Source organism: Stegodyphus dumicola, chromosome X1 (genome assembly GCF_044657685.1).
Source record: "Stegodyphus dumicola isolate Sdum_Otavi_A_Nest chromosome X1, ASM4465768v1".
Classification (NCBI taxonomy): domain Eukaryota; kingdom Metazoa; phylum Arthropoda; class Arachnida; order Araneae; family Eresidae; genus Stegodyphus; species Stegodyphus dumicola.
The window spans coordinates 98,322,215-98,574,314 of record NC_140780.1 but is presented as its reverse complement, the minus strand read 5'-3'; the positions used below and the strand labels follow the sequence as shown (position 1 = coordinate 98,574,314).

The window sequence follows — 252,100 nt, the reverse complement described above, 5'->3', positions numbered from 1 at the left end:
TTACAAGAGTATAATCTGGTAATCAAGCACACCCCCGGAAAGGAAAATATCGTAGCAGATGCCCTATCCAGAATAAAAATAGATGAAGAAGGTAATACTGTAAAGGTGGCAATGCTCACAGCATGTACAATAAATTCCCGAGAAACTGTAATAACCAAACTGGGTAAGGATCCTGAATTTATAAACATTTATTAGTATTTAAAGGATCCTGAAAATTTTAGCCACCAAGATATTGCGGCGATAAGAAATAGGGCGGCCCCTTACGAACTAATAGATGGTCTATTATTTTATACAAAAACTACAAATTCCAACAACGAATTTCGACCTGTTATCCCAGCTAGACTTAGATTAAATATCCTGCAGGAGTTACACAACTGCCCTTTAGCTTCTCATGCTGGTATTCGAAAAACTATCCAACGCGTACGCGAAGCAGTCTATTTTCCTGAACTGCAAAAGTTAACAAGGGCGTATGTCCAGTCCTGCCCAACATGTCAAGCAGTTAATTATATTAATTTCCGCTCGGCCGGGTTTCTAAATAGCATTAAATCCGAATTTCCAAATGAAATAATTGGCATCGATTTATTAAGCCCTTTTCCAAAAAGTCAGTTAAATAAAAGTCGGTATCTCCTTGTTATGGTTGATCATTTTAGTAAGTGGACCGAAATTGTTTCCTTAAAACGAGCCTCCGCGAAATTAGTTACTGATTCTATTTTAAATAAATATATTTTAAAATACGGGGCGCCCCTAAAAGTTATATCGGATAATGGTCCTCAATTTGTAAGTAATATATTTGAAGACATGTGCCAAAAACTGGGCATACGACATTTAAAAATGGTCCCGTATCGGCCGCAATCAAATATAGCGGAACGGGTCAATAGAAATATAGTGAAAATTATCCGCAGTTATGTTAACAACTTTCATAAAAGCTGGGATAACTATGTCAATGAATTAGCTTTCGCCCTTAGGACCGCAAAACATGAGACGACGGGCAAAACTCCTGCTGAGTTATTTTTAGGCAGAAAGATTATAACGCCGGTAGATAATTATTTTATGTTCAACAAAGAGCCCCAGAATTTAAAATGGGCGATATAGAAAAGTTAATTAAAGAAGCAAAAAAGAACTCTGAAGTAGCACAAAGAAAACAGAAGCTCTATTACGATATGAAACGACGGGGAGTAACTTATAAAGTAGGAGATGAAGTATTAAAATTAAGCATTCACTTTCTTCAGCACCAGAAGATAAAACTGCCAAATTTTTTCCACGATTTGAAGGACCATATGTCATAGAAAAAATAACTCACGCTGTAGTAGTGTTAAAAGATAGAAATGGTGAAACCTGCTCCGCAAACATTGATCAAATCAAACCCTAATATGATCGTAATAAAATGCAAATATTTTCAGATCTTTCGCAGGATCCGGCACGGCAGACACCGCAGGCACAAGCTCCAGAGGTGGAACAACAACAAGTACAAGGATAAGCCATTAGGAGGCAGGAGCAATTGAAAAGAAAGTTTCCCCGTTGGAAAATTGAAGGTAACAAGAAAAAGAAGCCGTTCCACCGACCAGAAAAGAGAGCGCACGACCACCCCCAGAATGAAGAAGGGAGAAGTACGACGAATGCAAAGAGAGCCAGGAGAAATAAAGGCAACTATAACGCGGCTCCCAAACGGAAGATCTACCCATGGGACAGGAGTCTACGCAGCAAATGTCGACGAATTGCGGAAGGAACACCAGCTTCGGAGGCAAAGAAACAAGGAAAATTTGAACGGCCAGCAACGAGATCCAAGCAGGAACGAGAGAGAAGTGTCCCGGTTCCACCAAGACCAGCTGCCATCAAACGGCCAAGACCACAGGCAGAGGCTAAAAAGAAGGTCTTCAAGGGTGACCGAACTGGAAGAAAAAAGAAAGCTCATAGAGGAAGGAACTGAAGGGCGAACCCGCACAAGAAGGAAGATAAACCAAACGCTAGTCTTTGCTACCTTCCAGGACTGGGCAGAAAAAAGAATGTCCGAATATCACAAAGATAAGTAAAACTTTATGTTACTTTGCAACCTTAAGTTAATCTTTCATTCTTACTGTAAGTGGCAGAATTCAAGACGTTTTACCTCATGTGAGGTCTACCTTTATCGCCAAAAAGGCGAGAAATGAGTTGTTACCTATTTTGGTATTATGTTTTTCAATTACTCGTGAGTAAAACTAAAAATTAATGTATAATAGGAATGTGTAAATACTTGAATATTGTAAAAGTTATTTTATAAAATTTTATTTAAAAGATTCTGGCAAGAAAGAAGTTTTAGTCTGAAAGACTTTTTAAATGTAGTATTTCAATGTAGAAGAATTGGCACTTGCTTGGAAAAGAATAGAAGTTAACAATGTACTACTAATGTATGTTTTAAAATGCGTAAAATTAACGGCATGTTAATATGTTCTTATATACAATGTGAACTGTTATTCTAAGCGTTAAGAAATACTGTGATATGTTAAAATTGAAAGTAATGCCAAAAATGTTTAACTTATTCGTGTGACTGTAAAAAGAGAAAATTATTGTGAATATGTGTTAAAGCCTGAATGAATGTAGTTAGGCTCTCTGACGCTACACTTCAGAGTTAGCCACTTTCAGAATAGTACCTCAGGGCTTAGAGATGAATATAAGGTGTGTTATGAGGTCTTGTTATGTTGAATTTTAACACGTTAGTGTTTTGATTGCAGGCGGTAGTGTTGAACACTTGTACATAAACACATTCGTGTTTGGGGTTTTCTTTTACAACACATGTCAGAGAGCACGGGGAGAGAATTAAATAACGTCATGAATGAAATAAGAATGTTAAGAGTGTAGCGTTGCGCGCCTCCAACTTGCACGCAACCAAGAGGTGACTGTGAAAACTGGATAAAAGACAGAGTCTTGTTAAGGGTTTAAGTCCCTTTTTATTCAACGTAATAAATTACAAATGCGTGCTCTTGACGCTCACAAACTGCGCCAACTCGGCGGTCAAATAAAAATAATAACCTGAAAAGAAACTAAAGACAAGACTCTAACTACGAGGCTCTCTAAAAGTAACTAACACACCGCGTTTTACAATACCGCTGCTAATTCAGCAAACTTGAAGATCACGTGAACGATTAACACTACTTCCAGGCAAGCACACAGGCCGAAACGCGGCGTTCTTCAATTTCTGGCCAACTACCTCCGCGCTCGTGAAGTAAGAATATCACACCTCGAACTCGTTTCCTTTCTATTTAAATCAGAATACTTCCGCTGATAATTTGAATCCTTGCGCGTTCTACTAAAATTTACATACTCTGTCATTGGCAGTTCCAGGGGAAAGTAAGGCTTGACAGGAAAGATAGTTTAAACTTAAAATAAATGTTAGTTAAAATAAATATAAACCCTACAAGAGAAATATAAATATTCATGTTACTTGCCATTTAATTGTGTAACATTTCATTAAACTAGTTTTCCTTCCAGATCTCTGGAAGGAACCAGATTTCAACTAAAAGCTCCTGTTTAGATGCAGTACAGATGAAAAGTAATTGTCCATGGAGTTGATAATGTAAAAAAAACGATTTTTTTTTTTAAATTTCTAGTTTCTAGTGAGAAATGTTTGTAAAAGATTGGCCTCGCGTTAGATTCTAGAGCTAAAAGTTTTCAACAAGGTCGTTTTAGACCTCAGTTTCAAACTAATTAACTCTGGCGGGAAATATGTAAGGATCTTAAGTTTTACTAACGTTTATTTTATTTTAAATCTTTACTATCACTTCTTATTTTCTACTTCCGGCCAGAATTAAAAGCTTTAACTTATTTATGCAAATTTGTCTTGCGAACGCCAAGTACTTAAATTGTGGCTTTTTGCCAAGCAAGAGAGAGGAAGGAGTGATTAGGAGCAGTCCGCTTGCTATTGCAGTTTTACTCGGTTGCTGGTTGCCTTCAAGGCCAGAGGTTTAATCCTCTTGATAATTTTAAACGTATCGTAATGTTAACAGTTCTCTGTACTACATACGGCCTTTCTGTTAATATACTGCCAATCTTCCAGTAGACACTTGTTTATTAATCCAAAGTTAGTTTAGTTAGAATTTAGTTAATATTTTTATATTCTTACGTTCAGACCACAAGTGGTTGGTCTCTGTATTCCGAAGTCCGGAAATCATTGCAAAGAGAGAAAAATAAAGGGTTTCGTATACCCTTCCTGTGTATCTTGTCCACTTCCCACATTTATTGAACATAGCTTTAGTAAGCTCCCTGTTCCGAGTCAGGTCATTTAATGTTCCCAAAGCAAGTAAGGAGGAAAACTGAACCTGATAATGCGTTCTGTACCTTTTCCGCCAATGAGTACTCTTAATGTGAAAATATTTTGCTTAATGGTTAATCCAGCTCTGATGCCACCAAAAATTGCGGCTTTCTGAACGAGATACATCTGTACCTTTTCCAACAATGGGTAGTTTTATTGTCAAAAAGGAAGCGATACAAAGAGAAATGGTTTGGTGCTTAAGGAATCAACAATATTAATTCAGAAGACAAACAACAAAAATCAGCGCTATATTTATTCGGCGTGTTATTGTGTCTTAATCAACAATATATTAAAATGCAATCTACTGGATCTTTAGGATGGACCTGAGAACAACATCCTACCTCTTCTGCCATTATAACGAAAATGAAGGGCTGTCGGTTGTAATTTCAACAACCGTATTTTCAATAAACCAGAATCTCGACAGACGAAATCCAGAAAAGCCAAAATCCCGACTGTCCAAACACCTGAAGTGGCTGAGACCCCGATAAATCAATATCTAAATCCAAAAGCTCAATATGTTTTAGTCAAATACTATTTTAACTAATAATGTAATATTTTTCTGAAACAAAAATAAAAATCCTACCCACTTAATTTTTTACGATATCACATGCAATTAGTTAGTAGTTTAATCATTAAATCATAAAAATTATTGAAGTTAATTTTGACAGATTGAAATGATGGTCAGAGACTGAAATGAAGATTTAGGAAACCATTTTATCAAAAAAAAAAAAAAAAAGAGAAAAAAAAACAGTTACATAATCTGCATACATTCAAACGACATATTTACAATGACACTTTGAGAATGATACAACAAAGACATTAAGTTACAGGTCGATTATCCCCATCTTTCATAACATTCGTAATTCGCTTCTCTTTCTCATGATCAACATTCCCGCCTTTTGGTTGTTGTTCTCCGGGAAGAATGCATTCAGCTTTGCAATCCACCTGCTCCTTTTACTTTTTTAATTCTTCTGTGGTATTATAAACACCAACATGGCTCGTCAAACTAAGATCTTCCATCTTCTGTGCCAAGTTTCGACAACATTTTGAATGCGGGAAACTTCCAATTGTATGGAATCAAACGCACACCAGAATACTGGTGAGAATAACGTCAGTTACCTTAAGCAAACGAAGCCTTATTCTTCCATAAACACAAATGTATTCAAACCACTGAACGACTTCTTGAGCATCGGGTGGCAAATGATAAATTGTCAAGCTCTGCTGGAATTTTTTTTAACTAGGACAAAGGCTAACGCAAACAAATGACGAAGTGTTAAAATGAGTGTTCCATGCCTTAGCGAGAATCCAATCCAGTTAATTTTTCTCCATCTACATTGAAAGAGATGATAAAAACAAACTCACCTTTTAAATGGGGAGAATGTAAGGCGTTCTCTCACTCCTTACTGCCTGTGTTCTTGATGGAACTGAAAGCATATCCGACTGGCAATCAACAGTTCGATCTAGCTATGACAAGCCTAAGGACTCCACAAGACGCTGAGCTTCGTCTGTAAATTGGTGAAATCTTTTTGTCATGTTAACCATTCAAAAATATCGTTATTACTCGACCTATTTACGTTTCGGATTTTCTTTTTTCATGCCGCCAGTAATACAAATAATAGCGATTCTTATCCATTCCTATTAAATAATCACGTGCATTAATTTTATTGCACCTTTACTGCAATGGAATAATTTCACAGATGTCATCAACTTTGGGAAGTGAGTCAAAACAAAAGTCCAGTTATCAGGACTTGTGTTCCTCTTTACTTGCTTTGGAAACATGAACTGTCCTGACTCGGAACAGGGAGCTTACTCAAGCTATGTTCAATAAATTGTGAAATAGACAATACACACAGGAAGGGCATAACAAACCCTTTATTTTTCTATCTTTACAGAGATTTCCGAACTTCGGAATACAGAGACCAACCACTTGTGGTCTGAACGTAAGAATATAAAAATATTAACTAAAACTCTAAATAAACTAACTTTGGATTAATATACAAGTGCCTACTTTAAGATTAGCCGTTATTTAACAAAAAATCCGTATGTAGTACAGAGAGCTGCTAAAACTACGATACGTTTAAAATTATCAAGAGGATTAAACCTCTGGCCTTGAAGGCAACCAGCAACCGAGTAAAACTACTATGGCAAGCGGCCTGCTTCTAATAACTCTTGTTTGGCAAAAAGCTACAACTTAATTACTTGGCGTTAGCAAGACAAATTTGCATAAATAATTAAAAGTTTTTAATTCTGGCCGGAAGTAGAAAATAAGAAGTGATAGTAAAGATTTAAAATAAAATAAACGTTAGTAAAACTTAGGATCCTTACATACTTCCCGCCAGAGTTAATTAGTTTGAAACTGAGGTCTAAAACGACCTTGTTGAAAACTTTTAGCTCTAGAATCTAACGCGAGGCCAATCTTTTACAAACATTTCTCACTAGAAACTAGAAATTAAAAAAAGTCGTTTTTACATTATCAACTCCATGGACAAGAGTTTTCATCTGTACTGCATCTATAAACAGGAGTTTCTTAGTTGAAAACTGGTTCCTTCCAGAGATCTGGAAGGAAAACTAGTTTAATGAAATGTTACACAATCAAATGGCAAGTAACATGAATATTTATATTTCTCTTTTAAAATTCTTATTTCATTCATGACGTTATTTAATTATCTCCCCGTGCTCTCTGACATGTGTTGTAAAGAAAAACACCAAACACGAGCGTGTCTATGTACAAGTGTTCAACACTACCGCCTGCAATCAAAACACTAACGTGTTAAAATTCAACATAACAAGACCTCAGAACACACCTTATATTCATCTCTAAACCCTGAGGTACTATTCTGAAAAGTGGCTAACTCTGAAGTGTAGCGTCAGAAAGCCTAACTACATTCATTCAACTATCAGGTTCAATGTTTCTTCTAACCTTCTTCGGAAACATACAATGACCTGACTAGAACAGAGAGCTTACTAATGCTATGTTCACTAATTGTAGTAAGTAGACAGGATACAGACGAAGGGTATACAAAACCCTTTATTTTTTTCTTTATATACAATGACTTCCGTACTTCGGAATACAATGACCCTCCACTCGGGGTCTAACTTAAAAGATATCAAAATAAAACTAAACTCTAATTTAACTTTAGAATAAGATTGGCCTTATAATAACAGAAAGCGTATGTAGCACAGAGACTGTGAACACTACAATACGTTTAATTTATCAAGAGGATTAAAACCTCTGGCCTGGAAGGCAAAGTAGCAACTGCGTAACTTCTAAGGTAAGCGGCCTGCTTCGAACTCACGGCTTCCTCTCCTCTGCTTGGCAAAAAGGCCACACTTAAATACTTGGCGTTCGCCAGACAACTTTGCATAAAACTCCTTCACGCTTATAATTCTGGCCGGAAGTAGAAAATAAGAAGTGATAGTAAAGATTTAAAATAAAATAAACGTTAGTAAAACTTAAGATCCTTACATACTTCCCGCCAGAGTTAATTAGTTTGAAACTGAGGTCTAAAACGACCTTGTGTAAAACTTTTAGCTCTAGAAACTAACGCGAGGCCAAACTTTTACAAACATAACTTAGCTAGAAACTAGAAAATTTTAAAAGAAAGAAATTTGTTACAATAGCAGCTCCCGGAATATACAACAATCTTTTTTCTTTTTCATCTGTACTGCATCAAAACAGGAGCTTTATTCAATTCTGGTTCCTTCCAGAGATCTGGAAGGAAAACTAGTTTAATGAAATGTTACAGAATGACATTGCAAATAACATATAGAATATACTTTTCTTAACATTCTTATTTCATTCATGACTATTTTAATTATCTCTCCCCGTGCTCTCTGACATGTGTTGTAAAAACACCAAACACGAATGTGTTTCTGTCTATGTGTTCAACACTTCCTCCTATAATCAAAACACTAACGTGTTAAAATTCAACATACGAGACCTCTTAACACACCCTAATTTCAACTCTAGACCCTGAGGTACTATTCTGAAAGTGGCTAACTCTAAAGTGTAGCGTCAGAGAGCCTAACTACATCATTCAACCTTTAACACATATTCACCATGATTTAATCTTTACAGTCACACGAATAACAAATTTTTTAACATTACTTTCACTTTTACCATATCACGGTATTTCTAAACATTCAAAATAACAGTTCACATGTATACAAGAACATATCAAGATGCCGTTAATTTTACACATTTGAAAACATACATTAGTAGTACATTGTTAACTTCTATTCTTTTCAAAGCAAGTGCCAATTCTTTCTACATTGAAATAATACTACATTTCAAAAAGTCTTTCAAACTAAAACTTCTTTCTTGTTAGAATGTTTTAAATAAAATTTATACAATAACTTTTTACAATATTTAAGTCTTTATACAACGCTATTATACATCAACTTTAGTTTTACGCGCGAGTAATTGAAAAACATAATAAGAAAATCGGTCACAACTCATTTCTCGCCCTTTTGGCGATAAAGGTAGACCTCGCATGAGGTAAAACTTCTTGATATCTGCCACTTGCAGTAAGAATGAAAGATTAACTTAAGTTTGTAAAGTAACATAAAATTTTACTTATCTTTGTAGTATTCAGACATCCTTTTCTGGGCCCAGTCTTTAAAGGTGCTGCAGACCGTAGCTTGGTTGATCCTCCTTCTTGTACGGGCTCGCCCTTCAGTGCTTTCCTCTGGAAGCTTCCGTTTTTCACCACTACGGCCACCCTTGAACATCTTCCTTCTGTCCTCTGCTTGTGGTCTTGGCCGTTTGAAGGCAGCTGGTCTTGGTGGAACCGGGAAACTTCTGTCGTGATCCTGCTTGGACCTCGTTGTTGGCCGTTCAAATTTTTCTTGTACTTTTTCCTCCGCCGCTGATGGCCCTTCCGCAGTTCGGCGACTTTTGCTGCGGAGAGTTCTGTCGGATGAGTCAATCTTCCGTTTCACAGCCGGGTTATAGTTGCCGTCCTTTCTCCCGGTCTTTTCCACATACGTCGTCCTTCTCCCTTCTTCATTCTGGGGGTGTTCGTGAACTCTGTTTTTTGGACGGTGGAACGGCTTCTTTTTCTTTGTACCTTCAATTTTTCCGCGGGGCAATTTTCTTTTCACTTGCTTCTGTCTCTCATTGGCTTGCCCTTGTACTTGTCGTTTTCCCACCTCTGGAACTTGTACCTGCGGTGTCTGCCGTACCGGATCCTGCAAAAGATCTGAAAAGATTTGCATTTTATTACGGTCATAGAATGGTTTTATCTGGTCAATGTTTGCGGAACAGGTTTCACCATTTCTTGCCTTTAATACTACAACAGCGTGAGTTATTTTTTCTATAACATATGGTCCTTCAAAGCGTGGGAAAAATTTGGCAGTTTTATCTTCTGGTGCTGAAGAAAGTGAATGCTTAATTTTTAGTACTTCATCCCCTACTTTATAAGTTACTCCCCGTCGTTTCAAGTCATAATACAATTTTTGTTTTCTTTGTGCTACTTCTGTATTCTTTTTTGCTTCTTTTATTAGTTTTTCTATATCACCCATTTTAAATTCTGGGGCTCTTTGTTGCACATAAAATAGTTTATCTAACGGTGTTATAATCTTTCTGCCTAGAAATAACTCAGCAGGAGTTTTTCCCGTTGTATCATGTTTTGCGGTCCTAAGGGCGAAAGCAAATTCATTGACATAGTTATCCCAGCTTTTATGAAAATTTTTAACATAACTACGGATAATTTTCACTATATTTCTGTTGACCCGTTCCGCTATATTTGATTGCGGCCGATACGGGACCATTTTTAAATGACGTATGCCCAGTTTTTGGCACATGTCTTCAAATATATTACTTACAAATTGAGGACCATTATCCGATATAACTTTTAGGGGCGCCCCGTATTTTAAAATATATTTATTTAAAATAGAATCGGTAACTAATTTCGCGGAGGCTCGTTTTAAGGGAACAATTTCGGTCCATTTACTAAAATGATCAACTATAACAAGGAGATAGCGACTTTTGTTTAACTGACTTTTTGGGAAAGGGCCCAATAAATCGATGCCGATTATTTCATTTGGAAATTCGGATTTAATACTATTTAGAAACCCGGCCGGGCGGAAATTAATATAATTAACGGCTTGACATGTTGGGCAGGACTGGACATACGCCCTTGTTAACTTTTGCAGTTCAGGAAAGTAGACTGCCTCGCGTACGCGTTGAGTAGTTTTTCGAATACCAGCATGAGAAGCTAAAGGGCTGTCATGGAGCTCTTGCAGGATATTTAATCTAAGACTAGCTGGGATAACAGGTCGAAATTCGTTGTTGGAATTCGTAGTTTTTGTATAAAATAATAGACCATCTATTAGTTCGTAATGGGCCGCCCTATTTCTTATCGCCACAATATCTTGGTGGCTAAAATTTTCAGGATCCTTCAAATACTCATAAATACTTCCAAACTCAGGATCCTTACCCAGTTCGGTTATTACAGTTTCTCGGGAATTTATTGTACACGCTGTCAGCATTGCGACTTTTACGGTATTACCCTGTTCGTCTAATTTAATTCGTGACAGGGCATCTGCTACGATATTTTCCTTTCCGGGGGTATGCTTGATTACCAGATTATATTCTTGCAGCTTGAGTGCCCATCTTATTAACCTTGGGGATAAATTTTTTCCAGAGTACAATCTAGTTACCGCCGCATGATCAGAATATACTGTTATCGGCGCCTTTCCAAAATAGACTCGGAACTTTTGCACTGCTAACAGAACTGCAAGTGCCTCTCTCTCGGTCGCGGAATAGTTTCTTTGTGTTTGATTTAAAGTTCGGCTAAAAAATGCTACTGGCTGCTGATTTTGCGAAAGTACCGCTCCTACCGCATAATCCGAAGCATCCGCTGAAATTTCTAAATTTTCATCCTTTTCAGGAAATTTCAACACAGGGGCTTGCGTTAATGCTTGTTTTAATTTTTCGAAAGCACTATTGGCTTCGGCCGTCCACGAGAATCTTGCCTTTTTCCTTTTTAATTTTAACAATGGCTCAGCGATAGCCGCAAAATCTTTTATAAAGGACCTATAATATGAACAAAGTCCTAGAAAAGAAGAGAGCTTCTTTGCCGTGTTTGGAGTCGGATACTTTTGTACAGCGATTATTTTTGATTCATCTGTCTCGATCCCTTTTTGCGATATTTTGTAACCTAAATATTTTAATTCAGGGGCTGCAAATTTGCATTTTTCGACATTAACTTTTAGACCGGCCTCATTTAATAAAGAAAACACCTGTCTTAAATCCTGTACATGTTGGTCTAGATTATCACTAGTAATAATGATATCGTCTAAATAGATAAATGTGGACTTTCCGAGAACAGGTCTTAACACAATGTCCATGCATCGCTGAAATGTTGCTGGGGCGCCTGAAAGGCCAAACGGCATTCGCAAAAATGCATAAGTGCCAGACTTGGTTATAAAAGCAGTCTTAGGCACGTCCTCAGGCCTGATCCCTATTTGAAAATAACCATTCGTTAAATCTAAAATTGTCATAAATTTGGTTGATTTTATGTTCCTTAAAATTTCTTCTATAATCGGTAACGGATATACCGGATATTTCGTTATGGAATTTAATTTACGGTAATCAATAGCGAATCTCCACCTTTTTGGATGCTCCAAAGGATAATCATTATTTTTCTTACATAAAACCACCGGACTAGCATAACTACTTGAGATAGGCGTTACGATCTTTTTACGTAGCATATCGGTAATATGCCATTCTATAATTTTTTCCTTATTCTTATCATACCGGTATGGTTTTTGACGAACCGGCAATGCATCTCCGGTGTCAATACTATGGTTAGTAACCTGGGTAAATCCTGGAATATCACTAAATAAGGAAGCAAATTCACTTACCACTTGTCGGATTCTATCTTGCTCGTCATTAGGCAGGTGGTCGAGATTTACCCTTGGCGGTTCAACCTTTTCTACACGCACTGGTTTCATCGTCAACTTAAGAGACGCTTCATTAAAATCCAGTGTAGCTTGTGCGTCTGAAAGAAAGTCTATTCCTAGTATTAAGTGTGCTTGCAAATTCTTTACTATAAAAAACATCACCTTTACTTGTTCGTCCTTGATACGGATGTACAAAGGTACTTTACCTACGCAGTTACATTGTTCTCCTTGCGCCGCTAATACTGTTGTATTATCCGCATTATATATGCGGTATTTGCGAAAATACTTTCTAAAAAAGACTTCTGCCACACAGGAACACTGCGCGCCGGTATCCAGGAGTGCGGTGGCCGGGATATTATTTACCAAGACTTCAATCTTCGGAAGAGTTAAATTTTTCACCATTACTGTATTTAACTTGTAGGAAGAGGGGTTTTCGTGGCCTTCGGATTTCCGCACCCTCTCGTCAGCAGAAATCCGTTTTAGTTTAAATTATTTTTTCTTTCGGTGCTTTCCTTCTTTCTCCACTGGCCTTGAGACTTTTTTCCTGGGTTGCTATTGAACTGTCGACGTTCGCCGGCTGTTTTTGAATGCTCGGGTTTCCTTGCCCACTGATTCGCTTTTTCTCCGTAGCCATGTGCTTGAGTTTGCTGTAGTCTTGGCGTACCAAATTGGTTTCGCTGTTGATATTGGCGTCTTCTTTCGACGTCCGCCGTTCTTCTACTTTCAAACTGGATTGCTAGCTCAAATAATTTTTCTAGTGTAGTCGGATTTCTCAATTCAATAAAGTCTTGCACTTGGGGTAGTAACCTCGGCAAAATCACTTGAATTATTTCAGGATCCGGACGGTTTCCATACAAGAGCTTGAAAACGTGAATTTTTCTTAAAATAAACCTGGAGAGGTTTTCCATTCTTTGTTGATATATACTGAAAAGTTCTGTTTCTAATTTCGCACGATCCCTTACAACAGGGAAGGCTTTTAGTAGGGCAGTCTTGAAATTTTCGTAGGTATAGGTGGGACTTCCTGCTTGACCCAAGAGACTTCTGCCGATACATTTGAACCAGTTAAGCGCTTGGCCCCTCAAAGCGCTGGTAGCTAAGGTAACTTTTTGAAACTCGTGCACGGGGTAGAGCATGAAGTGGTCATCCAATTTTTCCAAAAAACTGGTTACCTGTGAGTTTCCATTAAACGTTGCTTCTGGTTTCATCGAAGCGCGCATGGTCTGGACAATATACCCAAATCCTTCCAGGGCGGCAGCTGGCATTTCTGGATTCTGAGCTGTTTCTGCAGGCAGCACAGGTTCTTCTTGAAACTCGGCCATGGTTATTCTTCGTCGGGCGCCACTATCAGGTTCAATGTTTCTTCTAACCTTCTTCGGAAACATACAATGACCTGACTAGAACAGAGAGCTTACTAAAGCTATGTTCACTAATTGTAGTAAGTAGACAGGATACAGACGAAGGGTATACAAAACCCTTTATTTTTTTCTTTATATACAATGACTTCCGTACTTCGGAATACAATGACCCTCCACTCGGGGTCTAACTTAAAAGATATCAAAATAAAACTAAACTCTAATTTAACTTTAGAATAAGATTGGCCTTATAATAACAGAAAGCGTATGTAGCACAGAGACTGTGAACACTACAATACGTTTAATTTATCAAGAGGATTAAAACCTCTGGCCTGGAAGGCAAAGTAGCAACTGCGTAACTTCTAAGGTAAGCGGCCTGCTTCGAACTCACGGCTTCCTCTCCTCTGCTTGGCAAAAAGGCCACACTTAAATACTTGGCGTTCGCCAGACAACTTTGCATAAAACTCCTTCACGCTTATAATTCTGGCCGGAAGTAGAAAATAAGAAGTGATAGTAAAGATTTAAAATAAAATAAACGTTAGTAAAACTTAAGATCCTTACACAACCTTTAACACATATTTACAATAATTTGCTCTTTTTACAGTCACACGAATAAGTTAAAATTTTTGGCATTACTTTCACTTTTAACATATCACAGTATTTCTTACATTTAAGATAACAGTTCACATTGTATATAAGGACATATTAACATTCCGTTAATTTTACGCATTTTAAAACATACATTAGTAGTACATTGTTAACTTCTATTCTTTTCCAAGCAAGTGCTAATTCTTCTACATTGAAATACTACATTTCGAAAGTCTTTCAGACTAAAACTTCTTTCTTGCCAGAATATTTTCAATAAAATTTTATACAATAATTTTTATAATTTTCTTAAGGTACCTTTCTCAAATATTATCAATGCTTTTACAATATTCAAGTATTTACACATTTCTATTATACATTAATTTTAGTTTTACTCGCGAGTAATTGAAAAACAATATCAAAATAGGTAACAACTCATTTCTCGCCTTTTTGGCGATAAAGGTAGGCCTCACATGAGGTAAAACTTCTTGAATTCTGCCACTTGCCGTAAGAATGAAAAATTAACTTAAGGTTTCAAAATAACATAAAGTTTTACTTATCTTTGTGATATTCAGACATCCTTTTTTCTGCCCAGGCTTGGAAAGTGGCGAAGACTACAGTCTGGTTGATCTTCCATCTTGTACGGGTTCGTCCTTCGGTTCCTTCCTCCATGAGCTTTCTTTTCCTTCCAGTTCGATCACCCTTGAAGACCTTCTTTTTAGCCTCTGCCTGTGGTCTTGGCCGTTTCATGGCAGCTGATCTTGGCGGAACCGGGACAACTCTCTCTCGTTCCTGCTTGGATCTCGTTGCTGGCTGTTCAAATTTTTCTTGCTTCTTTGCATCTGCAGCTGGTCTTCCTTCATCAATTCGTCGACATTTGCTGCGTAGACTCCTATCCGATGGGTAGATCTTCCGTTTTGGAGCCGGGTTATAGTTGCTGTCATTTCTCCTGGCTCTCTTTACATTAGTCGTACTTCTCCCTTCTTCATTCTGGGGGTGGTCGTGCCCTCTCTTTTATGGTCGGTGGAACGGCTTCTTTTTCTTGTTACCTTCAGGTTTAAAACGGGGGAAGTTTCTTTTCAATTGCTCCTGCCTCCTAATGTCTTGCCCTTGTGATTGTCGTTGTTCCACCTCTGGAGCTTGTGCCTGCCGTGCCGGATCCTGCAAAAGATCTCGATATATTGGCATTTTATTACGAATATAAAATGGTTTTATCTGGTCAATGTTTTCGGTGCAGGTATCACCATTCCTGGCTTTTAACACCACTACAGCCTGAGTTATTTTTTCTATGACATATGGTCCTTCAAATCGTGGATAAAATTTGGCAGTTTTATCTTCTGGTGCTGAAGAAAGTGAATGCTTAATTTTTAACACTTCCTCCCCTAATTTATAAGTTACTCCCCGTCGTTTCATATCGTAATAGAGCTTCTGTTTTCTTTGTGCTACTTCAGTGTTCTTTTTTGCTTCTTTAATTAACTTTTCTATATCGCCCATTTTAAATTCTGGGGCTCTTTGTTGAACATAAAATAATTATCTACCGGCGTTATAATCTTTCTGCCTAAAAATAACTCAGCAGGAGTTTTGCCCGTCGTCTCATGTTTTGCGGTCCTAAGGGCGAAAGCTAATTCATTGACATAGTTATCCCAGCTTTTATGAAAGTTGTTAACATAACTGCGGATAATTTTCACTATATTTCTATTGACCCGTTCCGCTATATTTGATTGCGGCCGATACGGGACCATTTTTAAATGTCGTATGCCCAGTTTTTGGCACATGTCTTCAAATATATTACTTACAAATTAAGGACCATTATCCGATATAACTTTTAGGGGCGCCCCATATTTTAAAATATATTTATTTAAAATAGAATCAGTAACTAATTTCTCGGAGGCTCGTTTTAAGGGAACAATTTCGGCCCACTTACTAAAATGATCAACCATAACAAGGAGATACCGACTTTTATTTAACTGACTTTTTGGGAAAGGGCTCAATAAATCGATGCCAATTATTTCATTTGGAAATTCGGATTTAATGCTGTTTAGAAACCCGGCCGGGCGGAAATTAATATAATTAACTGCTTGACATGTTGGGCAGGACTGGACATACGCCCTTGTTAACTTTTCCAGCTCAGTAAAATAAACTGCTTCGCGTACGCGTTGGATGGTTTTTCGAATGCCAGCATGAGAAGCTAAAGGGGAGTCGTGTAACTCCTGCAGTATATTTAATCCAAGACTAGTTGGGATAACAGGTCGAAATTCCTTGTTGGAATTTGTAGTTTTTGTATAAAAGAATAGACCATCTATTAGTTCGTAATGGGCCACCCTATTTCTTATCGCTACAATATCTTGGTGCCTAAAATTTTCAAGATCCTTTAAATAATCATAAATATTTTTAAATTCAGGATCCTTACCCAGTTCGGTTATTATAGTTTCTCGGGAATGTATCGTACATGCTGTGAGCATTGCCACCTTTACAGTATTACCTTCTTCATCTATTTTTATTCTGGGTAGGGCATCTGCTACGATATTTTCCTTTCCGGGGATGTGCTTAATTACCAGATTATACTCTTGTAACTTGAGTGCCCATCTTATTAACCTTGGGGATAAGTTCTCCCCTGAGTACCATCTAGTTACCGCCGCATGATCAGAATACACTGTTATTGGCGCCCTTCCAAAATAGACTGGGAACATTTGCACTGCTAACAGAACTGCAAGTGCCTCTCAGTCGCGGAATAATTTCTTTGTGTTTGATTTACAGTTCTACTAAGCGAAAGTACCGCTCCTACCGCATAATCCGAAGCATCCGCTGAAATTTCTAAATTCTCATCTTTTTCAGGAAATTTCAAAACAGGGGCTTGCGTTAATGCTTGCTTTAATTTTTCGAAAGCACTATTGGCTTCGGCCGTCCACTAGAATCTTGCCTTTTTCCTTTTTAATTTTAACAATGGTTCAGCAATAGCTGCAAAATCTTTTATAAAGGACCTATAATATGAACAAAGTCCTAGAAAAGAAGAGAGCTTCTTTGCCGTGTTTGGAGTCGGATACTTTTGTACAGCGATTATTTTTGATTCGTCTGTCTCTATTCCTTTCTGAGATATCTTGTAACCTAAGTATTTTAATTCAGGGGCTGCAAATTTGCACTTTTCAACATTAACTTTTAGACCGGCCTCATTTAATAATGAAAACACCTGTCTTAAATCCTGTACATGTTGGTCCAGATTATCACTAGTAATAATGATATCGTCTAAATAGATAAATGTGGTTTTTCCTAGAACAGGCCTTAGCACAATGTCCATACATCGCTGAAATGTTGCCGGTGCTCCTGAAAGGCCAAACGGCATACGCAAGAATGCATAAGTGCCAGACTTGGTTATAAAAGCAGTCTTAGGCACATCTTCCGGTTTAACCCCTATTTGAAAATAACCAGTCGTTAAGTCTAACGTAGTCATATATTTGGTAGAAGTTATGTTCCTTAGAATTTCTTCAATAATAGGTAACGGATATACCGGATATTTAGTCATGGAGTTTTATTTACGATAGTCAATTGCAAAACGCCACCTTTTCGGATGTGTTGCCGGATAGTCATTATTTTTCTTACATAACACAACCGGGCTAGCATAACTACTTGAGATGGCGTTATGATCTTTTTACGTAACATATCTCAAATGTGCCTCTATAATTTTTTCTTTATTCTTATCATACCGATATGGTTTGTGGCGAACTGGCAGTGAATCTCCGGTGTCGATACTATGGTTAGCAACTTGAGTAAATACTGGAATATCACTAAATAACGAAGCAAATTCACTTACCACTTGTCGAATTTTTTGTTGCTCTTCCTTAGGCAGGTGGTCGAGGTGTAACGTCGGTGGTTCTCTTTTTTCTTCTCTAACTGGTTTCATCGTCAGCTTAAGGGACGCTTCGTTAAAATCCAGTTTTGCTTCTGCCTCTGGAAGAAAATCTATCCCTAAAATGACATGTGCTTGTAAATTTTTTACCATAAAAACATGATCTTTACTTGCTCGTCCTTCATACGAATATATAATGGTATTTTACTTATGCATTTGCATCTTTCTCCCTGCGCAGCTAATACTGTCGTATTATCCTAATTATATATGCGGTATCTACGGAAATACTTCCTAAAAAAATCTTCTGCCGCACAGGAAAACTGCGAGCCTGTATCCAGGAGTGCGGTGGCTGGGATGTTGTTCACCACAACTTCAATCTTTGGAAGAGTCAAATTTTTTCACAATAACTGTATTTAACTTGAAGGAAGTAGGGTTTTCTTGGCCTTCGGATTTCAGCACCCTCCCGTCAGCAGAAATCCGTTTTAGTTTAAAATTTCTGTCTTCCTTTCCATGCCTTCCTTCTTTTTTCGCTTCTTTCGCTTCTTTTCAGACTTTTTTTTCTGGCTTACTATTGAACTGTCGACTTTCGCCGGTTGTTTTTGGATACTCGGGTTTCCTTGCCCACTGATTCGATTTGCTTCCGTAGCCGTGTTCTTGCCTTTGCTGTGGTCTTGGCGCACCGAATTGGCTTCGTTGCTCATACTGGCATCTTCTTTCAATGTCCGCCGTTCTTCTACTTTCAAACTGGATTGCTAGCTCAAATAACTTTTCCAGTGTAGTCGGATTCCTTAATTCAATAAATTCTTGTACTTGGGGAAGTAACTTCGGCAAAATCACTTGGATTATCTCAGGATCCGAACGGCTTCCGTACAAGAGTTTAAAGATTTTAATTTTTCTTAAAATAAAGCTTGAGAGATTTTCAATTCGTTTCTGGTATATGCTGAAGAGTTCCGCTTCTAATTTTGCACGATTTCGTACGACAAGGAAGGCTTTTACTAAGGCAGTGTTGAAATTTTCGTAAGTATAGGTGGGACTTCCCGCTTGACCCAAGAGGCTTCTGCCTATACATTTGAACCAATTAAGCGCTTGGTCCCTCAAAGCGCTGGTAGCTAAGGTGACTTTCTGGAACTCATGGACTGGATACAGCATGAAGTGGTCATCCAATTTTTCCAAAAAACTGGTTACCGGTGAGTTTCCATTAAATGTTGCTTCTGATTTCATCGATGCGCGCATGGTCTGTACGATGTACCCAAATCCTTCCAGGGCGCCAGCTGGCATTTCTGGATTCTGAGCCGCTTCTGCAGGCAGCACAGGTTCTTCTTGAAACTCGGCCATGGTTATTCTTCTTCGTCGGGCGCCACTATCAGGTTCAGTTTTCCTCCTTACTTGCTTTGGGATCATTAAATGACCTGACTCGGAACAGGGAGCTTACTAAAGCTATGTTCAATTAATGTGGGAAGTAGACAAGATACACAGGAAGGGTATACGAAACCCTTTATTTTGCTATCTTTACAGAGATTTCCGGACTTCGGAATACAGAGACCAACCACTTGTAGTCTGAACGTAAGAATATAAAAATATTAACTAAAACTCTAACTAAACTAACTTTGGATTAATATACAAGTGCCTACTTTAAGATTGGCCGTTATTTAACAAAAAATCCGTATGTAATACAGAGAGCTGCTAAAACTACCATACGTTTAAAATTATCAAGAGGATTAAACCTCTGGCCTTGAAGGCAACCAGCAACCGAGTAAAACTACTATGGCAAGCGGCCTGCTTCTAATAACTCTTGCTTGGCAAAAAGCCACAACTTATGTACTTGGCGTTAGCAAGACAAATTTGCATAAATAAGTAAAAGCTTTTAATTCTGGCCGGAAGTAGAAAATAAGAAGTGATAGTAAAGATTTAAAATAAAATAAACGTTAGTAAAACTTAGGATCCTTACACAGTGAGCACTAGCTAGTGAGTTAACTCGCTAATCATACTTTAGAAATGATCCTGTGAATTATGATCTTAGCACTTGCTAGTGCTTGCGTCACGGAATCTGTAAATTCATTATCTCTGCCGAATAAAAACACTTAGCTGCTACTTTACTGGTCACTGGGGGGGGGGAAGGCGAAGATTGAGAAGAGGTCATCCAAATGAAGGAGAAGGGAGATCAACCACATGTAAGACGTTACTGCCTGGGCTCACATAAAGAAGGATCGCAAAAGAAATGATAGTTTCAGGAATACTGATTCTGTTGAAAGACTGGGACAAAGCTGGAATTCCTAGGCCATGTCGATATTCTGGATAGTCGGAATTTCGACCCTGTCCGGATGTTAATTTATGGTTTGTAGATATTTCGGCTATCGAGTTTATGCTCGAATATCAAACTGAAGAATTTAATTACCCAACCAAGCCCATCAAAGAAAAAGAGAATAGCAAATCGTGTTAAACTATCAAAAGTAGCAGATTGCCAATTACAATTTCAGTATGAAAGTGAGTTTCACAACTAAGCATGTCGGTTTTCGGAAGGGCATGTTACTGAGCGAAAGATGAATTAAACACTTCTACGAAAACCAACTCGTAAACAAAGTACGCTGACACTCAGGGCCTGGATCTAGCTATATTTCAAAGGGCCACAGAGGGAGAAATAAGAGGATGTATGGAAAGCAAGAGTTTTCCACTTGGATTCATGGCGCCGCTTTCATACATCATAATGGGAAGATTTTCCGTTACTGTATAACAAGTAATGATAAAATAAAAGTAGCTGTCAATAACATTTTAAAACTTTTATGAAGGATTGGCGGTGAAATCGTCAATAGGATAGTTATTCAATTCAGTCAAGACAAAGCTGCGGGTCATACCGCCAGCTTTATTATCCCCTACACGGAGCATATGACCTGTGAGACCGGTATTCGGTTGTAGAGACATTAGGTATTGTTTGGAAGCAGGCAAGATGAAAAATGAGCAATTGCATTCGCCGGGAATCGAACCACGGACCTCTGGAATACCGGTCCAGCGTGAAGAACCACTACACTACGAAGGCACGCTAGGAAGGCGGGAGAAATACCTTATATGCTCCCCTTTTTAAAGAGCGACTGGGGTTTTTAGGGAACTCAGTCGCCAAATCCTGGGTGAGGAGAATCATCATCCAACACCCTCTTAGTTCGGGCGCCACTGTAGAGACATTAGGTAATTTTTGGAAGCAGACAAGATGAAAAATCAGCAACGCCTTCGCCGAGAATCGAACCACGGACCTCTGAAATACCGGCTCAGTGTGCTGACCACTAGATCACAAAGGCACGCTAGGAAGGCGGAAGAAATACCTTATATATTCCTCCTTTTAAAGGGCAACTGGGGTTTTTAGGGGACCAAATCATCAAATCCTGGGTGAGGAGAATCATCATCCAACACACTTTTCAGTTCGGGCGCCACAGTAGAGCCATTAGGTCTTTTTTGGAAGCAAGAAACATAAAAAATGAGCAATCGCCTTCGCCGGGAATCGAACCACGCACCTCTGGAATACCGGCCCAACTTGCAGAGCCACTACACCACGAAGGCCCACTAGGAAGGCGAGAGAAATACCTTATAGTGTTTATTTCATTTTTGCGATATACCAGTGAAATCACACCATACATCGCCGATGGATTTCTAGACTAGTTCAACGGCTTGCTCAAACGGACTCATGGAAGTCGACGACCGGAATCTGTTAACGGGGTATGGAAAATCGGTGATAATTAATGAGAAAAAAATTGATCTTGCAGTTTTCCAGTAGATTTTTTAGTAATGGAAACTGCAATGAAGAGCCATACCTCACAGAGGAGATTGCAAATAGATTGAGATTGCATTCGGTGGCAGCACAATGGCTTCTGTTTAAGATATTGGTTTGTTTATATTTGCTATTTTAACTATAAACTTACTTTCTAGGCTCGAATGGGTTTTCTCTGAGTTAATCCGATTATTTTGTATACAGTACACTGAAATCCATTATGACATTCTGCAATGTACAACTAATTAATAGTCTGAGTTTCTTAAATTTTTTGCACTCTCACGCCTTGTACAGTACACTAGTATGCGAAATTAAGGAAAAAGTTTAAACATTAACATAACAGGGGAAAGAACACGCAGAACTTACCGAAAGACCAGTCACGAGATCGCTTATGGTCCAGTTCGGTAGGGCATGTGTATGTACGCAGTATAACGTGACGCGAACTTATGAGAAGGCTAAAATGTACGAAGGCATTATAAGTAATGAATGGTCCCATCCTTCAAGTCATATCAGTTTTGAGCAATGTCGAGCTGCTGACGCAATGTAAATTGACTAACAGACTGTAAACAACATTTAGACGGTTTTATAGAGTAATTAGGTTTATTTCGGAGGAGAAAACAAGATATATTAACTATGTCATCCCTGGGATTCGAACTCCAGACTTTCCACTTGTAAGCTTCCAATTACACCACGAAAGCACATAGTAATGTTATGTATTAATCGTAGGATTTGTTATGTATTAATCGTTTTTATTTTCAAGCTTAAGTTGTTTTGCTTATTATTTCAGTTTTGATCTGTAATTGAAGTTTTTAATTTCCTTTTTTGTGTTTCGTTGTTTAAAGTTGCTTTGTAAGTTTAAATTGTAACTTTTGTAAACTTTAAACTTAGGTTAGGTGCTTTAATAGTTTTCCTGAGTTGAAGTTGTTTAATTTTAATTTGAGTTTAGGGACCTAGGATTTTTGGTTTTTGTATCTTGTTGTTTTGAACCTTAAGGTTGTTAACTTCTAACTTTAATTATTTTAAAGCCTTGTTGCTGAACTTTTGGTGTGCTAATTTTTTTTTCTTAACCTAAGGTAACTTAATTTTTTTTATCCCTCTTTCTTTTAAAGTTAAACGAATACATATTTTCTGACTGGCGGTAGGAAAAATTGATTGTAATTGTAATTCAATTTGGTTAATATGTGTGTATACTTTAATTGCTGCTGAAGAAACAATTTTTATAGTGCTGACATTTTTATTTTGAATTATAATGTTGCATAATTAGTAGTTGCATTTTTTTTTAATTTCCCAAAGTCATTTTTGTATTAACTTGGTTCAGAAAATTTTCACCCCTTGACCTCGGCTTGGAATTCATTCTCGGAAACTCTTATCAGAGGTTTTACTGCACCTCAAAATTCCTTTCTCCTAAACGAAAAATCATATGTGGGGGGGGAAGTGCTGGATGGATACACCATATGGTGTTTCTCGAAAAGAGGACCCTGTTTTGCTGGACAGGCGGGCATGGTGAGGTTCTACAGCATATTTTATGGGGGGGGGATATTCGTTGAGTTAGAAGCTTTGCTTTGTCGACTGGGACCTCGAGCGAGGCTAGTTTCTTCCCCCCTTGTTTTCGTCTGCAGATCTGATGACACATCGGTGTGGCCTTGGAAGCTGAATGGAGGAATAGAGATAAATGGCTCTTCTGGTAGTCGGGAAACCCCTTCCCGTGAAGATTTCTCGGTTCAGGTTGCTGGTTTTGGCTTCCTGCTGATCAACATCTACGCCAAATTTTCAAAAAAACCGCGCCAGCTATTAAACTGGCTGCGCAGTGTTTTCGAAGCCAGGGAGACGAGGAAACCATTTTGAATAACACGTTAGTTTTTTAAAGTAGGGACCAAGGAGATATTTTTATTGTTTTCGATGACTTCCAAGATGCAGAGAGGGGACCAGCCGACGACGTTCCTGAGTAGACTAAGAAATTAAACAACTTACACCGAAGGACAGAGTGGTAGCACCTGACTTGCAGAATGGCCAGCGTTTTGGTGATGACCGGAGTCCTGCCGGTTGGAAGCGGCTGTGGGGCGGAGAGCCTGGCCTCCGAAAGTGTTACACATTATTAATACTGCTTTGTTTTCCTTTTACAGAAACCTCTACCGACGAAATTGTTATTTTCAACTCTGAAACCTATACAAGAACCCGAAAAATGTTTGATGCCTTCGAAAGTTGAAATTGTTAAATTTGTAAGCAGGTATGTTAAATTTGTTTCTTCAGAGTAAAGGCAGACCTGCCGCCCCCGTGTTAAAAATGTAAATTTTTCATACAAATTTGCTCATTAATAAACGTTAGATTGATTTTACCTATTTAGCCTTGTAATTATTGTATTTAATTCCTTACACTGGACCTTAGACATAGAATGGGTTTAGCTTTCCACAACGCAATATTTTGAAATTTAGAATTGTTTGCATATTTTGTTTTTATGTTACACTATGATAACTACTCATATACTAGGGTATGAGATTGATACAATATCAGTTGAAATGTTGTGTTATTTTACCCATATACATACAGTTACCTACCTCATAATCTAGTATGAACATTCATAATAGTTATTACACAGTAATGATCTTCAGTAGTAAATATTACGTATGAATTTCTATTATGCTATAATGATATAACAGTAAGGATGCAGAAAGTACCTTACATTCTCCCCCACACTTACAGGGTGGTTGACTCTTTCCGCAGATCCATGTGGTGACGAGTTATCGTCCACCTCATTTTAGTTCGCACGCCACTTGTAGAGTATGCTAGTTATTCGAAGCAAGAAGCATGAAAAAACAGCAATGCCCTGGCCGGAATTCAAACTCCGCACCTCCCATTGCTATTCAGATCTGCTTTCAGCTACACTAATATGGCTCGGAGTAAGATGGTAGAAAATACCTTACATTCTCCCCCACTTGAGGCCTGCTGGGAAGGATGGGACGAAATCGCCACATTCTGGTAGTGACGGATTATCACCCGCCACATTTTAATTCAGGCACAAATTGTAGAGCGATTTAACATTTATTCCTGTCGGAAAACATGATCAATCAGTGATGCTTTGGCCGGGATTAGACCTCCTGACCTTTCGATGCTATCCGGTCATGCTTCCATTTACACCACGAAGACACGCGAGAAAGAGGGATAAAATACCTTACAACTTTATTCCAGGTTAAGGTTGAAGTCCGGGATTTGCAGTTGCATCAGGAAGTGAAAAGTGTCAGGCATTTTTAAGCCAGTGTGGTCGTTAGTTAACTTAACTCTGTTGTCGCTAAATGTCATTAGTTAACACAGTTATTCCTAAAGAACGATTCAGAGTTTTGTATTACATAACGCATGCTTCTTGAGATGACTATATTCTTACATGCTCTTAGGGCAATTTTTTTTTTCAGACAAATGAAAGAGAAAGTGGAATAGGACTTTATTACTATGAGTACCCAGTGGAAACTGTCTACACTGATTTTAAAATTTGCCATCCATTCGGACGGTTACTTTGTGGCATTATGTTTCAGTTTTAATGAGAAATTTTACTGCGTTAACATCTTACCTATTGCCTCATTTCCCCATGAGGTTTGCTCATATAGGGTGACCATACGTCCCCATTCCCGGAACAGTCCAAAATTTTCAATTAAGTTAAGAGACGCGCGCCATACCGTCACCACCGGAAAAACAAGGCCTCGACACTGCGATCGTGACGTCACTAGTAGCGGGTAAAGGAACAAATGGGCTAGCAACTTCTAGGCAGCGCGAATTTTCTTTAAAAATTAGAAGTTCCATTGTTTATTCCCCAAAATAAAAAATAATGTAAGTAAATAAAATACGTAAAAAATTAAATTTAGGTGAATTTTCGCTTTATGCATGAACATTTCAAGGGCATTTAAAGGACTGGCACATTATGGTTTCCATACATTTTTCGCCATGTCAGCCAATAAATTCCTTTTGGTTTTACTGTAAGAACGGCAATATGTATATTATTTTCCCCTTGAATGCTAAGAACATCCACTTTCAAATTTGTATTAGCGCCGTAACGAAGTTCGTTTGCTGTATGTTTAAAATATGTGGTTATATCTAAATCTAAACATGCATATCCTTCGACATAATCATGACAAGAAAAAACTGCAAGCAACAGATCATCTAAAGGAAGTGTTACATTATGGTGGTGATGACATGGAAAGCTCAGATATTTAATCGGATATATTTTGACTGACTAAAATTTACCCATTTTTCTTATATGAAACATTATACAGAATAACAAAAATATATTTTATTGATTTAATTATAAAATTTTTCTTAAATATTAAAACATATCCAAAATGATGCCATAATCAAAATTAGAAGCTGTATAAAATTTAATAAATATAAGTTTTGATATATATTTACACTTACTTAATATTTTATTGACATTGCTATATAGAATAAATAAAGCAACAAGTTTTTAAGCAGTAACATGTGAAATTTAAGTAAAAATAGGTTAGCAATATAATAGAAAGTGATGTATTGTGAATAATGTATTTCATACTTTTGAAAGCAATTAAACAAACACTGATTTTAGCAAAAGTAGTGGTATATTATAATTCATGAGGATATCCTAAATTATTTTCTAGCATATAAGTGTAAATTACATTGAGATTAACAATATTTGAAATATGATAGGAGGTGGTATATCTTTTGTTATGTTTATTTACATAGCATGCCATATAAAATTAATTATATTGAATTCAGAAAGAACTTATAAATAGAATAATAATGTGAAAGAATTTATAAGTTATTGTCTAACATATGAAATGTAAGTAAAGTTACGTTAGCAGTATATGAAATGTAATGGTAAGTGACATTCATGCACTACATTTGTCTACAAAATGTGACACAACATATAAAATTAATTCTGTTGAAACCAATTGTGCAAAAACAAGAGAACCTAGGAAAAGCCAGTGAATATGTAATGATATATTGCAATATAAAAGCATTTATAAGTCAGTTTTCAAGTTATGCAACTAGGAGAAATTCTTTATATTCAGTTTCCATGCATTTATGATCTTCGAAAATTTTGGGTACTTAAAATGATCCTTGCATTTTAATTTTTATCAAATTGTTTCCACATTAAATTTATAAGATTCTAGTACTGTTCATAAGAGATTTGTCAATGTATTTTATCACTGATAAACATTTACAGGAATTATTAGGCTTTTCATAAAATAATTTAAAATTGTGAGGAACATTTTCTGCATTGTTCATGTGTACAGAACATAACATATAAACTGATTTTACTGAAAGCAGTAAAATTGATTGTTTTGAAACCAGCTGAACAGAAATTGAGCTGAGAAAAAGCTAATAAATGTATTAATTACATATTTCAATGTAAAAGTATTTTAAGCTATTTTTTATGCATTTAAGGTTTTTGAAAGTTATAGGTATTTAAAATGTCTTTGCATTTTAATTTTTATCAGATTGTTTTCACACTAAATTTATATGATTCTGATACTATTTAAGAAGTTTTTTCTGATGAATTACTATCAATTTACCTTTAAATTTTAAGCTGCTTTTGAATTATTCACAGTATTTGTTGGAATACATGGCCTTGATAAGCAAATTAATAGCATAGAAAATATTCTATGTTTCATAAAAAAAAAAAAAAAAAAAAAAAAAAAAAAAAAAAAAACCCTTTTTTACATAGCTTAATCTTTAAATATCTGTTTCCATTCAAGCATTATTTATTCAAAACATTGCAGGTTTTTCAGCATAATAATTAATAACTAGACATAAGTATAATATAAATAAGGCAGTTTTGAACTTTGAATATTAGACTCAAGATCAGTTCATAAGTAAGTCAAGCAAAAAATTACAAAATTACTTTCAAAATTATTGTTTCAGAATCATATAAAATACTTTTAATTTATAATCTGCATAGCTTGATATTAAAAAAAATACACTAAATTTTCTTTAAAAATATTTTATTTATTGCAATTAAGCTTTTTAGAGCAATGAATAATAATTACACTTTATATATATGAAATACAGTTTCCCACAATCATTATTCCTCATACTTTATATGCAAAAAATAATGGCATAAAAGTCTTTCATTTATAAAATGTATAATCTGCATAGCTTGACACTTGAATATTTTAAAAGCAATGCATACAATTTCCTTTAATCATTAATGATACAAAATTATATAAATTTTCAGCAAATTGAACAGGAATTTTCTTATGGGATGAAATTTGGGGATTCAGTAATAATAACACTCCTCTTTCTCGCCAAACAATAATCATATCATACCTTAGAATGTTTAGATGGGATGAAATTCTGCCGGTATATAGTATGTAACCATTTTCTGCACAACAAATCCGATTTGGGGTGAAAAAAACTGGATTTTTTCAGTATTTGGATAATATCCTCTGCAGTTAGGAACACAACGAGTATAAACCATTCTTAACAGTTTATTAGCAAATGAAATATTAAAAAATCTTTTATGCAATATACAAATCTCCCGCTAAAACTACAAGCATGCTTGCACGTTACCACCGAAACAAGCCGTGACGGTTTGTCAAGGCTCGTTTCCACTACTGCGTACAAACGCGTTGCGTCAATTGAAGACACACCTACGGCATCCGTACAAGCGTTTCCACTGCTGCGTATCCGTAAAATATTTTCATTTTCCGCCGTTAGGTGCCACTGTAATATTTTGGCGCCAAACAAGCAGTTCGCGAGTTACGACGCTGAACATCTGAATTTTCCCCGCTTAAGCGAGTATTGTTTGTTTTAGATTTGATATGGATCCTGACATAAAACGCAGAAAAGTTTTGTTTACTAAATTCCATGTTATTGGAAATTTTTATTTCTGCTTATGAACTGCAAAAGTAAAGTACGCTAGCAATTTTTAGATAAGTAAGGTTATAATGCATATTATGAACATCACTAATTCCATAGAAGCTGAAGAAAATTTTTTAAAAAAAAATTGTGTTTCTAGAAGCCTTAAATATTATGAAATAATATAGATATTATTAAAACTAAAATGTACTGTTAGTGAAAAAGTAAACAAATAAATAAATAAGATAAAAAAGTTAAAGGGATTAAAAAATAGTTGGTACTTTAAAAGTACAGAGCAACTGTAAAGAAAGGTTCACAATACTTACGCAAAATTTGCTATGCTTGTATACCGTTGACTTCAGTTTCATAGCTGGATAATTAATTAGAAATCTCGTTTGTTTTAAAATGCACTATGGGCATAATCCATAAAATATTTTATGCATAATCCATAAAATATTATTTTTAATTTAAACATTTTTAATTCATATCTCTTTTTATAAAAGAAGTTATAAAAATAAGATTTTTCTCTTTATATATACACACATTAGGTAAGGAAAATGGAAATATTTAATTAATTAATTCCTGCGCTTCTGCTGGAGAGGACTGAATTTAAAATTTAAATGAAAGAAACATAAACAAAATTCGGATGCATGAAACGAACGCGAACAAGTTTCCTATAAATCCTACCTGAAGGCATTTTATCTTTCAGGTTGAGAGGCTTTGTATGCTTTACCTTTATTCATTGAAATCAAACAACAGTAAACAACGTCCCCTAATAACGACAAAAGCCTAACATCGGGAAAGGAAAGAGGTGATAAACAGTTCTTAAGCGAAAGGCTCTTTGTAAGTATAGAAGTCCTATCTGTGGCAGCCGAATACTGGTAGTTCAACCGGTATTCGATCCCAGGCGAAAATGTTGAGCGCATGATTTGTTTTCGTAGTTTTCCACCTGTGGAATGAGAATACAAGTCAGCTTTCCTACGAAAATCCTTCACGAAAGCATTCCTCACCTTATGCAAATAGCCCACATCTACTCTGTCATATTCTAATAGCATAACCTTTTCTACTAGACAGAAGAATCTCTTTTTTTAATGTATGACTCCTAATGGTGTCAAAAACTGCAGTTTTCTTTTTTTCCCCCTCTTCAATGCAAAAGATACACATCGATCAATCGATGTTACTTTACAAAAAATCTACATGAATTTGTATTTTTTTACACTATTTATTTACGAGAGCTATGGGCCTTCGTGGAGCCCTTTTAGTGGGAAACTAGGTTACACATGTAGAAAACCACGAAAAACGAACATGCAGGAATCCCGTCTCTGAGAAACAGAAGTGATTATTTTCCTTTAATCTGAAATCTAAAACAAATAAGATAGAAAACAGAGCTTTTCGGGGGAGCTGTATTCAGTATAAGAAATTTATTTAAAATAAGCTGTAAGCTTTAAGTACAGTTTTTGTACAAGCAAATATTAGTTTGCCTATGCTAACTGCCCCAGTGGATTGGCTGCCTCACTGTCGGTGGGAAAAAAGAAAGTAGTTTAGCTTTCGTATGTAACGAACATACTGACCAGCAGCTCACCCTGTATCATTCTCTATTAATTCATTAAATGAAGACTGGATCATCAGATAAATTTTGCTTCTTCCAGTGCCAGTTACAAATCGTACAGCTGTTCAATAACATTTGAACTATATCATTAACGTTGCATATTACTAAAATGTACTTGTTTTTTAAAGTCCTTAATCTATTCTAAAAATAGTACCGCAGAAGTTTCAGAAATGAAGTACAATTTAAAGCTACTTAAACATTTCTCTGCATATAAAAAAGTAAAACTGTTTAAAATGCATATCGTTTAACGCTTCCTGTTTTATTTGGAATAATATTTCAAAAATAAAACTCGTGTTGGTTACGACCCAAGCAGCACTTAACGGCATAAAGAGCCGTAGTTTGATAATGCTAGGATCATGCATTCAGTTTTCGTCGTTTTAATAAAATCCATTATGATACTTATGCTGGTAATTATAAACTGCATTTACGTATACAGAAGTATGATTAATACACTAATATCACAGACGCTTTTTATATTCTGACAAGTTTTGTCAAGATACCAATTTTTAGTTCATATATAAGTCGTAAATTCCCTAGCCAGATTCCATTTTTATATAAATAGATGCATAAAGGACAAAATGGAACAATTAATTACATTTTTTATTCTTTTACAAAATTTAATTCTTTTAGATATAATTTTTAACGGTAAACGATATTCTGCTAAGTTATAATATAAAAATTATTACTAATAATAATTTATATCCTAATTTAATATTTATATCCTAATTTATATCACTCAAAATAGAATTGGAAAACTCATTCAAATCATATTTAATCAAAACTTTTTACGCAGTTTTGAGAAAAAGGAATTTTGGGGTTTGTTTGATTTTTAACGGTGAATTCAATCATTAAAACATTTTTACCATGTTTCCTCATTCATATAAAATTAGCAAAATAATTTACTAAATAATTCTTAGATGTAATAGTATTCTTGTTTATCTTTTGTTATATGACTAAAAATAAATAAAAATGCGGCTCGTATTCAATATTTATTTTTATTTAATTATTTAATTACAAATACTTGGCTATTGGTACTTAAGACACAGTCTTTCCATATTATCACTTTTCTATTAGGCCTTGAAATTATGCTAAGGACCTAATAGAATTCGGAAAATCTTATGATTGCATAAAACTGCGGGAGATGCTAATAATAACAAATTTTAAATAAAAATAGAAATTTATTTAAATAGACTACAATAGAATAGAAATTCATTTAAATTGACTATAATTATTCTTATATTCTATGTCATTTCAGTACTATAATTTCAGTTATTAGCTTAAATACTGCAATTTAGTCATATAATTTGTAAGTGGAAGTCCCACGATTTTAAATGTATGCACATATGAGCAAATACATTTTGAAAGTTAATATATATATATGAAATGTAATTTCTCATACATTATTTGTTTTGTGCAGCCAGGGCAACAAGAATGAGACAAATTTTGGAATATATAGTGGTAGGTTTATTTTAGCATCCACCTCACAAGCGTTGTTTTTGTACCTTGAGCAGAAGCCCTATTTATACATATGTGTGCGTCACGAGGCTCATCCAAACAGCGATATTAATTGAAATCACGAGGTGACGCTATCTTCTCATCAGGAGTGTTCTTAAGAACTTTATGTAATATAACAGATTTATGAATTTGGCGGGCGCCAACAGGTTAATATATTTTATACTAAAGAAAGGATTTCGCCAAAATTTAGGAACAAGGATGCAATTTAGGTAGAGAATCGCCAACACATTATTAAGCAATATTATTTTAATTTAATTTAATCAATTGATTTAAAAATATCATTGCAGATTATCCCCCTCCCCATCTGAAAAGGCTTGCAGTCGCGGCCGTCGACCCAAGACAGTCCAGATAGTGAGAGCAGAAAATTTAGTTATTAGGAAATTAAGTGAGTAGGAAAACTGGTTGGATTTACCTCAAGGCACACAAAATGTTTACATAAAATATGACATAAAATATTTGAATATAATTAATACAGTATATAAAATATAATAAATGATTAATGAAATTATAATATAGTAACTAAGTGCAGAACAAATAAAGCACTAATAACATATTGCTGGTTAGCTACGCGGCAATAGGAAATAGTAATATAACTGAATTTGTAAGTTTATATCTTAGGGCATGCCATTCACAGTTTGTGTATGAGTCCGTACAATCATTAGTGTTGTCATTCAGGCTCATCTTCAGTCTTTTACTGGTCTTTGGAGATCTCCGGATCATTTAATTAGCGCTAGAATTATGGATTAGCATTGGCACTGAAAACATTTGAGTTTTTATATCACGATACTAGAGCTCTTATACTCTTGTTGAAAATACACATTTTACTAGGTTTTTAACAAATTTTGTCACTCTATTTTTCTCTTATTAATGATAACAAAAAAAATTTAACTTCCAACATCCATACCAGTTTTTTGTACACGATGCTGCAGAAACATAAAATGAAATTCAGAAGTTTCAACAACTGAAATTTAACTTTTTCAACTGTTGCTACAATTTATAACTCAAACATAGGAAAACATGAACTCAAGGAAATGTGAGGGTATAGTACTCTACTTGTAGTATAGCCTCAATTGAGTGTTTCCCACACGGAAAGTGCATTGAACCTGAAACTCAAGTTTGAAGGAGCCCAGTAAAAGAAAAGGGCAGACAAACTTTTCAGATACTGAGAGATAAATCAACTATTAAGGGGGACAACAGGATGAAAACTAAAAGAAGGGTTATGGATAGTTTATTGATTTATAAATTTTGATTTATTCATAATGTAATTTAAAGTTCTCGGGTGGATAATAGAACCTTAATTTTGACGCATGTACAATCTCAGTTGGTTTCTTCGTGTGAAAATTTTCCCTGTCGATTTCATAATTAACTTCAGATAATTTATTCATAATCTGATAAGGGCCTGAATAGGGTGAAGTCAATTTTCTAGTATTTGGGTATTCGAATTCCTCGTAAAGGACAAAATCTCCAGGTTGAAATTTAAATTCTACAAATCTGATGTCATATCTAGTTTTATTCTTTCGGTGGTATTCGATAGTTCTTTTCTTTGCTAAAGCCCTTGCTTCATTTAAGGAAGGGTATCTATTTTGATCAATTGGAGATTCAAAAGGGAGGTTACCAAATAGTAAGTATGCTGGGGTGAACTTAGTTACCGTGTGAGGGGAGTTGTTATATTCGATAACAACTTGCTCTAACACTTTAGTCCATGGTACTTTTTTAGAAGAAGAATTTACTTTACATTTTAGTCGACTTACTATTGATTGATTTACTCTTTCTACTTTACCATTTGTCTGGGGATTGTGAGATGAAGTTAAAAGTTGTTTAACATTATGCTTTTTAAGAAATTTTTTGAATCTAGAGGAAGTGAAGGCTGCATTCCTGTCACTCAGAATTTTTTCGGAGACTTGTATTTGAAATATTTGTTTTAGACAATTGGCATAGGTTTCTGAAGTTACACTTTTAGAGGGAAAAGCCCAGACATATCTTGTTGCATGGTCAATAACTATATGTAAATATTTTTTTGTAGAATTATAATAATTAAATCCTCCCACAGTGTCAATAGAGAGACATTCGAAAGGTTTGTCGGTTGGGGGTACGTCTTGCATAAGACCAAATTTTTTCTGTTTTTTCTTTTTATTAAGTTGACAAGTATAACAATGTTTAACAAAATTTCCGATATCTTCGCTAATATGAGGCCAATAATATTGAGGGGTGATTAAGTTAAGCATAATTTGAACTCCCGGGTGACCAAAATTTTCATGCGTTTTATTCAACAATTTTAATCTTAAAGATTTAGGTACTACAATTTTATAAAAATTCTTTTTCTTAATTACCATCATATCATTTATCTCTTGGTAATTTTTTCCGCAGACATTATCAGTTTTTGTTGTTGGATTATTTCATTTCTATTAAGTAAATGTACATAATGTTGGAGGTGCTGTGAAACAGGATGTCTAGAAAGCATGTCAGCTTCAATATTGGTAGAGCCCTTTTGATACTTTACTTCATAATTGAACATACTTAGTTTGAGTGACCAACGGAAGAGTCTACCTTTTAAATTTTTAACATTTTTGAGCCAAACGAGGGCCGCATGGTCCGTATGTATAACAAATTTTTGCCCATGCAGATAGTAATAGAATTTGTCTAGGGCATCTACTATGGCCAAACATTCTAACTCAGTAATCGTATAATTTTTCTCATAATTTCTTAAAGTTCGGGAATATGATACAGGGTGAAGGACATCATTTTCATCTGGTTGTTTCAAAACAGCTCCAACAGCAGTTTGAGAAGCGTCAACAAAAATATGACATGGCCTACTGGAATCATACAATTGTAAAACAGGTTTGGAAATCAGTATTCTTTTCATTTCGTCGAAAGCTTTTTGACATTGGTCATCCCATTCCCACTTGACATCTTTTTTCAAGAGTCTGTTTAATGGAGCTCTAATAGTTGCATAATTCGGAATGAATCTATGATACACATTCACACTTCCCAAAACTCTTTGTAACTCTTTGGTGTTACTGGGGTTTTTAAGTTTTTTAATAACTTCTATATTATGGTTATCGGGAATTATTCTACCATTTTTTATTTCATAGCCAAGAAATGTGATCTGATCTCTGGCGAACACACATTTGTTTCGATTCAATTTAATATGCTCCTCTTTAAACACCTCAAGAAAAATTTTTAAATGTTCGAAATGTTCCTTCTCAGAGGAAGAGTAAACGATTATATCATCAAGGTAACTGCAAGCGAAATTAATTTTATTTTTTGTTAATATTCGTCTAATTGTTCTGTTAAAAATTGCAGGAGCATTTTTGAAACCAAAAGGGAGTCTTAACCATTCGAATAATCCAAAATTCGTGCAAAAAGCTAATTTCTCAGTATCTGCAGGATGAATCGGGATATGCCAGAAACCAGATCTCAAATCAATTGTAGAAAATACTTTTGCTTTACTTAATTTGTCTAACAAAGTGTCAATGCGAGGAAGAGGGTTTGCATCTGTTTTAGCCAGGGAATTCAATTTTCGATAATCTGTACACAATCTAGTTTTCTTACCTTCCTCACGTTTAAGTACTAAAGTCACGGGGGACGAATATGGGCTACAACTTTCTTTAATTATACCTGCTTGTAATAATTGATCAATTTGGGTCTTAATTTCCTCTTCTTCCATAGGGGATGTTCTATAAGGTCTTAATGATACAGGCAAATCAGAATTTAAATTAATTCGTTGAGGTTCAATATTAATTTTTCCTACATCATACTTATTTTTAGAAAACACAGATGAATAATCATTTAACAGTTTTTCCAAGTTATACTCTTTGTTATCGACAGCATTAGAAACAGCACTTTTCACATAAATGTTAGACTGAGAAACTAATTCCTTTGGATTTGTAGTCCGAGATTTACAGGTTGGAAAATTTCTTACATCATCATCATCATTATTAACACATGGATAAACATTTGTTGTACCACCTTGAAGTTGGAGGGGTAGAGATATGGGTCGGCTGTCAAAATGGCAGTCATCATTAAGTACAATAGCTCTCTGTTTAATTTTTAAATTAGTACAATCAATACTCAACTCAAATAATTTGCATTAATAAAGTCCTAAAATTACATAATTCAAATTATTATCAAGAACAAACAAGGTAATTTGGTTACTAATCCATCCAATTTTCATTTGTATACAACATATTTTGTTGAAGATTATTTTTCCTTTAGTTTGGGTTACTGAAAATGATCTAATTCTTTGTACTTTTAAACGTAATTGTCTAGCTGTTTTGGAAGAAATTATTGATATGGTGGCACCACTGTCTACAACACACTCTAGACGTTTCTGATTGGACAAATATCCCGACACCTTTAATAATCAAATACTGTGAGGGGTTTCTGGGGTTGGTTCTATTGCAAGGGGCGTAACATTAGGTGTATCAGATCTCTCGCCTCTGAAAGGACAAACCTGAAACCAGTGAAAAGCATTTGGGATTCCGTTCCGGGTGCAAAGTCTACAGGGACTGGGTGGCAATGGCAATCTATTTTGAGAATTATAATTATGATGGCTTGTAAATCTTGGACCACTGAACCGATTATAAAAATTACTTGGTCTTTGAAAACGTTGGAAATTGTTGGGTCTAGGAGGATCTTGTCTAACAGTAGTTTCATAGCTTGAAGCTGAAATTCTACTTCTTTAAATCGATTGTAATCTTGGGGACTGTTCCCAATCGGAGTAACAAATCTGGGAGGTGCACTTTTGATTTGTTGATTTTCGCTAATCTTAATAAGCTTATGGACATGAGTAAGCCAAGAGATGGGGTCAGAGAGTGCGTTGATCGTCATTAAGGATTTTAATTCTATAGGAAGGCCATCCGTCAGACCCTCTAAGATCATTTCATGAGTTAGATTTAATTTTTTACCAATATCTAATTTTTTGCAAAAATATTGCGTTATGTCCTCTTTATGATTGTACTTGTAATTGGCAAAATCACCAAACGTAGTTAAAGTGGGGTCGAAAAAATTTTCCTTTAAAATTTGGACTAATTCCACATATTTAGTAATTTTATGGCAGTTTTTGACATATACGCTAAGTGCATTACCTTTTAGATATCGAGCTACATTATTAAGCTTCCACGTTTCATCTTCATCTAAATGAGTTTTGTTAAAGTACTCAAGCCATGAATTTATATCCATATCATTCTGCGCGTCAAAGGGAATTATACTTGTTTCAGGTTCAGCGCTAGCTGCCCTTAATGAATCACCAGGATCAGAGATGTTTTCATTAGCCATTATTTTCTTAATAATACTTTCATAAATAAAACTAACTCAAAAATAATACTCTTTAAATTTTCCCAAAGCAATATTAAAACCAAAATACATCCTTTAAATACAAAATTTAAAATAGTACATTTATACCAAAATAATACTTTTTAAAATTTTCAAAATAAAAGCACTATTATTAAATCAGTAATTATAATTCAATAGTAATAATATCATTTGCATCGCCAATCTTTTTACTAATTGCTTCTGTTTGACTTATTGTGACGAGAATACGAGTGATGAAATCGACACGAAAATACACATTTTTGTGCACTCTTGATTAGATTTTCGCAAAACACGATCAATCACCACACAAGCACAAAGCTCTTGAGAGCAACACAGAACGGCGTAGACGTAGGGAAAGATTTCCATCCTCAAAAGTAGGTCAACGGTAAGAGCACATTTGATGAACGACGAAATTTCGATGGAAACACAGATCACGCATCACAGGGGGCAGAAGGAGGCTTCTCTGGACGTAAAATAATCTACAGAATACCAGAATACAGGTAACAGAAGGATGATTCTCTTGAAGCAAGAACGCCTAGAGAAAAATGTAGAAACATAGAAGTAGCACAGCTGCAAATTCATCTAAAGTGCGTAACATTTTATCCGTAGAATCCTTGGGGTATCTTCTTTTTTAGATAATCCCTTTGAAGGGCGCATCCTGTCGGCTTTCTGAAATGTAATTTCTCATACATTATTTGTTTTGTGCAGCCGGGGCAACAAGAATGAGACAAATTTTGGAATATAAAGTGGTAGGTTTATTTTAGCATCAATTTCACAAGCGTTGTTTTTGTACCTTGAGCAGAAGCCCTATTTATACATATGTGTGCGTCACGAGGCTTATCCAATCGGCGATATTAATTGAAATCACGAGGTGACGCTATCTTCTCATCAGGAGTGTTCTTAAGGACTTTATGTAATATGACAGATTTATGAGTTTGGCGATTTGGCGGGCGCCAACAGGTTAATATATTTTATACTAAAGAAACTATTTCGCCAAAATTTAGGAACAGGGATGCAATTTAGGTAGAGAATCGCCAAAACATTATTAAGCAATATTATTAGAATTTAATTTAATTAATTGATTTAAAAATATCATTACATATATATATTTTACAATTCATTTAACTGAAACCGTAAGAATCAAAAGGGATTTTTGTGCGTGTCTGCTTTATGCATTTAATGTATAAAATACTGAAAAGGGAGAAAATCCATCCAACACAGAGAAATAATTCTTTCTAGTCTGTGGTAATATTGTATCAAATTCATTTAAACTTCCGTTTAAATTCGAAATGCGATCTCTCCAATCAACGAAGGAATACATTTTTGGTTTTAAATTCCACATTAGTAACAACTGTACAATAGCTAAACAAAATATTTGTAGAAAACCGCCAAAATTCTAGAAATTGCTATAAAATCCCGAAAAACATTAGGAAGATTATTGCTTGCCAATTCCATGCTGAAAAAATCAAGCGTTTACGAAGATGAGCTCGACTGGTAACGAACAACTTGTGGAAAAAAATTCAACCCTAAAATATAAATACGTATGCCAAATTTTCCAAAAATTCCTGATAAATATTGTACTGTCATCGTAAATATATATGGACTTATAATGTGATGAAACCCGAGTCGGTAAAAGAATGGATTAAAATTTAATTTCCCAAAATAAATTGGCCTATTAAAACTAAATAAAATACATAAGTAAATAGTAAAAAAATTGTGTAACAAAATAAATAATGATCTTTCTTAAAATACTGCCCAATAAAACATGTCGAATAATTGAAAATTTAGAAGCTTGAAAGCTAAAATCCTAAAAAGATTTCGGAAAATTCGGACGTCACATATTAATCGCGGCATATACAGAGGAAGTTGGAGTTGTCGGAGGATATTTTTCTCTATTTTCAAGGAAATTTTTAGCACCGACGCTTTTGAGAATGCCAAATAATTCTAGTTTTCACAATTGTATCTCACTGTGTATGATATTTATTATAGAATTTTAATATAATTTTCGATTTCGTATATTTGAGTATTTTGGTGTACCTTCCTGTACTTGATATCTTTTGCTCTTCGACGGTGTTTTTTAATGTAGATTATTAATGCGCCTTTGAAGTCTCATGCTAACCTTTTGCCAATTAAATTTCCTGTACTTTTTTTTTTTTTTTTTTTTATGTCTGTTACAACAGCTATACAGCCGACCTGATTATGTTGCTGAGGGTTTGAAATACGTGTGACTATAACCTTTTCATAAATTTATGCATCTTTAAGTATTTTTAGCATCATTTATTGCTGATACCGTTTTATATAGGTTGTGTTTCTCCAAGTGCTTTGGTGATCCGCTACTATTATCCTAGCTCGATGTTTATTTTACGTCTAGAAAATAAGCAGTTTATAACTTGGAATGGCAACAAGCATTGAGCTGTATTTAGAAGAGCGAGAAAATAATTTCTTTCTCAAAATTCAGTGTCTTCATAACAATATGAGTGGTTCAGTACCGCGATTGTTTTCTTAAAATTATCTTGCTGTTAATGTTGTGTTTTTGGCTGAGAATTTCGCATGAAAAGTTTAGTTAGTGCATTTTTCTAACATACATAAAATTAACACTTTTTTATAAGGTATTCATAGTGGCAGTGCGCTGCACCGGAATGCTATCTTATGTCAAATGTACGTAATATTTCGAGTTTTTACAAAGAAACGGACGAAAACTCCTTTTATAGGAGAAGGCAGTATTCAGATAATAGTTACATTTCTGACAACCCCGCAAAGAGGATAAAGGGTGATTTCGAAATAGCTATGTCGGACTCAGAAAATCAGAAGAAATGTGAAATGTCAACAACAATTGCTACTAGCACCAATGGAGTCAGCGTGAATACTTCTTTAATAACGCAGAAACCCGGGTCTGCAAAAAAATTAATAATTAAGAACTTTGGTAAGGATTTTATATTTTATAGAAGTGTGACTGGAACTGTGTGTATTGATAATATTGTAAACTAATATTAATTCCAAAAGAATGCATTAATTGTACTATGTTAACTATAATTTCAAAATTCGAGACATCAGCTCAAAATTTAATGTATTTTCTAAAACAGTGTTTAATTCAATATGTTTTCATACGTTTCGTAAATAATCTGATAAGATGATCCGCTCAGTAAGCGTATAGCACATGCTATTTTTCAGTCGTTCGTTTATTTTTTAAGATTTCTGTAGTGAGTATTCTAAGTGCTTTCTTAGCATTTAAAATGTATAGTTTATGTTACCGATTGTTTCCATTATGAAATCTGAAAATAAAATCTTAAAGTTGAACGGTTGTTTTAATATTACAGTTACCGTAAATTTCATATGCAGTAAATTGTGATTGTTAATCTGTTTTTTAAAGTAAAAAGTGGGGAGCCATCTTGAAGATGTTGCCAAATAAAAATAAATATGAATATATTTAACTTTGCAATTACAAGTAATGAAATATTTCATTTCTTGTACAGTACTGAAAGCAGATTTTATTTTTTTTAATAATGTTAATAGTACTTTTCCTTTAAATATTATTTATCTAGCCTACACTAATTAGAATCTTCTTGATGCAGGTTGCATTTTCTCTTTAAACTTTTTCTTTGAAATTGATGTACAGTTTATTTCCAGCATTGCATTACAAGTAGTTTTTTTGTAAATTAAAACCTGAAATTTTTTTTTCACGTGTTGCAGCAGGAAATAATTACCCACTAACAGAGTATGAGTAAAATTTTAATTAAAGGACTCCCATCTTTTTTTATCTATTATTTTGAATGTAGAGTGCTTGTAAGTTCATTACATACCTAAATGTAATGTATGGATTTCAGTCATATTATAGCAAGATGTTGACATTAGTAGCACAGTTTAATCACATACTTTTGCCTCCTGTCATAAACAAGACTCATATTATCATGGCATTCATTGACTTATTCTACAGTAAAAAAAAAATTATAAAGCAAATATGAAATCTACTTGGAATTATTTTTATATAATTTACAGTATATTGGTATTTAAATAACTTTCAGTGGTTAGAATTAATGTATTCAGTATTTTTGTTTTCTATACATGACCACCAAAATGCAGAATTCAATAATTAAATACCAATTTATCAAATATGTTTTCATACTTGCCAACCAAAGACACTCATAAATCAAGAGAATTTTCTCAATGACAAAAAGACTTTTTAAATGATAGAAATATATAAAAAGGAAAAATATTTTTTAATAATGAAATAACTTTAAATAGTAAATAATATCTGAAAGAGTTAGAGTAGACTTTAAGGTACCCCTTGTATTATGATGAAGTTGGGTTGATCTTTACAATATGGTAACTGGTAGTTTGGCGACATTTTGGAGGCGATAAAGGTTACTACCTGGGACTTTGGTAATAATGTGAGCAGTACTCAGTTCCGATTACGCATTATTTTGCGTGAGGGAAATGAGAGATCATGGGATATGTCATGTGATATTAATGGACAAATTACGGTTCTTTAATCGGAAAAGGGGGGAAATCGGGGGAAAAAATGTGGAAATTTTGTATTTAGCTTTATTCTGTGTTGTGTGAATCAGTGTTGTTTAATTTTTGGATTCCATGGCCCTAACTAAAGTGAATTCGAAATGGGTATTTAGGCATTGTGATAAAGAGAAGTTTGCTTTTCATTTAGCGGAGGAAGTATGGAGGAAAAATTCGCAGAAAAAATCTTTCAATAATTTTATTGAATGAATTAGAAAAGTGTATCTGCCACGTAATCAAGATTCTGAAGAAGATTAGGTAAGTTAGTATTTTTAATTATTTGAGGATATTATTTTTATGCATTGTTCTAAATGTGAGGTGGAAAGGAATTTGGTATTATTGGGAAAATTGTTATTAGCAATGATTTAGTTTAAAGTAATTAGGATTGTAAGGTAATTTTTATTAATTTAATGTATGTGCTCATTTATATTTTAAGTAGTGTTTTTGAATTTAATTATATTTTAATGAAATGATAGTTATTTTGTGAATTTTATATTTGTAGGAATTTGGTATACGTTTTAGTTGAAGTAAATGTGCATGGAAATAATTTAAATATTTGATACTAAGTATTTGTAATGCTTGTGGTATGAATTCGTTGGTGACGTGTATAATGTAATAGATGATTTAGAGGTAAAAGTTTTTGGATATTTTATTTATTTTATATGTGGAAATGTTCATATTTGTAAAGGGTAAATACTTTTTCGCGATCAGGTAATTTCATATATGTTCTTTTTACCGGGTTTAAAGATTGAGAAAATTGTCATGTATTTTCGTGAAATTTTTCTAATTTATGAGAAAAAAGCAGTGTACATGGATATAGTGAAGAGTGTGCGCAATGCCATTTTTGTGCAATTCTGGGATGTTTTTTTAAGTAAAAATAAGTCGACGTGTACGTGGTTTAGTGATATTTTAATTAAATGATAGTTATTTTGTGAATTTTATGTTTGTAGGAATTTGGTATATGTTTAAGTTGAAATAAACGTGCATGGAAATAATTTAAATATTTGATACTAAGTATTTGTAATGCTTGCGGTATGAATTCGTTGGTGACGTGTATAATGTAATAGATGATTTAGAGGTAAAAGTTTTTGGATATTTTATTTATTTTATATGTGGAAATGTTAATATTTGTAAAGGGTAAATACTTTTTCGAGATCAGGTAATTTCATATATGTTCTTTTTACCGGGTTTAAAGATTGAGAAAATTGTCATGTATTTTCGTGAAATTTTTCTAATTTATGAGAAAAAAGCAGTGTACATGGATATAGTGAAGAGTGTGTGCAATGCCATTTTTGTGCAATTCTGGGATGTTTTTTTTAAGTAAAAATAAGTCGGCGTGTACATGGTTTATGTGTATGTGTTATTTTGAAAAATGCGTAAGGAGTATGGTATTGTGCACTTTTTCCCAATTTTGCAGTGAATATTTGTCATGATTAAGCAGTTTTGTTTGATAAAATTTCTAGCATAAGTGTAATTCGGCTAGTAGATTGTTGGAAGAAGTGTTCAGTAGATAAAAAGAAAAGAAACATGTCTTTACTTCGTGAAGACAAAATGGCGGCGGGAAAAAAAAATAGAGGGTTGCTGTAGGAGAGTTGGTTGCCAAAAAATCGCCAAGTTACCATAATGTAAAGATCAACTTGTTGTTTCATTTATGGTAGCCTGAGTAGTTGAATGTTATGGAAACCCTAATGTGATGTAATTGGGTGCATGATTCTGGAAAATTTTGAATCGTGCGATGTTTTGAGAGCGCTTTTATGGTGTGTGTGTGTTGGTTTTATTGTTTAGACCAGAGATGGGCAAACGTTTTCTGTCTTGGGGCCAAAAATCGAAAGAGAAAAGTTTGGCGGGCCAAGATAAGTTTTTCTAAAATTTTAAAAACAATATACAAGTATTACAAGTTAAATATGTTAATGAGATGAATGAAATTGCGATTTCATTTTTAAAAGTTCCTTATATTGAGGTTCGAAGTGAGATGTACTGATTCTAAGGAACGTGGCTAAATGGTCATTTGTCAGTCTACTTCTGAAATAATTCTTTTTAAGTTTTATGGTTGAAAACACTTGTTTACATATATAAGATAAAGCAAACATAGCACTGATTTCCTGGGCGTGAGATATAAATTTGGGAAACTTACTTTCGATAATGATTTGTAAAACTCAAACTTTGGCATATTTAGAAACAACTGCTTGAGATGATTGTTAGATTGCAAATAAATTAAGTCAAGCAGCAAATATGATCTCACTGCTTCACAATTTTTGTCGAAAGCCATGGTAAAAATATCTAGTTCTGTTTGATTGGCACTGAAATCTGCGTTCAAACTCAAAATGCAGTTTTTTCAAGCCATCTTCATAATTCCTAAGCTTCTATTAATTTACTGGGGGTATTGAATTAAACCTCGGAAAATGAGACAAGTCGTTCTAGATGCCCAGCAAACATATTAAGTTTTTTTAAGTTAAGATAATTAAGATTAAGGTTTTTCTAACAGGTCTAATTGACCTGTTTTGGATTCCCATATTGAAAGCTGTCTGTCTTTGCAATTTTCGTCGATTTATGTTTTGTTGAAAAAAAACAGAGAAAGTAAAAATATGATCAGTCCTTTGAAAAAAAGGGAAGGAAAATAAAAGTATTTAAACAAAGTGGAAAAGGAGATGGATATATAATATATAAACTTCTTTTAATTTGCCTCAGGCTGGCAAATTAAAATTCTATCCGCGGGCCGGATAAAAGCTTCCGGCGGGCCGGAGTTGGCCCATCCCTGGTTTAGACGGTAAAGTGGCTGAATGTAGTACGATTTGTAACAAAAGGAGAAAAGAGCGTTAATTGACTGGTGTGTAAATAAAGGTTTACTTAGTAGCCATTATAAGTGTCCTGAATGTAGGAAGGATATGCGTCAGGTCGAACGTAAAAACCATTTAGATGAATTTGAAGGAGTTTGTAGGAAGAAAGGTTCAGATGTGGCGACACCGATGTACGGATTCGAGTTCAGATAATTTTAGGAAGTTTTTAGATGCTGTTAAGGAATTTTGTGTGCCACAGACTAAAGACAAAAGAACTTCTAAATAGGGTAAGTGGATATTTGCTTTTTGTAGTGCTTAAATGTATAACATGTTTTTCCTTTTTTATGTTATTTTATTGTTTGGTTTAAAATGTAGTTTATTGAGATTATATATTTTTTTGTTTGCCTGTCTTGTAGAATTGGGTGCTCCTTTGACGTTTTAAGTGAAAATATATTGATGTGTACTTGGACAAAGTGAAGGGAGTGCGCAATGCAAGTTTGTGCAATTCTTGGATTTTTTTAAAGTGAAAATAGGTCAGTGTGTATGCACATGGATACCGAGTTTGTGCAATTCTTTCACTTGTTAACTTTGCTTTGTGTAGCGGAGATTTTTGGGGCAAAAATCACTGTTATGCAAGCCAAAATAATAAGAATTGCACAAACTCGGTATCCATGTACCGCCAAAAATAGCTAAGTTTAGGGGTACCCTGAAATATATTTTTACCTCTGAAAGTTCAGTTTCTAATTTTAAATGCAAATACAGTCAAAAGTCGTTAATCCGGACTCGTCGGGACTTCGGCGATTCCGAATTATCGATTTTTCCGGATTATAGATCATCAGTTTAAATCGCGTAGGATGGCATGCAGAAATTCTAAAATTAAAAATATGAAACCGTAATTTATGAAATAAGGAACAATTATGATCTAAAGGGTATCAAAATTTACAAAAAAAAGCTTAATATTTATTTGTTTACTTTATTAAACATTTCTTTCAATGTAAGTTGTTTCGTTTTATGTAATAATACTTTCTCTTTAATTCTATAAACAGACATAATTTTTTGTTCACTTACAAAGTTGCGCTGTTCAAGTCCCGTTAATTGCTGTGCCGAGAATACCGACTAACTTGTCAATCAAAATTTTTTCGTTTTCACTAACCTCTCTGTCACATTCTTCATGTCTTTATCCATCTTTTGCAGCAATTCCACTTTTTGTTTGATGGACATCGAAACATACTTTCGTTTTGTATGATCCTTTGGGAGCTCCAGAATCAAAAATTCTATTTCACATAATCGAAAGTTCAAGTTTACTTTTTTAGTATTGCTCTTACAGTCTGCAAAAAATAATAAGCCGGATCCGATTCGAAAATTAAGGAACAACGCAATCATCAACATTAACTGAAATAGATAATTATATAATTTTAGCTTACACCGTCCGTTATACATAAAACGCGCACGTGAAAACGTATTCTGTGCTTGCGCACACGTAAGAGGTCTTACGCGCACGCATAAACGCCTATGCGCATGTGTCAACGCGGAGCATGCGCAAAAAGTTTTCAGCTTTGAGGTCCAGATTATAGATCATTCCGAATTATGGGTGTCCGAATTAACGACTTTTGACTGTAGTACAAAATTACTTACATTTAAAAAAAATCATTTTTATTATTTGTATTTATTATTTGTACATTTTAATAGAAAAATGATACTTAAATAGGGATAATCTTTGGAATATGGTAACAGGTAGTTTGGCAACATTTTGGTAAGGCGATGAAGGTTACTAGCTAGGACTTTAGCAGTGTACATGGATAAAGTCAAGAGTGTACGCAATGCCATTTTTGTGCAATTCTGTGATGTTTTTTTAAGTGAAAATAGGTCGACATGTACATGGATACCGTGTATGTGCAATTCTTAAAAACACGGCAAGCAGTGGCCAATTCTGCACTGTCTCCCAAATTCGCACCTAATCTTCATCATGATTAAGCACTTTAGTTCCATGAAAGTTCTAGCATAAGCGTAATTCGGCTAGCAGATTGTTGGAAAAAAATTTTGAGTAAAAAAAAAAAAAAAAAAAAAAAAAAAGCCTTTACTTCGTGAAAAAAAAAAATGGCTTCCAAAACAAAACTAGCAGGTTGGTCGCCAAATTACCATAATCCAAAGTTTAACCTTAAATAGTTGTCGTAGAAATGCTAAGAACAGTTTCAGATTTTGCTTTCATTATGAAAGAAGCTTCACAATTTTATTCATAGCAACTGCCACATAGGCCTACTTTTGCTACTGAAAGTTTTCCTAATGTGTAATTATGGTAAAATTATATTTCAGGCTGCCCCTTGGCGAATGGCTAGCAAGGCACAATTTCAAGATGGCTGCTACACAAAACTAAAATAAAAAGTCAAAGAATTGCACAAACTTGGTGTCCATGTATGCATCGATCTATTTTCGCTTGAAAAATATCGGAGAATTGCACAAACTCAGCATTGCTCACTCCCTTGACTTTGTCCATGTACACATTGATCTATTTTCACTTTAAAAAATATCAGGAGAATGATGACGTCGTGTAATGTTAAAACAAAGTTACTCATTACCAAAATTGAATAAAATTTATAGCCAATCGAAACTCAGTATATTGCATTTTAAATCGAACAATGAAATAATATAAAAAAGGAAATGCATGTTATCACGTATACGCACTACGAAAAGGAAATATCGACTTGCCATATTTAGAAATTTCTGTGTCTTCAGTCACACGAAATTACTTAACAGCATCCCTAAATTTTCTAAAATTGTCTCAACTGGAATATGCATACTGCCGTCACCACGTAAATTCACAAAAAATATCCTCCATAGTTCCAGACTGTCGATGTCGTTTCTTGCATTAACTTTTCTTGTGACAAACCCATTCAAAGCCATCTGAACGATCTTTATGTTCATCCATACGCATTTCCTTCATACTGGGACACTTATAATAACTACTAAATAAACCTTCATTTAAACACCAGTCAATTAATGCTTTTTTTCCCCCTTTCATTCCAAATCGTACAGAAACTTCAAATTAATCTCATTGCATACAACCATTTTATGGTGTACGGCACAAATAAGCAACGTACTTCCCAACCGACATCCAACGTAGAAATAAACCCGTACAAATATTTTTTTTCTTCAGTCAAATTCACTGCAGTCACTCAATCAATCGCGTCATAATAGGGTTTCCATGACATTCAACTACTCAGGTTACCGTAAATGAAACAACAGCTTGGGGATAATCCAAGGGGCACTCTAAAATATAGTTAACTGTAATTACTAATGTTGGATTTGAATTCAGTCCTTGTTTTGGTAACAACACTGAAAATAATCTCTCAATCTTCGATAGAGAATTGTCAGGATGGCCTGTATTAATTCTGGGCAATAAAACTGTATCAGCACCTTTCAGTTTTCCAGTTAACCTCTATTGGGTGTCAATCCATGCTGGTTTTATAACTTTGTCCAAGTTTTTTAATTGTAAACTATAAAATTGCAACTGCAATTTGTCAGGTGTAACATCTGTATCGTCTTTGAAACTAAATGAAGTAAAACTGGAAATCTGTTCAAAAAAAATTTTATATCAGGAAAGGATGCATAGGGTAGAGCAGAAACATCTGCAATTTTGCATGTAAAATCATTTCATCGTTAATTAGAAATCTACGTTGTATGTAATCACATACTCAGTATAATAAATAATTTTAGATTTTTTTTCATACCTCTTTCTTTAATAATTGCAGTCATTTTTTTCCTTGCTCTTAAATATTTTTTAACAATTTTGCTACTAGGAAACATTTTTCTAAATAAAGCTGGGACAAAAATGCAATGTATTCAGTGGCAGGTTTTGCTCCAGTAAAAAGGCAGAAAACAGGCATTCTGCATTAATAACTTTTTGGTACTTTGTTTTCACAGAAAAACTGAATCCCCCCCCCCCCATTACAGCTCATGTTGTCCTTGTGTTTCTGTGTAAGTTCATGTTTAAAAACATTGACCTTTCCACTATACAAAATTGAAAAATTTCAATGGCAAATGGTATACGTTGCAAATGTACTACAATTCCTTGATGAAATAATAGAAGAAAAAGTAATCTCTATATGATTTTTTTAAATGTACATGAGTATTTTATATATCACTGGCTAATGTATATCTTTCCCTCTCACTGGCTAATATATACCGCATGACCCACTGGGGCATTTGATGCTCATTGGAGAATTATAACTTTTTTTAATAAGTTGTCTCTTTTTGGCTTTGGACACTCCTAAGGCCAGAAGCCAGAAATTCTGGTCATTTTATTATGGAGGTACCTAATAGGTGGCCACTGTTGTTATCTCCTATGAGGGGACAGACAATTTACATCCATGCTTTCTTCAGAGTTCAAACCCAGGCCCTTTAGTATCACAGTAGGCTTCCCTAACCATTGTACCATCTAGGCAGCAAGAACTAGAAGTTTACAGATACATGTGCTCTCTTACACAATGCAGAATCGCAACATAATATCTCACTGGCAAAATGACTTTAGTTCTCTTTTTCATGTAGTGTAGAGAAAAACTAAATACCTTTAGATGGCAAAAATCACCTTTTTTGGGTGCAAACAATGAAATATAAAGCAATGCTACATAAAAGTAGTCAGAAATTTAGTTGGTTTATTTAATTACGACAAAGCCTCGAGGGCTATTTACCTAGGGGGAGGAATGCCTTCGTGAAGTACTTTCCAAGGAAAATTGGCTCATATGCATGTTATACATGCGGAAAACCATGAAAACACTTGTGCAGCCAGCCCATTCACAGGATTCGAACCTCGGACTGAAGTACCAGTGTTCATTGATTTTACCACTCGCCTTCTGGTGGGCCTAGAAATTTAAGAGAAAGTAAGAAGAAATATAAGTAAAAGTATATTTTAGGGTACCCCTTTGCGATATTTGGCGATACATGGATACCGAGTTTGTGCAATTCTTTGACTTGTTATTTTTGCTTGCATAGCGGCAATTTTTGCATATACACATCGACCTATTTTCACTTTAAAAATAATCCATGAATTGCACAAAAACGGCATTGTGCACTCCGTTGACTTTATCCATGTACACATCAACCCATTTTGACTTAAAAAACATCAGAGAAATGCACAAACTAGGTTAAATTGGCGCTACACAAAGAAAAAATAACAAGACAAAGAATTGCACAAACTCGGTATCCATGTACACATCGATCTATTTTCACTTGAAAAAAATCCCAGAATTGCACAAAAATGGCATTGCACACTCCCTGGACTTTATCTATGTACACATCGACCTATTTTCACTTTAAAAAAATCAGAGAATTGCACAAACTATGCTTTACTCATTCCCTTGAGTTTGTCCATTCTACAGTAGAGGCAAACAAAAAATACATAATCTCAATAAACTGCATTTTAAACCAAACAATAAAATAACACAAAAAAGGAAAAACCTGTTATGTATTTTAGCACTATACAAAGCAAATATCCACTTACCTTATTTAGAAATTGATTCGTCTTCAGTCTGTAATACACAAAATTCCTTAACAGCATCCAAAAACTTCCTAAAATTATCTGAACTACAGTCCATATATTGGCGTTGCCACATAAATTCATAAAAATAAGGGTAAAAAATATACTACAGTCAAAAGTCTTTAATCCGGACTCGTCGGGACTTGGGCGATTCCGGATTATAGATCATCAGTTTAAATCTGGTAAGATGGCATGCAGAAATTATACGGTTAAGAACATGAAACTGTAATTTATGAAATAAAGAGGAATTATGTTCTAAAGGGTATCAAAATTTACAAAAAGAAAAAGCTTAATATTTATTTGTTTACTTTATTAAACATTTCTTTCAATGTAAGTCATTTAAGTTGCTTCGTTTCATGTGATAATACTTTCTCTTTAATTCTATTAAATAGACATAATTTCTTGTTTAGTTACAAAGTTCCACTGTTCAAGTCCTATAATTGATGTGTCGAGAATACCGACTAATTTGTCAATTGAAATTTTTTCATTTTCAATAACCTCTGTGTCACTTTCTTCACTATCGGAAGCGAATTATAATGACGAGGAACTTGATTTAAATCATATCAAAGACGGAGTACATCGAGATGAAATACTACATTTAGTGAGGAATTATAAGCCAAATAAAATAAAAACATCTGCCCTGAAGATAAGGATAGTTCTGACAGATCAACTTCCAATTCATTGCGTGCCGTGTCGTTTCCCTCCCCCCGCAGAGCAGCGTGAAATTGATAAACATATTTCGGAATGATTAGATAATCAAAGGATATGCCTTTATCCATTTTTTGCAGCAATTCCACTTTCTGTTTAATGGACTTCGAAACATACTTTCGCTTTGTAGATCCTTTACATATTAGTAAATATATATTGGAAATTCTATTTGACATAATCGAAAGTTCAAGCTTACTTTTATAAAATTGCTCTAGCAGTCTGCAAAAAATAATCAGCCGGATCCAATTCGAAGATTAAGGAACAATGCAATTTGCAACATTAACTGAATTAGATAATTTTAGCTTAGCTTATACCGTCCATTATACATTAAACGCTCATGTGTAAATGTCTTATGCGCATGCGCACAAGCATATTCGCAGCTGTAAAGGTCTGACGCGCACGCGTAAACGCCTATGCGCATGCGTCAAAGCGACGCATGCACAGAAAGTTTGTAGCTTTGAGGTCCGAATTAACGACTTTTGACTGTATAGTCATAAAAAAGTTATAAAATATTCTTTCTTATCCCATGTTATGAAATCAACTACTACACTTATTCTTCAGTATGAATTATTTTGTGAAGGTCTCTTACTTGTCATTCTTTCAAAAATTAAATGGCAGTCTCATTGTGTATCTTACAAATATATTTCACAAACAGAATCATTTTTCAGAGGATCATCAGAAATCTCATGCCATAACATAATAAAACAATATTATCACTAAAATGTCTTAGTCTCCTATGCTGTAATATAGCTTCAGATGCCTTCCTTTCTTCTAAATCACTTGCATTTTTAAGTTTTGTGTCAACAGTTCTGTTAGGAAAACCATTTTCAGTTATATATTACAAAGTCCGTAATCCGGACTTGTCGGGACTTCGCCAATTCCAGATTAGGGGTTTTTCTGGATTATAGATAATCAATTTAAATCTGGAAAGATGGCATGCATAAATTATACAATTAAAAATATGAAACCGTAATTTATGAAATAAAGAGCAATTATGATCTAAAGGGTATTAAAATTTACAAAAAAAAAGAAAAAGCTTAATATTTGTTTTTTTTACTGTATGAAACATTTCTTTCAACGTAAGTTGTTTAAGTTGCTTCGTTTTTTGTGCTAATACTTTCTCTTTAATATATATAAAAATAAAAACACAATGAATAAATTTAATCAATATCAGAAACTTAAAGAGTATAACATAATCATTATAAAAAATTACACTTAGTTGATCATTCATTAACCCCAAGGGTTTTTCCTTTAAAGAATATTACACTACTAATGATGCAGTAAATATTTTACCTGGTCTTTAAATACTGGTATTCAATTTGCAAAAAACGTATCACATAACAGAAACTACACAGATATTATGAAATTCACTTCACTATCAATAGGTCCATGCTTTTTGGCCAAGAAGGCACCTGAAAAATTAAACTAAATCCTTGAGTGCACTTAAACTGGCAAAAGCCGTTTACTGTAGTTACACATGAGAGATCACAACTTGGAAAAACATCGCCGCTAGTCCTGGAAAAACACTTGTGTTAAAGATGCCGCCTTCATGAAAAACAGGATACTGCCCATGGCAGTTGCTCACCGGAAATCACAGTTTGGAATCTATAGCTGCCGAACCGTAGAAACAGGATGCCGCCCACGGCAGTCACTCACATCGTAGCCGCTTTTCAGAATCCAGGAAAAGTCATCTTTGGACCGGAACCACGGCACTTATCGCAATATCGTCTTCCAATTGGGGCTGGAAACGGCACACCAAGAAGCAGTGCAACTGGAACCAGAAGGAATAAGCCAGAGCAATGCGAGATACTTATACCTGAAGTAGACATGACGTCATCTCAGGGCAACCAATCAGCTATCGGCACGACTCGGCTTTCCTGATGACGTAACATCAAGTTTTGTTTTTGCATCTTAATTAGGTTGGAACAGTCCGTTCTTAATACACACAGTGGCAGAGAAAAAACGAAGTAGAAGTAATTGCTATATCCTTCTAAAATAAGAACTATACATTATGTAAAAGTTAGAATTATTTCAAGGTGGAGAGATGATGCAGAAAGAGGGTTACAATAGGTCATATTTTCCAACATCTATAAACAGACATAATTTCTTGTTCAGTTACAAAGTTCCACTATTCAAGTCTTGTAATTGCTGTGTCGAGAATACCGACTAACTTGTCAATTGAAATTTTTTCGTTTTCAATAACCTCTGTCACTTTCTTCACTATCGGATACGTGCATGTGTAAATGCGTGCGGGCATGCATAAACGCATTACGAGCATGCCTGAAGCATACAAAAACAATGTTTGTGGCTTTGAGGTCAGGATTATAGATCATTCCGGATAATGGACGTCCGGATTACGAACTTTGTATATTCTTTTAGTATTCCTTTCCTTTTTTTTAAAATTCTACTTTATTATTAAAAGAAACTTCATCATTATTAGTTACAGCATATATTGATAAGCTCTTACTTAGTTCTGCACATATAAGACATAATTTAAAACACATTTAATGTTTTCTACTATACCTATTTTCTTATTTAGCATAGATGGAGCCTTTTTAAGCTTAAGAAATTTTTTATCTAAAATTTTTAGAATTTGTTAACGCTTATTTGTCATGAACCTTGTGCGATGAGAAACCTGAATCACTTTATCAGGGTCAATGTTCCTTCTTACCTTCTTCAGGAACATACAAGGACCTGACTCGGAACAGAGAGCTTACTAAAGCTATGTTCACTAATTGTGGTAAGTAGACAGGATACACATGAAGGGTATACAAAACCCTTTATTTTTCTCTATATATAATAACTTCCGTACTTCGGAATACACTGACCCGCTACTTGGGGTCTAACGTAAAAGTATAAAAAATAAAACTCTAATTTAACTTTAGAATAATAAACGTGGAAGATTGGCCTTATATTAACAGGAAGGCGTATGTAGTACAGATAACTGAGAACACTACAATACGTTTAAAAGTTATCAAGAGGATTAAAACCTCTGGCCGGGAAGGCAACAAGCAACTGCGTAACTTCTAAGGTAAGCGGCCTGCTTCGAACTCACTGCTTCCTCTCTCTCGCTTGGCAAAAAGCCACAACTTAAATACTTGGCGTTCGCCAGACAACTTTGCATAAAAACCTTAACGCTTATAATTCTGGCCGGAACTAGAAAATAAGAAGTGATAGTAAAGATTCAAAATAAAAATAAACGTTAGTAAAACTTAAGATCCTCACAACTTATGTTTATATTTTTATTATTCATATTATTAATACCTAGAAATTACATTTGTCTAATTTGATTTTTATATTTGGAGGGAAAAAACAAGCTTTATTATTATTTTTCTTTTACAAAAGTGTTTCTTTTGAGAAATTTATTTTCTATAAGAATTAGCTTAATGTCCAGTTCTATTACATTTGAAACACTACTTCTAGGTTGATTTTTTTTTCTTTTTTCATTATTATAAAAACAGTGTGGCCAACATTTTTATGATTAAAACATCCCCCCCCCCCCGTAGCTCTTAAATCCAATGGAATTTGTTTAAATACCATGTGCTTCCATTTTAGCTTCTGCTATCAGTCTAGTTGTATTTTGTTACTAGTTGGCATTGATTCCCAAGATATAATAAAATACTGTATCTACTTGTGTATTCCTACCCTCTTCTCCTACTAGTTTTACTATTTAAATCCTGGAAAGTGGAAAACACATGATAATACTATTTCTAAAAATTCAGCTTGCATAATAAATACAACACATTAAAAAGCACACATAATGACAAACTATTATTATTAGATTATCTAGTTTCAAAGGATTTATCAATTTCAATAGTAATCTTTTTACTTACACAAAATAGTTTCCTATTTGTGCATACATGCATTGTTACCACAAATCAGAAGTTCCTAAATCGTTTGCTGAAAAAACTATGGAGAAAATACACAAGTGGGAGAAATATATGGGTAAATAGAATATTTAACAATAATGTTTCCGGAATTGTAGAAATTATCATCTTCTTATCAGTTTATTCTTTCAAAGAATTTAACCTATGTGCCAGGTTCTATTTTACTAAAATGGAAAGTTACATCATTCATTCTTATTTTTAGTATTAAAAAAATCGTCTAACAAGGTATACTTTTGTTGATCAGAATCTCTTCCATATATAGAACATATTCAAGCCTGTCTTGAATTATTGTAATTTTATATATGCATCATTGAAACTTTTTCTGTAAAAGAAATTGTATAATTTTTAGCGCTGCTATTTTTCTTGATCCATTCTAATTGAAGTTTATCCTTCATATCACTTAAAATTTCATATCCTGTTATAATGTTATGCAAATGATGTGACATGAATATTATTATTTGAAATTTTTGTACCTGGAATGAAGTAACACTTTTTAATTCAATATAACTAACTTTATTTTCATTTGCAGCCTTTACTTTTTTCACTCGATTTAGAACAATTCTGCCCATTTTAATTCTTTACAAATAACCATTTTTCATTTGTTTCAAACTTGCTTTCATTTAAATTAGATCAATATTTGCTTTGCTTTCATGTTGAGAATTTGTCTCTGTCTAGAAAAGCGTATTTTTATTTTATGTATTTTATTTTACATAAATTACATTACAGAACGCAAAAACCAAAATATTTTTTTCATAGCAGAGAAAGAACTTTTACTTTAATAGGGACTTCAAGACCTTCCCTTCGCATTTGCAGTCATATCATATATCATCCTCACCACACAGCATTGATTGTCTCCACCCTATTTGAAACTGTAATTAAAGTCTGCATTTATTTTTGCACGTTTTACAATGCAAAGCACACCAAAAAGACATGAAGTGGAAGAAAAACAATTTTTTATCTACAAACATTTTCCTTGAAAAATATTCAAAAGCTCACCACCAGGAAAGAAATGGCACTGTATGCAATATTGTTAAATCAAATAAGGCGTGAAGACATTCTTTTAAAATGTGTTACAAAGCATGTTCACTGTGGCATCCACCATTTTCCGAAAGCAAGTTAAGTCATATTACTGCATTCTGAACAGCAGTTCCTACCATATCAGGAAGCATGTTATGGACATGTTGGGGTGTATCATATCTTTCAGCTATGCCAAATTGTTTAGATTATTTTCATAAATCATTTGCTTCTTCCTCCCTTAAGCCACTACAGTTTTGCTCACCCCACAAACAGCTTCATTTTAGAAATGATTAAAAATGTCTTAAACTGAATCTCCATGTCTTAGGGCCGAATTCAGGCTTAAGAAATCACAAATTGGAAATCTGTAAGAAAACGATTTCCAGAATGCGCACACTTTTGCGAATGATTTGCGATCTCACATTTTCTAATCACTGATTTGTGATTTACGCGGACGAAGTTCTCTGTTACACAGATGGTGCTCTTGACTTTTATCATCTTGTTTAGGTCAGTGTTTCTTAAGGTTATACAACATGTTAAACCCATGTAACAAAAAGCTAAATTAGATTGGGACCCTTATTTCGTTTAACAATATTGTATACAGCGCCATTTCCACCTGCTGGTGAGTTTTTAACTTTTTTTTTTCCCAGTGATCTCCTATGATGAAATAAATTCCTATGACCTCCTTCACACAATTACCAAGTTTAACATTTGGTCCAGTAGTTTTCCTTTTATGACCATTTTGAAAGTGGAACTTTAATTATAACCACCCTGTATTTTGGATGCAGTTATTTTTAAGATCCTATGTGCAGTGTTTACATTTGCCACTCTGGCACTACTGCCCTGGCCCAAAATTATATTGGTTGTCCTTTTCAGAACCCATTTACATCTTGGACAGTTATCATAATTTAATACTTCATCATAATGGTATAATGCTTTTTTTTATACCTGCCATTTCTAATGTTGTTAAAGGTGATTTAAGTAATCCAGACTCCATCAATTCTCCTTTTAGTAGGTTTCCTTCTAGAGAGACGTTAATGAGTATTTGGATAATCTCTGGTTCAGCTACTGTATTTATAAACTGGCCAGTTTAGAAGTGTCCAGGCATTATAGCCTCAGGATCATAAAAAAATTGGTGTTAAGGGTCTGGAATTTAAAATTCTTTCAATCTCGGTAATTATAGTGATAAAATCTTCATAACTAAAATTTAGATTTCCACCGGCCCTCTTAAAGTAGTGCACCCCAGCATCTGAGTCCACCAAAATTTGGAACTCTGGATGGAATGTGTTTCCAGTTGATTCCATCTGAAGCCAAAAATTTTCCTAATACATCGCCAGGATATGTAATTATTTTACAAAGTTTTAATCTCTGTTAAATTTAATCTCTGTTTAATCTCTGATGGTGCTACAAATCTTCCACAAAATTTGTAGCACCATCAGAAAATAAGATGATACCGTATCACATAAATTGGCAAAGTTTTTGTTCCCTTAATTTTAAATCCAAAATGGCTGCAATTTTCCATTTTCTGCAAAGTAATCAGTTCATATTGCATCAAAAAACAAATTTAGCTGTGCATAAATAAATAAACTGGTTGAAGATTAATAAAATATTTATATCTGTTATATGTTTGCAAGTAAAAAATAATCCTAAGTTATATTGTTTTTATTTTAGGCAGTTTGAGCAACACATATTTAGATGCCATTCTGTAATAATTTAATGATACATTGTAAAGATGTGAAGTTCCAATATATAGTCTTAAGTAATTCTAATTGAATTTCCTTTCCTATTTTCTGTACTACACTGATGGAAAGAAAAGAAGAAAAAAAAAAAAAACTCAACACCAAGAAAAATTATTATAGAATAATGAAATTTTGGCAACATGTTTGTCTAGGTAACATACTTAATTAATTAATTAAATTTTCAAGATCACAAGTTAATGCAAGTGTGAGAAAGCCATTTCAGTCGGGAAATGCTGGTACATTAATAACCAGTTTAACTGCCAGAATTTTGAAAGCATGTAAACTTGCATGCATTGTGTCGTACAGGTGCCAGATGTCAGTTTGTGAGATGGAGTTCCATGCCTGTTGCATTTTGTCAGTCAATACAGGAATCTTTAATGCTGGAATTGTCATCCAATGATGTCTCATACGTGCTCAATTGGAGAAATATCTGGTGATCTAGCAGGCCTAGGTAACTTGTTGACACTCTGTAAAGCATGTTGGATTCCAACAGCTGTATGAGGGCGAGCGTTATCCTATTGGAAGACTCTCCCTTGAATGCTGTTCATGAATGACCACAGAACAGGTTGAATTACTAGACTGACGTACAAAAATTTGCAGTCAAGGTGTGTGGGATAAATGTAAGAGTGCTCCTACTATCATACAAAATTGCTTCCCAGACCATAATTCCAGGTGTAAGTCCAGTGTGTCTTAGGCTGCGGACTGATTGGTTGCAGGCTCTCACTTGGCCTCCTTCTAACCGACACCACTGATGTCTCAAACAGCAATGTTTTGGAGTTAGTGGGGTCACACTACAGGGTGTCTGACGCGGAGCTCCATTTTATAACAGTTTTTTGTGTCACTGTGGCGTTAACTACAGCTCGAATTTCTGCTGCAGATGCAGTGCAATGCACCTCAGCCGTACAACGAATGTGGTGGTCTTCCCTCTCAATCAATCGCGTCATAATAGGGTTTCCATGACATTCAACTACTCAGGTTACCGTAAATGAAACAACAGCTTGGGGATAATCCAAGGGGCACTCTAAAATATAGTTAACTGTAATTACTAATGTTGGATTTGAATTCAGTCCTTGTTTTGGTAACAACACTGAAAATAATCTCTCAATCTTCGATAGAGAATTGTCAGGATGGCCTGTATTAATTCTGGGCAATAAAACTGTATCAGCACCTTTCAGTTTTCCAGTTAACCTCTATTGGGTGTCAATCCATGCTGGTTTTATAACTTTGTCCAAGTTTTTTAATTGTAAACTATAAAATTGCAACTGCAATTTGTCAGGTGTAACATCTGTATCGTCTTTGAAACTAAATGAAGTAAAACTGGAAATCTGTTCAAAAAAAATTTTATATCAGGAAAGGATGCATAGGGTAGAGCAGAAACATCTGCAATTTTGCATGTAAAATCACTTCATCATTAATTAGAAATCTACGTTGTATGTAATCACATACTCAGTATAATAAATAATTTTAGATTTTTTTTCATACCTCTTTCTTTAATAATTGCAGTCATTTTTTTCCTTGCTCTTAAATATTTTTTAACAATTTTGCTACTAGGAAACATTTTTCTAAATAAAGCTGGGACAAAAATGCAATGTATTCAGTGGCAGGTTTTGCTCCAGTAAAAAGGCAGAAAACAGGCATTCTGCATTAATAACTTTTTGGTACTTTGTTTTCACAGAAAAACTGAATCCCCCCCCCCATTACAGCTCATGTTGTCCTTGTGTTTCTGTGTAAGTTCATGTTTAAAAACATTGACCTTTCCACTATACAAAATTGAAAAATTTCAATGGCAAATGGTATACGTTGCAAATGTACTACAATTCCTTGATGAAATAATAGAAGAAAAAGTAATCTCTATATGATTTTTTTAAATGTACATGAGTATTTTATATATCACTGGCTAATGTATATCTTTCCCTCTCACTGGCTAATATATACCGCATGACCCACTGGGGCATTTGATGCTCATTGGAGAATTATAACTTTTTTTAATAAGTTGTCTCTTTTTGGCTTTGGACACTCCTAAGGCCAGAAGCCAGAAATTCTGGTCATTTTATTATGGAGGTACCTAATAGGTGGCCACTGTTGTTATCTCCTATGAGGGGACAGACAATTTACATCCATGCTTTCTTCAGAGTTCAAACCCAGGCCCTTTAGTATCACAGTAGGCTTCCCTAACCATTGTACCATCTAGGCAGCAAGAACTAGAAGTTTACAGATACATGTGCTCTCTTACACAATGCAGAATCGCAACATAATATCTCACTGGCAAAATGACTTTAGTTCTCTTTTTCATGTAGTGTAGAGAAAAACTAAATACCTTTAGATGGCAAAAATCACCTTTTTTGGGTGCAAACAATGAAATATAAAGCAATGCTACATAAAAGTAGTCAGAAATTTAGTTGGTTTATTTAATTACGACAAAGCCTCGAGGGCTATTTACCTAGGGGGAGGAATGCCTTCGTGAAGTACTTTCCAAGGAAAATTGGCTCATATGCATGTTATACATGCGGAAAACCATGAAAACACTTGTGCAGCCAGCCCATTCACAGGATTCGAACCTCGGACTGAAGTACCAGTGTTCATTGATTTTACCACTCGCCTTCTGGTGGGCCTAGAAATTTAAGAGAAAGTAAGAAGAAATATAAGTAAAAGTATATTTTAGGGTACCCCTTGGCGATACATGGATACCGAGTTTGTGCAATTCTTTGACTTGTTATTTTTGCTTGCATAGCGGCAATTTTTGCATATACACATCGACCTATTTTCACTTTAAAAATAATCCATGAATTGCACAAAAACGGCATTGTGCACTCCGTTGACTTTATCCATGTACACATCAACCCATTTTGACTTAAAAAACATCAGAGAAATGCACAAACTAGGTTAAATTGGCGCTACACAAAGAAAAAATAACAAGACAAAGAATTGCACAAACTCGGTATCCATGTACACATCGATCTATTTTCACTTGAAAAAAATCCCAGAATTGCACAAAAATGGCATTGCACACTCCCTGGACTTTATCTATGTACACATCGACCTATTTTCACTTTAAAAAAATCAGAGAATTGCACAAACTATGCTTTACTCATTCCCTTGAGTTTGTCCATTCTACAGTAGAGGCAAACAAAAAATACATAATCTCAATAAACTGCATTTTAAACCAAACAATAAAATAACACAAAAAAGGAAAAACCTGTTATGTATTTTAGCACTATACAAAGCAAATATCCACTTACCTTATTTAGAAATTGATTCGTCTTCAGTCTGTAATACACAAAATTCCTTAACAGCATCCAAAAACTTCCTAAAATTATCTGAACTACAGTCCATATATTGGCGTTGCCACATAAATTCATAAAAATAAGGGTAAAAAATATACTACAGTCAAAAGTCTTTAATCCGGACTCGTCGGGACTTGGGCGATTCCGGATTATAGATCATCAGTTTAAATCTGGTAAGATGGCATGCAGAAATTATACGGTTAAGAACATGAAACTGTAATTTATGAAATAAAGAGGAATTATGTTCTAAAGGGTATCAAAATTTACAAAAAGAAAAAGCTTAATATTTATTTGTTTACTTTATTAAACATTTCTTTCAATGTAAGTCATTTAAGTTGCTTCGTTTCATGTGATAATACTTTCTCTTTAATTCTATTAAATAGACATAATTTCTTGTTTAGTTACAAAGTTCCACTGTTCAAGTCCTATAATTGATGTGTCGAGAATACCGACTAATTTGTCAATTGAAATTTTTTCATTTTCAATAACCTCTGTGTCACTTTCTTCACTATCGGAAGCGAATTATAATGACGAGGAACTTGATTTAAATCATATCAAAGACGGAGTACATCGAGATGAAATACTACATTTAGTGAGGAATTATAAGCCAAATAAAATAAAAACATCTGCCCTGAAGATAAGGATAGTTCTGACAGATCAACTTCCAATTCATTGCGTGCCGTGTCGTTTCCCTCCCCCCGCAGAGCAGCGTGAAATTGATAAACATATTTCGGAATGATTAGATAATCAAAGGATATGCCTTTATCCATTTTTTGCAGCAATTCCACTTTCTGTTTAATGGACTTCGAAACATACTTTCGCTTTGTAGATCCTTTACATATTAGTAAATATATATTGGAAATTCTATTTGACATAATCGAAAGTTCAAGCTTACTTTTATAAAATTGCTCTAGCAGTCTGCAAAAAATAATCAGCCGGATCCAATTCGAAGATTAAGGAACAATGCAATTTGCAACATTAACTGAATTAGATAATTTTAGCTTAGCTTATACCGTCCATTATACATTAAACGCTCATGTGTAAATGTCTTATGCGCATGCGCACAAGCATATTCGCAGCTGTAAAGGTCTGACGCGCACGCGTAAACGCCTATGCGCATGCGTCAAAGCGACGCATGCACAGAAAGTTTGTAGCTTTGAGGTCCGAATTAACGACTTTTGACTGTATAGTCATAAAAAAGTTATAAAATATTCTTTCTTATCCCATGTTATGAAATCAACTACTACACTTATTCTTCAGTATGAATTATTTTGTGAAGGTCTCTTACTTGTCATTCTTTCAAAAATTAAATGGCAGTCTCATTGTGTATCTTACAAATATATTTCACAAACAGAATCATTTTTCAGAGGATCATCAGAAATCTCATGCCATAACATAATAAAACAATATTATCACTAAAATGTCTTAGTCTCCTATGCTGTAATATAGCTTCAGATGCCTTCCTTTCTTCTAAATCACTTGCATTTTTAAGTTTTGTGTCAACAGTTCTGTTAGGAAAACCATTTTCAGTTATATATTACAAAGTCCGTAATCCGGACTTGTCGGGACTTCGCCAATTCCAGATTAGGGGTTTTTCTGGATTATAGATAATCAATTTAAATCTGGAAAGATGGCATGCATAAATTATACAATTAAAAATATGAAACCGTAATTTATGAAATAAAGAGCAATTATGATCTAAAGGGTATTAAAATTTACAAAAAAAAAGAAAAAGCTTAATATTTGTTTTTTTTACTGTATGAAACATTTCTTTCAACGTAAGTTGTTTAAGTTGCTTCGTTTTTTGTGCTAATACTTTCTCTTTAATATATATAAAAATAAAAACACAATGAATAAATTTAATCAATATCAGAAACTTAAAGAGTATAACATAATCATTATAAAAAATTACACTTAGTTGATCATTCATTAACCCCAAGGGTTTTTCCTTTAAAGAATATTACACTACTAATGATGCAGTAAATATTTTACCTGGTCTTTAAATACTGGTATTCAATTTGCAAAAAACGTATCACATAACAGAAACTACACAGATATTATGAAATTCACTTCACTATCAATAGGTCCATGCTTTTTGGCCAAGAAGGCACCTGAAAAATTAAACTAAATCCTTGAGTGCACTTAAACTGGCAAAAGCCGTTTACTGTAGTTACACATGAGAGATCACAACTTGGAAAAACATCGCCGCTAGTCCTGGAAAAACACTTGTGTTAAAGATGCCGCCTTCATGAAAAACAGGATACTGCCCATGGCAGTTGCTCACCGGAAATCACAGTTTGGAATCTATAGCTGCCGAACCGTAGAAACAGGATGCCGCCCACGGCAGTCACTCACATCGTAGCCGCTTTTCAGAATCCAGGAAAAGTCATCTTTGGACCGGAACCACGGCACTTATCGCAATATCGTCTTCCAATTGGGGCTGGAAACGGCACACCAAGAAGCAGTGCAACTGGAACCAGAAGGAATAAGCCAGAGCAATGCGAGATACTTATACCTGAAGTAGACATGACGTCATCTCAGGGCAACCAATCAGCTATCGGCACGACTCGGCTTTCCTGATGACGTAACATCAAGTTTTGTTTTTGCATCTTAATTAGGTTGGAACAGTCCGTTCTTAATACACACAGTGGCAGAGAAAAAACGAAGTAGAAGTAATTGCTATATCCTTCTAAAATAAGAACTATACATTATGTAAAAGTTAGAATTATTTCAAGGTGGAGAGATGATGCAGAAAGAGGGTTACAATAGGTCATATTTTCCAACATCTATAAACAGACATAATTTCTTGTTCAGTTACAAAGTTCCACTATTCAAGTCTTGTAATTGCTGTGTCGAGAATACCGACTAACTTGTCAATTGAAATTTTTTCGTTTTCAATAACCTCTGTCACTTTCTTCACTATCGGATACGTGCATGTGTAAATGCGTGCGGGCATGCATAAACGCATTACGAGCATGCCTGAAGCATACAAAAACAATGTTTGTGGCTTTGAGGTCAGGATTATAGATCATTCCGGATAATGGACGTCCGGATTACGAACTTTGTATATTCTTTTAGTATTCCTTTCCTTTTTTTTAAAATTCTACTTTATTATTAAAAGAAACTTCATCATTATTAGTTACAGCATATATTGATAAGCTCTTACTTAGTTCTGCACATATAAGACATAATTTAAAACACATTTAATGTTTTCTACTATACCTATTTTCTTATTTAGCATAGATGGAGCCTTTTTAAGCTTAAGAAATTTTTTATCTAAAATTTTTAGAATTTGTTAACGCTTATTTGTCATGAACCTTGTGCGATGAGAAACCTGAATCACTTTATCAGGGTCAATGTTCCTTCTTACCTTCTTCAGGAACATACAAGGACCTGACTCGGAACAGAGAGCTTACTAAAGCTATGTTCACTAATTGTGGTAAGTAGACAGGATACACATGAAGGGTATACAAAACCCTTTATTTTTCTCTATATATAATAACTTCCGTACTTCGGAATACACTGACCCGCTACTTGGGGTCTAACGTAAAAGTATAAAAAATAAAACTCTAATTTAACTTTAGAATAATAAACGTGGAAGATTGGCCTTATATTAACAGGAAGGCGTATGTAGTACAGATAACTGAGAACACTACAATACGTTTAAAAGTTATCAAGAGGATTAAAACCTCTGGCCGGGAAGGCAACAAGCAACTGCGTAACTTCTAAGGTAAGCGGCCTGCTTCGAACTCACTGCTTCCTCTCTCTCGCTTGGCAAAAAGCCACAACTTAAATACTTGGCGTTCGCCAGACAACTTTGCATAAAAACCTTAACGCTTATAATTCTGGCCGGAACTAGAAAATAAGAAGTGATAGTAAAGATTCAAAATAAAAATAAACGTTAGTAAAACTTAAGATCCTCACAACTTATGTTTATATTTTTATTATTCATATTATTAATACCTAGAAATTACATTTGTCTAATTTGATTTTTATATTTGGAGGGAAAAAACAAGCTTTATTATTATTTTTCTTTTACAAAAGTGTTTCTTTTGAGAAATTTATTTTCTATAAGAATTAGCTTAATGTCCAGTTCTATTACATTTGAAACACTACTTCTAGGTTGATTTTTTTTTCTTTTTTCATTATTATAAAAACAGTGTGGCCAACATTTTTATGATTAAAACATCCCCCCCCCCCCGTAGCTCTTAAATCCAATGGAATTTGTTTAAATACCATGTGCTTCCATTTTAGCTTCTGCTATCAGTCTAGTTGTATTTTGTTACTAGTTGGCATTGATTCCCAAGATATAATAAAATACTGTATCTACTTGTGTATTCCTACCCTCTTCTCCTACTAGTTTTACTATTTAAATCCTGGAAAGTGGAAAACACATGATAATACTATTTCTAAAAATTCAGCTTGCATAATAAATACAACACATTAAAAAGCACACATAATGACAAACTATTATTATTAGATTATCTAGTTTCAAAGGATTTATCAATTTCAATAGTAATCTTTTTACTTACACAAAATAGTTTCCTATTTGTGCATACATGCATTGTTACCACAAATCAGAAGTTCCTAAATCGTTTGCTGAAAAAACTATGGAGAAAATACACAAGTGGGAGAAATATATGGGTAAATAGAATATTTAACAATAATGTTTCCGGAATTGTAGAAATTATCATCTTCTTATCAGTTTATTCTTTCAAAGAATTTAACCTATGTGCCAGGTTCTATTTTACTAAAATGGAAAGTTACATCATTCATTCTTATTTTTAGTATTAAAAAAATCGTCTAACAAGGTATACTTTTGTTGATCAGAATCTCTTCCATATATAGAACATATTCAAGCCTGTCTTGAATTATTGTAATTTTATATATGCATCATTGAAACTTTTTCTGTAAAAGAAATTGTATAATTTTTAGCGCTGCTATTTTTCTTGATCCATTCTAATTGAAGTTTATCCTTCATATCACTTAAAATTTCATATCCTGTTATAATGTTATGCAAATGATGTGACATGAATATTATTATTTGAAATTTTTGTACCTGGAATGAAGTAACACTTTTTAATTCAATATAACTAACTTTATTTTCATTTGCAGCCTTTACTTTTTTCACTCGATTTAGAACAATTCTGCCCATTTTAATTCTTTACAAATAACCATTTTTCATTTGTTTCAAACTTGCTTTCATTTAAATTAGATCAATATTTGCTTTGCTTTCATGTTGAGAATTTGTCTCTGTCTAGAAAAGCGTATTTTTATTTTATGTATTTTATTTTACATAAATTACATTACAGAACGCAAAAACCAAAATATTTTTTTCATAGCAGAGAAAGAACTTTTACTTTAATAGGGACTTCAAGACCTTCCCTTCGCATTTGCAGTCATATCATATATCATCCTCACCACACAGCATTGATTGTCTCCACCCTATTTGAAACTGTAATTAAAGTCTGCATTTATTTTTGCACGTTTTACAATGCAAAGCACACCAAAAAGACATGAAGTGGAAGAAAAACAATTTTTTATCTACAAACATTTTCCTTGAAAAATATTCAAAAGCTCACCACCAGGAAAGAAATGGCACTGTATGCAATATTGTTAAATCAAATAAGGCGTGAAGACATTCTTTTAAAATGTGTTACAAAGCATGTTCACTGTGGCATCCACCATTTTCCGAAAGCAAGTTAAGTCATATTACTGCATTCTGAACAGCAGTTCCTACCATATCAGGAAGCATGTTATGGACATGTTGGGGTGTATCATATCTTTCAGCTATGCCAAATTGTTTAGATTATTTTCATAAATCATTTGCTTCTTCCTCCCTTAAGCCACTACAGTTTTGCTCACCCCACAAACAGCTTCATTTTAGAAATGATTAAAAATGTCTTAAACTGAATCTCCATGTCTTAGGGCCGAATTCAGGCTTAAGAAATCACAAATTGGAAATCTGTAAGAAAACGATTTCCAGAATGCGCACACTTTTGCGAATGATTTGCGATCTCACATTTTCTAATCACTGATTTGTGATTTACGCGGACGAAGTTCTCTGTTACACAGATGGTGCTCTTGACTTTTATCATCTTGTTTAGGTCAGTGTTTCTTAAGGTTATACAACATGTTAAACCCATGTAACAAAAAGCTAAATTAGATTGGGACCCTTATTTCGTTTAACAATATTGTATACAGCGCCATTTCCACCTGCTGGTGAGTTTTTAACTTTTTTTTTTCCCAGTGATCTCCTATGATGAAATAAATTCCTATGACCTCCTTCACACAATTACCAAGTTTAACATTTGGTCCAGTAGTTTTCCTTTTATGACCATTTTGAAAGTGGAACTTTAATTATAACCACCCTGTATTTTGGATGCAGTTATTTTTAAGATCCTATGTGCAGTGTTTACATTTGCCACTCTGGCACTACTGCCCTGGCCCAAAATTATATTGGTTGTCCTTTTCAGAACCCATTTACATCTTGGACAGTTATCATAATTTAATACTTCATCATAATGGTATAATGCTTTTTTTTATACCTGCCATTTCTAATGTTGTTAAAGGTGATTTAAGTAATCCAGACTCCATCAATTCTCCTTTTAGTAGGTTTCCTTCTAGAGAGACGTTAATGAGTATTTGGATAATCTCTGGTTCAGCTACTGTATTTATAAACTGGCCAGTTTAGAAGTGTCCAGGCATTATAGCCTCAGGATCATAAAAAAATTGGTGTTAAGGGTCTGGAATTTAAAATTCTTTCAATCTCGGTAATTATAGTGATAAAATCTTCATAACTAAAATTTAGATTTCCACCGGCCCTCTTAAAGTAGTGCACCCCAGCATCTGAGTCCACCAAAATTTGGAACTCTGGATGGAATGTGTTTCCAGTTGATTCCATCTGAAGCCAAAAATTTTCCTAATACATCGCCAGGATATGTAATTATTTTACAAAGTTTTAATCTCTGTTAAATTTAATCTCTGTTTAATCTCTGATGGTGCTACAAATCTTCCACAAAATTTGTAGCACCATCAGAAAATAAGATGATACCGTATCACATAAATTGGCAAAGTTTTTGTTCCCTTAATTTTAAATCCAAAATGGCTGCAATTTTCCATTTTCTGCAAAGTAATCAGTTCATATTGCATCAAAAAACAAATTTAGCTGTGCATAAATAAATAAACTGGTTGAAGATTAATAAAATATTTATATCTGTTATATGTTTGCAAGTAAAAAATAATCCTAAGTTATATTGTTTTTATTTTAGGCAGTTTGAGCAACACATATTTAGATGCCATTCTGTAATAATTTAATGATACATTGTAAAGATGTGAAGTTCCAATATATAGTCTTAAGTAATTCTAATTGAATTTCCTTTCCTATTTTCTGTACTACACTGATGGAAAGAAAAGAAGAAAAAAAAAAAAAACTCAACACCAAGAAAAATTATTATAGAATAATGAAATTTTGGCAACATGTTTGTCTAGGTAACATACTTAATTAATTAATTAAATTTTCAAGATCACAAGTTAATGCAAGTGTGAGAAAGCCATTTCAGTCGGGAAATGCTGGTACATTAATAACCAGTTTAACTGCCAGAATTTTGAAAGCATGTAAACTTGCATGCATTGTGTCGTACAGGTGCCAGATGTCAGTTTGTGAGATGGAGTTCCATGCCTGTTGCATTTTGTCAGTCAATACAGGAATCTTTAATGCTGGAATTGTCATCCAATGATGTCTCATACGTGCTCAATTGGAGAAATATCTGGTGATCTAGCAGGCCTAGGTAACTTGTTGACACTCTGTAAAGCATGTTGGATTCCAACAGCTGTATGAGGGCGAGCGTTATCCTATTGGAAGACTCTCCCTTGAATGCTGTTCATGAATGACCACAGAACAGGTTGAATTACTAGACTGACGTACAAAAATTTGCAGTCAAGGTGTGTGGGATAAATGCAAGAGTGCTCCTACTATCATACAAAATTGCTTCCCAGACCATAATTCCAGGTGTAAGTCCAGTGTGTCTTAGGCTGCGGACTGATTGGTTGCAGGCTCTCACTTGGCCTCCTTCTAACCGACACCACTGATGTCTCAAACAGCAATGTTTTGGAGTTAGTGGGGTCACACTACAGGGTGTCTGACGCGGAGCTCCATTTTATAACAGTTTTTTGTGTCACTGTGGCGTCAACTACAGCTCGAATTTCTGCTGCAGATGCAGTGCAATGCACCTCAGCCGTACAACGAATGTGGTGGTCTTCCCTCTCAGTCGTACCACATAGGTGCCTGGAACCTGGTCTTCTAGAACCAGTACCTTCCCTTGACCATTGCTGCCAACAGTCATGCACAGTGCATTCCTGCCAAGTCTTTCTCCATTATCGTGGAAAGATATATGATCTTCTCATATCCCTATTACATGAGCTCGTTCAAACTCACTGAGTTATCAATAATGACTTCTTCGTCTTAAAGGCATTCTTGACTAACATGAACTTACTTAGTCAACTCTCAATGGTAAATAATGCTCATGAACTCTACAACACATATTAAAAGCAAACGAAATTTGCATGTTTTTGGTGGCTCTACTAGCGCTGTGTTTAAGCATCTAGCGTGAAATTTGAATAGACGTCATCTTTCAAATGTATAAACACGCCTACCAAATTTTGTTTATCTTACACAACTCCTTCTGAGTGTTGAAATTTTTTTTTTCTGTCAGTATATTTTTCTTATGCATTTAAAATACTTTTAAAGAGTTATGATAAATATTTTGAAAACTTACAGCCCAAAGATACTTCCATACAATGTCAAGTGGCTTGACTTTATCTCTTTAAGAGTAGAAATAGAAGGAAACTTGTTAAGCCTAATTTTATGTGTTTTTTTGTTTTTAAACATTCTGACTAAAGTAGTAATATTAGTATGTCTTTATGTGTTCTTTTAATATGTTATGTTTATCATTTAAGTTGTCTTTTCAAAAATAATATGCGCTGCATATTTTCTCCTTCCTGGTTTTCGAGTTATAACATTAGTAGGAAAAGGGGATGAGATAGGGAGATAAATATCACAGTCAGTGAATTTTATATAAACAACGACGGTACATTACATAAGCAAAGATTTTAGTTCTAATACAACCACCTTGGCAGAATTTAGTAATATTTTGTGGATAAAAAGGTAAAAAATTTATATCAGGTGCAAGTTGGTGGTTTTTGTGACTTTTTAAAAAATATTCCCAAACTTTCAATATTTATTAACAAACATTATCAACATATGAAAAATCAGCTTACTTTAGCAATTTAAAATATAAATTTTAACTGTTAAATAAATTGTTAAATAAGGAATATGTGATGCATTTGAAAAAATTGTTCATCTCCAAATCTTCCTGTATTTAAAAAATTTATTTATTTATTATTTTGCGTTATTCTTTTCATCGAGTACATAGCAGTCTGTTTTTGCTTAAAAAAAGGTTAGAGAATTGCAGGTATTTTGCATCACATGTTATCTACTAAATGCATCTCCTCGTTGTTTTCTTTAGAATTTTTAAAGAAAAATTTTGTCGTCCTGCAGTAATTTTTCCATTGCTGGTATATATGCCTGTGGAGATCCACAGGCATATATTTTAAAATTAAATTTAAAGCAAAAATTATCACCGCTTATCTCTGAAAACCATTGGAACTTGGAATACGACAAAAAGAGTGCATATAAAAATGGCAACTTTGCTTGGCTGAAGAATTGTTATGAGCATGGGGTACATGAAGAATGGTTGTCTAAGTTTGGCACATTCAGAAATTTGGCAGCTTCTACTAAAGTGGTTGCAATAACACATAAGTACTATAAATTTCATTGTGTAGTGAGAAAGTATTAAAATTTAATACAAACATAAATTTCTACAATCACTGACAATGAAATGATGCGGTTAGTGTGAAGAGTTCAAGCTGTTAAGGATGTAGAATAATTATTTTTCATGCTAACACATGCACATGTCAGGCATATTTCCAAATGCACTTTTTATATGTGTTTTTTATGCATAAAAACTGGGAAGTGTGGAAAGCAGTTATCATGGTGTAAATGAATAAATTCATAAAAAAAAATTCACTTAAAATGATTGAATGAAATATTCTGAGCATGTTAAAAATTTGAAGAATGTTACTGAGAAAAATATATTACTGTTGAAAATGTAATTCATTGCATCATTGAAAATTTGGTGATGAGGATATTGACAATGAAATTGGTGAAAGTAGAGAAATTTACAGTGATTAGTGAACTTGGTAATGATTGCTTGTGATCTGGAAATTGTTGTTTAATTATGCCACATGCAATTTTTAAATCATCTTTCACATTACAGCAGTGCATTTATTGTCAAAGTGACACATAAAAACAGTATTGGTTTCTTAATAATATTTGTAACATGTTTATTAACGGTTATACCATTAGTATAGTTAATTAATGATGCTGTGGAAGGGATCCTGTATGCATTTGCTACAAATTTCTGTTCTGAATGTGTGCTATCACTTGCATCAAAAATAAAACCTTATGATTAGCTATAAAATTTTATAATAACTGCCCTTTGTCTAAATCAATGATTTCCAATTAACCCCTTAATCTACAATGAAGGGCATAGCCCGTGTACAATGGTCAGGCCAAACCTAACTTTCACGGGCATAGCCCGCGTACGATGGTCGGGCCAAACCTAACTTTCACGGGCATAGCCTGCGTACGGTGATCGGGCCAAAAGTGAATATTGTGGAATATTTGATATGCAATTACAGTCTGATGCAATAATTATTGTAGATGCAAGTATTACAAAATGTTTATTTATACAGAACTCCAAAATACAAAATTATTAATCTGTAAGGGTATGATATATTTCAAAGAATTCTGGTACATTTAACGAAACTTTACACTTTTTACACTCGTGTTCTGTGTGGATTTTCTCATACTTGATCTGCATACTTATTATTCTTTTCGCTTACAATATTGTTCCAAAATATGTCATCAAATATTAGACAGGGTTCATAGCGGTCCTACAAGTGCTTATAAGTCCTTATATTCAGAAATAAAATATAAAGGCCGTTATAGGTGCTTACTTTTTCTTTAAAGCCCTTATTTTTTAGTTTTTAGTATTTTTTTTTTTTTTTTTTAATGAACGCGCATTTTTTCCCCGTTCCAAAGCCGAAACTAAATAAACAACTTTTCTTCCTTATATGCAACGTCAGATGGTGAATCATACTCCCAGAAATTGCTTTTCCCCCCTTTCTCTGCATTAACGTAACCTATGGTGTGCGCAAGAGTACAGACAGGTGCACGTCGTTCTATTGGTCAAAGAATTGCAAAAACGGTAGAAAATTCCGGTACATTCGGTATTCTTTTCCTACCACCCAAATACTACACGCGTTTGGATTTCTATCAAGATTTTAATAATTTGCATTCTCGTTCCGCATGGTCAGTTCATATTCATGTTTATTATGATCGTTATGCTTATATTATGAGTATATGCATGAATATTTATAATAATATAGTTACAGTAACTGCTGAAGTATAGATAAACGTCCAAAAATGGGTGTGCTTTTACACAGATTAGCTTTCTAAGGAATAATATTCGGAGTGGCTTAAATAAAAGAAAAGTAATCGAATAGTCAAAAAAAAAAAATTTTTTTTTTCCAATTTATTATACAGTACGGAGGTTGGGAGGTTCTCCCCTTTCTCCGCAAAATCTTTAATATTCAAGTAGCAAACTTTTTTTGTCACTGTCCAATCTGGATTGAATAGGACTAAAAGTTTTTGCGGTCTACCCAACCCAAGCAAAGATTGATTCTATTCCGGAAATTTAACGCAGTCTGTTGAAAATTAGAATCAGAAACACCCCAGATTAGTAAGTCTCTTTCTTTTCCTTTATTTAGTTCCTTATTCTCCAAATACTGGCAGCTGTTGATTCTGATTGCGTAATATCACATGTGGAAGAAATACGCCGCACGTATTGCACAATAACGTTTGCAGTATTTTGCAGAGATAATTAATTTTGATGTTCAGTCTGAGATTTGTTTATGAACACTTAAAAGAGTTTTACTGTGCTTTCTAAGCAGAATATTTCTGAGTTCCATTGGTCTATTTTTATACGATGCACATATCAAAATGTCAAAATCATTTATTTAGCCGAGAAATCTAAAGAACGGCTACAATCTCCCCCACTCCTCTTTTTCCAGTTATTATCTGGAATATTCGGCAATATCCGAGTATACGAGTTAGTTAAGCTTTTACTGTTAAAAGATGACTGCATGAAACAATTTCCCGTCTTCTGATTTCAGAAATGTGCCTCTTTTTTACTTAAATTACTTTGCTTGGAATATATGTTAAGGGAAAATTGTTATGTAATGAAAATTTAGAAAATGTTCAGAATTTTGATTTAAGTTAAATTATTTAAATATTAATATGAGTAAAAAAATAAATTGTATTATTAGGTGTGAAACGAATACAATTAATATGGCTTATTATTATTTATTTTCTATATTTTGAACTGAAATTTCATCGTTAAATCTTGTAATATAGTTTAGTTCTGCATAGTGTTTTTTCTCTCATTGTAAACTAATTCTGTGAATTGAACTGTCATTTAAAATTTAAAAAAAAATTAATTGTTTTCCATGGTTGAGGTAATGCTCATTCTCTTAACAAATATTGCATTGCTCATATTTTAAATTACAAGTCTAATTTTTCTTTTAAGGTTATGCAGTTGTGTATAATGTAATTAGACAGGTGCTTATTTTTTCCTTAAAATGTGCTTGAAAAGTGCTTGTAGGTGCTTATTTTTTTAACTAAAATGTGGCTACGAACCCTGTTAGATTAAATATATGAAATTCTCCTCTACTTCCTCCTAATTGACATAAGGCTTCCACTCTTATGCCAGGAGTCATCGTATAGTCCCAGATTTTTGGACTATTTCTTATTACTTTCCAAAGCCAGGACTCTGGTAGTTGATCATCATCGGATGTATCATCAATAATTATTCGTCTATACTTTCTTCGAAAATTACATTGTTCATCATGGTTATGATTGCCCGGATTAGCGTGTTACACAAGTCGTGCAAATGTCCCGAACGCTGCGCGAGCTTGTATACAATTTCGGCCCAACATCTTTGAATCGAAATCGTAGGTTAAGGGGCTAAACTTATTTATGGAAATTTTATATTTTGAACAATGTATTTCATATTCCATAAGTGCTTTTAATATATCATATAAAGGAAGTGAATTCATTGCAGGGGAAAAAGTTGTATGGTTTTGGGTCAAACCTCATTTAAATTAAAATAAAAAAAAGAGAAAAATCAACTATCATTTTTTATTCTTAAACATAAACATGCATTTGATTTCTATATGAAACTAAATGATATAATTTTAATCTTATTTAATTGTAATGGTGCTATTAGGTTCTTTATTATTTGTAGTGTTAAAAGTACAAAAAAACAGTGGCATGCATTTTTATAAGCTCAATATGAACTCTGTCCCCCACTTTGTTCCGTCTGATGGGACCATAATCAATCATTTCTGAGGGTCATTTTGTAATGCTTTTGGGAAAACAAGAGTGCTAATGTATAGATGTATTAGTTCAGAAATATAAAGACATTTTAGAGCACGTCATGCATACAATAAAAACAACTCAACTGTAAAATTGTTCTGGTTAATCAAATATGAAAATAACTGTAGCTATTTCGATTTTAATGAGTAAAAGTGTTTTTAAACTTTCGGACTTGGTGAAAAACTAATTAAGAGTCACTAGTTTCTGTATTTTTTTTAAATTACACTTTAACATTAAGAGCTTAATATAGTTAAATGGCAAGAGAGACTGTAATTTCTTTTAAGAGGAAGGAAATATTTGCATTATTTTTCCTATCAGTTTTTATTTTAATGAATTCAGCCACTGGGGGTCAGGATCTTAGCAAAACTTAATAATGCATATGTATGAGTTTAAAATGTATTTTTCACACAAAATTGTACTTTTACATTTATTTGCATACTTTTTTTATTTTATATGCATAACAGAAGTATGAGCTAACATTCTGAATTATAAAAATATTAATTTGGATATTTGAATGAATTGGCATATTTCACAGTGTAAGAAAATTAGTTTATGACAAATATTATCAGGTTTGGTCTTAAAAAATAGAATATGAAATATTAGATTGTAATTATTTCCACTGCAAATGGAAAATACATTATCTTTGCAGTTGTATTCTTTTGTGAAAGCTATTTTTACGTCATAGCAATTTATTTGTAATGTTGAGATATATTGATTTAAACATGCATGCTGCAAATATGTTTAATTCTAATGTTCTTCTATTAGTAAATCTAATGACTATTTACTTGAGTCACTTTTAAAACAGTAGGCCCACCAGCGGCCGAGCGGTAAAGTCGCTGAACACTGGTAGTTCGGTCCGAGGTTCGAATCCCGCGATTGGGCTGGCTGCATGGGCGTTTTCGTGGTTTTTCCCATGTGTAACGTGTATACGAGCCAGTTTCCCTTAGAAAGTCCTCCACGAAGGCCTCCCTCCCCTTAGGCAGATAGCCCTTGAGGCTTTGCCATAATCACACACACACTTTTAAAACAGTATTGCCACTTCTATGAAGATTACCCAGTGTATATCAAGGCAAAAATCTTTCCAGAAATGCTTCGGCATAAAGTATCTAGCACCAACTGTTCACTTCAGATGGGCAACCTACATAAAACTATGAGCACCATTATGAAGCTCAATTTAATTTTATGATATATGGTTTTAATTTGCATTCTGAGTAGTTTATTAAATAGAGGATGAAACAAAATCCCGTCACCTTGTTGCAAAATCCCTTCATTTGCATAAGGTGATAATTGCTATTACATTATTGCTATTATGCACACTGTTACTATGGACATTCTTATGTAATGGTTATTATTATTATTAAAGTAAAAGACGCATATTAGTATTAACATTTGAACCATTAAAATTCTATTCTACAATTTCAAAATGTAACAGCAAAATCTCAAACTATTCTTTCAATGCTATGGCAATAACTGATTTTGAACAAAGATATCCAAACTTTCCTGAATTTAGATAACAAATAATTAATATTAAATTAAAAGCTTCTTTGTTCAAATATATTTAGCCCTTCCTTAATTTTATATGTAAAATGTTTAATATTATTGTAAGCAAAAAAGGCATTTTATGAGAAAAATTAGATTTTAAAAGTCATTTACTATGACATTAAAGTATTCAGTTAATTACAACTTCTTAACTTTTGCTTCTTTCAGCCTTCCCATTATAGGAGCTTCATTATGAATCCCTAATGTTTTTATAAGATTTGATTTGTTTCATAAAAAAATCATATGTATCTAGATGATTGCGCATATAAAATCTAGATTGATTTCAGAAAAGCTGTACAACTTCCAAATATATTTTTGTGCTTCCAAAGTTTTATGTGCGGTTATCATTAAATAAATATTTGTCGCATAATCATTACATACTTTTCAATCCAAGAAACTCGATTTTCTATTCTCAGTGCCTGTAACTAGCACTCAAAGTTCTCTTTTCTAATGAGTTCCTTGCTGCATACATCAAATCTGCCAGTTCCCTAGGGTTTTCTCATTTAGGGCTTAAGTTTTTAAAAATTATTTTATTGTTGAACCGACTATTTTTATGATGATTTAAAACATTAGGGTGTGTGCTTTGAGTCACCACAATAAGTATCCCTTGTTATTCATGTTCCCTCAATTCGGGGGTAAATCATTTTTCATCTGTTACCTTTAAAGCAGATTTGAAAACAATAGGTTTTCTCTGCTATTTTAATGTTCTGTCTTAAGGTTGAGAATTGGTAACTGTTGCATGCTGAAACTATGATATTAGATATCAAATTATGTGTTTCTTATCTGAAGTTACTGTGACATTTTCATTTTTTGCTCTCGCTTTTCAGAAATAAAGTGAAAGCTTTTTCAAAGTATCAAGGAAAAAAAAAAAAAAAAAAAAAAAAAAAAATTCTACATACATTTCATAACATAAATTTATATTATTTATACATTATTAGTAGTAGTAAAATGAAATTTATTTTTCATATTTATTGGACAGTATTTAAAAGCATTATCACTTAGTAAAATAAATTAAAGTTCAGCAGTTTCTCAATTTATGAATGCCTGTAAACCATAAAATACCATTTTTATAGGATGTGAAGTTTGTAAATGCAAGGCAATAAAGAAACCCTTGGAGACCAAAGCAGTAGTTTGTAAAAGAATGTGTAGTTCAAAAACTAAAGGATCGTAACAATGTGAGTTCACTTTATAGTTAGAAATGAACTTCTGCCAAATATGCACTGATGTGATATATGTATATGAGTTAATAACAGTCGTGTGCGATGTGCAATAATCAAAACATAAAATTGTAGTGTGTACAAGCAATCATAATTTTATTTTAATTGAAAAATTCTAGAATCAAGCGTAAATGTTCTCAAATGACTTTATTTAGGTCATGAAAACTCTTATCTGCATTTCTAAGGCTTGGAAACAAACAAAAAAAAAAAAAAAAAAAAAAAGGTATTAGATGATTACCTCTGCTTTAACACTGCAAACAAGACCCTTTTTATCCCCCAGTAATTTTACTCATTTGACTTCATGTATTTGAATGTTCGTAAATTACAGAAGAAATCAAAAATTTCAGCTTCCGGCATAAAATTAGAATTTCTTTATTAAAATGTTTATTGTTATAATTCCATGCATTAAAAATAAAGATTCATATGAAAACTATTTCACTTTATGGAAGGAACTTTAAATCTCTAAACCAGTTGAAGAAGTTCAACATGTTTTAGATTATAAAATTAAATTACAAAATATTCATGGAATTCATTCCAATAAAAGCTAATTTATAATAAAACATTTATTAAAATTATGAGAAATAATCTGTTGTTTTTCTAATATGAAAGGAATTTACTAATTTTTAATGTTTTGCAAAAACTCATTAAATTTAAAAAAATCGAATGTGGACACCACAACTTCCTTGTACAGCCTATTAATTTAGACACATTTTTTGCTGCACTTTATTTAAACTTATTTTCTCAAATTAATTTAACTTAATAAACTAATCCCTCAGTAAAGTTGAAAATAGCGTAAAAAAATTGCAAATTTTGAAATTAAATATCCTGATCAATTTTTGTTGCACTGGAGTCAAATTTCTTCTAATTTTATTTTTATATAAGAAGTATAAAACTTTCCCATATATATAAGTACAGAAACCAGGAGTTAGATTTCATTCTCTGTCCAAAATTAATTTTATTTTATACTTGACATTCCCAAAATATGAATATTTTTGTCATTTAAAACACTTCAGTAATTGAAAGTATATGACTGCAATGATTTCAAAAATAAAGCCCAGGTAGCGACTTAAGACAGGTATTGAAGTAGGTAGATGTATATATGTATACAGTACAAAGTTCGTAATCCGGACTCGTCAGGACTTCAGCGATTCCGGATTAGGGTTTTTTCCAGATTAGAAATCATCAATTTAAATCTGGTAAGATGGCATGCAGAAATTATACAATTAAAAACATGAAACTGTAATTTATGAAATAAAGAGCAATTATGATCTAAAGGGTATCAAAATTTACAAAAAAAAAAGCGTAATATTTATTTGTTTACTTTATTAAACATTTCTTTCAATGTAACTTTCTTCACTATTGGAAGCGCACATGAGTAAACGCTTTACTGGCTTTACATGCATGCATAAGTTTGTGGCTTTGAGGTCCGGATTATAGATCATTCCGATAATGGACATCCGGATTATGAACTTTGTACTGTATATACTTTCGATGCTGTCAGTTGCAATAAAAAAGGGACTAAATGTTACAGCAGCCCTATATACAAAATTTCAGCATTGCACGGCTAATCGTTTTTTTTTTTTTTATTTTTTATTTTTATTTATTTAATTTTTTTTTTTATTATTATTATTTTTTTTTTTATGTGAGATACATATGTGTAGACATCACAAAAAAATCCATTTGAGAAAAAAGAACCCTTTATGCTTTCGGTACGTACAGACGTCACACACAAAAAATTTTCGAAATGTATTTGGGAATGGTTAAAGTGGATATTTCCATTGAAATATGCCACCCACCAATTTTCATGATAACTGTGTTTCCTTTACTTCATACAAGGAAGTAAAAAGGTCATTTTTCAAGCTTGTTCGATACAGGAGAAAGTTTTAAGGTAAAGCATAAAAAATTACACATACATTTTGAAAACTAAAAAATATTCATATTTGTTTTTACCTATCTAATAGGAGGAACTGCAAATGAAGAATACGTTGTTTATTGTTGTAGTTCAGATGTGATCTAAAAGTACTTAATCTGTGAATACCCCACATGGCACTTTTTCCTTGCTATTATTTTTATTTCTTGCTATTATTCTGCAGTTAGAAAGATGAATATTAGCCTTTTATTTCTAATGCACGTGTGCTGCAAATCAATGTAAATTATTACTAATTTCAGAACTTATGTAAACACATATTGCCTTGAGATTCTGAATTCACAGTTATTAAATAAAACTTAATTTGGTTTTATGTAGGGATCATGCATATTTTTCATAATATTGCATATTTTTAAACAGAAAAAGAAATTATATACTTTCGAATACAGTAATTGCTTTTTTTATATACTGTTTAAAGGGGGAAAAATTGAAAATTATCTTATTATGTTATGGGAATGCGAGCAACCAGATAATCAGGTTTTACTTATTAATAAATCTTCGTACCTATGAACTGTGAAAGATAAAGTTGTGGCACACACCCTTATTTTGATATACTTACGAAAAATATTGGATAATCAGTCTTTTTAGTGATTTATCAAAAACAGCTTTTCTCCAGATGTAATGATTTAAAGTTAGGTAGACCAGACATGGCCAAGCTGCAGCTCATGAGCTACTTGAGATCCTTTTCCATCTGAAATATGACTTGTTTTGAACAAGTATAGTTTAACTTTTTAATACAAATGAAATTTGAAATATTAATCATGCAGTGCTAAATTTCTTTATTAATCATTAATTTAATTTCCTGTATTATGTATGTAGAAATTTAATAGATTTCAAATTGTCCACTGCTGGCATACTGTCAGAGTAACAAATACGCAAAATTACAAATAATTCCATTTTTGGTAATTACTGTTCCGGTTATGATACTTTTTGAACAGGTAATGATCATCAGAATACGCTAATACAAATCTAAAACGCAATGCTAATATTTTTGTTTAATTATTCTCACTAATATTTTTTCTCTCAAGTTAATTTTACTTTTGGCGGTATCTGCTTACATTATTGTGTAAACCCATTGTTTCCAAAATTTGTGATTTACCTGGAAGATTTATTATTCGTTGTAGGGTGCTACTTTTATTCAGTCCTTGAATAGCATGATTAACTGCTGAAGAAACCTGTTTCGCCTTGCAATCCATGTAGAGTTCTTTTAATCTGTGAAAGAGTTTTACGGAAATTTTATTTTAGTGGGGTGAACCTTCAGGCTAGGAACTTAGTTAGGAGACTTGTCTCAATTTCATGCAAAACTCCTTCAAAATTAATTGCCTATCCCTAAGCAAATCAGGCATTTTTTTTGCGGTTGCTTCACAGATTTTGCAACCAGTCACAATAATATGCTTAATGAACACTTTTCCCATATGAAACTCTATCATTCATAATAATTCCTTGGTAAATCTGGGCAGATATCATAATTTATTTCACAAATGGGGTACTGTGTAATATTGTGACATATTGCACTACGTGTATGGCTCACATCCAGACTTTTTAGTTTTTTTTTTCTTGCTAATTATTCCAACTTGTTTGTGAATTTTACCTTGGAAAAAAAAAACTGGTGCCTGAGTCAAGTTTCTTTTAAGAAACAAAGAGTGTAAAGCAAACTCTTTAAGAGAACCAGGCTCCACTAATTTGTATCAGCTCTCTTCCCTCTTTGTGGCACTGGGTATTGTTTTGAAAGTGTAAATGAGATTCCTTTTGTTTGAGAGTTTTCTTTTTTGGTTTGGAAGAGTTTTTTTTCCTGGGGAATATATTGTGAATATAAAGGGAGAAAATAAAGTTTTAAAATATTGAGATCTCCCTTAAGCTAACTCTAAGCATGTTATGGATATTTTTATGTTCTTTTTCTCTCCTTTGAGTTTATTTAAATATGAAGTATATGTAAATTAATTAGTTTTGAGTAGACAGTATTTGGTGACACATAACCAAATCAAGCAGAGGTGTTTGCTATACTTAAAAAGGTGGGTAATGTTTAAGAAGAATTTCTTAAGATTATACTTAAATTTTAAATAATAATTTGTATTATGTTATGAAAGGTTACCATAAGTGAAAATTTATGTAGCTTATGAAAAGAAAATTTGGTACCAGATATTCAAAATAACAGTTCTGACATATTTTTTTAATAAATATTGTACAAGCGTTTTCATCTTAAAAGCAACTATTTTCGATAGAGAAGAATTTGAAAACCTCAAAATAAAAACTTTTCTAATTATTGAATGTTTCTCAGATGTGTTTAAAAAATTTTAGTGAGACTATTAATGTACACTATGTTACGGAAATAAAAGAACTTAGATTTTCTTTAAAAATTGTTGGCAAGTTCAGTTTCCCATTTAGAACCAATAGAGTTTTAATTGAATAACAAATTATATTTTTAAAGTCCTTGCATTGATCTTCTGTAAAAATAGATGTAATTTAACATGTTGGGAAACTGTTGAAAAGTTAGGAATCTTATGTTATGATAGCTTTGAGCACAAGAGTCATCTAACAAAACTTGCAGTTCTGGTCACGTCCGTATTTGCTATGATCAAAGCTTACATAAATATCTCTTTTGTACTAGATAGTCTTTAATGTACACTGCTGGCCACCCAAATTGCAACACCAAGAAAGGCAGGAGATATCACAACAAAATTTATTTAGCAGATAACATGTTGACCGAGTATCAAATGATTAAATTTATAGACTTCTGTGAAGTGTGGTTCCTTCCAGAATCGGTAGCCAGAGTAGCCGCCATTGTTGGAGATCACCGCTGCCACACGCCTCAGCATTGGTTCAAAGATACTTTGGATGTATTCTTGGGGTACAGCAGACCAAGCAGCTTCCACACGTTGCCTTCTACAGTTGATCTGGTGTGGCAGCTTGGGATGTAATCTGGGTCAGTCGTTCAGCAACAATGGACCACATTTTCTATCGGCGAAAGATCCGGAGAGTGAGCGGGCCAGGGAAGCAAATCAATCTGGCAATTGACGAAGAACCCTTGGACAAGGCGTGCCACGTGTGGTCGTGCATTATCCTGTTGAAATATGGCTGTGGACAATCCCTGAAGGTAAGGAAGGACAACTGGCTTCAACACTTCGGAGATGTAGCGCTGGCTGTTTAAAGTACCGGCAATGCGTACTAGAGGAGCGTGAGAGTGATATCCAATACTGCCCCATACCATAATACCCGGTGCAGGACCAGTGTGGCGGTGCATAACGCAGCTGTTCAGCATCCTGTCTCCAGACTCGAATCCGACCATCGTGGTGTTGCAGACACAACTCGTCAGTAAAGACAATTTCGTTCCATTCTGCCGTCCACATCCTTCTTTCATCGCACCATTGGCGGCGAAGACGTCTGTGGTTTCTGCGTCAAAAGTAGACAAAGCAATGGATGTCTTGCGGACAGACCATTCTGCTGTAAACGGCATCGAATGGTACACGCAGACACTGGATGATGCATTACTGACTCGATATGCTGTGCTATGGTTCGTAATGTGACTGACTGATCTGTCACTGCCATGCGCACAATATTCCTGTCATCACGTCAAGTGGTGCAGTGAGGTGGATGTGATCGAACACGTCGGTCCGTCATACCGTCCTGCATCCAATGTTTACATATCCGCATTACAGTTGTTTGGTTTCGTCCAACACGACTACTGATTTCCCTGAAAGATAATCCACACTCTCGGTAGGCCACTATCTTTCCTCTTTCGAACTCGGATACTTGATCAAACAATAATCGCTGTGTACTACAAGGCATAATTGATCTTTTTTTTTTTTTTTTTTTTTTTTTGTTGTTGTTGTTGAAGAAAAACACAATTGCCGAACTTGAAATCGTCAAAAACTTCAAGCTTTAAACAGCGCTTTGAAGTATCGCCACAGGCCCGCGTGATGTGTGTCTGCGCTGAAATTCTAATCATTTGCATATCTTACCTTCACTAATGCATGTTGTAAATTTCATGTTATTTGCATGCTTCCTTCAGGGTGTTGCATTTACGGTGGCCAGCAGTCTATTTGCATGCCTCTCGTTATCAATGTTACACATGTATGTCATTATTTTTGTCATGTTTTAACTGCAGTATACTTGTTTGCGATTGTAAATTTCTAATCTTTTAATATGGTAATTTTATGATTCAATCTATATTTTTAGAACTATTTCGAAAGGAAAATGTAAATTTTTCGGTTTGGCATTTATTTTCAGTAAGGAAGGTGTTTCTGCATGAACAGTATTGGTATGAAAGAAATATAACTGATTTTATGCATTCAAACAAGCAAGATATCAATTTAAAATAGATGCTTTTTCTTTATATATAATTAAAAAAAATTAATATGAAGTTGATCATCAAAAATGAACATTCTGATAAAATCTGGCAGCATTTTGTAATTTTGGAAAATCATGAAACATTCTTGAATCATTGAATATATAATGTAATAAATAATATTTTCATATTTAATGCCTGTTTCTGTTGGTTTATCAGCTAATTTTGACAGCATTATTTATCACTAAATGAGCCAAATTACGTGACATTTCTAGCTTTCAAATTCAGTTATTATTTTATGCCAACTGAAAGTATGTGCATATAGTTGATCGCATGATCCAGGTGTGGTCACGTGGATAAGCCCACTAAATGTTTTTAATTAGCCCTGGCTTCAGATCTTACAAAACAAGCAGATAACATAAGGGTTTTGTTTGATTTTTGCATGTATAATATGAATATGAGATAATTTCCTTTAGGAAGTCTTCCTCAAAGAATCTTCCTAACCCTTGTACATGAACTATTTAAAAATGTGAGCAAATATTGACTGAAAACTAATATGTTGGTAACCACAAGTAATAAATGTTATATGAATGAATGAAGCTCATAAATGAATAGATATATAGGCTGAGATTCTGCATTTATCTGTTAAATTATTATTTTAGATTTTTATCTCAAGAATTGATCATGTGATGGTTTGAAATAATGCAAAACTGCAAAATAGTGTTGCATTGCCAAATATTGTTGTTTTTTACATGCTTTCATCTGTATAACTGTAGTGTTTTAGCAGAACATTTCTTTTTATCATTATGTATTTTTAGATAAGCAGATTCATATATATTTTTTTTTCAGAAATGTCGAGAGTTCAAGGTTCAAAAACTTCCTTTTTAAATGTTGGCTGTAAGGCTGATACAATAATTTTGACTTCTTCAAATTTTATGTGTAGCTTTTTTTTTTTTTTTTTAAATTTTTATTTATTTAAATTAAGATAATGCATTCCTGGAATCTAATCTTATATTTTCTTTAGTCATCTTGTTCTTTCTTTCTTTTTAATGGAAAACAGGTGGATTTTATGCATTCCAGTCCCCCCCCCCCCCCCCCCCCCCCGTTTTGAATAATTTCATTCCAATATATATGTGATGCTGGGTAAAACATAGAGGTCTGAAATTTTAAAATACAACTAGCTGATCCTTAACTGAAATGTAAAGAATGGCCTAGTGGCAAGTATTTTTTATCAAGGAAAGATAAAGACCTTAGAGCACCATTTATGAAGACCCATTAAAGCAGATGATCTGAAAGGGTCTTTTCGACGATCTGGAATGGTATTCCTGTATATGTGTTTAAACTCCAATCTGTATACACACAGATGTAGTAGGTCACTGTATTAGAATACATCTTCACCATTCTTACTTCTGAGTTTGCCAGTGTCTGCACAGATAAAATCACTGAGCATTGAATAAATCACCCTGGGTTTGATTCATGTGGAGCAAGCTGGCTGCGTAAGGTTTTTGTGATTTTCCACATGTGTAAGACAAACACTAGTGTTTTGCTGAGGATTGGTTTGGTTTTGTTGATTACAGAAAAGCAAGAGAGGACTATCTCTGTAAGGGAAGAGGTGCCTTTGTGAAAGATTTTCTAAGGAAACTTGCTCGTGTCCACATTATACAAGGGAATCGCTCATGCAGTTAGTGCATCAGCCAGGATTTGAACTCAGGTCAAACTTCCAGTGTTTAGTGACTTTACTGCTTGGCCTCTGGTGAGCCCATTTTTCTGAGGAAGACTTATAAAAAAGCAGATAGATAGTTAACTAACTATCCATCTTATTAACCCTTGATATTGTTCCTTATCCACTGGTAACTTTATGTGGTTCAATAATATTTGTAGTAAAATGTTTTTCCATTTTGTAATTAAATGAATTAATTTTAAAAATGAATTTATTATCAACTCATTTAAAGTAGATGTGTTTAAATAAACAGCATGAAATTTTATGAAAAGATTTTTAGATGCTGTACTTAGTGAGACTGACCTGTCTGCAAATTTTTAATGCAAAAATGAGATGAGTATATAAGTTCATGCTATAATTAATATCCAAATTTGTATGTTCAAAATACTCTAGTTGTTGGCTGTGATGGAGACATATCTAATTTAATGGTACAAATTACTGAGCATTTCATTTTTCCCATTCCCAATGTATTCAAACAAAACAAGTTGTAGTGAAACATTTATATTTAAGGGAAGAATACATAGTTCCATTTATGCAAAACATATACAAAAAATTAATTTCATTCTGCTTTACTTCTTATTTAGAAACTATACTACATGTATAGTTATTTCAATCTATGAAGTTTCGTACTTCAGTTGTGTTAATATGATTCTGTTTATGATCATTCAAAATGTGTATTTTTTGTGATTAATGTTCCACCTAATTTCTTCAACAGAGGAGTGATCATGTAGAATTCTAAATCATCTCAAATTACGAAAATGCTCCATTCTGGAATTATAAGCTGGGCATTATATTATTATGGAATTTTTAGTTGGTCTTTCAATCTTTTACTCCCTTTTTATACCTTATGGAAGCAGGCAAGATTTACATGACATTTACATTTATGTGGTCAAAAGGTTTATGGGTCAATACATGCTTCAGAACTGATTTGCTTCAATCATCTTATGAATGATTTGCTTTTCTACTATTTAACTTGCATTTAGGTCAATCAGTGAAGCTCAACGAAAACTCTATAAATTGGCAGTAATTAGAGAATTGTGTCATTTCAGTAAAAATTGTTGAGAGTCATATTCATATTTCATCATTCATTAGAAATTGATAGAATTTCATGGAAGTTTTAGGTTTTATCAATATATGTCCCTCGCTCCAAAACAAACGCAGGAGTATCTGAAATTAAACCATTTGTTTTAGTCAATACCAGGGCATTTTATGCATATAATATTGAGATGCAAGTGAGACTAAAACCAGAAGATCCTTTCAAAACACATGTTTCAACTGCAATTGAAAGTGGTTTTGAACTCCTTTGTGTAGTTCCAGAAAGATTATGACAGAGGATAATTGCTTTCCAGCTTATCCTCTAGGAGGGGGGAGGGGAAAACACTTTTCACAGAATCTCATGGTAATGGAAATTTTGATCCCTTCGAAAAGAAAATCCTACAGTGTTTGTTAAAAGAATACTTTGTTCATCTTACTAAGATTTCAGAAAGATATTTCACTTTGAAAAATCAAAACTTATTGTTCTGTTGTCCAGAGTGCATCATGATAAGATGAAACATCTGTTCAAAAGAAACCCAAAATAATTTAGTTTTACAAGGGAATTAAAGTTGAAGTATATAGTGTTAATGAAATGTCCGTGTTTATTGTACCATTTGGAAAACAAATAGGTAGTAATATTTTGTTCCATTTTGATTGAGGTTATTACATTTTGAACATGATATGGAAATATGCAAAAGCAACTCTTCTGTCTATTAAACGATCTTTACTTTGTAAAACAAATATTTCTGGAATCTTATCTTTTGTAAACTTATGAAGCTTGATTTACCGTAATTTCCGGAAGAAAGGCCGCACTCGAGAAAAATGGCGGGAAAAAAAATTAAAATTACACAGAAACGCCGCATCAGCGTAAACACTGCAATAGATTAAATTGCGTGTGACATCGTCGTGTGCCGTATAGATGCAAAAACTCAACCTAAGTCCTGACATATGACATACCAGTTAAGAAAAATGCATGAAATGAAACCATAACTCAAAAATAAATTAAAGGTAAGAAATGTGGAAAATATATTTACCTTCACGTATATACTTATATTTACCCACTAAAGTCCATATTTGTAATACTCGGACTATATTATAAAAAATGTTGCAACAACGAAATATTAAATTTGGATGACAAAAGGAAATTTTAAATTTTCCTTACGAATTACAGCAAACTATACATCATATGAAGCCATCAAAATCTGATTCTTCACTATCTGAATTAAAAAGATTTAGTAAATCCTGATCTAAGTCTTCCAGATCGTCGCATTCATCCTCTTGGTTTACAGTCTCTTTAATCTAAGGATATAATTTCAGCTTCTTTGAACCCTGCTATTATTGACGATGTTTCTACCGGTTGTAAGATTTTGTCAAACCACCAGGAATTATTGCTTCGGTCGTAGACAATTTTTGACATCTGGTTTTCACTGACTCACAGAAATGAGCACGCATGGAATCCATTATCAATAACCCCTTTGGTTGGAAAAAAGATCCCATACGACACTGCCAAACTTTTTGTAGCCACTCATGCATAATTGTTTCGCACATCTAGCCGTTCTCGTTTGCACAAATAATTACGTCATTAGGAAAATCTCCCTTCGGAACAGTCTTTCGTTTAAAAATGATCATCGGCGTTAGCTTGTCACCGTTTGCGGTTCAAGCTAACACACATGTAAATGACGTTTTTTCATTCCCCGTCATAAACACAGGTACAGTTTTTGCACCAGTTTCATCAACAGTTCTGTTTGCAGGAGAGTCAAAAGCTAACGGCGTTTCATCCATATTTATTATCTGTGACCGAAGAATTTTTTTTTTTTTTTTTATCAATAATAGCTGTCACATATTTTAGAAAAGATGACTTTTTATCATGCCAGTCCATTGGTAATTGTTGCCTGACTGTTGTTCTAGTACGCATAGAAATATTTTTTCTTTTCATAAATCTGCTATACTTCCTTTGAAATCATTTATGTTCATTCGTTTTGCTATAAATTTTGCATGTAAGCGAATTTTTACAGTCGAAATTGCCATTCCCTTTCCTCGTTGCTCCTTTATCCAGTTTGAAAGGTCGTTCTCTAGATTTGGCCACCTTACAGTACCACTTCTTTTGGCTCCTTTCTGTTGTGGCATATTTTTAAGAAGTTCTTTTTCAGTTCTCTAACGTCGAATACATCTGTCGTCCACTTCAAACTCTCGAGCTGCTGCTCGATTTCCAATTTGTTTAGCACGTGAAATTACATTAAGCTTAAAACTAGCAGTATAGCTTCTGTGCTGTTTAGGGACATTTTCAAAAATTTTCCGTTCCCTTCTTATTTAAAAACTATCCAACAAGTACTTGTACTCAAACTGATGGGATCTGTATCTGGCAGAATGCCAAGAAAAATCCATTCATGCTGAAGGGGAAATATGTCAGAGTTCGTTATTGTGAGGCAGGTGGAGTCGTGTCCGCCTTTGAAAAAAATTGCAGAAAAGGCAAGGGTGGGGAGAGGATGGGTTCTGAAAGATTCATCGACTGGCAGAGGAGAGAGACTATTCAAACTGATGAAAATGTTGATTTGAAAGGGGGAAGAATGTTATTGTTCTGAGATCTCGTTTAGGGTGAATAAGGCATGTAGGTCCGTTCAAGGGAAAGAATGTAAACAAAATAACGTTCGCAAAAAGCAACTGAGTGGTCTTTTGTGTGGGAACAGCACCAGTCTATGCACAATGACAAGGCCATCCAAACTATGTACAATGACCATCATAGGAAATATTTTATTTTTAGTGTACCTAAACGCCGCATGGGTAGAAATGCCGCACCCGCTGAAAATTTAAGTTTTAAACATGTAAATGCCGCGGCGTTTCTTCCAGAAATTACGGTAATAAAAAATGTGTTTTAACTCTTTAATGGCAAACAAAATTGGAAGTCACTGCTTCCTTCTTACTTATGGTCTGTCATTGTAGCACTGTTTGAAAACACCACCTCCTTTCCTCCAGTTATTAAATGATTCCCATTTTTAGGGATACTGCAGAACGGTAATTTTTAAAGGTGCATTTCTTAAAATTTTAGCAAAATTTTAATTTTTTTAAGCTGAATTTTTAACATTTACTTTTTGTATTTATGAGGTAGCTAAAGAATAAAATTAAATTAGTGTAATATTCATATTCAGCACTAAAAATTATGAAACATTAAGAAATATATTTATCTTTTTTTAGCCCAAAGAGCATGAGCCCAGAAGGGCTATTAATTTCGTTTTGCCATTTTGCATTCGTTCACTTTAAACATCGGTTCACTTTTCAAATTGTTGCCACTAAATAATAGAGCCCTGTGTTATATTTAAAGAAATTAAATAATGAAGAATCTGTATAAATGTATTTATGTTTTTCGCATTGTGATAAAACAACGGTACCTAGAGCCATCAAATTTTGAATAACATACATGAAGACCTGAATATGGGCATCTGGAAACCTGCATTTGGAATTTGAAATTGGTTTTATCATAGATTTCATATTTTGTAACACTTTAGTGAATTTTTGAATAACAAACTCAATGGTTTCAAAGTGAGCAATGGCCACACTGTATGGGAAAAAAACATTTTTATCTCCAGTGTGCGAGACTGTTTATTAGAAATTCTAAAGATATGCTCGTTTAAAAATTATTTCGTGATATTGCTGTTGAATTGAATTTTGTGGTTTAAGTGCAAACAACATATTTAATAAATAAAGGTAACACATAAAACATTAGAGAAACACCCCTTTGGATGTAATGTAAAATCTGAAAGCTTTTTAGATTTTTTTGAAATTTTTATTTAACAATTTTTTCCCTGTGCATTGTTTCAGATTAAAGTTTTAAAAAATATTATATACTTTTATTGTAGTATAATTTTGTGGTAATATATTAATGATGAGTGGTGTTATCCTTGAATTAGTGTTTGTTTTTTGTTGCATAGTGATCCATTTTGGAAGAGATGATTTACAAGTTCATCATAAAGGAAAGTTAAAATACTGTGAAGAAATAGACATATTGGTCACCTGAACTTTCATTCTAATATTAATTGTAAAACAATCACTCAGAGTTCATAAACTGTCATTAATTTATCTGGCAGTTTTATGCTTTTCAAATTAATATTTATTATTTTTATTTTCTGAGCTAAACGAGCCAATATCAAAATTTTAATTAAATTAAAAACTAAAGTCACTGTAAGTGCCCTTTTCTGAATCGTTACTTAAATGAAGTTTATTAAACTTTCTCCTTTTCGGTGTTGTTTCAGAAATTGAATTACCGTTGAAATGGGGATGAATATTGTCCAAAAAATTGTATATGAATTAGTTTCTGCAATTCGTATTCATCTGTAATGCTAATAACCCTGAATTTTTTCTGAGGAAAATGTCAGCTAATTTGTGCTGATTGGGAAAAATTCCACTTTGTAAGTAGGATTTATTTGTGTCCTTTAAGGAAGAAATTACCTCTACAGACTGAATTTGATTGTCTGTTCTGGAATGTAATTTAATAGTGAGCTGAGCTGTTATAACTTCAAAATTTTAATGGTTTATTTGCTAGGATCGTTCAAATTACATCTGTGAAATGTGTTTTTAAATTCTAATAAAGGTGTTTGAAATGAATTTTTTAAGTACCATTTAGGAATTACTATTATTAATAGAAATATTAATTTAAATATTTCTTTAATTAAAATATGTGTACTTCAGTTAATCTTATAACAGTTTTATGTATTTTTTCCATAATTGCTTGTATTGCACAGAAATGCATATAAATTGCATTATGATAAATAGTGATTGAGTTACTCAAGCACATAATGTGACATAAAGCATTGCTAACCAATGTGAACCTTCTACAGGGTTAAGTGTTGCAAGAATAAAAATATAGTTGAGCTGTGAGACATAGCTTCTCTAGCTGCTGGGAATCATACTGTTTTAAGTTATTTGCTGTAGTGTATGTTCTGTGTTGCTGAATGATATTAGACACACTGGGGAAACGGATGTAGCACCAGGGTGCCTGGATCAAGGACCCTACCCCTTGTAGCACAGATATGTTATTTCGAATACTGTCAAGAGTAACTAGTATATATTTAGAATTATTTATATATATATAAATATATATAATTAAATCATATGTTTTGCATTTTTTAAAATTATAAGAATAGAAATAAGAGATAAATTAAAAGATAAATTTCTAAAAAGACTTAAGTGTGCGTCAAGTTTCAATAGACCTGAAGTGCTATCATGGAAGGCCAAGAAAGGAGGAATGAGCTGGCTATACCCTGATGCAGAAAAAACATTCGTATAAATAATAGGTGCACTAGGTTAATTAACTTCTTGGTGCACTAGCAATAATTAAACCTGAAATCCATAACACAGTATTAAGAGGTACATATCAGATTAAATAAGTTATACAATATGGGTACTAAGTATGGCCATAAGCCGTTTACTATTATTTGGGTCATTAATCATAATGAGTAAATAATCATAATAAGTGATAATCGTAAATCCTTATAACTGGGTTGTTGATATTAACAAGATTGGCATAAAAGTTTTGGACGAGCCGCCAGTAAAAACACTTAAGTTGCTGTATACCCAATTCTTCATATAACTTTTGATTTCAAATGTACCAGGGCGAATTTGTAATCTGTCTTAGGACACAATTTGTGCCTGTTGAAATTTTTTTCTGTATGATTTGCATGAATATGCCCAGACCAGGCAAGCATAGCATAGTATGGGATGCAATACGGTTTTATAAATAAGCAACTTGTTATCTATTGAAAGTACATTGTTTTGTGAAATTAAGGGGTGAAGTGTGACTTTACTAACTCGGAACATATTAAGGATAGATGTGATGTGTGGGTACCATGATATAGTTTTACTGATAGAGAGGATAACCTAAAGATAAAGGACTTGCTTGGCCCATGGGATGACTTCTTCAAAGAGTTGCAGGTTTTGGTTGAATTTAATCTTCTTGGTGAACAGAATTGCTTGAGTCTTGTCCACATTAACTTTGATTTTCCATTTTGTCTCGAGTATGTTTATGTAGTCTTGTAGTAGTCCTGTTGCTGGGCTAACAAATGCACTTTGTGAGAGGATCACAGTGTCATCAGCATACATTGCAAGTGTTGTGTTCTGTGCGGTGGGAATGTCGTTCCCGTAGCTATTAAATAAGGTAGGTCCAAGCAGACTTCCCTGGGGAACCCCAGTAAGGATTGCCCTACGTGTTGAGAGTGTATTTGAGACGCGAATGACAAAGTGTCTACTGGTTAGGTAGGATTTAACTATGTTTGTAATGTAACCTGGGAAGCCCAGGTTGTGTAGTTTGTAGATGAATGCGTCCAGCCATACACGGTCGAAGGCTTTTGCTATGTCTAAGAACAGTCCTCCTGTAACTTCCTTTTTCTGTAGGCCTTCACTGATAAGTTCCACGACACTGTATAGCTGGCTGACTGTTGAATGTCTGCTTCGAAATCCCAATTGGTAAGGAATGATGTTGCTATTCTGTTTCAGATGTTGATTAATCCTGGTTAGTAGTACAGCCTCCATAATTTTGCTAAGTGAGGATAGCAGACTTATCGGGTGGTATGACTCTGGTGAGCTTGCAGACTTTTGGGGTTTCAGAATTAGTGTGATTTGAGCCAGTTTACAACTTTCTGGGAAATGCTGCCATCTGAGTATAAGGTTGACAACCTTTGTGAAGAACAGTAGGATTTTAACCCTTTGTTGCTCAGTGTTCCACTACGTGGAGCATCCAAATTGGATCACTTCTGAAACCATTAAATTAAACCGTAAATGGATAAAAATGCCTTTACAATATACTTCAAACTTCTCTTTTTAAATAGTCAATGGCAGCATATCACAAAGAGACCCAGAATTTTCATTTATGATCTGCTACTAAAATCCACTAATTTTCTAGTAATTTTCTATATTTTTTTATGATGCAAAAAAATTTGTTTGAAAAAAAAAATTGGTATAATTTTGATTGTTGTACTCTATATTATTTGTTATATATTTTTTACATTTTTCATACAAAAAGCATGCACAGAATCATTGAATAAAACGGGGTGTTCCATTAGCGGGAACACTGCGCCTTTAGCGATCTCGTGCTATTACGCATCAAAACATCTGTCTTAGGAGAAAACATCTGTTGTATATGTTTTCTATTTACGTTGTTTTGGGGGAATGAATTCAAACAAAGCAGTCTTGAGGGATGAGGTGTGGTTTGTGCTATGGAAGTCCTAATATGGGCATCTTGAAATTTTTGTGAGTATTTTTCAGGTCGGAATTTTATCAGTAGCTTGAGTCATCTTTACTTAGGGAAGCTGCGCAAATTATTTTGCTATCGCTTTTTAGTCTCATTCCCGCTTATTTACAATAATTGTGTAGATATTTTTTGTGTATGTATATCTTATAGCTTATTTTTCTTTATTGTTAATATTAATTGCAGTTAATTTTTATTATGAATTTTCCATAAATGGCAGGAAAACTCTTTCCAAAGAGGAAAGAGTTTCTTTTTCTCTTTTTTCTTTCTTTTTACTTGGAGTTCTAAACATATTGTTGCACGGAACAGAAGCTGCACAAAACAAGTTTTTTGTTCAAAACCTGCAAAGTTGGTTTATGCTTCTATCAAAAAGATGTGACATGCTTTGAAAATTTCACATAGCTATGAAATCAAAAAATTTGTAAATATTTTTGTATTTTTGTATATAGGACTTGTGTATATACATATAATTTATCTCATTTATCCATATATATTCAAGAAAGTTGTGTATAGCCAGAAAACCACGTATACAGCTATAATACAGGTTTTTTTTTTCATTACTATACAAAAGCTTCTACTCATTTCCGTGCTTCACTGCAATGCTCGCTTAGTCGCACTTTTAAAAGCTCTGGTGGCGCAGTGTTCCACCTCATGGAACACCCACAGAATTGAAATGGTAAGTGCAAGTTTTACAAAATTTTATATGTATACTCCTTTAGGCCTAGATAGACTGCATACAACTTTTCTTGTTGAAATACCGACTTTAAAGTGCAGTGCCACCACAAATGGTTAACTGGAAATTTCTTGATCATTCTATTGCTTATGGTATCATAACCAGGGCTCTTGTTGTTCTTCAGCTTTTTAATGTAGGAGCAAACCCCCGGACGGCATGACTAGGATCATGTTGTCAGTATGTGGGCTTGGCATATAGTTGTTGTGGAAGTCAATAATTAATTGCTCTGTAATGGGGTCGTGAATGTTGTTAGTGCGAAATTGAGATTCCTGATTCTGTGCTAAAAGTTCTGCTTTCTCAGTATCTGTGTCATGAATCGTTTGGGGGCCTTTAAGGCTGTGTTCAGACGAGGACGTAAAGGGCATAAGTGGTTAAAGCCGAGCTGCATTGCCAAGGCAACCAGTCTGTGCTACGTCACATAATCTGGTTTAAGGCTCGTTGCACCAGATTCCAAGTTTTCAACTTTACACTGAGTTTGGGGTAAGCGTCGACCAATCAGAGCAAAGCTAAAACGAAACTGCTTTCTTTAGATGATTTCGCTGTTACATCGAAAGCGACATTTTTTTTTTTTTTTTTTTTTTTTTTTTTTAATATGGAGCACATCATATCCGAATGAGTTGTAATTGTATCCAAACGAAATAATGAGTTGATCTCACAAGAAATCTATGATGATGACATGCATTTTTTAATGAGTTTTCACTATAAATTGAAAAATATAGATGAAACTCATAAAGCGAAAGTTAAGCTCAGGATTATGCGCGCTGTGTATGATCCTGTAGATGATTGATATCCAATATTTTTCATTTTATTATGTAAATCCTTTAAAAAATGCATGCTTTCAAAAATTTTATTTTTTCTGTGTAAATTATTATTATTTCTTTCTGTTTATATATATTTTTTTTAATTATTACTATCATTTTCTTCCTGTTTAATTATTTTTGTATTTAAGAATAAATTTATTGAAAAAGCTGGAAATATTGTATTGCTATTTGCTTCAAATGCTGATTTTCTTTCCAAACAAACATCGTGAATTAATTTTACTAAAACATCAAATCAATATCAAGAATCTGCTGTTTTTTTAATAGTAAAAATATTACTGTTAAAAACTATTGTGCCAACCAACTATTGTTTTTTTTTAACAGTAAAAATATTACTGTTAAAAAAAAGAAAAAATTATTTTCACTTATTTAAGAATAGCCACAATAGTCAATTCAATGGTGAAAACTTTGTATAAGTAATAAAAGATTAATCTTTTGAGAAAATGCTCTTATGAATTCTAAGAAGGAAAAAAATGTAGTGAAATATCCTTAAAACAACAGTCAACAGTCTAGACAGTTTTTTCTCCTGTTGAAATTCTGTTCTGTTTTTTAATTACGTTCTCCATGAAAGGAATTTACTTTTAATGAAACTGAATAGTACACATAATTCATAACATGGACTATAATTTAATGAATAGTATTTGTTATTATTATCCACTCTTTAATACTATCATTTGAATGGAATTTTGATCATTAAATTCATACTAATTCTCTGGTAGAAATTCCTGGATAAAGGTATGAATGTTTATAATTTTGATGTATTTAAAGACTTGGGTACCTAAAATTTGTCAATGTGAAATTACTTTTGATATTTGGTCGTAAATAGAAATGACAGCATATGTTGAAATTAAATTCAGGGATGCGGCTTATACATGCAAATTATTAGAAATAAATGTATACAAACAGCTGGCAATATGGCAAAATGTATTTAATGATTGAGTATAAAATACATTGTTGAGTGAATGTTTCCTAGTATTGTACTAGTTGTGGTTGCTGGTCATTGTGACCAGTTGTGGGATACTAGTACTAGTGATAATTGATACTGGTAGTGCAGCCAACTACTATAGTGATCGACAGTGACAGAGAATAAGGAGTGCTAAGCACACATGTTTCACTGTCACAGAAACATGTTCCTTTTGATTGAAAATTAAAAAAAAAAAAAAAAAAAAAAAAAAAAATTAATGTATGTTAAGTACTGTTTTCAGCTTAACTGCTTTCACACCTGCAAAATGGAAAGAATATTATATACAGGCTATCTGTCAGTTATCCTCAAGATTTTTTTAAATTAGGCATATTTAAAATATCGTATATCTCCTAAGAGAAATTATGTATAAAAATTGAAGAAGGTTATATATATATAAATATGCATGTGCATGTTTAAAGTATAGAGAGTACTACAGTACAATGCAGAAATATTCCATACTGCTTTGCACAGAAATATGTGCCAACCAACTATTGGTCTTTCAAAAAAATATCTCTAGACCGTTTCGTTCTTCTTTTTTTACCTTCTTCTGTTGCCTTGTGGCTTATAAGAAAGGCAGATAAAAGAGCATCTGTTGAACCAGTAAAACTTTGTGGTGAGCTGAAAAAGAAAGGACACAAAATAACGAAAACAAGCAGAGTGAGCACGAGAAAGCAATGGAGCTAGAAAACAGCGCACAAAAGGTGTAGACACATCCACGCATGCACAAATTTAGCTTCTCTCATTGGCCACAGCTTAGACCCTCCGTCTCGCAGGTGTGAACGGATGTCCCGTATTTTATGCGCTTATGACTATGCCTCTATGCTCTTTATGCCACCGTCTGAATGCAGCTTTAGAGGCAGAATGTTGTTGGGGCATTTTTATACCTTTTGACCGCTTTCCATATATAGAGTTATTGTCTCTGGAGAGGGACTCCAGGTAGTTAGCACAGCGGAGTTGTGAGTAATAATTGGTGCGAGACTTGACTACATCACACAGCCTATTGAAAATAGTTTTGTACTGCCTGGATTTGGTTCTCTGAAATTGTCTCCTGGCAGCAGTATTGCGTTTTTTGATGAGGTTACTAAGTTTCTTGGATCTGACTGGTTTAGGCTGTTTCATTTCTCTCTGAGCATTTTTATAGGCATTTTGTACTGCACAGGTAAACTCCTCGATTAAACTATCAATGTCATTACCTGAATGTATTGTTGGGATTGTATACTGAATGTTGTTTAGAGCTTTGGCAAAAGTTTGCCAGTCAGTTTTAAAGGCTCTTTCGACTGGTGTAGTATAACTACTGATGTCCAGTATCAAGTGGACCGGATTGTGGTCGGAATATAATTCATCCAACACAGAAATATCCAGCGGAACACTGATGTTTCTGAGAAGAAAAAAGTCTTAAGATACTAGAGGAACCAGTAATATATCGTGTTGAGGTACTTGGAGCTGCTATCTGAAATGAGACCCTGTACGCCAAGTTGAATATGACATTGCCGATAGTGTTAGAATTATAGCAGTTCCATGCGCTGTGTCTAGCGTTCAGATCTCCACCTATAATTAAGTGTGTACCAAGTGTGAGTAATGTGTTGAGATCTGCCTCAATGGCTGTGCAGAGTTTTGATGGTGGTATATAAGTGGAGATAAATGTGTATGTTGTGCCTGTGTTTGTTGTGATGGAGATAGCTGTGACCTCAATGGCTGAAAGCTGTGGGATTGTTATTTGGTAGTGAGGAATACAGCATTTAACAAGGAGTTCAGTACCACCTCCTCTCCTTCTGCCAGCAGTTATGTCTTTATTGGATTGATATACACAGTAATTTGCAACATAGATTGGGTTTGATGGGCCAAGTCGGTGTTCTTGTAGGAATAATAGATCGGGACTGTGCTCATTTATAAAATCTTGCAGTTCATTAATTTTACAAGACGTTTGCGTTCCATGTGTAAATGTTTACACAATTGTTAACAACACTATACATTATACATCACATTTAGAACCAAAGACATTTTTGAATATTTCAAACAAAATAAACATCTTGTCAATAGTGTGCTCTGCAGCTTGAAGCTCAGGCATTTTATCTGTAATCTTTCTAATAATATTAGCAATCCTTAAAAATATCAACAAGTTCCTTAATAAATTTAAACATATCAGCAAATACATTTGGGCCTACTTGTGTAGGTTTCTTCTTAATATTATTGTTATCAGTTACATTTTTAACATTTTTATCAAACAATTTGCCATTTTCAAGTGCAGCCATACCATTAGTTGCATTAGCATAACTAATGCCTGGTACTACATTATTTCGATTACCAAAATTTACATTGTCAGATACATTAACTTTACTTTCAACATTACCTTGTGAATTGTTAACATTTCTAGTTGTAGGAAATTTTGGACAACCACAGTAATTGGCCGTGTGCCTTGGTTGTTTGCAGTTACAGCACATAACATTGTCAATTCGTTTAGCCTTACAGTTTTATGTGCCCTCGCGCACTTGATGCAGCGGGGCTTAGTTTGCAATTTTCTGACGAGTGGTGGAAGTGCTGACAGTTGTGACACTGCATAACACTACCGATAGTATTATATGGGGTAACAGTAACATAAAAACTCATGAAGTAAGTTAAGTTATGAATATCTTCTACCCCTGGTACATTCTCCAACTGGACTTAAAAAAGAGGCATAGGGACCTTAGTTTTGAATCTATGCATTTGTGAGACTTTACGCACCTTATAACCAAAAGCTCTTCATGAATCTCATCTTTAGGACAATCTATGGGTAGTCCTCTAAAGACAACTTAAATAGGTTTTTCTGCCTTGCTGATTATTAAATAATGATCTATATGTTTATCATCTTAGTACATAGTAATTAACTTATGATCACTCTCTGTCTTCGGGAACATTTTCAGAAACTCGCCATTTATTTTAATTGCAAATTCAAGTTTAGTATTACTCTTTAATTTTTTAACAAAATCGAAAAATGTTTTAGCTGGTTTTACCATAATAGGTTTAATTCTCGGGGCTCAATTTTAATAATTTTAGGCTCACCCTGGTCCCTATTATCATTTCCATTGTCATTTGCATTTAATCCATTAAATTTATTGCGTATGGGAATATCTACATTACATTTAATTAACTTAGAAGGCCTGGCCGGGTTTTTCTTGCTGAGTAAAGCCATCAATATTGGTAATTTTGGTAGCTGACCTGTTATTCTTTTTTAATGGCTGCTTGGGCTTAGCATTAATATTACCAGAATCATCATTAACATTTGAAACAGGATTAATAACATTTACATCAGATCCATTTTCAACATAAACATCAACATTTTTACAAGCATTAGATTTAACAATTTTCAGTTTGCTAGCCATTACTTTTTTGGTAATTTCAGTAGCACTTAAATTAATAGAATCAGGATTGTGTGCACCAAAAAACTCGCCCATTTATATATCTGTAATAATTCTTTGGCAAAACCACGCTCCCTGGCAAACACAGTCCGAACTAACTGCAGCTCCTGATAAGATTTAGTATTGGCAGTCAATGTTTCCAAATCCATGTCATCTTTTCAATACTTTGTAATACGCACAGGTAGTTCTCTAACATAAGTGATTCCGCATTTATTAAAGCACTCCAATTGCCTCCAAAATATTTATCCGCAAAACGATGCATTTTGTCCGTCAGCTCTAGCACGTGGTTCTGAACTGTAGATGTATCCATTTTAGCAGGCGGAGAGAATGTTGCTGAATGTGTTATATCATTTTTCATTTTTTAAGTAAGTAACACAGTAGACTTATAACTGTTTTCTGTTTAAAGTTCTTGATTGAAATCTGTGGAATTATTTAACCTTTGATGGTCATCAATGAGCTCAGTTTGCATTCCAGTTACATACCGCAGTGGGTGCAAACGAATACGGCTTGCATTACAAGTTTATGGCTGAGAGATATCGTGCACTTTGGGGAAGAAAGAATCCCTTAATTTTGCAACCACTGAAGGGTTAAAACTTTATGATTGCTTTATTTATAAATATCCTGCAGCTGGTTGCATACCTGGAAAGTAAAATCACCTGTGCATCATAAAAGTTAGTGCATAGTAGCATATGCATTCAGTAATTGGCTTAAGAGTTTCTATCCTTTTGTTGTGAAGTTTGACAATTAAGATCCTGTATATGTTACATTATTTTCCTCTGCACTCCTATATCCAGTGGTATCCTCCCCCCGTAATTAATCTGTTGATCTTAAATGTAGAAAAGCATTTTGTTTTTGTTGCTGTAATATTCTATTATATATCATAAATTAAGTTTGGTTTTTTTTTTCCCCTTTTTTAGATAGACCTAAATTACCAGAAAATTACCAGCAAGAGACATGGGAGAAACTAAAAGATGCAGTAATAGCAATTCAGACTTCCAGACCTATCAGTACATCTCAAGAAGAACTTTATCATGCTGTGCAGAATTTGTGTTCTAATAAGATGGCCAATAATTTATATATAAACCTTCGTAGTTTATGTGAACAGCATGTAAAATTAAATGTTGAACAGTTTTTAAAATATCCTTTTAGTATACAAATTGTGAAACGTTTTTAGTTTGCATAGATGTATACGTATTTTTAATTTTTATATGTTCTGCCCTTCTTATGATAATAATTTTATTGCTGAGGAACTTTTTTTTTTTTTGTTCTATGAATACGTTTCATTTCAGAAAGGGGTGTTCTAATGAGGATTTAATATAGATGCTGTGAATATTTCCTATTACTGTATGTTCAGTTGGCTGAGCTCATTCTGTTCGCATGTAATTTATTTCTTTGTTATTTTAATCATAACCAGTTCTGGATTAAGGCACTGCCCCAGGCGCTAAGGGCCTTTCCATAGTTTAAGCTTTAACTTTTTAAGTAATGTACACAACTTTAATGTATGGGTATATATCAATAAAGTATACAAATTTAGTATACAAGCACAAAAATAATGTATTAAGGAATATGTAGACTTCTTAGAAATGTATAGGAAATTACAATAATAAGATATATTCATACTCAAGCTATTTATGATGTCTTTATGTAAAAAGTCGTGATATTTATGGAATGCTACTTTTTAGTCTAGGAGCATACAGTAAAACCTTGCCAAACACAATTTTGTTTATATGCTTTACTTTGACTTTTCCCATTTAATTCATCCAACAGTAGGATTTCATTTATATAGTACTGTGCAATATTCATTCATCATCAGTGAATTCTTGCTAGAGTTAGCTCTAGTCAGAAGTTGTCAACAACTTTAAAAGATTTCTGTGGATTGAAAATGAAGCCAAAGAAATCATAAAAATTAGTGACAAAGGATTTTCCGATAGGGAAGAAATAAAAGTCAAAGAATTAATTGAGAAATGCTGAATGAAGAACTGGACTATGCTTTAACATCAGCAGACAGTGATAATGAAGAAGATATAGTGGCTTTAATTTGAAAACAGTTAAGTGAGTGATTAAAGAAAGGCACAGGAACTGTCTGATTTTGTAGTGGCAATTGATTCAAATGAAGAAAGCAGAGGACACTTTATGAGAGGCATTTATAAACCCTGCACTCCTATAAAATGTTTTAGAGTTGCATTAGTTATACCAAGCAAAAATCTCCAACTTTTTAAAAAAGTAATTTTATCATGTACTTAAGCAGTAATAAAAACCCTTTCAAGTAATATTTGTTTTATTTTTTCCTTTTTATGAAACAGTATTTAGATTTCTTTAAATTATGCATACTTTCTTAATCTGAATTATGCCTAATACATTTTTCCCATGTAAAGATAATGCTGAATGCAATTTTGCCATACATACATTGTATTAATGACATAACCCTCATGTTTGGCAAGGGTTTACCGTAATGAAAATCAGCCTGCTTGACAAGATAACCTCAAGGATTCTGTATTAGGTGCAAGTTTATTGAGCCAGCTGACAGTATACCCCACATATAACATCATATAACAGAAGTAGTAGTTAAGAAGTTAAATGATTGTAAGAATGATCATTATCATCCTTTAAATGAAAGCTAGTCTAATAGCTTTTCAAAATAGCCTGATTTAGGAATGTAGACTATTAGCTGTATTATTAGCATTCATATTACCTCTGTGGAGTACAATGAGAGATTTTTTGGTCATTTATTATTATAGCTTTCCTCCTTAGTAAATTACCATTTATAAAGAAATTTTATTCCGATATTTCGATTTGACTATCAATAACAATATCAGATATTGATTATCAATGCAATTAGTAAATTCTCTTGCATTGTGGCTATCAACTGTAGACAGGTAAAACCTGTAGGACGTGATATTTAAATTCAGCAAATGAACATGCTATCTACATGAATGGTTTTTCACATATGTATAAGTACAAGCTAATTTATATGTATGAGTACAAGCTAATTTACCAGTAAATGAGACTATAAACCTGTTCATTGGATAATTAAGTTATTATTGTTGCTTAACAAGCTCAAGAATAATTAATGAAATGACTATTATTTTTTACTATTGAGTAAGGTATTCTGCTCAGTTTGTTGTTATGTTTTGTCTTTGTTGTTATGTTTTGTCTTTTAAGGAAGGGAAAAAGCCTTGGTCTTTTTCTTCTTCCTGGGTCATTTTACTTGTGCTAGATTTTTTTTAATTTAATTAAATTTTTTTTTATCATCTGTTGCAAGCATTCATAATGCACATTTACCTCTTCAACTGACAAAGCAGTTACTCAAAATTTCCATGGTATTTTCTTAAACGAAGGGGAATTTTGAGATCTAGGTAAATCTTATAACTTCAAAAAGTTGTTCTGTATCAGCAGTAAAATTATTATTTTGAAAAAAATTGAGTTTTTTTTTTTTTTTTTTTTTTTTTTTTTTTTGGTGTGCGTGTTTTTCTGCTACACAAACTCATATGAGTATTATGTATCTGAATGCAGATATAATTTATAAAGAATGACTTAGTTTTTAAATTATAGATGGCTGTTTTATGCTAAGATAAGAAGCTGGCTTTTGAGGATTTTAAAATTGAATATTTTTAAAATAAATTTTAATCTAGTTTGTTGGAATTTATAAATAATTAGACAAGGAAATATGTTTTTGGATACATAATTGTCATATTTTGCGAATTGCTGTAAAATTTATCGGTATTAGTGATTAAATGGGAGGTATAATTTATGAACTTTCTGATTAAAAATTTGTGAAAAGTAGGTCTTCAAGAATAAATTGTTTAATTTGTGTGATACATGCTGCACAGGAGTTTATAAAGGAGTTTGCGCAAGAGAGTGCTACATATATCAGTAATTGTATTGTTCTGGGTAAATATTGTAATTTGTATATAAAAGACCAGAAAATGGTTAATCTAACAAAACATGCAGTTACTGCTAGTCATTTAAAAAAGAAAGATTATTATCAGTGGAAACTGATATTGTTAGTTATTATCAAGTGCAAGGGGCTGCTAAAATGAAAGAAGCATTTGTTAACATTATGATAAAACTTTTCTTAAAAGTCAATTTCCACTGTATAAATTAGATCGCCTAACTGTATGTAATTATTTATTAAAATATGTGCCTAGTTCATATAATCCCCCTTCTAGAGATTTGAGATTTAAATGTTATACCATTTCATGGATTTTCTAAGAAAGAAACAATGAAAAAAATAACTAAAATATAAATAAATGTTGTGTAATGGCTGATGAAACATTATTTTTCATATAATTGCGATAGTTTATTTGATTGCAGAAAGAGTTATTTGTATGTCTTAATTATTTTTACCTGAATAGATGTGAAATTTACATTTTTAATTGAATATTATGCATAAGTTTTAAGTAACAGTACCTCATAAACATATTGACTGTACATTGAATCTTCATGTTATTTTTGCATTAATTAGCCAGAGCTCAAAACTACAGATATGAAAGACATATTGAATGGCTTAGTGTCATACTTTTTTTTTTTTTTTTTTAACTGGGGCTTTTCTGAATTTTTACTTAAAATATGTAGGGCGTTTTGTAAAAAAAAGGGGGGTGACTGTTATCAAGGTTTATTTAAACCAAGAAAAGAAGATGAATTTTTATATGCTTTAATGAGAACAAAGCAGTAATGCTATAGAGACAAAACTCTGAAGATAAATTATGAACTTTATTTCCACTATCAGTTTTAGCTGAATAAGAAATATAAAGGTTAAAATTGCCCTTTGAATTATTTGTGACAGACAAACTGTACTGCTAGCAGGAATGAGGGAAGAAGAGACTGTTTTCATTCTTTTTCCCAATCTAAAAATAATAGTTTGTGAACAAGGATTTATGGGTCAATCATTGAGGATGTTATATGAGTAACCTTAAAATATATTAGTCTTTTTTTGGGGGGGGACAAAGCCTGATTTTAACGTGACATTCAGAATAAATTCTAACTGTTGAGACATTTTATCAGAAAATTCAGGAGTGAGAATTCTGTGGCAATAAATATGTTGAAAAGTGTTGTCTGAGGGAATTAACTTTGAGGTATGGCTTGAAGTATTGGATGAGAACTATATAAGATAGAATTTTATTGCAGAAGATGCACCATTGAATCTTTTAATGAAAGAATTAGGTAATTAACTGAAACGTTCATTTAATTTGATAATAATAGAATTAGTTTCATTATTTCAAAACTTGCATGCTTTTTCATAGCTATTATGCTGTATAATTTGTATAGCAAACTTGAAAATAATAACCACCCATTATTTTTCAATTTTTCTGTTTCTGTATTTTTTTTAATTATTTGATTCTTGGGGTTATAAAGTATTCCTCCCGCTTCCCTAGCGTCCTTCGTGGTGTAGTGGCTCTGCACGCTGGGCCGGTATTCCACAGGTCTGTGGTTCGATTCCTGGCGAAGATTATTGCTATTTTTCATCTTTCCTGCATCCAAAAATATACCTAATGTCTCTACAGTGGCACCCGAACTAAAAGGGCTGTGGATGACGATTCTCCACGCCCATCATTTGATGACTAGGTCGCCGAAAACCCTAGTTGCCCTTTAAAAAGGGGAGTATATAAGGTTTTCCTCCCGCTTCTCTAGTGTCCTTCGTGTAGTGGTTCTGCACGCTGGGCCGGTATTCCATAGGTCCGTGGTTAGATTCCCGGCAAAGGCAGTTTCTATTTTTCATCTTTCCTGCATCCAAAAATATACCTAATGTCTCTACAGGGTTACCTTAAATGAGCATCTTCCTTTGAATGCTGCATTAGTTGTTAACCTGAAAGACAACATAAGCAAATTTTATGAACAACCTTCTAACATGGGTGCATATTGAAAATGTGAGTCATTGAATAAAATTTCTATACTGCAAAGGCAATAGTTTTGGGGAGTAGTGTCATTCTCCCCGCATTCTAAAACATTGTGTCACAAATCAGTAAGTAGTGCTTGCTTTCATTGTGACTTATTTTACTGATATAATTTATTCGTGGCTATTATTTTTGTTGTTTTGAATTTGTGCTCAGAGGCAGTTTTGTTGATTTTTCATCTGTATATTTTTCTGCAAACAGGGTCCAGCACATGTAGTGTCATTTTCACAAGTTTTTTATCTACACAGGATCAGAATTCTAGCTTTCTTACAGAAAATCATGAAAATATAATTAAGCATGCCATATGACAGATGAAATGTTCAGTGTGCTTTACATCTGCATTACTATAAAATGAATTTGATTTTTCTTGCACCCTGTTTATATATGTACCCTGTTATTGGAAAGAATTTACTTTTTTTAAAGTGCTTTAGATGTATTTTATATTTTCATGGTAGTGCTATCATTTATTTATACATTTTCTTCCATTATTTAATTGGATGTAATGCAACAAAAATGTCTTAAGTTACATGCAGTAAAGAAATATTTTAGAAATAATTTTAAAATTAACTTAGTTCAGTATTGAATTTTGATATTGTAAAGTGAAACAGTAAAGAATAACTTTTTTTTTCTGTTTATTAGGAATTATTACTTACATATTTGTTGTGCTGATGGCAGTTGTAGCTTTATAATTTATCCCTCTAGAGTTCTCTTCCATTTATCTTGAGCAATTTACTTACAAAATTTATTGTAGTTCAGAGGTATTATTTAAAGCTAAGGGCTGTTTTATAAGTTAATTAATTATTTTGAATGTCCATGATATTAAAATTGCTATCCTTACAAGTGGCTAGTATCACAAAACTTTAATAGTTCATCCAAACATCATATCCTGATGGTTGAGTAAGCTAGAAGAATGCAGTTTCTCCTCCCCTCCTCATATAATCTTTTGCATTATACATATGAGTTCCCATTAGGATCTCTTCCCCAAATACACCTTTTTCCTAGCCCTTAATGTGGATCCATAAGTGAATCCAGAATGTTGATTAAAAACTTAAAAAGGGGATTAAATGAAGTCTGTATGGATTTGGGTGATATATGATTAAAATATTGGGGGGGAGGTGTACTGTATACTTTAAGCCAAAACTTGCAGCCTTTAATAGTTTTGAAATTCTTATATTTATAGGATTTTAGAATTCTTTTTAAGCAATAATTAGTGTGGGAAGTTCTTGTATGTAACAGGTGGCAAATATACATCAAGTTGAGTAAACTTAAAAATATTTGCGTAAAAAAGCAAATTTGAGTGATTTTTCCATTACAGCAGCACCACAGGTCCGGGGTTGGATTCCCGGGCTAGGCAAGGTCGACAGCCTTTCATCCCTTGATTTCCATCACTTGGGTCGATAAAATAAGTACCAGCTTTGCCTGGGGACTAAACACTGGGGGTCCTGCAACAAGCTGACCACTTGTTCAGGGCATATGCTTATGCACCCCAGGGACCATGGTCAAGAAAACAGATTTTGGGCACTGCAGACCTTGGCCCATTAGGGCTGTTATGCAACTGAGTTTAGTTTTTCCATTACAACCTAAAGGTTAAATTTTTAAAAGGCATATTTAATCAATGTAGGAGCTTCATTTTTGGTAGTTTGCTTTCATCTTGCATATATGATTATAAGTATATGGTTACTTAAATGTCAGCAGCTAAATTAAATCCATGTGGAGGTGCTGTTCATTCTGTTTGTATGTGTAATAATATGTGCTTTTTTTCTCTTGAAAGATATATGCTGTTAAGATTCTTTATTCTAAGTGATTCGATCCAAATTTAGTAGTTCCTGTTTTAGAGTATGTTTTCATTGTAATTATAACATTCAGCAGTTGTCGATCAAAGTAGCATTAATTTAAAGAATTAATTCAGCAATAAACATTCTAAAAAATAAAGCTAAAGCAAAGGGTTGTGATTTTTACATGAAATTCTTAAAAATAAACACACTAAATTATTTTCTGAAAATGTACAAATGTTTATGATTGGAAAATCGTCTTCTTAACCTGATGTTTAACTTGTATATTTTGCCCTGAAGTTAATTCTTAATTAGAAATAGAGACAACCTGGATAACCTGTGTTTTTTAAAATTAATGAATGAATGTTGGCAAGACCATTGTCGTCAAATGGTAAGATATATTTATTGTCTGTCTATTACTTAAAAAAAAAAAAAAAAAAAAGCGACTTTGTTTATTTTCTTACTTTGTTTCATTTAATTCTAAAAGTGATAAAATGGTCAAAATTTTTCATTTAACATGTTGACTGTCACATGAGTTTATAAGAAAATCTCCATCAGGCAACAAGCACTGCTATATCATGCACAATTTTTTTGATTGTAGCAGAAAATATGCACGTTCAGAATAAAACATTTCGAGACATGCATTCGGTTGAAAATCTGTCCTCAAGAATGAACTATCTAAGACAGCTTGTGAGATTCAAAAATCATTTCTTCTTTCAAAAATCTTTCTTTTTCAAATTTCTGTAGTGACAAATGGTTAAAAATTTGTTGTGTTAAAATTGTTGCCCTAATTTTTTTGTAATGGCCAAAAAAAAAAAAAAAAAAAAAAAAAGAGCTATGTCATTCTTAGTAAATTATATAGCAGTGAAGAAATCTGCTCAAATTGCTCTGAATCAGGTTTACAAAAATTTGGATAGAAGTGATGAAAAACAGCCAAGATTTTTTTTCAGAAAGAGAAATATAAATAGAATTATATTGCCAAATACTGATAAATGCCGTGATAGTGAATATAATATAGATACTATTATTGATCATATTTTAAAAGAATTTGTTATTGAGGAAGAAAAGGAATAACAAAAGAAATACAATTCAATTTAGTGAATGGAAGGGATTTAATTGTCAGGCAACAATCGGATTCTTTCTTTCATCATTCAACAAAAATTTTTTCAAATACCTACTAACTTACCGAAGTACTAAAGTAAGTGTCTCCCGAATATGGATGAGACGTCCTGATTGGAGTTTTTGCTGCCACATGAATACAGGTGGCATGGCAGTCAACATGTTAATTTCCTGTTTTCTAATTTGTGGAATATATTCTATAATTTGTGTCTTTATTTATCATATGAAGAACTGTTTTTCGTTATTTCCGCAGATTATGATAAGAAGTATATTTCTATTCCTTGATCGTACTTATGTCTTGCAGACACCCGGTGTTTCATCATTATGGTAAATTTCTTTTTACTTTCAGTAGCTTCTGTTTGAGAAAATATATATATATATATATATATTACTTTCCTATTTAAATTTAATCTAATCTAGTATATAAGAAATAAGTTTTAAAGTGTTAAATTATATTTCAGTGCAGCAAATTTAAATTTTATAACTAGAATATTAAGTGACCAGTTATAATTGCATTATTACTGATCTGAATATGCACATTGTGTTGTTGTGGAAAAAAATTTATGCTGTAAAATGAGACTTGTTACTGAAATCCATTCTTTTCATAACTGTTTCAAACTATTAACTTGTTAGCATTGTTTTCAGGGTGTAGATTCAAGCTGTTTATGATGATGATGGTATGCAGAGTTCAAAATCTTAAATGATCTGGAAATCTAGATAACCAACAAGAAAGAAAGAAAAAAATGAAAATTTTTTTCTTTTAAAATTTATAAGAATGGGGAATATAATAAAAGGAGAAGTAATCTTTCTTCCAACTGACATGAGATGCCTGCATGTTACTTTCAAGAATATGTGTGGCAATACATTGAGTGACATTGGCCAGGACCATACTTTTTGTACTTGTGCTGTTTTAAGGGGTGTGTGTTTTTTTATCTTAACCTAAACAATAAGCCGAGAGATATATTTGGAGTGGGATGTTGCTCATACTGATTTCCTTTTGTTGGAATAACAGTAAAGAAAATAGAAATAATTATATCCGATGGAACTTATAACCTAGCAAATTGCAATTTTCCTTAAATTTCTAATTTGATCCAGCTTATTATTTTTTGTTGGCTCTTATTATTAAAGATATAGAATCAAAATGAAAGTTTGAATTTTCGATTATATCAATTCTAGAGCTGCAGCAGAATTGACAAAACAAAAACGTTTAGTTATCAATCAAACAAAAGGGAGAATTCCTGGAAAAAGAGATATAAGGCAGATCCTTCTCAAAATTAAATAAGAAATTTGACGTTGCAGAGTTGAAATAGATGACAAAGAAAGGAAAAGTATGTGACGGATATGGCAAAGAAGGGACAAATATTACAAAAGAAAGAAAAGCTCTTTGAAACATTTGTAGATTCTGACACCTCACTTGCAGTTAACTGAAAAATTGTTCATTAAGATTACAGCTGAATGGAGAATACAGTATTGCAGTAAGTGTATGCCTTTGATGAGTCCAATTGCTAATAGTTCAAACTAAAATGCTTCATGAGAAATGGTATTAAAAACTGAGTGCACATATTCAACATGTTGGTTTATAACGTTTTGTATACTTGGCTATCATAAATTGAGCTTGACATTAGAAGACTGTTAAGTGAATAATCACTAAGGTCTTTAAGTCAGGAGAAAGATGTAAAGGACCCTTTATTAATGAAATCAGGTTTCACAGACAGCACCAACTTGTGCTTACAAGAGCCAACATTTGTGGCTTAACTCAAAAGGTAATGAATAATGTAAAAGTAATGAAGTTAAGTATAGCCTAATGATATTACAAGTTAACTATTGTGCAAGCTGGCTCTGACTCAAAAGTCAGCGTAAGCAAGCTTAATAACAAGAATAGCTCAGTGCACAAATTCCATTGTTAGAGAATTAAAAGTTAGCAACATGGCCTTCAGGCATGCAGAACACTTTTTAATTTCACTTTTTAAAACCTTCACTAAAATACTAAATCTCTTTCTACCTCATCTGAATACATGCACACTAGTCAATTTGCATTCTGGCAAGAAAACGAGTAATAACAACACTGTTTAAACATAAAATGACTGTAATAAAGTAAATTAAATAAATCCCCACTGGTTAGCCAAATTAAATGACTGTTGTAGTGTAAAACAGTTAAAAATTTCAGGCAAAAAAATTTTTAATGTGATATTAAAGCAGCTGAACCATGAATTCATCAAACTTACTGATAGCAAACAGTTTTCTCCTGAACAAATTTACAATGCAGATGAAACTGGTCTTTTCTGGCAAATATATCTTGGCTATCTCTGCAGAAAAGGCCTCCACTGGCAGGGTTCTTAGTGGTCCTTATAAGTGCTTATAAGTCCTTACATTTGAAAATAAAATATAAAGGCCCTTATAGGTTAATTACTTTTTCTTTAAAGCCCTTTTTTTAAGTGCTTATTTTTTGCTTTTAGTGCCTTTTTTTTTGTGTGTGTGTGTGTGTGTGTAATGAACGCGCTATTTTTCCCCATACCAAAGCCGAAAATAAATAAACAACTTTTCTTCCTAATATGAAATGTCAGATGGTGAGTCATACTCCCGGAAATAGCTTTTTCCCCTTTCTCTGCATTAACACATAACCTTTGGTGTGCACGAAGAGTACAGACAAGTGCCCGTCGTTCTATCGGTCAAAGAATTGCGAAAGCAGTAGAAAATTCCGCTACATTCGGCATTCTTTTCCTCCCACCCATATACTACACACATTTGAATTTCTATCAAGATCTTAAAAATTTGCATTCTCGTTCAGCTTGGTCAGTTCATATTCGTGTTTATTATGATCGTTATGCTTATATTATGAGCATATGTATAAATGTTTATAATAACATAGTTGCAGTAACTGCTGAAGTATCGTAAACTTCCAAAAATGGTTGTGTTTTAACACAGATTAGCTTTCTAAAGAATAATATTCGGAATGGCTTAAATAAAGGGAAAGTAATCGAATAGTGACAATAATTCCATTTTTTTGGCCAATACATACGAAGGTTGGGAGGTCTCCCCTTTCTCCGCAAAATCTTGAATATTGAAACTGTTACAGTTCGCTGCAAAACAAGCAACGGGCCCTTTTTTTTTCACTTTCCAATCTGGATTGAATAGGACTAAAAGTTCTGCGGTCTACCAACCCAAGCAAAGAATGTTTCTATTCCGAAATTTAACGCCGTCTGTTGAAAATTAGAATGAAAAACATGCCAGTTGTTTAGTTCTTTATTCTCCTAATACCGGCAGTTGTTGATTCCGATTGCGCAATATCACGTAGAAAAGAATTACGGCACACGTATTGTGCAATAACGCTTGCGATATTTTGAAGAGATAATTAATTTTGATGTTCAGTCCGAGATTTGTTTATGAACATTTAAAAGAGTTTTACTGTGCTTGCTAAGCAGAATATTTTTTAGTTCTGTTGGTTTATTTTTATATGATGCACATATTGAAATGTCAAAAGCATTTATATAGTGGGAAAATCTAAAGAGCGGCTACAGTCTACCCCCCTCCATCCGCTCCTTCAAGTTACGCTCGACTGTCCGAATATTCGCCAATTTCCAAGTATGCGGGTTTGTTAAGCTTTTACTGTTAAAGATGACTGCATATAGCAAATTTCTGTCTTCTGATTTCAGAAATGTTCCTCTTTTTTACTTAAATTACTTTGCTTGCAGTATGTGTTAAGAGAAAACTGATATACAATGAAAATTTAGATTTAAATTATTTAAATATCAATATGAGTGGAAAAACAAATTGTATTTATTATTAGGTTCCAAGCGAATACAATAAATATACCTTATTATTATTTATTTTCTCTATTTTGAACTGAAATTTCATCATTAAATTTTGTAATATAGTTTAGTTCTTCATAGTTTATTTTTTTCCTCTCATTGTAAACTAGTTATGTAAATTGAACTATAATTTCAAATTAAAAACAAAAACAAAAAAAAAGTTATTATTTTCCATGGTTGAGGTAATGCTTATTCTCTCTTAATAAGTACTTTATTTCTCATATTTTAAATTACAAGTCTAATTTTTAAGGTTATGCAGTTGTGTATGATGTAATTAGACAGGTGTGTATTTTTTTTCTTAAAATGCGCTTGAAAAGTGCTTGTAGGTGCTTATTTTTTTAACTAAAATGTGGCTATGAACCCTGACTGGTTTCAAAGAGAGGCTATCAATTTTGACGTGTTTAATTGCTGCAGGAATGCACAAATGCAATATATTTTATTGAATAATAAATGTTTAAAAATATAATTTATGATTGTTGACCAAATTGCTGGTATTAAAATACATATTGGCTGATATTTTGAATCAATATAAAAATTAAATCAGTTTTAATTTTGTTATTTTATTTAGTTGCTAACTCTTTCACTTTGGCTAAGTTGTATAAGCATATGATATGTGGTAGCACAGTAGTGATAAGCACAGTAGATATGTGGACAAAACTGATGCTGAAAGTGGAAAGCGTTTGACTGCAGAAAATGTCAAAGCCATGTTTGAACAGCTTTGTATTTTTGACATTATGACCACCCTGTTAATAACATTTAAGACCACTTTTAGCCCTCATAACTTCCAGCACCCAGTGTGGCACTGACTCCACAAGCTGCTGATACGTAGTCTGATTTATCTGGTACCAAGCACTCACCAACTGGTCCTGCAATTCTTGCACATTGCGAGAGGGTAGCATGGCAACACAAATTTGGTTTTCCTGGTGGAACCTCAAATGCTCTATTGGATTAATATCAAGTGAATTTGGAGGCCAAGACATGACTTGAAAGTCGCTGAAATGTTCCTTGAACCACTCCCTGACGATTCAACCCTTATGACATGGTGCATTAACCTATTGGTTAATATCATTCCTCGCTGGAAATACTGTTGTCATGAGTTGGTGAACCTAATATCCCTGCCACCGACTTGTCTCAGTCCAACTGCGCATCCAGAAGTCAAGGTTTCATTTGGAAATCAGTGTATTGGTACATGCCTTTGATGTGATGGACAAGAAAACGTGATTCATCTGACCATGCAAATTTCTTCCATTCTTCTAATGTTGAATTCTGATGTTTCTTGACCCATTGCTGATGCAGCTGGCAATGACATGCCATCAGAGCAGGGACATGCTTCGGGCTCCAGCTGCATAGGCATGTACACTGCACGGTGTGTTGAGAAAACTGACTGGGTCATCAACTGTTGTAGCTGGTGGTGATTTCAGCTGTTATAGCTCTTTGTTCGCAACAAACAATGCATAGCAGTCAATGCTCTCCTCTGGAATCAATGCGCTGTCGACGAAACACTGCTGGTCAATTGACTTGGTGTTTCACCATCCATACACCACTTTCAATATGTGCTCACAACTGCACATGAACAACCTAATAAACACGCTTTTGTGATATTGCAGTTGCCAAGCCATAACAATTTGACCTTTATCAGAATCTGATAAATCATCTGCTTTTCCCTTTATGTCGCTAATTGCGTTATGTTTGGAAAGACAATGCAGTATTATATACCCCAACATCATTAGCGCATGCACAGTGGTTTTATGCCTGGGCGAGCCATTGTTATTGCTATGAAATGTCCAGGCGTGGTAAGATAGCTTTCCTGCAAAGCAGGTTTAGGGTTGCCATACAATGGCAAAGGAAGCTTGCCACATTAGGCAAGAAATCGCCCATTTGGCGACAAAATTGGCAATCTACCATGGGCGGTTGGAAAACCTTCTGGAACAAATTCTTACTGGTTTAGGCCAGAATGTTCTTGAACACAAGCCAAAAACTACATAAACCCTGCTGGTATACGGAGAGTCAGTGCGAGATAGTGTCTCGAGTTAGTTCGTACAGAGTTGATCGAGTTGACAGCCAGGCAGCGAGTGCCGAGTGGGTTGTTGAGTGCATTGAAAGAGTCTCTTCGTGCATCGTGGTTAATGCATCGCCGAGAGAGTGTGTTAAGCTCCGTGAATGACTGAACCGAAGAGTCGGGAGCTGTGCTCTGTATGTCATCTACGGCATCTCAATTTGTAGGGTGGAGAGTCTTGAGAGTACGTGGAGTTCCGAGAACGACCCAGCAGAGTCTTAAGCTGTACTCTGGTGCTTTGCAGTGAAGCTGTTTCCACTGTTATAGCCTGATAACCTGAAGGCTGTATCACGAATTGTTTCAGAGTGTTTATTGTAGTTCTTCAACGACTGTGTAAAGGTGTTATTGGAGTTGTCTTGATTAATATTGGCTAAATAAAATGTGTTTCGATATTCCATCAAGTGCTGTTGTCGTTATTCACTCCAAATCTACGAACCCCGCACGAACGTGAAGGAAGAAAATAACGTAACATCATAGATGGAGGGTGGTCATAATGTAATGACTGTTCAGTGTAAATTTAATAACAGTACCTATAATGTGAGCATTAAACATTTGAGTAGTATTATTGGAGGAGTTAAAGTAACAAGAATAAGCTAAATATAGAACCTCCTTTATATTTCAAGCTTCATGTCTAGTCCTGCAAATTTATGAATATTATCGTCTTGCTATAACTTCTCCAATAATCATAATTCAGCATGTTGTTTTAACTCAAATTTGAATAGTAATCAAAAGCATTTAGGAATAGAAGTTTTAGTGTAAATGTTAAGTGTTATATGTAATTTCATTCCTTTCGAAGAGTGCAGCTTGCTACATTAAGTTTAAATAGTCCATGATTCTCATAATATTGGGGACTAGTTAATTTGTTAACTGCCAGCACTGTAATCTAAGACAGATGCACAACCAGGTCTAAACCCAACTCAGAACCTCCATATTAGGCAGGAGGTGAGTTTGTCAGGCAAATTTTGCCTCAAATGAGCATATAAGGTAATTCACTCTGCGACAGGCGACAGACTAATTGAACTCTGTCACCCAAGACTGAATTGCTCAACCAGGGTCTCTACTGCTGGTGATCAGAGATCACCACAGGGTACACCTTTATAAGCCTGGTGATTTGACTGATCATCAAAATGCTACTCGGCAGTACTGCACGGGCAGCCCATCACTGAAGGACATTACTCAGAACTCTCAAACTACTGCTTTACACCCGCAGTGGTTCTAGCACCTTCAGCTCTAGGACTTGCACTGAGCCCCCTTTGTCTGGATGTATAAATGGTGTTTCCTTGGATTCTGAAACCTCAAGGCTCCTGATTTTATACCCTGATGTCCGAGACTACCTAGGTACAGATTCTAGCCAATAACTTCACAGGTTTTCCTGTGTCAACCCATGTTGTTGGAAAAGCAAACCTGTTCTTACGCTTTGACAGTTTAGAGCTCATAGAAAAATGTTTATATTAATAATAAAAAAAAATGGTAATTGATTTGAATTTTTTTAAACAATTAAGAATATTCAGTTTGCAGCGTTTTGCATTTGAAGTGGCAAAGAAGCTTAAATATGCTACTGCAATGCGACTTCATCTGCACAGATTATGTTCTGGTTTCCTTAATGGCACACATTCTGTGCATTTTGCACATATTTGAAGTAGGCAGATGTATTATGCTATGGAAGAAGACCTCCACTAACTCATCTTCACAAAATGAATGTTTGCTAACGTGACATAAATTCATCTTTCTAAACTAAAGCTCTTTATCCAAAAACTAGCATACCTTACGTTCTCAAATAAAGAGTTATCACTCAAACAGTATGAATATTGTCATTCACAAGTAGATTTTTCTGATATTTTCCTAGCATATGGCTTTCATTTGGAAAGTGCAACCTTAAATAGATAATGGAAATCATTTTCATTTGGAAAGTGTAACCTTAAATAATAAAATCTGCCCTAACTGTCAGTTAGGGCAGTTTTTATGTGAAAATGATACCTTAGCTTCAGACTGTGTAATGAAAGCTAAAATTCAGTTTTAAAGGACATCAGACTGGGTAAGCACAATCTGGTGTTTGAGTAATGTGTAATTTTCAGTAGGACTGTTGTTGCATTTATACAAAATAAAAGAAAAGATTCCAAAGCTTGAGAAATATATATATATATATATATATATATATAAAAGTTGCAGAATTCAGATTGTAATTAGATGTAAGGATTAACTTTGTTTTAGTTTAATCTGCCAGTGAATGCATAATGCTTGGAGCAAGTATAATTATTCAAGAAAAGGTTATGGAATTTGCTCAAAGTAAATTAGTGTAAGGAAGCAGCAGCCTGTTAAGATCACTTCATCACTTATTTATTTAACTGGAAGCGTATCACATTGGAAACAAAATTTTCTGAATGAAAGATTATGATGTTACAAAAAAGCTGTACATTTACTTATGATAAAGTGGGACTAAATTATGATTTATTTCTTAGGGGAAAAACAGTGGTTTTTAAAAAATAAATTTTCAGCAGTGGTGAAATTGTGAAGAATGATTAATGGTTCGTTTTGCAAACAATGTGCTTCCACCTGAATAAATAAATACAGTGGAACCTTGAGATACAATTTTAATTCATTCCAGCATTGAGTTTCTAGATACGAGAATTTCTCATATCTAGAAACAATTCCCCGTTGAAAATAATGGAAATCCAGTTAATCTGTTCTGCTACCTAAAAAATATCAATGTAAAAATCAATTTTTCTAATAAATAACACTGGCTAATAGTATAACCACATAGTTTAACTTTTATGATAGCTTTCGACACCGACCTTTTAACTGCTTCTCATTAAACTATACAAGCAACAGCTTCCCAGCATCTTCTAAGAGTTTTGGATGGTGCTTGGAAATAAGGGTAACTCCTTTGGCTACAACAAGTTTCTTAATGTCTTCCTGCTTCTTCAGAATAGTGCAGATCGTTGATGTCGAAAGGCCGTAAGTCTTTGCCAATTGCGTCACTCTTACACCACGCTTATATTTATCCATGATTTGTTTCTTAATTTCAGTGGCCATGGCTTCCATATTTTTCTTTGCAGCACTATCTGAGGCAACAATCTTTTCGGGAGCATCGGGAAATAATTATTTTCATGTTAGACGTAAAAAAAAAAATTGACTTGCAAGAGTGCAAACACGTAGATCAAAGTACACTCAGTGATCGGACAATGGGATTCCCTGAGTTGAGCTAGATCGGGAAATGGCATCATGCATACCAACAGCGTGGCTCATTCCTCCTTACTTGAGTCAATGCTCGTATTTAGAGACAAATTTTTTGCTCATACTTTCCTCGTAGCTCGAATTTCTTGTATGTAGAGATGCTCATATCTCGAGGTTCCACTGTAAATAAGTTCTTGTCACTAGAAAATCCATGCTGTATAAAAAATGTTAAAACTGTATCTATTGAATATGAGAGTGGCTCAAATGTCTAAGTGTTGAAAGAACTTTTTTAACGTGGAATTAAAAAAAAAAGTATATGAAAAACAAGAAATTGTACTAATTCTTCAAAACTGAATTTCCCATCCTCATGCTAAAAACGATCTGTCTGCAGATGAAGTGTGTTTCTTGTCTCCCTATATAGCAGCTGTACCCCCCCCAAAAAAAACTTTCATTAAGATATTATTCTAAACATTAAGCATTTCTTCTGTAAATAATGATTCAAAAGTATGAGAATATGATTGAGAATGATGATTACAAAAATTATGATACTAGGTATATAAGTGGCTGACATTAATTTGGAGATTGAATATAAGTTGATAACGATCCAGCTACTGCTGGAATATTGAATGTAGAAGAAATTTTTAGTGCAGTCTCCTGTTTGTGCTAACTCTTCTGATAAAAAAAGGGAGCTTACAGTATAAACTTAAGGAAGTTGATAATGATCCAGCTAACTGCTGGAATATTGAATGCAGAAGAAATTCTTAGTGCAGTCTTCTGTTTGTGTTAACTCTTCCGATAAAAAGGGAGCTTACAACATGAACTTGAGGAATTATCCTATAAAACCAAACAGAAATGAGCTTTAAAAGCTCCAGATACAAATTGCTAATTTCTCCAAGTTCTGAATGGTGTAGAAAAAACTTTGAAACACTTGAATGTCATCAGAGTCAGTATTCAGTGAAAAACACAAATTATGATTAACTTTTATAAATGCTTTTAAAAATAAACTTCATTAGAAGCAAGCATTATCATAGTTGGAAGATAAGCACATCAATATAGAATTGAAATTAGGCAAAAAAAAAGCGAATTTGTATTGGCATAGATTTTGAACAAAATCATCTCTCCACTAAAAGAAAAATAGTTTGCTTCTATGTCCCAAGGTTCATTGTTCAGGATCTTTTCTTTCTGAAGAACTCAGTAATTGGCTGTTGTTGACAGCAGACTTTTCTCCCTTTGTTATTCGTGAAGTCTTACTTTTTCCATAGTGAACTTGTACTGTTAGAAGTAGCCGCATAATTTTGTCATCCCCTTTTTATCTTTTTGTCAGGTATAAAAATTGCTTGTAGTCTCCTTAAGTTAAACTTTTATGTCATTGCTCATCTATAGGTAAAATTTATTATTCTATTCTTAGAGAACCGTTTTTTGCTTTTAATCGCCAGAAATGTATAGCATTTCCTGTTAGTATGGTTTCACATATATTGGCTAAACTGAAACTATTAAATTTTTCATCGAGGAATAAAAATCCTTTGTTCAGAAACAAGTTAAACCTTTAGTAGCTTTATATAGTTTGTCACCAAAATTGACTTTATTTCTACAAGTCATTCACAAACCTTCTTTGGTTAGTGGATGGAATGTCCTTGAAAATTTACATACTATGAAAAATCCTGTTCTTCCCAGTTCTGTTAAAATTCTAAAATCTTAGCACTTTCAAGTTTCAATACTGTTCTCCTCAGCAGATGACCCATACTTTTTTTTTCTCTTCGCTTCTGCCATTGATTTCTTTGCAAGTATAGTTGTTACTCTTCTCACTTTTGTGGAAAATTTTTCCTTCTTATGAATCCTTACGTTTGATCGCTTTGAAATTACTTAGTTTTACTCTAAACCTCTTGGGCCTAATTATAAGTAATCAAATTTTGGTCATACGAAAAAGCACCATGTATAAAAAAAGATGGTGTATTTGCTGATAACGATGCCAGAGAATGGTGCAGAGTTCATACAATCCTTAAAAGTTTTTAATTTTGGCCAAAATTTGGAAAGTTTTGCTCGTTTCACATTTCCATCCCCCCCCCTTTTTTTTTTTTTTTTTTTTTTTTTTGTAGAGCACTGAATTTGCTGAAACTGGAAGTTTGACCTGGGTTTGATTCCGTGTGAATAGACTTGCTCCATCAACGTTTTCATGGTTTCTTCATGTAGCATGGATATGAGCCAGTTTCTCATAAAAAGTCCTCCATGAAAGCATCTTATTCCATATGCAGATAGACTGCAGGTGGTAAATCAAATAAATCAAACCAAACCAACTCTACTGCAACTGCTGCTCTCAGCACGAATTAATATTTTGAATGAACTTGAATGAAATGCTTAGTATTCAAACCCTACTGCTTTTAATGGAGCCATGAAAAACAGACATTGTAGACAAGGAATAATTAATTAGCTGCACCAGAATTAAAGTTTCAGAGTTCCTGATTCATTTTTCAACCAAGCTTTGAAAACAGTTGTTATTGCCTAGATTGTTGCCTGTCAGTGTTATTTCTCTGTTATGTTCATACTTTGACCTACTGTGACGAAATTATGACTTTATAAAATTCAAAGGTCAAACCCCATGAAGGTCATGCTTCAACCCCCTGATCAGTAAATCTGGAAATTCTTTGCAGATATCGACAAAAGTCATGAATAGAGCATTTCAAAATGAAGAGAATGTTCTAAAAAATCATCTGTTTTTAGGAGAATCTAAGTCAGGACAAGGTGCAGGATGGTAGCAGAGCTGGTTGAATCAGTGCTGCTGCACTTAACGGCAGAATTAGAGCAAACAGCAGGCATCAGAATTTACAAATTGCAAAGACTGCACTGCAAAAAAAGGTCTGTTGCTAAACTTTGAGGGGTTTTTTTTTTTGTTTGAGCATGTTTCCTCAATGCCAGGTGGTGCCAGTTTTGTTTGGCATCTTTCCTGGTGATAGTTGCTTTTATAAACATGGCTCTTACAATTTTTTTTAACAGTTCAACTACCTCTGCCCCTATGCAATTAGGAAAAGGGGGGACGACTAGCTAGAACATACCTTTATGAAAAGAATGACTATTCAAATTAAAAAACGAGACCGTGAAAAAAAGTTTGATGACTGTGATTTGCTGTTGAGGCAATTTTTCTGTGGACAGTAAGTAGGTTCTAGCAAAATTTAGAGACCCTTGATTGATGCGCCATCTGTGATCTTTTATAAATTTTTTCTAATTTTTATGTAAGTACTCTGGTTTTGAAGTTTTCTGAGTGAAGTTAATTTTTTATAAATTTTGCTTGCAGTTTTTTGCAAAGCAACTAAAAATTATGTCATTTTGGCGAATTGCCACCATGTTTATATAAAGTGTATTGTCATGATAGACATTTCTTAATTTATGCATCAAAAACAGTTTCTCTCCTGTTTCTATTCTTCAGTATGAATTCTTTTGTTATTCATTGCCAACTTATCAATATTTTTGCAGTTTTAAAATGAATTTACCTGCAAAAAGTCTGATTCAGTGATTTGTGGGCAACTTTTTTTTAGCAAATACAGTAGTGTTATTGCCTTATCATTAAAATAATGGCATTATATTAAAATTGCATTACAAAGAAAAGTAGCATTATAATAAAATGTTACTATTTTCATGTACATGGCATGTTTTTTAAGTAAGGGCTGTTTTGTTGTATGCACTAATAGGTGATGTGCACACTGCAGCGAATGCTTGTGTTATATCCCGGCATTCCTTGAAAACAACTGTGTTCAGTTGTAGCTGTGTAGGTAATCTGTATGGTCTGTTCTGTGTCTTTAAAATGTTCAAAGATTATCAAATTGCTCACTCTATGCAAAGTACAGTCAGTCATACATTTTTCATCGGCAAGAAACCTGTCTGCTGCAGATATTCACCGGCATATTTGTGAAGTTTACGGAATTACTGCCATAAGTGAAGGCAAAGGGCAGAAGTGGGTCAGAGACTTCAAAGCTGGCCATGACAACGTCCATGATGAGTCTCTCCAGTCACCCATCTGTGATCACAGACGATATGGTGGCTTCAGCTGAAGCGAAAATTCTTGAGAACAGATGCTTTACCATGGGCACTCTTTCAAACAAATTTGCTGAAGTGTCTAGGTCAGTGTGGTATAAGATTGCTTCTGAAAACTTAAGATTTAAGAAACTGTGCTCCTGTTGGGTCCCTAAATTCCTAACGGAGGACCAAAAAACAAAAGATTTGAGTTGAGTGTTCACTGAAATTTTTGACTCCTTACAATAAAGAAGGTGACGCCGTGTTGTGCCAAATAACAATGGGAGACAAAATGTGAATTTCACATATCATGCCCGAATTTAAGCAACAAAGCATAGAGCTGAAAGACACACAGGATGTCCAAGGGTCAAGGCCAAACAGACTTTGTCCCAGCGTAAGATCATGGCGTCCGTGTTTTCGTATAGGCATGGTGGTTTGTTTGCCAACTTCATGCAACAATGAATGACAATAAATGTGAAAGCCTACAACTAAACCTTGTGAAAGCTATGGAAAGCCATTCAAAACAAAAGACCAGACATGCTGACTGAGGGAATTTTGAAACCCTGCAAAAGCTATGCAGAGCGATTCAAAACAAAACACGAGACATGCTGACTGATTGAATTTTGCTACTCGATGACAATGCAAGGGCTTACACTGCAGCTCAGACTTGAGCTATATTGGACTCTTTTGGATGGGAAGTTTTGGTCCCCCTGCAGCCCAGACCTTGTGCTCAGCAATGTAGATCTTTTCCACTATCTCAAACATCATCTCGGTGGCAACCACTACAATGAAGATGTGAAAACAGTTGTGATTTCTTGGCTATCAGAGCAGGCGGCAAGTTTCTGTGAAGAGGGTATTTAAAATCTAGTTTTAAGACATAAGTGTTTAAACAAACTTGGCAACTATGTTGAAAAATAGAGAAACATATGTAGAATCTAAAAATAAATTTGTTTTTGGAAATTTTCTTTCGTTTGCTTTTTATTTTCAAATTTTTATTACTTAAAAAACATGCCTTGTATCATGTTTTAAAGTGTCTGTGCCCTTTTATTTTCAGTTTCCAAATATCTTGATTTTCAAATTTAAACAAGGTAAATAAATATTATAAAGCATAATTTCTGAATTACTTTTTAGTAAAAGCAAAAAAGCTACTGTGCATATGTCAAAATTAATGTTATTTATTTAATATTTTATGGAAACTGTTTCCCCCCCCCACATAATTTTTTTTAAGTATTCAAATATGCGTTAGCTTTCTCTGTAAAATTGTTTTTTAATGAATTGTCTTAATTTCGCCCCTCAATTTTGCCATTTGACTGGTATTTTAAAGGCTAAAAATTTAGAAAAGGCTCATTACAAAATAAAAATTGTATTAATGACATTAACTCAAAGTAACCATTATTTTACAGTAAGGCTAGGCTGTGATGAGTTTATGATATTGCTTGGAGAATCTTTGAAAAAAGCAGTGAAAGCAAAGCTTTCAAGAATACTACAATACTTTATTATTGTGGCCCTTATTATTTAAATGGTACCAAAAAATTAATGCACCATGCTGAAGCAATAATTTTAGAGCTTTTCTTGTGTTGATCGAATATGTAGCTGTGGTTAGGCCTACCAGCCATTTTGGTAACAATTTGCAAAGAACTTAGAGTTGTCACTTTGACACAGTTTATTAACAAGATGGTCTTGCTGCTGTCAAAACAACAGGATTAAAACCTTTTCTAATTTTAGTCCTAGATGTCTTTCTCTTGATCTCTTTCCTTTATTTTCTCTTCTTTTATGTTTTTAATTTCTTTCATTCAGAAGTAAGTAAAATGGCAAAATTGATTTGGTCATACAGATTGTCATATGGGTAGGCATCTCTAGAAAGGAATTTCTTTGTTAATACAAATATTGAAGCTTGGAAATTAAAAGATTCCTCATATATATATCTAAGCTAACATTTCATGAAGTTTTCTGGAATTAGTATTAAGTAGTATTAAAAACTACTGAAGGAATAAGATAACAGGTTCTTCTGCGCATTCATTGTAAATACATGCAGTTTATTACGACAAAAGATTTTAATTAAATCTGCAAGTTCAAAGATAGAAGAGAAAAAGTTTATTACGTAAAGCAAAGGGAAAGTTTTTCTTCAAAGAAATATTGTTGAAAATGTTAACAAATTATGAAATGCTTTAAATAATTCAGACTAGTAGAAATATTTATTAAGGCAAATGAATTTAGAAAAGTAGTTAAGGAGAAATAATTAAATATAAATATTGAGAAAATTTTAGATTAAACAGATTTTTTTTTTTAATAGTGTTATGGATGCTTTGTATCTTTTAGTGTATATTTTGTTCTAGTATCTTCTTTAAACTAATATAATAAATTGCAAATGTATAAATTTTCCTTAGGTAGTGTTTTAATTGTAATGTGTTACTGGGCATTTTTAAAAATAAAAAGGTTTTCACTATTGTAAATTAAAATACGAGTTTCAAAAATGTTCATCATTTAATTATTAGAGTTGACTTCAGACTTGATTTATGTTCTCAGTGTTAAATAATAGACTATTTGATAATAATCCATACTATTGTTTTATGTTTAACCTCAGATTGTGTTTGATGATAATACATGCTACATACTTCTGTTTCATGCTCAGAATAGTTTTCCAGGGTTCAAGGTAGTTGCATCTGTTTGCTTTAATTTATTCAGATCAATCTGCTTGATAGCTACTTAATTTTTTATGGCCCTTAAAGATCATTAAAATACCTGTAATTTTCATATAAAGAAGTGAGTACAGTAGAAGTCCAGAAATCCGCAATGCTTGAGACAAGAAGTTGTGCAAATTTTAGGATTTTGCAGATTTCAGGACAGAAAAGATAAATCATAATATTCAGAATATAAGTGCAAAATAAATAAAGCATATTAGATACATTTAAATAAATTTTTATATACATTATTACATTAATTTATTTAAATGCATTAAATTATTATTTTATATGTGCATGTATTTATTATATTATTCATCTATAGTAGTGATTACAGATATATTTAAAAGCATTAAGGACATATACAATAGAGACATATATATAAAATGTAAGGGATATTAATAAAGCATAAAATGTTTCATTTTTTTACATGTTTCAAACATTTTTCTGATTAAGGTTTGTGTTAAAACTCTAGGGTACTCCAAAGTAATTTTTTTTTATTTTTTATTTTTTTTTTTTTTTTATATATAGAGTTATAATCTCTAGCTCTGTGACAGAGTTCTATTGTTCTAAAAATTTTAGATATTTTTCTCCATGTTCCAAACCCTTATTAAAAGATATTTTCTCACTCCTATCAAATTCGTTATCTGTGTAGGAATCGTTTTCTTGCTGTGGCAAATAGAGCCAATGATTTCATCATTGGTCATCTGATATGCCAGTTTTGCTGCATCTGAACACATCATCCATTCAATGATATCTTCTTCTTGCAAAGCTTCCTTATTTATTCTTTCTTTCGAATATAAAAGCAATTCTCTTGCTTTAACCCTTGCTGCCCTGACCCTAAAACCAGAAAATTCACTTTTACCACTCTCAGTTTCAATGCACAGTGAAGATGGCCATACATTATGCCAGGAATTTACTAATGTTGTGTGGGAAACAGAATTCCATCATTCAGCTAACAAATAAATGCAGTCTTTTATGGTGAATTTTTTTTTTATAATCAATCACAAGGTGAAACATGATGGCCACTTTAAAGAATTTTTTGTCAGAAACTCTGATTTATAGTGGCATTTAATACTGTGTATTATGGCCTAGTCCATTAGTTGGATCAATGATGTAGTATTTGGAGGAAAAAAAGGGCCACGACATTATGACATGTTTAAATGTTTGCATCTGAACAGGCAGAGCAGTTGTCTGACAATAGTAAAATCATGCAATTTAATGGTAATCCACACACTGTTACAGTGCCTTCTAGTCTCTTTAACGAAATACTCCATGAACCATTTGGTCATGAGTTGTTTCGTGAACCAGGAATTTTTATTATTCCTGTAAATCACAGGTAAGGATTTACTCCTTTCAGAGCTCTGGGATTGATGCTCTTACCCAGCACCCCTGGTTTACATTTGTAAGTTCCAGCTGCATTGCTGCATACAAAAATAGTAACTCTTTCCTTAGCTTCTTTTACCCCTGACAGTGCACATTCTTTGCTTGTCACAAATCTCCTTCTTGGCAAATATCGCCAAAAGGGTCCATTCTCATCCATATTAAAAATCTGTTCTGAGCTAATATTTTCTTCTGCCACTAACACAGAAAATTCATCAATAAATTCCTCTGCTGTTTTATAAATCAGCAGGAATCCGTTTATTATTTTCTCTCAGAAGTGGTCCTGAAATATGGTACCCCATCCTTTGCCGCTGCCGGAACCACTCGTATAATAATAGAGCATCAAGGCTTGCCAATTTCGCTTTAAGGCAAAGATTTCCGGTTTTGAATTCTGGTATTAGAATCACTGCTGCTGTAAAATTCAACAGCTTTTCTTTTATTTTTTCCATATATTATACACGATCAGTGTCGCAATTCCGTATGATTCTGCTATAAACTGAGGAGTAGTACCTGCTTCCATCTTTTGCAAAATTTCCTCTTTTTGTATTACTGTCAATGCAATATGTATACATTTTTCAGCATTGCAAGGAGTAAAATTATGAATGTGTTTCTTAACTGTCATTGTATGAAAAAGGTGCTGAAATTAAAAACATTTTTAATTTATACACAAAATATCTGGAGGATGGAAAGGCAGCATTAAGCAATCTTGTGAAGTAACAAAATCCAACGTGAATCGTGAACTTGAAAGAAAAATTGAGTGAATTTTTTAACCTCGATACAGATTGGAGGGGGAAAAACTTTTACCATGATGTCAATAATTTGGTATTTCTGGCTGTGATATTTCTGTTACGACTCATTATTTTTTGGTAATTATGTCATTAGTAAATATTTTTCTTCAGTATTTTGTTCTGTAGCAGTTTTATGTAGCGATTTCTGAAACCTAAAAGTTGAATGTTTATATTTTGAGAGGCAATGCAGTTTTCAGGAGTTGGCAGATTTTCAGTATTTGACTATACTAATCCAGTGACAAGAAGTTTCTGCTGTTAGAGAGCAGTTTTTTGTAGAACTTTAATCCAAATGTTGCTTAAACTGAGAGTGCAACATAAAATGAAAAACCACTAGTGGTTATTAACTATTCCAAAAATCTTTGTGTAATAATGAACACTATTTCTGTTAACAATAAATTCATTTTAATGTGCAAATTGTTCATTTGTAAATGTGTGTGAATTTGATTTGTTGTAAAATTTATGAAGTTTTAATAGCAATGTAATTTCTTCTTACCTTAAAAATTCTAAGTTAATGTGTTACCTTGGATGCACAGAAATATTTTGAAATTATAACTGTTCTTGCGATGTATATTTTACACTTCAATTTAAATTCTGCATTATTTTTCCTGTAATATTTCTAATTTTACTTCTACATTGTTATAGTGTTTGTTATGCAGCGTTTTATTTTTGCTTTAGATTGTAAATATGTGTATTTAAATTTTAGGGATTTGGGTTTGGACATGTTTCGCACACATATTATATCAAATAGCTTAGTTCAGAATAAGACAGTTGATGGCTTATTACAGCTAATTGAGAAAGAAAGGACTGGAGAAACTGTTGATAAAGGATTGCTTAAAAATTTATCGCGCATGTTATCAGATTTACAAGTAAGTATCATGTTTTCTTATATTTATAAGTGTTTTATTGTTTTTGTAGTTCTTACATTATTATATGTTTCATATATGCAATACACAAAATAATGTAAGAAATTCTTTTCCTTTTTCCCTGGGGGATAATCTCTACTGAAAATGTAACTTTAAATTAATATTCTTAGTTGCATAAGTGCTAGAATTTGTTCTTGAAAGTTTTTTTTTTTTTTTTTTTTTTTTTTTTTTACTTTATGAGTTAAATCATGCTATCTTCTTAGCATTCTTTCCACTTTTGATCATCTCTAGAAAATTTAGTTTTTAGTTTTTCCTTTAAAAGCTAAATAGTAATTTAGGCTTGCTCCCTCATTACTTATATGAATGGCTCGGACTCCCGCTTTGAATTTAAAAAATATTATAATTCAAAATGATTTATTTGTAAATTTAATGCTACGCCGCTTAATAACTTAGCTACCAAGCAACAGTTTCTTTCGAAAACCTTCTGTTGTATATTCCTTAGCTACCAAGCAACAGTTTCTTTCGAAAACCTTCTGTTGTATATTCCTTATTAGTTGCAACACATGTAATTTAAAATACATAGGACTGACCAAAAGCAATCTTAGTCTTGGAAATGATAGTTGTAGGTTGCACATTAAAATTTTAAAAAAGTAACCGATATACCAACTGTTAGTCAGACTACAACAGAATTAGTATATTTTTATTTTCATGACTTAATGACTTAATGAATAATATTTATATTCAGGTTTTGGACATTGTTCCTAAAATTAAAAATTGACTGTTTCAAAAATCTCTTCTTAATTGGTTACACACCTTCAATGATAACTTTTATTTATGAATTTTGTAAAGATTAAGAAATCGGTATAAGGTATTCATGTGTGATTCAAAAAAAGAAACATGTATAAGGTATTCATATGTCATTAAAAAACATTTTTAATGACATATGAAGGTTACCATATAATTAAGAACCTAGTACTGAAATTTTGGAAATTTTAATTGGCAGGACACAAAATAACTCCAGTAAAACTTCCTGCATCATCTGTTTGACAAAATTAATTACGGTAATATCTTCAAGAGTTGTCAACATAACTTCCCTGCAGTTAATACTCACACTCAGATTTTTTTAAGTATTAAAAAAAATGCTTACTAGCGCAGTAACCATCATGAACTGGACACTAAATCAATTTGATATTGCAAAGAAATTGAATTTCTAACTTTTGGATGCTTATTATCAGCACATGGTCACAGGAAATGTGGATATGGTCTCTAACCTACAATTAAGAAATCTGATGAAACTTGGTACTAAATTCAGGCTAGTCACGAGAATTAGCAAAGAATAACCTCAATGAATTTATTATTAAAACAGACTCTAAACTCAGTCTTCCAAATAATACTTTCTTAGACTGGAAAGGAGTTTTTAACAAAATCAACCTTAATCTCAAAAGGTTCAATTTCACAAGCAATGTCAACCGAAATTCACATAAAATTAATGAGGTTAAACAGAAATTTACAGTAACCAAAATAGATAAAGTGAATATTACCTTCAGTACCACCAGAAAATAATTTACAGCCAACTAATTGAAACAGAATTTAATGAACCAATTAACAAAAAAACCATTGCAAAGTCTCTATTGTCAACAAACTTGTCTTTTCACCGCAGACTTAAAATTTCAATACCACCAGACTGCAACAGATTTTCTAACCTTTATGCTTTACCCAAATTCCACAAGACACCACTGAAATTTAGATGGACATTAATAAAAAGAAAATGGAACTAATAAAAATAAATGGGACTAATAAAAAGAATATTCACTACTTATTTGCCCTCAAGCTTAAAAAAATATTTCAGTTATTCATAAAGCATCACGCATAGATCACAGTTATTATTAGATCCTTAATAACCCCCTTCCAGTTACTAATGCTATTAAAAAGCTTGAAATTAAGGGAATTAACCTCAGTGATTTTGGAAACTTGTATACTACTCTACCATTAAAAGAAATCTTCAGTAGTCTGCTATTATTTCCACACTTATTTCCTGAAATGCTTGCAATTTTAACAGAAGACAAATGGAAAGATTTCTTAAGTTGGACATTCTTTCTTAACTATATTCAATTTGATAAGGTTATTATCAAGCAAATAAGCAGAATCCCAATGGGATCCAATTACTTAACGCAAATTTGTAATCTGTACTTATTTACTGAAGAATTTCAATTTTAACAATCACTAGACAAGACTGCTTGCAGCTGTTTGCAAATACTTAAATGATACAATAACAATGAAAATTCACAATTTACCCATTGTGCTTAATTCTCAAAAAGACCAGCAAAAGTCAACAAGAAATAGAATGTCTATATTTACAATTAACCACACTAAAATTAAACAACTTAATAAAAGAAAAGAATTTAACTTTGCAAATATTAAACTCTTTAATTGTCATACCGACTTGTCCAAAATAGTAAAAGCTAAAACGCTTTGTAATTAAATTACTAGGATAAAAAATATTTCTATGAAGATAGTTCAAAAATGAGTTAATTTTGCTTACAGAAATTCTCCTGAAAAATAACTCCTACAAAGTTCATTCGCTTTTTTCTTAAGAAATCTGGCATTAACTATCAAATGTAATCTTTAAACTAATAACAAAATGATGATATTACCCTTAACTGCAAGAAGGATAAGGCAGATTGTATTTATGTACTATTATTAACATAGCCTATTTAAAAATCTCAGTAGTAGCTGATATTGAGTGAAGATTTTTGAATGTAATTAATTCTGTTTCATTGACTTTTAGCCAAAATAATTTTTGATAAATTTCTTATTTAGCACCAATACTTGTATCAACTATTTTAAGATTCTCTTCCTCATAGAGATAATTTTTCTGTACCTTCACTATGTATGCCAAATGAATCTTTCCTAGCCTTCTATATTACAATCATAAAAATGCAACCGGGTGGGGCACTACTACTACTTGGCGTATTTGATTTTTGAAAATTGCTAATTACTGAGGTTCTATAATGATTTCGCAAAAAAATTTTGTTTATGGCCCTAGTTTTACACTTGTTTATTTAAAAGAGCGTATTTTTACTTTTTCATGTTGTAAATAAATATGTGATTTTAGTTTGCAGGTTTTTTTTTTAACTTAATATTCAGCTTTTGTGTATTTTGGTTCACATGTTTAGACCAGCATTTAGTTTATTCAATATTTGCCCGAAATGTAGGTTTTTATTTCAATTTTTTTAATCAGATTGTGTCGGAATTTTTGTGATATGTATGAAATAAGTTGAATTAGTTTGATGAATATTTTTTAATTAAATTTGATTTTAATGCATTCAAACTTGTGAGGGGATAAAAGTAAATGAGGTCTCCAACTTGTTGGTTTTATAGAGAAGAACTAATTTGCCTTCAAAAGTCTTTTTCCGGGAACTCAGCAATAATTACTTACTGATTATTATTTTATTGTCTCTTCTGCAAGATTGCGTGCACAAGTTGTTTTTATTAATTGCTAATTTTATAATAGTTTGAACTCTACATCTCCCAATAGGGTATTCACAACAGTGTTTTTTTTTCCTTAGGGAGTAATCTTTATTAATAACTTTCATATGTGTGATAGATAATATTCTGTTACACACCAGAGATTCAAAATTACTTAATATCTAGTTTCTGTATGTGTCACTAAAACAGCTTTGAAGTATAAAAAAAAAACTCTTTCTTATGTTTTGTAAGTCATTCTTAACCAAACGTGCCATTATAGGCATAGTAAATTATATTAAGACATAGATAAGAAAACCATTAAACATTAGCAGGTATAGATAGTTTTCTAATCATTAGCAGATCTATATGGAATATGTTTAATATAGGTACTAAATGTTGAATTTTTCTGAATATAACTATTTAGTGCTTCTTAGCGAAAAAATTACCTAAGGAATATTATTTTCTTGTATACTTTGTTTTTGTCTTATGGTGTATTGTAGTGCATACTGAGGTAATACTTAACCATTTAACATTATTCTCAACAGAAAGAGATTTGTCAAAACCAGGTCATCCCAGACCAGTCATTGCAGGTCCATTTTTTAAATTTTTATTCTCATTTGATAGTGAAATGTGATTAGCATGAGTACTTCAGTCCTAGTTGCAGAAAGGTGCAAGGGGTATCGTATTTTTTAATATATTGCTCCAGCATCTAGCATGAAAATTATTGATAAATCCACAGTATTGTTAAAAATACTGAACAGCAAGTAAGAGACTTTTCAACTCTGGTAGTTTTTACTAGATTATATTCTTGAAAAAATAGAATCACTCTATCAGCTTTTCATAGCTTTTTGTGTGTGTGTGTTCTGATTATGTAGCAGTCTCCCTCCTCTCCACAGAGGCATCTGTCATGAGATAGGTTGTCCTGAAGCCTCTTATTCTCACTGATGATCCCATTCAGAATACATAGCAGTATCACTTTTGTAAATGATTTCATCTGTGAACAACAGTATATAGTAAAAGGCATTTATGCAAGCTTGAAGATGATTGTGAAGTGCAGATGACAGGTTATCATGAGTTAAGTGATTTTCTTAAAGGTGTATTGGTAAGTGCTCATGGGATGGTTCATACCATTTTGGAGATAACAAAGTTTGGATTTTAAATGCTTCAAAGATATATATTGAACAGAAGAGTGCCAGTAAAATGTTGAATGTTCATAGCATTCAAGCCATCAAAAATTATAGGATCATTAGAGATGTGTCTGTCAAGAATCACTTCAAGCAATAAGCATGTATCCACATGAGGTGGGAGGACTACACAATGTTTCCTACATGCTATGGGCTTTATTTAATCTCTGATGCCCAGTGTGAGAGGCTTTGTGACAAAGGGCTGTCTTTATTTGCCCTATTGAACATGGCAGCTGATACACTGAAAATGAAGAGTCTGGTCTGGCAATTGCATTTCTAAATAGCTTGGACAAATAGAGCAGTGCATGTGGAAAGAACCTTATTGAATTAATGTATATGGCATGTCATTTGTACTGGCTAGTGTTAGCTTAGTAATGGCATGGGATCTGTTCAGCTGGCATGAATTAGGATCCCTCCTCATGTATCTATAAAATTTGTGACCAGTGAATCTTGTATTAACATCTGAAATGTTCTACACCCATCTATTCATGTCATACATTCAGTTTAGTGGATTTGTTTTCTTACAAGGCAACACTATCAACCAACCTGTCCACAGCTGCCTAATTAGAGTGTGAGGAATACTCATATGAGTATCATATCATCAAATAGGCACATTTTGCTCAGGTCTCAACATTATTGATAATATTTAGATTAACATGTAGTGTAACATTCAAACCTGAGATGAATGTTTCAAAATGTTGGACTGTTTGCAAAAGATGATGTAAATTATCTTTAGATTACCCCAAAGGGTGCATAGAATTCATTCCCCAGCATAGTTCTGCATTTTTGTAATCCATAGATAGACCTTCAAGGATTAGAGTACTATTTCCCTGCCCCTTTTTTGGTTTCAGTGATTTTTACTTTTCTGAAATGCTTTGTATTGGGGGGAATGTTTGTTTCATAGTCTTAACGCAGCACTTTCATAATCTTAAGTTCATTTACATGCTTGTGCATGAAGAAAAATATATTCCTCTACACATTAATGCTTATTTATTATGATTTACGATGCATTCCTCAGTGGGTTTTAACCCATAATTTTTATTTCTTACCAAGCTTCCAAAGCTGATGCCAGCAATGAAATACCTATTCCTTTCCTTTGTGTTATCTCACTGCCGAAATGTGTATCTAAATGTGGTTAAACATGAAATGCTGCAAACATGTTAACTGCACATTACCTTCCATGTAAGATTGGTGTAACTATTATTACTATGGTGCACAATCTTAACTCAGTCTAGCAATGCTGGAGATAAGCACCGTTACTAATACACATCAAATGGAAACAGTTAAATTGTAAAAATAGCATTATCTTTGCCTCAAACAATGTAATTCACATAGCATAATGAATATCAGGTTCATTGAGATATTGTTTGTAATTACCTTTTATATAATGTTTTATAACATGAAAATGGAATATCCGGTCCTCACCTCAGTGCAGAGGTATCACCAGAGCCATAGGCCAAAAAGTTACTAAGAATCCAGCAATAGCTAAAAGATAATAATGAAATATCGAGAAATTTAAGTCCTAGTGATAAATTTTTAGGTCCTCTGACTAAAGGATGTGTTGGCCTTACCAACGTCTTTTATAATACATTAATACAAAGATTACGTTAATCAGATCTATATATCAAATAATTTATAGTTACTTTCAAAAATATGATAGTGTTATAGGATTAATGCAATGATACAGTAGAGTATAATATACAATCCAAGGTTACACATCATAACGCTTTTAAACTTGTAATAAATATGAAAAATCATGCATAAACATTTTATACCATTAAGTATTATGCAGGGATCGTAGTGGTCCTTATAAGTGCTTATAAGTCCTTATATTCGAAAATAAAATATAAAGGCCCTTATAGGTGCTTACTTTTTCTTTAAAGCCCTTATTTTTTTGTTTTTAGTGCTTATTTTTTGCTTTTAGTGCTTTTTTTTTAATGAACGTGCTATTTTTCCCCATACCAAAACCGAAACTAAATAAACAACTTTTCTTCCTAATATGGAATGTCAGATGGTGAATCATACTCCCAGAAATAGCTTTTCCCCCTTTCTCTGCATAAACATAACCTTTGGTGTGCGCGAAAAGTACAGACAGGTGCTCGTCGTTCTATTGGTCGAAAATTCCGGTACATTCAGCATTCATTTCCTCCCACCCAAATACTACACACATTTGAATTTCTATCAAGATCTTAAAAATTTGCATTCTCGTTCTGCTTGATTAGTTTATATTCGTGTTTATTATGATCGTTATGCTTATATTATGAGCATATGTATAAATGTTTATAATAACATAGTTGCAGTAACTGCTGAAGTATCGTAAACTTCCAAAAATGGTTGTGTTTTAACACAGATTAGCTTTCTAAAGAATAATATTCGGAATGGCTTAAATAAAGGGAAAGTAATCGAATAGTGACAATAATTCCATTTTTTTGGCCAATACATACGAAGGTTGGGAGGTCTCCCCTTTCTCCGCAAAATCTTGAATATTGAAACTGTTACAGTTCGCTGCAAAACAAGCAACGGGCCCTTTTTTTTTCACTTTCCAATCTGGATTGAATAGGACTAAAAGTTCTGCGGTCTACCAACCCAAGCAAAGAATGTTTCTATTCCGAAATTTAATGCCGTCTGTTGAAAATTAGAATGAAAAACATGCCAGTTGTTTAGTTCTTTATTCTCCTAATACCGGCAGTTGTTGATTCCGATTGCACAATATCACGTAGAAAAGAATTACGGCACACGTATTGTGCAATAACGCTTGCGATATTTTGAAGAGATAATTAATTTTGATGTTCAGTCCGAGATTTGTTTATGAACATTTAAAAGAGTTTTACTGTGCTTGCTAAGCAGAATATTTTTTAGTTCTGTTGGTTTATTTTTATATGATGCACATATCGAAATGTCAAAAGCATTTATTTAGCGGAAAAATCTAAAGATCGGCTACAGTCTGCCCCCTCCGCTCCTCTTTTTCAAGTTACGCTCGACTGTCCGAATATTCATCAATTTCCAAGTATGCGGGTTAGTTAAGCTTTTACTGTTAAAGGATGACTGCATATAGCAAATTTCTGTCTTCTGATTTCAGAAATGTTCCTCTTTTTTACTTAAATTACTTTGCTTGCAATATCTGTTAAGGGAAAACTGATATACAGTGAAAATTTACAAAATGTTCAGAGTTTAGATTTAAATTATTTAAATATTAATATGAGTGGAAAAATAAATTGTATTTATTATTAGGTTCCAAACGAATACAATAAATATGCCTTATTATTATTTATTTTCTCTATTTTGAACTGAAATTTCATCATTAAATCTTGTAATACAGTTTAGTTCTGCATAGTTATTTTTTTCTCTCATTGTAAACTAGATCTGTAAATTGAACTTTTATTTAAAATTGAAAACAAAAAAAAAGTAATTATTTTCCATGGTTGAGGTAATGCTTATTCTCTCTTAATAATACTGCATTTCTCATATTTTAAATTACAAGTCTAATTTTTAAGGTTATGCAGTTGTGTATGATGTAATTAGACAGGTGCTTATTTTTTTCTTAAAATGTGCTTGAAAAGTGCTTATAGGTGCTTATTTTTTTAACTAAAATGTGGCTATGAACCCTGTTATGCTATTTAAACATAAATTTTATTTTCATTGTTATACAGAAATTCCATGAATTTTGACATGATTTGACCCTTTTCTAAAAGAAGTTTACAAAATAAGTCGAAGTTCAAATTTTATGGAAAGAGTTCTCTGCGTTTACTGTCCAAGCTGGGGCAGTCTATTATTATATGAAGCGCATCCGCAGAATCTAAGCCACAAGAACATCGATTTTGTGAATCTTGAATCTTGAATCTATTAAAATAACAGGGAAAGACTCCGTGATTTGGTAAGATTTGATTGATAAAGAAGTCATTGAAGTGTCTTCTTTCTGCTACTTTAGGGAGAATCTTGAAAGTAGATCTGCCTGTGTCTTCTTCTTTCCATCGGCATTGCCACAAAATGAGAGCTTGCTCTTTAGCTTTACGCACTATCGTGCTGAATGGGATTTTGCAGTTAATACGATTAGTAGATAATATTCCATTCTTTGCAAGTTCGTCTGCTTTCTCGTTACCCCAGTAACCACCACAGTGACCTCATATCTAGTGTAATTTTGCTTTAGTAATAAATAGGAGCTTTTTAACTTCTATAATTTCTGAGTTTAGAATATCAAACTTTGCCAGAGATTTTAAAACTACTTGGCTATCCGTGTATAGTTGGGCTTTTTGCTTATGATTTCTTAGCCATAGTAGAGCTGATTTCAACGCTTGTTTGTGTTTTGTGTTTCCGCTTGATAAACGGAGCAATTTTTATCTAATTTGTAAGAGTGCTCTGCTTGTAAGATGCCATTCCAATAGACACAGAATCCGGCTGCTGTGCCTTCATCATTCTTTGACCCATCGGTAAATAATTCAATTTCTTTCTTAATGGGGAGATGGTCGTTCCATTCATAGGTCTTTATCCTCGCTGAGTGGGTGTACCATTTAGTCAACTGAAAGTCGAGATCTTCTTTGGGAAAGTTAATATCTTCAAAAGAGAAGTCTGACCAACCTCTTTTAGTTCTTTAAATTGCACTTTCCTGATCTAGTTTAATGTCTAGTGGAATAAGGCCTGCCAATATTTGCAGAGCCGACGTTGGAACTGTTTTATAACTTTTAGTCATGGTTAAGCCACTCTTTGAATAGTATTAGCCTTGTTTCGCATTTTTACCATTGGCAGATACCACCAAGCTGCACAAGCATAAACTGCTGTCCTTTCAATTGCTCTTTTATATAATTCTTTCATCACTGCTTTGGATGGACAAGCCAGGAAATTTCATAAGGTTATTAATAATTTTGCAAGCCTCTATTTTAATATAGTCCAGATGGGCAAGCCAGGTTAGGCACTCATCTATGATGACTCCCAAGTATTTTATTTGCTTTGGACGTTTAATAGTGATGCCATCCAATTTTATGGTTTGGGCAGAATAGGCAGAGCTTCTCTTTTTAGTTGTAATGAACATTGAACTAGATTTCTCTGGTGAAAAACTAAACTTGCTTGTAGTTGCCCATTCTGATAGTTTATTCAAGGCATGATGTCCTCTATTTTGAATTTGTTGATGTTTTGATCTCGTGATCATCAGCATATGCTTGAATTTGAACACCTTGAATTTCAACATGTATTTTCCCAAGAATTATGAAAAAGAATATTTGATTAGAAATCCATTTTGTTCAAATATATATATTGTTACGTTCTTTTCTTCATTCACGTTTGTACGGGGTTTGCAGATTTGGAATGAATAACGACACTTGATGAAGTATTGAAACACACTTTATTTACCAATATTAATCAGATATCTCAAAATCACTTTTACAATCGTCGAACTGTTATAAACACGCTGACACGTTCAGCGACACAGCCTTCACGCTGTCAGACAATAACAGTGGAGACAGCTTCATTGCAAAGCACCCAAGTACAGCTCCCAACTCTGCTTGGTCATTCTCAAAACTCCATGTGCTTTCGAGACTCTCCACGCGATGCACTCGACGATACACAAGAGTATAGCTCTTGACTCAGCACAGTCTAAGACAAAACTCGACGATGCACTAAAAGACTCTCGATGACCAACTCGGCGCTAGACTTTGAGATACTCGCTCAATGACTGACTATCAGCTCGCTAGATGAGGTACACAAACACTAACTGACTGTGGACCACTAGGATTTACATAGCTTTCGGCTTGTGTTCGAGAACATTCTGGGCTAAACCGGTAAGAATTCGTTTCAGACGGTTCTTCATTCGTCCATGGTATATTGCCAATTTTGTCGCCATATGTGGCAACCCTGCCTTCTCTTGCCATTTGATGGAAGCCCTAAAACTGCTTTATGGGGAAGCTATCTCACTGCACCAGTACATTTCATAATATATAATTTCATTTTGTGAAGAAATAGAACAGTTGATAGAAACTTCCTGAGACTGAACTCTAACTGAAGATTTCAAAAATGGCAAACTTCTTAACTTTTGGCTTAACCGAAAAAAAGAATTTAAAGATGTGTGAAATAAAGCTATTACATTTTTATTGCTTCTTACACAACTAATTTGTGTGAACAAGGATTTTCTTCCATGTTATATTTGAAAAATAAATACAGAACAAAATTAAAAGTGGGTCTTAATTTACGGTTAAAACTAAGTGAAATACGACCAGACATAAAAAAATTGATTCCTCTTAACAAAGTCAAAATTTTGCACTAAATTTTAGAATTAAACCATTATAACTTAAATTTTAATAATTATAATGTTAACCAGTTTTTAATCTAATATTTTTGTGTTCATATTTAATACCAATATTTAATAGGTTGTGCAAATGGAAAAATATATATATATTTTAATATTTCTATTGAGAAATTGAAAACTAATCGTAAAATGTAGTGTTGGTACAAAGGATTTTTACTTTTTGTTTAGATAGTACACGTTTAGTCAAAAGGTTGAGAACTGCTGAACATCACTGTTCAACGAGCAGTGATGTCACTTTAGCAACTCTAGTTCCACTCTACAATATTAAGGTTACAATATAAAATAAAGAGAATGTGATTTAACTCTCTGAACTATTTATTTATAAACATAGGATATTAAATATTATACAGAACTGCTATACTACCATAGTTCTGTTTTTACATACATTCAAATTTTTTGCCGTTTGTAAGTTACTAAAAACTAAATGTTAAATATGGCCATTTACGTTACTGAACACAAAATTTTACATCTTCCCCCTTTTTTATAAAGTTCAAAATTTTTTTCAAAAAAAAAAAAAAAAAAACCTGGCTGACTTTCTAATCACTCTCTCACTTCTAGTTCTTTGCTCACTGTCGCTTACATCCAACTTATGGAGTAAGGTAGTTAATCTGCTCTTGAGAAAATCTGGAATCATTTGTTTACATCTGTTTTCTTTGTGGTAGCTGCTTGTTATATACCTCTCATACTCTTTTCAGAAACTGAACTGTTTCGGTACTTTTCTGTTTCGCTGGCGCAAATCTCGCCAAGCAGACTTAATTGGCAACAACACACAATATACACATAAAAAAAAATGTTAACAAATGTTAGTTCTAAGAATTTTTTCAATTTGAACATCTTAATTTCGTTTAAAATTTTGTAAAAAGGCAATAAATATAGACAATAAATTTGTAATGAGACAGTTTAAGAATTTACTGTGCTTTCGTGGTACAATATCTTGATTCACCGGTCATATCATGTGACCCCAAGTGATGCCATCTCTCATAAACTACGCTACGAAAATCTAATCCCTCTCAGTAATTATCTACATTAATTTCAAGTTAAATCTTAATATGGAATGCAGGTTTAAATGCAAGAATTATTTCAATTCATACGAAAGCTTACTCAGAAATTATGTAAAACAGCAGTGCTTTACTTCGCTAGTGCATTCTCATTAGAAATTATGAATTTAACCCTTGACTTTACTTTTTCTACATTTTTGCCTTCGGGTGAGCGGTGTGATTGCATCCTAATTGACTTAATTACCGCGAATGGCCTTATGGCATAAAATTGAACTATGTGGTAAAAATTCTATGTAATTGTATACCAATATTCAAAGAAACAGTCAGTCTTATAAGAAATGGCTGTGACTTGTTTTGAAAATGAGGCGGAAAAGGTTACCAACGAAGATATTCCGTTTGGCATTGTTTGTACCATTTTTGGCGACTTTATCACCTGTGCCAGCAAAATGGAAAAGTACCTTTTTCTTTAGGTATGTCTAACATTTGATTTCTTCCAAATACTGCTTTCCCTGATCATAGTATATTTGATCTATATCTTATATACTTTTTTACAATTTGCTGGTTTCCAATGGTTATCTTGATATACTCCCCTTTGCATAGTGATTGTAGTATTTTTGTATAATGATCATAATATGAGTTCAGCTTGTTTCTTTCCTGGTTGGTTTTTTCTTTTATAATTTTCACGACTTAGTTTTAATAATTCTTTTGATGTGTTCTTGTTCTGTCATTAAACTGGTGATCCTAATGAATTGTTAATTGGAGTGTTCCTAGGATATAGCAGTGCTAAGAAAGTATTATCATGATTTACTCAATCTTTTTTCAACTATTTTTCTATTTGTACTGAATACCCTGCTAATCCATTTGGCTCCAGATAGTGATTCTTTAGTTACAATTTGAAGTCTTTTATCATATCTTGCAAAATGAGATTCCATGTAACTGATCACTGTCTGATTTCAAGCATCCAGTAATTTGTAGGTTTAAAAAAAAAATTTTTTTTTGAATAGTAATCCACAATTAACAAGTATAAATCTCTGTTAATCTCAAATAAGTCTACTGTAATTTTATACAGTACAAAGTTCAAGATCCAGACCTTAAAGTCACCAACAAACATTTTTTTAATGCTTTACGCATGAACATTTGATTTTTTCCCCATAAGAAAATGTGGAGAATTCCGATTCTTAAATTTCATTTCGTTTCAGTTTTAATGAAAGATAATGTATCCGTGTTATTCTTTCCTCCAAACTGTATGTCCATCATTTAGCCTTTGAATATCGGAATAGTGCTCACGATGAAATGCAAATAAAGTAGAATTTTTACAATCCATATTAAATTTCTTGAATAATGGCAAGACTATTCAAGAATTTTTTTAATATTTTAGTATAAAATAAGCTGTGTGGAGCATCACAAGATCGTAAGGAGATGTCTCCAGATACCTTAAAAAGTGCTTGGCATAATTTATGGCCAACTATATTTTTATGGTGAGACTGATGAAGATGATATCTGTGAATCTGAAGGTTTTTTGATATCATAAACCAAAGGTGAAATTTTCCAATTAATGGATTTTGTAAAGAAACGTGAAGAAGTGGTAGTAAATGAAGATGATATAACAGTAGTTTTTCATTCGGATGGCAAGGCTCCAATCATCAATCAATTAATGGGCAGTGAAATTGGTAGTATGGTTCTAGATCCAGAAAATGCTGCTTCCGGTACTGAAAAAAGTGACAGAGAGGTTATTGAAAATGAAAAAATTTCGATTGACAAGTTAATCGGAATTCTTGACACAGCAACTACATGACCTTGAACAATAGAATTTTGTAACTGCACAAGAAATTATGTCTGTTTCTAAAATTGAAGAGAAAGTATTAGCACACACACACACAAAAAAAAAAAAAAAAAAATCAAACAACTTAAACAATTTACATTCAAAGAAGTGTTTAATAAAGTAAACAAATAAATATTAAGCTCTTTCTGTAAATTTTGACACCCTTTAGATCATAAATGCTTCATTATATCATAAATCATGATTTCATATTTTTAATTTTATAATTTCTACATGCCATCTTATTAGATTTAAAATGATGATCTAATATCCAGAATAATCCCAAATCCGGAATTGCCGAAGTGGATGTCGAACGTTGTACTTTGTACTGTACTGTCGAACTAAGATAAATTAGGAACATTATATGATATCTTAAGTTTCTGTATGTTTTTGTTCTCATATCATTACATATAGGACATTTTGAAAGGTTATCTTCTGTTTCCTTGTTCATAAGTGGTCAAAACAAAACAGATCTAGCTTTTTTCTTACATTTTTCTATACCAAAGTGACCCTGTTGTATTAAATTTAACATCTCTTTTTGCATAGATAAACGGATAATTGATTTGCTTCCTTTGAAAAATAAGTCATTTTCTGTTAGCAACTCATCTCTGTAGTCCTAAAGTACTTCGGCTTGAGGTTCTAATAAATGTTTCCTGTCTGCAGTGTAGCGTCACTGTTTAAGAACATAAATGAACTCAATGTTTATAGTTTAATTTAGGATGTTTATTATAATAAAAGTCTTGTGTCAACGATTTATGATTTGTTTAGTTTTGAATTTTGAGTTCTAAAGAAAAAGATGATTAACAAAAAGATCTTCCAGCCTTTGTTAATTAAAAAAGTTTTTTCTCTTTAAAACTTGTTTTCATTCATTTTTAATTCCGTTTTATTTAAACCTAATGATAAGCACTTGCCTGTTCAGCATTGGCCCCTCCTAAGGCCAGAAGTAATGGACATTTTATTATGGAAGCACCTAACTGGCGGCCACCATTACCTCCTATGAAGGGATAGACAATTGCAACCATTCCTTCTCCAGGCTTCGAACCCAGGCCCTTCAACATCATGGTCGGCTGCCCAAATTACTAAACCATCTGAGTGACTCATCCTTAATTCTTAAAATAAACTTAGTTCATTAGATTTTACACATCTGTTGTCCTACATCAAGATTGAATGGTGATCTAAAGAAAACAGAGCCACAGTTTCATAGCAGAACTATATCAAATGAGTTTCATAATTTTAATAAATCTTTGAAAGATGGATGATTTATAATGAAAGCATAAGCCTCTGAGGTACTCATTGACAATTACCGCCAATGCTTTAGAAGCAGAAACTCTAAAGGCTGACATGGCAATAGATCAACCCGAAGTATTGAACTCACAAATTAGGAGGTAAATTTAATAAACTAGAAAAGGCTGAAGAGGAGAGAAAATTTCTGTTCTTTTGCTAAAAGCCAAAAAGGAAAATAAGTGTTTGATTGGTTTTGAAACTAATGAAGCATATCATGATAAATATATCAATTCAAAAACAAGAGTTGAAAATAAAAGGGTATGTTTTATTCCTGTAGTTGCAACTGAAATTTTAGAAAATTTAAGTAAGAATAAATTTAAAGTGGCAAAGTTGGAACTTCAGAAACTCGGTGGGGGAATTCAAAATTAGTTAGGATTTGAGGACAATACAGATACGAATATAGTGATCACAAATTTCAGTACCTATTACAGGCTAATGTTGCTGGATCCCCAGCAAGAGAGCTCATAGATACTTTCCTTCATTTGTAAACTATAGAGAAGGTGTCAAGCATCTAAAATTAATTTCTGCATGCAATAAATTACTGGTGGAAATCTGTATTTGCAAACTCTTAAGCTAGGTTTTGGCTCAAGCTGCCAGTGTTGGAAGTGTGATAATCCGATTTATATAAGTTAGAAACTAAACTTAGGGCTTTTGAGATTGAGACTCAAATTATTGAAGGATTTATGCAGGTACGCCTATCCCCTTGTAGAGTCTGTGCTGCTGGAAGAAATTCTGACACATATGGATGATCTCATCTGTAGGGAAAGTGCCATGCGCACACTACTTTTATTCCCTTTTCAATGTGCATTCTAATATTTATCATCATAATTTTATATATATATATATATATATATATATATATTTATGAGGCTTTTTAAATTTTAAAACTTATATATTGTGTCTTGTATAAATAGCCTTTCTCCTAAGTTCAGAAAAATTATTTTGGGCTTATGCATGTCTTTAGATATACCAACAAGCTTTTGAAGTGAAGTTTCTCGAAGCATCTGAACAGTTATATGCAGCAGAAGGCCAGCGATTGATGCAGGAATTGGAAGTTCCTTTATATTTGGCACATGTTGACAGGCGCATTGTCGAGGAATGGGAACGACTGTTATATTACCTAGATCACTCGACAAAGTAAGTTTTCTGTATTTTATTATTTTCTAAATTAGTATATTGTATGAGCAGGTGGTGCGTGAAAAGTAATGCACCAAAATTTTTTTTTAATATGAAGAATGTAACGGAAAAGTTGTGAGATCAAATATTTTAGGTTGACATGCTGAAGTTGTGTTTAAGCAAAATTAAAAGTAGGTACTTTTGTTGATGGCTCATCTGCTTAGTCAGCAGTTGCTGAAATAAATGGGTTAATGAAATTTCAAGTTTGGCTTCGATTGCTTGTTGTAGGGTTGCTCTACTCTGAATCAATGTCCTGATGTGTGGAAGGTTGAAGGAAAGGTCCATATTGCAGCACAGTTTGGTGATGATTTTTGATACTGTCTCATTTAGGTGTGGATTTAGGTTAGGAGTGTGGATGTATAGAGAAGTATATAACTGAAGGTGTGCTGTTTTTGGTCAACTGGTTAGCAGAGAATTTTCTTTTTTTCACTCATATCCTTATTGATAGTTTTCCAGATATTTAATTCATATATTGATTTTTTGTATTTGTATCTTCATTGCAGATGAGAATAGCTTACACACCTAAAGTGTATTTTGTAGCAATGGTTGCTGTATCTGTTTGTTACAATATCCAGATGGGTGTAGCTGGGGTAATGTCAAGTTTATGACCAAATCATTGAAAACAGAGTTGATGCATCGAGTGATTGAGTATTAAAGTTTCAACAAATGTAATTTTATTCAATTCTTGCATCAGTAACAACTTTAAATTTTGAGAATTAACTGCATAAGCTTGTCTGTTGATTTTCTTGGTAATTTTTTACACGAACTCGGAAGGCTATCTGTTGTTTTCTGCAGTTTGTGATGTGCATTTATATTCATTTTCATTAAACTCTGATGCCAAAAGAAATCTCTGACATGCCTTAACTAAAAACAAAAAAACAGTTGTTTTATGTGGGTGAATGAAGGATTGAAGAGTCGTACTGGATATTTACTGGTACCAGTTGGTTTCTGATATGACTATTTTTAAAAATTAAAGAACCAAGAAATTGAATGCTGTGTGCTTAATCATCAACTGCAGGTTGGAGTAGTTTTCTGAAATAAATCAAAACAGCATTTTGAGTTCATCTTTTGAATGTTTCCTTATGACAAGTACACTTGTTATCATAAATTAAGGAAAAATCACAAAATTGACAATTACTTGAAAAGTTACATGTAGAATTTAATGAAGTTTACCCACAGTACACAGCACATAATAAGGTATCAAATAACATTAAAAGAAATTATCAGGCAATTATGTTTCAGAAATTAGCATATGTATAAAGTGAACAAATCACAAGTGTCAGTTTGGTATAGGAGAATTATCTTCAATGTAGAGTATGAGCTTCCGTAGAAGCAATACAGCAATGTGTAATGCTGTCATTATACAGTCTGTCTGTTCTATAGGAAATGAGAGACATTGCTCTTGTAAAGCAGTTGCAAGTAGGGCAAGAATCTGGAGAAGATTATGAGCAGCTGTTGTCTTCCCAAAGGATTCCAAACATGGTCAATAGGATTCAATTCTGATGATCAAGTTAACCATTCAATGCACTGAATTGTTTGCTGCTGAAGATTATCATGTGTTATGTGAGCCCTGTCTGATCTTGCTTTGTCTTCCTGCAGTAGGAAATCATCACCTGTTTCCCTGGCATGAGGGTGCACTTAAGCATCAAGGATGTTATCTCTATAGGTCTGAGCATTCCGGGTTCCATGTGGAAAGACGTGGAGGTCTTCACGTCCATCCAAAGAGATAACAGCCCAACACTGACACTGCCTCCTCCATATGCATCTCTGTGTTCAATATTTGATGCATGATAATGGGTTCCAGGTTCTCTCCAAATCAAATAACTGCTGTCTTTAGTCTGTCAAACAGACCTTTGGAGGCTAAACCTGGACCCATCCAAGAAAGAATCCCTCCATTGATCAGCCATATAATGATGAAGAAAACATCCCTCCATTCATCAGCCATACAATGGACATATTGACATGCCCACCTCATACATTCCTTTTTATAATGTCACATGAAAACAAGAAAAAATCGCTGGTCCCCTTGCGTAGAGATCTCCTTCGTGAAGCCTTCTATGCATGTTTGACATTGCACAGCAAGGGAGGATTTGGGCCGAGTTGGAGTTGCTGTTCTATTCCTTCATTCGCATGACAGCAAGTATTAGTCATTAGCACCTGTTGTAACTGCTTGCTGTTCTTGGCTGAACCTCCTCCATTCCAAAAGCTGTGGTTAGATATTGTTGCCAAAATCTATGAACCACAAAAGGAGTCACATTTAGCCATCTGGACACTTCTTTGTCCTGCCACTAGTCTCCCAATAGCTCTCCATCGCAGTTCTTCAGATAAATATCTGGAGGTCATTGTTACGGATTGGCTATCCCAGATTTCTTATCGCAGCGAAATTTTGTCAAACATGCAATTTTATGTTTTTCACAGATGATATATTCCGATTGCATTCTTCAGTTTTACTCAGCATGTCTTACTTCACAACATATTCAAATTTTATATGGATTTGGCATATTTTTGAATGATTTATTGCTAGTTTTCTGAATTTTCCTTAATTTTTGGAAACCAGCGTGTATCATCAAAATACTTCCTCCGAAAATAGAATAATTAGGGGAACTTAGTGAAGGCAAAGTTTTCTATGTACTGGATGAAAATTTGAGCCAAGCTATCCAACATTCATGCTGCCATAAATGACCTTCTTGCTGCTTATCTGCTGTTTCTATTTAAATGTGGTTTCAGTATTTCAACCTAAACTATTTTATTTCATTTTTAACTTCATTTTAACCATACGTTTATTTTTCAACATGTAACAGAAAAGTTGCTATTAAAAAAATCATCGTAATTTGTATGGCTAGCCAACATGCTGTGGCAAGCAGTGGCTGAGTGGTGAAATCACTAAACACTGGTAGTTTTGCATTGGTTCCAGTCCTGGTAAATGAGTTGGCTGCATGAGAATTTTCATGGTTTTAATATGAATAGATTTGTAATGTTGAATATGAGCTAGTTCCTCTTAGAAAGGCATCCATACACTTAAGCAGGTAGCACTGCATCCTTTGCTATAACTTTATAATTCAGTCCAGTATGCAGGACATGTTCAATAGCTCGAACTTTTGGCATACAACCTCTTCAAAATGAACTGACCCTAGATTTCTGATGACTGTTTTCAGACAAGCCTCAATTCTAAATTCTTCTCAATTCTTATGTAAAAAATCGGGAGCATTTCCAGACTGAAATTGAATACAATAAAGTAATGGATATTGAGATGCGTCCCATAAATGTCTGCATTTCCCATTTTTAATTCAATATGATGTCTGAAAAGTATACTGAATGTTTTCAGAGCAATTAATGTGGCTACCAAAGAACCATGGTATTAATCTATGCAACCAGTTTACCAGTGGCAGAGCGGTAAACCCGCTGAATATAGATAGTTCGATTTGAGGTTTGAGTCCTACAAACTGGCTGAGTGCACGGCCGTTTTCATGGTTTTCCCTATGTGTAATGTGTATATGAGCCAGTTACCCTTAGAAAGGTCCTCCACAAAGGTATCCATTCCTATAGCCAGCCCTTGAGGCTTTGTCATAATTACATAAACCAAAGCAGACTTTTATTAATAGCAGCAAATACTATGGAATATCAAGTGCTGTTGCAGCTTTTTTCGAGCAGCTGAGAGATAATTTGTATTGAGAAAATATTTGTGTTGTGAGGATGTGGCTGCCTCAGAGAGTTTAAATGCAAGCAGGGTAGACATACTGAATACTAAACATATATTGTATATGAACTAGCGATGCACATTTCAATGAATATTTTAATACCAACTTTATTAAACTTTCAGATTAAAGTTTTTGTGAGACATTTTTATGAGATGATATTTCATAAGCAACTTTTAAGATATTTTAAGCCTTGAGTATACATTTGTATCCTAAATTAGTGGCTCAGGACCTAAGAAATTTCATAGTTTCCTAAATGAGATTTATTTGAGCTTATATGTATAAATTCAAATGGCAATTAGAGGCGGACAGTGAAGATGTAGTGCATTAGAAATCATATCACACAGAAGACCTGAAAATGTTAAATGCGAGTGTCATATTTTTACAGTTAAACTAATACAGATATTTCCTTTTTTATATTCATTAAATATTATAGTAATTTATGTATTAATAAATATACTTTCAAGTAATGTTTTAAGTTTTGAATTTATGTATGGCTTTATACAGGCTGAGTCAGAAATATAGGTGCATTTGATTGCATTGTGCTATGACAGTATTTTGGCTGAGGAATGTTACTCGTAGATGGTGCCATTAAAAAGTCATGTCTTTAATCTTAAGAACCCTACTCAACAATACCCGCAAGGTTTGTTGTATTACCCCAGACTGCTCAAGGTTTCAAATGCTTTCATAATCCATGCTGATGATATTGACTTATTGTGCTACTCTGAATCCTTTCAAAAGCTTTTCTGCTAGATGTTTTCTGCTGTTAGCTTTTTTTCCCCCCATAATCATAAGTATTAATACTGCATAAAGATCAAATGTCTTGAGCTCAACAGCCTCATTCTGGTATACTGTTAGGTATGCTGCATCAGTGAACTCCTGCATATCCAATCCCATTCTGGTTACAGATATATGTTCAAGCATATGATTGTTATTCAAAGTGCTAAAGTAAAGTTCTAAGTTTAATGAGGTGGCCATTGATGGTTGCACATTCTACTTTTGATCATTTTAATATTTCACACATTTTTTCAGACTTTTGTCAGTATTGCAAAAATTGTTTATGTCCATGCAGTCGATCTAGTGGAACACATTGGCTGATGCTTACTTATGCATTGCCTTCTAGAGTAGTGGACTCCTCAGAATGGTCGCGACATCACTAGGGTTTCTTGCTATATGTGTGATATACCAGTTTGTTTGTTTATGTTTAACTATTTCGTCCATATAAGTTTATAAACATGAGTGAGAAATGGAGAAACTGCAGTACTGGTATGAAGAAAAAATTAATAATTCAAATCTTTGTATAGTTGAGACATACATGGAAATAATTAGATGTTCTGAAAGTTGTGTATCTTTACGTTCAGTCTGCCACTTGTATGACATAAACATGTATACGATATGTTCTGTTTTGAAAAACAGTAAAATTAAGGAGTACGTTCAAAATTATGGTAATATATCTTCAAAAAAATTTTCCAAAAGCCATGGCACAGTGATACATGAAATGGAAAGATCTGTGTTATCATGGATTGTTGATCAACATCAAAGCAATGTCACTCTGAGTTTTTCAGTTATTCAAGCTAAGGGATATTAAAGTTTGCATAAGATTGGAAGACAAGATTCTGAGACGTTTCAGACAGTAATGTCTGGTTTAGTGAAATTATATGTGAAATCATATTTTTTTATGTAATGTAGCATGAAAAGCTTGAGAGAAATGATGCTGTGTTGGAAAAATAAAAATAGAGCAGCCAGTCTATTTAACATTGAGTAAATAGCTATCGCGCTAAATTGGCGAGATATCGTAAAGCTGGCAACATATTTTGTGACTAATTTTTGTCACGAAACTTGGCGACATTTTGGCCCACTCCCTGTACATGATACTGCATACTGCAGTTGAATAACTAGACTTTTATTCCTACATTAACTATAACCATGTGCGGCCTACATATGGGTTCCAGTAATTTCAGGAAGCAGACAGTATTAGAGATTTCTTGGCAGCCAAACTCTCTCTAAAGTTATCCGCATTTGATGGCGAGACTTCCTGGCAGGTGTCCAAGATGCAGTTCACTGTAGTGACAAATGCAAATGGATAGGATTCCAGAGCTAAAGCTTGTTATCTCGCCACTTCTCTCACACCAGACACAGCAGATATCCTTCAAACTCTGCTGAAAACTAGAGGCTGCATTTTGTAGCTCTATCTGTTGCATTGGAACTGTGTTTTGGTGAAAGAGTTTAAAGGACTATAGATAAACTAGCTTTAAAAGACCATTAACAGAGGGGTCCACAGAAACATCAGGAACTCACTACATATGTTGAAAGACTGTTTCGTCTTGTGTTTTCAAACTGCCCAACAGAAGAATGGGAAATACTGTACCTGCAGTACTTTGATAGCATTCAGGATCGTGAGATACAGAAAGCCCTGAAAATGGCAGATGTCGAAGACTTAAAAAGTGCTTTAGTGTACACCATGAAGTTCGAAGCAGCCCAGCAAGTAACTCGTAGAGACCACCACCCAATCAGACCTGCTCAAGTCCAGGAGACAGTGGAACAAATGACTGCTCATCTACACTATATAAGCAAGCAAATCAATGCCTTCAGGTGGAAAAGAAGTTGTAACAAATGAACTCATAAATATTACTTGAAATTAAAAATTGACTGTTTCAGAAATCTCTTCTTTAATAGGTTACACACCTTCAATGATAACTTCTTTTATTTATGAATTTCATAAAGGTCATAATAAATTGCTTCAGAAGTTCTTTAACAAAGCTGCAAATAATTAGTACAGCTCTTTTATGCTGATGGATTTTTATTGATGGTACACACTTTTTTCTGATAGAGTCCATCTGATTGTCGCCCAAATGGTATAGTGGTTAGGCTAGCTTACTGCGGTACCAGAGGGCCCAGGTTCGAATCCTGAAAAAGGTACGTATGTTTGTAAATATATATATAGTGTCAGTGCGGCATGGTGGCACTCTAAATATGTGCCAAACCAAGGAGACTCCTGGATTTTGATACTAAATAATAAGGTGTTAGCTTCCTTTGCATTTACAGACAAAGCAGAGCTTTTTAAAAATTTCTCGCTATCTTGCAAACTTAAGCTTGAATGTGTTATTCAGTAGTTTGTGAAGTTTTGTTTCCACCATTTTTTCTTTATTTTTAATTTTAGATTTTTATTTATTTTATATTAAGATTTACAAATGACATTATCATAACTAGATTTTCTTACATGTGATTCTTGACTTCATAATGGAGAATTTATATGTCATTCTTTAATGCCAAACTGCTTATCAGCGTTATATTTTCAAATTTTTCACAAAACTCTGTGAAAATTGTATTTATTCGGCGTGTTATTGTGTCTTTGCTTATCAGTGGTTTGCAAAACCATGATTTGTGCATTGTATGTATATATATATAATATATATATATATATATAATGTTGTATGAACTTAAATCCATTTAGTGCGAATACATACCACAAGTTTAACTGCCGAATGGCTGTAGCTATATTCATAAAATTGGTGTCTAAATATAATAAAGTGGGTATGTACTACTTGATGAGATAGCTGACAGTGCCACCTGGTGAAAAGTGACAGAGTTAGCCTCCCTATATAAAAAAAAAGAGAAAGAAATATGAGGAAAAGTTGAATTACTACAAAGTTGTATAGCATCATGGATTTAATACGAGAAGACACTTTGTGAATATGAATACCAAAAACAGAACGATGAAAACACACATTTGTTTCTTCGTGATTTCCAAAATTGTGACTTCGCGAAACTTGAACGAAAGGAGAAAAGATTCTCTTTCAGATGAAAAACATGCCCATATTGCGGCACAGTGATGTCACTTGTGATTCACAGTTAAGAGGACTGTGGTGCAAACCCCGCAGGGTGCATCCTTGTACTGACTGCCCTTACAAAGTAGACAACATACAGATCATGTGCAATCGTGTTGCAAACCACATCAACTCAATGCAACTTGAGCTTGACATGTGAATTTGTGCATTATGCAAGTAGTGTATGAAACGTCACACCTGTTCACCTGAGACAGCTATAAAAGAGGTATTTCCTCATGGTTGTATGTTGAAGCTCATGGTCATGGAGCGATGGTTCTATTTGCGGTGAATATTATTGCAAGGCATGATCGGCAGCGCGGTTGCATCGGCAACATTTTCATGTAGGCCCACATCCTTCAGAGGAAACCATCCTACAGGTTATGAATTGTTTAAGGGACATAAGCTGCATGACTAGCCGACTTCGATCCAGCAGACCAGCTAAGGTAGGGTGAAAGATGTCTTATCCATATGGCCTTACATATCCAAACAGCAGCTCAAGAGAGAGAAGTGAAAACTGTAGCCCCTCAAAAAGTCGCTTTTGGAAAATCCTAAATTAGTTTGGTGCTCATCCATACCGACCAACACTTAATGGGGTATTACTGGACAGGGATTCCGAGAGAAGTTTTGCATGGTGCAACTTCATCATATACCAGATAGAGGTCCGGCGAACATTCTTGGCAGGTATAGTGTGGACGGATGAAGCATGTGTTTCGCGGAATGAAATGTACTAAACATAGATAGAACAGAACCCCCATTACTTGACACTGGACACTGATAAATAGGCAGAACCCCCATTACTGGACACTGAAAAATCCATCATGTTCTGCCGACGCTTGACATCAAATATGGTTTTCGATTAATGTTTGTTGTGAAATTTATAATAACAGGTTAATCGGCTGAATATTTTACTAGGGAACGTTAACGGCCGCATAATATTTAGAACTTCTGTAAGACATAATACCTGATTTTTGTTGAGAACCTGCCATTGCTTTAACTCCTGAATGGATGTTCCAGCATGCAGTCGCAGGTGAAGCAGTACCTGATGGAGGAAATCAGAGAATGAATAATTGGATACAGTGGTTTCGAAGAGCGGCCTTTACATTCACCTGACGTGACTCCAATGGACATTTTCTTGTGTGGGGACCACAAGCATTTCAGGACCTTCAACGTTATATTACAGATGCTTGTGCAAACGTATCATCCGCTATGCTACAATGTCCAACATGAAGTTCTAACAAGGGTCCAGATGTGCATTTTAGCTGATGGATAGAAGTGTAAAACATCGAAAATAAAGATAGCTTGTGATAACTAGTTTTTTTTTTTTTTAATTCTAAGATCGTTTCGTGACACAATTTCAAAAATCGCAAACAAACAAATACGCAGTTATAACATTCTTTTTTTAACACTAGGCCCACTAGGTGTCTTTTTGTACAAAATTTACGATAATGTACAACTTTATAATTCACTTTTTCTTCCTATCTCGTATTGTTTTTTAGATAGGGACGCTAACTCCACTGCTTTCCACCTGGTGGTTTTTTATTTTGGTTTGTACATTTTTAACCACTTCGCGCCAGGTAGTGCAAATGCACGCTTATCACGGAGGCCAGCAGTGTCTTACGCGAGCGTCTGTCCAAGCCCGGGGGACTTTTTTTGCTATTAAGCCTAAATCCATGAAATTTCCGAAGTATCAACGCATTGTTTAATAATGCTCTATAGAGTATTTAAACAGTTTATGCTTTATAGATATTTTTATATATACTTTAATTACCTTATTTCTTGTTTAAAAGCATATTTTACACGTTTTATTTTCATTACTCACCATTTTATGACTTTTAACATTATACACCTGAAAACTAAATATATTACTTAAAATTCTCTTTTTGTATGAAAAATTTGAAAATGGGGATTTACACACAGTCCTACGTTACATTCCTTGCACTCATAATAACTCATTTGCCGTTTTGGAGGATTTTTCCGGGAATGTGAACAAACGAAGCATCGTCGTCTCATTTTCTTATCAGTCTCTTCTGAACAAAGTTTTGGAAAATGTGATAGTGATACTATGTAACATAGTATCCTAGTGACTCCACGTTACATAGTATCACTATCACTACTATCAATATCTGAAATATTTTGCATCATTTCTGCTATTTCATGCTCTGTTAAACATTTTCGACGCTTCAACATTGCAACCGTAAAAACAGAAAGAATTCACATCTAACAAGATCTAATTATTTTCTACATACTGAACTGCAAACCGAAATACCTAACATTTTAGCGAAAATAAAACTTCTCTACTTATAATAAACAACTACCACATGCGAATTTAAAGAGACGTCGTAAAGCATGCCATTCGGAAAGATTTATTTCCCCTTTTGTTTATATAATCAAAAACATGTGTATGTGAGTCATGCTTCTCTCATTTCGAGTAGAAAGTCTAATGTACATGTATCTGAAACCATATGGACATACAGTGCCATCTTGTGGCAGAAATTACAGTTTTTAAAACGTTCCAGGACACTGGCACAAATACGTGACAGTCAGGGCTGAACGGGAAAACGCTCTGGCACGCCTGCGTGTCGGCCGGGAAGTGAGTGTGGTCATTGCTGGCACATAGACGTGACAGTCGGCGCGAAGGGGTTAAAGCATTGCTACCAGGATATTTTTCAAACGAAAAGTTTTTGTAGTAGGCCAGGGTTTTTATTTATTTTTTTAATGTATGTTGCTTGTGATTGCAAAGCATTTGTAGTAAAATTCATCATTATGAAAATGAAAAAAAATTGTACAATAGTATACTTTTTATTAAGTTGAGAGAGTCATCACACATATAACATTAATAAATAATTATTATTTTTCAAGTTTGATAGTTAATTGATATGGCACTCTTAAATTAATCATGAGGGTAGGAAGTAATTTTTTTGATAGATAAATAGTAAAATTTCATGAGAAGTTTCCTACTGAGATTTTGTGCTACTAATTTCATGGACAAGAATTTGCCATTGCACTTAGTAACAGAGATAGTTGGTATTAACTAAAGCATTATATGAAGCATTTTAAAATTTGTAAACCAGTCAAATTAGATAAATAGTAAAATTCCATGAGAAGTTTCCTACTGGGATTTTGTGCTACTAATTTCATGGAGAAGAATTTGCCTTTGCACTTAGTAACACAGATAGTTGGTATTAACTAAAGCATTATATGAAGCATTTTAAAATTTGTAATTTTTATTTGTAAAGCAGTCAAATTCTGGCCATTCAATATCAAGAACAAGGTATTTTCACATGAATGGCAATTTGATGCAATATATTGTACTTACACAGCTTCATTAAGTAGCATGTTTTTAATTACAAACTTGTTTTACATCTGAATTGTTTCCCTATAATCGATGCATTGAAAGGCAAGTTTATGTCAATTTGGTGAATTACCTTGTTTTAAGTCTTAAAGGCTCAGAGTTCTTGTATAGATTTTAACAGTGTATTGTTCCTGTAAATTTAAGTGGAAAGTAATGTTTAAATTATTTCATCATTTAAAAAATTAACAATTATTGTAGGAACTCTCTTATTCTTGTGGGAGATATGGTAAAATTATAACTCTTAATTATTATCCATATTATAAAGTCATGTTCGGTTAAGCTGTTTGGAATCCGTCTTTTGTTAAATAATTTTAGATAAAAATGTTTTCGTATAAAAATTTATTATCTAGCATATTTTGTGTTGCAGGAAACCTTTGATTCAGTGTGTTGAAAAACAGTTATTAGGTGAACATTTGAGCACTATTCTACAGAAGGGACTTGATCAGCTGTTAGATGAAAATAGATTAAATGACCTTTCTCTGACTTACAGTTTATTTTCTAGAGTTAAGGAAGGTCTTCCTCAATTGTGTTCTTATTTTAACAACTACATAAAGGTAAGAATTGAAGTTTATGGCATAAAACATGAATTTAATTAATGTAATTATTAGTCATATTTCAGAGCATGTTGTTATTGTCATAGAATTTGGATTATTGTTTTCATGTTCTTTTAATAAGCATGGAGAGAAGAAATGTGTGCATGAATATTTCTTCACCAGCGACAAAAGCATAAATGTGCATTCTCATACACAATAAAAAAGTTACAAAAACTCTTTTAGTAAATTTTTGAGGTACATGCCTTTAATCACATTGCTATAACTATTAAACTGATTTTAATAAAAATTTTGTATGCAGAGAAAAATACTGCGTAATGACATGAATCTTAAAAATTTGTTTTGTGGTTTAAACAAAGTTATGATTTATAGTAGTCTTGGAATTAATGTTCAAAAGTTGCACTAATTTTTATTGTTCTTTTGTATTCTTTCTTTATAGTATCTTCAATAATTTTTCAAAATCTGCGTGATTAATTAGTTTGTTTTTATAAGCTATGTTTGATTCTCTGGTAACATTTTGTTTGTGGAAATCTTTCAGTTCAATTTAAAAAAAAAAAAAAAAAAAAAAAGCTCATTTTTCATTTTAGTTTATGACACCCACAAATCATGGCTAATGAACTTTACGTTTTGTGTTTAACACAAGATTTGAACAGTTGTTAAAAGTACTTAAAAAGTCCCCCCTTTTTTTTTAATCCAAAATTTGTCACAGTAGTATTTATATTATTTTTAATATTAACATTTATTGAAAGTAGCATCATGATGCTAATGTGCTCTTTATGTAATGAGTTTTCTAGACTAAATTTTCATAGAAAAACTATACTGCTGGCATTAAAGTTCTTTGCTGTCTCTCATTGATTTAAACTACACTCTTACTACTCCTACTTTGTCATAACAAGCTTCCCTAAATCCACTAATTGAGCATGAACAGTGACATAATTTCTGAGACTTGCAATTGCATTAATGCTTTTTGGAATCACATCCAAAGAAAAAAAAGGTGATTAAAAATGAAGTGTACTGTATTATTAGTTATTGTTCCATTTTTCTTAAATAAAATTTTACATTGAAGGAGGCACATGAATTGAAGCTTTTTGTATTGTATACACATTCGCTTGCTTGGGAACTGTACAGATAGTTTCATTTATAGTTATTTCTGAAGCAGATTAGTTAAAGTATTAAACAAATTGGCTCATTAGTTTGTCTCTGTCTTTTTTGATTAGAATGTAAATATATATGGCAAGATATAATTTTTAAAATTATTCTACTGTTTGTAGTGAAACAATAAAATACTTTTTTTAGTTTTAGAGAATAAAAAATGAGTTAAACATTTTGTGTATTTTGTGGATATCTTTAAGACAAACTGTTCTAGCTAATTCTAATATAATTTATTTTTAGGCCAAAAATATCTCTTAAAAAGTTTAATTTTGTTCCATTGATTCTAACGGGATTGTTATGGAAATGTATTTAAAAGGTATGCTTCATACTAAAGAAACTTTAACAAATACAGTTTCAGAAAGATTTAAATGTAAAGAAAGAAAAACTGGTGAGTACAAAGAACTGTTGATTTAAGATTATGTAAAATAAACTTCGAAATTTGTTAGACTGTGAATGGAAAACTTGTTCGTTGCTGTGAATAAAAATGAGTGGTAAACACCTGGCATATTTGCAAAATTTAACACATGGAAGTTTCCTAAGCTAATTTATTAGTGGAAATAAAAGTAAAGCCAAAATATGGCGCATCATTAAATCTTGTAAATTATAAAATTATGCAGATATTGTCAGGAAGTACTTTTCTATTAGCAGATCCTGCTTCAGAGCATTTAAGTTTCCTGCTTCAGAGCTTGACTAAAAAGTTAGAAAGATGCGTAAGTCTTGAGAGATTTCTCCTTTTAAAGAGCAGGTGTTCTGTGCATTGGAAAGGTAGAATGCTTCTGTGAAACATTTTATATACTAAAATGTCACGAAGAAAAGAAGTAGTTAAGTCATAAAAGAAACATGTATTTTAAGAGAAAACAGTGTTCTCAAGGCCTGTGTAAAGAAACTTACCTTAAGTGATAGAAGGAAGAATCACCAAATGATAGAAAAAACTTATGAAACAAGGTTTCACCTTCCAAAATTGGGAAACCAGCAATTATTTAGACCGATACTTTTATTTATTTATACAGTTTGTAACGAGCAATTAAAACATCTTGCAAAATTGCCTTAAATCTGTATGACAGTTGTTGCATTTTTCTTTGGTTATTGTATAACTCAAGGGGTAAGTGATATTTATTTATTGATTTTTGAATAAAAGCAACAATTTCTTGCACACTTTGTTGAAAATCAAAATAGCTACAGTAAAAGCTTGACTAAAAAGTTAAAATTAGACTGAAATTCAAAATAATATTTTTATTTTTCTCTGCATCAACTAAATTCATTCCTCACCAAAGTATGTTAAGCATTCCCTTTCCCTTTTTTAATAGTAAGTAGATCATCTGATTTTCCTCTTTAAACAACTTTTTTTCCCCCCCCAGAAAAGGGGACGTGTTATAGTTTGCAATCCAGAGAAAGATAAGACTATGGTTCAAGAACTCCTAGAATTTAAAGATCAGATGGATACTGTTATAAATCAGTGTTTTAAGAAAAACATAAAATTCATACATTCCCTAAAAGAAGCATTTGAATATTTTGTAAATCAGCGCCCTAACAAGCCAGCAGAATTGATAGGTAAGGTATAATCTTGCATCTGATTCAATTTATTTTTATAAATTAGGAATATTTTATATGAATTTTTGAAATTCTATTTTTAGCAAAATTTGTGGATTCAAAACTTCGGGCTGGAAATAAGGTAAACACGTTTTTCATCTTTAATTTTTTATACCTTTAGTTTTATCTTTTTTAAATCTCAGTTCCTGAATTATATAGGAGCTATTTGAAACACACAGGTCACATACAGGTTTTATCCAATACCTAAAAATGTATAATCTTCGGCAAATTATTATGGATTTCTGAGAAACTTGTTTCTTAGTACATATTGCTGTGATTAAGTGATTTCTTTTAACCGCATGTTTCCAAACAAAAGCCTTATGTTGAGTTATATTTTAAGCTACATTAATAAATTTTAGTATTTATTATGACACTCTTTGGATTTGAATAATCCTGTATCCATTTGGGCATTCTGTCTCTAAAGTCTTTCCAGTGCTGCTGTAAGGCTTTGTTATTTTCTCATGTTGTATGGGAGTTAATCTATATTTTCTGTTTCTTTTTCAGGAATTTTGTTTTTGAAAGCATTGCATATTTTTTTAATGGACTTCATATTGGGGCTTTCTTGATGCTAAGCCTAGCACTTTGCAGTTTCTATTTCTTTTCATGGCTTGGGTTTTATTTTTGAAAGTATTCTATATTTTTTAATGGAGTTCATATCAGGACTTTTTCCATGCCAAGCTGACATATGGAAGTGCTTTAGAAATAAAATATGTTCATGATTCTGAATATATGGCAAAGGGTCTTGTAGACAAATTGCATCTGGAAAAGGTTTTACGAGATCTCGTATTTTGTGAATGCACATCCCCTTTAATTATTTTGATACGTTTGCTACACTAAACAGATATGCAGCTGAAAATAATTGATGGATGGTGCTTTGCATCAGTAAAAATGCAATTCCATCTCCTTGCCTGTTAAATGTTAAAACAAAATTAACTTTCCTAAAACAAAAAAAAAAAAAAATGAATATAGTTTATTTATTTATGTGATTAAAAATGTATTGGTACTTACATTTATTAAATAAAATGTTACAAATTTAATTCATTTAAAAATTTGTTTGTGAAATGCAGCTGAAAAAATATTTTTAAATTTTGCTGTCGGTGATAGATAAAAACCATAATATTTTATGCAAATTTTTTAGTTTACAAGTATGTATGGTACAAAGATCAAGATCTGGACGTCCAGTATCCGGAATGATTTAAAATCTAGTCTTCAAATTCACCACCAACTTTTTTTAATTTATTTTTTATTTTTTTATGCTTTACGCATGTGCATTTGATTTCCCCCATTTCCACGCATAATAAAACATGTGGATAGTCCCGATTCTTGATTTCACTTCAGCACTGAATAAAATACATCATTATTGAAGAAAAAATCATTGTAGAATTAATTTGTATGATCAATAATTTGGCTTCATTGCTGCCTATCTGCATGGCATACATCTCAAACCAAAACATTCTACATAGATACGTCATTGATTCTACATCTGCTAATATTTTATATCCCTGATGCCAACCTGGGGAATCATTAGTTATTATATTTTGCTTTCATCGCCGCATGTTTATCAATACACGACAACTTGAGTAATGACTCATATAGCAATGCCTAAACATTTTTTATGTTAATAATTTAATAACAAAGAGTATGATAACCTTTTATGTTGACATTACACTTGGCAATGATTACAGATTAAGTTAAATGTGCTAAGAAATGTTGACGAGGAAACATCTAACAAAAAATTTCTTTCCATAGGCTAAAAAAAGATTTTGTTAATGATACTTATAGACCAATAGATTACATTTAGTGCTATTTGAATTAAGAATAACTGATTTGTTATTCACATAAACCCAGAACCTGGGCTCATATGGCTACACCGGGTGGCAGAATTCAGGGAAGACAAGGAAAGGCACTTGGTGGGAAAATTTAGGATTCTCAAAGACTGCATCAGGCGGTAAGATATCTAGTGTCAGCCCTTAATAAGCCTTAAGTATATGTTGGAAATTATTTATTCAGGACTTGAATAAGCCTTAAGCATGTGCAAGAAATAGACATAAGTATAATAAATAACTAAACTAATTCAATTCAGACTTAATTGTCTCAGTGCGCAATAGAAGCAAGATAAAATTTAGTGGAACAACTTGTCGTTAGTTGCCATTCTCATGATACATAGCCAAATATGTATAGTGAATGATAGCTAAATTTTATGATGATACCCATGAATGTTAAAGGTTTATGGATATCACAGACCAAAGGCAAAATTTTCCAATTAACAGATTTTGTAAAGAAATGTGGAAAAGTGGTAATAAATGAAAATGATATAACAAAAGTTTTTCATTGGGATGACAATGCTTCTCAATAATCAATCAATTAATGATGGCGAAATCTGTAGTACAATTCTAGATCCGGAAAATACTGCTACCCACAGTGAAGAAAGTGACAGAGAGGTTGCTGAAAACGAAAAAAAAAAAAAAATTGATTGACAAGTTCGAATTCTCAGCACAACACTTACAGGACTTAAACGATGTAACTGAACAAGAAATTATGTCTGTCTACAGAATTAAAGAGATTAAACAACTTACACTGAAAGAAATGTTTAATAAAGTAAACAAATAAATATTAAACATTTTTTGTAGACTTTGATAACCTTTGGATCATAAATGCTTCATTATTTCATACATCACTATTTCATATTTTTATAATTTCTACATACCATCTTACTAGATTTAAACTGATGATCTAATATTCAGAAATATCCCAAATCCAGATTCGTGGATGTTCCGATGAGTCTGGATCTCGGACTTTGTACTGTATTTGTTTGAATTAAATCTATAATATTTTCAACTGGTTGTGCTAATCTTTTCCAGATTATTTTGTGAGATGCAATTTGTTAAAGGCGGATTTATATTTAATCAAATTTGCCTTTTTGCTTAAGAATTGTTGAAAGGATAAATCAGGTTCTCTGATATGCTGAATAAGGTTTATTTAACCCTTTGCTGCACAGAGTCAACCTTTGAAACCATCTGTTAAGAATTTTTTTTTTCTCATTTGTGCAGTGGTTTTATTGTATTAATGTTTTTAACACTCAAAAGAACCAAGAGATGGCAGTACAAAATTGAGCCCTTCTTTCTGTATTGATTTATACGTGGTTAAACTTCGGACAATCGAAGATAAAAAATTTCAATTTTTCTCACTAATTCCATAAAAAATGCATGTAGTACCCAAGTATAATTTATGAATCTTTTATTCACATATTATTTTAATTATAAAAATGCTAACATTGAGAGAAATCAGTAATAAATTTTGCATTTTTTTTTTTTTTTTTTTTTTTTTTTTTTTTTTTTAATAATTTAACATGTGGTTTTGGTAGAAAACCACAACCCTCTTTGAGCTTAGATAACTTCTACATACTATTTTTGTTGAAAATACGAAGAAAGAATTTTTTTAATTTTACATTTTTAGTATTTACTTAGTATATTTATACATTTAGAATAACATCATATGAAATTTCCTCCTGAAATAAGATATTTTTAAATTATGGAGTTAATATTCAGAAATTATATTTTAATTAATATTTGACAAAAATCATAAATTATATGTATTATTGTGCTGTAAAAATCAGTGCTAAAAAGTTTGCAGATTTCATACTCTACAGTGGTTTCACTCCTAAACCACCACCCCACCTCCATTCCAAGGTGTGCAACGTTTTCTTTTTTAATACATTTCACATTTAGGAAGCTCAAAGGTACTAGTTATGAGTTAATTTCATTAAAGGCTGAAAAACTTTCAAGAATAGATAAGGAACTTGATAACATCAGAGTTATACAAAAATGGCACTACAGAATGCAGCCAACAGTTACAACCACTATAATCATTGAATTGGATTAACTGCATCCTTATTTATATTTATGTGTAGCTCACTGAATCCACCTCTCAGTCTCAATAGAGGTGAGCTAAAATGTTTTACATTTTAATTTATCAGTTGAATTAAAGCTACTAAATACAGGGTATGCAGCTACATCCGCAAGAAAAAGGACATATTTTATACTAGCAGTAAGCAGCTATAGTTTTTAAAGAGTAGGAGAGACATTAGGATCCACTGTGATACATTTTCAATTTGGAGAATGTCATCTTTAATTTATTTTAATTCATAATTCTTTTTCTTTCTTTAAATGATGCATAAATTCAAAAATGTGCATCATAGTTTTTAATATATGCCTAATGTGCCCATTGAGGTTTTGACAAAAAATGGAATTTCGATATCCTACCCCCTACCTTCCCACCTGACCATCATTCATCATGCTGGCAGGAATGTGTACTTTGATAATATGTGGGAGATGCATTTGACTGAAACTTGATTAGCCACTCAGGCCAATGGTCTAAAGCCTGTACTAAGCATAAGGGAGTTCGTGTAAGGAGCAGTTGACAAGCCAGATCTCCAGACTGATAGTTATACCCATTATGGTCTGTGGCCACTGGGAATGGTAACCCAGACTGATCATTGTAGCAGTGGTAAGAAGAGAAATTTTTTCTTAAGTCCACCATCTCGGAGAATGTTGATCCCGTGGTGTGTGGCAAGATTGACATACTTCTACCCTGCCTGTAACTTTTGACTAGCAGACCCAACTCCTGCGTGATATGGAGGGTTTAATCTAGGCCATTCTGTGTAATTCCTGATCATGGCATGAATATAATTATTATTATCATCATCTCCTTCTGAAAAAAACTTGTTGGTACGTGTGAATTTGCAATTTGAGCAATGTGGCTCCTCAACTCTTCTATGCTGAATTTACATTGTTGTTGTGTACTAAGGTGGGAATTTTATACATATATGTTCAAATTAATTGTTAGCAAAGTGTTTTATGTAGTCATTGATGTGAAAAGAAAAAATTTCTTTTTATGAAGTGCTTAAAAAGTATGCGTAAAATGACAAAAATTAAAAGTTTTATTAAAATATGATTATTTAAGGATTCTATTTTCAGAAGGAACCACTGTGCAGTCTTCTGTCTGAGTAAATGCATTATAAAAGACTTGTAAAAATTCTTGGATATTTGTTAGAGGTATTAACTTGTATTTAATATTGCAAGAATGACAGTGAGCACTTTACCAGAAGCTCTAAATAGAATAGGGAAATATAAAGTAATACCTAAATACTGATGTTTTGTGTCAGCCACTGTTAACATTGTAAGATACAAAATGTTACCAGTTTTGCTTTAAGGACTGAGTCACGTCAAAATTTATGTAAAACGTGTTTTAGCAATTTCTGTGCTGTCTGTAAATTAAATTAAAAGAAAATTCATACTAATTCCATTTGTTTAAACCTTATATCAGGGTTGAAGAGATTCAGAAATTTTAAATACATTCATTTGTGTATGTAGCTCTTGGTATGTACCAATAACAATAATAATTCATTAAATATAAGACATAAATTCATAATCAAAGTCAAATTTCTAGAGGTTGTAAAATGGAAGAAAATGTAAACTATGTGTCTGGATCATGATTCTACTTTTTTAGTCAAGTAATCAGTGTATTTGTAAATTTTTTTAATAATTTATCCTCTATGTAAAAGAGTTCAATAATTCCATTTTATTCTTTAAACATAAAAGTCATTTTTTATTTTGAAAAGTTCAGAAATGAGTCGGGTAAATTAAAATATTATTTTATAACTTAAAATTTTTCTAGTTGCTTCTAGATCTTCATTAAAGCTCTTTGAAGATGTTAACTTCAAATAGTCATAATTTCAGGTTTTATATGTGTCTATAAGAGAGGGAGAGATATATCTGATCACAGACATATCAAAATCACTTTTCCCCCCAGTTTGTTGATTTTTTCTAAATGTAAGTTGTTGTAGTAATTCAATAAAAAGTAGCCCTTGCAATCCTAGTATTTGTAGAGTGCCAGTATTATTCTGTGGAACACAGAAAAAAAAAAGGGGGGAAAGAAGCAAAGAAAAAAATGCTTTTCAATTAGTGAGTGATTTGGAACCAGCTCAAAGCCACCCATCAGTGAATCAAAACTGTGAAGCAAAAAATTGTTTGGTTCAAATTTCCAATATGTTTATGCCATTGTACTTGTCGGCTTAAAAGATAGAGATCATCAAATAAATTTTACATTTTTTCCACCGTCAGAATGTGAAAGTTGAGCATCTATAACTACATCTGTTGTGAATCCTCAGTTGACACAACATAATAAGATGCAGAGAGAATCTTACTTTTCCAAGGATATTTGACTGAACTACAAAAAATAAAAAGATTACCATATCAACACAAAATATAATTTTATTCACCAACTCGGTAATCAAAAACTAATCTTCTGTTAATTTTAACAAATTGGATTTCAAAGGTAAAAACTGTTGTCAAAAATGATAATACAATAATATGCAAGGTAAACATTTATAATTATTAAAATATTTGTGAGTTACTTTCAAACTAATTATTTACATTGTATGCCATTACACATCTTTGAAACCCACATGAACTCATTGCATTTTGCCTATGAAATTCTTGCTATTTGAAATTAGTAATGTTTAAATGTTTTTATTTTAGTAAAAAGCATTGTTATTACGATAAAATAATTCAGTACTTTAAATAATTTTGAATTTATGAGTAATTTTAAGTTTGTTTCATAATTTATTTGTAATGCTTTTAATCTTGTTTTCATATTCTTGAGTTAAGAAATTTATGGAATTCCTAAAAAAAAAAAAAAATTGTAAATGCAGACAATATCAAAATGTTCCTTGGAAAAACTGGAATTGTTTATGTGTTTAAAGATAATTTTACCTATCCAGTATTTGATCTGTAAAAGGATCTTCTCATAGATAAGGTTTTATATATTTTATAAAACAGTGTTGTGCAAAAGGCATTTCTGATAAAGAAAAGTTAACTGTGTTTCCGGATTTTTTAAAATGCGAGGCCTTGTCATTTTTATATCTGCAAATATGTTGAAACTGAAAATGATGTATTAAAAGAAAAAAAAATGACTTACTTTTCTAATTCGGAACATGTTATATTTGATGACCTTGTTTTAGTTATGTAATACAAATTTAAAGATATAACACAAGGACTGCTAGAGCATCCCTTGGCCACTGGTACAGAACACTCTAGTCAGCCAAAGCGGATATGTTTGTATTTGGAGAAAGCTGTGAGGTCTTTCATTTGTGTGTAAAATAAAAAAAATTATAAATATGATAATAAAAGTGAAAACATGGCATCAGCAATATTTTACTAGATTTATGATGTTAAAAATTATTTTTTCTATATGAAAATTAGTTTGTCATAAAATTTTGAAATTTGTAGTGATTACTTAAAATAAGTAATGGGTATATGAAATTTTTATATTTATGATACTTTGTGGAAAACTTTGAAAAGCCTTCCCTGCACAAATAAGGTTAGGTAGACTCTAAAACAAAAACTTTGGGACTGAAACTTTTAATAGGACTCTGGAATATTACCAAAGTTCATATTTTGCAGTTATTTAAATATTTTTTGGTCAGAGTTTTATGATTTGTATTTTCAAATTATGTTTCTCTTCATTTCTTAATGCTTTAGCTCATGGGTGTCTAAACTATGACCATTTGAGGGCTGCATTGCAAAGGAAAAAAATTTGCGGGGCCACAAATACAATATTTTTTAACAAATTAAAATAAAAATTAGCTCTATGTTTTATTAAAATAAAGTAACTTCTTTTTATTGTTAATTTTATAAATTTGAATTAGATATGTATAGGTAAATATTTATTATTAATTTTTTATAGTTTTGTTTCATTTACTTTGGATTTCATAAAAATGGAAAAATTTCAAATTAATGAGATGGATGAATTTGCTTTTGTTGAACAAGCAAATCGCTATTGGGTTCAATAGATGAGGTTGCAATTTTCAAGATGTTTGTCAGTGATCTTTTGTTTTTTGTATGCTTCATTTTTGAAAATAATTGTTCACAAATATAGCTCCTGCCAAAAGCTGAAGACATTAATAAAGCATGATTGTGAAAATTTGGATATTTATCGTGGAGTAGGTAATCTTTATAAGATTTCAGTAAAAAAACATTTTCAAATTTTTCTTTCAGTTGAATGTCACTTTGCAGTTAATACATCATGACATACTAAGATGCTTTTATTTAAATGTTTATTTTAAAATAAATGCCAACGAATCGATTATATATGATTAAAATTCAAACATTTATTTTTTAATAAAAATGTGTAAATTTAAATACTTTCATAATTTGGGTTTGGGCCACACTTTAGACACCCATGCCTTAGCCCTTTATCTCTAAAAAGGCTTCTTTGTTGCTCAGCTTTTCTGTCTGAAGGGGGAATATGTAAATCAAAATTATAACTTAAATTAACAATAGCCCCTTAATTCCTCATCTTAATCTTGGTATTTCCCCCTCTATGTACTAAAAATAGTAAAAAATTTTTGGACTGTGTCATTTCTATATTAATCTATTTCATGACGTTTACATAATGATTGATGATGGTGTAGCTAATTCAAACCAAAACCTTTCTAAGCTTCTATGTTGAAATAGCTATGCTAAGCAAATGTAGATTGCTGCTTTCTTTCTATTAACAACGTCAAAAATGTAAATATTCTTTTCGCTAGATGTTAGGTTGCAGCTCTCTCATGATGAAATTATTTCAGTATGTTTGTGAAAATTCAAATAATGAGACAAGGAGGTAAAAATTACTTTAGACAAAAGTTTAAACTTTCTTGGGAAAATTTTGTAACATACCAGGAAAGAAGTTAATATGTGCACCTTGGAGAAACACAATGAAAAAAAACTAAAGTTCTAAGACAAGCAGTAACAGGAATGATAATTCAAAAATATAAAAGTAAGCCTTTATAACCTTAATGAATTATGTATACTTATATTAAAAGTATAATTGTTTTGCAATAAAGATTTCTTAATATAATTATTTATTTTAGTTATTTATATCAGGTTTGTCACACTACCGGGAAAACCGAAAAAAGTCAGGGAATTTGAAAATCGACCAAAAAATTCAAGGAAAAGTCAGGGAAGTTTATATGGCGATCTCCCCCTTCACAAAAAGTGAGTTTTGCGCCGATGTTGGAAGCGATCACTTTCTTGGCAAATTGTGTATTGCGTGAGCGTCATTCAGGCAGCTGGCATAGAGCCAATTTTCACAGCTCCAATTAGATTGTCTTTTAGAAAAGCAAAGCAGGTTTCCAGTAACCTTGAGAATCGAGAGAATTACATGTTTAGTGCATGTTCAACTAAACAAAATACTTATTCTCGTATAAAACAAAATCGGTTTAATCCTAGTACAGTACCAAGTCCGTAATCCAGACTCGTCTGGACTTCCGAATTAGGGGTTTTTCCGGATTATAGATAATCAATTTAAATCTGCTAAAATGGCATGCAGAAATTATACAATTAATAATATGGAATCATAATTTATGAAATAAAGAACAATTAATGATCTAAAGGGTATCAAAATTTACAAAAAAAAAAAAAAAAAAAAAAAAAAAAGCTTAATATTTATTTGTTTACTTTATTAAACATTTCTTTCAATGTAAGTTGTTTACGATACTTCCACAAAAAAGTCAAAAATTTCCTTTTTCTTGTGTCATATATAGTGGATTTTCCAGTGCTATACTTCTCACATAATTTTGAGACGGATAAGCCTTTATCCATTTTTTGCAGGAATTCCACTTTTTGTTTAATGGACATCGAAACATGCTTTCGCTTTGTAGATCCTTTGGCAGCTCCAGAATTGGAAACTCTTTTTGACATAATCAAAAGTTCAAGCTTAATTTTTATAAAATTGTTCTAACAGTCTACAAAAAATAATAACCCGGATCCAGTTACAAGATTAAGGAACAGCACAATCTGCAACATTAACTGAATGCGTTAACGCTTACGCATGCGCATAAAGTTTGTAGTTTTGAGGTCCGGATCATAGATCATTTCGGATTATGGACGTCCGGATTACAGACTTTGTACTGTATATGGTACCGTGGAGGTTAGAGAATCAAAAAATATGTATTGTTAAGAAGGAAAACTTCTCTGCAACAGGAGTGGCTCCATTCCAACATAGAGGGAACATGCACGAAATATCACCAAAGCTCGAAGCCGGTGTCGAATTCGTAGGTCATGTTATCAAGAGTTCATAAAATTAATATCGTTTAATATTTCTTTAAACTTTAAAGGAAAATAAATATTTTTTGGCACAAGTAAATTAATTAATTAATGGATTAGTTATTTTGACCCAAAAGAAAAAACAATTACACGAAAATCCATGTTTAAATTATTGCAAAAAATCAAAGAAGAAACGTTTTGTCAAAGAACACTTCTTAACATGTGTTCCTCAGTTTCCTGTACACATCACGGAGAGGGAAATTCTGGCTGCCAGGTTCTGTCGCCAAATCCCTTGGCGAATTTTCCCTTCACTTTCTAGTGGCATAATAGCATTATGTTTATGGAATTTTTCCTTCTTTACATAGATGTTCTTTGGTTAGAATAACCTCCATGTACGGTACACACAGGATTTGGTAACATTATGCTGAGTAGTAAACGGTTCATTTTGGTGTTGGTGACAATTTTCAAAATTGTGCCAAGGCATCACCGTATATTAGAATTTTACCACAAAATCTTTTAAACTTTTTTTTTTTTTTAAATAAATGCCTTATTTGTCATTTTGCAGTAAAATAAAAAAAATAGTAATCAGTCATCTAGGCTAACCATTTAATAAAACTATATTTGCTAAAATATCGTTGATTATTCTAATTTAATTTTGAGTAATTATCTTTATTCTTATGTTATTCGTATCATTTAATGTTGCTTCTTCTCTCTAAATTTGTTTATTATTAGTAAATAATACTTTCAAATTTCAGGAAATTTTCTCTGGCATAATCCTGAAATAAATTCTAGCAGTATAATGACATACCATCACAAAATTTAATGCACATATTTTTTGCTGATGTATGTTGTTAAATATCTGAATTTATTTAAAAATATCATTAAATAAATTTCTTTTGTTTAGCTGTAAAATGTCTGCAAAAAAAGACATTTTTTAATCCAGCTTGGGCAGATTCTAATCTCAATCTTCAGTGGAGAAACAACTCCTATTATAGTTATAATCATAATGCTTTGGGGATTGTATCTATAAGTCATATGTAATAGGCAAATTTTTGTGTTTTCAACTAATAATATAATTAATCCACCTCTTAGAACAGCCAATGATAGACTGGAAGTTTTTTAAAAAACACACCTGGAAAAGTCAGGGAATTTCATTCTCCTGTTTGAGTGGAACCCTGTTATGTGAATGTGTCCATACATAGTGTAAATTAGAAAGGGAAAATTGTGTATAATACCTAGGAATACATTATCCATAAAATTTATTAATTTGTAAATCCCTTGGTCCCAAGTTGTTCAGATCAAAAGAATTCTAATTGTATTTAAATTTTTTTCCCCAAAAAGTGAATTAATCTCTTACTTATGAAATTGTTTTGAAATAATTTACATATAAAGCGAGCAAAGATATGTGATAGCATGCACAAAGAAACCAGTATAAGAAAATTCATTTTATTAGTAAGGAAACTAAACTTATTTTGAGGGTGGGAAGAGAATTTCTCAAACTTAATTTTATAAATTGCAAATTTTTAGTTTTTGAAATTAAATTATTTGCAGTACAAAAAATATATGACTAATGTGTTCATTCAGAATGAAATTGTATAATTTTCTCTTATCTTGCACTTCAGAATGGTTTATTAAAAAATACCAGTTGAAATTATATTCTTTAACTGTTACGGTGGTTTGTCAAATACATTTTAAATTATTAACCACAGCTAAAAAATAAATATTATTCAGGGTATCCAATCTAAGATGTTACAAACTTTGAGGGAAGGTAGGGTACACCTAGACGACTCAGAAATGCATAGAAATGCTAGGTTTGAAACACCTTCCTTATGCGGTAGAAGGCGTTGAATGAATAGGTGTGAGTGTTTCAAGCATGATTGTTTTGAAGCTTTTTCACATTTTTTTTAGATGCAAAATGCTAAAAAAAAAGGTGCTTATTCCTCTTTATTAACGTAAAAAAATAACAAAAGGAAGTACAATTCGTATCAAAGGAAGTGTTCAAATTTATGCGCCCCTTCCCCCACATGTGATGCAGGCCTTATCTTAACTGCATGAAAGTTCGAACATTCTCAAACATTCCAGGAGTGTCTTGAATTTTCCCGCAGCTGTAGCGAGGTCCTCTGTGCTGTCAACAGGGGTTTTGTAGCCAAGGGAATTCGTATGGCACCAGAAGTAATCAATACACAATGGGTCTGCTGATCAGGCAGGCAAATTCGTTGGACCACCACGGCCAATCTGTCTTTGGCCAAATGTTGCATTCAGATGGTTACATACAGAAAGGCTGAAATAGGTGGAGATTCCTTCGTGGTAGTACCACAGGGAAAGATGCATTGCAGTGGAAACCTGTGCGTTCTGTAGTAATTCTGGTAACACTTCTTCCAAGAATATCAAGGAGTCTGCACTTTTTAGACAACAGGTATGGCCCAAGAAAATAATCACAGTGCCAGTCTGTACGTTTACCATAAAACGTGTCTTTGCAGCTCGAGTACATATGAGTGTTCACCATTGCCCATGCATGGTTGTTATGAGTGTTAAAAATACCTTTCTCGTGAAATATACCTCATCTGTGAACAGTGCAGAGGCTGGAAAACATGGATCTGCAGTTTGTTTATGCAAATACCAATGTGAAAAAGCCTGATGAGATTGAAAATCACAGTCTTCCCTTAACTGAATACGCTGTAAGTGATATGGATGCACAGCGTTGCAATTCAGAATCCTCTACGGGGTGTTGTATCAAATCAGGATTTTATTCACTGTACCTCGTGTACTTCTACTGGGAGTGCTGTCTGCTAGACCTAGCACAGTTTCCTCATTGACTGGCATACATGTCATTCGATCATAATTATGTGTGGCCTCATGAAAAGAACCGCTGTCAAATAATTTGCTGGTGTAGGCACACAAACATGGTAGAGGTGGGAGTTTCCCTCAACGGGTACCTCTCGGAATACCACCTCAACCATTACAGTATGTGGCTGGTGTAGGTGCACAAACATGGCATAGGTGGGAGTTTGCCTCAATGGGTACCTTTTGGCATACCAAAACCATTACAGTCTGCGGCTCTGTATGCCAGAGGCATATCTGCTTTCCCTCATTTAGTGTAGTCTGTCATTCTACAGCCACTCTGTCTGTGTGCAAAATGAAGATTCATCTCAATGCTACTCTTTCTGATCGTGGAGTTCCTGTGGTGGCTAGTTCGACTCTCCACCAAGAGATTTGCATATTGTCCCTTTAACACTATATCGAAAAGCATTGCGCCAAGAATCTTATCGACTGCACCACTCTCGCAGCTAAGTCGTCTAAGTATACTTTGTCAAACAAATTATTTTTGACTGACTGACAGATATTTCTTCAAAACCTGTTTGTCTGTTATGCAAATTTCATATTCTTATGTCAAGTAAATTGTGTTTCACAAATAATTTTTTTAATGCATAGCCAGTGTTTAGAAGCTTTTTGTGCTGAAAAATATTATGAATTAATTGCAATTATAAATATTAGCTGTGAAAATCACCCTTGGGTCAGCAGGTGAATTTCAGGCTTTCTTTCCAAGCTATTTGTTACCTTCATTTTGTAATCTCCCTGTGTAATGACTGCTGTGTTCCTTCTACCAATAAAGTATGAGAGGAAGTTAGACAGATGAAAGTAAAGAGTTATATGCAGTTAGTGTGTTCAAAAAGAATATATGTAGATGGAAAAATCTTATTTGTGATGAAGTCGGAATGATCTGAAACTGATGAAATTTTACTTGTATAATAAATTAGAGAATGTTAAAAGTTTCAGTCAAATTTTATAAGAATTTTCTGTATGCTAGTATTTAGATGCACTGATTCCTTACTTGTATCTTATCTAGGAAGCAACTGAAGAAGAATTGGAACGCCTTCTTGATAAAATAATGGTTTTGTTCAGATTCATTCATGGTATGTATGAAATTTTGTTGGTCTTTATTTAAACATGCATTGTCTTTTTAAAAAATCCTATCCTGCTTCAAAAAACCTAATTACTTTACATTGACACCCAAACTAAACTGGTGGTGGACAATAATTCGTTACCAGCATGATTTGGTGATTGGGTCCCTCATCTCCACTCGCATTTTAACCCGTTCGCGACGGGCACCTCTGTTACCGAAGCGTTCTCTTGAGACGGCGTGTTAAACGGATGCGTCGTCCTGTGGGGACGGGAAATTTGTGGTGCTAAGCCTAACTTTGGAAAAAATTCGTATGAATAAAATTTGTCATCCAATTTTTCCAAATTTGGATACATTATGAGAAGAACATTCAGGTCGTCATCAGAATTAATTTGAAGCCTTTATTATTATATTTTCCTTAAAAATTTTATAAAATACTCATTCTAGAATAATATAATTTTCCCCTTATCTCGCAAATAAATATTGTTGCGTTTTTTCGTTTTCTTCCGACACCAGTTGTTATGTTATTTTCTTCCTTCGCGCTCGTACGAGGTTTGTAGATTTGGAGTGAATAATGACAACACTTGATGAAGTATGGAAACACACTTTATTTAGCCAATATTAATCAGGACAGCTCCAAAGTCACTTTTTACAGTCGTCGAAGATCTACTGTAAACACGTTGGAACAATCAGTGACACAGCCTTCACACTGTCAGGCAATAACGGTGGAGATAGCTTCACTGCAAAACTCCCGACTCTGCTCAGTCGTTCTCGGAACTTCATGTATTCTCGAGACTCTCCACACTACAACTCGCGATGCACTCAACGACACACGAGCACAGCTCCCGACTCTTCAGTCGTTCCCGGAGCTCAACATGCTCTCTTGACGATGCACTAACCGCGATATACTATGAGACTCTTGTGGTGCACTCGCTGATCAACTGTCAACTCGATCGACTCCACGCGGACTAACTGATGAGAGACACACACTAACTGACTCTAGACCAGCAGGGTTTAAATAGCTTTCGGCTCGTTGTTTGAGAACATTCTGGGATAAACCGGTAAGAATTCGTTCCAGAAGGTTCTTCATCCGTCCATGGTATATTGCCAATTTTGTCACCAAATGTGGCAACCCTGCTTCCCCTTGCAATTTTATGGCAACCCTAAAACTGCTTTGCGGGGAAGCTATCTTACCGCGCCTGTACATTTCATAACAATATATATGGAAAAATATCCAAACAATCGCAGATTTTATTTAGCACAACACAATTAAAATTTTAAAATAGTATTAAAACTGTCTTTCATAAAAATTCAACGAGTAAACAACAAGAAGTAAGCAATGTTGCATTAGTCACAGGAATATAATATCTGCTGCTATTTTACTCAGCAAATTTGACTCATTTAGCATTTGTATATGTTCTACGGTCAGGTAGTGCTTTCATTTTGCCATTTTTTTTTAAAAAAAACTTTCGCTAAGCTATACAAAATATTCGTCTCAGTGCCAGAAAACTCAAAGATTAATAAAAAGGTCTCTAATGATAGAACATCTACGCCACTATAACTGATAAAAAAAATAAAATAAAAATAATAAAAATTAATAAATTAAATTAAAAGTATTCCAGAGCATCGAGAACATGTTTATTTGTTTATATAAAATGATGCAGTAAGAGCCATTATATTACTCAACACTAACGAATTAGCGATTGTGTATATTCTACGTTTAGATACTGCTTTTGTTTGCCATTAAAAAAAGATACGTTTTGCTGATGATTAAAACTATTCATCTCAAAGTAGGAAAAATCAAAGAGTAATAAAAAAAATGTCTAATGATAAAACGTTTATCCCACTGTATTGCAAAAATAAAAAGAAGTACCTCAATGCAGCGAGAGCACATGCATTTGTTTACATCAAATGACGCAGTTAAAGAGACATTACATTGCTCAACACCCACCCACGAATCTCACTCTCATTCCGATACAAAATATAAAAAATAAAAATCATAGCATTGGAATGAAGGTAAACATACTTTACTTTCGATATATTTCCCCATAACAGGCATACAGCTACATCTAGCAGCAAGAAAAAATATTAATTAAACGTTCTATCTAAAAAGTCAAATGTGGTTCCCCCGACTGGTAGAGTGAATTAAATGGCAATTCAAATATGACACATCCGGCCATGAGGTGATGTTTGCTGCTGATGCACATATGACACGCCCGTACTGAAAGGGTTAAATTGGGTGTATGAAAGGTATTTTCTCCCTTCTCTCCACATGCTTTCATGGTGTAACTGGAAGCACATTCAATGTATATTCAGGCGGTCAGGCATTCGAATTTTGACGAGGGCATTGCTCAATTTTCATGCCTCCTGAATCGATAGTCTCATTTTTGAAATCTCTGTGAATAAACAATGCTTTTGTTACATGTGATCCAGCTGATTTGGGTGTAAGCTGTTGCATGCAGCTTTGAAGTTATTTGATGTATTCAACAGCATCAGTTTCAACATTTCATGTCTCGAAAAAAAATCACCCAGAAGTTTAATTGTAGTTTTATACGCAAGTTCAGTGGGAGTGCTACCAATGCTTTCTTTGCAAGCTATTCTAACAGGCTATGAAATTCCTAAGCCATTGCTTTGAGGTTGATAAGCAGTTTTGTGTATTAGTTGTATGCCTAAGACTGTTGTTAAAGCCTTAAATAAACAAGACTAAAAATTTACATCCTTGATGAGTTGTAATAGTAGCTGGAACACCAAAGCGAGAGATCTGCTTCTGTAGACATTTCCATTACTGTTGTAGCTTGAATATGGATGATGAAAATAGCTTCTGTTCATCTAGTGAACTGATCGATAGCTGTTAGGCCGTAAGTGAGTCCATTTGAAAGTGGAAGTGGGCCAGTGAGATCTAAATGAATATGTTAAAAGCATGTAGGAGTTACACTAAATAATGATTGTGAAGGTGCTGGAGTGTATTTTCGTATTTTAGGTTTTTGGTACAGAAAACACTGTCTTGCCCAGTTTGTGACATTTTTATTGATATTTGGCCACACATATCAGCTGTGAACTAATTTTGACGTCATTCGAATGGCTGCATAAATGCAATTAAAGCACAGTTTTTGGAATGCCTTGAGAATATATGGTCTTTCTATTCCAATAGATAGATCACAATTAAATTTTGATCTAATAAGTATTTCTAAATCTAGAAGCTTAGCTTTTTTTTTTAAAATTGTTAGTATTTAATATTTCTTTTACCTCATTATTCATCATCAGTCTTTTTTTTTTTTTTTTGTGTGTGTGTGTGTGTGCCTGAGCAATTTCTTCATAATTAATAGAATCAATAATTTTAAGTATCGTGAATGTAAAATAATGCATTGGCAACAACATTAACGGTTCCTTTTATGTACTGGATATCAGTTCTGAACTGCATAATAGTCTAGTTGGCGATTTTGATGTGAGGACCATTTTTTCAAGCTTTTGTTTGGAAGCGAATATTACAGCTTTGTGATTGGTAACCACTGTAAATTTGTGTCCCTCTAGCACATTGATTTTCAAAGTGGGTGCACTCCCCCAAGGAAGCTAGGACAACATCTAAAGGGGGCATGGACCAGGCAAGCAGTACTTCCACTTATGCCTACTGCACCACCCACATCATCTCACCAAACTCTGCTTGTATCTTAGTTGGGCGAAACGTGTATGTTAAATAACAAAAGCTTTACCAAAATAGGAGTGACTGCGTTAGACTGCAGAGGGAAAAAATAAACTCCAGGTTTACTTTAGAGGGTATCTATCCAACCTTAATATTTTTTTGCCCATCCAAACTGGCAAATAATTGTCAAAGTAGATATTCCCTTGATATCTTTTTGAACATGCGTGAAATAGTAGTTGAGCTGGTGTTGAAGGTCATGTTTGTCAAGAGGTCGGCATTGTTTGAGTTCTGGATGCAAGTAGCCTGTGCTTCTAATGCGAAAATGAAGTATCAATTTGTTATTTTTTTCTTCTTTGTGAGTTTGAAAAAAATCACAAACACAATGATGATTATATTACAGTTTTGTTCCTATACAAAAGAATGGTGTAAACGAGTCACAATGTGTTATTTGTTACGAAGTATTGAATAGTGATGCTATGAGAGCTTTTCGTATGGAGAAACATTTATCAACAAAACAGGATACATTAAAAGACAAGCCAAAGGTGGAAATTTGAAATTTCCAAAATTTAGTAATATTGTATACTTTGCTCAGTCATCTGAAAAAGCTCTCAAAACTCTGTATGAGTTATCTTTAGTCATTGCAAAGGCCAGGAAAAGTCATATTATCTGAGAAGCGCTCTTCAAACCTTGACTGTTGAAAGAAGCTGGCATTGTTCTTGGACTAAAAAGTAAACAAAAGCTTTCCCAAGTATTGCTTTCTGACAACACTGTTAAACGTTGCATTTGATGATATGGCGAAAGACAAAAAATCAGTTAGTGCAGCCCGTGAAAGAATTTTGTTCGCAATACAGTGGGGCGAGAGTTCAAATGTTGCAAAACACTGTCAATTGTTAGTTGTCACTTAACTGAAGAACCTCCCCGGGGGTTGACGTAGACGTCTGCAGAGCTGGCTAGTATTTGTACCTAGGCAGTCTCAGCCAAGGAGGTATACAAATTACGAACCTAGTGGTTCTGGAGGCCTTGCAAAGGTCACATCCTAGAGCAGATGGCTCTAGTATCCCAGGGGTAGTGCCCCAGGTTTGCTGGGTCATGTCCCTCTGCAACGGGCAGCCTGAGCAACTGGCATCTAGCAAATCATAGACAACGATCAGTGTTGCATAAGCAGCACATCCCTCTCTCCAAGGTTCCAGGGCAGAGGTTGAAGCCCTATGCCTAGTTCTGCGGGATGAGGGGACTCTTAGTGGCATAAAGGGGAAAGAGGATGGCCAAGCTTTCTAGACAACTTACTGCTTCTGCAGTATCAGAGCTTGCTGTCTCACATCTCGTAACAGCGTGAACACTGTGACTTGTGGAGAACCACACACATAAATTTCTCATCTTTGTGTGTCCATCGCACAGGTACTGCATATGTATCTTTTCAAGGTATTCCTGTGAAATTTCCTGATGCTTCACATATGGACCATAGTGACTTTGATCTCTTTAAAAGAGCTCTTTCTAAGCAAAAACCAACCACAATTGATGGACTCTGGAAAGTAGTACAAAAGGAACAAAAATAAATACTCACGAAAATTTTACGAAATGTTCTCTGTCATGGAAATCATAATGCAGACTTATAATTTAGAAAAGTTATCAGATCACACATTTAAAACAATACTCATTACACTTTAAACATGAATTAAATGGCCTTGAAGTCATTCTAAAAGTGTTTAAACACCTTCTGTAAAAATATCATTGGTCAAGTCCTGTAATGGAAATATCAAAAAACTTCTGTATTCAAAACCATACTACAGGTGTTACCATTCATTAAATAATTAATAACTTGGACATTATCTTTGCAATGAAGATTTCAGCTATATAATCCTCACACATTCCATTAATCAGAAAACTTTTTTTTTGTCAAAGTGACATGGTGCTTTTTTGATTTGGCATAATTCCTCAGCTCCAGCTGTCACCAGTTCGACTTCTTTTTTGACACACCCATGCTCTTCTAATTTTTTTCCTAAAATAGATTTTTATAATTTGGGTTTTGCCAAGAGATGAACAAGCAGATGTTCCATTTTTTAAAAATAATTGGTGTGCTGCACAAAGATTGAGTTTGAATAACAGCCTCATGAAATTAAAATGTCATTCGAAGTCCAAATGGTGATGTTTTCTGCCATTTCGGCTTATTACAGATATTGCCCTCTGTTGATTGATGACTGGAGTGCTATTATAGCAGTGAAGGATTTCAGTTATATAATCGTCATTTGACATTTCTTCACATGTTCCATTAATTAAAGAATTTCGCCACCCAACTGGGATAGTGGCACATCTCATCGTACACTTCACAAATTTTTTGGCATGTTTTTGCTGCATTTTTACGTTTTTTATAGTAAAAAAGCAACACATAGTGTATTTATTTCTTCATACATTTCACTCGTTTTCAAATTCATATAACTTTTTACACGAGTAACAAATTATAAAACTATCTTCACAAACAGTGGAAGGTAAATATCACCTTTTAAGCACATGCTCGTTTGAGACAATCAAGTGAGTGTTGCTGGATATGTAGGCATTGACACCATCTAGTGGCAAAAAAGTGCGGAGACTTTTTATATGACCCAATATTTCATGGGCATGTTCTGACGTTACTGTCAGACAAATGAGAGAAGTCACAACACACACATAAAAAAGTTTCACATTTCACTCATGATATTATCCAAAAGTCTTCAAATTTGTTGCTGTCATCATCACCAAGTCATGCAGTATGGTAGCTTGTCTATAAAGAGGCTGTATCCAGCATTTCTGACACACTATGCAATTAGTACAATTGATGTCCCGTATAAATATAGCATATTCATAATCATCACTGTCTTTAAATATGGTAGCTGACCATAAACAGGCGTAGCTCCAGCATTTTCAGCAACCAGTGTGATTGGTGCCGCATATAAATAAAACATTAATATTTCAAGGCAAAATGTTCCTTTCTGTCGCTTGTAAGAACGATGCAACTGTCTTTCAAGAATAGGCATTGTAGACGTCGGCCAATGCAAGCATTTTTAAAAGTATCAACAGACCTGTCCTTTCATGACCTTGCAATGCTCAACACAATTTCAAAAATTATCAGACAGCCTTATTTCTGCACCAATTTCAAAAGCACTGCTGTAATATATGCATTAATTTCATTGGTTGATTGACAGATATAAAGTTTGTACGAGGGTTGGAACTTTAATAGTGGCAACACAGCTGAAAAAATGCTACGCAACAAAACCAAAGAATATCGCGTATACCACTTGTGAACTACATACCTACCTTACCTCTCAGCAAAAAGACTCGTCCTGCCTATGTCACGCGCATGCGGAGTGACGTGAAGAACGGATCCTTGTATTAGCTCGCGGTCTAAAGTAAGTGTTGTCAGGATGTTTTCAAAACAAGAACAACGATGTTGGAGAAAAATTTAATGTGCCTGAGGTCGTACAGTACAACAGTGTCATCCAGGGCTTTAAGAGGCTTGCGGGGAATCTGCATTGCCTTACAGAACCATAGCAAGATGGGTGAAAGCATTCAATGAAGGACACCAAAACATGCAGACATGCTGCGGCCAGGTCGTCCGAGTGTCAGCGATGCAGACGTGCAAGCTGTTGCCACACTAATGGAGAGTGATCACCGCCAAACGATTCGTCAGCTGGCCGGACAAACAGGATTAGCGCATACAACTGTGCTGCACATTCTGAAGGAACGCCTGTCCATGAGAAAAATTGCTTCACGATGGGTTCCACATCAATTGACGGAAATGCAGAAATGGCTACGATACGATGCTGCCCAAACCCACCTGGAGCACGAAGGAGATGCTTTTTTACGCCATACCATTACGCTGAATGAGACTTGGGCCCGATCGTACCAGCCAGAACTGAAACGCCAATCAAACGAATGGCGTCATCACGGGTCACCACGATGTTCGAAATTTCGTCAGAACCCCAGCAGTGTGAAAGCTATGGTGATTCTCGTGTACGAATGTGATGGTGTCATCCTTACGCATACCGTTCCCCCACAGCAGACCATCACTGTGCAGTATTAATGTTCATTTTTGGAGCACAATCTCCGACCGGCTTTGAGAAAAAAACGGCGATACTTTCTGCAGAACGCTCCTCTCATTTTGCATGACAATGCTCGGCTGCATGCAGCGCGGGCTGTGACTGATTTTCTCAAGCGATGGGGCTGGGAAGTGCTTTACCATCCACCATACTCTCCAGATCTAAACCCTTGTGACTATGACTTAATTCCTAAGATGAAGGAACCACTTCGTGGCACTCGCTTCCAAACTGTTCCTGAGATTCTTGCGGCAGTAGACCGATCCATTCAAACTATCAACAAAACAGGCGCTGCTACAGGTATTCTTTGACTTCCACATCGTTGGAAACGGGTTGTACACAATGCTGGCAACTATATTGAAGGACTGTAAAACATGGTGACATGAATCACTTTTGTATTCCTTGTAAATAAATAGTTGCCGCTATTAAAGTTCCAACCCTCGTAGGAGAAAGTAAAATGCAGATGTTATCTTTGCCAAAACTGATGACAGTTAATAATATAAAAAGCTGGATCAGATCATTAATTCTTCGGAGATAACAAGATTAAGCAATTCTTTCTTTCCAGATAGCATGATTTTTGTCACTTGTAAATTTGTAATGTGAGCTGAGTTCATATATATCCCCTGCAGTGCGTAATTGGAATCCGAGCTGAGCTCGTTGACCATCAAAGGGTTAAGGAAAAGTGCTCTGTATTTTGTTAGTTAAACTATAATTTAACCCAAACCTAGTTCTTTAGCTTCTTCCTTGCTATTCCTAACAAACAGAAACACTATATACAGCATTCCATTTCAAATGAACATTGGATCCACTTATAGTAAACTGGGCTAGGTAAACTAGAAAAATGATGCCACTTACTCCTGGATACACACAAATGTTTGAAAGCCAAAAATCAAAATGTGATTAAGCTAGCTGGCAGTTATTTAAAGACAAAGCAGCATGCAGGATGATTCATTATTATCATAATTAATGAGGTTTTTCACAAAAAATAATTCAGCTAATGGGGAAGGAAAAAAAATTATGGCACACTAGTTCTAGCTTACGAGTACAATGTGATCTGTTAAAAAATTTTTCAAAAAACATTTTATGGGATGTCCAGATAATAAGATCTTTTTCATTATTAAATGTCCAAATTTCAAACTTTGTATTGTATAAATTTTTCTTTTTACCCCTTTTACCCCAGAAGGGATTTTGCACTGAAAACTTTAAATGTCCGTTTCACTTTTTAAATTGTGACTACCAAATATTATCGCCATGTATATTAAAGAAATTAAATAATGAAGAATCTACATAATTGTGTGTATGTTTCTCGTATTATGATAAGACAACGGTACCTAGAGCCATCAAATTTTCAACAACATAATCCTCCACTGAATATAGGCATCGGGAAGCCCTAATTTGGAATTTGTTTTATTATTGATTTCATATTTTGTAAACTTTTAACAAATATTTGATTAACAAACTCAACGATTTCAAAACGAGCAATGACAACACTGTACAGGAAAAAAAAAAAAAAAAAACATTTTTATATTCAGTGCGCAAGACTGTATTTGAAATTCTAAAGATATGCTCATTTTAAAATCATTCTAGAATATTGCTGTTGAATTGAGTTTTATGGTTTAAGCGTGAAGAACGTGATATTAAATAAAAGTTACACACAAAATGTTAAATAAAACACCCCTTTGGGCGTAATATAAAATCTGAAGACTTTCAGATTTTTTTAATCATCTTTAGATGTTCTGCTTTAAAAAAATATTGATGCTATATAATTTGTGGTATCTGATATTTGTAGTAACATAGTGTTAATTCAATGGAATGAAGATATCAGAAAAACTAAGTCAGAAAAAGATTTTATATGTGTTACATTATGTTTAAAAAAATTACTTCCAGACAGTTCCAAACCTAGGCTGTTTGCTGCTTGGTACAATTACTGCCACTCCATAATTCTGCTGCCTAGTGCCTCTACTTGTGTATTCTGCAGCCTGGTGCTGCCCTGCTGGTTTCTCCAGCTGTTGTGCTAGTCTTCTTTGCAGCATGTCATATTGTGAAAGTATTTCCAGCACTTTTTATATTAAAAAGCAAAAGCCTCACCTTTTTAATTTTATGAGCTTAAAATAATTCATTACATAATGTAGAACTTAAAATGCTTTTTCATTTAAAAATATACTTTTCCCCTTCTCTCTTTTTCAAGGAAAAGATGTTTTTGAAGCATTTTACAAAAAAGATTTAGCTAAAAGGCTGTTAGTGGGTAAAAGTGCTTCTGTTGATGCTGAAAAATCAATGTTATCAAAACTAAAGCAGGAATGTGGTGCTGCTTTTACAAGCAAATTGGAAGGAATGTTTAAAGATATGGAACTATCAAAAGAATTAATGTTAGCCTTTAAACAGGTTAGTACAAATTTTATGTACTTCTTTAATATTTTAGATTATGATTGTTCATAATTATGTATTTTGTAATTAATTTAATTGATGATCCCTATGAAACAATCATTCACAATTGTAAATGTATTTAGTAATTATTCTGGTACTAATAGTTCAAAATAACTTTACAAAATGTTTTTTTTTAATCAATAACTGAGACCATTGTTAATTTTACCTGAGAATACTAGACAAAGTAGAAAAATGCCTAAAAATAAGTTTCATCATTTTTGATAGTCATATTTTAAAAATTAAGAATGAAATATAAATATTATTAAGGGTGAGAAAAGAACTGAATGAGAAAGGATATTTAAGGACAGAATATTTAACTCCCAGATTTTTACTTAAAAATATTATAGTAAGCATGTCAATCATTTAATAACCCGCTGGAAAAGATCTTAGTTTTACTATAATTAGGTCATATTGCAATATGCAGTTACCATAACTCCACTTCCATTCTCCCTGAGAAAGGCAGTGAAACATTCACTGTCTCATTGAAGTGTAGAATAGAAAGCAGTTGTTGTGACAAAATTAAACTGCTGGCCAATAAAATTGAACACAAGGAAGAAATGATATGACAAACTTCAAAATTACATGAAAGGAAGAAGAGGTTGGGAATGCAAATGATTAGTATTTTAGCCCATTTAGACGGCGCATGAAGGTGAAACAGCATCTAAAGCACTGCATAAAAGAAAACTTATGTAGTGGATTTCTCATCCGGAAAGCACTTTGTATGGTTGGAATTTTGCTCAAAATATCATACCTCCAATAATAACAAGTGCCTGCTTGCATTTGATATCGATATAGAGGGATCCTGCACCTGGAGTGATGGTTTGGGCAGCCGTTGGGTACACAACATGCACATCTCTAGTTCGGATCGATGGTAATTTGAACGCAGATTGGTACATTTCCAACATCTTGCGTCCAGTTGTTCTGCCCTTTGTTCAAAGCCTGCCAAACACAATCTTCTAACAAGATAATGCAATAGCACATATTGCACGTCGTGCCCTGACATTTCTCGATCCACAGAGTATATGTTTCCTGCCCTGGCCTGCACTGTCTCCAGATCAATCACCTATTGAAAACATCTGGTCATGGATTTCAGAAAGAGTGGCCCACCACCCTTATCCAGCTAATACGGTTGATGAAGTGTGGCATAGACTTGAAGCAGCATGAAACGAGTTGCCTGTTTCTGTCATCCAAGCCCAGTTCGACTCCATCCCTAACTAGGTAAGAGCCGTTTTAGCTGCCAGGAGTGGCAGCTGTTTCTATTAATTTCACCACTGTGAACCCCTAAACTGCTTACATATTTAATCATTTTGTCTTCATGCCATACTGTTTATGTATAACAAATATCTTTTTTGTATTTGTTTTCCTTCATGTTTTTGCAATTTTAATGGCAAGCAGTGTACTTGAATGCATTTCCAAGAAGTTTGATACTGAAGACTCATCCAAATGGTCTTCTTTTAAATTTTTAAGTCTGTTGTGCATTTTCCAAATGTTAATTTGGCATAATAATTTGAAACTTTATTTAGCCTTTCACATAACCTTATACTGTTTGGCAACACTTTTGTATGACATAGTTGTGTTCTATAATATGTTTCTCTAATGTGTGTCACCTGTAATTATTTATTACATCACTTGACTTGACTTGAAGCTGTAATAAAGCTGACTTTTTATGGGCTTCAATCCAGTGTAAAATAATGATGTATAAATGTAAGAGTATCCTTTTGGCTACCGTTTACATGTTTAGAAAACAAAAGTTACCTGGGCCGATGTAATTGTGTCTTCTATAAACAAATTTAAATAACAAAATTATTCACAATAGAAATTTCAAATTACTAATGCTCTCAAGACAAAAAAAGGAGTATTTCCTGTCATCAATGAAATTAAATTAGAGAGAGAAAATGATGTTTCAATAGTAAAATGCGAAAAAGATGACACATTTGCAATGTTTACACTCTTGTCTGCAATGGAACTTTCACAGGTCATGCTTATGGACAGCTGTTTTTCATCAAATGAAACGCATAAAAAATTTAGCTTTATCTTTAAATTGAAATCTGACTTTAACGAAATGTTGTTGGACAAATTTCATCAGCTGGAAATGGAATGTAATGAAATAGTCTTGCAGTACATTGCAGAAGTTGAAACTATTGCTCATCAAATCAAGGATTTTTTTTAAGGTATCAATGATGCAACTGTAATTAAAATTTCGGAAAAGTACTTTTATCCATCAATGATAGTAAACAAAACTTCTCAAATCTGACTGCAGAAGAAACTTCTTTATCACAATCTGAGAAAAATGAGTCTACGTATTTCACTTCTAATCGCAGTAAATTTAGGCAGAAAAAGCAATATATTGATATTCAGAAAATGAGGACAACTTTTTAAATACCAGAAGTATACATAAAGCCATAAATGCTTTGTGTGTCTTAAGAAAGTACATTACTCTCCAGAATGTATATTCAAGCCACATAGAAAAGGAACTAGTGTTCCAGAAAGAATTATAACACATTATAGTACATTTAGCAGCAAAATAGAGGAAAATGTGAAAAGAAATCATGAGCAGTGGGTTTTAGAAGGTGCATCTGCTCATACGACCTACAGTCTCAGCTACTTTTGACAGCTTGAGTGAGATAAATGGAAGTGAAACTATGTGTCTTGGTTACAATTAGAATTACCTATTAAAGGAAAAAGGTTAAAGCCTATTCATGGGAAATGACAGCAAGGAAAAATATAAAGTGTTCTCTGTGATTCAGATTTAAAGAAAAACTTTCTGTCAGAACTTGTTATTATGGGTAAAAGGGTATTAAGATAATAAAATACGAGATCGTGCTGTTATATATAACTGTGAAGTTGAGGTAGTTGGCCCAGCATTATGCTCTACAAACAAATTTTATTGTATGCTTATTAAAACTATACATAGACAACAAAAAAGATACAAACAACGCAATATTTTCCGAGGCATCAAGTCTTATCGTATCAGGTGGCTTGGACATATTTTCAGATGTGATCGCTTGAACCCTGTTAAAAATGTGACCTTTGCAAGTACAGAGGGTTCCAGGAAAAGAGGAAGACATCACACAAGATGGATAGACTGTGTGGAGGAGATCTCAAGACTTTAAAAACAATCGTTATTCGACTGTAGCAACTAATCATATCCGTTGGAGGAAGCTTTTTGAGATAGCCTTGGCCTGTTATAGGCTGTAGTGAAACTAAAGACTATTAAGCCTATAGTTTGTTCTAAAGTAAACATTTTTCACATGAATAATCTAAAAATAAGGTATGAAAGAACAGGACAAAGAAATTTGAAAGTTTGTGAACTGAGTGGTAAAGATTAATTGAAAAGCTAGACGTCTCAAAGATATTTTTTTTTTTTTATGAAAGCTGTCAGTATGGTTTGAAACATAGATTTTTATTTAGTTACATTGAATATAAAGCTATTAAACAAGCAGAATTAGTACACAATGACATTTATGGTCATATGTCTGTACAGTCAGTACACTGAACGAATTATTTCATACTAATGAAAGATGATTACAGTGATTTTAAGACTCACCGTCTTCTTAAACACTATGTGATGCTCTGCAATTGTTCAATAATTTTTCCTACCTATGTAAAAATAAATTGCTCATCATGTTAAAGCACTTTAAGTTGACAAAGGAACCAAATCCACTAATCTGCATTTCAGTGATTTTTCTAAGTAAAAAAAAAAAAAGTATTCAATTAGAAATAACAGCTCCTTATACTCCACAGTAAAATAGAAGATCTGAAAGAGAGATGCATACAGTTGTGGAAAGGCCTTGAGCCATTATGTATTTCAAAGAATTTCCTTTGTATGTATGGGCAGAAGCTGTAAATGCAGCTAATTATATTTTGAACAGAACTCCCATAACTCATGCTCGAGGTTCTAATCTGTATCAGTTATGGACTGGAAAATTTGCTTCATTTAAGCACTTTAAAATTTTTATTCAGAAGCCTTCATGCACATGCCTGATACCCTGCAAAACAAACAAACACCCAAAAACAAGGTCATATTTTTACCCTGCAAAACGAACTAACACCCAAAAACAAGGTCATATTTTTGGAGTATGAAAAAGAATCTATGAATTACCATCTTTATCATCAATCACTAAAACCATCAAAGTGTTAATAAATATTATTTTCAATGAGAAAAACACGGATTGTGCAGATGGTGTTTTGTCTAATAATCTTCCTAGCTGAAATAATGAAGATAACCATTACAACTTTTGTTCCAAAAACATTCTAAAACTCCCTGCTGATTATGAAGTGAATGTGGCAGATATTGTTCACCTGAGACATATAAAAAGGCAGTGAATCCCCCCAAGCAGATAACTGGAAAAATGCCATAGTTTAAGAATTAAATTCTACATGGGATCGTGTATAATGACTCAAAGAAAATGGGGCAGTTCTGTATCTTCTCTTCTACTTGGCTGATTGATGACACTTATATAGCATTTTTCATGTTTCAAAAGTGCAACTTAAGCTATGTGTTAGATGTATACAGGGCGTTTCAAAATTTATCATTCAAATTTCGTGGGGAGGTAGGGAAGACATCAGGGAACTGATTTCACATGGGAAAGTATGTCTGCAAATATGCATGAGGGCGCTGTGTGTACCCAACCAGCGTACAGCTAGCCCAAACACACCCGCTGTCATCAGTGAATGAGCTGACTTACTAGTGATAAGATGAATTGCTTTATGCATCTCGCATATGGAGCAGCTGATGAAAGCAGGTGCCGAGTTAGACAAGTTTACGAAGACCAATACCCCAGCAGAAAAATTTCGCAGCATCAAATGTTTGCACGTGTGCAGTGCAATCTCTATGCAAGTGTCATTCACTGCGCAGCAACATGCAGGATATGGAGAGAAGACTACTATCGTGGACTGTCAACATTGCAGAACATGTCCTACAGTCCATCGAAGATAATGTGAATACCAGCACACAAGCTATTGCTCAGCAGCGTGGGGTCTCTCACTTAGCAGTGTGGCGGATACTGCACAAGGAACGTGTGCATCCTTACCTGTAAAGTGTGCAGTTACTGCATCCTGATGATTATCTGAAGCATGTGAAACTTACACAATGGTTCATGCAGAAAGGTACCGTGAATCCCAGTTTTCCATCTTCTGTCCTTTCTACAGATGAAGCTTCGTTCACTGGTGAAGGTGTGTTCAGTACACACAATTCACATGTGTGGACTTGTGACAGCCCGCATGGTAACAAAAACTCGCACTGCTCAATATTGTTTTGCCATAAATGTGTGGGCTGGAATCATTGGTGACTGTTTGTTATGACCTTACTTGCTACTGCATCGAATGAACAGCCAGAAATACCTAGTCTTTCTCGAGTCTGTGTTACCGACTTTTCTGGTCGCTGTTCTTGTGCATATTCACAGAGATATGTGGTATCTGCATGACAGGGCTCCAGCCCATAGCACAACTGATATGCATGATTACCTGAATCGAACATTCGAAGCTTGATGGATGGGCAGAGTTGGACCGACTGCTTGGCCACCCAGGTCACCTGATTTATCGTCTATGAATTTCCTTTTCGTGGGGAGCCATGAAAGAACCTGTGTGTGAGACTCCCATTGACAGCTAAATGGACATTGTTGCATGAATAGTGGCCACCACAAGAATTGTCTGCGATATGCCAGGTGTTTTTGAATATGTTCGGCATTCAGTGCAATGACACTGTGAATCCTGTGTTCATGTAAATGGTAGTAATTTTGAGCACCTGCTGTGAACCTTTAATGTGTTGGAATAAAGGTCACGTCGTTCCCACTTAACTGTACTACGAGGGCCATCCAGGAAGTAGATTACGTTTCCGTCTGTATCCGCTAGGGGCGGGGCTAGCGCGGCCATCTTGGGGTCAGAGCGTTGCGCAGCTCAGTCTGCATCTAGCCGTGCTAGTGAGAGGTTCGTGCTGTGCTCCGTTCAGATACTGTGACGGTTTGAAATGTCTGCGTTAATTGAAAATCCCGCGAGCTGCGAGGTGCGCTCAGTAATAAGGTTTCTGACTGCAAAAAACTGTAAACCGATAGAAATCTATCGGCAGCTTCGTGAAGTGTATGGGGACAACATTATCACTGAAGGTGGAGTGCGTCAGTGGGTCATAAGATTTCAAAATGGCCGAACCAATGTTCACGACGAAGATCGAAGTGGGAGACCCAGCATAGTGACCGCCGAACTTCTCGAAAAAGTCGATGCTAAAGTCCGTGAAAATCGAAATTTCACAATAATGGAACTTTCTTTGAGTTTTCCACAAATTTCGCGAAGTTTGTTGCACGAAATCATCAGCGAAAAGCTTGGTTACCACAAGTTTTGTGCAAGATTGAAGGCAAGAAGAGGTAACGAAGTGGTTGAAGGCGCAGGCGGCCGAATTTTTCGACGAAGGAATTTCCAAGCTCGTACATCGCTACGATAAATGCCTTAATTTGTATGGTGACTATGTAGAAAAGTAGTATTTGAGTGTGGCTTTCATCTGTATATAATAAAATTTGTTTCCTATACTTTGTTTATTTTTTTATTCCAAAACGTAATCTACTTTCTGGATAGCCCTCGTATTTCCTTGTGTTAACTTTACTTCTCCATTTTGTCTATTTCCTTGTCCATGTAGATGATGTTTGCTGATATACTTTCCTATGGAAAATCGATTTCCTGACCCCACGAAATCGAGCGATAAGTTTTGAAACACCCTGTATATATCATTGCTCTAATATGTGTATTTTGACACAAAATCATACTTTTCTTGAAATGATACACTGTTTTTCCCCCCTGTATTTTAGTTCTACACCTTGAATTGTGCCAAATTGCCAAGTTTTGTAAAAATCGCAAGTTTTTCGAACAAAATTTAAGCTATAACCAATAAAAATGTTAAACTTGTCTTGAAGAAAATGTATTTCTAGGCCTGCCTACAAAAAGTTTTTATTCAAAATTTCTGAAGATAAACATGAAATTATATATTGGTCCATTTCAAAATTTGCCATGTTATGAGTAATGATAACACCAAATGTGGTTTATGCATTTTGTTGCAATATTCAATGAATTACAAAAATTTTCAACATAAAATTTCCAAATAATCTTTTACTGAGGACTGTTCATGTGGAATATCTTTTTTCTCATTTTTATTAATAATGCCTAATAAATATTTACTAATAATATATGAAAAGTTGTTTTTTAAATTTATAAAGAATATTAATAAAAAATTTAAAGGTTTTCTAAGAGTAAATTTTTACCTTCACCATTCTATCACATGCTGTTTTACTTATTTTATATACAATGAAATTTATTTGCAGATTTCCAAATTGTGCATCATATATGTATTTAGTACTTCCAACAATATACTAAAAATATTATAAATAAAAACATGCTCTCTTGTACCACAAAAATGTTTTACAGTAAGAGGGTTTTTTTTTTTTTTTTTTTTTTAATGCAGCAAAAGCAACGAATAAAAAAGATTCTAAAGAAGTTTTATTTGCAAAGATATTTTGTGGCATTAAATACATGGTATAACTGAAGTGTCATAAATCCAAGCTCTGTTAGCTTCTTAAATATTTTATTCTTCTCCTTTAAAATTCACATTACACTGAAAGTATGTGTATTGGTATTCTGATAGAAAACCTCATTGTTAAAGTGCATTCATATTTTTTTTATTCACATTATAAAAAGAAAGAATTGCCAGTCATGGAGAAGCATAAAATCAGAGATAAAACATCCACAGAATTCCTGTCCCATTGTTGACACTTTTCCTTCATATTCTGTCTTCTTCAACACTTTTTAAAACATTGCTTATCCTTACATCTTTTTGTCAGTTATATCAGTCAATTTACATTTCTAAAAATTCTTCTCTTTTTTTAAACTTTTCCTTACTGCTGACATTTACCATTTTTGAAGTCTTGTCTTGCTATGACCACATTCTCAAAAGCTGTTGCAACAGCCTCAAAAAACACCCAGACTGGCTCATATGTCACAGCAAAGAGCCCACAATATGTAGCTTTAGTGTGTGTCATCTTCAGAGAGGTGTTACACTCCCACCGTCTCTACAAACAGGCAATTTATGACCATGTTAGAATGACCTGTGGTAAATTCCAATGTCAGCAATTTCATTTATCATAGGTGATCACTGAATAAGATCTTTACATTTGGGCATGATTTTTTTTTTATTATTATTATTTTGTTATCTGCTAATAGGATGTAGCATCATCCATACTTTATCACTTGGTTTGTAGGAAGATTTTTATTATTGACAATCATAATGTATTTTTTGCTTGACTTTCTTCTGTTCAACATGATCTTTAATCTCTGCAGTTAAATGCATAAATCATTTCAGATTTCAGGTTATCTCAGCCACAAAATGATTATTGTTGATTAGTGCTCTCATGTCATGGGTAACATCATTCTTTTTTTCTTAACTTGTTGCCAAACTACACCAAATTGCGAAGGTTCTATTAAAATGGCGCAGAATCTTGATGATTCTTTAAAACTTCCTTGAATTAGGATCATTCATTTAAAACTGCATAGAATTAGGTTCGCTCTTTTCAAACTTCATTAAATGGGAATGATTCACATAATTATTGATGCACAGAATCAGGATAATTCTCCAAAACTTCACTGAAACAGGATGATTCATGTAACAGCATAGAATTGGGATTATTCCTCAAAATTTCTCTGAATCAAGATGGTTCACTCAAAACTGCATAAAATCTGGGTGATTCAACTAGACTTTGAATTGGATCATCTTCCCACCAGTTAATATGCACTTTATCTTGAGAATAAGTATGTATACTCAGCCGTTTTGCATATTCTCCAGATTTGTCTCCTTATGATTATTTTCACTTCTTAAAAATTTAAGCATTCATTCAAATTAAAGTTTTTTGATGTGGAAGAGATAAAAGGAATGCATTATTTCTGCTGTTAAGAGCCATGCCAAAAACAAACCTAAGCCTTTACAAGCTTTCTTTTTAATTTCCTGTCCTATTTGTATTAAGACAGCAAGTTGCATCAATATAAAGTGTGCAGCATTTCTATTTTTTAATACACTCTGATTATTTAATTGCCATACTGTTAATATGTACTAAAACTTTGATTAAAATAGTTATTTGAAATTTTTTGGTAGAATGTTGTTGGAACTCGAGATTTGATGGTAAGTAACTCAAAGTGAATATCAAAACATGCTATTCGAAACTGATACTAATTCACAGTCAAATTTTCAATATTCGTTTTTCGATAGGTGTCTTCCTTCAATTTTGACTTGTTGAAACTTGACTATATTTGGGTTGTCTATAAAAGCGGAAATCTTACGTATGATACCTATATCATTGCGCATAGTTTCAAACTAAGTATTTAACAATATAAACTAAGTTTACTAGTTTGACAGTTTTATGAAATATAAGTTTTTATTGTAACCCTCTTACAGAGAATGTTTCAAAGAGATAGCTTTTCGTCATAGTACTACAAATAATTTTAATAAATGTGCTCTTTATTATGTCATTTACTGGTCTTAAAAGTTGGTAACAATTATATGACTTTTATAGATATATTATATGACATATTATTTTCACAATTATATATTTGCACCCAATATTAAGATGAGATCACTAGATGGAACATAATAAATGTTGGACTCTGTTGACCTTCAGTCATTTGGTAAACATGCTTTAAACTCAGTTCTTTGACCTCCAGGTTTTACTTTAAGATTAATTTCCTGTTAAAATGTCTAAAAAATGAAAAGGAGTCTCTTTACAAGATGCAATTAAAGTTTTAAAAGCAACTGATAAGAATATAAAAGTTTATGGAAATATAACTATTGGAAAAACCTGAGTATTCTTGTGTCAACAATGAAACAAAAGGTTCTGAAAGAACAAAAAATAATGGTTTGCAGAAAATCACTTCAAAGAAATTGTGTATTCAAGGCAAAATGTCTGGAGGTTTTAAATATATTTTGCTGAGGTTTTCACACATTGTAGTACTTCAGATATTCCAGTGAACAGGCCAGTGTTAGCAAAAAAGGCACAAGAAATAACATCATGAAGGGGAACTGTTTTCATGGATGAGTTTGTATATGATGAAGCTAGTCTTTTCTTTTGTCTGTTGCCTTCAAAATGTCTAGTCTCTTAAAATGTTCAATATCATGGAAAAAATCGCTTCATATTTTTACTCTGAACAAATATTGATGAAATGGAAGGGGAAAAAACATATTAACATATAGCAAATTAAAAACAGCGGATGGTTGCAGATATATTTACAAATTGCCTCAAGAAAATCTTTCAAGACATTTTAAGTTGTCTTGAGGCAAGTAAGATTTTATTTTTATTGGTTTTTCACATATTCTGTTCTGCACTTCCTTGCATAAATGCTTTTCAGTGAGACAATTAACATGTTTTTTGAGTGCACGCAAACATGATAAAAAATTTTGCATGTTTCTTGACTTTTATTTTTGGTGTTGTTTAAGACACCATTTTCTGTTTTTATAGCCTAAGTTTTTTAGAGGTTTTACTCAATTTTAGGCATAGGTAAAAAGAAATTTAAACTGTCCACAGAAAACAGATAAAAACACTACAGTACATCAGCATAAATGGCAAAAAGGGAAAAAAAAAAAAAAAAAAAACAGTTTTGGAAACTAACAAAAAAATGCTATATGTATATTTTAAAAAAAAGTTTGGTGTCTGAAAAAAAAAAGCAATAAAAATTGTCATAGTTCATGACGTTGGAAGCTGAACCTGAGTGATTCCTGGACTTTAAACAGAAAAGTGATAAAAATATCAGATTGAGGATAAAAGTATCGGACTTTTTCTGGGGGGCAGGAGATTCTTGATGGTGATTTGTACAACTGCCTATATTGCCAGTACATTGAGCTAGCACTGTTCACCAACAACCATGCAAAGATTCGATAGTGTAAAATACAAGCAAGCTGTATTTGCACAAATCAACATAAAAACTTCAATTCTCTGCATGGAATCTTTTCTAGGCTTAAACTAGGCAAAAAATTTTGGTGTATCTGCTGAAGAAATCCCTTACGTATGAAACAAACCTCTAAATGTTGGAACAGCATTTTCTGAATTCTTAATTAGCTTCAGTTTCAACCAGTGTTCTACTGTTTCATATCTCTTTAGCACTATTTTTCGAGAAAAGAAAGTATTTATTAATTTATATGTGGATGATGCTTTATTGTTTTCTAAAGGAAAAAATATATCATTTGAAATTGTAAATGTCCCAAGGAAGAAATTTGAGCAACATTTCATGAAACAGAGTGTTTTATTGGAATTTAAATTTATTGTAAAGCAGAAGACTCAATTTTCATTAATTCAGAAAACTATATGAAGTACATTCGGAAGTGTCACCTAAAACTATTTGGCACTGTAGAAAACAATAGAACTTGGAAATCGGGCTATGGTTATAGTATTTCAAATTGACGAGAAATGCATTAAGTAGTCCAAACAAGAAGAATTTGAGAAAATAAATAAAGAATAAAAGCTTTTTGTTTGTTTGTTGTTTGAGAACCTTTGTTTCAGGCTCGTGAAATAAAAGGAATTATTCTTCAGAACCAAAGCAACAGTTGGACTGCTTCCGTAGATAGGCATGGAAAAAATATAGCTTTTTTAGGTACACATCTAAGAAAATTAAGAACAAAACTTTAATACAGGGCAAGTAATTAATATGGATGGAATACTCGTTACTTTTGACACTCCTCTGAGCAGAACTGTTCATTCAACACTTGAAAAAAAAAAACTGTTTCTGTGTTAAGAACTGGGAATGAAAAAAAAATTTTTATTGTGTTTTCTGTAGTACCACCTTATGAAGAAAAGTTAACGCCTTTAATAATTTTCAAAAGAAAAACAGCTCCAAAAAGAAAATTTTGGTGTGATTATATGTGCCAACAGAAAAGCATGGAAGTATGAAGAAATTATGTTGTATAGTCTGAAAGAAATTTATCAAAAAGGAAAGGTGCCTTTTTCCAACTTCAGGAACTCATTTTTATGTATTCAGTGTGATCCCATTTAGTGGATGCCATTAAATCTGAAGTTAAAAAAAAATAGCACAGATGTCTCAGTTTTACCAAATTGGCTTATAAAAATTTTACAGCAACTAGATCTCACCATCAGTAGAATTCCCAAGCTACGAAAGTAATGGGAGGAAGTGTTGCAAAGCAGACTTCATTTCTTCACAAATTCCAAAGGCTTCATATGAGAAGGCTGCCTTATTTGTCAATAAAGCATGGCAATCAGTCCAAGTTGATATGATTCTATCAATCGAAAATCATCAAAAAAAGAAAATGAAGATAGTTATTTTTTAAGAAGGGATTTATATCAGAGTGATGAAAGACACTTGATGGTCATTAGTTAAGTTTATTTCGATCTGACTGTAAAGAATCATATTTTGAAGGTTTTATATAAAAAAGTGTAGTATAGTTTAGTTATAAAATTCTGTTTGATTATCTGTTTTGCATTTTCTTTTCCATAATATGGTAATTTATGGTGGTAAACAAAGTTTACTGAACCCATAAAAATAATATCTATAAAAATCAGCAGAGTTCGTTTTTGGAAAACCCAAGGTAAGGTACTCGTTTATTTTTTATTTATTTATATGTTCCTGTATATAGTTATGTTTTAAATTTTATAAAATGTTATCAATGATTTTTACATCAGAGTGGATGGGAATTACTGAATAAATAAATATTAAGTGCTCTATTTCAAAATGCTTTTCTGCGGTGTATCTGATCTGAAGAACTTTAATTTTTTTTAGTAAATTATGCATGTGGCATATGTATCAGAGCAGCTTATTTATCCGAAATTATGATAATTTAAAAGCTGGAGTTTCTTGTTCCACAGTATGAAGAGTATGGTGAAAATGCACTCATAATAGAAAAAGAGTAATCAAGTAAACTGTAAGGGGCATACAGCCTTTATTGATCATAATCTTCAAGAACTCAGCCATAAAATTTGTAGTACCTTGCCTCAGGTACCACCTAATTTAATATCACAATGGCTCGGGTGATCATCCAGTTTAATGAAAGCTATAGTCTGACAATCAGTAGGTGAAGTGTGTTGTGCAACCTTCAGGGTGTCAGAAACTGAAGACCCATTGAGAGTACCACTTTTCATTTCCAACCACCACCAACTCTTGGCATCTTACATTGTCCTTAGAATACTGACTGATTCATCAACAGTTGAAAATAACATGGGGTAATGAATTTTGATTCTGGCTGCAGAATGCAGTTGGCTAAGAATATGGCACCAGTCTTATGAAATCATGGATCCCATGTGCTTGGTTGGAATTTTGTGCCTGAAGTGATGGTTCAGGGCCTTTTTTGTGTGTGTGCATTGTTTTGGTGGTACATGTACCAAACACCATCACTGCATCTAAGTACATAATTCTCCTGACAATCTGTAATTAATCCCTTCGTGCTTTTTGACATCTTTTTGAGAATGGAGTGCACCAAAAGGACTGTTGCTCCTGTCACAATTCGTACTTAGTAGTCACATGGTTTGAAAGGTATTCCACTCAATTCTCCCGACTGAAATGGCAGTGAAAAGCCACACCTAAATACCCATGAACATATTTGGGATACTTTGGAAAAAATGTACATCATCTATCACTAGTATCCTTAACTAATTTATGGAAATTTTTAAAAGTCATTTAGCAGGCTCTGCCTTTGGAATATTTTTGTAGATGTGGAGTCCATTAGTAATCATGTGTCAGCTGTTATCAAAGCCAAAGAAGTGCCAACGTTATACTAAACAGGTATCCCTAATTCAGTAAGATTTCAGTGTATGTTTTACATTAAAACTGTAGAGAATAACACTTTTGTATTTTATTTTAAATGATGACAGGATGCTATCATGGCACATTTGCCGACTGATTGACAAAGCAGGGATTTAAGTATCACCCTATGCTTGAATTTTCGCATTTTCAGGCTGCCTGAGATTAAAAGCAAAGTTCCTGTTATGTTCCTGCTATCCTGCTATAAAGCATGGCCCGAAATTAAAGCCTTGAGAACAAACAGCCCTTGGAGTATGATTTTGAATATGAAGTCTGTCCATCATTATACTATATCTGTTAATAAGCCATGTATGTCTTGTTTTCAATCTTTTTTTGGCATAAAACTGATCCATTAACAGTTGCTTGAGTCTTACTTGTCCATCAACGGTCTTGCTTTGAGTCCTCCTGTGTTAGAAAGAAAGTGTTCAGTTGATTTGCCCTCTAATTATCACAATTTTGCCTCAAAAAGAAAGAAAGTAAATGGGGCAGTGTGATACTGGATTTTTGCCTGCCTCTGCTTTACTTAATGAAAAGCACCAGTGTCTCCTGTTTTTAAGACAAATGTTTAGAATAGTCATAAAGCTTCATTATTGAGAGGGATTTTGATAATTATTCCCTCAAAAGAATGATCAGTTATCAGAGCTTTGCATTTATTTATCTTGTAGAAAACATTTTTGATCTCATGGCCTACGAAGACTTATTATTTGGAGTATTGGTGAATCTGACAATATCTCGTTATATTGGCTGGGGAAGGTATAGCATTAATCTAAAAAGTGGAAATTTTACAGCATATTGGTTCTACCACCATGGTTGTAAGAGTACCCTCATTTTTCAGTGCAGACAAGATTTGTAATGTTGCAAAAGTGTAAAAAATTCTGAGAGGATTTGCCTAATTCAGCTTCTGGTGCTGCTCATCTCAGGATTGTTTCATAACAAAATTTATTAATTTCTACCCTTCATCCAGTAATTTTTTATATTCCATTTTGAGCATTTATCATTATTGCTAGTTTTGATTGCATCTTTGAAACTTCATGTTTTCCAATGTAGCTGCACTTCATTTTTGCCAGTATCAGCTGCACTGATAAATTCTTGGTTCATCAGTTGATTTTTCTTAGACACTTTTTTGTTTTAATTGTATTGTTTTTAAAAATTTGTAGAATATTATTCATGATATCGTTTATGCAGTTATTTATATCGTGCACAATTTTATTCTTGTGTTTTTATTATATTGTTTAAAATAGAGAAAAAGATCTACTTTAAATTTAAACCAACCAACGTTTTCAGTCTAGTTATCAGCAGTTGCATAAGCAAAAGTAAAGCAGGCGTTTAGAATTATTTTTTTTTTTGGAAAAATTAACAATGGTAATGAGAGAAATTTAGAAATTAGGGTAAAATTATTTGAATAAATAAACTTGTTGTGTATTTCCACTGGCTGTAACCACGTTACTGTGCAGGCAAAAATGAAAAAAAAAAAAAAAAGGACCTTTTGGTGCTATTCTGATACATAAACTTTATGCTCTGCAATGCGTTATGGATCTCTCACCCCTCCCACACACACAAGAAATTGGTAGAGAAGGATTGACATCAGTGTGTTACAGCAGTTTCTGTCTTAGAAGATACACAAATTTTAGCAATGTGATCATAAAACACCTCAACAGACCTGATACATTAGTATCGTAGTGATCACCTGGTTCGGTGAAACATTGGTAGTTGCTTGCTCGTGTTGCCATATATTAACACCGGTGATAAGTGCTGCATCGCATGAACGCAACTGGAACCTGGGTCTGTTATTTACAAGTAGAATTCCTTTTTCCTAGCCCAAAAGAGCTCCATTGTGCTAGCTTCAAGAATTCCATCTCTTTCAAATTTGCGAACATTAAGTTGTTCTTGAGATTGCTATACACTCCCCACCCAAGCATCCACGATATGATATGAGGAGAACCCCATTTTTGTTGGCTGTATGTCGCCATTAGGTTGTGGGGTGGAGCGTGTGACATAGTTCATCATGTGTCTGCAGTGGAGGGAGGAGTCTGTAGTTCTTTGGGTCACCAGTGTAGCGATCACGTGGTTCGGTGAAGCTTTGGTAGTTGCTTGCTCATGTCGCCATCTATTAACGCCAGTGAGAAGTGCTGCATCGCATAACTGAGACCAGAAGCTGGGTAGGTTATTTACGAGTAGAATTCTTTACCGCTTGCCCAAAAGAGTTTTGTTGTGCTAGTTTCAAGAATTTCAACTTTTTCAAATTTGCAAGCGTTCAGTTGTACTCATCACTACAGTATGATGTTGCACTCACAATGCAGGTGTTGATTTCATATAAACCACGATATTTACCGCTTTTTGTGGACCTTTATCAGTATACACTTTGATATGGAACATACCAGTCTCATTATTTCCATCATAAGACAACATTTAGCATGCTAAAATGCAATCACTTTTTTCACCATTCAGTAATATTTGTTTTTTGGCCCATTTTAAAAAATGTACGTTTAAATGTAAAAAAATGTATGTTTAAATAATGAAATTACTGTTACCAGTTGCAAAATCTGTGGATCCCAATGGAAACTTCCTTGGTATTTGTCTCTTGATCCTCTTTATTCAGTGCCATCTGCAAGTGCATGTAGTATGACCACATTAAATGTAATGGGATGATTTATTGTTTTGTTCTCCAAGCTTTATTTAATTATAAATTATAGAAATCATCCATATATCTCTAGCAAGTGTTTAATAATGTTAAAATATATGCATTAAGCAGACATTTCAATAGTAGCATTTCTGTTACTAATTTTGTATGAAGTGTGTACAATTAAGTACATCTATTTAAAAACTTAAACTATGGTTTCAGAATACAGTTCAGAACAATGAGATGAAAGAACATACTTTTCTTTTGAACACTTAAACTACCATTTAATGTACTCCATTCTTTCTTTATTAAGCTAGAATGAAGTAACGATTGTTGTGTATTGAGCAAACTGTCACTTTGAAACGAGTATTTTTATAAATACTTTAAGAAAAGATTGAAAAAAGATAAAACTGCTGGATGCTTTATGTGTGGTATGTTAAGGTGTTAGTTGGTATATGTAATGTTAAAATCATCTTTAACATTACATATAATTTATATAGAGTGCTCACCAAGCCTGCATACATTCTTTATGGTGAGATTCCTCCTTTAAAATGCATAAAAAGGACTCGAGAACTAACCATTGCAACCCTTAGTTTTTGAGAAAAAAGAAAAAGAGAAACTATGATATCACATCCGGTGCATATTAAGTAAACTATGTACAGTACAAAGTCCAAGATCTGGATATATATGTGGAATGATCTAAAATGCGGACCTCAAAGGCCACTACCAACTTAATTTTGTGTGTGTGTGTGCTTTATGCATGTGCATTTGATTCCCCTCCCCCCTCCATGCATAGTAAAACATGTGGAGAGTTCCAATTCTTAACTCACTTCAGCACTAAATAAAATCCCTCGTTATTGAAGAAAACTGTCATTTTAGCATAGATTTGTGTGATCAATAATTTGGCTTTATAGCTGCCGGTCATACATCTCGAACCGAAACATTCTACAGATACATCGTTGATTGTACACTTACTAATATTTTATACTCCTAACTCCCCAACCTTGCAAATTATTATTTATTATATTTTGCTTTCATCACTGCATGTTTATCAATACATGACAACTTGAGTAATGACTCAGATGCCTAAACATTTTTTTTTTTTTTTTTTTTTTTAATTAGTAATTTAGAAACAGTATGGTAACCTTTTATGTTGACATGACACTTGATGATGATTACAGATTTAAGTCAAATGCACTAAGAAATGTTGACAGGAAAAATTTAACAAAAATTTCTTTCCATATGCTAAAAGAAGATTTTGTTAGCGATACTCATAGGCCAAAAGATTACATTTAGTGCTATTTAAATTAATAATAACTGATTTGTTATTCACATAAACCCAGAACCAGCGCCAGAGTTCATAATGGCCACACCGGGTGGCAGAATTTAGGGGAAGACAAAGGAAGGTGCTTGGTAGCAGAATTTGGGAGCTATAGAGACTGTATTAGGTGCTGGCCCTCAATAAGCCTTAACTATATGTGGGAATATTTTTTTTTTTTATTCAGGACTCAGATAAGCGTTAACCATGTGCAAGAAATAGGCATAACTATAATAAATAACTAAACTAATACAATTCAAACTTAATTGTCTCAGTGTGTGATAGAAGCAAGATAAAATTTAGTGGAACAATTTGTCTTTAAGTCGCCAATCTCATAATACGTAGCCAAATATGTATAGTGAACGATAGCTAAATTTTATGATGATAGCCGCGAATCTTAAGGTTTCTGAATATAACAAACTAAAGGTAAAATTTTCCAATTAGCAGATTTTATAAGGAAATGGGGAGAAACGGTAATAAATGAAGAGGATATAAAAGAAGACAGTGCTCCTCAATCATCAATCAATTACCGGATGGTGAAATCTATAGTATGATTCAAGATCCAGAAAATACTGCTCCAGAGTGACTGAGAGATGAATAAATTTCGATTGACAAATTAATCGGAATTCTAGACAGCAGTTACAGGACTTCAACACTGGAACTTTGAAACTGAATAAAAAATTATGTCGGTCTATAGAATTAACGTGAACGTATGAGCATAAAAAACGAAGCAACTTAAACAACTTAGAAGAAATGTTCAATAAAGTAAAAAATTAATAATAAGCTCTCTTTTTTTTTGTGTGTGTGTAAATTTTTCAAACGTTTTATTCCATAAATCATGATTTCATATTTTTAATTTTATTATTTCTACATGCCATCTTACTAGATTTAAACTGATGATCCGGAAAAATCCCAAATCCGGAATCGTAGAAGTCCGATGAGTCCGGATCTGAGACTTTTTACTGTATTTGAAACATGAATATTTGTACACGCATACAACAGTATCATTTCATGAGATGATTTTCAAAATGACCACTACACGTACCAAGGTTTCTTTGCATACTATGTGGAAAATTATGTATTAGAAACATGAATATTTGTACATGCATATAACAACCATTACATGATATGATTTTGAAAATGACCACTACATGTAGTAAGATTTCTTTGCACACAACGTGGAATAATTGGCTGAACACAGATCAAGCGGCATGCCGTCAACAATAATGAGTGTAGTATGAAGACAGATAACTGAGTCTTTATTAACTGAGATTCAATATGTTAGTTCTTTGAGATGGCTTCAGAGAGAGAAATCCAAAGATTTCGAGTCTGACTATAACAGTAGCCACGTGACTGGACAGTCCATGCCTGATCAAGTGAGTTCGTTATTTTGTATTCTACAATGTGTGCAGAACAAAATGTGGCAGTGTGTCATCCGTCTTCAGCCACATGATATGGAGAAATGCAACATGTCTAGCAAGTTATTAAGACAGCCAATGATTGACAAAAGAGCTATCTCCATGCTGTTTGATCTCTGTGAGCAGATTGCAGAAGGAATGGACTATGACTGACCATGACAGTTGGACTGATTGAAAATATAGTTACATGTGAAACTCGCTTTATCTGTCCCTAAGAGGTTTATAATAAAAGCATTTTCTGCAATATTATTGCATGAAAGTCAATACAGTTTTGAATATCATCTAGATGTAGATTTTGCATAGTTCTGTAAAGGAAGTGGATACTGCTTTGCTGCCCATAATATCCTATGTATAGTACTTCCTGTTACATTAAGCTACCTATTTAGCGTACTTGTGTTCAACTCTAGATTTGCTTCAGTCATTTATAGCATTCCATCTTAGTGTGATACTGGAAGATCATCATGGGTTCTGCTACTGTAGTGGAGATTTTCTCTTTGGACAATCCATCTATGATTTCTTGATGTATCATCCAGCCAATGAAGATGATACTAGCATTATGGTGATTGTGTGATATATTGCAAGGGACTTGTGCTCACAATTAGTAAAGCAATACTGTTGCATTGAACAAAGAGTATATGTCACGATATTCAGGAAAAGAACACCTACCATATTTGACGGCATATAAGACGCACTTTTTTTCCTAAATTTGGTCTAAAAAACGTTACCTGTGTCTTATATGTGAAAGATACAGGTTAACATTCAATACTGAATGCTATTTTTAGCCCGAATAAAGGTCTAGACGCAAATAACTCTTTCTACATCTGCCGCAATTATTTTGCGCATGCGTGAAATATCTGTCGCCAAAAAGCGCCAAAGCTCGAAGCTGATGTCGAAGTTCGAACAGGTTTGACGGTCACATTACGTCTATGGAGCCTTTCCTTCTTTACATATACTTTCTTTGACTCAGCCGACACATGTGTCGGTATCGGTGCTACTCTGTATAAATATGTCGGTATTGGTGCTTAAGACTATTTGTTTTAAAAAAAATACCCTGGGAAATATGACTACAGGAAACAGATTAAGCTATACAATTCAGTATAAACTAGGAGTGTTAAACTACGCCAAAGTGCATGGAAACAGAGCAGCAGCAAGGCATTTTGGTCTTACACCTACCGAAAAAATTATACGCACTTGGCGACTGCAGGAAGATCAGCTGAAGACTGCAAAAAAACAAAAACATAACCTTCAATGCCCAGCTCCATCTTGGCCTGAACTTGAAAATTTGGGTGATAGATAAGAGGAAATCTGGGGCAAGTGTTTTAACTAAAATGATAATCAATGAGGTCAAAGGATTTGCAGAAAAACATGGGAATCGGAACTTTTCAGGGTCTGAGGGCTGGTGCTACAGGTTCATGAAAAGGCAAGGCTTATCAATGCACACAAAAACAACTATTGCACAGAAAATGCCAGCAGATTATGAAGAAAAAATACTAGCATTTCATAGGTTTGTTATAAATGCACGCAAGAAAACTTCTTTTGAGCTTGGTCAAATAGGAAATATGGATGAAATTCCACTCACATTTGATGTACCATCCAAGAAGACTGTGAGTATTAAACGGTCTAAATCAATAACCATAAAAACCACAGGTCATGAAAAAACCCGATATATGGTAGTTCTAACATGTTGTGGTGATGGCACAAAACTACCGCCGTTTTTCATATTCAAAAGAAAAACTCATCGGAAAGAAAAACTTCCAACGGGTGTAATTGTTCATGTTCATCCGAAAGGCTGGATGGATGAAGCTGGAATGAAACTGTGGTTACAGAGCATATGGGCAAGGTGACCTAGTGGACTCTTAAGAAAACCCTCTCTTTTGGTTTTGGATCAGTTTAGTGCCCATAGAACTGAAACCATAAAGAATAAAGCAAGAGAATTAAAAACCCAGATAGCTGTCATTCCTGGTGGACTGACTAGCCAATTGCAGCCTTTAGATGTATCGGTGAATAAGCCATTTAAGGAAAAAGTGCAAGTACGATGGAACAAGTGGATAGGAAAGCCACATCACGCCCTCACACCCTCAGGTAGAATGAAGCCGCCCTCTATTTCACAAGTGTGCGAGTGGGTAAAAAGATCTTGGGAGGACGTAAAAGCTGAACAAATGAACAAGTCCTTTAAGAAGTGCGGAATCAGTAATGCTCTTGATGGAGCAGAAGACGACACATTATTCGTAAAAGGTGATACTAGCAATGACGGAAACAGTAGTGATGACGATATTCTCGTTTTCGATGATGATGATGATGATAGTGAAAAGGATTTGTATGGTTTTGAAAGTGATTAAAGTCTAATTTCATGATAAGGCAACGTTTTCCTTGAATCTGTGTTTTTTGTTGTTTCTGCTTTATTTTGTATTATGTGTGTTTGCTTGCTGTTCATTCATTTATTCATTATTGAAATTTACATATCATGTTCAAAATGGCGTGCCGTTTGTGAATTTTCCTTAATAAAAATATGTTTGGTAATTGCATTCAACGATTGTTTATTTGGCTTTTACGAAACATGAGAACCAAAAGAAACCACATTTTAAGTTATTGAAACTTTTTTTCCATGTGTGTGTGGCCTTCTAAATAAGGATGCATCTTATATGTCGTCAAATACGGTAATTATCATGCTAAAAGTTTCTGCTACCTTGTTGCTTTCAGATGCTGAGTTTTTTTATAGATGCTGAGTTCTAGCTGAGAGACAGCTGTTAATTTGCAATAATATTATCGTTGATCACTTTTTTTTTTTTTTTTTTTTTTCTTTTTTGCCAGCAAATGTTAAAGGATATGGGTAAAATTTTGTTCTCATCCAATGTGCTGCTTCTCTTGTTTCCAATAAAGCTTGTTTTCTGTAACCCATATACCATTCTGTACTGCAGAGTTTATCTTGTCTTGGGAAGAATCCTGTATACTAAAGATGAAAATTTTTGATATCAGTTTTAAAGTTTGACTTCCCCAAGTTGCACTTATTCATTGCTTCTTGAAAGTCAGTAAATATTTAAAGAACCGACATTTCATTATAAAAAGATTATAATTATTTTGTTTAGTTTCTTTTTATAAATCAGTACTATATTCTAGTAGCTAAAGTAACATTAAAAAGAAGTAATAGCAAGAAGAAAGCAAATACTGAATTTTGTAAGTCATGCAGAATGAAGTATCATGCTGTTTCATTTCTTGTCTTTTTCACCCTTTTGCAGATGAGGGCATTCAGTAAATTATATGCCTAACATGTTTGTACTAGATAATTATCTAAAATTACTTGGCTTTTGCATAATTGTCTTTGACTAAAGTGCACTTAGCTTAATCAATTAAGTGTCAGATTCAGCAGGAAAAAAAAGTGTTTTGTCACTGTTCAACCACACTTGAACAGCATTCTTCAAATCACCTTTGTTGCTGTCAGGACAAACATTAGACTTTTCACCACCCAATACAAACTTTGTGACTACTGTATTCTGTCACCTGGTTTTTCCTAAATTCTAAAATTTTGCTGCCCTTAAATTCTACTGCTCGGTATGACTGCACCACCTCTGGTGTCAGTTCTGAGTTGCTATAACATTGCAATACAGTATGAAAGTGATTGAACCAATCCTGCCTTAGTATCACTCACTGGCAGATATTCAGTAAAGTTGCTGAGTGCTGGTAGAGTGATTCCAGGCAAACAAGCTGGGTGCATAAGCCATTTTCATGGTTTTTCTCATATGTAATGTAGGCACAAGAGAGTTTCCATTAGAAAATCCTATAAGAAAGCATTCTTTCTTTACAGATACCCCTTACATCTTTGTCATAATCAAATAAACCAAGCTACCAAAGCATGTATCAGTCTTAATATCTTTTAAACAAAAAGAAGTTACTTAAGGCCAAGCATGGTGCCAGAAAAGGGAGGAGGCTGAATTCTGAACCTTGTGTACTGGAGCACTGTTGCAAAAGTAATACCCTGCTGATAGCTTTTCTATAACATTTTATCTTTATGGCTTATTGGAGTCAGGAAGAATAATAAAAATCTGTTGTGGTACTGTGAAGCTTGTAGTCAGTAAGCAGTGGCCTTTCTTCATTCTGAAAAGTATTTCCCAAAGTCTTCCTGGCAGATTTCTGGGTTTTGAACTTTTGGCTCTCACTGTGTTTCCGCACACACTATGATGTCTTATTTTGTTTATTGACATTAGTGAAAAGCCATTGCATCTCCTGTAATTAGCCATAAATTTATTAGCACTTATCATGGAAAGCAGTTTTAAAAACATTCAACATGATGTTTCCTCATTTCTGTCATCATAATTTTGGGTGTCTGTTTGGCAGATGTTCTACATCCCTAATTTTCATATTGAGTTTTTTCCACTGATCCAATGCTCACTTGTATTTCATCATAGTCTAAGAATCTGTCATTCATTGATTTTCCTTCTCATACCCATATTCTGGTCTTGTCTGGTTCTTTTTCACTACTGCTTTCTTGTCAAAATGATGAAATCTATGTTTTGATGGTGGCACAGAAAAGTGCTATAACCATGTATTTATAAATATTTGTTTGTGTTATGCCTTCTTTTGTCAAGTTGTCAAGAATTCAATCTGTAAATGATGTCTGATGTTTATGAGTAGATAAAATTTGTAATATTTAGCAGGCCAACCAAATCAAATCATGACACAAATAAAAGCAAAGCATTGTAGATCAGTAGAAATAAACAAGTATAAGCAAGAATCTTTGAACTATTATAATCAAAGTTAGAATGCAGCTATCTTGAAGAATATATCCAATTCAGTTTCTGTTATCAAGCTGTAGATACAAATTATAAAAAAATAAAAAGAAGCAAGTGTTGCCAAATGGTAGATATAAATCAGGTCAAACACCTCTTAAGTGTGCTTTCCTTTTCATACTTCCTAAGAATAATGCTATCATTTCACCATGTTTCTTCATCCCAAAAGTGTTCTATTATACTTGGATTCTCCATCATACTATAAATGCCTTTCATAATGACTCGAATATCTCATCTGAAATTTTGGCGTCTGAAGCCATAGGAGTACAAACGTATTAAAAATTCTAAAAATATTTAAATAATAATTGTTTTATCCAACAGTAATATTAGAAACAATAATTTAAATTTATGCCTATTAAAAAGAAGGGGAAAATTTAACTAAAAAGTATCCTTATTCTGATTTTATTTCAAACAGTAGCTATGCTGAGATTTTTAAAAAATGAAACATTTGTTTTTAATGCAAGTTTGATGGATGGATTTAAAATATGTTAAAGGTCCTTGGAAAGTAAATAATTGTAACTATTTCATTTAATAAAATTGTTTCATTAACATCGACGTTGTTTTTTCTCAGTCATCTTTATTTGACTAACTGAACACAAGATGCTGAAAGCAGATGAAATTGAATATTTAGCAAATGTATCGCCTGAACTAAACGAAGTAAGCATTAAAGTTTATCCTTGCTGGATCGATAAACCTGAAATCTTTTTTTTCCCCCAAGTTGAAGTACAATTCCTCCAAGTAACTGTCATAATTGTAGCCTAAATATATAGTAAACATGTAGAACATTGTAGTACCGATAGCAACAAGAAATTTACAGATGATAAAAGTAGACTTAAATGTATTTCAGGAAAGTGAAAATGTCCAGATAAACAAATTAATTACCGGCATTGAGCTGGGAAAAATGAATTCAAGCCAGCTAATGCAAAAATTAAGATTTGTTACTACAGCTGATGTATTAGAAAATCTGATTGAAACTTTGTGGCCTGAAAATTTGCTAGACACAATGAAACACATGCTCTTAGTGAATGAAGAAGATATTTTAAAGTATGCTATAATCGCAGACAAAATCAATAATATGAATTCATGAACAGAAATACTTCATATACCACAGAAACAACTATCCAAAGAGTAAAGCAACACATGAACTGTTGAACAGAATTCAATTTCTGGTACAACAAAAGGCGAAATTAATGTTGAAAAAAATTTGAGGTCAAGAGTAAACTATAATACCCTTCACTCGATCGCATATTTTATTCAGAGCACCCTCCAACGCTAATGGAAAATATTGTTATTTTCCTTTTAAATTTGGAAATAAATGCAAGCCAGAAAAATGTCAAACACATATCAATGAAAAAAATATTAAAATCAGGTAAACTAAATATTGCAGTAGATTTGGCAACAAGCTTTTCTGCAAACAAAGGGCTGTTGCAAATTTCATTTATTTATAAAGAATAAAAAAAAATCGAACTTTCCATTCCTCGATGAGAGTGGGGCTGATGTCGGCATAATTCTGGCATCACCTACAGGTAAGAAACTTTTCTGACTTTAAATTATGTGCCATAAACGGTTCATAAATTGAAACAAATGGGACTTCAAATTCTTAATCTTGACTTAGGATTTACAAAGAGATTTCCAGTTTACATTTATTAAAAAAAAAAGTAAGTAAAAAAAATTTAAGGAGCTAATTTTTTAAACATTCCATTTATTTATTGACCTGAAAGGATCACAACTGATGGAGAAACCGAGCTTTGTGTTAAAGGTAACATTTCTTCAATATCTTTAAGAGTATAAGCACATTGAACAAGTCGAATAAATATTCAAATCAGTTTTCTAAACATTTTGATATACTTAAACCAAACTTACTAATCTCAAATACAAAGCATGGTGTCAAACAGTGGATTTCAAAGCTTGCCAACATGACCCCAAACTCCTAGAAATAGATGGCTAAGAAAGAATTTAAATTCATGGTAGATAATGAAATAATTCTTCCTTTTAACTCAAAATAGTCAGGTCTATTACATATGGTAATGAAAAAAGCTGGCTCATGTCGTCTGTACGGAGATTACACTGCCTGATAGATATCCAGTATCAAGAGTTCAAGATTTTTACCACATTTTAAAGGCATCAAAATATTTTCTAAAATTTATCTCTTTAAAGCATTATTATCAAATAACAGTGACAGAAGAGGATAAATATAAGACTACGATAGTAACCTCATTTCCCTTGTAATGAATTTAATGTTATGAATTTTCATTTGAAAAATGCACCTTCAACATTTCAGCAATTCAACCATGAAGTTTTTAGAAGTATCAATTTCACTTTTGCTTATTTAGATGATGTGTTGATCGCACCAGATAATGAGGAAGAGCATGAGAAAAACCTGAATGTAGTTTATGAACGATTACACAAATATGGCTTAAGAATAAATTTGTCAAAATCAGCTTTTGAGGAACAAAATGTAGAATTTTTAGGGTATTTTCTCACACCTGAAGATTCTCATCCATTACCTCAAAATGTAGAAGTTATATTGAATTTTAAAACACCCCAAACCATCAGTGAACTAGAACATTTCTTGGCATGATCAACTTTTATTCTTGTTACTTAAAAGGTGCAGCAGAAAACCAAGCTATTTTGCATTACTACTTGAAAGGTTCAAAGAAAAATTCAGTAGACAGAAGTGGCATTAAAACAATTTGTAAAGTCTAAGCAAGATCTTGATTTTCTGTCTTACTCAATCCTGAATTCTCTAGCATTGTGTACAGACACTTCAGATTTGGTTATTGGATCAGTTCTACAAACTTGCAACAAAAATGGATGAACACCAATATCATTCTTTTTTAATAAAAATATTGCACATCAAGATTGTAGCACACGTGATCGTGAATTGCTTGGAATGTATATGTCTACAAAACATTTTAAACATCTTTTTAGAAGGAAGAAATTTTGCCATGGTTACTGATCACAAGTTTTTGTTGTACGCTTTTCAACAAAAAACAGATAAAACTTCATCCAGACAACTATAATATATTTCACCATTTACACCAGAAATGAAGCATATTAAAGGTGAAAATATAATAGCTGACACCACATCAAAAATAGAGAAAATAACAGAAATTAATTATGGTGATATAACAGAAAGCCAAACTCATGACAAAGAATAAAATAATTGACAAAATTCAACTTCATTAAAATTTAAACAGTATCAGTTTACCTTCGGGGAAAAAATTTAGCCTGTGGCATGTCAACCACAACAATTAGACCCTATACACCGAACAAATATCGAATGAATTTTCATCTGTGGTATCAAGCTTAATTATACAACAGTCTACCATCCATAGTGTGGTGGTAAAATAGAATTTATTTACTTTCATATATTTTCACACCCAGGAATAAAATCATCAGTAAACTTTATAACTTAAAAATTCAGTGGGCGAATATAAAAAAAAAAAAGACATACAACAATGGGCTTGAGCATGTATTGCCTGCCAGGAAAACAGCCCCTTCCCACACAGAATCAGTTATAGAAAAATATCAAGAACCTACTGAAAGATTTCAAGAAATTCATGTTGACATAATAAAGCCGTTAACCCCATCAAATGGAAATGTGTATTGTCTGACTTACATAGATAAATTTACACATTGGGTTGAAGTAATTCTGTTAAATAACATATCGACCAAAATAGTTGCCAAAGTTTTCTACTACCATTGGATCACAAGATTTGGAGTGCCCTGTAAAATAGTAACAGATCTTGGAGGACAGTTTTCATCCGAGATATTCAAGAACATATCAAGAATCTGTGGTATCAAGCTTAATTATACAGCAGTCTACCATCCATAGTGTAGTGGTAAAATAGAATGGCTTCATAGGTCACACAAAGCAACATTAAAGGTCAAAATAACCTAGCTTGGAGTGAAATTTTACCAACTGTCCTCTTAGGATTATGATTTGCGGTATAAGAAGATACTAACAGCAGAAATAGTTTTTGGACAACATATAAAACTACTTGGTAAATTTTTCACACAAGGTTCCATTTATACAATACCAGAAGCTCACAAGACTTCACACCACAAAACTTCACAAAAAGGTTTCATTCTGTAAGGACTTAAAAACATGCTCTCATATGTTTCTGAGAGTAGACAGGGTGTAAAGGGCCATTTGTGGTGACTGAACCAACAGAAAAATATTTCATTATTGAAATAAAGGGGGGCAAGTCAATGTAACAGTGATGGATTAAAGAGCCTCTGTCTTGGCAAATAAAAATAAAGATTTTCCCCATATTAAAGAAGATGCATTGAAAGTAAATGAAAAAAACGCACCTCCTAAACAAAAGGCAGAACAGTAAGGATTTGAGTAAAATTTAGAGACTGAAATAAACTCCTACCAGTTAAAATTTTTGAATATAACTTAGTTACTGGTGAGGGAGTACAAACAAATTGAAAAATTTCTAAAAATATTTAATTATTTCTAGAAATAGTTGATATTAATTATAGTAATAATAGTAAATATTAATAGTAATTAATCCCAAAGTAATATTAATCATTTAAATTTGCACCTGTTAAAAAGAAAAAAAAAAGTTTTTAAAATTTAAACTCTATGAAAATATTGTAATTTTTATTTAGAATGGTCGCTGTGGTGACAGTTTCTCAAAAAGAACAATTGGATGGATGGAAGGATTTAAAATATGTTGGTCTTCGGAAAATGTAAATAATCATAAATATGTCATTTAATAAAACTATTTCATTAGTACAGTTCAAAGTCCGTAATACGGACCTCAAAGCCACAAACTTGTTTTTTTTTTTTTTTTTTTTTTTTTTTGGATGCTTTACGTATGCGCGCTTCCGATAGTGAGGAAAGTGACAGAGAGGTTATTGAAAACGAAAAATTTTAATTGACAAGTTAGTCGGTATTCTTGACACGGCAATTACAGGACTTGAACAGTGGAACTTTGTAACTGAAAATGAAATTATGTCTGTTTATAAAATTAAAGAGTATTAGCACAAAAAACAAAACAACTTACATTGAAATGTTTAATAAAGTAAACAAATAAATATTAAACTTTTTTTGTTTTTGTTTGTAAATTTTGTTACTCTTTAGATCATAATTGCTCTTTATTTCATAAATTACGGTTTCATATTTTTAATTGTTTAATTTCTGCATGCCATCTTACCAGATTTAAATTGATGATCTATAATCCGGAATCACCAGAATCCCGACGATTCCGGATTACGGACTGTTTACTGTATTAACATTGTTTTTCTCAGTCATTTTTATTTGGTGACTGCAAGACTACGTAAAGTTACAAGTAGAGATTGCTCAAGTGTTGAAAGGGGGTTGTTAAATGGCATGTATAAGTAATCCTTACAGAAATGCTATATCGTCCTGTCTATAACATGTTTTCTCATTTCTTACGGAATCGTGTATCTTATCAGTCTTTAAATATATGCAATTTAATATATTTTTGCTGTAAATAGAACCTTTTAGACATTGAATACCTACTGAAAAAAAATCCCCCCCTTTTTTTTAAAAAATCTTTGTTCACTTTTTAATTAGCCTTAACTGTGTTCTTAGAAAAATACTCATTTGAAAATTTCTACAAATTTTTCATAATTTTTACTAAAATTGTTCCAAATTGTTCATTTTATGTGCAAATTCAGTTTTTTTGTCCTTCAAACTTTGCAATTTTTTTAGATGTGCTTTAAATGTGTCAGTTCAACAATTTACCACCCAATCTGTATGTTTTATGTGCATAGTACTGAATTCTCATTTAATCCCTCTACTTTCTTGAGGAAAGGGAGGGGACTGTTCTTTCTTTTTGGCTTGTATTGTATGTCACTGCATTAGGTAATTAATGAGCTTAAAAAATTGTGATTTGGTGATTTGCGATTTTTGCTTAGCAGATGGCATAAAGAATATTGCACCCTTTTTTTTATTTTAATTGGTACTATTCCATTATGAGAACCATAAAAAAATTGCCGCAAAAATGTATGCGCAAACGCGCCCACTTAAAATTGCGCCAAATCTAGCATATGAGTTGATTTCAAATTGTGTAAGTTTAGATAGTTCTAGATTTCTTAAGAAGCCATTGAAATACTAATTTTTTTTTTTAATATATATATATATCCTATGGTTTTAACAATTTGGAAATTGCCCATGACGAAAAGTCTCCAATAAAATTTTTTCAAAGAAAAGGCATCATTCATTAAAAAAATTATGTTTGAACAACCAACGAGATGAAATTGTGCTTTACCGTTAACTTGGTAGTGAAATAGAGATGCAGGAATCCATTCAGTTATGTTTGCCTTCTTTTATATAAATTATAATAATGATCTGAAATAGTTATTTATTCTTATGCTTCCATTCAGTTATGTTTAGCCTTTCTTATATAAATTATAATAATAAAAATTATTATATGAAATTAACCTTTCATCTAAATTAAAACAATAACATCTTAAATAGTTATTTACTATTATACTTCCCGTCTTGCTTTAGGGTTGCCACAATTATATCAACAATAATTTGGCGATTTTTACGTTCCTCAAAACGGAATAGTACCTTTTAATTTTGTTGTAAATTAATCAGGTATTTGGGAAGAAATAAAATGTTTTTCGAACTCACTTCTGGTAACCATAGAAATGACAAGACGTGTGCTTATCAACCAATGTCAATCACATGATATTATTTTATCCCATCATCCTCTTGTTCTTTAGTGTTTATTAAGTTTCGGTATGTGCTGGGGTTAACACTAATGTATCTATCGCTTATATAATTTTAGTTGCAGTTCAATAAATATGTTATTAGTATTTAAATTTGCATCGTATTATTAATGGATATGTCCCTCGTATCATCAATAATAATTTCAGAGATTTAACCGCGCTGCTGAGTGCACAAAAGGTAAGTTGAATATGCTATCTTTATTCTTCACATGTGTCATGTGAAAATGTACTACTAGCCTGCAACTTAGAATATTTTTCTTGCTAGGAAAAGGGAAATTCGTTGCTGCTTCTTTTCAAAATGCAAGTCACTAGTGTTCTTGTAGGCTATGTAGTGATATTTTGTCATGTGTTTCATTTCAAACAAGTGGGCTTGTTGCATGGAAATGTAGTTTTCTATATATTTAACAGGAATACTAGTTTTTTGTTTTTGTATAAATTCATTCTTAAATATATCCTTCCTAACCACTAAGCACTCATAAGTTCTCCTGGTTTTGTTTTCTCCATCTCCAGTTTCTCTTACAAAGTTATCGCTGAAGGCATCTCTCTTGAGGTATATAGCTGTATTGTGCTTTGTTATGAATAGTTAACCATTTACTAGCTCTCGCATATTTTGCCATAATCAGTTAACCAACCCTCTAAAAATGTAAAATTTTTCTTCAAAGTTACTGTCGGTTCAACATTAAACTTTGCTTTAGTTTAAATATCAAACTGGTTTGTTCCCTTTATGCATGAAACTGGCATAAAAGGTAAAAGTAGTGTTGGTATGAACTTGAAAAGCTTCAAAATGGCATGTATGACGGAAATCATCAATAAAGAATGTTACTTTGAAAAAATTTATAAGCAGAGAAAAGCAGATTTAGCTCTAAATAGAAACGTTATGTAGGAGTTGCATACATTAGATTTAGTCAACCGAGTTTCCACAAGAAATACCAATTTATAAGCTAATCATATGCAAGAGCATGAATAATTATACATCATATTCATGTAAGAGTTAAGCCCAGTGATATGTCAAGGACTGAGCGAATATTGAAAAGCATGTATTTTGATCTATATGTGTGCTTAGTTAACAGAGTCAAGTGCAAATATAAGAAATTGTGTATTATTTAAACTTAGCTTCAAGTTTTAGGTATTGTGCTGCATTTGAAAAGTTCCAAAACCATGACTAAAAGTCAGTTTTTGTCAAAAATTAACAGTATATGCTTAAAAAAAGTTTTTGTAAGTACAGTCAAATACCTAAAATCCGCCGACCTGAAATTCGCATTTCCTCCCAAAATATAAACATTCACTTTATAGGTTCCGGAAACTGCAACATGGAGTACGAAATATCGAAGAAAAAATACTTACCAAATAATAATGAGTTATAACGGAAATATCAAATTACTGACATCATGATAAAAGTTTTTTTCTCTCCAATCTGCATCGAGTTAAAAAAAGGAGACGATTCACTCAACTCTTCTTTCAAGTTCACGATTCACATTCTTGTATTTTCTGAGCTTTGTTATTTCACGAGATTGCTTAGTGCTGCTTTTTTTTTTTTTTTTTTTTGTTTTTTTTTGTTTATCCGGATATTTTGTGGATAAATTATGAATAAATTTCAGCACTTTTAATACATTGACAAGTAAGAAAAGCACTCATGGTTTTACTGCTTGCAATGTTGAAAAACGTAAACATGTTGCATTGACGGTAATGCAAAAAGTGGAAATTCTGCAAAAGATGGAGGCAGGTGCTATTCCTCGGTTTTTAGCAGAATCGTATGGAATAGCGACACGGACTGTGTATGATATACGGAAAAATAACGAAAAGCTGTTGAAATTTTACAGCAAATGTGATTCTAACACCAGATTCCGAAACCGGAAATCTTTGCATGAGGCGAAATCGGCAAACCTTGATGCTGTTTTGTACAAGTAATTCCGGCAGAGGCGGAGTAATGGTGTAATTTCAGGACCGCTCCTGAGTGAAAAGGGGAAGCAGATTCATGCCGATTTAAAAAAGAGGAGCCATGCTGATTTAAAAATAGAGAAGCCTAATGTAAATGAATAATATAATATACTCAAGTTATATATGTAATAATAATTTAATGCAAATAATAAATTATTGTATATAATAATTAACTTAAATGCGTTTAATACGCCTTATTTATTTCACACTTTTAGTCTAAATATGATTTATCTTTTCTGTCCTGAAATCTGCAAAATCCTCAAATCCGCACAGCCTCTGGTCCCAGGCTTTGCTGATTTCTGAACTTCTACTGTATAATTATGTTGCTACTATTGTTTTTTTCCAGAACATACATATGTTATAATTTGAATAGTGCCTTGAACCACTGCGAATACTATTGAAGGATAATGAGCTTGATAATTTTCAGCTCTATAGAGAAGAAGTTGACAAAATATTACAACTAACTTGAAATGTGCAGTTCCGAGGTGATTTTGAACAATATAACTGTCATTTGGTTGCTTAGGGTCCAGAGAAATGATTTATGTATGAAGAGAAACCAACCAGTACATATGACATTTGATGCATTTGATGACAAATAAAGCATTTTTTTCCCTTAATTTGTCTAAGATATATATATATATATAATATTCTAAATATTGGAATACTGTGGTATAATAACTTCGCTATCAATATTTACTGCAAAATTGAGGCACTGAAATTTTTGAACATTTGAATAGAAATATTAAGAAACTAGGGATAAATACAGGCAAGAACTAAAAGTGTAAGAAAATTTGTGTGTTTAAAAGAAGCAGTTGATAAGGTATAAGAGCTGGTTACAAAACTTTGTAGTTTTTTTAAATGGCTGTTGCTTGGACAACAGTAGTAAATAATTATGTGATTGAAGATGCTTGATGTAACGCCATTTCAGTAACTGTGGAGTAGTGGATTGTACATCAGCATGACTTTGTAAATTCAGATGCTTTTGAAGATGAATGAGTCTGTAATAGTTTTAAAATTGCTTACACAGCAAGACTTCCCATTAAAATCAAATAAATGTTCCTTGGTTATGTCATCAGTGAGGTGATGACTTTCCATGCTCCTCTCATTCACCTGGCATTTTGAGTTTGCTGTTACATATTGTGTCTCAAGAGAAAGTGTCATTAAACCACAAATACCTGAGGAAATGAAATCTTGTATTCAGTCAGAAATTGTAGCACCATCTTAAAATATATAATGGACTGCACAATGAAGAAATTCCAAAGTCCCAAGAATGTATGCAAAAAAAGGAAAGAATTTAAGTTGACATTAATTTCTAAGACTAAATAGAAGTGAGAAGAGTACAAAAGGCATACATTGTTCCGTAGATCTGCTGAATACAGTCTGTGAATATGCAAAAATTGTCTCCATAGTATTTATTCAATTTTTATTTTTCAGAATTCATATATTTTCATATTTAAATTAAATTTCTTATTCTTTACACTTTTTTCTTTCTTTTTTTTAGCATCTTCAGAATGTTAAGCCATCTGGTAATATTGATATGACTGTAAATATTTTGACCATGGGTTATTGGCCAACGTATCAACCGATGGAAGTACTAATGTCATTAGATATGGTTCATTATCAAGAAATATTTAAAAAATTTTACTTAGGAAAACACAGTGGTAGAAAATTACAGTGGCAACCAAATCTAGGTCATTGTGTACTAAAAGCTGAATTTCCTGCAGTAAGTATTTAAATTTTTGTTATGGGAATGGTAATTAAACCTTTTTCTTCTGATGTTACTTCGATTAGAACTGTTTATTAGAATTTCTTAATTATCAACTGTTTATTAGAATATATTAATCTTTATTCATCTTTTACTAATCATAGAAAACTTATGAGCTGCATTAGGAAATAACAAATTTAAAGACCGGTATCAACTGTAAAATTAGTAAAATCCTCTTTTAGACTGGAATTAATTGAAAGAAGTTATACCTTTCAAAAATGTGATGCAGGTTTTACTGCCTCGTCACAAACCAATATGCAAATTATGCTTTATTAAAAACTTAATGATGGCCATAGATTTTAAGCTTAAAATAATAAAATAAAATAATAATTTTAAGCTTTAAGGGTAGTGATTCTCAACCTTTACGAAGCTGCTGCACCCTCAGGAGTGAAAAATTATTTTTCAGTGCTTTCTCTTTGTGAAAATCCTGTAATTTAGGTATCTGAATTATAAAAGGCAAAAATTCTAAGTAACTTTTTTCAATAGATTTACGCACCTACTGAGAAAATGTGTATAAACTGAAACAGGAAAAGTTAGAAATGAGATAGATTTCATTGCAAATAATTTTAAACGCTAATCAATCTTCCTTCCTTTTTTTTTTTTTTTTTTTTTTTTTTTTTAAAATTAATGAAATACACACCTACTGAGAAAATGTGTATAAACTGAAACAGCAAAAGTTAGAAATGAGATAGATTTCATTGCAAATAATTTTAAACGCTAATCAGTATTCCTTTTTTTAAAATTAATGAAATGAAATGGGTAGTTAATGTGAAGAAATATGCACATGAGCAAGAAAAATCCTGTGGTGTAATGGCATCGTAACTTTGAAAGTATGTTTCATAATGATGGCTGGAAGGTCCGCATATTCCCCCATTTGCTTCATATTCTGATATATTAAAAAAATGTAGAAAATCGCCAGTTAGTATTTTTTTTTTTTTTTTTTAATTCTTTTTTTGAAAATGGGCAAAGAGATTGTTCCTATAAAACCTATGAAAATTTCAAAACTGTATCTGATAAATTTTTAGATGTTGGCATTTAAAAAAAAGAGAAAATATAGTGTTTTTGAAAGTTCTCCAGAATTTCAGAAATAAAGTTATACAGTTAATTTAAAAGACATTTTTTCTCTGCTGTATCTGATGGTGCAAAAAGTAAACTTCTTATATTTTTAGTTTTTGCTCATTAAATGAAGATATATGCAGAAAAATCACTTAAACATTAAATTTTAAAAAATATATAGGAGATTTTGAAAAAAAATTGCTTCACCACATTGTATTGTCATCTACAAATAGTGAAGTACAAATTTTTAACCAGAGTAAAAACACCATGAGTGAACTTAATAAAAGCTTATAAAAAGGGGTGTGATAAAAGGGTATTTCTTATTTTGAAGTTAAAAATGACTAACTGTAGGCAAAAAAAGTAGCATTTATAAGGTAATAAAATTGAAGATATTTGTTAGTGATAGTTTTGCTGGTTTGGGTTAATAAGGCCTTTTGCATTTGAAGCAAATAATTAACTTTTGAATCCATTTAGTATTCCTGTTCTATAGATTGCAGAAACAGAAATTCTCATTATTTTTTTTAGAAGTTTTTTCCCCTCAAATTTATTATGTTATAGATTTGCCCATTTACAAAGTGCACATTTTTACAAAGAGCCTTTGTCATTGTAATAGCATTTGCATTTACAAATGTTTTGATTAAGTAAACTTTTTTGCAGTCTAAGCAAATTTGTTCAAGTCCCATAATTGTTGAGAATTCCCCCTAAACTGTCAGTCAAAATGTTTTCATTTTCAACAACTCTTGTCACTGTCTTCATAATCAGCAGTGAAATTTGAAACCTTACTACAGATTTCTGCACCTGTTCATTGATTGATGATTTGGGGTATTCTCATCACAATAGAAAACTTCTGTTACATTATCTTCATTTATTGTCACTTCTCCATATTTTTTTCACAAATTTCATTAAATAGAAAACTTTGCCTTTTACTTGATATCTGAAAATCTTTAAATTTGTGGCTATCTTCTTCTTCATCATCATCATCACCACCACAAAATATGAATGGTCATAAATTTTACCAAGCAACTTTTTAAATATGTGTGAGCACATACTGCCGTGACTTCGCAATGCTTCACACAGCAGATTTTATGTTAAATTTTTTTTTTTAATTTTATTGCCACTGTTCAGAAATGTTAGCATAGATATTAAAAAGACTATTCTATATATGCATTTCAGCATAGTGTGCATAGTGCTCTAATATGCACAGTACTCTGGAAGAGGGATGTACAATTTGGAGGAAAGAATAAGACAGATGTTATCCTTTCCTAAAACTTTAACTTTAGTATGAGGCAAATAGTTGTCTTTAATCAGAGCAATTTTTGCATCTTCCAGCAAATTAACCAAATTTTTGCAAAGCCTTGGTAGGAAATTATTTTCAAACCAAAATTTCATTAATATTTGTTTACCCATGCTCTTTGACAGGAAAGTCTTAATTTCTTTAAATGTCTGATGTTGCGTATTCTTCCAATTATGAAAATTATCCATTTGTGCATTTCTGCAGCATTTGCACATGCCAAAGTCATTAGTCTCGCTTTGGAATCTTTGACACCAGGTTGACATCTTTTCTACAGATATCACCAAGATACTTCAGGTACATATTGGCAGAAAAGAATTATAAATTTGTTCTAACTATAATTGTTTGCTGTTAATGAATTTGATGAATACATCTGCTTCATTACGAGCTGAAGCTTTTCCATCAGAAAGTTTTAAGTGCCTTACACCATGAATGCCAATTTTTAGATTTACATGACTGACCTGTTGAATATGTTCGCTCAGTTTTTAAGTCTATTTCTTATGAAATATTTCGGCTTGAGAGATTAGCATTTGACCTGTCAAGGGCCTGTCTTCGTTGCAACATGGTCTCACTCATTCAGTCATCACTTTTAACATAACAAATTATTTTTCTGTTAGTAATTGCAAGTCAGGTGTCAAAATCCAGAAAATGTTTTTTTCTTTCATGGCTTACTCATTGGAATATTTTGAGATGAATATGCTTTCCTCCCCAGCAAATCCTTTGTTTGATTGACATATTGATCTGCAAAGTGAAATATATTTCACCTTGCAGATCTTGCCATAGCTCCAGAATTAGAAAACTCTTTTTGATATAATTAAAAATTCAAACATTGATTTTTATAAAAGAGCTGTAATAATAATAGCCTGCAGAAGAATAATCAGCTAGATAGAGAATTAAGGAAGAGTACAGTTTGCTACGTTAACTAAACCTATGTAAGTAAACTAAATCCGATTCTTACTCCCTTCCTGCTACCATATTGACAAAAGAAAACCAGTATGCACAACATCCCACTCCAAACAATATGTCTTGGGACTTATTGTTCAGTCAGTCATAAAATTGCTAATTGCCCTCCACACACACACAAAACCAAACTATGGTCATGGTTAACATTGTAATTGACCATAATGTGATTTCCTATCTAGCTGGTGTATGACATGTGGTGATTTCAATTAGTCAGCAGAAAAATAGCTTTCACTTGCTGTTCTTGAGTATATTCTCCACTTCTAAACTTTGTAAGAGAGGAAATTCTCAAACGAAAAATTTGCTAGTTGTCTAGATATTGAATGTCTGGATTTTGGACTTTGTACTATATTGAACTTTCTGAAAATGTGGTGTGTTGATAATATTTATGTCTATTAGAAACAGTTCTTCGAACATGCAAGTAAGCTAAGGAGTAATATACAAGCTAGCTGAATTGTAAAGCATAATAACAAGATAGTAATTTGTGAAACTTGTATGCAAAAATTTAACTTTATACACATGTGTATACCCATGCACACACATAAAAATTTTGCAGATTAATTAAATGTCATATATAGATAAAGAATATGCGGAAAAGTGTACACTGCGCAAAAAAAAAAAATTGGGACAGTTCTATATCTCCTGTTCTACTGGGCTGATTTACAAAATTCAAATTGCATTTTTCATGTCTTGAAAGCGCAACTTAGGATATATATTAGATTTATATATAGCATTGTTCTAGCATAGGTATTTGGACACAAAATCGGTCCATATATGAAATAACATACCAATTGTTTTCCGTATTTCGATTTTATGACTCAAATTATGCCTAGATAATTAAATTTTGTAAAATTCGGTGCTAAATTTACGGAGAAATTCAAAAATTTATCTTGCTGCAATTTTTTTCAGTTAGCGACTCAGCAAATAACACTTAGCGAACTTCTTAATAAAATGGCAACGAATTTTCGTTTCCCTTCCATTACGCCGGAGCGAAAAAAAAGGCACCTCATTACTACCTTTTTACATTGTGTATAAGTGGGGGGAAAAGTCACATTGTTTCTACTTCCAAATAATTTTAGCAAAATGTTTAAACCGTATCGATGTTTTATCGCTTTCAAAAAATACGCAAAGTTTCAAAACGCTCCAATATATGAATTCATGTATATCTTCAGAAATTTTGAATAAAAAACTAATTTTTTGCAGGTATGCTTAGAAATGCATCTACTTAAAGATGATGGTAAAATCTTATAGATTTTAATTTAAAAATTTTTTGGAAAAATTTATTAGAGTTATTTTAAAATACAAATTTTAAAAATAAATCGTAAAAAATATGGGTGAAATTTATGTGAAATGAACCTAAGTTTTGAAATGTGAAAAAAAGAATCAAATAAGTTTAATAAAAAAAAGAGAGATATATAAATATATACCAAACTCAACATTGAGGAGCTAAAATTTTACAAAACGTGTTAGTTTGGCATAATTTGAGTCGTAGAATTGAAATATGGAAAAAAATTGGTATGTTATTTCAGAAAAAGTTCGATTTTGTGTCAGAATACCTGTATTAGAACAATGCTATATATAAATCTAATACATAGCCTAAGTTGCACTTTCAAGACATGAAAAACGCCTGTTGAACTTTGTCAATTGGCCCAGTAGAACAGGAGATAGAGAACTGTCCACCCCCCTCTTCTTTTTTTTTTTTTTTTTTTTTTTTTTGCACAGTGTACATTTATGCACTGGATGTTATAAAAAGGTGACCATAGGCTTTATTTCTTTAACACATCCACTACCATTCATAAGTTATCTCATAAGCTGAGGTAGGTCTCATAGATTGCTCTGCAGCAAGCATGTTAATTATTGTTTTTAAGTATGGGCTTTAAGATTCTTAAAATAAGGAAAATAATTAACAGAAAATGCTTCACCTTTGTAGGTTTTTAAGAATCTAAAATTGAAATTTAATATTTTATGAACTCTACATAGAAAAAAATCTCTGTGAATAAAATATCCTTCTTTATATTTTTGAATATTATGTTTTGGATTCTGATATTAAATATCTATTGTACTTTTAAGTGTTAAATCATGGAATACTGAAGGACTGGGAAAAAGTATGTTTTTATTAAACTGTCAATAAATTTTATCGTGCAATGTGTTTATTCATTTGTATTACTTCTTAAAGCTGGGCATTTTAAACAAATTTGTTGCTGGTAAGAGACATTCATTACTGTGTTATGATGTGTACAATTATCAGTAATGTGCAGTTTTTCCATTAAAAAAAAAGGTACCATTTCTGTACCTAGAAATGCAGAAATTATGCAGTAATTATAAGATGGTCTGATAAATTTTATTAACGTTTAATGATCTGAGGTTAAAATTATTGCATTGCAGTGTGTAGCTTTTTTAAAAAAATCAGTATTAAAAAATGTAAATGCACTTAGAAACCAAACTTTAAATCTATAATTTTTCCTCCCACAGGGAAATAAAGAGTTGCAAGTTTCATTATTTCAAGCATTAGTTCTACTGTTGTTTAATGAAAATCATAGTTATTCATATGAAGAAATAAAACAGTCAGTTGGAATCGGTAAGCTATTTGTCCATTTTATATTTTTAATGCTGTATCTGCTATTTAATAGGTGTTATTCAATTTTTAGTTTTTTAAGTTTAGAAAGTAAGAATTCTTGTGTGTTATCTACAATATATATATATATATATATATATCATATAATCTCTGTAAATCTAAGGTACAACAGATTTACTAACCTGTATGCCAGGGCTCGTACGGTCCTTAAAAGTCCTTAGATTTTTTTGGAATCGATTTTTGGTCCTTAAAAGTCCTTAATTTTGGCCAAAATCAGCAGAAGGTCCTTAATTTTAATCATCTGAAATTTCTGTCTCTTTTTACAATTGCCATTTTGAGTGTGAATTATCATTTTGGAGGAATATTTTTGGCGATTCACTGGCATATATGGTTATCTTTAAAATGGGTTTAAGGGTTATAATTTGTTTCTATTTCTAATATAATAGATGGGATACTCGAATTTCTAAGCAAGAAGTGAGGTATAAGCATTTCGAAATTCATTTTTTCTAATAAAAAGAGCTCTTAAACAACTTTTCGCTTTTGGAGATGTGAATTATTTTATTAAACAGTTCTAAATTTGATGACTTATCAACATTTTGGCAATTTTAAGATCAGTTTCTATAGAAAATTTTTAATTCCGAGATCTGAGAATTTTTGGACGATTTTTTTTAAAACATTTTAACATTGATAAATTTCATTAAAATAATGGTAATATATTGAAATTATATTTAAAAAATAACATTAAAATAAAACATTTTTAATTTTCGCTGTCATATTATAAAATTTCATTGGGGCAACTTATTATACAATATTTTGACTCTGAAAAATAAAGAAGGTATAATGCTATAAAGCACAATTTACAAAATGGCTCTTAGCAAAAGCAAAATTAACTATGTAATTAGTTAAAAATATGTTCTTTTTAATTTTTTCATAGTAAAAGTTTTTCCCATGTAATTGTCTCGAATATATGTATCAGTTTTCTCTATAAAATTAATTTTACGCTTTTTCCCTCCCTCCCTCCCCCCCCCCTTTTTTTTTTTTTTTCCAAAATATTTCTAGCTTTTTGCTGTTACTGAATTGGTAGGGATAATTTTTCTTTAGTATTTTAGACATTGCAGCTTGGAAAGTTTAGAAGAATTTGAAGGCAAGATTTATAGACCCACGATTCTAGAAGATTCGAGAAATATGTGACAAAATGAAAAATGTCTCCATGGTATCAACACGTAATGGATGTATTTTACTGAAAGTTTGCGATGAATTTCTTACTTTTTGGAGAACGTTTACAAGAACAATGAAAACATAATGTTTGAATGTTTTACTCCTGATACTAGAATAATTTTCTTAACATGTTTATCTTCCCTTTATTTTCTCTACTTTTCTCTAGACACAAGCATGGAAAATATCAAAAATGCTTCTAATCTTGTCACATGGGCAGGCATTATAGAAAGGAATTTTTTTATGAATAAAGAAATTGAAAACTTACAATTTAAAAGATTCATCTAATATGTTTTAATGCATCATACACAGAGCTGGCACTAGGCGTTTTCCTACCTGATGCAATCTCTGTGGAGCCTAAATTCTGCTTCCAATGCCTGCTCTAAATTCTAAAAGTTTTGCCATTTCTAGATTTTGTTGTTCAGTGTGTCACTAAATTCCAAAAATTCTGCCGCAACGGCTCTGTAACCGGCCTGTATCATATATATTTCTTCTAAATGTTCATATTACTAAATAAATAAAATTAATTATTTTCTATACATTCTAAAAGGAAAAGGAAACGTGTTGAAGAAAGAAAATTATTCTTCAAAGAAAATGTGCCGTTATTATGTAAATTATCCAATTGTTTATGATTTCAGCTTTTACTATAATTTCCCATTTCTGTTTCCTCATATGATAGGGATACTGAGCCAGATTAAATTAAAATTGTATAATCTTTGACCAATGGCGTAGCTAGGGTGGGGCAAGGGGGGACATCTGTCCCCGGGCGCAGCATCCAAGGGGCGCCAAACTGATGCTACGAAATTTTTTAATGAAATTTTTTCCATTCTTGGCACACAGAAAGGGGCACAAATTCTTCAGATATCCCCGGGCGCTGGGAACTCTAGCTATGCCCCTGAATTTGACTGTTCTTGTTTAATTACGTCGCCGTGAGCTGTAAATGATTTTGTTAGCATCAGAACATGCCTTTGTATTCTAAGTTCTTTTTATATAAAAGGCTTATTTAAACCTTTGTCTGATATTTTAGTATTTTCAGACATAGTGATAGTTTGCTTCACATCAGTTGGGGGGGGTTTCGACTATTTAACTTTTACCAGATCAAGTAAACCCTCATAGGTACATTGTGGAGAGGTTGACAAGGTAGGTTGATGCAGAAACTAGCAAGAGCAATGGTTTGCATTTTGAGACGAATCTCTAATTGTTAGAAAAGATGCTTAGAGAAGGAAATGGATATAAACTAGTCAAAATGTTTGGGAAGGCTTCAAATTAAAATGACGGATAAATATTTTGTTGAGTGTTGTTACAAAACATAAATGTTTTGTAGCTTTTAATGTGTAATTATCCTAATATCGTTTAAGAATCAATGTTATAAATTACATGTATTTGAAACTGTGAAATTTGATTAGATTTTGATTTTAATAGGGCTTTTTTAACAAATTTATGTTAAAAAATAAAATTTAATTGTGGCCATGTAAATCTATAATGACTAAGGTTATCTAATTATCTAATTTAATTATTTCTAACTAACTGCTTACCCTTAAAAATTATCTCTATGTATTAAAGCAAGTTATTGCCTTTCATTAATACTCATTGTGGTCAAAAGATAAAACACAAAAACGTAAAAATTCAAATAAAACTTATTCTTTGCATCTAGTGAGACTTAAAATAATACAAAACAACTTATCACCTCTGGTGCTTTAATGGCTTATTGGAGCCTTAATGTATATTAACTGGGTTACAACCCCTGAAACTCTACACAAAGCTACGACACTAACTGCATCAAACGGAGCCCAACTAACTTTCAACACTTGTGAACCTACATCAGGCCTTTCAGGTTTGTTCTAATGAGCAGGTCTCTCTCACTCTAGACAAGCAGCAGCAGTAACATCATTTAGTCTTTTGTTCTGAATCATGCGGATTATGATCTTACTTCTCATTTTAACCTATGCCATTTCACATAAAATCTACCTGCTATTTACTGAACCTCTAGACTGACCAAGTACGTGACAAAATGAGACATTTAAAAAAATCAACATAAAGCTAACTGTGAGTAAAACGTAAATGTCACTTATCTTCTTTTAAATATGTCCATCTGTTGTAAGTGTAAAATATTTAATGCTTCTTGATAAGTTGCATAGAGTTTATTTTATTCTCAAACTTATTAATAATTATGTTAATTAATTCATATTTAGTAATAATGCAGGCTACTTAGAGATCTATTTTATTTTTAGGATGGTATTACAAAAGTGAAATTCAGGTGTAGATAATACTTTTAATTGAATTTTTTCAGTTCCCATTTGCTCATAGGTCCTTAATTTTTTTCATTAATGGTTCTTAAAAGTACTTAATTTTCGTGTGCAAAAATGTGTACGAACCCTGTATGCTCTTCCCAAATTCCATAAAAGGCCATTAAAATTCAGATTCATTGCAAATGGCACCAGTAATTTCAAAAAAAAAATCTAGACTATTTTTTACTTCAACGTTAAAAGGATCGTAAATTAATCTTTAATGCTTGTAACACTGAACATAATTATTGCTGGATCATCAATAATAACACTCCTATCATTAATATCGTTCAGTCTAACTGCTATGACTTTTATACCTCACTTCCATTAGAAGAAATCTATACTAGCCGCCTTGATTTGCCTAAAGTATTTCCTGCTATGCTCACAGTTGTAGTTTAATAGATGAAAAACCATCCTTAAATGCACTATTTTTAATAACAACATTAATTTTCAAATTCAGCTTTTTAGCAAGTCAGAGGTATCCCAGTGGGAGCGCACGCGAGTACATCTGTTTGTAGTGTCTTTTTATTCATTAAAGAATTTACCTTCCAAAAAAATTTACAACAATACGATTTAATATACTATTCCCATACTTACAGATATGTAGATGATCTTAGTACCTTTAATAATTTTATCAAGATTGAAAATTCAGAAAATAATCTAGAGTGCTTTACTCATAATAAAACTAATACTTCACAAAATGTAGTCAACTGTCTAGATCAGACATTGCCAAACTGTGCCTCTCCAACATCTGAACTGCAGTTCGCGAGCTATTTGTGATCCTTTGCCATCCGTAATGCAACTTGTTTTGAATTAACATAGTTTAATTTTTGAATACAAATGGAATTTTAAATAGAAATAATGCAGTACTATGTTTCTTTATTAACTGCTAATTTAATTTCTGATATTATGTATGTAAAAATTTAATAGATTTTCAAACTGTCCACTGCTGGATTATCATCGGAGTAACGAATACGTAAAATCACAAATAATTCCACTTCTTCCCAATAACTGGATGTTACTTTTTGAACAGGTAATGTTCATTGGAATATACTAATACAAAGTTAAACTAAAGCACAGTGCTAATATTTTTATTTAATTACACTCCCTAATATTTTTCTCTCAAATTAATTTTACTTCAGGCAGTATCTGCTTACATTTCTGTGTGATCCCATTGTTCACAACAGATGTGATCCACCTGGAAGATTTTCTGTTCATTGTAGGGTACTACTTTTAGTCAGTCCTTGAATGGTGTGAGTAGCTGCTGAAGAAACCTGCTATGCAGAATAGATAGTAAATAGGTGATAAAATAACTTGCAAATGAGGGCTTCTACTAGATGCTCGAAAGCACGACTTAGGATATGTATTAGATTTATGTATAGCATTGTTCTAATATAGGTATTTTGACACAAAATCGAATTTTTCTGAAATTACATGCCAATTTTTTTCCCATATTTCGATTCTATAACTTAAATTATGCCAAACTGCCAAGTTTTGTAAAAATCGTACAAGCAGTTTTTAAAAAATTAGCCCCTCAAAATGTTTGCTCCTCAGTGTTAATTGAATTTGATATATATTAATTAATATCTCTTCTTTCTTTATTAAACTTACTTGATTTCTTCTTCCAGGTTTCAAAATTTAGGCTATATATAAAAAAAATTGCACATTTTTTTATGATTTATTTTTTAAATTTGTATTTTTAAATATTTTTTACAAATTTTTCAAAAAACATTTTGTATTACAACCTATAAAACTTTTAGCATCATATTAAAGAATATGTATTTCTAGACACACCTACAAAAAATGGGAGTGTTTTGAAATTATAACGCCAAACGATAATGCGCACTTTGGTAAAATATTTTAAAGTATGAACGATGACCTTTTTTTCCGCTCGTCTACAATGGAAAAAAAAAAGGAAAATAGGTTGCTATAAATTAAGAAGTTCAGCAAGTTAATTATTCTTGGCGAAAACTGGGAAAAAATATGGCAATATAAATTTTTGAATTTCTCCATAAATTTCACACCAAATTTTACAAAAATTAGTATATAAGCATAATTTGAGTTGTAGAATCGAAATATGGGGAAAATTTGGCATGTCATTTCAGAAAAAGTCCATTTTTTTGTCAAAATACCCCTATGTTAGAATGGTGCTATACAGGGTATGATTCAAAAGTTTCAAGACTTACCTCAGAACTAGAAATTTATTGGACTACAGCAGACTAAAATTCTTCAAAATATGATCCTTCAGCATCAACACAGTTGCCAGTGTGTCTTCCACTGTTCGTAGCCCTTCTGGAAGGCCTCGGGCATCATGCTGTCAAGGGCCCTCACCAAAGCCTGCTGAATGGTGTTGATGGAGTTGAATCGCTTCCTTTTTAGGCCTGTCTTGATTCAAAGAAAGAGGGAAAAGTCACTTGGAGCCAGCTGCGGCAGTGTTGTCACGTTGAACTTGACAAAAATTTCGGCGGGCGCGTTGTCGTGGTGGAGAAGCCAATCGTCCTTGATCGCTGGGCAGATGTGGCAGACTCGATCCCTTATGCGGCAGAGCACTCCAACGTAAAAGTCACCTGTGACAGTTTGTCCACGAGCAACAAACTCCTTGTGAATCACTCCTTTACTATCAAAAAAAATCAGCATGCACTTCACACGTGACTTGCTCATGTGAGCTTTCTTGGGCTTTGACGAGGAAGCAGTGTTCCATTCTGAGCTTTGACGCTTCAACTCAGGATCGTACTCGTAGACCCAGGTCTCATCACCAGTAACCACTTTCTCCAGAAGGTTCGGATCAACATTCAACCGTTGGAGCATTTCCAGGCAAACAGTCATGTGCCGTTTCTTCTGATCCACCGACAACACTTTTGGCACCAGTTTGGCATACTCTTTTTGCATCATCAAATTCTATGTTACAATCCTCCACACCGTACTCTGACTGAGTCCCAGTTCATCAGCAATTAATCTAGTACTAAGACGACGGTTATTGCTTAAAAGTTTCTGCACTCTCTCCACATTTTGATCTGTTTGGCTTGATGATGGCCTCCCAGAGCAGTCATCATCTTCAACATTCCCACGGCCATCTTTGAAATTTTGTGCCACATGAAAACCATTGCACGGGACATAGCTTCTTCCTTAAAGGCCTCTTTAATCATACCGAGAGTCTTCGTGGCCGTTTTGTTCAGTCACACGCAAAACTTAATCGCATAACGTTGCTTCAAGTGCTGCTCCATTTTCGCCTCTCCCACTTTTCGACCGAGGTCAATGACATGCGCTCACACTGCAAGCGATGCACGCTCTCCAGTGTTCCGGAGCCAACTGCCGCCAGTGTCAGTTCTTTTCCTGATATCCCCCACTACTTTGCCCACCCGCCGGAACCGGTCTGCACACGCTCCCCTACTCAGAAATGAATCAGTCTTGAAACTTCTGATTCACACCCTGGATATAAATCTAATATATATCCTAAGTTGCGCTTCGAGACATGAGAAATGCAATGTGAATTTCGTCAAATGGCTCAGTTGAACAAGAGATACAAGATTGTCCCCCCGTTGTTTTATTACAGTGCAAGAAGCATACATACATTTATGCTGTTTCTTTATTATTTAATTTCTTTAGATATAAGGCAGGGCTCTAACATTTGGTGGCAACAATTTGAAAAGTGTGCGAAGTGATACGCTTTTTATAGCAAGGAGGTTAGAATAGAAGGAGGGAGGTTTCGCAGTTTCCTCCACTATTGGGAAATGAAACCCTACCTAACAAGCAGCGTTCATGTTTGTAATTTCAAAACATTGCATTACGGCAGTGAAACGTAAATGTTCCATGAATTCCTAGGCTGTTCCATGAATGCATTTTCCAGTAAAAGTATGATAAGTTTATAATGAAATGCTTTGCTGTTGTTAAATTCTGTTTTAAAGATGATATCCATAATTTACTATGTACAGAAAATTGTTAAGAAATAGTTTTAAATCTCAATGCATGTGTATAACATTAAAGCTTTAAAACTTTAAGCGTTAACTTAAAAATGATGTTTCTGCATATTTCAAGGATTTGTTTAAGTTTTATTAACAACCTGTTGGGTGTACTTTCCAAGTTCCAATTTATTCAAGATTCATTTTTGATGTTTCCATTTGAAAAAAACGTTTTCAAGATTCAATTTATTACTTCATTTCAGAAGTGAGTTCAATTAGTTACTTCATTTCAGAAGAATTCTAAAGCAATTGCGCAAGTAGTAGTAACTTGTTTTCGCACTAAATGAATTTAAGATCATACAATAAATTATATATATATATGCACACACATTATATTATTTTTATTAATTTGTATTTAATTTTTATATTATTTATATGGTGATTTATTTTCAAAGGAAGAATATTTAGAAGGTTGTTTTCAAATTGAAAATAAATGAATGAATAAGTCTTATGTGGGGTAAGAATCAAGTAGAAATGTTTTTACCCTAAAAATATAATACCTGTATGTTGTTTTTAGCTTATCTATGCAAATGTTCAACATCCTTTTCTTCTTTGAAATGGAAAAAGATTTTTAGTAAAACTAACTTAAATACAAAGTTTTGATGCTTATGTAATTATATATTTGCATGCAAATTCTCAGAATGGAATCAGCTTTCAAATTTGAAATTTTATATTTTATTCAAGTTAGCTGAGCCTAGACTAAATTAATTATGAATAGTGACTAATGCAAAGATCACTTGTCGTACTTCCTTTTTTACAAGGTATATGTAAAATTTCCTACTGAATTCAAAAATATGTATTTGGTAGCATACTGTTGCTGTGGCAGTGCTATTTAACGCACCAAATTTGAATTATACCCTATTTTATGAGTTATTGTTTAACCCTCTGAGTGCCCTGGGTTTTTGGATCTGTCATGAAGAGCCTTTATTAGCTAAATATATATGTTTACCTATTTTAGTCTCTATTTTCATAAACTTACATTCATCAAGATGGCATTTATATTATTAATGAAAGTAAAAAAGCAAAATATCTTAAATTATAAGCTAATATATAACAAATGACAAAAAATCTCATGACTGGATAAAAGCGGTCATGGCGCTTAGAGGGTTAATGAATTGCTCATAAGAATGAACCTTAAAAATTATCCAAAGAAAAGCTGTTAGGAACATTTGCACTTGTTCAATAAGAGAAAAAAAATTATTGAAAATGTATGTCCATAACTAAGCATTTTTCTCATTGGATCACCTTCACAGGAGGCTTGCAACAAATATCTCTTACAAGAGAAATGGCCAAAATTTCTATTTTGTCAGGATATGAAAATTGCATGGGGAAATCAGCAATTCTGAAAATGCCCTTAATTCAATATTCCCCCCCCCTGAATAATAATTTCATGACGTCTCTTTTGACTTCTTAATCCAAGCGAAATAATATTTTACATGTATAAAGTGAAATAATATTTTACATGTAACTGTATAAAACTCACAAATGAAAACTGTTATTCATATTTCTGATGAAGACATTCAAAAAAGGTCAATTACAGTTTATTTAGATAAGGCTTTTTGTCTTTATATTGTATCTAAAAGAAAGTCTGATAATGTTATTTCAAGTTTTAACATGCATGCAAGTGTTTTAAGACATATACCATTGTCTCTCTTTATCACTTCATTTATAAACATCTGCTCTTCTAAATTAATTCAAATAAAAATGTCGTCATTATTAAATGATATGCAATCGTATAAACATGGCTACTAATAAAGTTCATTTACAAAACTGTTATTTTGTACAAATTCCAACAAGGAAGAAATGCTACAGAAGCCTTTCGAAATTTAGCAACACTTTTTGGTGGAAATGCTGTTTCAGGTGAAACATGCTGGAAACTGTTCGAAAATTTGAAGTAAGTGATTTCGAACTTTATGACAAGCAGCTATCTTTGATCTATGACGATAATTTTCGAGATCATGATAGAGCAAGCTCTTTTTCTGACACCATCATAAATTGCAGAAAAGCTTAATTCATCTCAAAAAACTATTTCTCACCATATTCAGAAACTGGTTTGTCTATAAATATTCCAGATGGGGGCCTCAGGAGTTAAGTGAGAAAAATTGGCATGAACGAGTCATTATGTGCATATCTCTGCTTGCTCGAAACAACAGTGAACCCTTTTTAGACTGGATGATAACTAGGGATGAAAAGGGGTTTACCAACAAAAACATTCTTAAGAAAGGGAGTATATTACGAGCCTGACAATCTGCCACATCCACCTTCAAACCGAATGTAGGCCTGAATAAGGTAATGCTGCATATCTGGCGAGACATGCAAGGAACAATACATTACGAACTTTGAAAGCTAAAGAAAAGCTCCTTTTTTAGAGATACTGTTAGCAAATGGAGGATTTAAAAAAAGCAGGGACACACATCCTACTGCATCATGATAATGCCAGATAGCATGCTGCTTTGGTGACTCCTCAGAAAATTGCAGAGCTAGGCTGGGAAATTATGGTCAAGAAAGCAGATATCAGGGCACTGAAGGCCATGTCTTAGTTAGGGCTGTTGTACCACTGAGTTTAGTTTAGGCTGTGAAATTCTGCCACATCCTCCATATTCCCCAGACCTAGCACCTTCCAATTATCACTTTTTCTTACATAATTTGTTGAAGGGCAAAAAATTCAAAACTGAAACAGATGTCAACCAACTTAATGTTTCTTATTGAGGTAGCATATTACAAAATGATGCTCACCTATTTTGAAACTGAAATTTCCAAAACTCAAAATTTTCAATAAGCTGATCTCTCAAATAATTTTCTTTACCTTCTTGATATGTCAAAACCAAATTATATCCACATGTGATCAGAGTGCCTTTTGAGAAATTTTGAAACATGAAATCTTGGAGAAATTGTATGCTTTCTGTTGATGATTCAAAAGTGTACCAAAAAAAATTCATTCTTCAGTTGTTGAGAATTTTTTTTCTTTTTGGAATAAACCGAAAATGGGCTGTTTCCCATTCTGCACTTTTATCCTTTGTTTTAAAGCATTTAATACACTAATTGCCAAACTTTTTATCTCCACCACTGCTATGTTAAATAATCCAGAAATATTGTAAGTAAAACTTGATTTTTAAATATCCTTTAAATCTGTTGTACAGAAGGTTTTTGGATATTAATAAGAATGTTAGTGTTAAATACACTCTTAGTTTAAAAAGCATTTATAATCATTCAAGCAACATAACATTTTTCTCTTGGGTTAAAATTTATTTTAAATGTGCAAGATCAGTCTCTTGACTAAACTTTGATATATCTAACTATGTAATTTATTCAAAATATTTCAGTCATGTTTTCTAACAATGCTTTTTGTTTTGATGTAACAGACATGTCTAATTAGTTCATCAAAAGTTTGTTTAGGAGGTACAATTCAATCAAGAATTTACATATTTTATAAGTCTGAAAACTGGTTGCTAAAATAGTAGGTAACTGCATTAAAACTGTTGATATATGTATGTATATATTATATATCTATTTTTATTTAATTATATTAAATATATTTCGATGTTATATATATAGGTTGATAGATAGATAAGTAAAGAAAGACTTAACACATTTTTATGCTTTCACTTTAGTTGTTTTTAGGATTTATTCCATGACTAATACTTTGGAAATAGTAATTAACTTTCATTAACTTTTATTTGCGGAAAAAGCAATTAGGTTTTAAGTGTACTTCTAGCCTAAAAAGCAAGCAGTGGTTCTTTAGAAAATGAGGATTTTGAAAACAAGCCTTTTAGCATTTTTATGCTTTTTTGTAGTTTTATTGTAAAATTGATGCGATTTTTATCTAGTTTTATTTTTATAAAGTAATGTTTTTTTCTTTTTGTGTTTTTGAATTTTTTTTTTTTTTTTTTTTTTTTTTTTTTTTTTTTTTTAAGATCTGAATTTTCATTGGGTTTATATTCTTGACTGAGAATTGGAAGTAGATTTTTTTCTTTGTTCAGTCAAATGGTCAAAAAGGACGAAACGTGTTCAGAACTCCTTATTTATTCTTGTTTAATGTTTTAATTTATTACCACCTAATGAGTCTAATTGAAATTTTCAGCTATGAATCATTAATTTACAGTTTATCATTAGTATTTTTTTAAAAAATCATTCCTTATTTTTAAGATTATTTTAAAGATAAGATTGTCTTTTTATTTGCGGAAAAATGTTTTGCTAATTTTTTCGATTATAATCATTTTTTTCACATTCCAGGATATAGTTTTTTTCTTGTAAATTTTATTTTATAATATATATATATATATATATATATATACATAATTACAAAACAATTCCTTTGAAAATAATAACATTCCTAGTATTTTCATGTATTAAGCTGCAGAAAAAATTATCATTAATGACACAAAGCATATTTAGAACTAATATTTCACAAAGGCCAAAAATTGAAATTCATAATTAATAAATTTCAAAAAATTCATGAACAAAACAGAAGAGGAATTCGATAAACTTCAATGCTACTTTGTTAGGGGGAAGAACATTGAAATCAATTAGATTCTCTCATTTTTGTAGAAAATAATTCAATTGATTTCAATGTTCCCCGATGAAGTAGCATTGTAGTTGATCAAATTCCTCTTCTCCTTTTGTTCATTTTTCTTTAAATTTCATTAAATTTTTTAAATAAGGTTCTCCTTGTTTAAAGTGTTTTGATTTTAACATTTTAAAATTCTTTGTTGCATTTATTTGAAATTTATTAATTATGAATTTCAATATTTGGTCTTTGTGAAATATTAGTTCTAAATTTCTTGCTTTATGTCTTTATATATATATACATTCTACTAAATTTATATTAGGAGATAATATAATCAATATTTCTTTAGTAAATAATATTGTGTTTACTTGCATATTTCTGCTTTTCATGTAATTTCTGACTCAGTATTTTCAGCATGATTCTGATTTAGGCTAACACTTAAAATGTATGCACAGATAGAAAAATGTTTTGTGTAATTGAAACAAATTTTGTGCTATGTTTATTTTTTAAGCCACCTCTTCAGAAATAGTATACACACATTTTCCCCTTCAATTTTCAAGCAATGAAATTAGTAGGAAAAAAGGGAGAATAAGCAAGTAAATATGGTGTATAGGATTTAAATTCAGCTGGAGGGCAAAATAAAATGTTCCGATATATTATTTGATTATTTGTCATTAATTTTATTTATCTTTTTTCATGTGTTTGCTATCTGTAAACTGAAAATAATTAATTTTCAGATGGTATATACATATATGTGGGTATTTGTCATGTGGCCTTTTGTCAAGCCACTGTTGTAATCAGCAGTCTTCTAATTGCTGTATTTTCAATATGTGCATAAGTTTATTCTCAAAATCTTTTACAATAATTGTCTCTCAGCAGCACGTTCATTCTAACTGCTTGAAATGGTTAATTTGAGAAATTTTTATGAAGAAAAGCCACTTTTGTAGCTTTTATAAAAATATATTGACAAAAATCTTGAAATGCTGAGTTGCAGTTCTTATTACAAAAATATATTAATTGTAGCTTGAAAAAGCTTCATCCTGAAATTATGAATTTATATGAAATTTAATTTAATTTATTGAAGAAAGAGAAGAGTCCTTCTGAAAGCAACACTGAAAGAACTTTTACATTTTTATCTAATTAATAAGTATATGTACTGCCTGTTGAGCGTATAAAATATGTCTCTCCTTCGAAAACCTCTCTGGTAGGTACTTTTTTGTTAGCAGTCATTTGTAAAGCTAGCAACAATTTGTCATGGCTTTTATTTCGGATAATTCTTATTCTGATCCATACCATTTTTAATATTAGGTGTTATTAAAGAAAGCTGTGTGCAGTGTAGGTAAGTTATAAGGAAAAAGTGAAACATTGCTTTCTAAGTTGCTATAAATTATTCATCATTTGCTGCCCCAATTCACAGTGCTTGTTGGAGGAGCATTATTTAAGAATGGCAAGTTATATATTTGTGCATATTTTCTCAATATTTCATTAAAATTTTGTAAGCCTTAAGAAAGCAAGTATGTTTTAAGTATGTTCATTATTATAAGTCCAACTGTTTTCTGCTTACTTCTTTGCTCTCTTTATTTGTTATTGTAGAAGATGGAGAACTTAAGAGAACACTTCAGTCTTTAGCATGTGGCAAAGCCAGGGTGCTCTATAAAATGCCACGGGTATGTATTTTATATTTTAATGAATTTTTAATCACTTAAACTTTTTAATAAAACATCTTTTACTGAGAAATTTTGTAACAAGCAAAATACAAAATGGTACTCGGTACAGAGTGAAGTAAAAATGACAAGTGCTTTGCATTTTCTACATTTTAGGAAAAGAAAGTTTTAAGTGTAAAGTACTAAAGATGCATAGTGAAAAAAAGAAGGGGATAAAGCATTGATTTAGTTCTTAGTCACTGCAACAAATAGAAAATATTTAAAAACAAAAAAATTAGTTATTGATAGCAAAGTACACATGTTAAAAGTTCTGAGACCGTTTTCAAAACCAAGTTACAACTTAGTTAACAGTATAAAAAACTTGTATCTTTTAAAATACATTGCTATTGATCAAACTGCTTGCCTGTTGAGCCATGCTGTTAAATCAAATGTTCAATAATCCAATAATATTCATTCTTGTTTAAGTTCTGCTAGATAGAATAACCATGTTATTTGCTTTAAAAATGGATTGCTTTTTTAATTTATTTATTTATGTATTTTTACAAGTATAATATATCTGAATTGCTGTTGCTGTTATTTTTTACTATGCTTCGTTCAGCGAGACAGTTTCAGAATTGAGTTCATAAACACATTTCACATAAAATATTTCAACAAATCAACTTTATGAAATCCAAATTTGTTATATTATTTACATATATTAGTATTTTTCTTGTTTTAATGTGGATTAATATACTTTATCTAGTAATGTTTCTGCTGAACTGAAGTAATACAAACTGAAGTAAAATTGTAATATTTGCAGTGGAAAAGTTTTAGTGAGATATATTAATTCTATGTATGTATGGCTATAAAGCATTTTAATTTATGTGTATTTTAAATTTTAATTACTTAGGGTAAAGAAGTAGAAGATAAAGATGCCTTTGTTTACAATGCAGACTTTAGAAACAAGTATTTCAGAATTAAAATCAACCAGATTCAGATGAAAGAAACAGTATGTATGCTTTGTGTTCATGTTTTTCTACCATTTTCCATGTATTTTTATTTTAATGAAATGTTTCATATATAGGCTCATCTGTTAGTCTTTGTGGATGTTCTAATTATAGATGCAGAAAACTTAAAGGAGGGAAGCTTTCTTAATGTGCAGGCATAACATTTTATGTATGTACATGCTTGCAGATCACATTTTACTGATGAGGGCATTGTTGATTGTCCTCAGAGACAGATGAGGTTAGGCTGATGACTGCAGGAAATTGATTACAAAACTATATTTGCATAAAATACATAATTGCATGCACATTTCCTTTTGTAATATTATTCAAATATGTTTATATAGCAAAAATGTAAACAAAATTAGCTTATGAAATGAAGAAAAATATGATAACAAAATATTTTAGTTATTGCATAAGAAGACATTAAAATGTATCAGAATTGTTAACCAGTAATTATATATAAACTACTTTATACTACAAATATACAAACTACTTTACTGAAATGGTGGCATTAAATGTACAATTCATAATCAAAAATTTGTATTTAATGCACTAGCATCAAATATGCAAATAGACATTAAGTAACATAAAAACAATTTAAGGAAGGATGACAATGCAAATCGCAGACAAAAAAATGACTAGCAGACACCCACCCACCTGAAAACTTTAGAGGTTGAATATTTTGCTTGTTTCCACTTTCAGTCAGAGGGAAGGGAAAGGAACTAGCATTCAAATGATGAAGTTACTTTATTTCTTACAGAGGAACATACTGTCGTTTTATTAATAATGGTTATTAAAAGTTTTGGTTGGAAATACTATTTGAGTTTTGGTTTGAAGTGCTATTTGAATTTTGATTTGAAGTATTAGATAAGGGTTTTATTTCTTTTAAATTAAAAAGTGCACCACTAGCATTGTATAAATAGGAGATGAAAATCAATAATCAAAGATTGAGTTTATTTCCATATATACTTAACATATATTTCCTTGCATAAACTGAGAATTTATAGCAAAATGTTTACTACTGGACTTCTCAGTGAGTGCAAGAACTCAAAATTATTTATAAATAATTTCATGATAAAATCATTAGTTAAATCATTTTTAACTATTAAATTCCAATAATACATTAATCAAAATTTTCAATATTGATATTCAACTATGAATTTTCTCATGATTTTCAGAAGTTTGTCTGCCAGAAACAGGCCTGTTTAAATATCATCCTCCCCCATTTCACCACTGGTATCTTGTTCATTTCCCTCATATATAATATCATCAACTCCATCAATAGCACTCTTTGAACGGTGACATGATCATTTCTGGCTGAATGTCTGATAACACTTTTTGCGCCCTGTTCATGATCATTACAATATTAACATCTTTCAGACTGTCACCCTTTTAGATTACATTGGTATGTTAATATCACCCATTCCATCCTTTTTCTTCAAAGGTTTTCTTTTCAAAAGCTTATGAAATGAAACATCATTTGACTGCTGTAGATATGTAAGGCTGCTACAAATCACAGCCCGAAATGATTTCATTTTCTGAAAAAATGTTCCAAAGGCTATACTTTTCCCCCTCTCTCTTCTTTTTTTTTTTTTTTTTTTTTTTTTTTTTTTTTTTTTTTTTTAAGTCTGGAAATATTTTAGTGCATAGAAATGAGATTGCTTTACTTATAAAAGTAAGAGAACAACTGAGAAGAAAATTCTTTTGTGGTTGCTTGAGAATGGTTACATGAGAACCAAAGTAAAAATTGCCAAACTGTGCATATATCCAAAAGTTAAAAGAATTCAGAAACTGTTGGCATAAAAAGTACTTTTTTCATTCCATAATACTCTCACCCCCTACTACTCAAATAAATGAGAAATGATACTCATTTTCAACTCTTTAATTTATAAAACCAATTGTTCACACATTTGGTGATATATAGCTGGATTTATAAACCAATTTTAAATTCAGCTTCCATATGGATTTTCAGTTTTGTGTGAATTTTTGCATTAAAATCTTAGCTCTGTTATACCCAAATTAGCTTGCTTATTTCTGAAATGTATGGTAGTTTTATACATACTGTTACTTTTAAATATAAAACAGGGGGCTACCAAATTAAGACTTTTAGGAATTGTACATTTTAAAATTCATACTTTAAATATCTTTATAGTATCATTATTTTGCATAAATATCATTAATTTTTTTAAATGAAAGTTCATCTTGAAGAATTTCTATTTCAAAAACCAATACATGTTTTCTTGGATTCTTTTAAAGTTACATCATTTCAAAATATTACACTTGACATATTTCTAAAAAAGAAAAGAAAAAGTTATACTGAAAGTGAAATTTATGCATATGTGTAACAAATGTATTATCTATCCTTATCCATTCATTGTTTTGGTAAATAAAATTATTTCTTCTCATATATATATATATATATATATATGCATACATTATTTATTATATATATATGCATACATTATTTATTATTATATATATGCATACATTATTTATTGATTGATGGATTTATTACAGCAAGAAGAACAATCATCAACCCAAGAAAGGGTCTATCAGGATCGTCAGTATCAAATAGATGCTGCCATTGTGCGCATTATGAAAATGAGGAAATCATTATCACATAATTTGCTTATTTCAGAGTTATTTAATCAACTGAAGTTCCCGGTTAAAGTAAGCATAAATGTATATTCTTGTGCAATGAAATATTCTACATGTATAATAAAATTCCTAATTGTTAGAGGTTTTTATTTTATAAAGTTCTGTTCTTTCCAGTGAAAATAACCATAAATGTATTCTTATTTGTTGAAAAATTTAATCATATAACAAAATTGCTAACCATTAAAGGATATTTTATTAATTTCTTTGCTTTTGCATTGAAAACAAAGCATTCTGGTTATTAGTTCCAAATAATTTTTCTCTGGTTTCTCTCCTTCTGGGTCAATGGGTTGTAAAACTTTATTTCCTCATTTTCTTTCCTCATTCTGATCATATATCATAATGACATTTCCCTAAAGAATTTTTTTAATTCATTCCAAATAACTGTTAGAACTGATTTTTCTCCCTACATTTAAGGTTTATTATATTCAGTAAGCATAAAGAAGGAAATATTTATTGATACTTAAATATCAATAAATGTTTCCTTTAACTTAATTCTTAATACTTAAATGTAACTTTTCTCAGTCCTTATGTGTCATCTTACTTCAACCATGCCTTAGCTGTTCTCTTCTGTGAGGTTATTTAATACTCAAGTCTGCAGCTTTTGCTGCAGTTTGAGGCTGAACTCTTTCCTATTTGATGGAGTATCCCTCTTCTGTGTGTGTGACCATGCAAAAATTCTGATTGGTAGACTGACATATCCTGAAAGTAATATCTTTGTGATAACTAATAAAATAACAGATTTTATTTTGAAAGTACATTCTTTGAACTGTTATTTCATATTGGTATGCCATGACAAATGCAGTTAGTTTGCTGGAGCTCTTCATTGTCAGCAAAGTAATTTTCTACTCTAGAACTAGTTTAATTTTCTGAAAGCTATTTTAAACAATTGGAGAAATGAAAAAATAGATACAGGTGTGTACTTTTGCATCTCCTTTCAAGTTCTGAAACAGCCCTTTGGAAACAGTTTTATTGTGGAAAGTGCTTTGTTGACAATGAAAAATTCCAGAATACAGTAACTGCATTTCTGAATAGACTGGCAGCAGTGTATGTGAAGGACATTAAGGAACATGTCTCCTTGTATAGGTAAGTGCCTTAATAATATGGGTGTCTATGTATTAGCCCGCAGTATGCACTTTCAAAATAATAAGGTTTTCTTTAAATATAATCAATTTTTCTTTACACCCACATGCATATATTGTATATATGTATATGTTACCGTGAAAGACCGAAATCGGAGAATGTCAACATTCACCAAATACGTCGGTGAAAGATCGAATATTTCTTTACCTTCTTGTACATTCGGACCCTCACCGGTGTATGCCAATAATCACAGATATGCTCTGGTGTAGGTCGAAAAGAGAGGAATATACGTACACACTGCCATTCCAAAAGGAAGTGTTCCACAAATAAATGCAGTTGTAAAAGCAAGGGCCTCTTGTGCAATTCAAAGTGTCATAATAGTTTAAGTTGTTGCAATAAATAAGATTTTAATTACATAATTTGGTAAGTTTATAACTTCTATTATTTTCCTTTCTCATTTTGAATGCACTGTGTGTTTTAAGTTCTTATTCTGAGTCTCAAGTGCGTTTTTTTGCGAATGAATTACGGAGAAGGAAATGTAATATTCTTATATGGTCAACATTCACCATTAGTACATGGTGAATCTCGACATTCACCAGTGTAAGTAAGAAATAAGAGTATTTGGAAAATATTTCGGACATACACCAAGCGACTATGTAAATGTTGACAGTCACCGGTGAAAGTCGACATTCTCCAGATTTCGGTGTTTCACCGTAACATATATATAAACCAAATGGATTTTAATTTCTGGACATGCCTGTCAGGAAAATTATGTAAAATAGTATAATTTGCCTAGTAGTTTAATTATTAAAACTTTCAATAGAAATAAGTATAGATTTCACAAACTTAGTTTTATCCTGAGCATGTTTCTGATTTTTTGTGTTGTGTTTTTGGCTAGGCTGCAGATCTGAAAAAAAGAATTGAGAGTCTTATTGACAGAGACTATTTGGAGCGTGATGGAGATAATCCTAATCAGTATCATTATGTTGCATAAATATCATTGCATTTTTTAAACTGAAAGTTCAACTTGAAGAATTTCTATTTCAAAAACCAATATATGTTTTCTTGGATTCTTTTAAATTTACATTGTTTCAGCATATTATACTTGACGTATTTTTAAAAAAGAAAATGTTATACTGAAAGTGAAATTTTATGCATTTGTGTAACAACTGTATTATCTATCCTTATCCATTCATTGTTTTGTTGTTAAATAAAATTATTTGTTCATAGTTTTTTTTTTTTTTTTTTTTTTTTTTTTTTGTGTGTGTGTGTGTGTGTGTGTGTGTGTGTGTGTTTTTGTATTTTTGTTCAAAGTGCATTTTAAATTGGTACTACAGTACATTCTGAAATCCAGAATCATCAAGACTTTGGCAGTTCTAGGCTTTAAAAATTTCCAGATTTTTAAGTCATTTATTTCAATCAAGTGAGAAAATGTGTAGAAATTATAAAATTAAAAATATAAAATGGTTGTTAAATAATTAAACATGTATGACAGTAAGAAATCCAAAATCTATAAAAGAAAAAAGTCAATGTTAATGTTTAATATTTATTTTGCTTTACTAGACATTTCGTTTAGCTTAAATTGCTTAAACACTTTTGTTTTCTGCATTAATAATTACTCTTTAATTTTAATGAGATATAATTTCCTTTCCTTTCTTCACTATCAGTGGCAATATTTTCTGCATTTTTTGCCATTTGTTGATTCATGATTTCAACATTTTTGCAGCTTCATGTAAGTTTTATACTTCTTGATATTTTTCACATACTCCAGTAATCAGAAAATTTTATAATTCTTTGCCATTAAAGCCATTTGTTAATATTTTTAGCTTTATTTTATTTTGGTCCATTTTTTCAGTTTCAGGTATCACGATTTTAATTTACTGTTCCCTAATGCAAACATGTTTTTCTTTTAATCATAGTTCCCCTCCCCCCTTTTTTTTTTCTTTTTAAACTAAAGTAGATATTTATAATTTGAGATTTGTTGAGAGTTGAATGAGCATTTTTCCAATTTCCTCTAGAAATTCTGCATAAAAACTGTATTTGAATAACAACCTAGTGAAAATAAAATGTGACTCAAAGCCAGAATGGTAATATTTTCTGAAATTAAAACCATAGTACAGATTTTGCAGTTTATTCATTGATCAATAATTAAGGCATTGTCATCACAATGCAAGACTTCAATTATATTTTCCTCATTTAGCATTTCTCATTTGCAAGAATAATTTCTTATAGAGAACATCAGTATAATTAATTTTGAAGTATTGCTGTCAAAAATTTCAAAAACACTTGTCGTTCTTTACTTTTCTGATTTATAAATTTGTATGTTATCTTTTAGAAATTTCAAAAATATTAAAATGCCCATATGAATAATCTCACTTTCCTAGAGTTCAAAGTAATCAAAAAGCTTTTTCCTTGCTTAATGCCTAACATATCCTACATTTACTCCACGCATCTTCTAATTACTGAGAACAAAAATTACAACTATATGAAAATTTTGGAATATCAAGTGTTAAAAACTAAAAATATAAATGTAATAGTCCTTGTGTTTATTAGTATTAAACATGGATTATTAGTATTAAACATATTAGTTCCAGATGGATTGAAATATATAAGTAGCAGTAAATTACACATTTATTTCAAGATCAACAGAACAAAGTGGCATTCATAGTCATGTCTACATTAATGTAAATTTTTCAGGTATGTGCATGGATTAATGCCAGATGAAAGTGAAACGGGACAAGGAAAAATAGTCTCATAAAATGTGTTTTCAAGTGTAATATTTTCAAAATGTTGCTTATGCAATGCATTTTTCTGGAATACATTCATGATGTCACACGATGAATATGATAATATGTATTGTTAGGCACTTGTTGTCTCAAACTGGTTCGATTTTCATGTGTAAACATGCACTTGTTCTTATACAGAAATTCTTTTGCTATGTAATGATTAAGTATTCAGAAAATACATACACCATATATTTTGGCATATAGCATACACCTATAATTCCAAACTTCATTTTTAAATTTTTAGCCATCCTCACCATGTAACATGCACCCTTTTCTTTACGAAGAAATTTGAAAGATACATTTGCAATGGGCTCTTATCATTTCAAGTCATTCATTTTAAGATTTTTCCTGGGCTTTCGACTAATGGTATACTGAATTGACAAGCGATAATGGGAACAAGAGGGAGTAATAATTCTGCAAAGGGAGTGTGTTGTATTCAATGCAAGTGTTCACAAGAATGTTATTCTAGGGTTTTGAGAAAAGGGGGGCAGTCTTTTGAAGTGAACATGAAAGGCTTTACTAATTGCATTTGCTTTTAGTTGAAATACAGTTGATCTAATGTTCTTTTTAGTAGTAAATATGGCTCCTGCCAAATGAAAATGAATGTTGGTTTTGGATGCAAAGTCGTTTAATTTGTGAGAGAAAATGTAAATTGTGCTCTAGTAAGGATGTTTGCTTTTGATAAAAGTTTCATATATGAATGGAAGAAAAATGAAATTACAATAATTAATATGCAAAAGTTTGAATGTGCTTTGCGCAAAAGAGTAATGAAACGACCTATGTAGAAGAAAGTGTTGCAAACAGAGTCCTAGAAAATTGCCAGAGTAGATTAATTGTAATAAGAAACAATATATATTTGTCTTAAAGTGGGCAAAAAAAGTGCAAATGAATGTGAAAACTTTAAAACAACTTTGAATTGCTGTAGTCAGTTTATGGCATGGAATAATTAAGCTCCGCGATAAAAACAAAAGTTTAGCAAAAGCTTCCAAATGATTTCCAAATAAAACTGATAAGTTTCCAAGTATGTTATCGACCTATGAAGGCAAAAGAATTATTTACTATCACATATTGAAAATACGAATGAAACTTCAGTAATGTTTGATATGATAGGAAATAAAACAGTATATGTGAAAAGAAGGAAATGGTTCACATAAAATCAACCAGTTACTAAAATTTTACCTCACCATAGTGCTTTCCTGCTTAGCAGATGGTACAAAATTAAAACCCATGGTTATTTTGAAAAGAAAGACTGTGCAAAAATGTAATTTTTCCATGTTCGTGAAAAAGGCTGAATGGGTGAAAATGGTGTGAACTTGTGGATAAAAAAATGTTTGGCTTCTGCCAAACTTTATTCTCCCCCCCAGTTTTTCTCCATGTCAATAGGCAACTTGATGGATTTTTATGAGAACCGTCTGCATTCTTTATAATTGCATCGCTGGAAGTTTCCGTTTTTGTTCTGTCTAACTGTTTATCGGAGGCGCCATTGCTGAGTAAGCGATGATTATTATGTTTACAATAATTACCAGTTCACGGCATAACACTTTCAGTTTATTGATATTGCTTTGCATTTCCCGGTTTTTTCTTGCTTTTCATGAAGTTCCTTTTCAATGTGAAGCTTTCTCTACAAAAAGGTAAGCCTTTTTATCCTTTTCATATATTTTTTTAATGTGAACGAAATATGTGTATCAGTGAGATGTTAATATTGTTTTAATTGTTATTCATAACCAGGGGCATAGCCTGAATTTTCTTAAAGGCATGCTGCTGAACACCAAATGTTTCAAAAATTATATTAATAAATAAAAATTAGAATTACTTGTATTGGAAAGTTGAATATTGTTTTTGCAAATTAATATGTTGTTTTTAAGGTCTGAAGAGGTTTTGTTTTTAATTCATATTAGTGGTCGGCCAAATATAAAATTACCGTAATTTCCTGAAGAAACGCCACAATAGATTAAATCGTCATTGGCCGTATAGATGCAAAATCTTGATCTATATCCTGATATATGACATATCAGTTAAGAAAAATGCATGACATGAAACTATAACTCAAAAGTAAATTAAAGGTAAGAAATCTTGAAAATATATTTATGTTCATGAATATACTTATATTTATCCACTAAAGAACTCCATATTTGTCATACTCATACGATATTATAAAAAATGTTGCAACAACGAGATATTAAATTTGGATGACAAAAAAAATTTTAATTTTACTTACAAAGGAATTACAATAAACTGTACATCAAATGAAGCCATCAAAATCTGATTCTTCACTATCTAAATTAAAAAGATTTAGTAAATCCTTTATCAGGACGATATGGAAGACTAAGTCCAAGTCTTCCAGATAGTCACATCCATCCTCTTGGTTTACAGTCTCTATCTGAGGATATAAATTTCAGCTTCTTTGAACTGCTATTTTTGACAATGTTTTCACTGATTTTCACGCTTTTCCTACCCACTTTGCAACTTCTTCATAAGATGCTCTATGCATTTTATCGCTTTTGGTATACGTATGCAATCCTTCACTCATCCAACACTCCCATCGCTTTCGAACTTCAGCTTTGAAGGATTTATCACCTGACAAATCTAATGGTTGTAAGATTTTTCTCAAACCAGCAGGAATTATTGCTACAGTTGTAGACAGTTTTTGACATCTGGTTTTCACTAACTCAAGTAATTAAGCATGCATGGAATACATTATCAATAACCCTTTGGGTTGGAAAAAAGATCCCTTACAACACTTCCAAACAGTTTTGTAGCCACTCGTGCATGATTGTCGCATATCCATCCATTCTCGTTTGTACAAATAATTACGTCATTAGGAAAATCTCCCTTCGGAATAGTTTTTCTTTTAAATATAATCATCGGCTTTAGCTTGTCACCGTTTACAGCACAAGCTAACACACATGTAAATGATGTTCTTTCATGCCCCGTCGTAAGCACAGGTACAGTTTTTGCACCAGTTTCATCAACAGTTCTGTTTGCAGGAGAGTCGAAAGCTAACGGTGTTTCATCCATATTTTTTATCTGTGATGGAAGTTTTTTTTTTTTTGTGTGTGTGTCAATAATATCTGTCACATATTTTAGAAAAGATGCCTTTTTATCCTGCCAATCCATTGGTAATTGTTGCCCAACTGTTGTTCTAATACACATATAAATATTTTTTCTTTTCATAAATCTGCTACACCAGCAAGGCCCTCCTTTGAAATCATTTATGTTCATTTGTTTTGCCATAAATTTTGATTGTGAGCGAATTTTTACAGTCGAAAGTGCCCTTCCCTTTCCTTGTTGCTCCTTCGTCCAGTTTACAAACTCATCCTCTAGATTCGGCCACCTTACAGTACCACTTCTTTTGGCTCTTTTTTGTTGTGGCATATTTTTAAGTTCTTTTTCAGTTCTCGAACGTCAAATGTATCTCTTCCACTTCAAACTCTCAAGCTACTGCTCTATTTCCAATTTGTTCAGCATGTGAAATTACATTAAGCTTAAAACCAGCAATATAGCTTCTGTGCCGTTTAGATGCCATTTCAAAAATTTTCCGCTCCCTTCTTACTTAAAAACTATTCAACAAGTATTTGTACCCAAACTGATGAGATCTGTATCTGGCAGAAGGCGAAGAAAAATTGATTCGTGCTGAAGAGAAAATACCTCAGAATTTGCTATTGCAACACGCTTTGAAAAACATTGAGGTAGATTTAGGATGGAAAAAGCAGGGGTGGGGAGAGGATGAGTACTGGAAGATTCATGGAATGGCAGAGAAGAGAGACTATTCAAACTGATGAGAATGCTGATTTTAAAGAGGGAAGAATGTTATTGTTCTGAGATCCTGTTTAGGGTCAATAAGGCACCTAGTTCGCAAAAAGCAACTGAGTGGTCTTTTGTGTGGGAGCAGCACCAGTCTGTGTACAATGACAAGGTCATCCAAACTATGTACAATAACAAGGTCATTCAAACTATGCACAATGACATCATAGGAAATATTTTTTTAGTGCATCTAAGCGCCGCATGGGTAGAAACGCCGCACCCGCTGAAAATTTAAAGTTTTAAACACGTAAACCCGCGGCGTTTCTTCCGGAAATTACGGTATATATGTAGTGGTCTGTGAAGTTCTAAGGGTTGACGACCGCTGGCCTAGATGACTGATTACTATTTTTTTTATTTTGCTGCAAAATGACAAATAAGGTATTTATTAAAATGGGAAAAAAAGGATTGAAAGATTTTGTGGTAAAATCCTAGTCTACGGTACGATTTTGAAAATTGTCGCCAACACCAAAATGGCCCGTTTATTGCTCATCAAAAATGCCTGGTTTACTACTTATGATATTCCGTGTGTACCATTACTAATATTAAACCAAATTTGTTTTATACAAGAATGGAAAGTTATTTTCGTTCAGCATGCACTGCACGTGTGGATGCGAGTCTTTCGATTCTTAGGAAAACCAAAGTTTAAAACTAACTTCACCTTTTCTGAAAGGCAATCTGATTGGAGCTGCAAATATTGGCTTTGCCGGAATGATGCTCAAGCGATACATAATTCGCCAAGAAAGTGATCGCTTCCAACGTTGGCGCAAAAATCGCTTTGGGGATCGCCGTACGAAATTCCGTGACTTTGACTAAAATTCATATTGAAATAATAATTCATATTCATTCCAAATTTTGACTAAAATATTTAAATTCCCTGATTTTCCCTTGACTGTTTTGGTCAATTTTCGAATTCCGTGACTTTTCCAAGTAGCGTGGGAACCTTGTTAGCATATGTAACAATTTAGATGGAACGGAAGATGACTATTAATTTGTAGATCAGAGTAACAATGATGATGAAAATGAAACAGAATTCGATGATGTGCCTGAAAATATAACGGAAGACGAATATGACGAACTTTTCATGTTATCTGATAATAAAAATTTTTATGTCCATTTCGTTTAAATAAGCAGCATTTAGGTACATGTAGAAATCTAATTTTTGGTATGCTCATCTTTTCCTTATGTTTAAACCTGTCATCTTTATACCAGGTGTATAACATGCACCCGTCAATTTCGATCTTATTTTTGGTATTAATCCTTTGCACTCGGGGTATTTTCGGGCGGCGCACCAGCAACTAGAGACATTTCACAGCCTTTTTGACGCATTTCTTACCAGTAACTTAAAATCATTACACACACACATTAATGTATAAATTTTTTATATTTTAACATTTTATATATCTGTACACGTTTATAATTTCTTAAATATTAATCTCTGTAATTTTTCTGTGTATTATATTTCATGCGACAATTCCCAAGGTGCATACCCGGCTTGTCTGGACAAGTATTACAATTATATGTCATTTGATGCCTTTTTCCGGGTTCATTTCTCTCAGAACAGACTTTGTGATAAATAAGATTTCAGATAAGAATATCTTATGTCCATTTAGAGGGGTATCAGGCTACATTTCATAAGATTATACAGAAAGAGCCTAGGAACCCGCTTCAAAGAAACTAAATGGTTATCGCCACGTATCGAGTTTCCGCATCAAACCAAGTGGTGAGCAAGAGTCGCTTCTTGAGTTGCGGCATCAAATCACATGGTGAGTGAGAGTCACCTCTCGAGTGCGAAGGGTTAAAATAGTGCGCTATACCCGGAATATACAGTAAGCTCCTGGAATTGATAAAATTACCAACCTTGTGTTAAGAAATCTACCAATGAACTGCATCACAAAAATTACGAGTGTGATCAACGCCAGCATTTCAAAATCCTACTTTCCCACCCCATGGAAAACGGCTATTGTCATTTTACTTCAAAAACCAAAACAGGATTATACAAAACCTGACAGTTACAGACCAATAAGCCTGCTATCTGGACTAAGCAAAATATACGAAAGAATTTACAGTAGAAATGCAGCAATATTTCGATTTGCTACCTGATGAACAATTTGGTTTTCGCCGCAACTTATATACGGTAAAACAACTAGTACGGATAACAGAATTTGCCGGAGAAGCAATTCACAAGAAACAATGCATTGCACTTCTACTATTAGATGTTTCTAAAGCTTTCGACCGAGTTTGGCATTATGGACTTTTATATAAACTAATTAAGCTGAACTTTGCGAAAGAATTTGTCAAACTTATTCACTCTTTTCTAAGTCAAAGAACTTTCATCGTCAAACAAGGTAAAGACTTTTCGTCTCCTCGACCAATCAGAGCAGGTATTCCCCAAGGTTCGATCCTTGGCCCGATTCTTTATCTGTACTATGTTTACGACTTCCCCAAACCAGGATCAGATAATAACTCATTCCTCTCATGCTACGCGGATGATACCGCGATTGCTATAAAGTCTGAAAATGTCAAATTTGCACTTAACAAGCTCCAAAACAAGATCACGGATATTTATTTCTAGTGCACGCAATGGAGAATTAGCATAAATGCTGCAAAATCCCAACTTATGATATTCAGAGACATAAAATTAAAAAACAATTAGAATGTGACATCAAACTCTTCGATGAAACTGTGCCAAGGGTAAAAACAGTCAACTATCTTGGAATTATCCTCAATCAAAAGCTAACATGGACGGATCATATTCAGAATATAAGAAGAAAAGTGAATAACATAATCCACAGTTTATATCCCCTGCTCGGTAGAAATTCAATCCTAAGTCTGAAATGCAAACGTCATATTTACGTCTCGGTTATTAGACCGGTTATTACTTATGCATCACCAGCATGGGCTGCCCACACACCAGCCAACGAAAAAATTCTGCAGACCCTTCAAAATAGGGTGTTAAGAATAATCACAAACGCACATTTCGTAGTAAGCACGGACATTCTGTACCGAGATCTTAAGATCCCGAGAATGCATACACTACTTAATGATTTGAATGACAAATTTTTCACCTAGGCTATAAATTGCCGGACTGTCAACTATTCAGAAATTTTCGGTTATGAGATTCTTGACAACGACAAATTACTTCAACCTTTCGCCGCCCATTTACTGGCAAATAAAAACTTTGTTACATAAATTAAGGCCTGCTGGATATTTTATACATACGTATCTATATGTATTGTATATAGGTTTTCATTCTATCATTTATTTGTAATCGTTTCCAACTGTCAGTATTTGTTAGACGTTCTTTGCCAGAGATTCAGTTTCTCCTGAGCGACGACAGGGCCGCGCTGATTGTCACCTCATGGTGTAACATCGACACCCCTTCTTCTCCCGGACTCAAGTCACCATCCCAGGGACACAATACCCTTCACGTAGATTACAATCTCAATTGCCGCTCCCACGGCATTATTTCAGCAGAGCTGGTAACGTCGCGCCTCGCGCGATAAACCAGCAATAATTCCATTATTGGTATTGATTGGAATATACAGTACAGACATGGCCAAACTGCAGCTCGCAAGCTACTTGCGATCCTTTTGCCATCTGAAGTGTGAGTGGTTTTTGAATAAATGTAGTTTAAATTTTTTAATACAAACTGAATTTGAAATAGAACTCATTCAGTGCCACTTTTTTTATTAATCCCTAATTTAAAGTCTGATATTATGTATGTAAAAGTTTGATAGATTTCAAACTGTCCACTGCTGACTTATCGCCAGAGCAACAAATACATAAAATTACAAATATTCCATTTCTGGTAATTACTATTCCGTTTTTGTTACTTTTTGAGCAGGTAATGGTAATCGGAATACACCAACATGAAGTTAATCTGAAAGGCAATGGAAATATTTTTAATTAATTATTCTCCCTAATATTTTTTCTCTTAAGTTAATTTTACTTCAGTATCTTCTCACATTCCTGTGTGATCCCATTGTTCAGAACAGTTGGGATCCAACTGGAAGATTTGCTGTTCGGTGTAGGGTACTACTTTTATTCAGTCCTTGAAGGCCATGAACAATTGCTGAAGAAACGCGTTTCGCCTTGCAATCCGTGTAAAGCTCTTTTAATCTGTGGAAGAATATTACGAGGATTTTATTTTTGAAGTGAACTTTCAGCCTCTTACTTGATTATGACCTCTCACTTGGGTGTCTCACTTTTCTGCGAAATTATTTCAAAATTAATTTCCCATCTGTAAGAAAGTCAAACATTTTTATGCAATTGCTTCACAAATTTGACAACTATTCACAATTACATACTTAATGAACACTTTTCCCATATAAAACTGTATCTTTCGTAATAATTTGTTTGTAATCCTAGGCAGAGACCATAATTTATTTCACGAATGGTTGTGCATGCTGAAAATTTGGAGTCGTGGTAAGAATCACTGGTTTGACAACGATTTAAATTTTAGTCAAAATGTTTAATTCCCGTGTTATCAAATATTGTTATTCCAGATAGAGATCTATCTTAATCATCAAATCTTCATATCAATAACGTTTCATCTTTCATCAGGGATCAACAGAACACAAACGTGTCTCTTCTCTGAAATTTCTGTCAAAAGCGGCATAATTGATATTGGTTAAATCTCTTTATCTTTTGATATCTTTTTTGTATTTTTCGATTTCTTGTAGATGACCTTCATTCTTTCTACCTCGCACTAGGTCATAAGCATTTTGCTGCGCTATGTTAGAGTCGCCGGTAAATATCGCATTAGGTTAGAAGCACTTTTGCTGCCCGGCATGTCGAAAATTTTTCACCCCCGCTCTGCTCCTGTCCCGGCCTTTGGTGTCAGCATTATACTTCTTTTAATCTGTTGATATTTTTTGTGTATCTAATTTTCGATCATCATGTGCGTCTGATACACCCTTCATAAAAGCTTGGTAGCCAAATGGAAAGTTGTACAATGATCAATTGTTTGATCACTACAAATTTCAGGCAATAATGGTGAAAGTTTGCTCCCGTAAACGTTTATTTTTAAAGTCTGGTCTTTTATTTTCTAAAATATCGTCTGCTTACAGACTTTATTTCAATCTTAATTTGAGATTTATTTCCTATATACAAGTAAGGTAACCCAATAGAATGTTGTACTATGTAACCGTTAGGCTGAAAATAATTTATTTTAAACTGCCTTCTGAGTTACATTACTTGGAAATTCAAGGCGAGACGGCAATTGATTTGATCGCCTTTATAGGTCCAACCATTACAATATGATGGATCCGAACTATTTTGCAAAACCTTAGGAACTAAACTATTGTTCTGACTTCTACCGCATTGCAAAATCCTCCACATCGAACATCTGTTGCATGTCCATAGAAATATGAAGAGTTACGTGTTCATGTTATATCTGCATTTGTGAAATAATTCCATTTTATAGAAGTGATAGGTGTGTTTTCTTTCTGTAACATTATTTTTGATTTGCCATATATTTGAAAAACAGCTGAAAATTAAACATTTAGGTTGAAGAGTTCGGCTGGTAGACAGATGGAATATGTGCTCGACGAAGCCTTTATATAGCCGGCAATGAATTACTAAATCTATTAGCAATAGGTTATGTATGCCCAAAGTTAAAGGTGAGTGGTTCTCTCTAAACCACCCTCAAGTGGTGGTTTAGAGAATTTTCATTGATAATCATGAACTTCGTTATCCCAAAATTATTGGGATGATTCGGGATATAGTTTCAAGAATTTTCAAAGATGTGCAGTGTACTGATTACTAAAAAAATTCTGGCAGATTCCGTTGGATGCCACACTGAAATACTGTATCACTCACGGTCATCATGAGAGATACTGATTATTCATATACCACTGAAATTGCAATAGTTTTCTCTCTCTCCTTTTTAAACAAAATTACTTTTAAGCAAAAGCCTAAACAAGTTATTAGGTTATTTTTAGATAAATATTTTTCCTCGAATAACAGTTTCTATGCAGTGCACGTTGACGTGTATCTTTTAATTTACCCTTTCTAAA

At 33.0% G+C, this 252,100-nt stretch overlaps 1 protein-coding gene across 2 annotated transcripts; it reads left to right on the top strand.

Annotated features, from left to right (window-relative positions):
* Window positions 1-39,400: 39,400 nt before the first annotated feature.
* On the top strand, window positions 39,401-240,722 carry LOC118181390 (cullin-4A-like). Of its 2 annotated transcripts, XM_085807729.1 has the most exons (17): window positions 39,402-39,913; window positions 99,787-100,007; window positions 106,858-106,926; window positions 107,908-107,981; window positions 126,254-126,416; window positions 142,426-142,598; window positions 153,879-154,065; window positions 156,573-156,765; window positions 156,849-156,886; window positions 170,740-170,806; window positions 180,692-180,888; window positions 214,994-215,215; window positions 221,037-221,142; window positions 234,699-234,772; window positions 235,659-235,757; window positions 238,273-238,425; window positions 240,392-240,722. In XM_085807729.1, exons 1-17 carry the CDS (start codon window positions 39,640-39,642, stop codon window positions 240,485-240,487), a joined length of 2,406 nt encoding a protein of 801 aa, XP_085663855.1. In that variant the 5' UTR covers window positions 39,402-39,639; the 3' UTR covers window positions 240,488-240,722. The 2 variants fall into 2 exon arrangements, with proteins under 2 accessions (XP_085663856.1, XP_085663855.1); XM_085807730.1 differs by lacking the exons at window positions 156,573-156,765; window positions 156,849-156,886 and having other exon boundaries at window positions 39,401-39,913.
* The last annotated feature ends 11,378 nt before the right edge of the window (window positions 240,723-252,100 follow it).

Coding starts and splice junctions, on each gene's coding strand:
- LOC118181390 (XM_085807729.1), top strand. CDS start 39,640: ATGTCAAATGTACGTAATATTTCGAGTTTTTACAAAGAAACGGACGAA. Junction 154,066..156,572: donor ATTTTAACAACTACATAAAG/GTAAGAATTGAA, acceptor TTCCCCCCCCAG/AAAAGGGGACGTGTTATAGT. Junction 156,766..156,848: donor CAAGCCAGCAGAATTGATAG/GTAAGGTATAAT, acceptor TTCTATTTTTAG/CAAAATTTGTGGATTCAAAA.